The 286,057-nt window shown below is 40.3% G+C and overlaps 10 protein-coding genes and 1 non-coding gene across 14 annotated transcripts; 2 read left to right on the plus strand and 9 right to left on the minus strand.

Annotated features, from left to right (window-relative positions):
- Positions 1 to 13,675: 13,675 nt before the first annotated feature.
- LOC112574011 lies at positions 13,676 to 37,950 on the minus strand. 2 transcript variants are annotated; one of them, XM_025254791.1, is made up of 5 exons: positions 27,450 to 27,517; positions 15,432 to 15,560; positions 14,615 to 14,862; positions 14,192 to 14,334; positions 13,676 to 13,868 (listed from the first exon to the last, which is right to left on the minus strand). In XM_025254791.1, exons 1-5 carry the CDS (start codon positions 27,496 to 27,498, stop codon positions 13,691 to 13,693), a joined length of 747 nt encoding a protein of 248 aa, XP_025110576.1. In that variant the 5' UTR covers positions 27,499 to 27,517; the 3' UTR covers positions 13,676 to 13,690. The 2 variants fall into 2 exon arrangements, with proteins under 2 accessions (XP_025110576.1, XP_025110577.1); XM_025254792.1 differs by lacking the exons at positions 15,432 to 15,560; positions 27,450 to 27,517 and adding an exon at positions 37,788 to 37,950.
- LOC112574012 lies at positions 23,217 to 35,811 on the minus strand. Of its 2 annotated transcripts, none has more exons than XM_025254795.1 (4): positions 35,729 to 35,811; positions 24,372 to 24,532; positions 24,097 to 24,250; positions 23,217 to 23,840 (listed from the first exon to the last, which is right to left on the minus strand). In XM_025254795.1, exons 2-4 carry the CDS (start codon positions 24,483 to 24,485, stop codon positions 23,731 to 23,733), a joined length of 378 nt encoding a protein of 125 aa, XP_025110580.1. In that variant the 5' UTR covers positions 24,486 to 24,532; positions 35,729 to 35,811; the 3' UTR covers positions 23,217 to 23,730. The 2 variants fall into 2 exon arrangements, with proteins under 2 accessions (XP_025110580.1, XP_025110579.1); XM_025254794.1 differs by lacking the exon at positions 35,729 to 35,811 and adding an exon at positions 24,773 to 24,864.
- A 773-nt stretch (positions 37,951 to 38,723) lies between the features above and the next one.
- LOC112573765 lies at positions 38,724 to 47,581 on the minus strand. Its single transcript, XM_025254356.1, has 2 exons — positions 47,401 to 47,581; positions 38,724 to 38,941 (listed from the first exon to the last, which is right to left on the minus strand). Exons 1-2 carry the CDS (start codon positions 47,525 to 47,527, stop codon positions 38,724 to 38,726), a joined length of 345 nt encoding a protein of 114 aa, XP_025110141.1. The 5' UTR covers positions 47,528 to 47,581.
- A 4,261-nt stretch (positions 47,582 to 51,842) lies between these two features.
- On the minus strand, positions 51,843 to 63,580 carry LOC112574009. Its single transcript, XM_025254786.1, has 12 exons — positions 63,358 to 63,580; positions 58,133 to 58,342; positions 57,785 to 57,891; positions 57,426 to 57,564; positions 56,906 to 57,034; positions 55,292 to 55,539; positions 54,870 to 55,012; positions 54,464 to 54,627; positions 54,023 to 54,110; positions 52,927 to 53,089; positions 52,501 to 52,696; positions 51,843 to 52,054 (listed from the first exon to the last, which is right to left on the minus strand). The coding sequence occupies exons 1-12, from the start codon at positions 63,482 to 63,484 to the stop codon at positions 51,939 to 51,941; spliced, it is 1,830 nt and encodes a 609-aa protein (XP_025110571.1). The 5' UTR covers positions 63,485 to 63,580; the 3' UTR covers positions 51,843 to 51,938.
- Positions 63,581 to 66,363: 2,783 nt separating this feature from the next.
- Positions 66,364 to 75,160, minus strand: LOC112574242. Its single transcript, XM_025255166.1, has 12 exons — positions 74,806 to 75,160; positions 73,846 to 74,055; positions 72,611 to 72,714; positions 71,288 to 71,435; positions 70,133 to 70,261; positions 69,633 to 69,880; positions 69,139 to 69,281; positions 68,739 to 68,908; positions 68,439 to 68,526; positions 68,070 to 68,229; positions 67,545 to 67,695; positions 66,364 to 67,202 (listed from the first exon to the last, which is right to left on the minus strand). The coding sequence occupies exons 1-12, from the start codon at positions 74,918 to 74,920 to the stop codon at positions 66,973 to 66,975; spliced, it is 1,896 nt and encodes a 631-aa protein (XP_025110951.1). The 5' UTR covers positions 74,921 to 75,160; the 3' UTR covers positions 66,364 to 66,972.
- A 2,484-nt stretch (positions 75,161 to 77,644) lies between these two features.
- Positions 77,645 to 86,196, minus strand: LOC112574243. The gene is made up of 12 exons (XM_025255168.1): positions 85,895 to 86,196; positions 84,754 to 84,963; positions 84,165 to 84,268; positions 82,725 to 82,872; positions 81,596 to 81,724; positions 81,101 to 81,348; positions 80,611 to 80,753; positions 80,215 to 80,384; positions 79,916 to 80,003; positions 79,366 to 79,525; positions 78,832 to 78,982; positions 77,645 to 78,468 (listed from the first exon to the last, which is right to left on the minus strand). The coding sequence occupies exons 1-12, from the start codon at positions 85,989 to 85,991 to the stop codon at positions 78,248 to 78,250; spliced, it is 1,869 nt and encodes a 622-aa protein (XP_025110953.1). The 5' UTR covers positions 85,992 to 86,196; the 3' UTR covers positions 77,645 to 78,247.
- A 2,613-nt stretch (positions 86,197 to 88,809) lies between these two features.
- LOC112574449 lies at positions 88,810 to 92,384 on the minus strand. Of its 2 annotated transcripts, none has more exons than XM_025255531.1 (8): positions 92,210 to 92,384; positions 91,581 to 91,808; positions 91,039 to 91,180; positions 90,618 to 90,787; positions 90,307 to 90,391; positions 90,032 to 90,197; positions 89,449 to 89,655; positions 88,810 to 89,165 (listed from the first exon to the last, which is right to left on the minus strand). In XM_025255531.1, the coding sequence occupies exons 4-8, from the start codon at positions 90,640 to 90,642 to the stop codon at positions 89,118 to 89,120; spliced, it is 531 nt and encodes a 176-aa protein (XP_025111316.1). In that variant the 5' UTR covers positions 90,643 to 90,787; positions 91,039 to 91,180; positions 91,581 to 91,808; positions 92,210 to 92,384; the 3' UTR covers positions 88,810 to 89,117. The 2 variants fall into 2 exon arrangements, with proteins under 2 accessions (XP_025111316.1, XP_025111315.1); XM_025255530.1 differs by having other exon boundaries at positions 91,581 to 91,823.
- Positions 92,385 to 93,916: 1,532 nt separating this feature from the next.
- On the minus strand, positions 93,917 to 108,517 carry LOC112573909 (ATP-binding cassette sub-family D member 3-like). The gene is made up of 27 exons (XM_025254610.1): positions 108,372 to 108,517; positions 107,744 to 107,780; positions 107,492 to 107,538; positions 106,775 to 106,826; positions 106,349 to 106,437; positions 106,018 to 106,087; positions 105,684 to 105,710; positions 105,028 to 105,098; positions 104,608 to 104,731; positions 104,220 to 104,276; positions 103,816 to 103,868; positions 103,347 to 103,436; positions 103,095 to 103,164; positions 102,891 to 102,960; positions 102,603 to 102,700; positions 102,162 to 102,253; positions 101,759 to 101,853; positions 100,929 to 100,998; positions 100,457 to 100,520; positions 99,909 to 99,986; positions 99,440 to 99,505; positions 99,030 to 99,143; positions 98,491 to 98,541; positions 98,210 to 98,254; positions 97,782 to 97,886; positions 97,242 to 97,298; positions 93,917 to 96,463 (listed from the first exon to the last, which is right to left on the minus strand). The coding sequence occupies exons 1-27, from the start codon at positions 108,482 to 108,484 to the stop codon at positions 96,386 to 96,388; spliced, it is 1,983 nt and encodes a 660-aa protein (XP_025110395.1). The 5' UTR covers positions 108,485 to 108,517; the 3' UTR covers positions 93,917 to 96,385.
- Positions 108,518 to 108,743: 226 nt separating this feature from the next.
- Positions 108,744 to 115,789, plus strand: LOC112573766 (something about silencing protein 10-like). Its single transcript, XM_025254357.1, has 16 exons — positions 108,744 to 108,754; positions 109,130 to 109,214; positions 109,381 to 109,425; positions 109,692 to 109,742; positions 110,111 to 110,252; positions 111,183 to 111,280; positions 111,450 to 111,575; positions 111,768 to 111,852; positions 112,901 to 112,987; positions 113,202 to 113,257; positions 113,596 to 113,705; positions 113,975 to 114,071; positions 114,504 to 114,637; positions 114,936 to 115,026; positions 115,357 to 115,464; positions 115,682 to 115,789. Exons 1-16 carry the CDS (start codon positions 108,744 to 108,746, stop codon positions 115,766 to 115,768), a joined length of 1,413 nt encoding a protein of 470 aa, XP_025110142.1. The 3' UTR covers positions 115,769 to 115,789.
- A 6,626-nt stretch (positions 115,790 to 122,415) lies between these two features.
- Positions 122,416 to 218,607, minus strand: LOC112573859 (orexin receptor type 2-like). Its single transcript, XM_025254505.1, has 9 exons — positions 217,638 to 218,607; positions 184,882 to 184,998; positions 182,281 to 182,405; positions 134,928 to 135,965; positions 134,015 to 134,170; positions 133,563 to 133,785; positions 127,053 to 127,212; positions 126,580 to 126,686; positions 122,416 to 124,895 (listed from the first exon to the last, which is right to left on the minus strand). Exons 4-9 carry the CDS (start codon positions 135,351 to 135,353, stop codon positions 124,729 to 124,731), a joined length of 1,239 nt encoding a protein of 412 aa, XP_025110290.1. The 5' UTR covers positions 135,354 to 135,965; positions 182,281 to 182,405; positions 184,882 to 184,998; positions 217,638 to 218,607; the 3' UTR covers positions 122,416 to 124,728.
- Positions 218,608 to 280,795: 62,188 nt separating this feature from the next.
- Positions 280,796 to 280,868, plus strand: Trnar-ucg. Its single transcript has one exon. It is a non-coding gene; the product is annotated as a tRNA-Arg (tRNA).
- Positions 280,869 to 286,057: the final 5,189 nt, after the last annotated feature.

Genomic DNA, 286,057 nt, shown 5'->3' on the forward strand with positions numbered 1-286,057 from the left:
GATCCTTCTGATTTCTTTTATCCGACATCGCGTGCTTCATCACGTTTGATTCAGAGCTGTACAAAAGATTACGGTTACGATGTGTCTGGGAAGGAGTTCACATCAACTACTACACGGGAAGTAGGTCAGCTAAGCCCCGCCACGTGACTCTAACGACCTTTAAATCACGTGAGTCTCTTCCGGTTTTCCAGAACCAAGATTCGTGCAAAGGGCGTCAACGTGAAGCACAGCAAACATAACAAACATAAATACTGGGAGTATGAATATCCCTAACAGCTCAGGATGAAAGAAATGCAAGGGCAGTATGTTTTCAGTAAACGGGTAAATTATTGACGTCAGAGACATAATCTAAGTACTATGTATTAAAAATGGAGGAAATAGCTCTAGCATAGGTGATAATCTATTGTTTCATTTTTAACAAACTGTTTAGCAACGCATAGTTAGTTTGAGCACATTACAAAACAAAAAAAGTCCCAATGGCCTCATGCTTCAAAATACAAAACAGTGTCACACTAACATTATCCTACAAGCCAAACTAAAATCCAGTGTCATTCTAGTACTGGAGCGCTCCATTTCGACCATAAACTTATATATCTGATGGTCGCCGCATTTCAGGTCACGTGACCCAGCAAGACCCCCACCACCCCCGTTCCCCTTCCTTCACTAATCCTGTTATTCAGAATTTTACAATGCACATCCCCAAAACACCTGTGCTTGCCTTTTCGGATTTATAGGTTGTTCTTTTTCTCGATAAAAGACTTCGCTGGGACCCAACACGCAAGCTGTCGTGAAGAACGCTCAGCGGCGCCTCTTCCTTCTTCGGAAGCTAAGTCTTTCTTTGTCTCCCAGCAATTTCTTCAGCTTTTTTTTTTATAGATCAACAACAGAGAGCATGCTGTCCTCGTTCATCTGCTTTTACAACAGTTTACCGGTAAAGGACAAGTGCAGCTTGTATTGTTTCCACCTGATTCAAAGTCAATGTAACATGTAGAGCTGCTCTAATTGCTCTCTGGGATAAATGAAGTGTTATTTTAAGCAATCTTTACATGTACTTATGAGTGGGCGTGCAGCGTGAGTGTTCGTAAGTGTGTGTGTGTGTGTGTGTGTGCACATGTACATATAGCTAATATACTTCAACAACCACTATTTAGCTTCAAGCGGCGTTCGACTCTTCTTTAAACACCCAAGAGAATTTTCTCTAATAAATTTAAAGAACAAACTAAAGCAAGAAATGAGCAAAGTTTTAATACGATAATATAAAAAGTAAATTTCTGCTTACTTCGTTGTGTACCTTTCTGTAGATTAATTATTCTAAGCAGACAGAATCAGTCGACTCTTCAAAGATTAACTTCTATTGTATGACTAAGCTAGGAGCCATACGCGATTCGGCCAATCAGACTTTTTGCTAAAAATAAAATAATATAATAATAATTATTATGAACAATATCATCATTTTTTCCCTTTCGACCAAACTACATTGAACAGTCCATCGTCGACGGTACGGAAGTTCTTAAATAAAATATCTTTAATTTCACATGCATTGAAAAATATTGAAAATCATTTGTTTGCTAAATGGTAATCTGTTCACATTCTGCAGAGAAACACATCATGGACACGACGACGCGGTGGTAGGGGTAGATTAGACAGTGATAAATCTGTTTAAATAAATAAAAAAAAAAACTTTCACAGTAAGCAAACAAAATATTTAGACGCTGAAGCTACGAGAAAGAACAAGGATCAGAAGGGTTGCCCAGGCAACGGGATCAACAGCGTTAGTCGCCGCCATACTGGCAGTCTTCCCTGTGTCTGTGCTGCTAGATTCTGGTGACAGAAATTATATAAACAAGTAACTGAAGATTATAAATCTTAAGCATCAGACAAAAGACTAACATATCTTACATGGTTTAATATAGAAAAGATGGCTATCAAAGACTTTCCAGAATTCTAATTTTAATAGAAAGAGATTTCTACGTAAAAATTCGAAACATAATGATTAAATGAATTAGATTAAATGCAGGTTTATTGAGCTTCGTTATGAAAATTGTTTTATAAAGCTACGACATCTACGAGCGTCATTTATACAAAAAGAGTGTAAGGTTTCTCGGTTTTGTAAGAATGTTTTTAATACCAGTCAGAATGATGACTTCACCTTTTATGATCTCGACCACCGCGGTGGCGAACTCAGGTGAGTTGGCTTCTCTCTTCTTGCGGTTCCAGTACCAGGTGGAGGTCCAGTAGTCGTAAGTGCTGGTGGACACATAGCTAGAGGTGGTCAGACTAGTGGTGGTCAGATTCACCATTCTCCTTGTATTGCATCGCTATGGTGAGAGCGACAAAACCGTGATGAAAACTCTTCCATCTTAAGGAATTGCAGTCAGCAGCAAAGGCAATAAAAGCAATGTGATTTAGCGAAGTACAAGAAGGTTCTTTAGCCATGAATAAGATAACATTCACTCATTCATTTCATGCTATTCGCTGCTTGACTAGCTTACATCAGAGCAGAGTGTGTCCTCTGGTGTGAAGCAGAACTGGAAGGAGCAGGCGATCAGTAGACTGTTATGACCGGCAAAGGCGAACAACTGGAAGGGATCGGATTTGACCGTGCCATTATGTCCCCTGAGTTCAGACATAACAGTAGATCCACCTGCTGGACAGCTAGAAATGAAAAACTAAGACTTATCCGTATGTTTAGTTAAATTGTGCCTCTACCAACATGTTAATACAATTTCTGCATCTGATTTATTTTTGAGACCTCCAGAAAACGTTTACATTTGTACGTAAAGGGTACACAGAAATCGGTATCTAATATTACAGTGAAGTTATTTTCTCTTGGATCTGGATTTGTGTGAATAAATCCGGAGTAAAATGATGATAAAGATAAAGGATAAATTGAAAAAACTACGCGTTTCATTATGATGGAAGGAACACTTACAATCAGAGAGAGAGAGAGAGAGAATGACCGACAAAGATAAAATGGCTAGTATTGAACAGCTTAACCTTTCCACCACAGAATCGCAGGCAGAACTGAAAACTGGTTATTTTCTCTCACCCATCAGAGTCAGTCAGAACGAGCTGGTAGAGGCCATCTCCAGAACTTGCGATACAGTCATACGGAGACACTCCCTGGGCTCTGAGACCTGCAATACAGTTTTGATTGTCTCCCTTGTGAGATAATTCTTTTGACTAGGACTGGGTGGCGTGTTCTGGTCATCCCGGGACTGGCGGTCAACAAGAGTAGATACATTTATTGGCTTGCCACAGAAGCCTTTATTTAATTTAATATTAAAAGAAAGTCGCTCATGCTCAGGGGATCTCAAAATGACAATGAGAAGTGGTGATAATGATGACGACGATGATGATTATTAACATTGTTTGCATGATGAGGCTTCTTAGCCTCGGGGCTAGAGCACTGATCTGTGAAGAAGAAGCTCGTTAGTTCAACTCCTCCCCTTGTCAAGCAATTTTCTTACTCACATCCATATTGCTTTTTTCTGTTTAATTATATGGTTATATAGCGTGCAACTAATCAATTTCTTGCTCTTCAATATCTCGTCTAGTATCCTGCTTACCCGCGGTGGTAGTGAGTGTCATGCGCAGTTTCACATTGGCGCCAAGTCTCGCTCTTGTGAGAGTTTGTTCCGTGAAGGAGTCGGTCAGCGCCAGGTTCACGAACTCGCGAGAATTCAAGGGTTTTTCCACTGAAGGCAGGGCATTGTTTGGTTGATCACTTTCTCTGTTTTAAAAACAAAGTATACATAGCATGGAAGGTCATATAGGGCTTTATGCTATATAATGTTTTTTTTATGTTTTTAATGTGCACTTTTTAAGCACCATTCTTCATATACTTTTTTATTCTTTGTTCTTCAAAAGTATTGGGAAACGATTAAAGTTTTAAATAAATTTTTACAATAACAGAGGCAGGGAGAAAGAGAATAAAAGGTAAAATTTGACATAATGTGTATGATATGCGTACACGGCAACGTTCTGTGACTGTGTTTGAACCGTGCTGTCCGCTTTATCAAAGTCACATGATAGCTCCACTCGACGGTCAAGGGGAAGTAACACTCCTTTTTTCTCTTGTAGGGTCAACAGCCACTTGTAGGAGTTGTGTCCCGTCTACGCAGATCAAAAAGCTACATGTTACACCTGATCTCAAGAAATCATTCATTTGGGCAGTTGCCAGAAAGTAAGAGGAGAAGTTTTTTCGTTTATTCATTCATTTTATTCTACCTTTAATTTCTTTCTAAGCAGTTATTTTGCTTTTTTTTTAATGGAGAGATTGCTCACGCACCTCAATACCACCACAGGTCACGCCCACTTGCCACTCGTTACCCCGGGTGACGGGGATCTTGACGGAGTAGACGCCGGTGTCGTCGTACCACATCTCGGAGCCGCTGCACCAGGGCTGGGGGGTGCCGGCCTCGTCTGTCAGCTGCACCGTCTGGTACTGGCGTCCGAAAGGGTTAATCCTCACCAGCGCGTAGCGACCCTCCGCCGTGTTGTTGACGCAGTAGTAGATGACCTCTGCCCTTCTAGTGCCTGAAAGTTAGGAGGGGTAAATAAAAATAATCAAGTTTACGTTTGGGGAAAAGAATGTTATTTATCTTATTTCTATCATTTCTTATTCACTAATTATACTGCATATATTAGTATTAGCACCCGCACTGCTGCATTTATATTGTGTAGAGATGTGTTTATGTTAGCCAGGCTTTACTACTATCACTGTCTCCATTATTATCGTATATTATAGCATATTTCGTTACGATGATATGTAATGCTTTTATTAGAAATGCATTTTTTTGGACATGGGGATGTCAAGAGGAAAAGGGAATATTCAAAGTGACGTTTAACTGCTCTAAGAGAACTTACACCCACCACTGTACATATATTGAACTGTACATACAGTGCATTGTTTATTTTTATGTAAGGTTGGGAAAACTTGTGAATGAACGAAGAAAGAGAGGAGCAGTGACAGTAAGACTATCAGGTGGACAGATGAGCAGAATGCATGAAAATAAAAAATGGAAAGAGAAATATAAAAAAAAAAAAATTAGTAAGGAAATAGAACTTAGATAGATTGACAAACAAACAAAAAAACAAACAAAACAAAAAAACAAAATTTACGTCATCTGAATCCTCCCATATATGTTCTCTCCAATTTTCACGAATGTAATGTTCATCCACTTGGTTAAGTGCAAAAAGTTTACAAAAGTATAGACGCCGCTTTGATGTACTCACGTGTGTAGCAGTAGGGACCTGTCCACCCATCCTCGCAGCCATACTGGCACGGTTGTCCCCCTTTACACGTTTCTCTGTAGCAATGGCAGGCCTGGTCACAGTTGTCTCCCACAAAACCGTCAACACACCCTGTATGCAAAAGTTATCTCCTCGTAGTCCCCAGATTTCATGCATTTCTATCGTAACCTAAAAGCTCTTAAAAGCTAACCAGAATGAAAATTATTTTTAAACGCCTTTAATTCAAAAGAAGATACTTATTTCCAAAATATGAGCATCTTTCACTGGTTTATGTTTATTCATCTTTTCTTTTCCTAAATCGTCTTAAAATCTCTACCATTTTCTTTTTTTCTCTCAGGAACTAAAGGCTAGGTGCCCCTGCACTTACTTGCTCCGCGTTAAAATGTCTCAGGGGTCGTAATCACTATACACTTTATGTGTATTTCTATGATGTATAAAGCGTATGAAAAAAATTAAGCCAGTATGGAAAACATGATATAAATTCTACCTTAAGTCTTAGAAAGACTGAAATTGCATGGGCACCTTTTGTGCAAAATTGGGAGCTATCAAACAGAAGACATTTAGCCTTATATCAGAATAAAACAACGAGACAAAGATAAAGTTGCATGACATTAGATCCGAATACTTAAACCAATTTTATGAGTGACAACAAGACTAATTAATGTAAAATTAAGAAATTATTCAATTTAAAATCATAGGTGTCAAGTTCATTGCCGTGCCATGTAAAGGAAAAGCTATTTAATCTCTACCTTTGTCTCTCTCGCAGATGTAGGGTCTATAATCCCAACAATATCCTGATATCCACGTCCTGTACGGATAACTCATAAACGCACAGTGCCCACAGCAACTATGGACCAAGTCGCCGTAGTAATTCTCGTTGGTGTACTGTAAACAGTGCATCAATTATTATTAACGCTTTTCACTCACTCACTCACTCACTCACTCACTCACTCACTCCTCACTCACTCACTCACTCACTCACTCACTCACTCACTCACTCACTCACTCACTCACTCACTCACTCACTCACTCACTCACTCACTCACTCACTCACTCACTCACTCACTCACTCACTCACTCACTCACTCACTCACTCACTCACTCACTCACTCACTCACTCACTCACTCACTCACTCACTCACTCACTCACTCACTCACTCACTCACTCACTCACTCACTCACTCACTCACTCACTCACTCACTCACTCACTCACTCACTCACTCACTCACTCACTCACTCACTCACTCACTCACTCACTCACTCTGATTACTTACGTTGAGTATGAAAGGCTCCATCCCTTGCCAATAATAGTCGCCATAATCATAATATCTCTTGAGACCAAGCCATATCTCCCCGGCGTATCGAAATGGTACAAAAGCTACACACACATATACATAAATATTAAACATAACATGTTTTTACCCATTAAACTGTAACGATACCTTGTACACATTTATTAAAGTATTACACACAAATACACACACTTACAGACACACATATATATATACTCAGGCGGATACGTGTTTGCTTGTTTGGCACCGTAGGACACAGTGAGTGAATGAATGATCATGCGTAAAAGTATAACAAGGGAATAAAAGATAACTGTTAGTTAATCAACAGCCTTATGGTGTAATTATTACACAACGACTGAGGACTACTCACTCTCCACAGCTCTCTGACGTTTCTCTGATACGATAGTTAACAGTCGCCCGCCCATGTCCCCGCAAGACTGAGTCGCACTGTCAAAGTTCTCCAAAATGTCCACCAGCTGAAGACACATCGGCCCGTCAGAGTCGGAGACGAGGGTCCAGCTGGTGTTGGGACAGGCGTATCGGGGCGACACCACGTCATCGCACACGTAGATTCCACTGGCTGGTAGAGAAACAACTCAGTAGATGAATACATATACCTAGAATCGTAACAGTGTATAAAATTACTGCTTTTTTTAATACAGTTTTAATTACGTGAGTGGCGCGGTTTGTATCTTTTATTACAAATATCTATTTCATTACCAAATAGGGTTATACACATACACCACACATAGACACATAACAAATGTACAGACATACAACATTTCACGACCATCGGACCGTTATTTTCATCGGGAAGAGGCTCAGGTGCAATCCAATCTATAAGCTTGCAGCTGACAGATGTGAAAACAAGCACAGTGAGACTGCAAGCACCTAGAAAATAGATGGGTACAGACAAGAGCTAGATCATTCTGAACAACAACGGTATCAACAACGCACAGGTTAAAAAATATTATAAAACAGAGTACAACTCAAAGTAGTGAACTGCGTTAGGTGCATGGGAGCAACCCTTTCCAAAGTTGAAAGTTCCACGGCAGACATTCGCATAATGTTTTCCACCAAGTAAGTACGTGTGTGAGACGATTAGTTTATTGACATGGACAGAGTTAAGGCATTTGAGACCGAAGATCTGAGAAGGGTGGTCTGTATCTCCTAAACAGAATACAGAACCAATGACTTTGTACAGAGCATGGTCACCACCCTCTTGGGACACCATAAAGCCCCCTTCGCAAATAAGTCAATAGAAACGCCAAATTTTACTTGAAGATTAGAAAACTACTGAGGCTGCATAAAGCAAGAGTAATTTATAGCTTTGTTTATTCCTTGTTACTCCTCGAGGAGCGTAGGGTCTCAACAGAGTAATTTATATCCCCAGGGCAATCTCAAGAACTTCAGGATAAGCGTGCTCTTCTCGTAGTTACAGTTTGTTGCCTTGGCCACGGCGACAAGACCTTATGTTTCTTTACCATAGGGTATATTTGACACTGATTAAAACTACGGCCTTAGAAATAAAAAATCTTCAGGGTCTGAGCACGGCTTTAGAGTTAAGGAAAGAAGACAGCTGTCATTGTCGCCCCCAGCCATCGACTTACCATCTGTTCATAACTTTGGCCCCATAGTGCTATACATATCTGCTCTTAACATATCTGTGAACGGTACTGGAAAAGGTGGTACGGATGCAGTTCAAGTCGTTTTGAGGACAGTAAATAGCTCCAACTAATCACACGTATAATGTCTTATGTGTGTCCTAAACTAAGGCAAAGATAAGGTATTTATTTAACAAAACTTTTAGTCAATTAGAATAATACCGAATATTTATGAAACTGGGATATTTCAAAATTTTATTTAAAGAAACTAATTCTTTTTAAAGAAACGTAATACAAGCCTTAACTACATTCCTAACCGAACAATAGTTAGCCTTTTGCGTTTAATTTTATTTATAAAATATAGATTATAGACGTTCGATGGTTTTTTAGACTGTGACACAGTTTGAAGTTAGTTTCTCTCAGTAAATGAAAAATGTGTTGCAGAAGACAAAGATTTACGATTGTTTATAGGTTGACGTTAAGTTAAGCCCAGGATAATCTTTTTATGCGCAGATACTTTGTGAATAAATTACATTTTCTGAACTTTCTGAGTTTTGATGGTATCGTCCACTTCTTTTAATTATCTACACTGAACAGCAGAACTTACCCACAATACCTTCGGCGAAACTCATTGAAATCTGATGATTGGAGTTATTGCCGAATGTTTGTGCGTGGACCGTGTCCTGTGTCTTCAACATCACCAGAAGCAGGACCAGCCAGGTCCAGGAAGCCATCGTCATCTATTCACCTCTCCTCAGTCTGTTGTAGAGTACTTCGCACCTGTCACAACACCGCAAATATATCCAGAAAGGTCATGTGACCAAAGTGACAGCAACCAATGGACAACTTACATATTTGCTCCACATTTACTTCCTTGACTCTAATGTCAAAAATACTTAACTCAAGCTCTGTTCTTCTCAGATGGTTTTTTTTTTTTCTCTCTTAAGTGCTTTTGACCAAACAATCTGCGAAATTCAGTATACAATCATATTGAAAAAAACTGACATTGTATAATCTAAAATGTTACTGGCTCAAAGTTTAGAAGCTTTTTGCTCCATTTATGTCATTGTAAATTTATATGAATTGTATTGCCAAGTGTCCAGTACAATAAAACCCATCTATCATATTTTTGTTACTAAGGGTCACATTATATTGCCTCTAGATCACCATTCAACGGACGGTCTAGTCATTCTGATATTTCGCGATTAGTTATATGCTAGCCCAAGTCTGATATAAAAATAAGTAAATTTACTTTAAAATTAACAGAACATCATCTTGTTTGAACTACACAGCAAATATTTTAATTTTTGTGAAAACATATGAATTCTAACTTCTGATGCCAGTGAAACAGCAGCTGAGAACTTCAAGCACGTTACCACATGAAGTGTGAGAAGTGTTGCCCAATCAGTAAACCCATTTCTGTGACGTCACCGGAACTGACATTTTTTTCTAAACCCAGAATAAATCTGTAATGTTCAAAGGCTTGTACATTTTCACAGCTCTTATTCATAATATCATAGTTACTACAAATGAGCCGCTATCTGGTCTGGAGTTACCGAAGGCTCAGCACCCGGTAATAATCTTTTTATGATGTATACCAAATCACTGTTTCAGATATATCAGGTATATATATATTTGCATATATTTGTACATTCTACACACGCACACACACACACTGATATTGAGCTATTCAGAGCATGAAAATTACATTGTTAGACGGTGGATAACCAACAAGAAGGTAAGGTCAAAAGAATCTACAACAGAAGCCCTCGTCTTTTCCAAAAGCTGTACTAGAGTTTTCTCCTATTTCTGTTCGGGTTGGCGATATTGATAGTCCATTCGTAGCTTCATCAAGAAAAAGGTTCCACGCGTGTCTATTATGGAATAAAATAAACTGTTAGACCCAAACCTGACAATAGATTTAACACTGGAATGTTTGTGCTTTATTGACAATAGGGCCAGCAAATCAAAAACATATGTGAGTTGAACTGTCTACGAGAAAAGCAATAATAATGAAATTTGTAGCATTTTGCTGCTTGACAGTGAGATCAGCTCACTGGAACAGAAGAGTATCACGACAAACAAATGCAGTAGTACAATGACAAACTACAAAACCAAAAGGGGGGGGGGGGATGGCAAAGGGAATAGATGATAGGAAAAGGTGGAAACACCCAGAGGTTTACAAAAGAGGTCTGAAGACAAGACTCGAGAGCCTCAAGGGGACAGCGGAAAGCGTCCACGAGTGTAGAACGTAGGACTTGAAATCTTCACCAGAAAACTTATGATAACATTTGATTTATACAATACCGAATCTTTTGTCCGCTTTTAGCACTTGGCTCGCACAGGAGTACGTATGATTTGTGATATTTTCCAACAAAGTTTTTACATAATTTACAGTTGTAGCTACCAGGAAGAGGTCGTGGCTTTAGTGAAGAAATTTACAGTTGGGATGCATTGTCTCGCTTAGTAGTGCAGTGAAGTGCGTTGTCCTGCACATCATCTCTAGCAGCAACGACCTTTTTTAATAATGGGTTAGGGTTCCAACACTAGCACGCAAGCACTAAGGCCACATCACTACGACCTCCAACACACACACGCACACGAGCGTTCTCTCTCTCTCTCTTTTGGATGAAGAAACCAGCGAATAATGTTTATTTAATGATCCAAAAAGATTTGAAAAAGTCAAGAAAGGTACAAAACATCTAAAAAATGGAAGGCACAGACAAAATTATTAGGGAAGTGTTAAAAAACTATAATACAGCTGTTCTTGGTTTTCTGTCATTTTATTTCAGAAAGGCACTTTCCAGTGCGAATGGTCTAAATCTACAATAGTACCAATACATAAAAGAAAACATATTCAGAAAAATGTCAAGAAGTGGATCCAACTAGTGTTACATATTAGGCACATTTACAAAGCTATTTTTAAAGGAGATTGTCAAGATGGGCGCCAGCAGAAGAAAAGATTATAGAAGACGAGGAATGCTTTAAAAAAGGACATAGCACAATTAATCGTATCTTCTCTTTGTTTTCTTTACTGCAAAAAATATTATTGTAAAGTAAGAACGTGTATTTTGCTTTTGTGGATTTTAAGCAAGCCTTTGATTCTGTAAATAGAAACCTGCTCTAGAGTGTTTTGAGAAAGAATTGTGTGAATGGTAGAATGCATATAGCCTTGCGAAATAAATAGAAACGTTGTACATGTGTGAGAGATACATTTAAAATATTTAAAAATAATGTTATAATATGGACAAATGCTCTAAGAACTACGTCTAAAATCTACTGTCATCAATTTGATCCATCCTGATCAAGCTACATGGTACAGTTCATCATCTGCGGTATGGAAGCTCTTAAATAAAATTTGTTTAATTATACATACGATTGTTGGTGTCTCTTGCGTCTTTTCTTCTGTCGCTGTGGTGGATAGACTGGATCCTACAGTAACTTAGTGTAGTGACATTTGCCGGCTGTCTGAATATACTCTAGTCTCTGTCGCTGTCCTTTGTCATCACTCTCAGTTTTAAACTGTCTGCGATGTTGATATTAAAAATTGTGCGTTGACTGATGATAATCTATTAACATTTTACAGGCGAGAAACACATCATAGACATCATTACACGGTGGAAGGGAAATATTCGACAGTGGTAAACCATTTTAAAAAACCAATATAAAAATATAGTAAATAAAAACAAAGTTCAGTCATTGAAACCACGAAGAAGAAGAAGAAGTAGCATCAGCGTTGTCCAGGCAAAGGGTCCCACTGTGTTAGTAGCCGCCTGACTGGTTTTCTGATTTGTATTCGTGCTGGTATATTCTGGTGACACAAAAAGTATGTAGAAAGTGATCAAACTGGATTCTAAAACGTATTGTAAAATATTGATAAAACATTTGAAATTCGCTCTATTGAGGTGAACACAAAAAATTTAAGCAAAGTAAAGATGAAAGGGAATGAAAACAGGAGAAGGGAGACTGGATCTATAAGGAAATGGTCCGTTTGATGGTATTTACAGATTTATTTTTCTAAGACCAACGAATAATTTATTTTTCATTGATTAGCACATTAAAGATGACTATGATCACAGACACTTACGAACTCCAATATTAACGAAAAGAGGTATATATGTGCAAACATCATAACATCAAATGTAGATATCACCAGCTTTTAATGAATGGCGTGTGCACACAGAGAGGTTACCAACTGTCGGATTTGTTAAATTGTTTTAAATAATATTCAGATTCCTGACTCACCTTTTATGATCTCGATGAAAACGGTGGCGAACTCGGTTGAGTTAGTTTCTCGTTTCTTGCGGTTCCAGGACGAGGTGGAGGTCCAGTAGTTGTCGGTGCTGGTGTCCCCGTAGCTAATGGTGGTCAGCCGCGCCATTCTCCTCGTATTGCATCGCTGTGACGAAAACAAGGAAAGCCTCATGAAAAACGATTTTTCGGAATAGCACAATCATAAACCGAAGCTAAGTGATGTATTTACTACTTATAAACTATTTATGTTTGTACATTGCTTTGATTTTTTTTTCTGCTTGTTTGTTTGTTTTCTGCTTGACTAGCTTACATCAGTGCACAGCGCTTCATCCCGAGTGAAGCAGAACTGGAAGGAGCAGACGATCTGTAGAGTGTTCTGACCGGCAAAGGCGAACAACTGGAAGGGATCGGATTTGACAGTGCCATTATGTCCCCTTAGCTCAGACATGACAGAGGATCTGCCTGCTGGACAGCTACACATAAAAAATAAGATAACCAGCTTCATATTAAATTGAAAATTTTTTTACTGTATAAGAATTCGTCTGCGAATGCATAATAAGATTAATCTACTGACTTAAATATAATTACTCCATAAATATTTTTTTCACGTTTCCATTTTTTCCTAGTGTTGAAACAAATCTTGCTTACCTTGAGTAAGAAAAGACAGATACTAGTCACAAAACACTTCACTTTGCACCAACAAATCCCCCGCAAAAGAGAAAGAGAAAGATCTAAAAATATATTTTTAAAAAGTGGTTGTCGACTCTCACCCATCAGAGTCAGTCAGAACGAGCTGGTAGAGGCCATCTCCGGAACTGGCGACACAGTCGTACGGAGACACTCCCTGGGCCCTCAAACCTGCAAACACAATGGTCTGATCAAGAACTAGTATTACTGGACTGCTGGCAACGATTTTTCCAGTTAACTACTAAAACGATTTAGTCATATTCTTTGTTTAGACTCGCCGAGACTAACAGCGGAGAACATCGCAAGAGGCTAAGCGTTGGTCTTGGAAGACAGACAGCAATCCACCTCTACACGTCCGTGGTCTGATTGTCTCCCTTAGGATGAAGATTGTACATTATTTGGACCTGTACCTTTCAGCCAAACTGAAGACGCATTGACAGACAGCAGCTTACCAACGAGTCTCTCTACGGTGGCGAAAAGAAAATCTTTGATGGTCAGTCAGCCTCTTTACCCATTCACTAACCCATCGTTATTACTATATCACTTAATGTGGTCAAATGACGTGTAATTAATTAGCTCTCTCGCTTATCTACTAATCATTCCTCATTACCCAGGGTGGTGGTGAGTATCATGCGCAGTTGCACGTTGGCGCCGAGTTTCGCCCTCGTGAGAGTTTGACCCGTGAAGGAGTCGGTTATCGCCAGACTCACGAACTCGCGAGAATTCAGAGGTTTTTCCACTGACGGGAGGCCATTGTTTGGTTGATCACTTTCTCTGTCACAAAACAAAGAATATAAATAATATGAATGCTGCTGTTAACTAATAAATATTTCTCTCACAAAAGTTTATTTTCATAATTCGTATCTTAAACATTTGTTCCCGTTCATAGTGCGCATTAAAGTTATATTTAGATATATTCTGAAACGCATAAAAAATTTGATATTTTGAAAATTAAATTTTAAAATTTAAATAGTATTTAAGAATATTTGAAGAAGCTGCAAAATATAAAATATAACTAACGTGGTATTTGAATTCACAGTAGCAGACAGAAAGAAATAAAAGTAGAAAGTAGAAAGTAGAAAGTCTGGTTTTCTTACACGGCAACGTTCTGTGACTGTATCCGAACCATGTTGTCCGCCCTGTCAAAGTCACATGACAGCTCCACCCTGCGGTCAAGGAGAAGCAATACTCCTTTCTTCTCTTGTAGAGTCAACAGCCACTTGTAGGAGTTGTAACCCGTCTAGACGGACAAAAGTCTTACGTTCTACACACGTGTGAGAAAATACACTCACACTCTCTCTCTCTCTCTCCAGGGGACGTGCACAGCCAGGAAGTAAGTAGAAGCTTTAGTTCGCTCATTTATTTGATTTTTCACTGGATGGTTAGTTTGTTCTTTCCTTTCTTCTTTGGATCATTAGCTGGTTGATTTAGCAGTTGGGTTATTTTAGATGTCCTTTTCCATAAATGCTAACACATACAGATTTTAATATCTTGATTATGCGTAATACGTGTACACGTACCCGGTTGCCCCCGCAGACAAAGCCCACTTGCCACTCGCTACCCCGGGTGACGGGGATCTTGACGGAGTAGACGCCGGTGTCGTCGTACCACATCTCGGAGCCGCTGCACCAGGGCTGGGGGGTGCCGGCCTCGTCTGTCAGCTGCACCGTCTGGTACTGGCGTCCGAAAGGGTTAATCCTCACCAGCGCGTAGCGACCCTCCGCCGTGTTGTTGACGCAGTAGTAGATGACCTCTGCCCTCTTCACGCCTAAAAGTAAGTCAGAATATAATTTTTAAAAATCCAAAAGTATATTGAAAGTTACAGAGTAGATTTGTTGAATAAGGGGGATTACTGACACAACTTACAGGCAGGAAAAATAAATACATTTTGTCCTCATAGAGAATCATTCACTCATAGTTACCAACTAGCTCTGCATATTGAAGTACTTGTATTTCGTACAGATGTACTATAGTACAAATTATTTATAGTACAGTAGTAGTAAACTCATTTCCTAGTTAGTACTTTTATATAAAATAAGTGTCTGATGCCATAAAGTCGTTTTGCGGTTTTTCTTTTTTGCGCTCACACTTATACACAAACACATGATGCGGAAAGACTGATGAAACATAATAGTGAATAAAGAGACGAAAATTGTGACAGTCAAACGTACAGGTTGGAAAAGAAATAACGAAAGAAAGAAAAAAAAGAAGAAATAGCATGCAGCTAGATCAAAGATTTACGTGACCTTAATCCCAGCTTTATATGTCCTAGCTAATCTTCCGAAAATATTTGTCATTAAGTTTAGGAAAGAAGAGAAACCGTCTCAATTTACTCACGTGTGTAGCAGAAGGGACCTGTCCACCCTGCCTCACATCCATACTTGCAGGGTTGTCCCCCTTTACAAGGCTCTCCGTAGCAATGGCAGGCCTGGTCACAGTTGTCTCCCACAAAGCCATCCACGCACACTGCGGACAGGTAAAAATCAAAATAAGAGCAGTTGTCTCTACGTTGTCTTGTGAAATACACTGTGAAAATTATATTTAAACACGTAAAGTATTATGTAGTGGTATTCGTGGACAATAATGACGTCACGAGCTTTACCTATTTCCGGTGTCTGTAGACTATGCTTTTTTTTAAATCCTGCACTGGGTGCAATGTCGAGTAGAAGTCACACGAAGTTGATACTGTTTTCAGGGGTTGAAAAATTAAAGATCGAAGTTGTCACATAAAGACACAAAGTGTCACATAAAGTCTTGTATCGATGACACTGAAATATGATAATGATAAAAGGCCAGCAAAGTAGATGTCCAGAAATATGTCATCGCACATGCGGAAAAGCAAGTTGGTTTTTACCTTTGTCTCTCTCGCAAATATACGGTCTGGCGGTGCTGTAGCAATCCGAATATTCCCAAGTCCTGTATGGATACGTTAAATAGGTACAGTCCACTCCACAGCAATGGGTGGCGTAGTAGTAGTAATGATCGCCGTTTATGTACTGTGGACAGAACAATAAAAGTCTGTCAATACTCAAGTCACTGACTCAGTGACTAACTGAATACACTGAAGCTGTATACTTACTGTGGGGAAACTTGGCTCCGTCCCTAACCAGTAAAAATAACCGTCGCCATAATGTCTCGTGAAACCAATCCATAGCTCCCCGGCGTATCGAAATGGTATGAAACCTAAACAATCAAGCAAGTCAAATACCAGTTACAAATACCAGTTTCTTTCCAATTTGGTTAATAGCAAACCCAAAACCTTGCACATGTGTGTTTTACACACATACACAAGCACACAGACTGAAAGACACACAAACACTATGATCACCACCATCATACAACCGCTACACAAAGCTGATACGATAATGACAAATCACAGTTTGACTTTAGAAACACAATGATTGCTGCCTACATCCTGCGTGCTAGTGCGCTGCCCTTGTTTAATCGAATGGACATATAAGAAAAAAGAAACTAGTCTTTCTACATTACTACGACCTTTATTGCACAACAGCTGACCACTACTCACTCTCCACAGCTTTCTGTCGTGTTTCTGACATAATAGTCAGCAGTCGCCCGCCCATGTTTTCACAAGACTGCCTCGCACCCTCAACCGAGGTCAAAGTGTCCACCAGCTGAAGACACATCGGCCCGTCAGAGGCAGGGAGCAGGGTCCAGCTGCTGTTGGGACAAGCGTATCGGGACGACACCACATCATCGCATGCGTAGATTTCGCTGCCTAAGGAGATAGAACACGATATCTATACATATTCACAGAGAAGGGCAATATAATTATAGCTGAAAATAGTTTTAACATAGTTTTAACATCCGTGAGCGTGCCAGCACATATACAAGTACGCACCTACATTTCCCCCTATACACACACACACTCCCACGCATGTTCGCATAACATTTTCACTCTTAAATAAGGTAGAATTAACAGTTTTATCGAAACATGGGAGAAAAATCTCTAGCTTAGTTTTAAAAGGTGGTATATAAGGCTTGGTTTATTAAGGATTTGCGTTTAAAATTAAAACAACTCTTTTTTTGTAAAATATCAGCAATTTGCATTGAGAAAATATCTGCAACAACAAGAAATGTTTTGATGGACACAAAAATCGGAAACACAAAGAGGCATAACCCGCCATCGTCTCTAATGTATTCAAGAGACTGTTGCCTTCAGGACAGAACCAGTGTCCTTAGAGTCAATGAGAAGATCACCTGTCACTTGTATTAAAGAAAAAGAACAGCGACTTTAGGTTAGTTGGGTAATGGCGGTTAAACTGCAGTAGGCATTCTTCTCTTCCAAAGCCGTAGAAAGGGGAACTCTTGAGAAAACAGAGCTCTGATTTCCGGTGTTTTGTCCCCAGTTAGACGACGCAGAGATAAAGATGGTTGAGCACGTCGATGAGCTGAATTCCAGACACGTTAGAGTGGGGTAAGCTGGTGTCGGCACACATCAAAGAACGGGTTCATCTTCCTAATCCTGTATGGAATCACCTGATCAACGACACTAACAGCCGTTTGCAGCTTCTCTCTATAAAGTGTAAGTAGTTTTTTTTTTCTGCAGTGTACAATTCATATCTTGTCCTGTTTTCTGGACTTTGACGACGCTCGTGTTGGTCCCCTCGTCGTGGTATTACTACTTTGCTGGTCGCAGCAATCTCTTAAGTTTGGGTTGGAGGGGGACTGCTAATCAGCAGCCAACTACCATACCTTTCGCCTGTCTTAAATTCTTGATCATTCGCTCTACGTCAGCGTCGAAACGGTTGACCATCTCCACCTGCACTAAACTTTAATCCTCTAGTCTATTGGAGAATCTGTCCTAAATAATCCCGTTTACCCCCAGGTTGGGAATTGCATGAGCATTATTCCTATCACCTATCCATCGAAGTTATTCCAACCACTTATCAATTCACGTGCATCATATACCATGGATTTGTCTGCAAATGAGAATTCCTTGAGAAAAGAATATCAGGCCATTCACACTTCTCAACGGGAGAAGAACTCGTAGAACACTAAACGTTGTAAAAAAAACCTTTCGAGTGATAAACAATACATGCAGGACGATTAAAATATTTACTTCATGGAATAAATACGCTGCAAATGAATCGTTTTAACCTAAGATTAAGAACTGCTGTGTCTTTCTTAATCATGAAGTCTCCACATGCTTGTTCACCTGCACCAACTGTGTTCGACGAACTGTGAAATATTTGTTTCCAAAGACATAGGACTTACCCACAATACCAGCAGAGAAGTTCACTGCAGTCTGGTAAGTGGAGTTAGAGTCGAATGTTTGTGCGTGGACCGTGTCCTGTGCCGCCAGCACCAGAAGAAGTAGAGTAACCCATGCTCTGACAGCCATTGTCATCTCCACAACTCTTCGTTGCCTAACGTTGAGTGTTTTGTTCTTGACGAATCACCTCATTTATAAACGTAGGTCACGTGACAAAATTCGCCAATAGGAAACTTGTTTATGTTAATTTCTTATGACGCCAAACCACTTATGGCCTGCTTCTGATTTGTCTTTGTACAGCCAAGATGGTGTCCACTTTGCTTCTGCACAAAGCCAAGGAATGTAAAAGGTTGCGAGCTTAAAACTCAAAATAATTTTCCACCCTTTATAGCACCCGTGACAGGTAAGCTTTCAGGCGCAGGTAAAGGTAATAAAACCTGGTATCAAAGTTGCATGTGTAGTACTCAAAATCTGTGACGACTTAAATAAGTCACCATTAAAGGCTAAATCAAAACCATATCTGTGAATATAGCATGAGGAGACGATGACAATTCATTGGCCTTCTTTTCTCATGACTATTTTTTTTTAATAAAAACCCTGATGAGAATTACAATGATCAAATTTTGCATCTTGGGGGACAGAATTGTTCTCGGACTTCTCATATTTGATAACTCGTATATTAAACTAAGCATATTAGTTTGACTTAAAATAAAAGCATATCAGTTATACTTTACACCACATGATAAAGTGTAAACAAAAGAATACGCACACACACGCATATTAATTGTTTCATTATATATCAGTCCCTTCCGCTTCCATGATTTGAGCGTCACCAGTGACAGGAAGACTATGTCTTGAACTCGACACTGTTATTTGTTTAATTTATTCCTGCTTGTAAAAAGAGGAAATTGTTTCGCAACTACAAAGCCATCAGTACATCTCCACAGCCCTAAAAGTTATACACCCTGGTCTGTTCAAAAACTCTCGTCACACCCCATTTCTATGGACGAAGTGTGACTTTCATGGACTGAATGCCTGCTCTCATGCGTTAACAATGTTATTTAAAAAAAAAGCTTCTAGTCATCGGAACATTTCAGACCTTCTGTCTGTCTGTCTGATCGACCATTGTGAGTGAATATGTATGTGTGTGTGTGTGTGTGTGTGTGTGTGTGTGTGTGTGTGTGTGTTTGCGCGCTTGTGTTTATAAGTCTCAAATACCTGCACTCAGTCCAGTTTATGTGAGTTTGTGTGTGTGTGTAGTCTTTTTATCCGCATGCATGCGCTTGCTTGTGATGTTTCCCATGTCAGACAGTGCGTGCGCGCACGTGTCCTTGCGAACGCAGACATTTACTTATCAACACTGTACAGCAAACAACTAAGACACCTCGCCACCCAGCACTGGAGAACATCATGCGTGAAGCCTTTCTGTCATGGGGAGTGGGAAGCCACCCTGTGCTTTTCAAACGACATTGGTATGATGGCAATCCCCCGCAACCAGCTGGTCAACCTTTTTTCTTTGGAATGAGTATGAGTAGTAATTGCTTTTATCTTTTGCCATTCTTTGCTTTTATAGATTCTTTGACACAAATTAGCCAGTAAGGACCTTTGCTGTTTTGGCCTCATTCTTCTTGAACAGCTCAGCTTGGGCGTTGTCAGAACCAGAGGACGTCCCTCTTTACAAAATGTCTACCTCCCTTTGAATCTGAATTGCTGTTTGTGAGTGCGTGTGTGGCTTGGGTTTCCTTTTACCGGGATAAGGTAATTAACAGACCTTAAAAACTTATTATTTTGTTTGGGATTTGATTCTTCGTTGCATACTTCTCAGGTTTAACCCGCGAAACTATTGTAATGCCTCACTATGCTGAGTGATTGGCCAGACACGCACGCATGGAGAAAGAAAGACGTAGTGTGTGAAACCATCAGTCACCTGCAACTCAATCTGACATACCTTTCGCAAGACCAACTTCTCTCCTCCCTACGCTTTGTTTGTTTGTTTTTTTTGTTTTTTTTTTTTGCGTGTGTACAATAAGACTTCAATAAAGCAAGACAGCTACGCCATTGAAACGCCAGGCCCATCCATCACACCCTCCCCGGCCCCCAGTTCCCAGATCACGAAGGACGTGGGAACATGCCCCGACTGAACATTAGTTCTTTTCAATAAATATAATTTTTTGATTGTCTAAATATATTTGTGTATATGTCCTTATGTTCATATATCTGTGAATGGCTACGTCTGCACTGATGTCTGTGTGTATCGCCTGTATCTATAAATATATTATTTGGTTATATGCGTGTGTAAATACAACTGATTATTGCCCTCAAAGTTGGATTAATAACGATTAAGCTGAATAAACCAAGTGGAAATTGTGTACATGAAATAGAAAAGACTGTCCAGTAAAATGGAAAGCATGGTGATATGGAAAGTAAGTAACGTACAAGGCCAAGAGAATGACCATGGCGTCTGACAACAACTTTGCACGGTTCGTTGCATTCCTAGACCCAACCGATTCACTCAACGACGCGACTTTTCTCAGAAACGTCCCTGGATGGAAGACAGGACAAGGCCAAGGCTCTCGAGACACCTGGAAGGGAGACGACTCTCATGCCCCCCAACCATTTTTCATAAGAAGTAGGTCAGTTAATTTCCAGGTGAGCAGACAAAGTTTGAGCTTGTGTTTGTGGGTGTGTGTGCACTTGCGGCTTGCCAGTGTAGTACAGGGGTCAGGGCCACAGTATGAATAACGCGATATCAAGCAGCTGAACTGAAGAGTATTTTCATCAGCGGTTTGCGAGACCCCCGTGATGACATTTGATACTGTGTCACTGGCAGACACTTTTAAATATAATGTTGATGTACAAATGTAGGTAAAGCTTGCGGCTTCTTGCTGGTGACAATGACTTGTCTTGACTTCCACTACAGTACATTTTCGTGCTCGAACAAGTTTTTTGCAAATGACTTTATGCGGTTCCTTACAAATTGATAAACATGTTACAAACATACAGCTAAGATTGTTTAGCTTCGAACGATCACCAGACTGTAAACAAAGGCTTGCCAGGTGTTTCTTTGTTACCGTTTAGAGTAGCAGTATCCTATGGATATTATGCATACGTGTACTAAAACCCCATGCTAATACACACACGCATATGAATACACCCACACACAAATACTTACGTACACAAATGTGCAAATACACACACACACACACGTACAAGAAAAGGATGTTTATGTTGACAGACACAAGCATATATGCGCGTGGGTATATATATCTTAACGTGCGGTCCCAGCTCTCCCAGTGACTGAAGCCTCCGTCACGTAAACGTATCCACATGCAATCCTGAAGTCATTTGTGCAAGAACACAAACACAAACATGAACACGAACACAAACATATACACATTTTAATAGTTTCAACCCCTTTTTCCCAGTGATCAAAGCAGCAGTAATAGAAAGGACACGTCTGAAAAGCTACCTTGTCACTTTTTTTTATTATTCATTCCTGCTTGAATAACGTGGAAAACATTTCAAAGTCACGTCACACCCTCAATCACCTACTCACACGCTGCAGTCTCTTTTGAGACCAGACCCCAGAAACCTTGGTCTGCTTCAAACACACTGCCTGACCCCATGGTAATGCTCCAGGGGCTGAATACCTGCTCTCATGCGTTAAAAAAACTCTTTGAGATATATTTTTTAGTTACGGGAACATTAAAAACTTACTTCTATCTGTCTGACTGGACGTTTGCTTTGATATGGATAGCTGTTTACGAGAGTGGGTGTGTGTGTGCGAGCGCGTTCATAAGTTTATGTGTTTGCGATGCTTGCCTGTGAAGACATTCCAGAATGTGTGGAAGTGCATGTGTGTCGTGCAAGCATATTCTTATTTACAAAATGTCCAATGCAAATGCGCATATATGTATCTCCTTATCGCTTAGGTATTCACCTACAACTGGTAACTGCCACACCTTAGAAACCCAGTTATTTTGTTCAGGATCTGTGTAAGAGAACGAACGTACACTTACCTTGCATACGTATGACGTGTTACACACACACACACCGCTCGACGAGCCCCTGCAGATGACGATGACGATGAAGAGATTTGCAGGTGAATCGAGTGGAAGAGGCACAAGTTCAGAGAAATGTCACTGTGGGAGTTATAGAGAAGATGGCGGACAAGACCGTTGTTTTTCCCGCTGACTCGGCCATTTTGAGAGCAAGTGTTTTCGTCATGAATATGACGTCATTTTCTGCTTCAAGTGACGTGGAATAAATGACGCACACAAGACGTCAGACCCAAGTTCCCATTCATACGAGACCCACCACAACTCACTACAATCTGACAGCTTTACCAGCTTCTCTTATTTCAAACTGTACTGGCACGCAGGCGCTCGTGTTCGTCGTCGTCGTCGTCGTCGTCGTCGTCGTCATCATCATCAGCTCATCAGTCGTGCGACATGCCCTTGACATTCAGGGTCACAGAGCGTCGCAGTGTTGTAATCCACACTCCCAACGACTGACAACCAATTGTAATGAATAAATACTTGCGTCGATCTTAGTTCTACATCTCTGTTCGCCTTCATTTTTGTGTGTCGGTCGTTTGGTTCGTGTGGTTCGCTTGTCCGGCTGCTCATCTAAGTGTTTCAACACACGTGTGTAACCTATTCAGTTTGAGATTTTGTCACACAAGCATGCAAATCTTGTTCCATCTTTCTCTCAATCCTATCTCCCTCCTCTCTCTGTTTCTCCTTTCCACACTGAACCTACGCCACAACAGCGTGAAAACCCTTATTATATTCTGTAAATTAATGCTTCAGTAACCAAATTAAGATTTAAAATTTTACAGTTTTAAATATATTGTCTAAAAATGATTTAGAACAGGTAGTAAACAAAAATGAGTTGTCAATAGTTTTATTATTCATACCTTTTCTATCCACTCTCCTTAAAACATTCTTTGCTTGCCTTTTCTGATTTATAACTTATTTTTATTATCGAGTTATATTCAATATGTTAAATACATTAGTACAGATATTTTGTTAAAAGCGTTTGACTGTTTCTAAGAAAATGTCTGATACACGTAAACACAATATACAACAAGAATAAGAAATAAGCAACATTTTTCTATGCACTATACTTATAAAAAAGACAATTAATTCTCTGTCTGTAGGTCAATTATACAAAAGAGACATATGTAGTCAACTCTTCATATTCTTTATATATATTATTTATATTCGATATACACAGACGATATAAGTAGTCAGACTATATGCGCTAAAAATAAAACAATGTCATATTGTGGATAAACATTCCAAAATATTCCTATAGTCAGGCAGTGTCATGAACATCACCTACTGGCTGAATATACTCTAAAGAAGAAAGTTCACATCGCTGGAAATACTTTAAAGCTGTCTATTGATGATATTGCGTTGCCAGGATCAGAAGCATTGCCAAGGTAATGGGACCAACTGTGTTTGTAGCCGCCATGCTGGCAGTCTGCTTTGTGTCCGTGGTGGTATATTCTGGGGACATAGATATATTGAAAAAGTGACTGGTAATGAATCTTATTATGTCACCTCAGGAAATCATCTTGTTTTGTTGTTGAAAGAACGTGCAATTGTCGGGTGTGTGCTGGTTGAACCATTGATGCCGTTACATGCAAGTATTTTAAGTTTCTTATGAGAATTGTCTTCTGAAGCTGTGACACATTTACAAAGAGATGGTAAAATCTTTCGGTTTGTTGCAATGTTTTAAATAATGAACAGATTACAGACTCACCTGTTATGATCTGGACCTGTGCGGTGGCAAACTCAGTTGAGTTGGCTTCTCGCTTCTTGCGGTACAAGGGCGAGGTGGAGGTCCAGTAGTCGTAAGTGGTGGTGTCCCAGTAACTAGTGGTGGTCAGACGTGCCATTCTCCTGGTATTGCATCGCTGTCACGAGAACACGAAAAGCTTAATGAAAATACCTCCATTTTAAGTAGCACAACAGTCATAAACCAAAGCTAAGTAACTTGTTTTGTTATGTTGTTGTTTTTCTGCTTGAATAGCTTACATCAGTGCACAGCACGTCCTCCCGAGTGAAGCAGAACTGGAAGGAGCAGACGATCTGTAGAGTGTTCTGACCGGCAAAGCGAACAACTGGAAGGATCGGATTTGACCGTGCCATTATGTCCTCTTAGTTCAGAGATGACGGTGGACCCGCCTGCTGGACAGCTACCACATGAAAAACAAAGATCCCTATCTGTATGTTACTTTGAAAATGTTTACTGTATAAGCTTGCGTCTGGGAATCAAAGCTATTCCTGCTCCACAAAATTCACAACATCATTAGTTTTATACATTTTTCTTCATCTTTCCTTTTTATTTTTAGTGTTAGCTGAACAAATCATACTTTCTTTGAATAGAAAAAAGAGATTTACACAAAGCTCAAAAATTAAATAGTTATTTTCGTCACCCATCGGAGTCAGTCAGAACGATCTGGTAGAGACCATCGCCGGAACTGGGCGACACAGTCGTACGGAGACACACCCTGGGCCTGAGACCTGCAAACACAATGGTCTGATCATCTCTCTTAGATGATGAATGATGATGATGATGAATGATGATGATGATGATGATGATGAATCTGTCACCCACTCATTTAGGCCTATCGTTGTAACTACTACACTTTAAGTGGCCATTTGATGTGTAACTAATTTAACTCTCGCTTATCTGCTAATCATATCTAATTACCCGGGGAGTGGTGAGTGTCATGCGCAGTTGCACGTTGGCGCCGAGTTTGGCCCTTGTGAAGTTTGTCCGCGTGAAGGAGTCGGTCACCATCAGGTTCACGAACTCGCGAGAAAATTCAAAGGTTTTCCCACTGAAGCAGGCCGTTGTTTGGCTGATCACTTTCTCTGTTCACAAAACAAAAAACATAAAATAGTATGAACGTTTGCTTTCCAAGGTTCCAACTAGAAAGTACTTCTTTCTACAAAAGCTTCATGTGTGTATCTTAAAAACATCTTAATTTTTTTAGTTTATTGCATTGATTAGATTGTATATTAAGAGAATCTGAAAACGTCAAAAATAGTATATAATATAAGTATAAATAATATGAAATTTAAATTTGCATTAGCAGACAGCAAGAAATAAAAGGAGAGAGTAGAAACAGTAAGTCTGGTTTTTCATACACGGCAACGCTCTGTGACGTGTCCGAACCAATGTGACCGCTCTGTCAAGTTCACATGACAGCACCCCACCCTGCGGTCAAGGAGAAGCATACTCCTTCTCCTCTGTAGAGTCAACAGCCACTTGTAGGAGTTAACTGCTGTCGATGGACAAAGAAGCTCATGTAACACACACACTATTGTTTGTGACAATAGACAAGTCTACAAATCCATCCCATAAAAAATACTTTAGTATTAAAGTTGTAGAAGCGTTCGTTCGTTCCTTTATGCTTGACTCGTTTACTTTTTTTTTTTTGGTTCGTTGTTGGGTGTTGTTTTGCTTGTTTGATTCTTTGAAATCACATGCTACCTGTACAGACTGAAAATATGTTGCGAATCCGGTACACGTACCCGGTTTGCCCCGCAGAAAGCCCATTCTTGCCACTCGTTACCCGGCCACTGTACGGGGATCTTGACGGAGAGTAGACGCCGGTGCGTCGTACCAACATCTCGGACCGCGCACCAGGCTGGGGTGCCGCCTCGTCTGTCAGCTGCACTGTCTCGTACTGGCGTCCGAAGGGTTAATCCTCACCAGCGCGTAGCGACCCTTCCGCCGTGTTGTTGACGCAGTAGTAGATGACCTCTGCCCTCTTCACGCCTGAAAGTCAGATTGGACATTGAAAATAAAAACAATCCAATGGTGTCCTTATAGCAGCCAGGCTTTACCAGCCATGACCGCCCGTCGCTAACGACTTTGAGTGTCTGATGCTATAAGTAGTCTTTTTTTTTTGGACATTGTGTGATATAAGCAAAGCATTTTACGTGGTAGAACTATGCTAAATAATATATGACTACTCTATGGCTACACCCTTATACCTACGCAAGCACAAACACATTGAGGCATTGACGGAAAACCTGAGAATGAATGAAGAGAGGAGTGATAGTCATACTTACAAGGGGAAAGAAATCTTGCAGCTAGATGTACAGAAAAATCAAAGATTAACTCTCCCTGAATCAGCCCCTGTATGTCCTCGCTAACATTCTAAATCGGTTGCACTCATGAAGTTAAGTGCAAAGAAGTTCAGGAAAAGGAGACAGTCCACCTCTGTCTACTCACGTGTGTTAGCAGTAGGGACCTGTCCCAACCAGCCTCACCACCCATACTTGCATCGTGTCCCCCTCTTAAATCAAGTCTCTCCGTAGCAAGGCAGACCTGGTCACAGTTACTCCCACAAAAAGCCATCCACACACACTGCAGACAGGTAAAAATCGACGGTAAGAATGACAGTTGTCTCCCCGTGGTCCTGTAGTGAATCTTGTGCAAATTTTACTTTAAAGTCTACTACAGTTGAAAATATTTTCTAAAGACTTGGCAGAGATGAATACAAGATAGATTCGTTCACTTTTGTGAATGCTTTGGCCAATTTCTTGTATTATGTAATTGGATTCTTGGACAACCGTGACGTCAAAGCTTTGACCAATTTCCGTTGTTTGTTGTGTTATGCATGTGTTTTAGTCTCTCGCACTGGCCGTGATGTCGAGTAGTTTAGAACTTCAACTTCACATTTTTGTAATTATCTCCGTTTATGTCTAAAACCTCCGACATTTATTCCTGTTAATTCTTTCAATATATAGAAATTTTTGGAGGGCCTATAAGTTTCATACAGTTATGTGCATTAATGTATGCAGTACTATATGTAGGAAGTGAAGAGAATGAACGGTCATATATGCACATTTTTAGCAAAATAAAATAAACGTTGTATGAAGGCTCATAAAAGCGGTAATGGGCATGTTTCAATGGGTTGGAGAGGCGGTAGCTAGCACAGAAGCCATCGAATAAAACTATAGGACCTTAAGTCCCGCATTAAAAAAAATTAAACATGAGAACATTAAATAAACGCCAATATCTGTCCAGAAAGCTGCATTTTTAATAGAAGCGATTGTACATCATTGCCTTATGTACAGAACCAAGTTAATCTCTACCTTTGTTTCTCTCACAAATGTACGGTCTGCTCTCGTAGCAATTCGCCATAACCCACTTCCTGTATGGATACGTTAAGTAGGTACAGTCGAGCCAACAACAATGGTTGACGTAGGCGTTGTAGTCATCGCTGTTAATGTACTGTGGGCAGAACAACAACAGTCACTCGCTCGCTAACTCATTCACCCAGTCACTCAACCACCTACCCACTCACTCACTGTCAACATCTGTATTGACTATAAGTTTGAGTACGAGTAAGACAAAGAACAGTCGAGTGGCTGAGCTGGGCCTATGTTTCATTGTGCAGACCAGTCACTGTGCAGGTTACCATAGGAAAGCCAAACACTTACTGAAGGAATTTGCCCAGTCCCTAGCCAGTAAAATGAACCGTAGAAATTATTCTCTCTCCTAAGGCCAATCCACAGTTCCCCGACGTATCGAAATGGTATGAAACCTGAATAAACAAGCAAATCACATGTAAGATAAAAATATATGTGACCCTCCAAGACGAAATGAGTCTTAAGTCGCGCGGAACAGTTTTGTGCTAGAGACCCCGAAAGGTGATAGGGGTCAGTTTTGTGCAGTTTGACTTTTCTTCAAGAATGGATTCCTTGGTTATTAAACTATCAGAAAATACACTGCTATGTTAAAATAAAAGTTAGAAATTGACTTAAAATACATTTTAATCGAGGTATCCTACTGCGATCCGTACTGATTTCAGACGAAATTCAAACGATGTTCGATAATGTTTCCTGTCATAACCCATCGTGTTATACCTTGACAGAAAGCGCGGAGTATGTATGTTCAACTTCTTCAAAGAACGATTCAAATATTAACCGAACAAAAGATTTGTCTGCAAAAGTGTCGGAGTAAACAGACCCGTTCCGCCATCTTGACGCTAATCTTTGAAGCCGCTGTTCTCGAAATTGCCGCCATCGTACTTTCACACTTCGAACGTTTATAACTCACTCAATGTTGGGACTAGTAGAACAACTTTTGTATCAACAGAAAGCTCAGAACCCGTACTTTAAAAAATATGCAATTTGGCAAATCTGAAATTCACGACTTAAGACTCATTTCGTCGTGGAGGGTCACATGTGTTCTGCTCCAGCTCTGTTGTTACCAAGCCTAAACCTTGCACACGAATGTTTGAAAACACAAACACAGAGCGCTAGAACCATCACAATTAACATCATCAAGCCTAGTATGGTAGAGACACAGTAAGTGAGTCTGGCTCCGGAAGCACAATGTTTGCTGCCCTGCATGGTAGAATGCTGGCCGTATTTAATCGAGAGGACATATCAAATAGAACATTAGGACCTCAGACATTACTTCTACCTGAGGACTTGCTGAGGCTACTTCACCTCGACAGCTCTCTGGCGTGGTTCTGAACATGATAGTCAGAAGTTGACTCACCCATGTTTCCGCACGACTGATTAGCATTGTCATACATCTCCAAAATGTCCACCAGCTGAAGACAGATCGGCCCATCGGAAGCAAGGACGAGGGTCCAGTTGGTGTTGGGACAAGCGTATCGGGGTGACACCACATCATCGCACTCGTAGATTCCACTGGCTGAAAAAATCTCTCTATTCAGTGACACTATTAATGTACATTTAAATGAAGTACAAGTATATAAAAATCTAAAGGTATATCACAAGCTTATATTTGCTTCCTGACAACGAAGTTCATCTTTCTCATCCGCTTTGGAATTATCTGGTCATCAACAACGCCGAGCTCTTGCAGCTGTTCCCAAAATGAATGCGTCTGTTCTTTGCTTACAGTGGGCAATACAAACTTTGTTCTGATGTCTGGAATTTAAAAAGTGCTTTTCCGTGTCACCGTCCGCTGGTTGGCACTTATCTCGGTGGGGGAAGGGTGGACTGCTAATGCAACACACCAACAACCAAAGTCTTAATGATATTCTTCTTGCTCTTGCCAGCGAAAAAATAGGTTTGACCAGTACCGCAGCACTGTACCCCAATCATATAAACTATAAAAACAATATAAAATCATATAAATAAAATCATAAATAAAAATTGTGAATCAGTGAGAGAAATGAGCCCTTTTCTTTTCACCTAACCAGCAAACCAATTATCAAGCCACGCGCATTATTTTGCTAATTTATTGGTTTACAAAGTCACATTCTTTGAGTTCTTAAGTGGAGATAGTCTCGTGGCATACTACATTAGAATATTTACCTAATGTAAAAAAAACCACCATGCAACTAAATTGTTTTAACTAAATTTGTATCGCAGTCCGCTATGTCTCTCTTACATTTAAGTTAATGGAGTAATCTCCACCTACTTGTTTATATAAGATTTAATTTAACCGCGTAGTCTCCCCTGGCTTGCTCACCTGCACTATATGTCTACTATGAATAAACTATGGACTGTGAAATATGTATTTCAGACTTACCCACAATGCCTTGGGAGAAATTCACTGCAACCTGGTAGGTGGCGTTAATGTCGAATGTTTGTGCAGGACCGCGTCCTGTTCCCGCCAGCACCAGGAAAGAACCAGGTGGGAGCCAGACTTGGGGACAGTCATTGCATCCGCACACCTCTTGGCTGTCTAACGGGGTTGGCACTTGTTCAGTCACCTCCTTTATAGACCCAGATCACGTGACTACATTAGCCAGTAGGAAAGGTTTTCTCAATTAATTGTGCTGATGTAAAATCACGTGTGACCTGTTGAGGTTTTTTGTACAGCCACCTCAAACTTCACTTTTTTCCTTTTGTACGAAGAAGCCAATGAATTGAAAAGACTGTGAGTATGAAATTGAAAAGCCTTTTGCTCCCTTCATGTCATCATTTTCTGCGAGGTACGTCTTGACGCATAGGTGCGCAGGTCAAGAAAATAAAGACTGGTATCCTATATCAAGCTGTCACACAAGCCTGTTGGCTGTATACATAGAAAGCCTATTTAGTCATAAAGACACACTTTCAACCTCAATTAAAGACGAACCCGAGTCAAAACTAAAAGCTTGAGCTAAGTTGATTGAAACATATCACACAGCGGTCATTCGTTTGTTGTCACAGCCAAACATACAGATACTTTGTGTCTTTTAATACCAAAATTGCTTAGTGAAAATTCACTTTTTTAAAAAAAGATTTCATTTGTTAAAAAACTGTGAATTGACTCAAATTATATCAATACCAGAACTGTGAACATGTTGACCAATCAGTGGACTTGCAATGTTGTATGTTGAGGTATTGACTTTTTTGGTAAAAAATTCCAAATAGGGGACAGAAATTGCATTCGGGGCTGTATCTAAACCAAAACAGACATTCTTTTACAGTTTTAACAGGAAAAAAAAAAACAACCTCAATTGCCAAAATGAACATTCGCTTTGATTGAAGGAAACTCCCACCTATAAACAGATTTTAAAAATATTGTGGAAAAAAAAACTCCGGTTACTTGTCCTTTGCTTGCTTCAATGGCAAAATGCTAAAACGTTAATCTGCGAAATTCGTGCTGTATCTCAAGGTTTACTATACCTCCGAGGTCTGATGGAGAAGCACAATGAAATGTTAGCCAAGCCCCCACAAAACTCCTTACAGAAACAATGGTGATGTGGAAAGAACACACTACATCATGGGAACTCACTCCGTGATTGACTTCTCGAGCTGCCCGATAAAGCCAGTGGCAAGCGCTAACCTCTCGATCGGATTAATATATAAAAACGTTGCCAACATTAACCGATGGGCAATCAACTCATTGATATAAATATTTCAACTGATTTAACTGAAACATTCAAAACGTTATATGTCTGCGGCGTGACTTTAACTCTCCCAGTTAAACCGAATTTCAATGACAACCAACAACAAACCCTGTCCTCACCTAACAATTATCAAAACAACTTAACAGGCCATCTACACCCTAACAAAAGCCACATACTCACTTCTTAATTCGTTTCTTTTCATCCAGCCTTAACTCCATTGGATCCAAGTAAATACAACCAGCGACAAGAAGCGTATGTTCTAAAACTCTAACTCACATGTATTAACCCCTTTAAAAAGTGGAAATTCATTCCGGGGGCAGGCGCAAACGGGGGCTCTTTACCACGGACACCTTTCTTTGTCTCTTTTGAGAAGAAAACACTTCAACTTTAGTTTGCTCAGAAGCACCACACCCCATTCACTTTGTATCAACGACGTGTGAATGTTCCATGAACTCAATATCTACTCTCATGCTTTTAAAAAATGTTTAAAAATAGCTTCTAGCTATGGGAATATTTCAAACCTCTTCTACCTTTCTGCCTTTCTGCGTGTTTGTTTGTTTGTCCGTCTGTCTTTCTGTCTGTCTGTCTTCCCGACCGTTTGCTTGAATATGAGTGAGTGAGTGAGTTCTCGCATGTGTTTATAAATATTTAATACCTGTCTGTGAACATATTCCGGTGTATGAGAATGTGTGTGTTTTGCTTTCACGTGCATTCATGCGCTTGTTTATGATATTCCCCATGGTTGAGTACAGATGCGCATGTGCACGTGTTCTTTTGCGAGCATTTATTGAACTTCTATTGATCAGCTCTTGTTTATGTATTGACCAACACCGTGCAGTAAATACCCAAGACAGCCGGCCACCCATTGCTGAACAACGTGATGCGAGAAGCCAGTTCTAACCGACATGATGAGTGGGAGGCAGCTTTGCAGACGACATTGATATGATGGCGATTATCATGAACCAACTAGAGGTTGGAGAAATAACAGGCTACCCGACAGACTGACCGACACACAGACAGCAGGACTGTACTGACAAGAGAAATTTCAGGGTTAACACCAGTGGCAACAGCAACACAGAGATTTACATGAACAGAGTACAGCGCGAGGGCAGACCAGCCCCTCATTGTGTGTGTACAATAAGACTTCGTGGAATCTCAAGACGCCTGGAAGGGAGATCACTCTAACACCACCATCGCCTTTTCATAAAAAAAAGTAACTTATTTCAACATGTGCATGTATAGACATGCAGGTATCTTCCTGTGTGTGCGAGTTTGTGCACAGACGTGTATAGGTGGACTGCTGTCTGTCTGCCGAGACCAACGCTTAGCCTCTGTTAGTCTCGGCGAACCTAAATTATGAATGCCTCTAAACCTTCGAAACGCAAAGGTAGCCATGTACAGTGTACAACCTATGGCTGGTGTCCACTTTCTGTGCAAGGTGATGTTTGTAGGCGTGTATCTCAAGAAAAATGAGGTCTCTAACAGTTCTGTCCCTAATGACCTAAAAAAAAGAAAGGATGGGGGAGGTTTAGGGAACGACCTTTACTGTTATCTCGAGAACGGAATGTACAGTTTCATCCCGATTAAGGAACACAGATTATTGCATTGAACGTTGACCCTTCATTACCTCCAAATACTACTTTGATGCAAAGCCATGAATACAAAGACTTTCTTTCATTTTCATCAAATTAAATTCATAGATAAAATTGTCATCATTAGCAATTTTTGTGTGTCTTGATCTACAATAAAAGACTGAACGGAATTTTCCTTCATTTGTTTGTTGTTCACTTTGCATAGGTATATAACATCGATGATGTTGCCAATTGCTAATATTGAAATACATTGAACATGCTGCCAGCAGGGAAGCGCGCTGAAGAAAAGTGGATGTTGTTGTTGTTGTTGTTGTTGATCTCTGTAAAAATGCATCAGAAGCCGCAAATACAACACAAGCTTTGCGTGGTGTAGTTGCGGACCTATACTCCACTGGGGGTGATTGAAAACAATTAAAATAGAGGTAACTCCCTTCTAAGCGTATACATTGCATATTAAGATTTTATATAAATATAGTTATAAATGTTTCATTATGTATTTGTTCTGTCAGACCGGACTGTGGTTTATGTGTCCACCATTATAATTTGAAGACTTGACTTTGGATCCTTTTTGTCACTTTCATAATGTAAAGATACGGATGATGTAGGTGGACTTTTGTTTAAAAGTAGTTCAGTGGCATAGTATGTGGGAGTTTCCAGCTTCTTTCTACCCAACCACAGTCAACAGTTCACATCGTCCATCGACTCCAGACTGTGTTCGTGTCTAGAAAGGTTATTGAGATTTAGGTGACATCATCTGACAGTGATACGAATGGGGTGTTCAAAGAAAAGTTGGTGGTTACCAAGAGCTCAGTCAGTCAAGTTCTCAGGTCACAGCCACAGTTGTGCTGATGCAGGTGCTGCAGCTGCTGCTGTCAAGGCGTTGCACAGAACTATTCATTTGGCGTGAATCTGTGTCCTGAGGTTTCAAGTCCAAACACCAAATCATCGTATTTTACAACAGAACCTACCCACTACCTACATCGCAGTGACATGTCAGCAAGTTTTATTTCAGACTGTGCTGTCAGTGGCGTGTTTTCCATTTCCATCTGTTCCATAGCTTCTGCATATTGCACCCTCCCTTGCTGCAGGGACTGCTGCATCCTATCAGGCTGGATCACTAAAGTGTATAATCTTGTCCATCAGATATATGTCTGAAGCATTTGTTGCGAGACTGAATGTCTATGATCTTCTTGACACATTTTTGAGATAATACGGGCATGAAAAAAAAAAAAAAGAAGTAAGCATTATGCCTTCACCAGGCTGTTAATTTTGAGAGTGGATTCATTCATTATCTTAACTGTGCAGATGAGAGTTAGTAATAGGAAGTCGACAATCATGGCGAATTCTGTATGCATCCTGCGGGAAACACTTCTAGTTATTTAACACAAACTTAGAGGCTGATAGGGATTCGCTTAATACAACAACTAGTCCTACAAACAATTCCTAATGCTAGACAGGACAAAAGCGCTTCCAAAACAAGATTAGTTTCACCTGTCAAAAACGAACATATAATCAAAAAAAAAAAAAAAAAAGGGAAACAAGAGTCTAGACTCTGAAGCCACAAAGAAGAGGGAGGAACAGAAGCATTGCCCAGACAACCTGATGCACTGTGTTAGTAGCCGCCATGCTGGGTGTGGGCTTGGTGTCTGTGCTGCTGGGTTCTGGTGACAGAAAGAATATTGAATATTATTTTCTTTTAGAGGGAGAGAATTTACTTAAAATTTCATTCTTTTTAGATGAAAATTAAACAGTGTAGTTATGGAAACATGATAGATGACTGAAAACATAGAAATACCTAAAATTATTCAGTTAATCGACGACGTTCCTTTCGACATTCATTATAGATTTTCTGGGATTTTAAAAATATTTTATTAAAGATGAAGTTACGTTACAGGGATTAATATGTAAAAGTTTTCTGTCAAATAAAATTCTGATTAAAAATATTTCTAGGTAAACATGCAAAGCGAAGGTATTAAACAGCAGATTGATGAACTTGCTTATATAAAAAAACTATCTGTGACATCCACAAGTGACCTGTGTAGGCATAAACAGTTTTGTTAAAGTGTTTTCAAAACCAATCAGAATGCTTAGGTCACCTGTTATGACCGTGACCACCGCGGTGGCGAACTCTGTTGAGTTGGCTTCTCGCTTCTTGCGGTACCAGTACGTGGTGGAGGTCCAGTAGTTGTAAGTGGAGGTGTCCCCGTAATTAGTGGTGGTCAGAAGTGCCATTCTCCTGGCATTGCATCGCTGTGACGAGAACAGTAAAAACTTAATGAAAAAACGTCCATCTGGAATCCCACAGTCGAGAATAAACCAAGACAATTGTATTGAACATGTCATTCTTATGGCACCTGACTGTGAGAAACCAAGACAGAGTGACATTTGATGATTGGTTAGTAAAAGCTTATTCATTAACTTATTCACTTCAGCATGTTATTTTTTGGCTACTTCACTAGCTTACATCAGTGCAGAACACGTCCTCCCGACTGAAGCAGAACTGGAAGGAGCAGACGATCTGTAGAGTGTTCTGACCGGCAAAGGCGAACAACTGGAAGGGATCGGATTTGACCGTGCCATTATGTCCCCATAGTTCAGAGATGACGGTGGACCCGCCTGCTGGACAGCTACACATAAAAGCAGTTTTAATCAGCGTCTAAGTTTTGTATTTTTCTGCATTTTAGTTTATAAGATTATTAGATTAAGCCATGTGTTTATTGTATTTTAATGCAGTTCTTGTATATCAGTATACTGCCTTCAAATGTTTATATCTATGTAAATTTAATACTGCATTGTCATTGTTCGCTTGACTTCTGTGAGATGATGGCTTTTTAATAAGCAATCAGTCTCTCCCTGCTTAAGCTTTCCAACAACGGATCACCTCTTACGTCTTACTTTACAAAAAAAAAAACTTTGAATAAAAAATAAGTATGTAAAAAACGAAAAACTGGTTATCTTCTCTCACCCGTCAGAGTCAGTCAGAACGAGCTGGTAGAGGCCATCGCCGGAACTGGCGACACAGTTGTACGGAGACACACCCTGGGCCCTCAGACCTGAAAACAAAGTTTCTGATTGTCTTACTTGTGATCATTATTATTCATTCTTCTGACCGGAACTAGCTGACTTTTCTGGCCATAGTGGGACTAGGCTCAAGGGGACTGGATAGCCTCTTTTACTAACTCACTAGCATGTCTATAGCTATATTAAACTATGACGTAAACTAATCAAACTCTCTTGCTCTCAAGTATTTTCTCCTCTCACTGCTTACCCGGGAGGTGGAGAGTGTCATGCGCAGTTGCACGTTTGCGCCGAGTCTCGCCCTTGTGAGAGTTTGTCCCGTGAAGGAGTCGGTCACCACCAGACTCACGAACTCGCGAGAATTCAAAGGTTTTTCCACTGAAGGAAGGCCGTTGTTCGGCTGATCACTTTCTCTGTTTAATAACATAGTATATATAGCATGGAAAATGCTACCGGACATTATGCTATGTAATGCTATTTTTCATGAACTTTTTAACAGTACCTTTTTATATTTAAACTTTTTCTGCAAGGCATGAAAATATTAGTCTTGACCTCTTGAAATTTATATTAACAAAGGCTGGCAGGGAGGGAGAGAGGATGTGTGGGTGTGTGCGTTTGTGTGTGTGTGTGTGTGATTTTCGTACACGGCAACACTGTGTGACGGTGTCTGAACCAAGCTGTCCGCTGTATCAAAATCACACGACAGCTCCACTCGGCGATCAAGGGGAAGTAACACTCCGTTTTTCTCTTGCAGAGCCAACAACCACTTGTAGGAGTTGTCTCCCGTCTACACAGAGAACGAGCCTCACGTAAAACACAGATCACACACCACATACACACCACATACACACCACACACACGGAGTGAAAAAAGAGTGATGTGTACAGACCACGATTACACGACTTTCAACCCCAGACTATCAAAATACAAAAGTTCATTACAGAAATTATTTGTTTGCGCCATGTGTGGCTTTCTTTCGAGTAGTTGCATAGTAACATATACAGCCTTGTAGATTTTTTGAGAGATTGTAGCACCGTGTATATGTACCCGGTTGCCACCACAGGTCAAGCCCACTTGCCCCTCGTTGTCCCGGGTGACGGGGATCTTGACGGAGTAGACGCCGGTGTCGTCGTACACATCTCGGAGCGCTGCACAGGCTGGGGGGGGATGCGGCCTCGTCTGTCAGCTGCACCGTCTGGTACTGGCGTCCGAAAGGTTAATCCTCACCAGCGCGTAGCGACCCTCCGCCGTGTTGTTGACGCAGTAGTAGATGACCTCTGCCTTCCTCGTGCCTGAAGGTCAGAGGTTAAAAAAAAAAAATCAAAGCATATATTGACAGCCAAAAAAAAACCGGACCTGAGGACAGAATGGGATGAAAGCATTAATCTGAGAAAAGGCACTGTATATATTTTATTATTATTATTTATTATTATTGTTATTATTTATTATACTAGTATGTATAACCCATTGTACAGATACGCAGGGCAGGTAAAACTTGAATGAACGAAGGGAGGAGCAAACATTCAAGTGGACAGACACGCACGCAGACAGACAAAAACAAAATAAACACAATGCGAAAGAAGGATGAGTAAATAAGAGGCACAAACACTGGTCGGGCTGCCATACTATCTGGCATCCTCCTTAGGAGGTTCGCATGTGTGTGAGAAAAGTTGTATGTGTGCATGTGTGTTCAATGTCTTGCATGAGTATATCTGGCAATTGTGTTATACTCATATGTTTATTATGCTCATGTTATGTTTGTATTTGTGGTTGGGCTCGTAAGCAAAAGAAAAATTTCTGTCTTGACTTCCTCGGAATAAAGTTTGATTTCATTTGAAAGAAGAATCAGTCAGGAAATAACATGCAGACAGAGTGACAGAAAAAACAGAATTTATTATAGTGAATCAGCCTTCCCAGGTTCACAATAATCTTCTCAAAATGTAAGACATGAGTATTTTTTCCAGTGCAAAAATTCAGATATAAAGACAACCCCTCGCTCAACTCACGTGTGTAGCAGTAGGGACCTGTCCACCCTGCCTCACACCCATACTTGCACGGTTGTCCCCCTTTGCAAAGCTCTCCGTAGCAATGGCAGGCCTGGTCACAGTTGTCTCCCACAAAGCCATCCACGCAGACTATGCAAGCAAACAACATATGCGACAGTTTTCTCCCCTGCTGTTTATCTTTCGCAACTTTTACTTAGAGGTCCACTACGAGGCCTGGCAAAGCCTAGTCCAGGATACTATAGTACGATGGAGATGTCAAGACGTGGAAACAGAAATGGAATAAGCTCAGCTCCCAGCTGTAAGGGTAGGTTAGGTAGGTGCAATCGTATCCACAGCAATGATTGATCATGCTTGAGTAGTAGTCATTCACATACTGCAAACAATGCAAGAATTGTCTGTCGTTTCTTAAACTGGTTGCTACGGACTAATTGATGAACAGACTCGCTCACTGACTCATTCAGTGTCACTATTGTTTACAAGGTGCATGCACGTTCATGGGGAGGAGCTAATGTTAATGGGTCAACTAGACCTATATTTAATTGCACAGACTTATACTTGTATATGCTGCCAACACCACAGCCATCTACTTACACTCAGTGATTGACAGGGATCCATCCCTTGCCAGTAAAAGGGTCCATAGTTATAAAGTCTTGTGAGACCAATCCATAGCTCTCCGGCGTATCGAAATGGAATAAAATCTACATACACACATAAATTATATTTAAAAATACAGGTAAATGCTGTTCTTTATAAAATCTCTCTCTCTCTCTTTCTTTCACACACACACACACACGGTGTGGTTGTTACGAAGTCTGTGAACCAGTTTCGCTTACTAAAGCTTGCGTAGTAGTTTTACTTTAGCAGGAAGACAAATATGTAAGAGAAGGTAAAAGCATCAGACACTGCTGCTGACTTTTTTTTCACAACAACTGACCACTACTCACTCTCCACAGCTCTCTGGCGTGCTTCTGATGTAATAGTCAGCAGTCGCCCGCCCATGTTCCAGCAAGACTGCCTCGCACCGTAAGACGAGTCCAAAGTGTCCACCAGCTGAAGACACATCGGCCCGTCAGAGGCAGGGAGGAGGGTCCAGCTGGTGTTGGGACAAGCGTATCGTGGCGACACCACATCATCGCACTCGTAGATTCCGCTGGCTGGTAGAGAAAGAATTCAACTAATTTTTTATTTTTTTTATTTTTTAATTTTTTTTTCAATAATACAACATATATGACATTTATACATTGATTATTGCATTCATTCAGTATAGAAGGGGGAAAAGAATAGAAGGGGGGAAAAGAATAAAGAGGAAAGACTAGGAGAAGAGATGAAAAAGAGCATCCTAGCTTCCACTAACTGTGCTTATATTACTAATTTTTGATATGGTTTCCAAATAGCTTCAAATAGGTCCAATTTACTACTTAAAATACTATGGTATCTTTCTGTATTGTATCTGTATTTTACAATCAGTAAAAAGGCATGTATAGAGGGTATATTGTTTTTCCATTTGCATACATAAATGTAATATTTTGCTAACAAGATAATTAGGTCTAACACTTTGTCCGTACAAATGTTGTCCTGTACACCAAATAAAATAAGTTTTTCAGAAAAATTAAAATTTCTTAGTGTTGTACATTTCCCAATCATGACTAAATGTAAATCTCTCCAGAAAACACTAACATGTTGACATTTATAACAGATGACTTATTGTCTCTTCATCGTTAAGGCATATAGCACATTTGGGGGAATCAACAATCTTTCTTATAAAGAGAAACCTGTTAGTTGGCAGAATTCTATGGAGAATTCTTAACTGGAACCATTTTAGTTGGTTATCAGATGTTGTCTTATGGCATTTGTTAAATACAAGTATCCATGGTATCTTTTCAAAGGTAGAGTTCCATTTCACAATTCCACAAGGTAGGGAGTCAGAATTTCCAAGTATTAATTGTACCAATTTATTTCCTTTACAAATTATCTCCCATACCTTTTCTTTTCTTTCCTCAGTTCCTTTAATGTTTTTGATCTGTAATTTATTTTGAAACTGTTTAATTGCATTTAGAACTCCTGGGAACTGTAGAAAGTTAGTGGTCAAGTTGGGGAATTTTAGCTGAAACTCCTGGTATGTGAGATAGTCACCATTTTCTTTAAGTAAATGTCTAACTTTGTAGATATCTTCTCGTAGCCAATCACTAAAGTAAATTGTGTGGTTGCCTATAGTAATATTTATGTTGTAGAAGAGACATTCTGCATTAAATTCATCAATAGTTGCAGGTGTACATTTTGCATGCAATCTTTTAAAGTGTTTCAAGACATCATGCCAAAAAGGGTTGTGTATTCTATTAATTAATGCATTCACAAATTCACTACCTAGCGAATGTAGTTTATCAAGTTCAGGATACAAATATGATGTAGATTCCCTTAATACTGCCTTGTTGTAGAAAAGTCTCCTTAGCCAACTGATTTTCATTGCAGATAGGAAGTAATAAATATTAACCATTTCCAGACCCCCTTTTATGTAAGGTTGACATACTCCTTTCTTACTTATTTTAGCCTGCTTTCCAGTCCATAGAAAATTAAAAAATAACTGTTCAATTTCTTTCAAAAATATGCCCTCAGGGTCAGGTAGGTTATGGAATAGGTAAGTTAATTTTGACATGGCTAAGGTTTTTAAAACTGTTATTTTTCCAAATGGGGTAAGCTGACGTTTGTTCCATGAGCAAAGTAATTTTTTTTATTTCAATTAGTTTATCATCATAGTTTAAGCTTACAATACGGTCCACGTCCAAGCAGAAAGTGATACCTAAATATTTAAAAATTCCTGGATCCCAACAGAAATTCATATCACGTAGAAACCTTATACCGCAGTTTTTTTTACTGCCTATCCATATAGCTTGGGTTTTCTCATAATTCACTTTTAGACCTGACATCTTTGCAAAGACAGTGAGAATTTTAACACTTTCTGTAAATGATTTTTCACTTCCATCCAGACACAATGCAGTATCATCTGCAAATTGTGATAATAGAAATTCCTTATCTTGCACTTTTACACCTCTCACATTTTCATTTTCACGCAACATAGTAGATAATATCTCTGCACATAGTAAAAACAAATAAGGCGACAAGGGGTCCCCTTGTCTCACACCTCTATATATATGGAACCATGAAGAGTATACAGGTAGTCCTCGGGTTACGACGGTCTCGAGTTACGTCGTTTCGTGGTTACGACGCTCATTCCGACTTACGAGGTCAGTGCATCAAAGAAAAGGAAGGCCATCACCATGGAGGTGAAAGTGGATATCCTAAGGCAATCTGAGAAGGGGGAAACAGCAACAGAAATTGGCAGGTCACTAGGACTTAGTCGCTCGACTGTCGCTACGATTATCAAGGATAAAGATCCTTGAACACGTGACAGGATCTGCTCCTATGAAGGCGACAGTGATAACGATGCGTACTGTACTGCACAATATTTTACTGTACTGATGTTTATTGATAATTATGTAGGGTACTGTGTTAGGATAGGTGCTTGGATAGGCTAAGTGTTTGCAGTACTGTACTGTTATTATGGTACAATACTGTATGAACGTATGATCCGACTTACGTCGAAATTCGGTTTACGACGCCGCGTAAGAACGGATCAACGTCGTAAGTCGAGGACTACCTGTATACCATTTACCAAGACACATGAGGATATGTCAGAATAGAAAGTGTGTATCCATTTTCTCAAATCAGGTCCAAAATGTAAGAAGTTCAGTACTTTATCAATAAATGTCCAAGATATACTATCGAACGCTTTCTCTAAGTCCACCAACGGTAGTAAACCAGGTATTTTTTTACAGTTAGTGTACACCAGAAGGTCATATATCAGACGTATATTGTCCCCAATGTTTCTACCTTTTATGAAACCTTTTTGGTCCGTGTGAATTATTTTAGGCAATACCTTTTTTATTCTATTTGCGATACATGAGGATGCAATTTTATAAGTGACATTAAGTAAAGAGATTGGTCTCCAGTTTTTTATGTATTGTTTCGGTTTCCCTTCTTTTGGAATACAGGATATAATACCCTGTCTTTGAGTTATGGATAAGGAGCCTTTTAGATAGCCGTGGTTAATTGAACGTACCATGAAGATGCCAATATTTTTAAAGAAGAACTTGAAAAATTCACATGTAAATCCATCACTACCAGGGCTTTTATTATTCTTCATTAACCGTAGTGCTGTAAGTGCTTCCCCATAGGTGATAGGTCCTTCCAGTGAATTAGTTTCTCCTTTATTCAATTTTACTGCATTTTCAACCAGTGTATCTAAATCTACTTCTGTTATATTCTGCTGGCAGTATAACTAAGAAATCTGTTGATATTTGTTCTTTTAACTGTAATGGCCTTGGGAACCATAGGAAACGCAAAGATGTATTTGATTATTTAGGAAAACAGAAGTTTGATATATACCTTTTACAAGAGACACATTGGAAAACTGATTCTGAAAACTTTATAAGATCATGCTGGGGATATGACTGTTTTTTAGCAGGTGATAACACAAATAGTAAGGGTGTTGCCATTCTTTTAGCTAACTCATGTGAATACAAAATCCATAATATTATCAGAGATCTTGAGGGTAGCTACATACTATTGGATATGGAACTTTTAGGAAAACATATAACGCTGGCCAATATATATGGCCCCAGTGATACAGATAAGCCACTTTATTTCTCAAAAGTCTTCCAGCTTATTGAAAACATGGGAAATTTAGAAATCATTGTTGGGGGAGACTGGAATGTGATTTTAAACCCGAACCTAGATGCCAGAAACTACAAATGTTACGTTAATCGCCCACAAAGCCGTAATAAGATAAAAGAAACTATGATAAATTTAGCACTGATAGATATATGGCGTGAAATCTACCATGATAAAAAATGTTACACCTGGAGGAGATTTAATTCAACCCAGCAAAGTCGTCTAGATTATTTTTTAATTTCAGAATCACTGATGCCTGAAGTTAGGGATGTAAAAATTCTACCAGGCTATCAATCTGATCATTCCATAGTTAAACTAGGACTCAAGTCAAATATTCCAAAAAACAGACCTAAAAAATATTGGAAATTTAACAATTCCTTACTGAGGGATAATACTTACATTGATACCATCAGAAAGCTGATCACTGATATTAAGCAACAATATGCAGTGCCAGTATATAATATGAACAACATAAGTAATATTACTGATGAACACATTGAATTTGTAATAGATGACCAACTTTTTTTTGAAACACTGCTGATGGAAATTAGAGGAAAAACCATTGCGTACTCCTCCTTTAGGGCTAAAGAGGAAAGAAAGGAAGAAAATCAATTACTTACAGAAATTAAAGAATTAGAATTAAGCAGGAGTCTAAACCAAACTGCTGTGCAGATATTGGAAGAAAAAAAACTTAGATTAAAACAGATACGTGAAAAAAAGCTAAATGGCATGATGGTTCGCTCAAGAGCACAGTGGATATACTATGGAGAAAAACCAAGTAAATACTTCTGTAATTTAGAAAGTAGAAACTTCTTAGCAAAGAACATGTGTTCTTTGGAGAGAGAAAATGGAGATATCATCTATGAGGACATTGAAATGGTAAATGAGACAAAGGCTTTTTATAAATTCAACTAATTTATAACTTGTGTACCAGCCTTAGCGTAGAACTTAAAATCAGTTGAACTTTCTTCTCTTAGCCTCCTTCATGTGGAAATAAAATTCAATTAAACAGCTCAGTCTGTTACGATACATCCAAGAATATTGGGGAAACAAAAAATTACTTTGTCTAGCATGTTTACTCTAAGTAACAGGAGTCTTATATGAGGACTGGAAGAAAATCCACAGATTTGTTTTCAAAAAGTGGGCAAAATTCGACCTTGGTGTTGAACACGAATATCGCAGAAAGTAGTAGAAAGTGTTTTGAGAGAAGCAGTTATGCCTCATTTTGATGAGAATTAATTATTTACTAAACGAAGGCAGCATACGTACGTAGACTGCAATAAATATTTATTAAACAGTTGTGTTAACGGGTATGAGTGCGAAGGCTCATATATACAGGGATGGGCAAGCTACTTTTAATTTGTAGCCGGCTAGGCTACAGCTACTTTTTTTCAAAATGTAGCCAGCTACACTACAGCTACAATTTTCCAAAAAGTAGCCAGCTACTTTGGGCTACTTTTAAAATGTAGCCAGCTTCTTTTGGCTACTTTTAAAAGCGTGATGTTATAACAAATTAGCTGTAGCCAGCTGGCTGTAGCAACATACACAAACATCAAACATACACACAAAACACTATTACTTGCTTTACAAAGTTTTTATTATAATAATGAAACGGAGAACTGCGATATACCGACAATTTTATTTAGTGAATCCATAAATGCTTTCATTCATTCCTTGCCCCCTTCCTCCCCCGGCCTTTTTCACACAATAAGTACACGTATTTTACGATTATATTAAACATTTCTGGATCTTTTTCCTCATCCTGTTTTAGTGACAAAAGAAATTATATAAGTTTTCCGATAAACATTTGTTTCTATAACTATTTGTTCCCTATTACTTAGAAATGAAAACTAAACAGATGCTTAAGTATCAGGTACCTGGTGGAATTTTCAATAAGTTAGGTTATGTGGTGATGAAAAATGTCAACCTCTTATCAATACTGTGACAATGAACAACAGACCATTGAAATAAATGAGTTTGCATGGAATATAAGTAAACACTGCTTAATCTAATGTAGGCAAGCAGATCATAAGGCATTTTTTTCTAACACTGACACTGAAAACAAAGAAAAGAACACAAACTAATTGTTTCCAAAAGCTGATAGGGTGAAAAGTATAGTCCTGGCATACTAGAATAGACTTTAATTATATAGTAGGATGTCAAATGTAGCATATAAACACTGAAATATATTTTTCAAAAATGATCTGATACAAGATATATTTATTTTAAATCTTTAAGCTTGAATTTCTCTGCTTGTCGTTTTTGACATCCAGTCCTAAACTATAAAAACATATTTCTCAAGATTGGCTTGTGCTACAGCAGTAAAATTTTGCAATTTTGTTTAGAAATGCATAAGCTACAAAGTGATGCATTTGAGAAAATGATATAAACATTACTTTTGTTAAAATTAACATTTTTCTAAATATTTAATTGCCACATTCACACTGAGTCGGGGGGTACCATGTCTGATTTTTTATATCTCCTAGAAATCTTGAGATATCAAAACGGCTTATGCATCAGTTTTTTTATCAGTGCCTCTAAGTTACAAAAAATCCAAAACCTTTGGTATATGACTTATGGTATTGTGTAAATTTGTTTTTAAAATGCTTGTACGTTTTGAAACAAAATCGTTGATTAAAGTCACAATTTTCACTTTAGGTACTCAAAAACAGTTTTAAAGTGCTATATTTATGTTATTTTGTTACTCTATATTTAAAAACCCTTAAAGATATTTAAAATATGGATTTTAATTTTTGGAGTGTACCGGTAACCTTAAAACAAATCTACATTCTTTTAGTCCTTCATGGAATTGAATTTGACCAGAACTTTGGCCTCGAAGTTGCTGTCACGCTAGTGCGCAGCTTTGTCATGATAAGTCCTGCCAGACTGAACAATCTCTCAACCGCAGCACTGCTTGGCAAGACGGTGTTGGTGCGCAAATAAATTTGTTTGACCGTGGGATATTTGTCCAGTTCACTGACATTCTGTGACAATCCAGACATCAGGAAGGTAGTTGTCTCAGGGATGCCGGTAACGTCTTGTTCGTTGAGTACTTTTTCGTGCTGTCGCACCCATTCTTGCATTTGAAACTATAGCCACATTTTGTGGCTTCGCAAAATGTAAAAAATTTCAAATAAGGCTGGAAATTGATTGTTACGTCCATCTTCGTTTTTCAAATCGCTCCCGCCACATGGACGACCCGGTACTTCCGGTTACTGAGCGTGCGAGTCACGTGGTGTCTGGCTGTCAAGACACCGAGCAGTGAGAGCAGTGGCTGTCGTCGTCTTGCTGACACGCTGTCGACGAATGGTCGTGTAACCAACACGTCAAATGGCTACGTAGAGTGGCTGTCGTACCAGAAATAACACAGAGATTGAATTCCACACTGAAGTTTTCTTTAATTCAGTATCGTTTTCTCAGCAGCTGGCCTAACTTCTCTCTCTCTCCAATTCACAAAGAGGTCCACACCACTGTCAGCCTGCTATTTATTCTCCCTCCCTCGAACATTCTAGCACAGACATTCTATTTCGTCGCAATAAAGACATTTTTGAACATCGCTACATTGTTGAACATCATTTCCTCCCTCGCACAAGACATTTTACTGTGAACATTGATACATTGTTGAACATCATTTCCTCCCTCGCACAAAGACATTCTATCTTTTACATTGCTGCCGTGCTGAACATTCTGGAATATAGATGCAAATCTACAACCCAAAGACATTATACTTTGTACACTACTAGAGTGCTACAGTCGTGAAAGTAGCCAACATGTAGCCAAGCTACAGCTACTTTCTAAAATGTAGCTACGGCTACAAGCTACTTTTTTTTAATTTGTAGCCGGCTAAGCTACAAGCTACAAAATTTGTAGCCGGCTACAGTAGCTGTAGCTAGGCTACAGCTACTCCCCATCCCTGCATATATATATATAAACCCATTTAAACAACGTACCAGCCAGAGAAAAAACCTATAGTCTAATGAAGCATTGCATCGTTTATTAACTTTAGAATAGTTATTACTTATTACTTGTCGAGGACCATAGGGCCTCTACAATTTTAGCTTTACTCCCTTGGAAATAAAAACGAAATACAAGAAACTGACTTTCATCTCCTGTTAAGATACCTTTAAACATATTGAGGGAACATACCAAATGTTACTAATCCTAGTATGTTGACTCTTATATAATTCATTAGTAACTGGAAATTTTGCATAAGAACTGGAAAAAATACTTAGCTGTTAAAAGTTATAAATCTGTAACTTTAACGTGTATAATGTGTTGATACTGGAAAGTTCGACGAGGGATGCAGTTATGCAGTTAGAGGTCTCATTATTAGTACAGTAATTTATTTGCTTAATGCCAGAAAATATGCTTTACATTGAAAGTCATGGAGGATCCACCATTTGGAAGTTATATAGCAATAGGCTTTCTGGATCTTAAGAAAGCCTTCGACTGCGTGATGCATGTGCCTTTAAAGAAATAAACTTAAGTAACCCACATTTAGTCATAATTGTGTTTCATCCTCATCTGTACTAAAGCCATCTAAAAAATACAAATGAAGTTTTACCTCCACTAGAAGAGATAAAGGTGCGATTCGGGGACCGCGGCGATAAATGTCCTACTCGTACTATGATCGGTCCCCCTCATGTTGGACAAAATCGTACTTTATCTTGACTTTTAGTGAATACATAGTCACTCACTCTGGAGAGGTAGCATTTATTGTCGTGTTTACCCTTAATTGGTCTTTGTGTGACACCCAGCTCACGTCAGTGGCTCCTTGTAGTTGTTTGTATGCATTGTATTACGAGCTGCTATTTTACTCAATCTGCTTGTGCACCTGTTCTCTGATTTGAGCAATCGGCCGGTAAGTGTTAGTGTCAGGACTTACCCTCAATGCCGTCGGAGAAGCTGACCGCAGTCTGGTAAGTGGAAGGAGTGAAGGGCGTCTGGGCGTCAGCAGTGTCCTGTGCCGTCAGCACCAGCAGAAGTAGCGACAACCAAGCGGCGGGAGCCATCGTCGTCTTCACACCTGTCTGCTCCCCTTCGTAAAGTACATTCACCTGTTGAAACACCTGACCTATATGCTGGTCACGTGATCAAGCGAGCATCTCAACAACCAATGAGAAAGCCTTTCTATTACAGTCTTTATTTCTCTGACGTCAAACCCTCTGTTACAGTCTCGACTACTTGCAGAGGCTACATGAGCTACAAAAAAAAAACCGTGAACCTTTTGCGACCTTCTTAGTGACAAATAACATGCAAATGAGATTGATGAGATGCAATTTCTCAGGTAAGTGCGCAGTTCCATGTAAATAGAATAAAACCTGCTACCACAGATATTTTGTAACTGTTGCATGAATGTGGTATCAACAGTTGGTGGCATGAACCTTCTTTCATCACAATTACAGACTAGCCGGAGTCAAACACGGAGGTAAGCTCGAAGCTGTTGACATGAGATCGTACAACTGTCATGAATTTGGTTTGAGAGAAGAACATACAACTGTCATTAGCTTACTGTCACAGAACATCCAGCTGTCAGAACTTTGTATTCACAAGATCGTACAGCTGCCATGAGGTTATTGTCAGGATAGAACATATAGTCCATAAGTCTGTTATAAAAATTGAACAATTAAATATTAATTACATTTTCTTTTATGAAAGTTATAGCTCCTGGTGCCATTGAAGACCCAATCCAAGATGAGAGTAGAGGAGTCAAGCAGCCTACTTTTGTCGTAGGACATGAAATCTTAATTTCTTTCAAAAATTCCCAGTGAGAACTGCTATGTTCAAAGGGTTTTATGTTGTAAACTGACAGGAATTTTTAACATTTTTTTCTCATTTTTGTCATACGTATGTTATAATAAACTTGTGCTACAATGCTTTTCTGGTTTTTAAATTAGTTTCCCACCTAAAATGAAAATTGTCAATATCGTATGGAGCTTTGTGCAGGATGCTTCCTTAAAACTGTGATTCCTATCACGCTCGTCAGTCAAAACTGGATGTTTAAACATGAGCAGCAGTTGTTCTAGATACATGTGTGGTTTGTGGCAAAAAAAAAAAAAAAAAAAAAAAAAAAAAATGCAAGCAAAAGTATGTTACAGGTACTCACGTACGCGCGCGCGCACACACACACATACACATACATGCATATTTCGTGCTATTTCATAACCAAAGATTGTTTAGCAAAGGACGGACATTCGGATGACTATACTGTTATGTTTTAGAATATTTCTTTCTGTTTGAAGAAAACGGAAACCTTTTCGCAATGTAGAAGCAAGGGATAAATATCGTGATCCTTCTCCAGTCTCCAGTTCTCCCCAGCACCTAACCCCATCAGTCCATCAAGTCTTCCCTTTCGATAACAGGTCTATGTGTGTTGTAGTAACAACTGTGAATGTTCCAGGGACTAAAAAAATAGCTTCAAGTCAACGTAACATTTTAAACCGTCTGTCTGTCTGTCTGATCGGCCGTTCTCTTGAATGTAAATTGTTGTTTGTGAGTGCGTGTGTGTGTGTGTGTAAGGGGGTGACTGTGCGAGCACGTGCGCGTGAGTGTGCCCGTTCGTTCGTGTGTTTGTTAGAATATGCTACCCACCTGTACACACAGTCTAGAGTGCGTGAAGTGCATGTGCATTGTGATGTTAGCATACGAGCGTGTGCATCTCCTATAAATCGTACGCACATGTGTTCCTGTTACTTTCTCGTCGTTTTGTGCTCAACGACTACCTACACACATACACACCCCCTACATTGCAGTTTAAGGCAAGTCTCATGACCCCTCTCACTTAGTTCAGGGTTTAATTTTCTGTTGTTATCGTCTCCTGTTTCCACCTACACAGCCCTTGTACAGCCATACAACCCGCGATAAATGTCAGGGCAAGATGGTTCCTAGTCACCTAATCCCCAGACACTTCATCCCCGACACTTCATCCCCGACACTTCATCCCCTAGACTTTTAATCCCCAGACACTTAATCCCTAAACTAAATCCTTAACTATAAAAATTATGAAGTCAGCGAAAAATGTAACTGAAATTCAAATTCAAATCATGCTATTAACTTCAACGTCATTTGAACATCTACAACATTAGTTAAAGTTCATATAAGCTAGTAAATTTAATGTTCTTCAACAATATGATATGAAAATTGTTGTTGAGTGTCGGGGATGAAGTGTCGGGGATGAAGTGTCTGGGGATGAAGTGTCTGGGGATTAAAAGTCTAGGGGATGAAGTGTCGGGGATGAAGTGTCGGGGATGAAGTGTCGGGGATGAAGTGTCTGGGGATTAAGTGACTGGACACCGGGCAAGATGACACGTCGGCAAATCTTGTTTCTCCTCATAGCAGTCCATCAGTCGTGCAACTAATCCGACTGTGAACCAAGATAAGCTAAGCCAGTGTCATTCTCTGCCAAACCTACGGTGTTGCAACCCTCGAGGGTGTCGGTGTACAGAGAACGTGTTACAGAGGACGTGGGCACTTCTAAGGAATGAAAAGGGATTTTTGTAAATAAATTTTTTGACCGCATGTTTGAGTGTCTGTCTTACAGTATATGTTGTATGCCTGTCAGACTGCTCCTCTAAACGTTTGTGTGTGTGTGTGTGTGTGTGGGTGAGCAAATGCTTACATTCGTGTTTCAAATGTCTGTATGTACATTATAAGCCTGTACTCATATTTAAATGGCCAAGGCTTCATTGGCAAGTTCTACCTCTGTGTATAGTTATTTCTTGGAATACATCTGTTCGTGGATGCTCTCAAGGTGGACTAAATGCGACCATCGATGCTAAATAATAAAAAAACTTTTAAGCTAAAAAAGCTAAAAAAAAAAAAACCTAGCACGATGCTAAATAATAAAAAAAATTTTAAGCTAAAAAAAAATAAGTGGAAAATAGAAGTGAGTGATGTTCAGTCACACGGATGGCAAGTGGTTACTTGCAGAGTAACGAAGACGTGCACAAACGCTTCGATTCAATCGAAATATCATGGTTTCTAAAAACACACTTGGCAACACTCGTTCTAATCTCAGGCCGAGTGCATCAATTCATGGACAACACTCTGCTTTTCCACTGACAGAAAAAAAATTACTGCTTATACTCTCCGTGATGCAGGACACCAAAACAAAATAAGAAAAATCTAATGAGTCCCTGAAATTCTTATCAGAAAACTGGCTCAAGCAGGTATTAACATCACCCCATAGATGTCACGCATCACTGAGTCTTAACAATCACCGACATAACAACTAGAAGACGTCTGGGGAGGCGTTCACTGGGGCACACTCCCCCTACCCTCCATACAACTTTTTTCATAAAAATGTTGACCCCTAATTCCCCTCAGGAGAGTCAATAGGCGTGCATGTATACTGCGTTTCTTTGAAGTCTCATCAAACTTAAAGCAGAGAAATGTTTGTAATCGTTTAGAAAAATTATTCTGTTCCGCCTACCACACTTGTATACAAACACAAGCTTACAATCCCGTTCGCACACACACGCGCGCGCAAACTTATAAGCACAAGTAAAATGATATTAACCGTAACAAATACAGAGAAATGCTTTATTGTTATTATCATTATTATTTGGATATGTGTTTACATGTCTTACTATAAAGTGAAGAATGTATGTATTTAATAAACGTCTATGAAAACATGAAAACTCAGGGGAATCGGGAAAAACAATTCTCATTCCTTGCCAAACATAGAAAATTTTTAACTTTCTCAAAATAGAAAATCAGGTAATTTACTTATAATGACTTTTATAAAATGTCATTGCATACAAAAAATAGAGTTAAACGTTTCTGAGAGTAAGAAATGTATATTAATATGTTTACATAAAAAAGCTAAATATGTTTTGTTATATGTCTGCTGTCTATCAGACTGAACTATTGCTCATGTGTCCACCATTATAATTTGATGACTGTCATTGGATCTTCTTTTTCACCTTTAGAATGTAAAGATGGATTTTGCAAGTGGAGTTGTTTTGCACATGTCAAATAAGCACGAGAATCTCTCCATCATTAATTTCTCCTTCTGTCCCTCTGTTTCCTTTCAGCACACAACCCACACCCCACAATGTTAAAAATAACTTTTATTCATTAACGTAATGCGTTTATCAGAAAAAATATTTATAAAAATTTTTAGAATTGTAAAAAAAAAAAAAAAATTCAAAAATTTACACAAATGATTATGAAATGAAGAAATGAATCCAACAAAATGTACTGTCAACATTGTGATTGTACGGAATTTCATCGACAACCCTCTGCCTCCAATCCTCACCACCAAACAGTTTTCCGACAGCAATTTCTTTTCTCTCTATATATATATAGTTATAGTTATAGATATAGTTATAGATAAGGTTGAAAGGGCTTATAAAACAACATTAGAAGGTGTTTTAACTATCAAAAACGAACCTGAGAACGAATAAATCAACAAATAAAAGTTTAGACACTAAAGCCACAAAGAAGAGGCAGGAAGAGAAGCGTTGCCCAGACAACCTGATGCACTGTGTTAGTAGCCGCCATGCTGGCTGTGGGCTTGGTGTCCGTGCTGCTGGGTTCTGATGACAAAGAAGTTATTGTATTGAATATAAAATTTCTTTTAGGGGAGGAGAACTTGAAACTGCACTCTACTGAGATGAAAAGAAAACAGTTTAATGAAGGAAACATGACAGATTACTGAAAACATGGACATTTCTATTATAATTCATCTGTTAATCGCAAATTCGACGTTCCTAACAGATTTTTTTTTTAAATATTTGATTAAAGATGACGTTTTGTTACAGGGATTAATATAGTAAAAGATTTTATGGAAAATGTTTTGGCCAATTTTGATAGTAATTATGAGTTATAAGTAAACTTGCAAAGCGAAGGTATTAAACATAAGTTTGTTTACCTTACTGATGAGAAACTGTCTTGTAAACCTGTGACATCCTATAGTGACCTATGTATGCATAAACAGTTTTATTAATTTTTTTTTAAAATAATTGTCTGATTGCAGACTCACCTTTTATGATCGTGACCACCGCGGTAGCGAACTCTGGTGAGTTGGCTTCTCGCTTCTTGCGGAACCTGTACGAGGTGGTGGTCCAGTAATTGTAAGTGGAGGTGTCCCCGTAACTAGAGTTGCTGTCCCCGTAATTAGTGATGGTGTCCCTGTAACTAATGGTGGTCAGAGGTGCCATTCTCCTCGTATTACATCGCTGTGACGAGAACAAGAAAAGCATCATGAAAAAACTTCTAGAATCGCATAATCTAGAATAAACCAAGAAAATTTTAATTATCACTTATAAGTCTTCGGTATCATATGGAGGTGATAAACCCAGGCAGAGTGACTAAAGAAAGGTCCACACAGAATGGTTGTTATTTAAGCATATTTATTAACTAATTTATTGACTTTGTTAGGTTACATTTCTCTACTTGACTAGCTTACATCAGTGCACAGAGCGTCCTCCCGAGTGAAGCAGAACTGGAAGGAGCAGACGATCTGTAGAGTGTTCTGACCGGCAAAGGCGAACAACTGGAAGGGATCGGATTTAACCGTGCCGTTATGTCCCCTGAGTTCAGAGATGACAGTGGATCCACCTGCTGGACAGCTACACATGAAAAACAAACAAACAAAAAATTTAGCGTTAAGTTTAGTTACAATTATATTTACTACATAAGTCTGCGTCTGATAATAAACAAATGCTATGCATCATTAAAAATTTTAAAGTATTAATTGCACAAATTAATTTCTGTCAATATTTGGTATTTAATATTTGAATTAAGTTATTTTCACTTGAATTTGGAATAGTGTGCATAAATTAAAAGTGCAAAATATGTCTATTTATCGGTAAATTAGAGAATGACAAATTTTGTAAAGATGTCAGAAAGACAGAGGTCTTCTGTTTACTCCAAATATGGTATCTCAGTGTTTAAATATTTGTGAATGAATTTAGATTATTATTTGCTGACGGTTGGATTTAGAGTATATGTACCAATATTGCTGTTCATTATTATCAATGTAGAAGACATACTGCAAGTGATCTGCTCTGTCCATTGTATAAAAGAGCGAGAAAGATAAAGCTTTGGTTTTGTGCAAAACACTAAAGCAAGATTCATACAAATATTTTATATTAATCCAAACACTTTTAGAATGAATTTGTATTTGGCTTCAACCAATGAAACAATTTTAAAGATTTTGTATCTTTTTATCCCTCTTAATTTAGAAATTACACAGTGGAAGTAATCCACGTATTTATCTATCTGTATATGAAGTTGGTACTTGAATCTATACTTTTTATATCTATGTATATGTAGCATTTTAATATCATTGTTCTTCGCTCACTTTTGTGGGACAATAGCTTTTGAATATTTAACGGCAAAGCCATCTAATAAAACTCTCATAGCAATAAAACTCTGTTAAGACTCTGTTAAAACTCGAAAACACTCGTCGATCACTCGCAGAAGAGAATGACATTGATAGTTTCTTCAGACAGAGAAAAATAAGTACATAAAACTGGAAATGATCAGTTATCTTCTCTCACCCATCAGAGTCGGTCAGAGGAAGCTGGTAGAGACCATCTCCGGAACTGGCGACACAGTCGTACGGAGACACTCCCTGGGCCCTGAGACCTGTAAATACAGTAATGAGCGCCGCGCTTATGATGATGATTATTTGTTTTTTTTTTACCAGAACTGGCTGACCTGTTTGGTCATTTGGGCACTGATGATCAAGGACAATCGATAAGCTCATAGGCTTCCCACTAAAGCCTTTTTGAATGGCGTGAAGAGTTATTTCTGTTGCAGTTAGTCTAAAATTATTATCGTTACACTTTTCTCTGTAGGTGCCCATGATAAGCACCCATAAGCAGAACTCTTTGGTTGGATTTCTCGTCCTACAAATACTCTTTCACTCACTAGCTTATGATTATGATTATTATTATTATGCAATCAGCTCTCTAATATCTCTTCCTCACTCTGGTTACCTGGTGATGTGGTCAGTGTCATGCGCAGTTGCACGTTGGCGCCAATCTTTGCCCTTGTGAGAAGTTGTCCCGAGTAGGAGTCGGTCACAGCCAAGTTCACGAACTCGCGAGAGTTCAAGGGTTTTTCCACTGAGGGGAGGGCATTGTTTGGTTGATCACTTTCTCTGTGAAAGAAAAGCGAAGTACACACATACAGTAGTATGGAAACTGCTCTAGGGCCTTAGAATGTGTAACGATGCTCTTTCCTGTTTTATAATGAGTATGTTCTTTAACTGATATTTAAATGGGCTCTTAAAACTTCAAAAACATAAGGTTTGATATTTATTAATTTAAGCTTACAGAAACAGAGATAGGCAGAGAGAAAAAAAAGGAGAAGCTGGAGTAAATGTGGGTTCGATATGCATACACGGCAACGTTCTGTGACTGTGTCTGAACCGTGCTGTCCGCCTGATCGAAGTCACATGACAGCTCCACCCGCCGGTCAAGGGGAAGCAACACTCCTTTTTTCTCTTGTAGGTTCAACAGCCACTTGTAGGAGTTGTGTCCCGTCTACACAGAACAACTTTCACGTTATACACACGGATCTCTCTTAACCACAACAACCCCCACCCCCATCCCACACACACAGAGTAAGAAAGAGGGACATACGCAGGTCCCACCATTACACACACGACTTTCACTCCCAAACCATGGAGACACGAAATAACCACAAAAACAAAAAAAAAAAAAAAAAAAAAAAAATCATGCACTTGCACGTTGGTTCCCTTCTATACTAACTTATTCAGCCTTATAATTTGTACGAGATATTGTCGCACCGTGTACACGTACCCGATTGCCCCCGCAGACAAAGCCCACTTGCCACTCGTTACCCCGGGTGACGGGGATCTTGACGGAGTAGACGCCGGTGTCGTCGTACCACATCTCGGAGCCGCTGCACCAGAGCTGGGGGGTGCCGGCCTCGTCTGTCAGCTGCACCGTCTGGTACTGGCGTCCGAAAGGGTTAATCCTCACCAGCGCGTAGCGACCCTCCGCCGTGTTGTTGACGCAGTAGTAGATGACCTCTGCCCTCTTCACGCCTGAATGTCAGACGTAATAAAAATCAAAGCATATGTTGACAGCAACAGAATGGATCTGTGGACAGAAAGAGACCAAATCGTTGATAGGAAGGAGAAATAATTAAGATTTACATGCTAAACACCTTTTTTCATCATTACGGTGCTTGTTTTGCGTTCAGATGATATCTACTGATTTTATTAATATTGCACTATTTTATTTGGACATTGTCATGCAGTGTCACAAAGTAGAAATATTTGAAGTAACATTTCACTGCTTGAGTGGGGTAACCTTATACCATGCCGTGTACATAGCCTACAAACTTTCCACTTTACTTACTGGCGCTGGTCCTCAGTTCATCTCCGAACTCACTTCCATCTACACGCCCACACTTCCTCGCTTATCTTCTGACACCAAGCTTCTTCGAGTTCGACTGACTAAGACAATACGTATGGACAGATGTCTTTCTCCTTCCAAGCCCCATTAACTTGAAACGGATTTCCCGTCAGCTTTCATCAGTTTGATTCTCTTATCACCTTTGAGGTGCATCTTTTCAGAACGACGACTTCACTGTGAGCCTGTCATGACCATGAACGTACATAACGTGTGTCTGTAATTTACTTTGTATATGAGTGAGTGTATGTTGTAGAAGTGAACCTGTTTGTTATATGAGAATCTGGGTGCATGGTTGTTGATGATTAAGTCTATGTATGATTTGTGTAAAGAGCTATGAGCAAATTTGGGGAAAGGCACTATATACATTATTATTATTATGTTTATGTTTATGTATACCATTGAGTATTTATGTATACATATATGTTTATGTAATCCATTGTGCAGATACAAAGAGCAGGTAAAACTTAAATGAACGAAGAGAGGAGCATACATTCAAGTGGACAGACATACACGCAGACAGAGAAAAAATAGAAACAGTACGAAAGAAGGATGCGTAAATAAGAGGCACAAAGACTCGAAGGGCTGCCATACTATCTGGCATCCTCCTTAGGAGGTTCGCATGTATGTGAGAAAAGGTGTAGGTGTGCATGTGTGTTGAATATCTGTTATGAGTATATCTGGCAATTATGTTGTGTTATGCTCATGTGTTTATTATGCTCATGTTATGTTTGTATTTGTGGTTGGGCTCGTAAGCAAACGAAAAATTTCTGTCTTGGACTTCCTCGGAATAAAGTTTGATTTGATTTGAAAGAATTAGTTAAAAAAAGAATCAGTCAGGAAATAACATGCAGATAGAGTGATAGAAAAATCAGAATTTCCGCCACGTGGATTAGCCTCCCCAGGTTCACAACAATCTTAAAATGATAAAAAGATATGTGGACTTTTTCAAGTACACAAATTTCAGATATAAAGACAACCCCTCGCTCAACTCACGTGTGTAGCAGTAGGGACCTGTCCACCCTGCCTCACACCCATACTTGCACGGTTGTCCCTCTTTGCAAGGCTCTCCGTAGCAATGGCAGGCCTGGTCACAGTTGTCTCCCACAAAGCCATCCACGCAGACTATAGAAGCAAACAACATATGCGACAGTTTTCTCCCCTGCTGTTTATCTCTCAACTTTTACTTACAGGTCCACTACAAGGCCTGGCAAAGCACAGTCCAGGATGCCATAGGACGATGGAGACGTGAAGACGTGGAAACAGAAATCGAACTCATTTACAAGCACAGCTCCCAGCAACAGCAGTCTCCACATACAGTCTCACGAAGGTGGATAGTATAGGGTACTTTTTTGAAGGGGTGGTCAAGGTACGGAAAGGGGAGCAGTTGTTAAAATTTGATGACAAGTGTAAAACTTTAAAGTTAAATTTGAAATAATGCGCATTCAGTTCAACAATATGGGTGACATCACCTCACAGTACCTACACCTTACGTGGACAAGCATTTAAACACTACCTTTGTCTCTTTCGCAGATGTACGGTTTGTTGTAGTAGCAAGGTACTATATCCCACTTTCTGTAAGGGTAGGTTAAGTAGGTGCAATCGTATCCACAGCAATGATTGATCATGTTTGAGTAGTAGTAGTCATTCACATACTGCAAACAATGCAAGAATCGTCTGTCATTTCTTAACTGAGTAAACTGGTTGCTATGGACTAATTGATGAACAGACTCGCTCACTGACTCATTCAGTGTCACTATTGTTTACAAGGTGCATGCACGTTCATGGGGAGGAGCTAATGTTAATAAGTCAACTAGACCTATATTTAATTGCACAGACTTATACTTGCTGCCAACACCACAGCCATATACTTACACTGAGTGAGTAATATTGCCCCAGCCCTTGCCAGTAAAATGGTCCATAGTTATAATCTCTTTTGAGACCAATCCATAGCTCTCCGGCGTATCGAAATGGAATGAAACCTAAATACACACAAATTATATTTAAAAATACAGGTATATGCTGTTCTTTATAAAATCTCTCTCTCCCTCTCTCTCTCTCTCTCACACAAACACACAGCGCGGTCTGTGAACTAGTTTCGCTTACTAGAGCTTGCGTAGTAGTTTTACTTTAGCAGGAAGGCAAATATGTAAGAGAAGGTAAAAGCATCAGACACTGCTGCTGACTTTTTTTTTTTTGGCACAACAACTGACCACTACTCACTCTCCACAGCTCTCTGGCGTGTTTCTGATGTAATAGTTAACAGTCGCCCGCCCATGTTCCAGCAAGACTGAGTCGCACCGTAAAACGTCTCCAACATGTCCACCAGCTGAAGACACATCGGCCCGTCAGAGGCAGGGAGGAGGGTCCAGCTGGTGTTGGGACAAGCGTATCGGGGAGACACCACGTCATCGCACACGTAGATTCCACTGGCTGGTAGAGAAACAACTCACCATATCTATATATAAATATATACACTATATATATCTATAGGACCTGTGGTTACAAAACGTGAATTCAAATCTGATTATTCATTATCATTAATTAAATAAATAATTTAATATCATTATCTTATATTAGTGTCACTCTAGTAGCAATATTTGTTAAAGATCTTGATGTAAATATCTACAAGGTGTAGTGCAGGGGTCTCAAACTCAATTTACCCGGGGGCCACTGGAGGCAGAGTCTGGATGAGGCTGGGCCGCATCAGGTTTTCCACAAGAAAAGCTCTTACAAAAACATTCCAATGTCAAAAACAGGCCTGACGAGAGGGGGGGACAGGGGGGTCTGGTGTACCCGGGGCCTCGGCTGTCAAGGGGGCCCGGCCTTGGTCAGTGGATTTTTTGTTTCTTCTTCTCCTTTTCTTTTTCTTTTAAAGAAAGGTCTAAGGACAGAACACCCAAGCATTACACATGCAGAAGTTGAGTTTGAGCGTAGATATTGAGATTCAAATTGTAAACATACATCATATACTGGGAAAATAATTTACAATTACAAGTACAAGGGGCCCGGAGAGGTCTGTCCCGGGGCCCGAGCTGGCTCTCGGCGGCCCTGGTCAAAAATGTCTTATTTTTTCATCTTATTAAAATATAAAAATAAATTAACAAATTTATAAGAAAAAATAAATCAATCAGTAATAAATAAATAAATGAAAATGAAAATATAATAATAATACAGCAGATATAGAAGACTGAAGAAAATATAGTTGCTGACCAGAGAAATATAATTATTATTATTCAGATTCAATGTCTGTATTAGCATTTCTTTAAACATTTAACTTTCTGAACATAAATGGAACATTGAACATACACTGTTTTGAACATGGCTTCTTCTGCCTACTTCTTGCTGCTAGAGGTCTGCAGCGCTTACTCTCGCATAGCCGAGCCACATTTGGCTTAAGGGAGGAAGCAGTTGAGACCCTCAGTACGGCTTGAAGATGCTCATCAGTAAGTCTGGATCTTGTACTTGGACTTATTGAAGTTCAAGGTAGAGAAGAGCTTTTCGCACAAGTATGTGCTCCCAAAAGACACATGGTCCGCATTGAACATTCGGGAAAGCTCAGGGAAGCTAGGGGGCCATTCTCTCAAAAATTGCCCGAGCTTGTCTGCTTTTCCACTCACCTCCCTGAACTTGGCTTTGAGTTCAGAGTTGCACTGCAGGTCAATGAGCTCCATTTGAAGCACAGGAGGAGCATCTGCACATAAAAGGAGAAGGGGTCCGCAAAAATTTGAAATGAGGTTTCTGTGCGTCTTGAAGTCTGCAAATCTGTGATCGAATTCCTCCTGTAGCTTCAAATGACATCCACATTCTCTTCACCGCTGAACGGTGTGCCTGCATCCATGAGTGCCTTGCATGCTGGGAAATGGCAAAGGTTTGTCTGAGAAAGCTGGGCTTTCCATAACATAAGTTTTGTAGAGAATGCTCTCACGTTGTCATAGGCAACACTGACAAGTTGCCCCTGACCTTGTAGCTTCTTGTTCAGTACGTTAAGCTCATGTGTCATATCAACCAAAAAAGCTAAGTCCATGAGCCATTTTGGATCACTTAGCCCAGGAACAGCAACCCCATCTTCCTCCATGAAGGCTTTCACTTCGGCTCTCAACTCAAAAAAATCTCTTCATATGTTTCCCCTGCTGAGCCAACGTACCTCGGTGAAGTAGAGCACATCCCCATATTCTGACTCCATTTCCTCTAAAAAAGCACGAAACCTTCTGTGCTTTAAGCCCCTGATCTGATTTGGTTGATACATTTCACAACGATAGACATCACATTGTCAAACTTCAGGCATTTGCTGCAAAGGGCCTGCTGATGAATAATGCAGTGCAGAGCAATGGCCTCCTCCACACCTTCCTCTTCCAGTTTTTTTGGAACAAGTGCACCAGTCCATTTTTCCTCCCTGTCATTGATGGCGCTCCATCAGTTGTTATTCCAACAAACCTCCTCCAAGGCAAACCGGCATTCTCAATGGCATCACACAGCTGGTGAATATATCTCCTGAGCGGTGGTCTGGCCATGCATTGGAATCACTGTGAGCAACTCCTCTATGACTTCAAAAGTGTCATCAACACCGCGGACAAAGACTGCGAGTTGGGCAGTGTCGGTGATGTCTGTGTCTCATCAAGAGCGACTGAGTATACACTGAAACATTTTGCTTTCTCACACAGTTGATCATAAATGTCACTTGACAGGTCAGAAATGCGCTCTGCTACGGTGTTGGCAGAAAGGCTGATGTTGCTAAACTGACCTTTCTTTTCTGGACAGACAATACATGCAGCCTGTAATATGCACATTTTTAAAATTCACCTTCTTTGAATGGCTTTCCTGCTTTAGCAATCATCTCACTAACCACGTAGCTAGCTTCGACTGCTGCGTCATTCTCTTTGGTTGCTTTCTTAAAGAATTTTGTTGCCTCAGTAGATATGTTTTAAGATTAGCAACCGGTTGACTCTCTCATCTCCCTGGTATTTTGCATACTCCTCAGCATGTCTAGTTGTGTAATGACGTTTCAAATTGTATTCTTTGTGCACTGCAACTTTCTCTGTGCAATAAGACACGTTGGGCTGCCTCTGTGCTCAACAAAGAAATATTGCTCTTCCCACTTTTCCTGAAATTGTCTGTGCTCATCACCAACCTTTCTCTTAACTGCAGGCTTTGAAAAAAAAAAAACATGTTTGGAGCTGTGCGTAAAGTCTTTTGCGGGCTCACTGTTTGTGCAATGGCAAACTTAAACTGACTTTCGTTCCGCACACCTCATTGAACTACCAACACAAACGGCCTATCTTCACCACATACAACTTTACGTTTCCTCGAGACGGACCTCCTTTCGCCAGCGAGCAGTTTGAAAAGTGAGGATTTTTCTCACGCAGAAGCTAAGATGTTTCTCCCTCCGCGTGGCGTGTCTCCAGTCCTCCTTTGAAGTTGACCGATTCAGGGAAACTGGCAGACACCCAACTTTTCCCCGGCCGTCCGCTTGAAGTCGGCGGGCCACGTGTCACTGGTCAAGATTTATGGCCACCCGCCCGACATCCAGAGGACAGTTGACAGAAACTGGAAGTTGCAGACTAAGGAGCGAGAGAGGAGAAGATATACAGTCAAATCTCCCTACTATGCATCCCCTACTATGCCACTCTCGTATTATGCCACTTTGCTCGGTCCCGACTATAAATGTAAAAAAAATCTTACTATGCACCCCAGACTCTCGCTACTATGCCACTTTTGTGTGACTGTTAAAAGACACAAGTTGTGAAATTCCACGCAGTGCTAGATTATACTGTATGGTAGTGTAGGACATCGCAGTTAGGTGGATGGAACCTAGCACGCACACAGGGAGGATGGCGGCTGTCGCTGGCCGGGTGACAGCCACATGACAGGGAGAGCGGGATGGGGTCGACTAGCGACAGGATGCAGGTGCGCGGATGTGGTTGCCTGGTTGGGAGGGGTGGAGGATGAAGAGGTGAGGGGCCGAAGAATGAGAGGAGACAGCTAGCGCAGCCGACGATTCTTGAGAGCTTTGGACTGACGGGTAAACTTGAGCAAATAACCGTTTTTACGAACCCTCGCTACTATGCCACTCTCGCTACTATGCCACTTTTGCTCGGTCCCGTAGGTGGCATAGTAGCGAGATTTGACTGTAAACAGTATCAAACTCGGGCCGCACTAACATGAAACTTTGATATTGAGGTGGGGCCGCAAACTTTTTGTTTCGCGGGCCGCAGTTGGCCCGCGGGCCGCGAGTTTGAGACCCCTGGTGTAGTGAGTTGTTGTAGGTCTCGTATTATCTCGTGTATGAATGGTGTCTTGTGTCTGACGTCTTGTGTGCGTCACTTGTTCTACGTCACTTGAAGCAAAAAAAAAAAAAAACAACAACAAAAAGACGTCATATACAAGAGAAAATTAGCTGCTCTAAAAATAGCCGAGTGAGCGGGGAAAACATAACGGTCTTCTTCGCCATCTTTTTTATGAGTCTCTCAGTGACATTCCTCTGAACTTGTGCCTCTTTGATTCTATTCACCTACAAATCTCTTCATCGTCATCGTCATCTGCGGGGGCTCTTCGAGCGTTGCGTTGTGTGTGTACTACGTCGTGCGTAAGGTAAGGTAAGTGTACGTTCGTCATTGTTCTTGTTCTTGTATTTAAAAGGGAAAGTGCTTCCACCTTAAGGCGATTTCGCATTGTGGGGGAGGGGGCAAGGGAGGTTAGGAAAGGGGAAGAGTTGGGAAAGTGGGGGAACCAGTGGTAAAAGGGGAAGGGAAGGGAGAAGGGATGCCGGTCATGGTTGCGCGTGCTGTCTATTGGAGCCCTTTACCATTTTAGGTGCTGCGTTTTGGATGTCCTGGATGCCTGCCAAGTCCGCAGTGGTGGTGTGTTGTCCAGGTTACCAGATTTTTTTCGTTGCCATATTTCTATAACCTAAGCTTTTATTTAACTGAAGGTATTATGCTTATGCTGTTTCTTTTTTTAAAACTTACTCAGGGTTACCTATTACATATATAGAAGTCATATTACATATTACACGTCCTACTATATACCTCATGGAATATCGAGGAAACAACAAAGAATCATAAAATCCAGAATGTTTATTCTTATTTAAATCATTAAAAATATTAGGTTTTCCTAAGGATTGGAAAAAAATTAATATATGTACATCACATATGAATGCTTGATTCATGGGATGAACACTAAATAACGCAATGTTTCTAACTAAACTTGCTGTCCCCTGCTTACCATATATGTAGTCCCGTCATATCCAACCTACTGCCCACCTGCATCGCTTATCTGCGCGAACGACACGCCGTGTAAAATCTGTTTCACGGGATTTTTTCCACGATGAACTGTTGTCCTATCTTAGAATTATTTAATCCTGCCATCTTGTTTCTCGTTCGCCTCTTTCGATTTCCTACAACAAGCGATTGACCACAATATTTGTCTCCACAGACTGCAGGACTTACCCACAATGCCGTCGGAGAAATTGGCCGCAATCTGATAAGTGGCGTTGGTGTCGAACGTTTGAGCGTCAGCAGTGTCCTGTGCCGTCAGCACCAGCAGAAGCAGCGACAACCAGGCGGCGGGAGCCATCGTCGTCTGCACACCTCTCTGCTCCCCTTCGTTAAGTACCTTGCACCTGTCAAACACTTCGCCTACAGACTGGTCACGTGATCAAGTAAGCACCTCAACAACCAATAAGAAAGACTTTCTACTATAGACTTCACTCTGTTGATTCTGACGTCAAACCCTCGTTAACCCTGTTACTCGTTTTTCTTTGTACTGCAGCGGTATCGTTCTCAGAATTTGCACAAAGAGCCTACAGAGCTCAGAAGGCTACAGGCTCAAACCTCTCATGCTCTGTACAGGATGCTTCCTTGAAACTGATATTTGAATCAAACTCACCAGAGTCAAAACTGGATGTTTAAAGATTTAAGTTTTATGATGAACAGCAATTGTTTGAAATATATGTGTGTTTGGTGACCTTAAGTGGAGGCAAGTATATTATAAGGGACGCACACACATACACGCACGCACACGTCATCTCAACAACCTAAGAGCCTCTAGCAAAAGAAAGGAATGCTGGAAAGGCCGCAGTGTTATTTTTTAAAAAAAATTTCTGCTTGAAGAAATGTGAAAGAGCTTCGCAATGTAGGAGCAAGAGGTTTATTTCGTAACCTACTTTACATCTTAAGTTCTCCCCAACGTCTACCTACATGCCCCTAACCTTTCAAGAACAGATCATATCGCTTTATATTCGCATTTGAATGTCCCAGGGACTGAATTTGCTTTCATGCGTTAAAATAATATTTAAAAATAACTTCCAGTCATGGAAAAGTTTCTGGCGGACCTTTTGCTTGAATGTGAATTGCTGATTTTGAGTGTTTGTATGTGGGTGTCTGTGTGTACGCGTGCGTGCGTTCGTGTGTTTAGGAATATGCCATACCTGCCTGTGCACACAGTCTAGTGTGCATGAAAGTGCATTTGCATTGTATTTTTCACCTGCAAGCGCATGCGTGTCTGCAGTTTCCCAGAATTGTGCGCACATGTATTACTGTGTAATCATATACTGTATTAAGTTTCTCGTGGTGTCTGTACAACAACTGCGACTCCTATCCTCGCCCCCTACATTGTATGTGACTGCGGTTTAAAATAACAGGGGTCAGCCCCGTAATTCCTGTCACTTTGTTCAGGATTTGATTCTCCATAGCTAACGTCTCCTATTTCAACCTACACAGCTCTTGAACTGCCCTCCAAACTTGAAGATATGTCAATGAACGACGGCAAGTAGACAAAATGACTCGTTTCATAAGTCCGTCAATCTTGTGCAGCTCAGACTGTGAATGTACGTGATAAGCAAAGACCAATCCCTCCCCACCGCAAACACTCTTTGTGTGCTTCTTTACTCTGTATAATAACACTTCGTGGACTCAAAACAGACACACCCTCGTCACAGTTGGTGACAGTCTTGGTGTTGCAATTCCTATGTCACAGTGCAGACCAGAGTCACCAAGGACGTGGGAACTTCCAAGGACCACAAACTGATGTTTGTAAATTGAGTCAAGTGAACATGCAAATAATCTACGTCTGTCAGTGTTCAGTTCCACATTCCTTTTTGCCTGCATGTTTGAGTCTATGTTTTAGTCTATGTGGTGTTGCTGTCAGGCTGCTTGTCTGAGCTTGTGTATGTGTGTGATTGTGTTTGTGTTTGTGTTTGTGTCTGTGCATGCAAATGCTCATGTAGGTATATCAAATGTTTTTATGCTTGGCAGGCTAGCACATAGGCAGAAATCAGAGTCCATCAATCTTGTGCAACTTGGACTGTGAAGCAAAGATAAGCCAAGACCATTTTCTTCCCACCCCAGACACATTGTGTGTTGTGTAAACAGACTTCGAGGCCACGAACCAGACGTACCCTTGTCACGGTTGATGGCGGAGAGTCACGGTGTTACGATTCGCGGATAAAAGGTGTCGGTGTGAAGGTCAAAGTAACCAAGGACGTAAAACTGATTTTTGTAAAAACATTTTGAGAAGGGGACATGACCTTTAGTTCCACGTCCCTTTTTGCGGGCAAGTTTCAGTATCTTTCTTTTGGTCTTTGTGGTATGTGTGTGTGTGTGTGTTTTCATATATCTGTGTGTAAGTGCGTACATATGTGTGTCAAATGATTCTGTGTGTGTGTGCGCATGTGCTTGTACTCACATATCATAGCGTGTATAAACACACTTGGCAACGTACGTTCTAATCCCGGGACAAATGTATCAATTCATGGACAACACTCTACTTTTTCACAGACAGAAAAATTACTACTTAGACTGTCCGAGATAAAGGACACCGGAACAAAATAAGAAAAATATCTAATGACTCCCTACACTTTTTATCCTAGAAAACTACCCAGCTCAAAGAAGTTCCTATGAGTGTCACGCATCACCGAGTCTCAATCACTGACATAACAATGAGAAAACTTGAAGACGTGTGGCGAGGCACTCACTCGCAATACACTCCCCATACAACTCTTTTCATAAAAGTTGATGCCCTAATTCCTGTCAGGTGAGTCGATAGGCGTGCAGGTACGTACCTGTGGGTGCAGGCTGGTGTACACTCTCTGAATGCCATTGCCTCATTTCTACAGAAATGCAATTCACAAAACCTTGCTGGGAGCTTAGCAAGGATGGTCATCTCTAAACAATCAGCTAAAGTGAGCATTGTCACCAGCTGCAAACAATAACAACCATGATTACACTGCATCCTTATCACCGGCTCTTGTTTGTGGCCGGCCAGAACTGAACTTTCGTATATATATGATCTGTCATAACTGCAAACTGAAATGTTAGTGTTAGTATAGATATCTGTATATAAATCACTAAAGTAGGTAAAAGGTAGCATCAAACAGCACACATCTTTCACCAGATTTAGAGATGTCCACGCTCATAAAATCGTAGAAGGCAGCCAAACATGTTCACTTCACACAGTTCTATTTCATTGTAAGTTTATTTCTTTATAACCGTCATCAGAACTTCCATGGCCATAGACAAAACAGTATTTGTGCATTTGCAGCAGGATTAAAGTGTTTAATGATATCTTCCATATAGAATGTCTTAATTTGTAATATTTTTTAAAGTGTTTAGGTCTATCTTCTACAAGTATTTCTTAATTTGTGGAAAAATTTTCTCTTGCGATCCTTTTCGTTTTAGTTGCTCTAATATCATGAGCAGTAATGCACTGTTACTTCTGACAGTCTATATTTTCCTATCACATCGCATCTTTTGAAAACAGCGACTTTACTGCGACCCTGTCCTGACCATGAACATGTCTAATGTGTTTCTGTCTTTACTTCTTGTTTGAGCGGTTATTTCTGTATTATTATTTTTTCACAAATAATTGCAATTAAGAAAAAATTTAGTAGAAAGAAATCTCCGTTTATACAAACATGCAATTACATGCAGCAATTGATTCCATGTGTTAGTCCATGACTACTGTCTGCTGTTTGTAGCTATGGAGACAAACAGACCCAGTGTGAACAACCGCCATTTTTTCTGGAACACCTTATGTCGCAGTCCTGCAATCGGCGAGTCAAAGGGTCAAAGTGCAGATCCTTCCTCTGCTGACTCTGACCCTGTGGTGAGTAACGACGCTTGCTGACGTTGCTGCTCGATGACGTTGCGACGATGGCGACCATCAGCACGTTTCTTGGCGACAAGGACGTACACCAAGGCGGAGGACACAACGACAACTACGGCAAGCAGAGACCAGCCTGCAGGTCCCATAGTCAGGATCGTTCGAGCTTCTTGTTGTCCCGCAGCTTGTTCGTCTGCCAAAATATTTAATATAGTCACGATGATTGATAATTATTGATGATGATGAGGATTGATGATGATGAGGATGACGAAATATAGGTCAAGTGCGTGGATACAGCGACGAACTCAAATTTCTAACGGATTTCTGAGGTCAGGGGATGCAGCAAGTCCTAGAGTCGATACCCATGTTGTGGTTAATTCATAAGATTCTACCACCTACCGCTGAACACAGTGAACAAGCTTGTGTCGCCCTCCAAGAGTGCAGCAACCGCCGCGAACAACATTCAGTACTGCGACAGCCTCCAATATGTTACTGTATGAAAATACATATACAGTCTAAAGACACGTGATCCCACCTCTGATGACGTAGATGAATGTGCTGGCCTTTCGGGGTGGGATGACATCTCTCTTCCGGCGTTTAAATCCCTCGTCGTCGTAACCTTGACGCGACCAGTTGAAATGAGTTGAGAAGAATTTGTAAGTGGGTCTTGTTTTGGTCTTGCAGCGCTATGGGCGAGAGAAAACCAGAACCTCGCGAAATTTCTTCGTACGCCAAGCAATGAACGCATAAATGACTTGACACACGCAAGCATGCATGCAGCATAATGTCATGTATTCTGACAACTTTATAACACAACTTTATATAATAACAATAAAAAATGATCTTGCAGGAATCGTTCACTATGAACACATTTGATAAATGATGATTGAATAATAATAACGTGTATTAAGATCTTTCTATCTCTCCTCTGATACTCCCACCTTCCAAACACACACACACGAGCACACATACACACCGCACGGACTTTCACCCACTCACTAGCCTCACAAGAAATCATGCAGATGTTCTAACAAAAAGAAATTTTTAACTTGGACCTCACATCATCACACAAAGGGTCACCGGGAGTGAAGCAGAACTGGAAAGCACAGGTTATCACAATGTAGTCGTAGCCAGGAAAGGTAAATAACTGGAAGGGCTCCGACTTCACTGACTCCGTAGCATTCTGCCTCCTCAGGGGTGAGACGATAAAAGTTGAACACCTGGATATACAACACAGTTTTATTTATCTACTACACAAACAATATTTATTGATGTGTCTAAGCTTAATTTATCTAGTTTTTGTTTATGAAATTTTCCCTTATTTATTTGTCCTGTATTGCATGCTCCTCTTGTTTCATACAGAAGTCATGTTAACCTTATTTGTGAATATAATTATTTAGTCAGAAGTACTCAAGATGAAGGTGCTTACCCGCGATCATCCGTTAGCTGCTGTGTGTGCTCGCCGTCCCCGCTGCTTGCTTCACACCTGTACGGCGACACACCTTTGGCCGTCAGACCTGAAACCACAACGGCGATGACTGACAGGTTACCTGACATCCGTCAGAATGATTTACTCTCGCAGTCGTCGTCGACATCATCGTCGTCGTCGTAGTCGTTATCGATCAATAACTTGATCAGTTATTCAATCGATATTGTCTAATAAAGGAATGAATCGATGTCATGTGCCCTCCCATCCCTCCATTGTTCCTTTAAACACGGACAGCCCCACCTGCTGAGACGGACAGCGCCATCTGTAGTCGAACACCGGCGCCCAATTGAGCTTTTGACAGTGCCTCTCCTGAAAATGGGTCCGAAACTTCTAGAACGACGTCTTCCTGGGAGTCGGCCGGTTTCTCTAAATGTGGAGCTAAATGTTTCTTCTCTGTTTCGCTGCTTTCTCTGTTGATAAAAGAAGAAAAAAAAAATCAAAGAAAGAAACAAAAGGGGAAAGAAAAGTAAACTACATGGATCTGAAACTCCGAAACAGAAATCGTGACACTTCAAAAGCAAGAAATATAAACAGCAATAGCAAGTGATGTGGTCATTTGAGAATGGATTGCTCTCTTTATATTTTTATTTCTTATGAGATTGTTTTTGAGTGGCAGGGGTTCTTGTGCTTGTTTGTTTACCGGAAGATCCCTGGCCTTTGGGCTCTAGCCATGGATTCGGCCTTGTTGAAATCACACGACATGCGCACTCTGCGGTCAAGGGGAAGGAATACTCCTCTCTTTTCTTCAAGAGAAAGCAGCCACTCAAAAGAGTTGTTTCCAGTCTGAAACAGCACGGCTTCATATAAACACTTCATAAACCTTTATGACATAAGATCGAAGTGACAGACCTCATTGGCTTTCGACAGAAAATGTTGCTTTCAAGGCAGTTAGTAATAACTTAATAATTACATATGAATTACAACACTGTCTCCCTGTTCACTTTATGATAACGGATTTGTAACATTTGATTAGCATTGTAAATAAGAATATTTTATTGTTAGTAAACATTAATATTAAGTTTATTGTCATGTGTATGATTATTGCAATGTTCAATTGACGTTTAACCTATGACTAGTGCTGCTCAACATCCACCTGTGTACAGTTCATATCAAATATATGACAAACATTGATACCTTATTACCGGCGCAAGTTGATCCCATGATGTCTTCAATGCCATCAGAAAGAGAGATCTTAATGGAGTAGGTGCCATGTGTATCGTGGGGAAAAGTTGTACCGTTGCACCACGGAACTGCGTTCCCTGACTCGTCCAGCATCTGCACGTTGTCGTACGCCACACCGAAGGGGTTGATCCTGACCAGAAGGTAGCGACCGTCAGAGGCGCTGTTTGCACAGTAGTAGATGATGTCAGCTTTCCGCTTTCCTGCGCAAGACCAGCAATACACAATGACAGAAAAAGGAACAAACCAGAAATGCATAACAGCCAAGAAAAGCAAGATTGGATAGCACGGTAGTCGACAATTTTATGAAGTGGACAGCTCGTCTTGTCCAGATGTTCCTACCTCTTCTGACGTCCACACATCCTTGGTCTTCAGTCAGATTCAAGCCTTTCTTAGCGAAACAAACTATAAATTCATACAACTTTGGGTTCTCCTTTGCACGCTGTAATACTCACGTGTACAGCAGTAGGGCCCCATCCAGCCCTGCTCACAACCATACTTGCACGCTTGTCCCCCTTTGCACTCTTCCCCGTAGCAGTGACACACCTGGTCACAGTTGTCTCCAAACACACCTGCGTCGCACTCTGTAGACACAGACAGTTGAGGTATTTTCTTTGAGATCAAGGATGTCATCAAACACTAAGATACTCATATAGTCTGTATCATCAAAAGGTATCAGTGGTGTTCCCAATGTATTTTTCCTTGGTGAACGAAGAAAAATTTGCCTCGTCGCTTCAGTACGCAGCTTTTCTCTTTTCACATCAGTGGTTCAGTGATTAGCTTCACATCACGAACTTGTAGACATGTGATCACATGGTCATTACTGAACGTAAACTTTCACTGCCATAATATACGATTTATTGTCTATTCAGTAAGAGAAGAATATTTGAGAGAGCTAACACTCTTATAACAAGAAGCCTGTTGGTCGGTGCAATTCTATGAAGAATCATGAACAGAAACCTGATATTTAGCTGATTGTCTATTGTTGTCTTATGCCATATGTTAAATACGTGGTGGTTTTTTTTTCAAACTTAGAATTCCCTTTCCTAATGCCTGTGGGCAAAGAATAAGAGATTTCTTAGAATGAATTGTACAGATTCATTCCCTTTAAGAGTTATCTCCCATGCACTTTGTTTTCTCTCTTCAGTTCCTATTATGTTTTTCATATGCAGTTAATTTTGAAACTGTTTGCTTGCATTTACAACTCCAGAAAACTGTAGAAAGTTAGTAGTCAGGGTAAGAAATTTTAGGTGAAACTCCTCATATGCTCAGCAATCGCCATTACATTAAAGTTTCTAATTTGATAAATATCGTCACGCAGCCAATCACTAAAGTAAACATGATTCCGCATTATGATAATTATGTTGTAGAAGAGACATTTTGCATTGAATTCATCAATAATCTTTAGTGTGCATTTTACACATGATCGTTTAAAATAGTTCAAAGCACCATGCCAGAAAGGGTTCCCCCTACTCTACTCCTTCTAGAAGAAATAAAATGCAAAATATAAGGAAACGTATCAATACAAGACCTTTACAGTGTGTATTTACAAACGTATCTATTTATAATATATGAGGTCTGTTACAATTTAACTCATTGAATATACTCACCTTGTTCACCCTCGCAGATAAATTTTCTTTGATCTGAACATCTGCTGGTGTGCCACTTTTTGTTTTGACTTAACAAATATCCACACAATGATCCATAATAGTGGTAGTTGCTTGGGTTTCTAAACTGATAGTCGTCTGTGTGGAGGTACTGCTCCAACAAAAAACATAATGAATATTATAAGTGATGGACTTAGATATAGGAAAGGCTTAGAATTGCCTCCCGTTGATTACCAGACCACTCTCTTTTACAACACTAAAGAAAGTGATACAAGGGAAGTAATGTTGAGATAATGGACCTATCCAGAGCGTATGACACCCCGGATCTTCATCTAAGAATAGGTGAATCGGGGTCAAGTCCGGTGTCAGTCTCGGCTTTCCTTGGCTATTGCGACTAGACCACAAGTTCGTGACTAGACGGACTAGTGTTTGCCCATCTATTGGTTGTACGTATGTACCATCTGTTTGCAGACGTAAATGGATTCGAAAGAAAAAGGAAAGGTGCAAATTGTTACATTGTGTATGTCATACCAATAAAGCGAGAAATTGAGGTTTGGCATTCATACTGATTCCAAAAGGTCCATGGTGGAAAGCATGAATCGGTCTTCCCTGGATAGATCGCAGTCGATTTTTTTCGATTGACTCCTAGAGTGAGACTATTTACAGAACAACTTCTGGTTTTGCCATTTTTCCTCGAGGCTGGTGTGTGCAAAGCTTCCGGTGTAGTCACATTCATGGGTTAAGCTCGCCGAGACTAACAAGAGACTAAGCGTTGGTCTCGGCATACAGTCAGCCATCCACCTATACACATCCGTGGTGGAAAACCTTCTTTGGGAGAGTTTGTAAAGATTCGTGACGGCTACGATAGCACAAAGAGGTAACGACTGAGAGACACTTATCCAGCAAATGAAGGTCCGTGACTGCACTGATCTCAAACCTGGAGTAAATGTAACATACCCCACCTCTACAACAGCATCTTATTAAACAATGAAGATAATATATATACACACACATACACACCATTTTGGATTGGTTTATTTTGCATTTTCCTTTCTGATACATATGGTATTTATACTAGGTGTTTATCACCCCTATCATGCCGTGATCATTGTTTGCTCGCTATTACTTTCAGCTGTATGTGGCTGTCTGTCTGCCAAGACCAACGCTTAGCTTCCTGCGAAGTGATCCGCTGTTAGTCTCGGCGAGCCTAAACAAAGAATGTGAACACATCGGAAGCTTTGTAGTCTCATGCCTCGTTTTAGCAGTTAACTGGAAAAAAATCGTCTGCCAGCAGTCCAGTAATACAAGTTCGTGGTGCATACGTACGGTCAGTGGGATCAATTCATGTGTTCCCACCCAGTTAAAGCGGTTACTTGAATTCATTTTAAGACCAATCCATAAGGCGGAATCGGAGTTAGAACTCAGGAATTCTGCAAAATACAATGAAATAAATGTAATAATTAATCTCACTCAATCAGTCGATCGATCGATCAATCTCTTTACTGTTGTCTGATTAGTCAAGCTACACATTAACTGACACTTTAATTGCATTAATACACGATATCCAGTCCCATGGAAGCTATAACTTGTAGATATATATATAAATACAATCTGTCGCTGTTTGCATGCTCCTGTCGTGTTATTTTTATTTTCCTCGTGAAAAATTCCTGCCGTTAATTACGACTCGGGAAAGTAAAGATTCCAATAATATTCATTTTTTGTGAAACTTTTATGGAATAGAGGATTATTGAAAGTGGTTTTTTGTGCATGTCATTTTTATTAGTAATATACTCCTGGCATGGCGATCAGTGCATTTTGAGTTATCTTGACAAAGTATTCCAAACATGTTTATTCACGATACTTGCCTGCATGGCACTGACAACAAGAAACTTTTATTCAGCTTCGTGCATTCTAAGTCGGCTTCACTTCACCGACTCTGGAACTTCGCGTGCGCAAGTCTTTGTTTTACAACCGGAAATAAACAGAGATGAAAGGTCAGACGATACTACTCCTGGTCGAACTAAAAATAGCTTGAAATTAAGGATAATGGATAAGTGATACCACCAAAGTCACTTCAAGTGCTTCTGCGAGGAAAAGAGTGTTGAGGGAACCCATGAAAAAAAAAAAGCTGAAAGGCAAATGTTTTGTAAAGAAAATGAGTTATTTTTTATTTTGAGTAAATGAATGAATTGCATGTTTTTATGGCTTACAAAACCGACAAATTTTTACACCGATCGGAATACCAATGTTTGAAACACGCACATGACAAAATCAAGATCTGCAACAAACATTGGTGAGCGATAGATAAGTACACAAATTTAAAAACGATAATGGCACACAACGCATGCTGGGAGTTTTTTTTTAAAGAGAGAGAAGATTTCTGTTTTCAGAACATTCTATAAATATATATTTATATTTGGTGAATAATTTGTGTACATTACTCTAAATAAGGAATGAATCTATCCTCTGCTGGTGTAGTATTAATTAGGAAGAGAGTTTCGGCAAGTTTATGCTTCTAACAAAGCTGAGTATCAGTTTTACAGTTTACTGTCTTTACTTACTCTCGACAGCTTGTTGGCGTTTTGCAGAGCGAATGTGAAGCAGGTGGCCGCCCAGTTTGGAGCAGACGGCGTTGGCGTTGTCAAAGTTAACCTCTAGGTTCATCAGTTGCAAGCAGGGAGAACCATCGCTGTCGGCGATGAAAGTCCAGTCATCTGGACAGGATCCCCGCCGTGACACTGCCACGTCATCACACACGTGAGCCTCGTTCCCTGAACATCAGCATTTACATCAGTTCTCCTTTCTGACATAATGCAATCAAACATGCCATCACACGCACACATTGAATACAAAACTGATAACATGTCATGGTTAGGGTTAGCCACTGGATAGCACAGCACATTTAGAAAATACAACCCTATTCGCTAGAGAAAATATCAAAGAAAAAGCCTTTCCAACAAAGAATCAAAGATTGCGTGTACTTTACTTCGCTTATGCTTAAAGATTTCTCAACAATAATATTAGTATACAGAGAAGATTACAATCTCTCTCTTCAGAAACCTCAGGAGGACTGTCTAGGGTGTCATGATAGCGACATGGTAGAACTGAATACCCTTTTCCAAATCCTGTCTGATCCTCTGATTTTATATAGTATTTTATATAGTTGATTCATCTAATCTCATTGAAAATTGATGAGTAGAATTCGCTCATCACTCTGAGTAATGGCATCCGTCTACAAATATCAGTAAAGTGCCTGTAACGTTTCCGATGAATGATGAGATTTATTGCTTTTACCATTGCCTGTTATTCTATTATATTTTATTTTATTTTTGTATTATTCTGTCCTTGCGTATTTTAAATGTATAGAGTGTACTGAAATAAGCTTCATCTATCATAAGCTTCTGCAATGCATCTTCTTCTAAATCGCGTCTATTTGATTGCACTCTACACTTATTTTTGTCGAGGTATTCATCGTAAGTTTTACACAAATCCACATATTGGGATAGATATAGATAGATTACCTGGTATTGTGAAAGTTCTTGTCATGAGGTATGGCCTGGTAGGGTAGAATGCACCAGCAGCACAGTCTTTCACAATGACCGACGCAAAGAGGAAAATAAATTTCCTTAACGTCATTTTCCTTCCTGAGAAACGATCGTCTTTGAATCAAGTCCAAGCAGCATATGCCTCAACAGGATTGTTTGATGTTGAAAATTGAAGCTTGTTCAGCAGCTTGCTCGTACACTTGTAGCCTCGCTTTGGTGAAACACTCTGCTCACGAAAAGCAGCTACAAATGTTCTCAACTGAACTCTAACCTGATCAGATGTCACTCCCTCCCCTTGTCGAATGTCGGCGATTACTATGCAGTCTGGGGCTGTGACTTCCGTTGGGGGAGCGCGCTTGTCTTTGTGTAACCCCCTTCCTTCTCTTGACCCCCTAACCCTGACCCCCGGCCCTTGCCGTCACGCGTCCCCTGCTCGCTATGGGACGCCGAGAGGAATTTTCTTTCTATAGCTATACAAAGCCTTTTATACTCAAAGAATTCATTCTATTGCTATACAATTCATTCTATAAGTATATAATGCATTCTATATTTATAAGATTCAACTGTATAAGTATAGAATGCAATATATAGTTATACATTTAATTTATTAGATTGCATTCTAGCTAGAGAAAAAAAACTCTAAAATACAAAGTATTTCATTTATATTATGCTCAGAAGTTGCTATCTAATTCATTTTAAATATACAATTCCATTCTGTAGCTACAGAATGCATTCTAGCTACACATTTCAATTGTATACTTATAGACTGAAATGTATACGGAACAAGGCTGGCTCATTTGCATATGGGGCAAGGTCAAAGATCAAACAATCGGTGCCCTCGAGACTAGTCTTACACTCTTGTGTGTATTTACGGCCTAGATAGTTACGGAGAGTCAGTTGTTATAAAGTTGTGAACTTATTTTGATCCGAACAATCATGACATGCATTTAAAAGAATATCACCGTCATTAAACTAAACCGACAGAGAAACTTTTATAGATTACAAACACTTAATTCAATGGGCCCCGATCTTCTTTTTAGGACCGGATGACACCCTCCCTCCCGTTCACCTTTCTCCCCCCTTTTTTTCACCTTTCTGTTCCCACGTGCCCAGTCTCAGGCGCGTTTGTTTTTTTTTTGTTTTTTTTTTTGTTTTGCTGCTTCTGGACAGTCGTGCTCCAGCAACGGGCAGTAGGGGACGGTGTCAGACCCTGGAGACCTTTTTGTTGATCCACCGGTCGACTTGTCACGAGACGTTTGGAAGAGAGGGCGCTCCTTTTTTTTTTTCTTCAGGTGGAAGGGGGGGGAGTCCGCATTTATATAGTTTGTAGGGCCCTGATCTGCGAGCGTTTTCTGTTAGGGACTATTTGTGTTTTAAGATATTTTATTATTACTATTTTGTGTGTGCAGAAAATTTGTTGTTTTGCACCGTTCATTTTGTTTTTGTTGGTGTTGTGTGGTCTGCGATCAGCTGAGGTTCTACTGGAATGTCGTGCGGCGTGTCTGGCCGACAGAGTGGTTGTGTGTTTGTGCGGCTGTTTGAGCGGTTGCGGTTATGCGACACCCGTCATACGCTACCCTTGATAGGTGCAGACGACAGTAGTAGCAATAACAAGTGATCCGTGTGGAGGCGAACCCATTGTACTTTGTATGAAAGATTTCCACGGAACCGACACTTACCCGCACAGCAAACAATCACAAAAACCAGCAAACACTTGACACCGCAGCAAACATGAACGATGTGTATGGGAAAAATGAAGACTAGAGCAGTGTAAACTTTATCCTGAAACAACATTGAGTAAGTTGTCCGGTATCGGTATGCAGTGTATAGTATATAGTGAATATAGACACTAAATTGGATGAAGAACTCCCGCGCTGGGTAAACAGATGACAGCCGAGACATGGCGACATCTGTCTTGCGACTGTCAAATGGTCCTTGTAGCTAGCACCATGCTCTACAGTAAACAGTGATTCCTGGGATAATTTTGTATTCTTTAACTTTTTGTTGTATTCTCAGCGTTATTGTTTGTTTTGTGTGTGTGTGTATGGTGGGGAGGTGAGGGATGAATGGTTGCGTATGTGTCTATTGGGTTATTGATACAATTAAAATAAACTTAATTTGTAAAATTGATCGGTCGACTAATTGAGAAAGCCTCATTTACGACAGCCACGACTTCAACACCAGAGACTCAGACTAAACATAGAGAGACAAAGTTTCGCAATAAACCTGTGGTACCAGAACAGTTTATCGTGGTTCTCAGTGAAGAATTAGTCACATGACAGGAAATTTTCACGTGACCAGATTCTGTAATCGTTCAGAAATATTATCCTGAATAACACACCTGTATACCAACACACGCTTACAATCCCGTTCACACACACGCACACACAAGCGAATACTTATAAAGCACACGTAAAATGAAATTGGCCGTAACAATACAGAGGTACTTAGATATAAATTATAAAAACAGACAAGCGTGCAGAAGGTCTTGTTCCCATAACTTTTAACTCATACTTTAAATGTTTTCCATTCTCATAACTTTTTAACATGGAGAGTTTTCATTTTGGTCTGAACTTAATTTCTCAATCTCAAGCTGTTTTTTTTTTTAAATGCTTAAGTGTATATTCTATATATATATAGTGTTTCTTAACTTGTGACTGATAACAACCAAAAATATTAATGTCCTTTTGTGGAAAGCTGTCACTAAATTCGGCAAAAGGTAGCATCAAGCAGCACAGAGCTTGCACCGGACTTAGAGATGTTCATGCTCAAAATCCTAGATGATAGTCAAACATTCTTACTTCACACAGTGCTATCTCATTGCAAGTTTATTTCTTTATAACCATCATCAGAACTTCCATGGCCAGAGACAAAATAGTATTTGGGCATTAGCAGCAGGATTAAAGTGTTTAATGATATCTTCCATATAGAATGTCTTAATTTGTGATATTTTTTAATTGTTTAGGTCTATCTTCTGTAAATATTTCTTAATTTTTGGAAATGTTTTCTCTTGCGATCCTTTTCGTGTTTTGGTTGCTCTAATATCACTGCGCTGTTACTACTGACAGTCTATATTTTCCTATCACATCACATCTTTTGAAAACAGCGACTTTACTGTGATCTGTCCTGACCATAAGCATGTCTAATGTGTTTCTGTCTTTACTTCTTGTTTGAGCGGTTATTTCTGTATTATTATTTTTTCACAAATAATTGCAATTAAGAAAAAAATTAGTAAAAGGAAATCTCCGTTTATGCAAACATGAAATTACATGCAGCAGTTACTTCGATGTGTTAGTCCTTGACGACTGTCTGCTGTTTGTAGCTATGGAAACAAACAGACCCAGTGTGAACGACCGCCACTTTTTCTGGAACACCCTATGTCGCAGTCCTGCAATCCGCGAGTCAAAGGGTCAAAGGGTCACAGTGCAGACCCTTCCTCTGCTGACTCTGACCCTGTGGTGAGTAACGACGCTTGCTGACGTTGTTGCTCGCGACGATGGCGACCATCAGCACGTTTCTTGGCGACAAGGACGTACACCAAGGCGGAGGACACAACGACAACTACGGCAAGCAGAGACCAGCCCACAGGTCCCATGGTCAAGATCGTTCGAGCTTCTTGTTGTCCCGCAGCTTGTTCGTCTGCCAAAATATTTAATATAGTCACGATTATTGATAATTATTGATGATGATGACAAATGATTGATGATGATGATAAGGATGACGAAACATAAATCAAATGCGTGGATACAGCGACAAACTCAAATTTCTGAAGGATTTCTGAGGTCACGCGGTGCAACAAGTCGCAGAGTCGATACCCATGTTGTGGCTAATTCATAAGATTCTAGCACCTACCGCTGAACACAGTCAACAAGAAATTTTGTGTCGCCCTCAAAGAGGCCCCCGAGTGCAGCAACAGCCGCGAACAACATTCAGTACGGCGACAGCCTCCAATACTGTTACTGTATGAAAATACATATACAGTCTAAAGACACGTGATCCCACCTCTGATGACGTAGATGAATGTGCTGGCTGTTCGGGGTGGGATGACATCTCTCTTCCGGCGTTTAAATGCCTCGCCTTCGGAAACTTCATATGACCGGTCGTAACTAGTTGAGAAGTATTTGTAAGTGGGTTTTGTTTTGGTCTTGCAGCGCTATGGGCGAGAGAAAACCAGAACATTGTAAAGAAATTTCTTCGTACACCAAGCCACGAAGTGACACACGAACGCATAAATAACTTGACACTCGCAAGCATGCATGCAGCATAATGTCATGTATTCTGACAACTTTATAACACCACTTGATATAATAACAATAAAAATGATCTTGCAGTAATCGTTCACTATGAACACATTTGATAAATGATGATTGACTAATATTAACTTGTATTAAGATCTCTCTATCTCTCCTCTGATACTCCCACCTTCCAAACACACACACACGAGCACACATAAACACCGCACGGACTTTCACCCACTCCCTAGCCTCACTTGAAATCATGGAACAAAAAAAATAAAATTCTTAATTTGGACCTCACATCATCACACAAAGGGTCACCGGGAGTGAAGCAGAACTGGAAAGCACAGGTTATCACAATGTAGTCGTAGCCAGGAAAGGTAAATAACTGGAAAGGCTCCGACTTCACTGACTCCGTAGCATTCTGACTCCTCAGGGGCGAGACGATAAAAGTTGAACACCTGGATATACAACACAGTTTTATTTATCTAGTCAGGGCTTCTGCTTACGCAAAAAATTGCGTACAGTACGCATTAAAAGTTTGGAGGACCCCTTCAATTTTCGTCGATGGTGTCCCATTCAAAGTTGGGCAAAGAACAGGGACCCCTTAAAAATCTGAAGAAGGGGTCCCTGGGACCCCAAAGAATTTAGCCTTAGCAGAAGCCCTGTCTAGTACACAAACAGTATTTATTTATGTGTCTAAGCTTAATTTATCTAGTTTTTGTTTATGAAATTTTCCCTTATTTATTTGTCCTGTATTGCATGCTCCTCTTGGTTCATACAGAAGTCATGTTCACCTTATTTGTGAATATAATTATTTAGTCAGAAGTACTCAAGATCAAGGTGCTTACCCGCGATCATCCGTTAGCTGCTGTGTGTGCTCGCCGTCCCTGCTGCTTGCTTCACACCTGTACGGCGACACACCTTTGGCCGTCAGACCTGAAACGACAACGGCGATGACTGACAGGTTACCTAGCGTCCGTTAAAATCATTTACTCTCGTAGTCGTCGTCGACATCATCATCATCGTCGTAGTCGTTATCGATCAATAACTTGATCATTTATTCAATCGAAATTGTCTAATAACGAAATCAATCGATGTCATGTGCCCTCCCATCCCTCCATTGTTCCTTAAACACGGACAGCCCCACCTGCTGAGACGGACAGCGCCATCTGCAGTCGAACACCGGCGCCCAATTGAGCTTTTGACAGTGCTTCTCCTGAAAATGGGTCCGAAACTTCTAGAACGACGTCTTCCTGGGAGTCGGCCTGTTTCTCTACAAGTGGAATCAAATGTTTCTTCTCTGTTTCGCTGCTTTCTCTGTTTATAAAAGAAGAAAAATTCAAGGAAAGAAACAAAAAGGGAAAGAAAAGCAAAGTACGTGGATCTGAAACTACGAAACAGAAATCGTGAGTCTTCAAAAGCAAGAAATATAAACAGTAACAAAAAGTGATGTGGTCATTTGGGAATGGATTGCTATCTTTATATTTGTATTTCTGATGAGATTGTTTTTGAGTGGCAGGGGTTCCTGTGCTTGTTTGTTTACCGGAAGATCCCTGGCCTTTGGGCTCTAGTCATGGATTCGGCCTTGTTGAAATCACACGACATGCGCACTCTGCGGTCAAGGGGAAGGAATACTCCTCTCTTTTCTTCAAGAGAAAGCAGCCACTCAAAGGAATTGTTTCCAGTCTGAAACAGCATGGCTTCAGTTCACAGCATATAAACACTTCATAAACCTTTATAACATAAGATTGAAATCACAGACCACGTTGGCTTTCGACAGAAAATGTTGCTTTCAAGGCAGTTAGTAATAACTTTATCATTACATACGAATTACATTCACTCTATGATAATGGATTTGTAACATTTGATCAGCATTGTAAATACGAATATTTTATTGTTTGTAAACATTACTATTAAGTTTATTGTCATGTGTATGATTATTGCAATGTTCAATTGACGTTTAACCTATGACTAGTGCTGCTCAATATCCATCGGCATACTGTTCATATCAAATACATGACAAACATTGATACCTTATTACCGGCGCAGGTTGATCCCATGATGTCTTCAATGCCATCAGAAAGAGACATCTTAAGGGAGTAGGTGCCATCTGTATCGCGGGAAAAACTTGTACCGTTGCACCACGGAACTGCGTTCCCTGACTCGTCCAGCATCTGCACGTTGTCGTACGCCACACCGAAGGGGTTGATCCTGACCAGAATGTTGCGACCCTCAGAGGCGCTGTTTGCACAGTAGTAGATGATGTCAGCTTTCCGCTTTCCTGCGCAAGACCAGCAATACACAATGAAAGAAAAAGGAAAAAACCAGAAATGACAAACAGCCAAAAAAAGCAAGCTTGGATAGCACAATAGTCGTCGACAACTTTATGAAGTGGACAACTCGTCTTGTCCAGATGTTCCTACCACTTTTGACGTCCACACATCCTTGGTCTTCAGCCATAAATTCAATGTACATCTTTGGGTTCTACTTATTTTCCACTATGGGGGTTTGTACCCTGTAATACTCACGTGTACAGCAGTAGGGCCCCATCCAGCCCTGCTCACAACCATACTTGCACGCTTGTCCCCCTTTGCACTCTTCCCCGTAGCAGTGACACACCTGGTCACAGTTGTCTCCAAACACACCTGCTCCACACTCTGTAGACACAGACAGTTGAGGTATTTTCTTTAAGATCAAGGATGTCATCAAACACTAAGATACTCATATAGTCTGTGTCATCAAAAGGTAACAGTGGTGTTCCTAAGGTTTCTTCCTTAGTGAACGAAGAAAACTTTTGCCTCGTCTCTTCAGCACGCATCCTTTCCCTTTTGACATCAGTGGTTCAGTGATTAGTTTCAGTTCACGAACTTGTAGACATGTGATCACATGGTCATTACTGAACATAAACTTTCACTGCCATAATATACGATTTATTGTCTATTCAGTAAGAGAAGAATAATTGAGTGAGCTAACGCTCTTTCTTATAACAAGAAGTCTGTTTGTCCGTACAATTCTATGAAGAATCATTAACGGAAACCATTTTAGCTGATTGTTGTTGTCTTATGGCATATGTTAAATATGACTTTCCGTGGTGTGTTTTTTTCAAACCTAGAAGTCCCTTTCCTAATGACTGTGGGCAAAGAATAAGAGATTTCTTAGAATTAATTGTACAGATTCTTTGTTTTCTCTCTTTAGTTCCTATTATGTTTTTCATATGCAGCTAATTTTGAAACTGTTTGCTTGTATTTACAACTCCCGAAAACTGTATTAAGTTAGTGGTCAGGGTAAGAAATTTTAGGTGAAACTCATCATATGCTCATCAATCCCCATTACATTAAAGTTTTTAATTTGATAAATATCGTCACGCAGCCAATCACTAAAGTAAACATGATTCCGCATTATAATAGTTATGTTGTAGAAGAGACATTTTGCATTGAATTCATCAATAGTTTTGAGTGTGCATTTTACACATGATCGTTTAAAATGGTTCAAAGTCCCATGCCAGAAGGGGTTCCCCCACTCTACTCCTTCTAGAAGAAATAAAATGCAAAATATAAGGAGACGTATCAATACAAGACCTTTACCGTGTGTATTTGCAAATATATGTATGTACTATATAACATTTTTGTTACAATTTAACTCATTGAATATACTCACCTTTCTCACCCTCGCAGATAAATTTTCTGTGATCTGAACAGCTGCTGGTGTCCCACTTTTTGTTTTGACTTAACAAATATCCACACAATGATCCATAATAGTGGTAGTAGCTTGGGTTTCTAAACTGATAGTCGTCTGAGTGGAGGTACTGCTCCAACAAAAAACATAATGAATATTATAAGTGATGGACTTAGATAAGGAAAGGCTTAGAATTGCCTCCCGTGGATACCCAGACCACTCTCTTTTACAACACTAAAGCAAGTGAAACAAGGGAAGTAATGTTGAGATAATGGACCTATCCAGAGCGTATGACACCATGGATCTTAATCTATGAATAGGTGAATCGGGGTCAAGGCCACTGTCAGTCTCGGCTTTCCTTGGCTGTTGCGACTGGACCACAAGTTCGTGACTAGATAGACTAGTGTTTCCCGTCCGTTGGTTGGTAAGATCCAAGCACACGCACGCACCATCTGTTTGCAGACGTGAATGGATTCGAAAGAAAAAGGAAAGGTGCAAATTGTTAAATTGTTGGATGTCATACCAATAAAGCGAGAAGTTGAGGTTTGGCATTCATACTGATTCCAAAATGTCCATGGTTGAAAGCATGAATCGGTCTTCCCTGGATAGATCGCACTCGATTTTTTTCGATTGACTCCTAGAGCGAGACTATTTACAAGAACAACTTTTCTGGTTTTTGCCATTTTTCCTGGAGGCTGGTGTGTGCAAAGTTTCCGGTGTAGTCACATTCATGGGTTAAGCTCGCAGAGACTAACAAGAGACTAAGCCTTGGTCTCGGCATACAGTCAGCCATCCACCTATACACATCCGTGGTGGAAAACCTTCTTTGTGAGAGTTTGTGAAGATTCGTGATGGCTACGATACTACAAAGAGGTAACAAATGAGAGACACTTATCCAGCAAATGAAGGTCCGTGACTGCACTGATCTCAAACCTGGAGTAAATGTAACATACCCCACCTCTACAACAGCATCTTATTAAACAATGAAGATAATATATATATACACACATACACACCATTTTGGATTGGTTTATTTTGCATTTTCCTTTCTAATACATATTTAATGTATATGGCTCAGTTTAAACGTGCGATGGTGGTCGTGCCTTTACTCTGCATGTTGATCATTTAAAGGGTAGTTTTAGTAGTCTTGGGATGGTGAACCTTAGCAGAGATGATTTTATTGTATTTATGCTAGGTGTTTATCACCCCCTACCATGCCGTGATCATTTTTTCCTCACTTTTACTTTCAGCTGTATGTGTCTGTCTGCCAAGACCAACGCTTAGCTTCCTGCTAAGTGATCCGCTGTTAGTCTCGGCGAGCCTAAACAAAGAATGTGAATTCATCGGAAGCTTTGTCGTCTGTTCTTAACTGCAAAAAATCGTCTGCCAGTCCAGTAATACAAGTTCGTGGTGCATACGTACGGTCAGTGGGATCAATTCATTTGTTCCCACCCAGTTGAAGCCGGTACTTGAATTCATCCTAAGACCAATCCATAAGGCGGAAACGGAGTAAGAACTCAGGAATTCTGCAAAATACAATGAAATCAATGTAATAATTAATCTCACTCAATCAGTCGATCGATCGATCAATCTCTTTACTGTTGTCTTATTAGTCAAGCTACACATTAACTGACACTTTAATTGCATTAATACATGATATTCAGTCCCATGGAAGCTATAACTTGTAGATAAACATAAATACAATCTGTTGATGTTTGCATGCTCCTGTCGTGTTATTTAATTTTCCTCGTGAAAAATTCCTGCCATTAACTACGACTCGGGAAAGTGAAGATTTCAATAATATCTTTTTTTTAACTTTTATGGAATAGAGGATTATTGAAAATGTTTGGGTTTTTTGTGCATGTCATTTTTATTAGTGATTTACTAATGAAAAAAAATGAATAAATCTATCCTCTGCTGGTGTAGTATTAATTAGGAAGAGAGTTTCAGCAAGTTTATGCTTCTAACAAAACTGTCAGTTTACAGTTTACAGTCTACTGTCTTTACTTACTCTCGACAGCTTCTTGGCGTTTTGCAGAGCGAATGTGAAGCAGGTGGCCGCCCAGTTTGGAGCAGACGCCGTTGGCGTTATCAAAGTTAAGCTGTAATGTCATCAGTTGCAAGCAGGGAGAGCCATCGCTGTCTGCGATGAAAGTCCAGTCGTTTGGACAGGATCCCCGCCGTGACACTGCCACGTCATCACACACGTGAGCCTCGTTCCCTGAACATCAGCATTTACATCAGTTCTCTTTCCTGACATAATGCAATCAAACATGCCATCACACCACACATTGAATACAAAACTGATAACATGTCATGGTTAGGGCTAGCCACTGGATAGCACAGCACATTTAGAAAATACAACCCTATTCGCTAGCGAAAATATATAAGAAAAAGCCCTTCCAACAAAGAATCACAGATTGCATGCACCTTACTTCGCTTATGCTTAAAGATTTCTCAACAATGGTATTTCTATACAGAGAATATTACAATCTCTCTCTCCAGGCAACTCTGGAGGACAGTCTAGGGCAGGGGTGGGCAATTAATTTTCCCAAGGGGCCGCATGAGAAATTGGGATGGTTTTAGAGGGCTGGACTAATATAGTTAACTCAGTTTTACCCAATACTGTATATATATCGTATATGTACTGGCGGGCGGACCGGTCAGAGACAGGCGGCCCGCGGGCCGGCCTTTGCCCAGGTCTGGTCTAGGGTGTCATGATAGCGACATGGTAGAACTGAATAGCCTTTTCCAAATCCTGTCGAATCCTCTTATTTTATATAATATCTTTAGTTCATTCATCTGATCTCATTGAAAATTGATGAGTAGAATTCGCTCATCACTGTGAGTAATGGCATCCGTCTACAAATATCAGTAAAGTGCCTGTAACGTTTCCTGTAAATGATGAGATTTATTGCTTTTACCATTGTCTGTTATTATATTATAATATTGTATTTTATTGTTGTATTATTCTGTCCTTGCGTATTTTAAATATACAGAGTGTACTGAAATAAGCTTCAGCTATCATAAGCTTCTGCAATCCATCTTCTTCTGAATCGCGTCTATTTGATTTCACTCTACACTTATTTTTGTCGAGGTATTCATCGTAAGTTTTACACAAATGCACATATTGGAATAGATAGATAGATTACCTGGTATTGAGAAAATTCTTGTAGAGTAGAGTGCACCAGCAGCACAGTCTTTCACAATGACCAATGCAAAGAGGAAAATAAATTTCCTTAACGTCATTTTCCTTCCAGAGAAACGATCGTCTTTGAATCAAGTCCAAGCAGCATATGCTTCAACAGGATTTTATAGACTGCAGCTCGATGTTGGAAATTGAAGCTTGTAGCCTCGCTTTGGTGAATCACTCTGCTCACGATAAGCAGCTACTAATGTTGTCAATTGAACTCTAACCTCATCAGATGTCACTCCATCCCATTGTCGAATGTCGGCGATTACTATGCATTGTGGGGCTGTGACTTCCGTACCTGGCTGGCCTGTCGTTGGGTGAGTGCTCTTGTCTTTGTGTTACCCTTCCGTCTCTTGACCCCCTAACCCTGACCCCCGGCCCTTGCCTTCAGGCGTCCCCTGCTCGCTATATGGGACGCCGAGAGGAATTTTCTTTGTATAACTATACAAAGCCTTTTATACTCATAGAATTCATTATATAAGTATACAATGCATTCTCTATTTATAAGATTCAATTGTTTAAGTCTAGAATGCAATATATAGTTATACATTTAAATATTAGATTGCATTCTATAGCTAGAGAAAAAACTCTAAAAAAACAAAGTATTTCATTTATATTATGCTCAGAACTTTCTATTCCATTCTACAGTATGCATTGTACCGATACATTTCAATTGTATACTTATATTCTGAATTCGGTAATTACAGAGTTGAAATGTATCAGTGCCCTCGAGACATGGCCTTACACTCTTGTGTGAATTTACGGCCTAGATCAGTGGTTCGCAACCTGTGGGGCGCGCCCCCCTAGGGGGCGACGTGCTTACAAGGGGGGCGCGAAGGTGGTCATTTTTTTAAAAGTTTCTTATACCGGTATTAGTGAAATTAACTTACATTGCTGGCTAAGGGGGGCGCGCGGACGTACGTTTGTTCGTCAGGGGGGCGTCACAAGTAAAAGGTTGAGAACCGCTGGCCTAGATAGTTACGGAGAGTCAGTTCTGTTATAAAGGTGTGAATTTATTTTGATCCGAACAATCACATGCATTTAAAAGAATATCGCCTTCATGAAACTAAACAGACAGAGAAACTTTCATAAATTACAAACAGTTAATTCCAGGGGGCTCGATCTTCTTTTTGGGACCGGATGACATCCTCTCTCCCTTTCACCTTTCTCCCCACTTTTTTCACCTTTCTGCTCACACGAGCTCAGTCCCAGGCGAGTTTTTTTTTTTTTTTTTTTTGCTGCTTTTGGACAGTCGTGCTCCACCAACGGGCAGTGGGGGACGGTGTCAGACCCTGTCGCCCTTTTTGTTGATCCACCGGTCGACTTGTCACGAGCCGTTTGGAGGAGTCGAGGGCACTCTTTTTTTTTTCCAGGGAGGGGGGGGGGTCCACATTTATCTAGTTTGTAGGGCCCTGATATGCGAGCGGAAGTGAGCATGACAGCGAGCAAATGTTTTATGTTAGGACTATTTGTGTTTTCAGATATTTTATTAGTATTATTTTGTGTGTGCAGAAAATGTGTTGTTTTGCACCGTTCATTTTGTTTTTGTTGGTGTTGTGTGGTCTACGATCAGCTGTGGTTCTACTGGAACATCGTGCGGCGTGTCTGGCCGACAGAGTGGTTGTGCGTTGGTGCAGACGACAAAAGTAGTAATAACAACTGGTTCGTGTGGAGGCGAACCCACTGAGCTTTGTATGAAAGATTACCAAGGAACCGACAGTTCCCCGCACAGCAAACAATCACAAGTACCAGCAAACACTTGACACCACAGAAACCATGAACGATGTGTATGGGAAAAATGAAGACTAGAGCAGTGTCAACTTTATCCTTAAACACCATTTGGTAAGTTGTCCGGTATCGATGGTATGTAGTATGCAGTGTAATAGCATTTATAGTAAATATAGCCTCTAAACTGGATGATATGTACCACACACAGACACGTCTACATACAGATGACCAATGTTTGTTCAAGCAATTAATTTCAAGTTTCATGCCGCATGTAAAGAGCAAGTTGGTCATCTAGTATGTAGTGCATATACTTCAGTTTTGTATCTCTACATTTATCTTGGGCCTGGTCCAAATGTATGAAGATAAATAGTAGAAGTACCCGCATTGTTATCATGAGCCAATATACCACGTTATCAATAGTAGATGCCAACTGGTAAGTTTTTTAGGAAGTTAAAACAGCAAGAGACGCACAATAAAATAACAACCCAACTATGGAAAGGCGAAAGGACTATTTCTATCTTTTCATTTGTGGAAAACTTATTTTGAATGTATTAGTAGTAGTGGGAATTTATAAAGCGCAGTATCTCGGCCAACGGCTGACTCACTGGGCTGAAGGGGATCACAAACATACATACAATGAACTTTACCCAGTCAGAACATTTGCACCCCATTTGCAAGCCATTCTGGTACACATGAGCATGGTGTGAGATATTCCTGCGCATGGAGGAATACACAAATTGCACCCTACTAGGCCTTTAAACGTGTGACCTACTCGTTTTTTAATCTGCTACAATCCAGCGCTTTGAGACAGTCTGTCTTGCGACTGTCAAGTGCGCGTTATAAGACCCCATCATCATCATCATTTTTATTCTTAGATCGATATGTTGTTGTATTCTTTATTTACGTGTTGAGGGGAGGGATCGAGCAAGGGCTGCGGATGTCTGTTGGGGGTTATTGATACAAAATCAACTTTTCTTCACTTGTAAGTGTTTTTTGTGTGAGCCGATGACAAATGGAGTTTCTAGAATTGTACCTTGTACAGACAATCGTGATCGATTAATCGATCGACTGATTGATTTAGAAAGCGTCATTGACGACAGCCACGACTTTCAACACCAGAGACTCACACTAAACATAGAAAGAAACTTTTCGCAAATAAACCTGTTTTATTTTTTAATGTTCAAAAATACATGTCTACAGTGGTACCAGAACAAATATTGTGGTTCTCAGCGAAGAACTAGTCACATGACAGGAAATTTTCACGTGACCAGATTCCGGTCACATGACCAAAAACTTATCACGTGACCTCTGCGCCTCGATCTCCCGTTTCATGTCTTCGATCGAGCGGCGAAGGGAGCGGAGGAAGGCGACATAGAGGATGAGGAAGACGGTGAGAAGAATGAGGAACAAAGAGCAGGTGATGGGGTTCAGGTAGAGGAACGGATCCGGGTGGCTCATTGACTGGGACCGCTTGTCTTCGACATCGGACGCCACGTCTGCTCCTGCAACAAGAAGTGCGCAGTTCTCTCCCTCTTTGTAAATGACCCTTGACTCCAGAGCTACAAATACAAATCCTGGGTATGCCGTTACAGTCGTGTTAAATATACACATTTAGCAATTTAAACAAAGATTTTGTCGAAAACTTAAATCGACCGATAATTCCCTTCTTTGTTATCCTCTCTTTCTTTCACTCTTTATTTATTTCTTTGTCTCTGGGGAAATTGTGGTCCTTTCCGCCAAATGGTAAGAACACAAATGGACTGAACTGAAAATAGCATTTCTGACCTGTCTTTCTTGCTTTCTGGACATTGCTGACGCTAGGAAGAACCCGAATGGAAGTAGTGCGGATTTGTTTTTCGTTCTTCTGTTCTTGTTGATGATGATAGTTGTGGTGGTGATGATGGTGGTGGCGGTGCTGCTGTTGCTGCTTTTAGGTGATTCAGACTCTCTCCTGACACGACCCTTCAATCTGCGAATGGGATCCCCGCAGCGCTGGTGACGTAGAGCGAGACAGGTGTGAATGAACTTCTCACGACCAGTGCAGTGTAGGTAGTTACAAGCCAGTTAACGGTCCTGAGACCGTCTTTGTCGGTTTTGTATGTAATTTGTATGTAATTTTGTATGCAGTACGTACGGTTCGTCTTTAGCATGTGTTAGTAATAAACTTTCCTTTGTATGCAACTCAGAAACACCTCAGATAAGTTGTACGTATATGTTCAAACACTCTATAAACTAGACTCTTCTTGTTCTGTTTGCCCTTAGTGCCACCTACATCTTCTTTTCCTTTTTAAAGAGGGAGCATTTTCTAAAATCTTTATTAGCATTTGCATTAACTGTTAAATAGTAAAGGTTAGCATAAGATACTCACTCTAAGGCAGGGACTAGGGCCGTGGAGGGGACAGAGATAGAATTCACACGAGACTTGCAAGACGCTCGCTTTTAGGAAGGAAGGCAGATGAATGAGCGCAGAATACACCGCAAAGGAATTGTCCGCTGCGTTGAGTATTCTCATAGGAGACCATTCCACACCGCACCTGAAGCAGAGATAGCTTTAGAGGTTTCGTTGGACAGAAATGTCTGAAATCTTTGAAACACATGAAATAAAATGAAACTTAAAAATAAAATAAATAGTGTATGACTGACCCTTTGTCGTCGGTAAGCTGCTCACCATACTGACCGTCGATGGACGAAGCCACACAGTTGAAAGGAGACACAACTTCCATCAGATCTGAAAGGCATTCAGTTTCAGTATACAATTGTTAAGTTTGTATAAACTCCTGCCTTGATTTTGCATTTCTGTGTTCCCCTGCCAATTACCACTTGTTTGCATAGTTTCTTTCGTGGGAAAGAGATTTTACCTAGAAGGGATTTTGCCCTGGGAGGAAAAAAGAGGAGTGTGTGTAGGGGTAAGTGGGAGAAACAGAGTACCCGGAAAAACTACAGAAAATGCTGACCTTCTTCACCCACGATCAAACTCATGCGGAGGCGAACGTCGGAGGTGGGAGGGGCTTCAGTCAACACATCTCCAGAGACCGGATCGACGAACTCCAAGGCGATTATCTCTGGAGAGTCCACGAGAACTTCCTGGCCCCAATCGCCGGAGTCACTCACAGTCGTTAAGTCGCTAAAGAGTTAATATCACATATATTTTTCATGCACATGTGTACAAAAGCTCTAAGTAATTATAGAGTGTATAAAACTACTTACGATTGCGTTTGACAGATTGGCACTGTAAATTCAAAGACCCACAAACCGTTGGGGACGACTTAACCACCTGGGTCTTGTGCATCAACATCAATAACAATTATTAAATCATTTTTCCACTTAGCACCAAGATCACATCAGGACAACACCAACACACTTCTTTCTTTGTACCTCCCCTGGACATGTTGGTGTTTGTCCCGAGTTCCTCCTTGACGTCGAAGTCGCAGGTGAGGTGTATCACCTGTCCCGTCTGTTCAGAAACACCTGTTTTATCTTTCAGGAGAAGTATCCACGAGAAGCTTGATAAGCCAGTCTGTCCTCAGGTTATTTGTGAAGAAATTTTTAGAGATAGAAAATAAATTGTGAAGACCTCACTCAAATTGCTAAACACAGAGCATTATCAGACGGAAGTTTCTTATTGTTGAAACAAATAAAAATAATATTCACAGAAATTGTATTTTTAGTAGATGAATAAGCTAACATTTTCTAAACTTTGTCATGATGATGGTGAGGAGGAGGAGGACGAGGAGGTAAAGTAACAAATATTAACAAACAAAAATGATACCAATTCCATCAGATTCAAACCGACCTATTTTCTGGCAAATTTCTAAACAACCAATCACTCAGAAACGACGCTAACCCATCAAGCATACAAAAAAAGTAAAAGAAAGACTGTTGACAGATAAGAGATAACATGTTTTAGTCGGTATTACCTTGCGACCGCCACATGAGTCGCCGTCCAGGGTCTCTTCCCTCACGGGGATGGTGATACTGTTGATTCCTCGCGAGGACCGCTCTACCCTCCATTCTGGGCACAGGCCGAGGACGTTCCCCGCATCGTCGAGAGCTTTCCACGTCGTCATAGTGACGATCTTCGGGGTCGATTGTGATCAAAACATTGCGACCTTCACGTGCAGTGTCCACACAAGTGTATGTCACACCTGCGGGCCAGTGGTCTGCAATGACATCAGAACAAGTAAAGCGGCAAGTTTCTTTGTGATGGGTAGACTCATGAATAATCCAAATGGTGGAAACATGTTTCAAGGCAGGTGCAAGTAAACATCATGATGATGTGATGAAGAAAAAAAAAGAAGAAAATTTACTAATCTGTTAGAAGCATTTAAGCTCCCTACTAGATTTTCAGCAACAAGCTAACACCCAACTCAAGATCTCACTACCGTAAGCGGACACTGTGTTTAGTTGTTAGTTGTTGGTTTGTTTGGTTTTTTTTGGTTTTGTTTTGTTTGTTTGTGTGTTTGTTTTTTGCTGGGTGATGCTAACAAATCTGACTGCGAGGAACTGACGAGCTAAAACAAATAGTTCCCTCCGTACGTGTATTCACCTGAGTTTCCCACAGCAGCGCCCTCCGTCCTAGCGACGAGGATGAGACAGGTAAGAACACACACGCACACACAACAGGCCATTTTCGTCCTTTGTCTCCTGTCCTAGACCACTCCTCTGCCCAGGTCTGTCTTCATCACCATGGCGTGTATCAAATGACGACCGAGCTTGTGCCAGACACTTCTCCGGCTGCTTTTTCTAGTCCATCTGTGTCCGGTATCCAGTTTCGTCGACCCTGTCGGCGATTAGATAACCTCCACATGTACTTTGCCATTTCTTCACACTCTCGCCTTTCTATTGTGTTTCACAGAGAGACAGCCATTTCGTCTTCTTGACAAGTCTGGTCTTTAATCAGATGACAATGTAGCAAATCCTAGAATATCTGGAAAACTATGAAACTGTGACAATTAAGGTTAAATCGAATAAAAGAATAAACCCTGGGACTATTAGTGATCTGTTCACTAATATTATTTTCTTACTTTATAGTGGACTCAATGCGCTGTAACATCCAAGGCACCAACATCACATTTATCAATGCTGACCTCATATATTAATGTATCCATATCTTTTATGTATATTTGCTAATAAGACCCTTCACATCATTATAAGTGTTTGTGTTTAATCATGTCAATGTTATTATCTCTAGTTTGGATTCCCACACAGGTTTGGCAAAATAGTATCTTGCACTGAGTTTTAGACAAAATGAAAAGACGGATACGCGATGTGTATATTATCGTGCTTGTTACTGTAGGTCCTGCCACTTACAAGTATTCAAACTGTCATCAAAGGCTGGACACACAATCTCAACACACGATAAAAATCAAATAAAAATAATCTTTTGAAATATATGTTTATTCCACACATGCATTCAATCAGTAATCTCATGACTGCATTTCATTAACCAAACCACCGCTTCGTACAATTAATTACGGTGTGTTATTGTTTTTTCACTGTTTAAATTTGACCTGGCATAGTGCAAATTAGTCTGACATACTGTTAATGAAACTCACAAAACATTATTTCTACGTCTCCGATTCTGGATTAAAAATAATATTAAAATAACTGCATTTTTTCCAAACTATTTCTCACTAGCATAGTCCAGTCTATTTGCACACACACACACAAACATGTTCCTTTTTTTTCACCCTTGGAATGAATCATGACAGTCGGTTAACTGTTCGCCGACAGTTGTAGGCACGATGACGTGTCAGCAATTTAGGTCAAGGCCAAGGCGAGGGAGGCTGGAAGTAGAGAAGGGAGGAGGGGGTAGGTGGCTGAGCCTGATGGCCTTAGAGAAAGCTGACTGGGGAGAGGAGGCTGTAGACGACGGCAGCATTGCCTACATCAGTTTCTGACATTTTCATTCTGCATGGCCACTGGGACGATCTTGCATGTAGATTGAATCTTCATATGCTTCATGATGGTGCCTGTTTAATACACTTGTTTACACATCTCTAATTACACATAACCAGGCTGTATTTTTCCTCAAACATATACATACTTTATGTTTGTGAGCAGAGGATAAGATCAAAACCACAATGGTCTTAGCTTAAGGTCTAATCATCGTAAAGTTTGAAGATCTGCATCTTGTTGAAACAAAAATTCTATTTGGGTTATTTTCTAACAATGTTGTTACCATCACTCAGTAGAAAAAGAGCGAACATAATTCTGAGGGAATCTGCGATACCAGCTAAACATAAAGTATAGTGACAATGTAAGTGATAAATAATCACATATTTGTATTTCTTCAAAGTAAAATGACTTCTTTTCAAAACACACAAAATTAGCAATGACTTAGTTTGATAACATTGGGACATGAAATTTTATGCCACTAAAACCTTTGTAAGCAAAACTATAAAAAGTCTATAAAACCATCCCACAAACCCTTTTGTACATAGCTTCCATTCCCAGATATTCACATGCATGCTCTTGTGCTTATTCAAACAGGCATACATGCATGCATACAAATGTGTACACATACATACAGATTTGTAGCAAACAAGTCGAATTATGTAAAATATAAAGAGATCCGATTATTTAAACCATAAACAGATCAATCTGAATCAACAATAAATCATTAATTAATTTTTGATATAAAAAGTACATTTTGATTTGTACTTTTGTGGAAACTCACACTCTCAATAAGAACATTACTTAACATCTAAAAACAGAAGAAAGCAAACATTATGTGAACCATCAAAATACTACACACATCCTTGAAGTCACGTCACACATGAACCTAGCTGCTTTGCCTTTAACAAAGAAAAGCAACGAAACAATTTTTTAAGGACAAAGACACAAACACTTGTTCACAAATAGTCATAAGCTTACCGTAATAAAGTCTTTAATTACAATAATTATAAATTTTTTACAAAGTCTGAGCCACAGTTTTCCAAGTAAACTTTAAAACCCAAAATTTCCAGTTTCAAACATTCTCACTTCTCATCCACAAACACTTCTGCTGTTCGAAGTACTATGGCCTAGTTATGCCTGCTATAAGCTCAATTATTTATCCATTATGTTGTATCATGCCACAAAATACAATGTGTAAATGGTCTTTCTTATGTAAATATGTACAACTGTTGATTGAAGCACAGACATTTGCAAACGATTTAGAAAAGTTATCAACTTGATTGATGCTTAGAAATTATGTCAAATAGATAAAACAAGCTATGAGAAAGAAAAAGAATAGATAGGGTGGTTTACTTTCATTGCATGTCTTTCACACAAAGAGTGATAAAAAAATAAGCATGTGAGAGACTGTATGATATACAAAAGACAATGAAATATAAATAATAAAAACAATAACCCTTTGCATTAAAACTAGTGGTCACCAACCTTTACTACATAACACAATCCCCATGTTACACAGGACTGTTGAGTGATAGGTGGCATTCAAATCAACATAAAAAATTAGATGCTCTCCAGATGCACTGGCAAGAAAACATGATCTCGTGGAGAAAACTGCAGGCAGTGGTCTCAAAACAATCCATGCCCTTCCAACACCAGAAATAAGTAGAGCTCTATCACAACACAAGGTTCCTGCATGACATGCTTGTTTGCAGATAACACAGAATAGCGACCAGACCCAACACAAGACACTTTCCTTGGGATTCATAGCAGCAAATGTTGCAGACAGTAATATTACGTCAACAATAATAAAATGGAAAAGACAAAAACACGTCACAGCACTTCATTCCTGCTTTATCTTACTTTTTCCCCATGACAGAGAGTATAAACAACTACTTAGAAGATGACGCACATAATGTTGTTTGATATAAAAATAGGTTTATCAACTCCATGACACTTTTTCTTCTCTTTACAACACTTTTAGTCATGTAAACATGCATACAAACTGAATGTCCTTCTTTGTCTATTGTACACTTTATACTTCACACCTTTACAGCACAGACAGACAAGTGCAACTTAGTTTAACCATCACAAACATGTTATCTACGTGGATTTGTTCTCCTCCATGGCAACCTTGTATTGTTATAAACAGTGATGACATGCAACAAACTTACAATCACAGAAAATCTGTGAAAATCTTATTGCAGCGAAAAGCTTATCACAATATTGTCAAACTACCAATGATATATGAACGACAGGCACTGTTGTGTTGATTGCGCTTGCCTTTAACATTAGCAAACAAAGCAATATCATATACAAATAATCCAGAAAGACAACTGAATTCTATTAATATTTCACCAGTGAAACAAAAGAAAAGATCAGCTACAGACTAAGTGCTTCAGGAGCTGAAGTGGATACATAAATAAAATGTAACTCATTACAAATCAAAAATTATAGAAAAAGATGAGAATAAAATTGTTAAAATGACTACAGTAAAACCTTTCTAATAAGACTAGCTAAATTCCAACAAAATTGGGCCATAACCGAGAGGGGTCACAGTAGGGAGACAAACTAGCCTGCTTTCATTCTACAAACAACAACTCAACAAGTCCGAGAACAAACATAACTGAGGGGTCATAATCAGGCAAAATCTTAATAAAGAGGTTTTACTGTAACAAGAAATTATCTACTCAAAGCTGTAGTATTTTTCTTAAACTATTATAGGCTTGCTACTTCCCACCAGAAACAGTTGCTGAAAATGATGTCTCACATCATTTGATTCTACATGTCCTGACTTGAGATTTAGTGTACTAAGGAATGGTCCACATCATGATCCAAACTCTGATGTATCCGATGTGATTGGTTTAAACTCGTAGTTCCCTCTGCCATCCATTTTGAGATAGTACTAGAATGAAAGACAAATATGAAAAGCTGAGGATGACTAGAGAAGAAATACAAATGAAAAAAAAGGAAAGGCAGCAACAGAACCAAACACATACGCAAAGACATTCAACCATAGTCATTATTTTACAAGAATTATTTGTTAATTTGTAACTTATGGTTTTCTATATGATTAATACTAATAAAAGAGCGCTTTGGCCAAGTCCTTTATACCAGCTGCAATATTACTCTTGAACAAGACTAACAAATGAACCTGGTGTGTGTGTGCCTCTGATAATTATTGCTAAGGGAGGGGAATTAAGAGCGCAGTAACTGTATGGGTGTATGGAATGCCACTGCATGTTTTTTAGTTCATGGCTTAATTTGTTTAGCTCGTGAGCTCCCAACAAAGAAATTTTTTTATCTCTACCGAACAGAAATAGACAATAAAAATGTATTGTAAAATGTACATTTGAAAAACAATCTACTGCAGCATTGGGATTATGCTCTAAGCATCTCCTCATTAAAATATGAACGACATACATGTTAAAAGTGTCACGTCAGGTTAAAACATTTCAAAAAGAAAAAGAAGTACAGAGTATGGTAAAATCAGCTGCAAGAGAAGGAACTGAAGTTTTAAAATAAGGTCAGATGAAATAAGAAAAACTGGGAAAGAAATAATGGGACATATTTTATATCAAGACAGCAGTTATGCTCTTCTATCTCCATCTCGCATGAACATGTATTTGTGTGTGAACATGAACGTGCACTCTGTGTAAAAAGCAGTTCTATTTTATGCATACCTCGTGGTGTGTCCACAGAGACTTTCGATGAGACACAGTAAACAATGTGATTCCAACCTGCAAAGAATTATTGTAAGATTTTGCAACAGTTTCCACAGGTCACAACTTAACTTCTGCTGCCAGCAAGAAAAACATAGGTTTTCATTTTTGCCAGCCCTGCCCACCAATCCTCTTTAAGCACTGTCCAACACAACACACTTAATAAAAACGCCCTAAAGCATTGCCTTTTTTCAAATGAGAAATAAAATAATTTTATTATCATACCAAATTGTACAAGGATCAACAGGTATAAGATAACAATCAAATTTACTTGGATCTTATCAACAACTAGTTATTTATAGAGGAAAAAAAAATGACCACCTTTTGCAGACAACCCCTTTCTTCTAAACAATAAGTCAAGATAAAATGAAAACATGAAAATGTAGTCACACCACATTCAAAAATGAGAAAGGGGTAGAGAAGGAGAGTAGAGGGGTCATCCAATTGCATAAGTTTTGTGTTCAGATGTTCTGTGGTACAACAAAAGGATGGTCAACTCACTTCTCGGCTGTACTCGTACATGAAGCCCTCCACATCAACACTGACAGCACTGGTACATTCATCCAGGATGGCAAACTGTGGTCTGTGGTAGAAAAGCCGAGCCATCTGTAAAATAGAGAAAAAAAAATCACAGGTGTGAATTAATGTTCTGTCTAAAACTTATTCTCTTAATTGCTATGACCGTTGGGTACCTTTTTATAAAGATATAAAAGCACACATTCTGAAGAGAAATGTATACTTTTCAACCAGTAGGATTCTGAGATTATAAATCATTATACACACTTCATAATCTAAGCATAATATTGCAACTGCATGGGTGCAGACTATGAGTACTAACATTTGTCCCTGCAGGTGTAAACCTGCTTTTACCCTCCATCTACTCTCTTTCACTTTTATCCACATGATTTTATAAAAAATTGTATACATACTGCAATTCTTTGCTTTTCTCCCCCACTGAGCACGTCCATCCAGTCCTATGCAAAGATGTAGAAAATGTTTTTTTCTTTTTACACATTCATAAAAAATATTCACAAATCTAATCTTTAAATAACAAAGCTTTAATTACCTACAAGAATTAATTCTGTAAGCATCTTTTATTGTATCATAGTCACAGTCAAAACTTACTTCTTTACACACGCATGCACAAACACCTAAACATTCTCATTCTTTCAAAACTACAAAACCAAACCAAAAAGGAAGTGTAACATGCCTGCACTGATTCCCAACCACCCTCTCTCTGCAAGATATACTCCAGCTGTACCTGTGGAAAACAAAATGAGGAAGACAAAATAAAAACTGCTTTAATCTTCATTGTATTTGCACATGTACAAACAGATTATAACATGAGAAGATAAATGGTGCCAAGAAAGGTGTTACACTTTATAATCGTTGAGCACATAGACTGGCTTATAACACAATGAGCAACAAAATGTTTTTGGCCTAAAGGCCTTTCTGATTTAACCGGGCGAATCTGGATAAACATTTAACTTAATTCGGAAATGTTTTTACATGATGATTATACAAAAACCTTGCCAAACTTAGTCAAACATTCAGTTAAGGGTCTTAGATGATATTCTGCTGTAGCTGAAGTCTTTACAATAAAAAATGTCAGACTGAAATTCAAACCACCTATTTAAAAATTAACCTCATAACATTGCCTGTAAAACTATTTTAATTTTTACAGAATAAATGTTGATGAAGATCAAAAGGGGTTTGGAAAGAGGAGATTGTAAGCTTTAAGATAATTACCTTATTTAAAATTTCTGCAAGAGCTTCATCTTTTACACCTCGCTGGATTTGTTCCTCGTGCGAGTCAGGGTAAATGACTTGATCCCTCAGAGTTCCTACAGTCATGTAAGGCCTCTGTATGACCAAAAAAAAAATTTTAAAAACCCCACTCTGCAGGTTCAAACCACAGACTGTGCTACAGCAACTGAATGTCATTAAATTAAATCTGTAATGCAGATGCAGCATCTTAAATATAGTATAAAGAATCTCATTCTCATACATACTCATGCAGGTTTGTGAAAGCATTCACATGCCAGTCTAAATATTACTCTGCTGTAAAACAGGCATGTTTCTTTATGTCCAATAAATAATTCATACAAAGAAATGCAGAATGCATCTAAAATTAGATAACATCAAAAAGAAAGAAATACCTGTGGGATGTAGAACAGCTTTCCTTTCTCTGGTTTTGTAAGAGTTCCACCAAACAGGGGCCACAACTAAGGTTAAAAAAAAAAAAAGGGTCACAGCTTTCTTTCTTTGATTTAACTTTTTAAAAACTTTGTTTACAAAGTAATTAACAGCAGCTTAAAATCACAGTTTCACTAACCATAGAAAATCAATTCAAATAGAAACTGCCCTCTTGGATCCCTATAGCAAAACAATATCATTTAAAACCAGGCAACATAACAATAAAAATGACATGAATAATAGAAATAGAAAGAAAAAAAAGAAAATCAGAGCAATCTAGCATCAACATCTTAATAAATGAATATTCTACAAAAGTTTGACAACCTCTGACTTCATACATCTTGATGTAACACAGAAAAATTATCCTAGCATCCCCCAGGAGGCTACGTCTTCTCCTAAGCCAATAGATGTAGTAACAAGCTGAGATCTTACCTCCCCTAGGATCCTGAAAAGGGAGCTCTTGCCACAACCATTGGGACCACACACAAGAACATTCATTCCCGCCTTCACCTGTGCACAAATGCACACACTTTCAAATACTGTTTGATTAATATGTGCAATGTAATGCCTGTTGTAAACCATAATTTTTAATTTTTAAAAATCTGCAATATTCTCTTTACAATAAGAATCAGCAAATGCTGACGTACATGAATCAAAGTTGTTAATTTACTAAATACTACAATTTATGCCTATGCTCAATCATGTTGTGTCATCCATGCACTACAAACTCTTAAAGAGAATCCAGTTGTACTGCAAACTGATGTCACATGTTGAGAGCACACAATGGCTTCTCTGCTTTATACTTTAAGTAACAGTCACTTTCTAATTAGTTCACTTTAGTTCACTAGTTCTTCAAATCCACAATTAAGATGTCCCAATTTCCATGACACCACCTCATTCTGGTTTTTAAAATAGTTTTCACTGCTATCAAAAGCACGTGTATGAGTGTGTGTATGTGCTCTGTACATACAGCCCAGTACCTCAAATGACAGTTCCTGAATGAGAACATCCCCATTAGGTGTTACTAGAGGAACTCTGTCAAACCTGATTGAGACAAAAATGGAAGGCTATTAAAAGTAATATCGATAAGTTTTTCAACCCAAAGTTTTAGACAAGTTCTTCAGACATATAGTGTAATCGTTCGTTTACATGGGACATTTTTTATTTTGTTTGAGAAGGAAGAAATCTTTCCTTTATTGTCTGAATAATAAGCAGCAGCCCACTTACCAATGAGTAAGTGCTTATAGCTTAAGGTAGGATTAAAAATGATTTCAGCTATGCACAATTTTCCTGACATGCATGATAGTATTAAAGATGCCATCAGCTACTTGACATTCACGAGCATTGTAAAGACGTTAATTCTCACACTACTTATTTTACTGTACAGCAGCCATTTTTTGTTTAGTTGAAGAGTTTTTGAATTGCTATAAGTGTACTGATGGAAGTACTCACCTGATAATATGATCTTTCACAATGATTTTCCCATTGCCTGGCTTCAACTGAACACTGCTTTTTTCCCCACCTGCAAGAACAATAAGAATAGAAAACACTAACATCAGCCATATTCTTTTTACAAGGCATGGGGCAAGCAGCCTTGAAGAGGTTAGAGGTTACCAAATCAAGGGCAGCAAGGGGGAGAGAATTATTGCTTTACATCAAACCAACAAGCCATGTAAACAGGTGTCATGTGCCTGACACTACCTATGACAATATCTGAACTCAGAACACCAAACCCTCACTGTATTAGTGATTTGTTTTCAACCTTTACCCCATCTGACTACCCAAATGACAGCAACAGATCTGAATTGATTAGTATAGCCCTTCCTGACAACTCAGTTAATTACTTGTTTATCATTGGCCCTTTAGAAATTATTTGCAAATAGACACTAATATGTGTGGCCTCGCAGCTGTATATCCTCTAGCACACAGGTAGATACACATATCCACACCACTACAAAAACCAGCATATAATTTCTCAAAACATGAACAAGTTGAGAGTAGAGTTGGTAGAACAAATTAGGGGTCATATTATTTCAAAGAGGCTTGAAATCTTGTTTTAATACTACAGTAGGAAGCCTCTTTCAATATGACAGTAGCAGTATTACTAACTCTAGCAGACCAGCTACTGTATTAAGACAGAAAAACCAAAACAATCTTGTTAATGTCCTATTGTAACTAGGTTGGAAAGTCTAATTGTAACAGGCTCATCACTACCCAAATAAAACTAGCTCTTTACTGTCTTTTATGTAACATGCTTGTTGCTGTTTTGTGATCACTTATACCTTTCTGAACATTAGCAGTCACCATTGTCCTTTCATATAGTCCACTATTCATGTCATCCAGCACCTTAATCAGTTCTGTCACTCGTGCTGTGAATCTGTAAAATAAAAACTAAAGTGCAAGATCTCAGACCATAACAGAAGAAGAAATTATTTGCCAAGTGACATTCCACTAGCAATTTGACTTCATGATGGCTGCCACTTATTCGACAAATAATAATAGTAATTTTAATTATAAAAATACAGTTATTAAAAATAAGAGTACAAATACAGAAATTATTAAATAATTTGGAATTTGATTTTTCACTCTGTAAAAAAAAGCTGCTATTTAAAAGGCCAGATGGCAGACACCTTCTGTCTTAATACTTTGCAATACAGCTGCCAGTGTCTAGCAAGCTGAACTTACCCAGCCAGTCTGGTCATTTCCCGACCTGCTAGCACAATCCTGCCAATGGCCTCAGCCATTTTAACCAACATGCGACCACTCTTGTAATAGTCCTGAAATTTAAAAAAAAAAAAAACAACAGATTTTTAACAAAATGTTAGTTCTGCAAAACATCCTTTTCTTCATTGTTTCCTCTTGCTCCTTTAGTCTAGAATCTTTATAATCGTCAACAGTGCCATATGGTCATCCCTTTTCATTAATATCTGTTTTACACCTTCTTGTTTTTTGAGTAGTTTTTGCAAGTCTCACTAAAAGTTTTTTAAAAAACTTACCAACCTATCCTTTAAGGATTCAGAAATTTCTCTTGTGGTTTTTATGACTCACTGAAATAAGAGTTCTGGTGTTACAAATCATTTAAGTCTCCTTACCCATTCAAAAAATAAGGAGAAAAGTTCTTTGTACCTCTAACAGCTCACTATGTGTTGATGTCTTATGGCGTGGATGTGCTAGGTTCAGGAATGGACGGCTGACCACAAGGTATCCCACAACGGTAGCAATGTCTGACACCGAAAAATAAAGACTTCCTTAATAACAGACCACTAGGATACTTTTGCATAGCTGATATTATACCAGTCAAAATACAAAATCATTTAATATTTTCAATATTTAGGCCTCTGGAATATCAAAATCTCTGGTAATACAACATATTTGCTCAAATTCTAAAATATCGACAAGCAAGCATGATCTTACATTTTGCAATGATGTTATCTAAAAACCCCATCTGCATCCGGAAGAAGATAAATGTCCTCAGATGATTTACCTGAAACAGTAAAACAAGGGTATGGTAACAGACAGCTGCAATGATTCAAATAACTGCAGTCTATAACAAGAATATATAAAGTCAAATAAAAATTATTAAAATGCAAATTTTTAAGTTGAATGCAAGCAAATTACCAGTTTATTGAATGTAGCAATGATCGTGCGCTGTTCTCGTTTCTGTCCTTGGTAAAAGGCAATCTCTTCACTGAAAAAAAACAAAAAAAAAAACAATCCATATTAGCTGTGAGGACATATTAAAAATTTTTGTGTGTTCTTCATTTACTTTGAGGCAAAAAAAGAATGACAACATCTCAATTTCAAGCTTGATTGGTTTGTGTTTGTTTTTTTGAAAAAAAACAAGTCACCCATAATGAGTGCATTGCTTACCAGTTTGTGATGAGACGGGAGTTGACATAGCGATATTCACCCTCCAGTTTCTGCTCTGTGACTGTCATTCGACCAATCGGTCTACGCAATCTATACATCATGACATTAAAACACTTGTGAAAAAATTCAGACCTACCTTACAAACAATTTCGATACAAAATCTCTTGCAAGACTTATTAAATGCAACTATGCCTGACCTTTGCAAAATAAAATAATCCTTCTTACATTTAAGGATATTCTCCAGCGATATCTAGCTTTTATTACAACTCTCATATGCAAAAGATGTCAATTTGGCATATCGTCACATATCTAATTTACTGGAAGAAAGATACAAATTAAAAAATTTTTATCTAATGAACTTTTCCTACAAGGAATTTCTTAAACTAAACTATATACTTTTATGTACAATTGTTAATGTAAGTACCATCTAAGTTATTAGTCACAATAGGACAATGTGTGCATTACAAACCTGGTGAGTACTGCTCCAGAAAAAGCCAGGTATAGCAGCATGTATGCTGGGCCCTATAAATGCACATACACAAGCATGCGCGCACACACACACACACAATGTCTTTCATTTATTAAAATTGCTAGTGATTTATAAAGAACTTAAGGTCATGTAATTACATCTCTAAAAATGTTAAATAGGCAAACTTTATACAAATTTGTAACTCACAAATGTGTATATATTTTGTATAAAAAAAAAATCATCTCTCTCCCAGATTCTTGTTTCATTCACTCTAAAACAACATCAATTTGCTTATTCCATGAATGATAATAATGATGCTGCTGCTTTTTTTAATGGCAAAAGATGACAGTAAGGCTGATGAGATGCTGGTGATGTTATAGTTTGTAATTATGATGAAACCTTACCTGGGCACCAATGGCCCCTGTGAGTTTTACAGTATACAGGAAAACGTCCAAAATTGGCTGGAAAACAAATCAAATAACAAATCTAATAAAAGCTGTCTTGTTAATAATGTTGAATACTGGTCTTACTCTCTGCTAGGAAATTTATTGGGTTGGTGTGTAGTCTACTTACATATCTTTCTTTGAAACAGTCTCAGAGAAAACAACACATACACAAATATCTATGAACACACACAAATACACATACACACACATTCACACACATGCACCATTAAAATGCATCATGAGAAGAAACAAAAAGAAGAGAAGGAGAGAAAAAGCAATACAAGGATTCCAAGATGCAGGACAAAATAGTGAGAGAGCCAATCAGAAATGTCGGAGCAGACATCACCTTGCTGAGATTAGAATACAGCTCTGCTACGGAGTCACAGAACCTTTCCACATCTTGGGTCAAAAGCTGGTCTGCATTTGCAATGCGATTGTCAAGGTTACTCATCTTGTAGAAAGTGAAACCTCTGCAAAAGAAACCAAAATATGTTAAAAATAATTTATTAATACAAAGAACTTGTCAAATGTTTATTCCAACTTTACTGACAGTTTGTGACCTTTGCTTTAAAGAAATTAGCTCCAGTTAATGAAGCTCAACACTGATGAAGTTTTAAACTTAATTCAATCATTTTATTGCTTTCAAAAAGAAAAAAAATCAGCAATACTATACAAAACAACCATACAAAAATGACATGGGCAATCTATAGTATACCAGATACTCTAAGATATCCCATGCCAATGAGCTTCACTTGACCCCACTGACCTCAAGTATTTGCTGTACAAGTGCTGTGAAAGGCGAGTCCTGAATCTTAGTTTTAGCTCACTCAGGCCATACTGCAAGTTGACAAGCATAAACCACATTTATAGATCATTTAACAACAGTTTTAAAAAAAAAAATCACAGTTGGTCTCTTGATTAGATATAAAATCCACAACAAGCAACAAGGAGGATCTGCTGCCTCAACAACAAGGTGATCTGCTGCATCGTATTGATAAGACCAGAAGGAAGCATAAAAAATGCAGTCTTTTCTGTGTTTATGAACTGGAGGTATATCATCACCTCCGAAGTTGTTTAACATCTGATACATTGCTTCTGGAACTATGAGGTCTGGACTGCACAAAAAGAACCTTTACTGACCAATGAGATACATACACCTCTAATTCATGACTACAAAATCTGTTCCATACACAGAGTTCAAGAATTTAAGTAAATATCCTGGTTATCAAACATCATTTCAATTTTGGGACAGAAAGTCCAATAAAAACCTAGTTGAATAATTAAGATGGCATTTTTAAAGGAAAAGGGAGTAGGAATGAAAGATAAAATTAAAAATATTTCTGAGTAACTTGTTCTTTTACTATGTCAGTATCATCTGGTCAAAGAGTAACTTTATTACCATTAAAGATCAATGCATTTTACCTTGAGCATGTTGTTCACCACAGAGATCTGAAATCCCCCAATAAATGATTTATTAAATAAACATGACCTTTTACAGATAACTTATGCTCACAAAAACTGCAAAAGCAACAAGGCATGAATTACAGTTAGTGCCAGTGGTTAACACTATCTAAAGTCAACATTGAGAAAACTCTACTTTTTTATTATTCTCATTATCATTAAACATTATGAAGGAACAATGCTGGTGTCTGTTAAACTTGACAAGCCCTAACAATAACTCTGGTCAAACATCTTTGAAATGCAAGCTTACAAAAAGCAGTTCTGAGCAGGGGGGTTGGGAGGGAAATCAACTCACAGCTGGCATGGCATAAATGAACTTAAACAGGTGGGTCTTGAAAAGAGCAACATCTCGACCAATGATAGCACTGAAAAAAATTAAACATTTTTTTTTTCAAACTCCTTTACAGGAATTTTTTTTAAATTAGACCATCAGGTAACTAAATTTAGAAAAATCCCACCAATAATGTATAATTTAACATATTGCAATACATATACACAGATATGGAAATGATCTACTAAGATTTGCTTCTCATGATGACCAAAGTTCTGCAACCTTATTATTTCAATAGTAGATTAAAACATATGTGAGCATTAACTTCTATTTGGTGTTATTTGTATAAGCATACCTTTCAATGGCTGTTCCATTCTGGATCATCCAAACATCAGCATATGTCCGTGCAATCAGAGACATGGCCACCAAAGCCAAATACCATGTCTGGTTTACAAGACAAATAAAAATCTCAACACGTAAAAGCCCCATCCTATTTAATTTCTAAGAAGTGAGGAGGAGTAAAAGTTGAACGAAATCAAAACTTTAGAAAAATCACCTAGCCCAGCTGTATAAATACAAAGATTTCCATGCATATGTGCATTATAGACACATATTTGAGATTACTGGCAAGTGACAGAAAACAACAGCACAACTGTCCATGGAAACTAGCTTAAATCTAGATCTATATATATGATCATCAACGCATAATTTTAAACTACACATTAAGCCCTCTTTCTCTCTCTACATATATAAAAACTTTAACAGGGGCCTCAATAGTTACCTCCATTGTAAACCATCCAGGAACTAAGATTTTAAGAATGGCCTTCAACCTCCTAAAAGCAAAAAGAAGAAAAAAAATACCATAGAAAAATGTACAGAATAACATGTGTTACTCTAAAACTAATGGTATAAAGCAAAATAAAAAAGTGGCTGACAAAATTGATGCAACTCTTTCTGAGCAAGTATTAGAGATGAAAACAACAAGCTAAAATTAAGACCATATGTTCTGCTAATGACAACAATAAGAGTTAGATTTTTAATATATCAATAAGGACACTACATAAATTGTAAGTCAAAATATTGATCATACACAGATAAGGTTCATGACAAAGAAAATGAACATTCTGCTGAGGTATTATTACAGCTGACTTTGACCTACAAACAGATGACCTGAGAGGCCCTGCTTATGATCTTGTTGTCAAGTTCCAACTTACATTTCTCAGGTGTATTAATGGAAAATGTGGAATCAGCGGAACTCTGAAGACTAATTAACACTTGAAAATAATCTAGCAATAGTTTTCACCTGCTTCTGACCAGCAGATTTACTTGAAAATGAAAAAAACCAAACCATGAAAGCATGATTTTACAAATTGGAAGTGTGCACCTAATACCTGTAAGCTTGACACCTTATAAATGCTACTTATTATTATTATTATTGTTTCTTCAAAAAGTAAACTTCTTCTTAGTTCATTACTATTTCCAAGTTTATTGTTCTCACCTGATAAAAAGGGCATCAACAGCAGCCTTTTCCTTTCTGGAGTCATGCTAAAATGAAAAAAAAAAAAAGCTTATGTTTACATTAAATAAGCCTTTTAATTTCCTAACAACCACCATTATATCATATTTGGACAAACTCAGTCTCAAGCTTTGCGAATCAAGAAATAAATAGGAAGTGTATTATAAAACAATGTTTACACCATTTTCATAACTACTGTTAATAAGTTTTCTTTTTGAAATTTGTTCACCATACCTGTGCAATAACAACTTTGATCTCTTCCTCAGTTTTCCTGAGAAAAAAAAAGAAACAGCTAGTCACACTATCATGCTGCTTATGGGTAAATCTTTTACGGCATGGAAAAGTAAAAAGAAAAAAAAAAAGAAGTAAATATGGTTGATAACTGTTATTAGAAAAGCAAAGAGAGAAACTGTCAGATAAGTTCCTAAATTTAGAAAATATATATATTTAATTAAGGTGATGATGCTAATGACCGTGGGGGCTAATTATTAATGGTGGCGGGGAAATAGCCACATAGTCTGCTTATTGTGAAGAACAGTGATTAAATGGAAACTATTGAACACTTTAATACTACCCAACCAACCCTATCCCGATGTACTAAAATATACGTTTACTAAGCAATTTTGTCGTTTTTATGCACACAAAATGAAAGCATCACAAATAAATAAATGATAAGAAAACATGTAAGAAATATATTATATATTTTTCGATATTCTCACAGATTTAGCACCGGAAGATAAGCATAACGAATGGTGGTCAATGTCCAACTTCGGTTCCAATAAGTAGATCACACAAGCGTTTTCATCTTCTCAAAAAAGTTAAATATATGGAAAACGTGCGAAAAAAAAAATCAGGAATTTACCCCTTTTTTTGTTGTGCAGTTCGGGAGATGTGTCGATATGCCAGATAAATCCCAAGCCCCACAGCGGTAACTAAAGCTGAATTTCTCGACGTGAGTTTACTCTGAGCCGCCATCTTGTTTTTGTACCTATGACGCTAGAAACAAACCAAGTCAACAAAAAATATAATATAGCATGTGCAGCTTAGGTAATTTAAGAAAAATCTATTAGTATATTTGTTGTGTGTCAGTATTATACCATTCTTGATACAAAACATGAAGACATTTTTTTTCTTGTCTCAAGGGCCATAACTCTTTAGCCTTCCCCCGCGTGGATGTAGAGGTTGTTGACTGTAGCTGCTTGGTAGTTCATGTTTGAGATTTAATTAAAGGAAAATGAAAAAAGGGTAAGACTTGTGTATGTATGCTCACTTGTAAGTAAATGTTGATATGCTAACACTGGCAGATTAATGATTAAATAATATTCAAAACGTTAATTTCCCACGTTTCTTGGAATAACTAAAACGGCATGATATTTGTGTATGGGGTATACAACTGTTTATTCACAATCAATCGATTTTTTTACTCATTGTGCCACTTGGCTTTGGGAAATTTATTTTCAGTCTTTTGACAGTAACATTTACATTAATGTGTATATGGGATGGTTATGGTTTAGACGTAAAAACCTGTTGATAAGATTGTATCTTGTTACGAAATTACTTCGAAACTGAGATTTGTGGACTCGAAGTGAAATATGCAGCAATAATTCTAACGTTTTCTAGAGGGAAGAAAAAGTCGCGTGCTGAGGAGGATGAATCGGACCAATATGATGATGATATTGATGCCTTCCATAAACAGAAAGAAAAGGTACTATCTATACTGAGAATATATGAATATGTGAGCGATTTATCATGTTTGTGTATTATGTAGTATATCCCTAATAATATGAAGATGTGCATAGATGATTTGGTTTCAAATAATAGGCACATAAATATTACCATGCATATGTTAATATCATATTTGTATGCTTCAGGTACGAATGGCAGTGCTTGATCTTAGTGAAAGGCCCATTTTCTGTGTAAATTCATGCTAGCAGTTAAATATTTCTGTGTTTTGTACATGTCCATTGAAAACTTTAAAATTTTGAAAGTTATGTCCACAGTTAAAATCCAGATTCTGCTAAAGATTCCATCAATATCTGCAGAATAAAATTCCTGCAAAAAGTCAAAGCATTTGTAAAATGAAATTATTATAAATAGTATTTTGTATAAATTATGATCTACTAATATTCCTTGTTATTGATGTGACTGCTTTATTCAATATGTCATTTTTTAATTGATACAGATTCTGCTTGCTGATAAAAGTGGTTTTGATAGAGATTCATCAGAGGAGGAGGTAAGAACAACAGTACAAAATTGGATTTAATGCTTTGAAAATTTCTTAGTTTTTAAATGGGGACTGGTCATTTCACCCCACAACAAAAGTCAGTGCATTCCACTTAGGTCCATTTCATACCAGAACCGAAAAGTTCTAGGTGAGACAAATTGACTTTTGCTGTGGGACAAAATAGTAGGGACCAAATGGTCTTTGGGCAAAATGACCTATGACCTTTTAAATAGACTGCAATACAGTAAAACCTATAATGCCTGTGATTGTGTTTGTTTGTTATATACACTTTTGCTTCATAGACCAGGTGGATTAATTGAAAGGATTGCTTTTGTTTCTTGTTTTATAATTAGAAATGCTTTGATATTTTTCCCCAGGAAGTGCTGAATGTAGCCGAAGATTCTGACAGCGATGATGAAGACATTGCAGCATACAAACAGCAACTGCGACAGATCAACCGTAACAAGTTTAAGAAAAAGTTAGACAGTGATCTGGAAGAGGAAGCTGAAGAATACGATGGTAAATTTAAGTATTTCTTAAAATTGATCAATAGCAGTATTTCCTTTTGTCTTCATTGTTGTTACTGTATTGTTTAAGTCTGTTTGTATGGTAGTGGCATCATTCTTCCTGAATAGAAACAACTAAACCAAGACCTTAAATGCTTAAGGATCTAGAGGGGCAAAATGCGTCATGTGAGAAATGTACATAAATATTCCTGTACAGTATTCAGGGCTTCTGCTAAGGCTAAATTCTTTGGGGTTCCAGGGACCCCTTCTTTCAGATTTTAAGACCCAAATTTGAAGGGACTTGACGAAACTTGAAGGGGTCCTCCGAACTTTTAATGCGTACTGTACGCAATTTTTTGCGTAAGCAGAAGCCCTGAGTATTGTCATGGGCACAGCCAGTTATACTAATTTAGTGATGGTATTGCCACAGTTTGACTATTTCTGTGTTAAGTATCTATGCAACAAAATGTTATTCACTTAGATTTTAAGTAATAGGATCTTTCAAAAAGCTCAGACTTGTGATTTGCTTTCATGCAGATATGTTCAAAGTCTGGGGACATAATTCATATAGAAAAATATTCCATTAATAAGCATATGTCTTTCCTTAAGCACCTATGTAACTTTGGTTCTTCTGATCATGTATATGGCTGCTATGCATTTTTTTTTTTTTTTTTTTTGGGCAAAAAGAGGAATGTATGCTATATTATAATTAAATTACTAGAAATCTGCAAAAGTTTGACATCCAAGATCAGTTTTTTTATATTTTGTATGCTTTTTTTGTGTGATCATAGCATCAAATTAGTTACTATCATTCAGTTGCAAATGAAAGGACATCCGATATAATACTGGTGTGGTTTCATTTGTGACTGTTATTTGTTAATTTGTAAACAACAATGGATTTGTTAATTGCTTTTTTATTACTACTTTACTCTTCGTTTTACAGACTTACCAGACGCAAAAGCATGGGGTGCAAAACGTTCATGGTTTCAAGGTGGTGATGTGCGGGACAACAGAATTGGTATGCAAATGTATAACTGTCTTGTGAGAAGCTGGACTAATTTATTAATTTAAATATTATTAAAATTTGTTATAAGTACGGAATCAAGGCAGTTTTAAAAGCATTAAAAATAAACTGTGGTTTGGAAAGCTTTTAAATAACTTACAAAAGCATGTATTAGTATTGTGGATTTTGCACTTGCAATGTACACAGAACTCTCTGGCTCTGAAGATGAGGAGGGCGTGGCAGCACTTGGAAGAAAAAGAATCACTGGCTATTCAGCAACGATTAGCAGCTCAGCTTGACGAAGATGATTTTGGCATTGCACAGCTGGTTCAGGTATTGTCTCAAGTATCTGTCATCAAATGTTTCAAGATATGAAGCTTGTCCTGGATTTATCTCTGGGTGGGGGTTGAGACACATATGTAAACCATTCTTAGGACTACCCAATAGCTTGAACACAGGAGAAAGTTATGTGTGGCGGATAACAGCAAAAGGCATTTATCTGTATTAATATCCTTTTGTGGAAAGCTGTTGCTAGCATCAGACAGCACACAGCTTACACCAGATTCCCATACTCTATTTAGAGATCTCCTTGTTCATAAAATCCTAGATGGTATCCAAACATTTTCACTTCACACTGCTATTTTATTACAAGTTTATTTCTTCAATAACCATCATCAGAACTTCTATGGCCATAGTCATGATAGTATTTGGGCATTCTCATCAGGATTAACTCACTAGAGTCATGCCCCTTCAGTGCCAGCCATATTTTAGACACAAATTTTTGTTATTTTCACAAAATTGTAAACAAATAACCAAGTAAGGTACAGCTATGGGTTTTTTTCTAGATAGATATATATTAATCAAATTCATTTTTTTACCTGAATTCACTTCAGGCTTGTTTTTTTGTTATAGTTAAGATATACAGGAAGGTGTGTAATACAGAAAAGTTCTTTTGGAGTTGGCTATCACACCAATTTGGGTCCTATCACCACAAATCCTATTTTTATATATTATTACAGTACAGTCACTTGAAGATGCTGCACAGCCTAGTCCAGTGTGCAGATCCAAGGCTAGGCTACTTTCCTGTGGAACTTTACTCCCACCCTCTTTTTTCTGAACAGCTATCATAGTTTGCGGAGTTTTTTTAATTATTATTAAAGATTATTTGAAATTTTTTTCATGATACATATATGTATAACATATTCAGTCACACATAGAAATATTTCAAGATTCAAGCCACCTACATATCTTGTTGAAAACCTAGTTAAAATGTCCTATGTCAGAAATACACCTGGAAAGATCCATGAAGAATCTAAGCACACAGATTAGTGTTGTATATGTTCTAACATGATGAGTGCAAAAGCGCTGAGAAGCGGCAAAGTGCCTGATCTCTGACGCCATTTTTGAAAGGTAGTGACTAGGTCTAGAAAATTCTGCCAACGAAGGTAGTTGCATATAACTGATGCCGTATGTTCTATCGGCAGCTACCTCCCTTAGTTTATGTTTTAGAAATAGGTAAAAAAATAAATTGTTTTCAGACAGTTTGGCATAATCATAATCAGTTTTGATATGCCTACAACAGCATGTTTTTGAATTATTGTACTAAAGAAGAAATGGCATGTTCTGTTTGTGCTCATAGTATTTGTTTTGGCTTGCAGTCAGGAAAAGAGCAATCAGAAGAAGTGAAAGATGTTACAAAAGTCAAGGTGGATTTTTCAAAGATGTCCAGAAAGGAGGAATTGGAGGTATACACAGTGTCAATCTCATCATTAAATTCTACATAATTGTTTAAATCATGATTGTCTGCATCTGTTTGCCTTTGTATTTATATAGAGCATGAGATTGTCTTGGGTTGTCTTAAATCTTTAGTTGACCCTCAAAAAAGAAAACTTAAATACATATAGAAAAATAAGTAAGTGCACTTTTTAAAACACTTTTGACTTTTTGTGGACTTTTCAGCTTCTGAAAAAGACATCCCAGAATTCTTTCCACTGGTCAAGGATTTCAGAGAAAAGGTCAGATTAAAAAAATTATTGAAATTTTTTTTTGATGCACAAAGCTTTGCTTTCTAAGCTGATTTTAATAAAACTGAACTGAATTGCTTGAAATTATTACCTTAAAATACTTTTAGCCGAATCAAATTTCCAGGCGTGTGTTAAGACATAATCAGTTTTCAGCTCAAAAATGTTGTGAACAGCAAAACATGCTCAGTACTTGAACATATAGGGGAGTTAAAGATTTCTTTGTAAATAATTTTTTTTTCTTTTTGATTGATCCTATATTTCTGTATAGATTTTATTATTTGAAAACTTGTTTGATTTGTTGTCACTAATATATGTGTGCACAAAAATAGATGCTTGAACTGAAAGAAAAAGTCTTGCCGTTGATGGAGCTAGTGAAATCTGGCAAGATTGTGGACAACGAAGCAGATTATGTTCGTTCCAAGTTCCACATCCTGATGGGGTGAGACATCCTTCGATTGTTGTTAAAATGCTTTGCACAAGTTAATTATTTTTACGATTTATACATGATTGCTGTGATGTTGGTAGTCCAGTAAGATTTGATGTTGTTGTCAAGTGCAAACAACCAACCAGTGAGAGGCTTTTTAAATTTGTGTGTGTTTAGGTTTTTAAGATCGAAATTTTTTTGAGGTAGCAATTTTTTGTCACACAGAACCAATCCTTTTAAGCTTCAGAAAAGGACTACATTTTTATTATGCACTTTGCTGGCAGGTATCTCACAAATGGTTGCTTCTATATGTATCTTATGGCCAAGCGCACACCTGTTCATGATCATCCTGTGATGAAAAGACTGGCTCAGTTCAGACAGGTAAGCATTATTCCTGCATTAGTCTTGTTAGAAGTATGCTTAGACCTACACAGATTAATCATTATAAATTTTTAGCTCATAACTATACATCCAGATTTGTGTGCATACCATTTCTTTGGCTTGTATTAAAATCTGGGCCATGAGATGGTTAGGCAACATTTCATTAGCATATGCCCAAAGCCTATGACTTTCATGTACATCAGGAGTTAGATTTTAGGTCAATTTTAGAGTTTTGCTGAAGCATTTTAAGAAGAATCAAGTGCAGATACCTGTTTTCTTAGCAACTTGGAGATAAATTTCATGGTTGCTGGCATTTAAGTGGTCACTGTATATGATTGTCCAAGTCTGCGAATTTGATGGTGCCAGTCATGGGTCTAAACCTTTCATAAGAACTATTGTGGCTTTACAATTGACGCTGCTTTTTCTATCTAGCTTGCTAAGATGATGGAGCCATTGGACGACCAAGTAGCAGGTGATATAGAAAAGCTGCTTGAGAAGTTGAAGCAGGGTGAAGATGTTGACTTGTCAGTGCGTCCTCAAAAGAAGCGTAAAATTGTTTCTATAAGGTAGGAGGGCACTAAAATTATAATAAAAATAATGACAATGAAGATGAAGCACACTTTAGAGTTCCTTCAACAGGAGATAGATACTTGGGACATTAAGCATGTTTTTATTAGCAGTATCTTGAGCCTGTTCTTATATATCTTTGTGGTTTGTGGTTTTTTTTTTAGGAAGACCAAACTGAAATTATAAAATGCACATGACAAATTCATTCATCAGGCTTTACTGTTATTGGTAAAGTTTTGTTTTCCTCTCTTTTGGTATGAAATAGAAAGCTTATACGCGTGCTGTTTGTTCTTGTAGCAATGAGAGCCCTGTGCCAGCCATGGAAGATAATGAAGAGGACATTGAAATGGAAGATCAAGAAGATGGAAAGAGAGGAATCACTTACCAGGTGCGTCATTTGAAAATCTTAATTGTATTGCACATTAGGTATTTTGACACAATAAGATTTTCTTTCATTCCCAGACTTCATTGTTAATCTAGTCTTTTTTGTTCTGTTTTTGTTTTTATTAGGAAGGTTAGTTTGGTTAGTTGTGAACTAACTACTATGTTCATGCTTATTGAAGATATGAAGGGTTAGGGTTAGGGGTTCAAGGATGAATTCTGTCTCATTTTTTACCAAAATTTAGGATTTCAGTTATTCTTTTCAGATGCATTTAGAGTTAATGCATTTAACACAAGTGTGTTTAGAATCTTCACTGGTTTTTCTTTTTGATCACAGATTGAGAAGAACAAGGGTATTACAACATATAAGAAGAAGGAACTTCGTAATCCTCGTGTTAAACACAGAATGAAGTATAGAAAGGCAAATATTCGTCACAAGGTTCAGGTATGTAACTACTACTAAAAAGAGATTGTAATGTATTATGGAATTGAGGTAATTAACAGTGTCAGTTTAATTACTAATATATAATACTAATATACTGTGCTGTCTACATGAAAATATGAAAATTTTAACTGAAGCTTGAGATATAATTCAACCATCCTTGCAAATGTTCGTTTGCTGTGCATGTTTCTTCATTTAACAATTTTTGTTTCTAATTCAGGTGCAGAAAATTAGGCCAAAGGGTTACTACGATGGAGAGCATGCTGGCATACGTGCGGGTATTATCCGCAGCAGAAAGATGAAATAAAATTGCTATTGCCTAATGTGACTGAGCGTGTCATTAGAAAAGTTCACAAGTGTAGTATGTGTGTTGTGTCCAAAGCTTTAAGCTTAGGTTCTTTTTTCTGTGTATATACACATATTTCATTTCTCAATAATAAAATGAAAATAACCCTTTCAAATAGATATTTAAGCAATGAGCATACAAAAGGAAAATAAACCATCAAAGGAGATAGTGTTATTTTCTAAAGTTCAAGAAGTCTAGGACAGTTAATGATTACACAGCACAACCACCAAGCGTCAATAAGATGAATAGGACATTTGGTCGTTAACTTTAGAAGCATATGTTTAGATTCCACCCTGAATAAAACACTGCCTGGCACCTTTTCAAAGTTTTAGAAACAACAAAATAACATCGCAACGCATATGAGAAAAAAGAACGTATGAACTGTACCCATCAGCTGTTTACTTCCCATAATCATCAGCTTTTTCTTTAACCCTGTGACAGAAGAAACGTCTTTATTCTTCTCACGATCATCAACTTTTTCTATACTCTGTCTTTGACGTCCTTTGTATTGTTTGTCATCGGGTAAGCATAGCTTGTTATTATCAGCTTTTGATGCGAATATACCATCATGGCGTTACGACTGGGTTAACGGTTAGCATCAAACTGTTGAGGCATCCGTACAGACGAACGCTCCGGGTTGACCAGGGAACGCCGCGTGTGACCGCGTAAAAGATAAAAATTTATTTGCCTCTTGGGATTGCACGAGGTACATTGATTAATTAACGACAGCCACTATTTTTAGATAATCACCAATCACACATGCAGTTTCCATTAAAACTTAAACAGTCTCGTGCTGTCAATAACAACAAAACACGGACATGTATAGGTGGACTGCTGTCTGTCTGCCAAGACCAAGACTTAGCCTCTTGCGAAGTGATCCGCTGTTAGTCTCGGCGAGCCTAAACAAAAGAATGGAATAAACTGGAAGATTTGTCGTCTAATGCCTCGTTTTAGCAGTTAAATGGAAAAAAATCGTCTGTCAGCAGTCCAGGGATATTTGTGAACAAAAGCTGAGAACGCAACGGCTGTTTTCCGTTGGGATTCTGTGAATGCCATATAGAGGTGTGGGGAACATCCGGCCCTTAAAATGATTTGATCAGGCAACATAAATTTTGAGGGACAAGCAAGGAACGTCCATTACGGAACAGACAGGACCCCTACGAGTACATGACGGGGCAGACGCTGTGCTTCTCGTCGGGGGCAGCTATATGGACGATTTGGGAGAATTATGCATAATGTGACCTTTAACCCCCAAGCCGATGGTAGATCACATCCGGTTTGATGTCGGCTGTTGATAAGAGTAAGTTCTTCGACCACATCAGCTCTCACAATAAAAATCATGATCGTCGACATTTGCTGTGAACCTCAGTGGATTTCCGAAGGAGGAGAAAGCTTTGGTTGGTAAAATTTTGCTTGGTTTTATTAGTTTATTTGTGCATAGCCATATGCGTGTGTGTAGATGCCATGAACTCCTTCATCACGAGGAGGTACATGTGTGTACTAAATAGTCATGATTATTATGATTAATGTACTTTACACTGCACAACCACAAACAGAAAATTGTGCTTCAGGATAAAAGGTTTTGTTACTGTATGCTCTCCCTATTGGAACTTTCTAATAATAAACATATTTTACAGACTCAAACAGCTGTTTCACTATTCTTTTCATATGAGCAGCTTATTCTTCGCGCATCTAATTATGAAAAAAAAAAAAACCCACTTTTATTTAAAATGCACTAAAAAGGGTTAAATAACCTTTTCCTAAGGATCAGGATTTTCTATAATACATAGAACTTTCATATTTTAAGTTATATGTATTTAAAAAAATCCTGAGACCTAAGAAGTTATTTAGTGCAGAAAAGAGTATTTTTAAAAAATATTTTTTACTTATTTTTTAAAATTTTAGGTTTTTTGTTTTTTTAATATCACGGAGCTCTTTCAATCGCAAACGCTTCTCGGCTTCAGTCTCCAAAGATAATGTCTCCTGATGCTTTTGCGTCTTCCTTTCTGGGCGTCTTTTCCTTGGCGCTTGAGGTTTCATCCTTCTGTGTTATCACTCTGAAGGAAATGATTTGACATTGCATTTTAGTGAATCAGAGGGTCGAGTATCCTCACAACGTGACGGTTGTTAACCGAGCATCCGCCTGTCTGTCTGTCTGACTGACAGCCTTAGTATACACCCCGTCACATTCTTGTCACCAGTATGAACATCACACGAAAAGCACAAAAACACTGAGACCATCAGCACAATGCTTTCGCATCCCTGTATTTTTAAACTGACCAGTACTTGGACATTGTGACTCTCTCGGGAATTTAACAGCAAACATACAAACGGTCATGCATGCCTCTAAATGGTTGTCTTTTACCCTATATATATATTTTTTTAATCATCCAGAGAAAGGAACTATTCCATGTTTGAATTTTGTTATACTTGATGAATTTATTCCCTTTCTATAACTAGGGAAGATAGCCTTTAGAGTAGCAGTTACCTGTCTCCCCTAATGTGGCCAATAAATTCTTAAACAAAATTCGAGTTAAAAAAATTATTGTACTGCTCGTTGACTGCTGTTGGAAAGTACTGTTGCTGCAGTTATGTGTGCACAACAACCTGCAGCGCGTTCTCCATTCCAGTCAATTTATCTTATATCGCTTCAAGATGGTCGTCACTGCTTTCCAAAACAAGTATTTATGCAGTCTTCTGGAACAGTACACAAACATCTGTGTCTCCACACTTCATTAAACACAGTCTCCCTCAGCTGTGACGTCACACAACGGAAACGGAAGCCCTTCTTCACGTCTGATTAATGATGGAAAGAAAGACTAGTGTAACAGCATCGACTTGGAGACGAAAAGCTGGAAGAGGGCAGCTGAAGTTCATCGTCTGTGATATCACGTGACGTCTAGGAAAGATGGCTCCTGCTGTCCTCCCCTTGTTGAAGTCCGTTTCTAGTCCAGCTAAGTCGAAAACGCTTCTTCGTCGTTTCATCCGTTATTGTCATCGATCAGTTAACCTGAAGGTTTCGTAGAAGGGAGCTTTCATTTTTTTCATTCTTTCAACACAAGTTTTGAGTTGTGTGGCTTTGCTGTCGTTGTTCAGGTAAAAGAGTGAGTCGTCTGGTTGTGTTGTCTTTGACTAGATGATGCATGGACTATTTCTTACCGGTGAAGATGGAATCTGCGTTCATTCATTCTTTCTCTTACTCGTGTACTCTCTTACTTCCCTTTTCTATTGCTATGATGTTTGTACATTAATATATGTGCATGCTCATAAGCTCTTGGAAGGTATACGATGAGCTCGGAACACACTGCAGGCTTTGGAAGGCCGGTCACGCCTGTGACCGCAGTCAGCCGTGACGTTAACACAACAGGTGGGAATTTTAACTAGCAAGTCTGGCACCTCATCCATCTTGCCAACTGTCTGTCAAGCAGGAAAGATTAGGTGACGAAACTAAAAGCAGACATATATTTCACTGCTAAAACCCACTTCTACCCCATCTCCCCAATTCCCTAGCCACAATATTCGTAAAATGTCCCCTCCCCCAGCTCTCACTCCCTCTTTCCTCGCTCTTTCTCTCGAGGAAAGCAGAAGAGGGGGAGGCTTAAAACTTCATCACCAACATCTGTGTCAGGGTGGCACGTAGCAGGTTCACAAACCCCCACCTCTTTATAATTCTTCGGTTCGCCAGTAACAGTAAAGGAATGTAGTTCTCTCTGGGGAAAATGTTCTTTTTTTTCGGGTTGTTGCTCCAGGTCTTTGGAGTACACCATGAATGGACTTTCCTGTTGATCGAATCGCAAGTCAATGGTTCATAAGTTGAGGTTTTTGACCTCGGCGTCGCGTCGTAATTTGTCCAGGGGAGTTCATCGCTGGTTCGAATCAGGGGCAGACCACTGGCGACATACCAGTAATGGCGGAGATGCTCCTGGCAGTGAAGCCAATATGGCCGAGCTGGTAATAACGTGAGGCTCAAGACGTCGAGCCGGCTTTTGAATAGAAATTTCGAACCGTCAGGATCTCAGGATGGAGGTTTACAGCTGAATCCACACATTTTTGTGTGTGTGTGTGTGTGATACCATGCACAATAAATTACGTGCATCTGAGTGTGTGTGTGTGTGTGAGGTTGTGGAAGTGTGTGTGTGGTGAATGGGACAATTCTATATTTTCTCTCTCTCTCTATCGCTCCCTACAGTATTGCACATGTTTATGAAGATTTGTCTTCCGAGTGGGCGAAGACCATCAGTTATTGATTCACATCTCCGCTGGAGAATGATTTTTTTCTATTATCTGAGATTGGTTTAAAATACCCATTCCACACACACACTTACCATTGGGAGGAGGAAGGCACAATCCAATACTTCTTGCAAACGATTTTTTTTTCATTTTTTAGATGACTGTCCATATTTATGTTATTTAACAAGGAGAGATTAAAGTTCGTGAGTTATGAAAATTATAAAAAAAATACCTTCAACATTTCCACTTCGCTGGCTTGGGAAAAAAAAACCATACTGGCGGTTATTTCTCAATACTTTATTTGAAGGCAGGAGACGTTTTATTATGAACTGGAACAACAGCGTGGTATAAGGTAAGCACTCTGAACATATTTATGAAAAGAGAGAATTGGTAAAGCGTAGAAAACCAGACATTTTAGACAGTTTTAGCATACTTTATGTTTCCAGTAAATATTTTCTTCATTTTTGCAGTCACTGATCTCAGAAAGCAAAATTTTCTCCTAACCTTGAAGCAACATTCTTCATTGTAGAGTAGAGTTCAGCAGAACCATTACAAGAGGAACAATATATTTCACAGAAAAAGTTTTGTTAAACGGTTGAAGAATTTACACCATCGAACAAAAAAAAAAAAAATCAGTAACCTTTTTGTTTGGGTATCTAAAGAGCCGCCCCATTTTCAAAAACTGTTTTCCAGAGGCTGAGTTCATTTTTTAACAGTAATTAATTCCCAGAAGCTAAAGCAGGAGTCCACTGCTTTTTATGAAAAATTAGATTGACACATTGCATAAAAAGAGTCAAACTCCCTGACTTCTAATTGGCAAATTGAAAGGCTTACGTTGTCAACATTACTTTCGCTAAAATAGCTCGAAGAAAACGATAATAGGGCTTGCCCTGTCAGTCTGACATCAATGATTTTATCTCTTTCCTTGCACAAGCGAGAACGTCGATTCTTCAAGATTTTGAGGAGAAAAAAAGTTTTTAAAAACAAAACTAAATGATCTGATGGCGGGAGAGGAGATAACCCTTCCTGCCTGGTCTTTAACGTCCTCAAGATGTTATTTAACTGCTGCAGGAGACTTGATGTGAAGATGGCTCACAAATAGAGAACTAGATTTTGAAAATATTTATCGATTCAAAGGGAAAAAAAAGCAGAGATTTCTTAAGTGGGTGACTGACAGAAGAGAGATGACGAGGTCATCGAAAGAGGAAAAGCTTGGTTAATTGTTGACGATACACCTACAGCGTTTTATTTATCACAATACGCAACGAAGCGGAGCGGAGGGTCAACCAAGCGTGAGAATATTTATTGCACATGATGCTTTATGCAGACTGCAACAGTCAAGTTAGCGAACGCCTAGTGATGTGTAAATAAACACACACACTACTGAGTGATAAAACAGATGTCTCTTTTTTTTTCTGATTATCAGGAGGTAAACTAGAACAGCCTGTTGTGTACTCGACATCCTTCATTTTGTAGTATTTTTTCTTTTCTAGTTCGGCATGAGTGAAAGTGCAAAGGGTTGGGTGGGAGAAATAGCATCTGTTCTTTCGTCTTCGACGATTGATGATAACTAACAACTCAAATCAACAACGAGGACACCATTGCTGTAGAGATGTCAATGTTGATTGATGATTGTTCTTTAAAGCACGAATTTTTTTTTCAGGGGATGGAGATAATGGCTAAACAGGGCAGCCAGCGAAGGTGAGGATTAGTAATGACCAGAGTCTGAAAGTACTGTTGGCTTACTTTACTTACTTTACTTCTTTTGAAATCCTTTCAAGCAGTCTGCATCCAAAGCTTTGGGTCATGAGCAAGGGGGATGCTTCTAGACTATCTGCCGATCTTCTAGGTCCTTCCAATGACAGGTCCCCTCACCGCTTCCAGTCCATAACTAACAGTGGGGTAGTCTTACCCCATCTTCATGACTTTAACACTGTAAGTTAGCAAGGTGGTCGTAACCTTATGTCTACTTCATTTCTACAGCCCTAAAGTTAACATCAACATGGTGTGGACAGAAGACCACAACCCAATGTAATATGAACAATTCAAGAAACTTTTAAAGCAGTTGCAATGACTAGTCCAAATGACTCGTGTACCACATTAACAAAAACAAAATAAGAAAATCCCAACAAATACTACGATATCAAGCTGGTAAAGTTATGCACACATAACACAGTCTAGTAAAATAATCTATACCTGTACACATATTAGTTAACTGTACATTAAAATACTGTAATAACTAACAACAACGCAGTAACAGTGAGAACAACAAATTGTTGACACATCAAAGAGACTCCGCATTCGATACCCGTCAGGGAAAGACAAACAGAAAAACTTCACATGCAATGTGTTTAGGTATTATCCATGATTACTGAAGGGTTTAAAATACTAGATTTGTGTTTATGGTGAGTACAGAAGGGTGTGTGTGGACAGTTGGTGAGAGGAGCTATACACAGCACATGTACACTTGTACACTTGTACACTTTAGCCCCTAGACAGGGGCCACTGTATTGCACAAGGACAGGTCGAGAAGCAGGCTAGAAAATAGACCTTGTGTTCTGTACAAATCATGAGTGAGCTGTTTGTCTTTGACTAGCTTCTCCGGCATCAACAGGAATACTATGGCGATGGTGAGTCGACATGAATAATGCATGCCGAATGTGTCAAATAAGCTGTACAAACATTATTGATATTTACATCAGGTCGAACATTCTAGCCGCTGGGCCTCTCAGACAAAGCAAAAATCATCTGTAAACCTTGATAGCAGAGGTGTCAAGCAGAGACACAGAGGTAAAGAGAACAAAAGAGAATGAGAGGGATGATGATGATGATGATTGATGATGATGATGATGATTGCAAAGGAGGAAAACCCAAACTGAAACATTGATTGAAAGTAGGAGATAGACATTACAAACAAAAACGTTTAGCTGATAAATACCGTTATTTCCGAGATAAAACAAATCCAGTTAATCACCATCGATCCTCACATGCTACACCCACTCACGCAGCCTCCCCCGGCCTTCCCACCGCTGAGTTACAGCGAGAACAGCGTAAACAACATAAACAAGTCTTCACACAGACAATGTAAACAAACACGGTTTGTTACTATACATGTAGCTGGATGTTAGCGGGCTGATGGGAAGAGTCGCGAGCCACGTGCGCGTGCGCACTGCCGCCTGGCTCTACGTCACTTCCTAAGATCCAGCAAGGGTCACCATGGCGATCCCTGCTGGAAGTCTTTGAAAGTCCTGAGTTCTGCGCACAATATAGACTATTCAGACATGCTCCACCTCATTGAACAGACAAGGAGAAAGGTTTTTCTTCCATGTCACCTTCCTTAAAGGTATACAACAAAATGTCTGCACTAGCTTTTTTTTTTCACAATATCAACTGACGACATCCTTTGTGCGTTACCATTGTACCAGCAAGTGAAAACGGTTTTTATTTTAAGAGAAAAGTATTTTTGAATAGTCACTCGTATAATTCGGTCAAAAGACAAAAAAAGTTCCATCTGATGAATCTCGAATTAAACGCACTGATGTCAACATTTCCTACACGAGCTCCAGAAGAGTAGATGGCGCTGGCTTCATGCTCGAATCTTTCCATATCCGTGATGTCCTAACCTCCCAGCTTCCGTGGGAGAGCATCTCACATCCCATTCATAATCTTTTCACTCCGCGTCCATTCGATGTTGTAAACATGTTGGGCAGCCTGCATGAGGTCGTGTCACCAAGTGTCACTCTTGACACATCCATGCAGCTTTGCTCAGATGCTGTAGTTTTGTCTTAAATGAGGTAACAAAGAAGGTCAGAGGTCATCAATTGTTGTTTTTTCCTCTTTTGCTTTGGGTTATTTTTTGAGGGGAAGAGATAAGGGCTAATGAAGTCTGGGATTGTGAAGCAGTCACACATTTCTTACCTTCGTACGATACTGTCACTGCGCCAATGTTCGGATTGCTGCAACTAGTCTCCTTTCTTTTGTTCTGCGTTCACAGAAATTAAAAAATGGAGAACAGGAGCCAAGAATGCCTCCGGAAAGGAAAATTGAACCCAAGCAGGAATTTCGGCATCCAGCTGCCTGTATCTTCTTTGAATATTTCTCCTGACAAGACACTATTGCACTTTCACAGCAAAATCCGGGCATGCTCAAGTTTCTTCTCAATCCATCTTTGATTGGGTCGTTGTGTCGCCAGCAAACGGTTAGGTCACAAATTATGGACGCTGTTAGCAATATGAACTCTGTCGGATTACACTGGTATGTTTGTTTTACAGTACTGTGTTTTTTCTTTTGTAATAATTATTTAATTGTTTACTGGGAATCTCCAAGGGTAGTAAGTACCCAGTGTGTTTCGTGTCAAGTTTCTAAAACATTCAAACTTGATTCAAATCATTGTTCTGCGCCTGCAACAGTTTAAAGTCGCTATTAACATCGTAATATGTCTCCTGGTATTCGTCCTGAACGGAATGAACTCACGAGGTTAGGTCACAGAACTTCAAGGGCTTCTTCATTGGCTTCGTTCATGACATTATGAACTGTGACCTCCACTTCCACCATTCTAATCAGCTCTTCGTTTTCCGCCTCTCCCTCTGTTTTCTCTCTCTCCTTTTTCTCCTGCTTCGCCATGTGGTCCTCGTCCTTCCCGAGAAGCCGTTCATCCATCTCGGGAGATCTCGGACGTTGCAGACGAGAGCTCAGTCTTTGAGGCTTGTCAGGGTGACTTCTTCTGTGTGGCAGTTGCTGTAGTTGCTGTGGGAGAAGGTCATGGTGAAGGTGTGGTCGCGCCTGCGAAAAGGGCGCTTCCGGAACCCGTAATAAAAACAACAGAAGCAGGCTACCTTGAACTCCTTCCGGAACTTGGCTGTTACAGAGAAGAAAGTTTAAAATGAGAGTTTAAAATGATGTGCGAGAAGACAGCAAATAAACTTTTGTTTGGTTTAATGTGCTAATTTAAAACAACATACGAAATGAAAAAAAGAGACAAAAAATAAAACTGCACCAAAGGTAACTCTATCACCAATAGTCTGTGACACATAATGTATTTCAGGTGAAAAATTGTTCATTGCCATTCCTGCTGGAATAGACGATGATGATTCCAGGTCATTATTGTATTTCCTGTGATAACAGTAAGGACGGACACTGGATCAAAATCTAATTAATTATATAATAAACTTCAGTAATGAAATTTGTTTTTATATCTGTTCAGTTCCGCAGGCTAGGTAAAAATCGTTAACTTCCTTGTAGTACCACGTGTTGAAGAATTCCGATTTTTTTAAATTAATAAACCTCTTGTTTGTTGATTCGTTTATCCGTTTATTTTTAATCGTACCATCATTTTTCTTTCCTTCTTTCTGTCTGTCTGTCCTTCTTTCTTTAATATTCCTGCCCTTTCCTTCCTTAAATGGTTTTAACTGTCATGACGTCACTTCCGTCTACACTTCTACTCTCTATATTGACCCTCACCCCCGTATTCACTTTCAGAAACAAAGAAAACACGAGCACTGGAACCTCGGGTATTTCAATATTTGCTTATCCGATATTTTGTTTTTTCATTTTACCCCGAGAAATCTTTTCTTTACCGATTTGTTCCGACATTTCAAACTAAATAATCGCGATCAGGAGAGACTAATCCCGGGGTGGAAATCGATATATGACGGGTTCGTCCCGTGCTCCAAGAGTTTGCTCGATAACACCCGGTGTCCGAAAAATGTCAGCGGGATTTCATCGTCGGCAGAGGCCAGTGGCGTTCCAGTTTAATTGGTTCTTAGAGGACTGTGGATCGTTTTCAAGGCCTGTACTGTAAAAACTCTCGACAACGTCTCGAGGCACGACGAGAAAACGTTTGGCAGCTGTGCACACGGCACTGTTCCCAAGCTTTTTGCACACGGCGCTCACCAGAAGAATATCAGACGAGATGGTGAGGAAGACCACTGGAAGACAAGGACAGAAGAAGAAGTGACGAGTGGGTCGGTGGTTGGATGGGGAGGGAGTTTAGAAAAGGGAGAAAATAGTTGTACGCGTGGGAGTATTTGTCTCCCTTATCGGGGGAGTAATCTGTCAGCCGTGATTTAATATTACAGACATCTGCTTGGTATTATTATGTGTTCATCACATAGAACAGCAATTAAGAGTTGTGAGAGTGTGTGGGGTTAAGGAAGGAGTGGTCACTTCTTGTCTACCTACCACCATTACTTAGTAAATCTTAGAAAATCATTTACACCAGTCTGATGTCAGGCTCAAGCTTAGACTCCGCAGCTTATCATCTGTCGTGAGCTTGACTAGCACCAAAAAAGGTTTTAAACTTGCAAGGATCATAAACTAAAAAGAATGCCTCAACAGCGAATGACTTTTAAAAAAAGACAGGAGGAAGAAAGGAAGGATGAATGAAGGGGACAGAGAACAAAAGAAAGAAATAAAGGAGGAAATAAGCCTTCAAGAACGAGGGGGAGCAGGTATCTGTTTGTTTTAGACATGTGAAACACAATTGGTTTGAGGAATGGAATTTAGATGTTGTTTCATAAGTGAGAAAGTGTGAGGGATGTTACCGCTCATGAAGTTGTAGATGACTGGGTTGAGGGCGCTGTTGAAGTAGGGCAGCCAGTGCGAGATCAGCGGTTGGACCGCACTTTCAGTTTTCAGCAGCTGGAAGTACCTGAGAGCACACACAGCAAACATTTCTTAGAGTGGTGTGACACCCAAGCAAAAGTTGTGGGACGTATAGCATACATACATACAGCATACAGACTGTATCAACAACCATACAAACAAAACGCTTATAGCAGACAACCATGTGCGCAAAATGGTCCACAATGCCATCAGCATCAAACTACACCGTCTTCATTGTCTTTTCCTAGTCAATTTTATTGTTAATACGGCATTTTAATCATCATCGTCATCGTCGTCATCGTCGGAGGCGTCGTTGTCGTCATCAGGGTCTTAGGCGTATCGTCTTAATCAGCAGTATCTTTATGTTCCTCGTCGTCATTGTCAATGTTGCTGCTCACACCAGCCAGGTTACCTTAGAACATTCATAAGGTGAACCGGTAGATAACAGATGCCGAAGACGATAACAATGGCGATGAGCATTTTGGCAGCTTTCCGCCTGGAGGCGAGCTGGTCCTCAGGAAGTTTGCTGCGTTTGCCGTCAAGCATCGGGCGTTTCCCGCCGGCCATGACAGCTGAGGAAAGAGAAACAAAGTTCCAGCACTATATGCTTAGAAACATTCAACAATATCTTCTTGAACTTGGCTTTGACGACCATTTCTGTGGTCTGAGGTTGTCCTGCAAGCAATTTGAGACGAGCCTTGTACTCAGTGATGCGTGAAGAATAATTCACCTGTGTGACTGACTCTTTGTAGATAACCTATGTCCGGTTCAATGATGGATTCAGTAGATTCATTGTTGTTTACGTGGAAGGTTCTGTGAGAAATTCGACAGGATAATGTCTTCTATACGATCTTATTTAGAAGTTATATGCTTCAACTTTAACACCGGAAGTAAACACTTGTTTCAGGACTTTTGCATAATAAATGACTAAATTTACATGTGAAATAGGGCCTCATCGAAATTGGATATCAAATACTTTCTTTTGGGGAAATTCTTTGGGTGGAATTAATGTCTTGTTAAACGCATGTATCCAGGTCGGGGCATTACTTGGAAAAACAAGTTTGGGATGTTTTGTTGACTACACGAGAACCAACAGACTGTAGACGAATCTTACAGACGCCGTAAAATAAAATGAACAGAGACAAAAACATCGATACAAGAACAAAAAACAAGAAGAATAACTCGAGAAGAGAAAAAAACTGGAGCAGGGGCAAGCATAGGACACGAGGAATGGAGGATTGTAAGAGAAATTATCATGAAAACAAGGGCGTAAATCTGTCGATGGCTTCTCGCGGGCTGTCTTCTCGCCATGACCTCTTGTTTTATCTCGTCACAAAGCTCTCCGACTCGCACACTAAACTTTGTCTTGTCCATCACACCACCCTGAGTTATTTTCGCACATCACCTACAACTCCTTGGCTCCAAGCCTTTGTCAATCCTCTGCCCATCCTTCAAATCAAACATCTCTTTCTATCTATGACTTTTGAGGATGAAGTGTCATGACCGGCTGTCAAAGACTGTGATGACAATAAGAAACTTTGTTGACTGTTTCTCAGCTCCACACTAAGCTTCTGTTCAACTGTATTCTTAAATTTCTCTTGCAGTCCAGAGGGTGCCAGGATATTAAGGAAGTTAGCTTTGTAAACATTAGCCTGTCAGTGTTCTGGACTGATGAAGCTAATTGATTACTTCAGAGATTAGGACAAACATTTTCCGAGAGAAGGGGGAGGGGAAAGGGATGTTGAGGCCAAAGGCTCTTCGCTTGTTTATAAACTGAACGAATAAACACTTAATCCGAGCCCTCACCAGGAAATCATTTATTTTCTTTGCTTTTACTCCAAAGTGGACCACAGCAAGCTACTTGGGGACGAGAAGAGGTGGTAGAACAGCTGTACGAGGAATGACATCTTAATCGCGTAACCTCCCCTTGGCCACCATCTTTACGCAAGGCACCAGTAATTCCTGTTAGTCTTAAAGCAATTAAAATAGAGGCATGCACAGGTTCACAAACTGTACAAATACTGTTTCATACACTTTGTTCATTTGTCTGTTTATTTTATGCTCGGCTGAGCAGCGAATACTAGCGATGACACGATATAAAAATGCATTAACATCTTCTGTCCACCGAAAGGGTACCCAGGCTTTCCCCCAAACCTTGCCTTTTACGAAAAGAAAAAAAAGCGAAAATACAGCGGCTACTGAGACATCAGCCAGTCATCATCAGCTCCCAGCCTCGCAATTTTCCGCTAGCTAAGTCGTGGACTGGGTCTGGCGTCACTTCCTGTCTGGGGGCCGCTGGCGGCGCCTTAAACAACAACCGCCTCCAGTGGACGAATCGACTGAAAGAATCAAGATACAAATTTCCCAGATGGCGCTCGGCACAGCAGCGTAAAGCACTGAAACACAGACAAAGCCATTTACAAACCACCATCGCCGTTGATCGTGTCTTCCAGTTATTTTTCCACGGATGGGCTTCCGACAGGATCAGGCGGGAGATGGAAAAAAGAGGGCGGAGAGAGGCAGTCAGCAGTGACGAGGCCTCTTATCGTAATTTCTTTTCCGGTCTGATTTGATTTCCCGCCTCCAAATCGAACCTATCTCTGGTATGCGGTATTCGGTCAAAGAGCTAGTCTTTTCAGGTTAAGGTTTCAGTCTGCATTTTTGTGGACATCCGTCACCACACCGATTCAATTTTTGGAAGATTGGTAGATGTTTTCTGAAGGTTTGCTGCAATTCTGTTCTTAGTACACAAAGTATTCCATGTTAAACCTCTTGTAACATGGTCTGACATAAACAATCCCAGTTATATTGCTGTGATGAGAGATAATCGAGTGAAAAAAATGTTGTAGTGAAAGTTTCCGCAAGGATGATAGTGCGAGTTAGTCGATATTAGACATATCTACACTAACGCACCACCAAACACTTATTCTCTCCTGTTTCTCACTCACTTTCTGTCTATCTATCTCTCACATACACCGCAGCGGCCAGTCCGATTCCTTGTACTTGCGAGTGTAAGAGGAGGTTCATTCCTCTCCTGTCTGAACAGGAAATTAACACATCTTCCGCTGATCAGATCGATGTTATGTCCACTCAGCTGCAGTGGGTGATGTCTACAAATCAATTTTATGTGATGTTGTGTAATGGATTGAATTGTCATTGAACTTAATTCCGTGCCCATCACAATAAACAGAAACATTGTCTGTCTGTCTGCCTGCCTGTCTGTCTGTCTGTCACAGAGAGAGAGAGAAGGCGCGTGGACGTGTGAACGAAAAAAAATGATGTAAGACAGGAGGAAGATGTAAGACAGGAGTAAATAAAAGAGAAATATAGAAGGAAGAAGACCAACAAAAATGTCATAAAATAACAAAACAACCATGATTAATCTTTGGCTAAAGGCTTCAGGACAGCTGGACAACTGTCCGGCCAAGGCCACACGTGAAACTCGTTCTTCAAGAGAAAAATTATCTTCCTTCACGGCCTCCACACACCGCCTCCCATCATGGCTAAGGCTTCATAGCCTCTCACAAGTGTCTGTCTGCAAAAAAATATGATCCCAGTTGCTGCATTGAGCATTGAACCTTCAACTTGCAGCTGTGAGAAGCCAGACACAAGAACTCCACTTCCGTTCATTGAAGCAAACTCTTCTCAACACCGCCCTGTGTTGATCCCATTCAGGCTGCTCATTAATTATTCTTTTTTTCCCCTCTCGCATCATTTCTTTTCTTGATTTGTTGTTTTGTTATTTTGCTTCCATTTTCATCGGTAGACAAAGAGCAGCTGCTTTGCTTTGTCAAAACAATTTTTATTGTGCTGCTAAAATAAACAGATTGAAGATATTAGAGGAAAATCTCTTAAAGGGTTATTTTAACTCATTTCTTGGCTAATACTTGACATAAAAGTTTAAAATCTGGGGTAAAAAATATACCGCGTAGAATACAAGAAATGCACTCCACCAGCTGCCTGAATAAACATTTAAAAAAATTATTTGTGATTTTGTAAAGAAATTGGAAGCTAAAATTATACCCAAACCAACTTCAAAAATATCATCTTTGGGTTAATGCAAAAATCTTTGTAAATTCAGTTTAATGGTGTAAACTTGTGTTATATGGACAAAAGTTTGATATTTTCTGCAGGCTTCGGCTGTCTTTGTTTTGACGTCTTTATGAAGAGTGAAAATAATGCTAAGAACAGGAAATGCAATATTAGATACAAATAAAGTTTGAAAATTAAAAAAGCAATATTAGATAACGAGTTTACATCAATCTTTCTTGAGGAAAATGGACAAAAATATTTTTTAATATATTTTTAATAATTATTACATCAGCTTCTTCCATCTCAACTTCGGACATGACGATAATACTAAAAGTACATTCCTTGAAACTGACAGGAAGATGCACAGACAGATAGAGAGGGAAAAGAAAAACAAACATGGGCAGCAGACGGGCAAACGATGAACTGGACCAAGGTCCGTCCAGACAGAGAGGGGGTGAAGGAAGGAGGGCAAGGTGAAGAGACAAAGAGAGTCGCAAAAACCAACTGATAGATATCGAGACAGTAAAGAGCTAACGGTCGGTAAGCACGTCAGAAGTCAATCCCATTCAATTCCCAGAAGATTTCCTGATGGAAAAACGCCTGGCTGCGAAAAACCACCTGTGACGACGCCAGTCGCGGCGGGGCGCGAGCGACACTCACGTGGGGCGGGGGCAAACGAACGCTTGGCACGCGACACAAAACGTCTGGGGCTGTATGCACAACACGTTTCTAAATTAAAACAGTTTTATGACTTAGATTGTCTTAGTTAAGACAGTGTTGTGAACTCAGCCACAAACCCACCTGTTTTAGATTTTCACGTCCCTAACTCGAACATAAATCCAGTTTTATGAGCATATTTATGTGCAGGAGATACGTAGGAGCTACTCGTGCATCCTGGCCCCATGATGACCAGCTTACCCTGTAAGGACAGAACCGATTACTGACCAGACTCAGGGTGAGGCTTGCGGCGATGTAATCTGTCAAAGCGAACTAGAGAAAGGGCTCGCTGGCCGTAACAGAGTCTCAGAAAGGAATGGGGGAAGGGAAGAAAGTTCTAGAATATCACGAGGAGAAGGGGAGAAGAAAGAACGCGACGCTGAAGAGAGAACGTCTTGTCGCATGAGTGGCGCAGCTTTACGATAATTACAAGTAACAGGAGAAGGGGAGAGAATTCTCATTACAAACCATTATGAATCTGTTCGTTTATCTGTCTTTCTGTCCTTTTGTCTGTCTTTCTGTCAGTACTGCACTTGAAAAAAAAATGAGGAATGCGACATCCGGACTACCCTCTTGTACAACTCTTGGTTACATAGTTAAGCTTTAAATAAAGATTTAAAACAATTCATAAGTATTAGGATTTTCATCGCTCTAGTTCGCATTTCAAACGAACTTTTGGCAGCGTGGTATTGGTCAAGAAAAACAAAAGGAAGTTTTTTTAAGCAGAACCTGATGATCAAAGAATGTTGTTTTTCCAAAAGAAAGTTTACATGCCTGTGATATCTATCACGCTTGTCAAAAGCGGTTCATGAAATCTGGGCTTGAAAATTGTCAAATTGCTAAATGTTCGTTCTTTCATTGCAGGGAGAAGCGATTATCGGCAAAAGAGTAGTTTCCTAAGTATGATGAGGAAATGAGGGATGCTTTGCAAAACATTATTATTCTGAATGAAAAAAACCTCCGTTAGCATAAAAGCACTTTCATTAGTTTAAAAGCATAAGAGATAATTTTTCCTTTTACTGTTCGTTTTTTTTTTTTTTTTTTTTTTTTTTTTTTTGTTATTGAGTAATGACGCTCTAGATCCGTCAGAAATGTTATTGTTTTTTCAAATGATGTATTGAACTGGAAAAAATTGCGCCAGTTGAACACATCAAGTGTTTTATTCTATAGTGTGAATTTTTATCCAGAAATGTCACAAACTACCAACAAAGCGAGTTCTCATCCGGTAAAACTGTTTTAGTGCTTTCGCCATCAGAGGTCTGACGAAGCATTGTGTCGTTTTTAATATTGCACCCCTGAGAGACTGACTGGCATCACGGGACCTAGGGAGTTTTTTTAGAAGCAATCTTCTTTAGGGACGGTTCCTCTCCGCTTTTTAAAGGTGTTTGAGAAAGTCAGTGTACAGTGTACATAGTACAGTGCTGTACAAGCTACTGTCAGTCTCAGAAAAATAAACCTGACAGCAGTTCTCTGTACACACTGCCTCTCTCCCATCTACCCCATCAGCTGCGAGACTCGAACCCCGGCAGTCTGGCATAACGGAATAAGAAAATTTTTCATCACAGATCATGAAGAAGTGGGGGTGAATAGAAGTGGATATTGTTGATACCGACAAACATATCACAGAGTTACACATCAGATGCTATATCTACGCCCTTTGGGGACAATAGAAATCGCTCGAGGTAAATGTGATGCTAATTTAGGGGTAGGGACCCTGGAAGTCTCATTTTGTCATATAAATCAAAATTTGTTTCAATGCATTCAGGGTCAATGCGCCCTCCTGCAATTATTATTTCCCATGATTGTTTAATCATTATTTTATTCACTTTACTGTAAATGCTCATTCTTGTATATTCATCAACCCAGATTTATTTAAAACTTTGTTTCGTTGCACGAAAAGAAAAGAAAGATCGTTGCTCTTAATTTGTTGGTATGCAGGCAGCAAACAATTAAAAAATCTGAATAAGAAATCTCGTTCAGAAACCTTAAAATAAAATCAGGAGATGAAAGACAGTAGTACAGAAATTATTGAAATGGAAACAAGATATTTTGTAAGTGTTCCGATGGGTAGCGTTAAATCAACTTAACAAGACTTCTCTAGCTTAATGGTTTGATGAAAAAAAACTTCACATTGGCAAGAATTTCCTAACTGGTTGAAGGGAAAAACACTCACACTGGCAAGAGTTTCCAGGTATTGCAACTTTCCAGAGAACGAATGCGATGTGAGCGTAGGTGAGTGACATGAGCACAATGGGAGCGATGTACATGGCAACGGCCAGGAACACCTGGTAGATGCTCTGCTTCCAGGCATCCCACACCGGCTTGCAACCCGTCAGCACAATCGATTCGAAGGTCCCTGGGAATTTGTACCGCTCTGCATCTGCCACAATCAACTCCTGTGGAGAAATAAGTAAAAGAGGATGAACTACCACAAGAGGGCGCAAGCAAATAAAGAGAAATACAAAAGAATTAAAAAAGAAAAAAGGAAACTCTCATCTTTGACTCCACACATAAAAAAGAAAGAAAGAATACAATAACACGAAGACTATAGAAAGAAAGACAAGAATGGTGAGAAAATATTGTAATCTCAACAGGTTGTGGAGGTGGAATTGCAAGAAGACTGACTGGCAGCGCCACGAGCATTGCGGTGATCCAGATGATGATGATGATGTTGCGTGCGCGGCTCAGCGTGGATTTGAACCTCAAGGGATAGCAGATGGCGTACCACCGCTCCACCGCGATGGCGCTGAGGGTGAGCACTGACACGGACACGGAGGCGTTCTGAAAACGGCCAGAAAACAGAGCGTGAGGAAGCTGATGTTGTTGCCATGCCGATGACAGCCTGGAGGCTGGGAGCTAAGAGGAAGGCAGGTGATTTGACAATCTGTAATGACTGAGATTGTTTGAGCTGCATGCTTCCGGTCACGTGGCTAATTTAGTTTCCTTTTGTCAAAAGTTGATGTTAAAAGGTAGGTCGTGTTAAATGCAATGATACAAACTTTAAGAAAACACAGGTATCTACACAGGTGAACAACCACAAGCATAAATTAAATCAAGCGTGTATACAATTCCTAGAGAAAACTAATATTTGAAGCAGGCTGGAGGATAAAAGTCCCAAAGTAAACAATAAGAAAACTCTATCTGTAATTTTAAAAGTTCAGCTACGTAAATAGTAGATGCTTCATGGATCTCAAGATTATTTATTGTAATATTTGTGACCGTCAGCTTACTTTGGGACAAAGAACAGGTAAATCACTGTCATCGGCCTTTAATAGTTGTCACAGCAACAGCCATCCCGTCTCTTTCTCTCTCTCACTCACACACACAAGCAGGTTAAGTCTCAAATTACGAGGATTTTTTAACAAAACAAGAACTAATGTTACTTGAACTGTGTGCTATCTACACTGTCCCAGTTCATGTGTTCTGTAATGTCCAAGTCACGTGTGTCATCCCACTGTCCCAGTCCCTTGTATTTGTCTAGTGTCCCAGTCTACTACATCAGTTCGTCTACCGTATCTTCTGATAGTCTCCAAGTCACCTGAAGAAAAAGCAGAGCTTTACACATGACAGCGCCCATGAACCAGGTGTTGGACACGTCCTGCACCAGCGTGGGCGGCAGGCACAGGAGGATGACCATGAAGTCGCCAACGGCGAGGTTGACGATGAAGACGTTGGTGACGGTGCGCATGTTGTGGTTGCGCCACACGGCGAAGCACACCAGCGAGTTGCCAACGAGGCCGACGATGAAGGTGATGGTGTAGAGGACAATGAAGAACCACTCGTAATCCTCAGGGTAGATGTGCTCCCAGACAGCATTCTCGTACTCATCGACGCTGTAGCAATACTCATTCCAGCACTCGGTGCTGTTGCTGGTGACGTTGTCCACGTCGGATTGTGTTGTTGTTGTTGTTGTTGACATGTTGGTGAGTGCAAGTTCAACATCCATGGGGAGAGTGGCAGCCATGGTGGGGTTTGTTTGGAGCTGGGACAGAGGACGACGGAGGTTGTGTTGGTCCTGCTGGACTCAGAAAAAATGAAGACGCCCCCTAGCTTTATGTCTTCTTTGTTCTTCTCTGGCGGTTCGTGAAGTTCGGTACACTTTTAAAACAGGCTTTTAGTGGAACCGTTACAAATATCTAAAAGCCATTGTCAGTGATCTTTACAAAATGTTAAAGAGACAAGCTCAAGACAAATCTTCTGCCACAGAAACAATGTCTATTTTAAATTTTCTCACTTTTATAAATGACTTTTTATACCTTTATGAAGACACAACCGAGAGTCCGAGCACATATACGGCGATTTCATTTCCAAATAAATCAGTTCTCACATCTACACATTTATAGATGAAGTTCTCTGGTACGAAGGTGGTTATACTGAGATACCTAGCAAGTTGGTTCAAAGCTTTGTAGATGTTCTGCAGATGGTGGGCAGGACTAGCTGACCCTGTCAGCACAGGTTCATCCCTAAAACCCTCAGTACACTAGTGAGCCACTGTTCTTGTTGGTGTGGAGCAGTTGCCTTTACTGAAGAACTTGTTTGTTGCTTACACCAAGGTGCCGTTAACGTCCACGTCTCTCTGAAAAGGAGGAAACATGAATTAAATGGCGCCGTTTCTGTCAGAAAGCCAGTAACGAAGTTAAAAGATCTGAAGATGGAAATGATTGGTTTGGTGTCGGGCCAGGCAAAATGCAGTTTAATGTTGTTCCGTATGCTGCATCAGAACAAACTGGCTAAGTGCCCTTAATGCCTTCCATTCTCTCCTTGCGTGCGAGCCATCAAGGTTTTGGAAGCTACATAATGAGTCCTAGAATATTCTTCACATATAATCAAATAATTACATGACTACCTTTTAAGTATGTTCATCCAACCTGTCCTTATTTTAGTCATGTTTTATGTGATTACAATAGTCTAATACTTTGGCGGCCTGGTGGCGTATGGAGAAAGCTCGTGTCACCAGTTTTAAAGGGAATCGTGTGTCCTGCGTTCAAATCTCATGTAGGGCACACTCTTGTTTTTATGCATGTGACATGTATACACAAGCGGCTGCTTGGCTGGACCACTTGGCTGGAGATCAGTCTCTGCTTGTGTGACTACTGAATGTGCAAGTGCTTGCCCTTACATCTTTTTCTCTTTACTGAATGTCTTTTGAGAGACAATTGTTGTTTAGTCCTTGTTACTCCCCGAGGAGAATATGGCCGCTGTGAGAGACAATTACTGATTTGGATTTTTATTTTGCTTTGCATTGTTTGTTTGGTGAGTGTGCCGGCTTTTAGCACAGAAACATTATTGTTGGTGCACACGAGGTCTGTGGCTTCCAACTAAACTTAATGTTGGGCACGAAGTGCGGAGTTGGATGTGAGTGAGCAATGAATGACAGGGTGAGCCTTTGAGTGAGTGAGCAGAGAAACAAGCCAGGTGTTAGAGGGAAAACCGATCTTTTTTCAACTCAAAATTTTGATCAGACACGATTCTCAACATCAGTATGTATCATTGAAGTCCAACACATTGTAACATGCTTTTATCTTGAAGTGACATATGTGTCCATCAAATATATCTCTCAAATAATCCCAACAGTGAGAGCAGCTGCTTCGTATCGAATGTAAAGCTCCTTCAATGATATCCTATTTCTATAAGTACTAACAGGATAATTAACGGAGAAAGTTTAGTTTCAAGGGATTTAATGTGATTTAATGTGATTACACCATATATAGTATGTTATATAAAGTCGTTGATTACACTGCAGCACATGGCGCAATACTTTAATATATATGTACGTATACTTTTATATATTTTCCCAGTGATATTATTTTGTATTTTAATGATCTATTGTTTTACGAATGTGTTTATAATGTACAGACGTATATATATTTTTTTACACGAACACCATCTCGAATGTAATGCTTTAGATGTGTAATAATCTCTTACGTTTATTTCATTGTTGTATTATTTTCTGTTGATTATAGTAATTTGAATTATAATATTATTTTATTAGATTATATATATTAACTTGCTGCATATATATCTCAGGGGAAGGAGACAAGGTGCTTTTTACCGATCAGACAGGATCATCAAGGATAACTCTTGCCAACGGGCACACAAAAACTTTCTCTCTCCTCACCTGGTGTAGATTATGCGGCTACAGAACCCACGTGATTAATGTTAACGGAACTATATGTAAGTACATGTTCACAATGTTGCTCAGTTGCATGCAAAGGCCAACACCTTAATTTTTGTAAACTCTTTTCCCGCAAATAAGTTGCTTTGTTTTATGGAGGTTTCTAAGTTTGACGGTTAGTGCGCGGTTGGAGTAGAAACTTCTAGATGAGTAGCTTCGCTTGGTCAGTGCCACTCCAATGGTTCATTGAAATATGCAGGGAGATGTCGCCTGGACACGTGACCAGTAGAGTTTACTGCCCTTAAAACCATCAGCCCAGAGAGTCTTCACATTGACCTTCCGATCTTCATCTTGACCTTTCTTTGGAAAGTAGGGCGTGACACAGTTCTCAGAAGCGGCTGACAAGATGGCGACCTGTTCCTGGCGCCTTTCACCAACGGTAACTGCGTTTTAAACATGTCTCACTTGGCGGACTGTAATTGGCAGAAGGAAGAGGTAGAGCCGCTTCCTTGTGAACACACGTGACACGAAACAGAAAGCCACGTGAAACTCTCTTACGAGCCGAGGGCTGCTCGAGCAAAGTGTGATAATTCAATCAACTTTAACGGGGTACTTTGCGTTATCTACCCTGACGAAGCATGACGAAGTACGAAGGAGGTTGCAAGAGGATATTAGTGAAAGGAAGGGGTGGGTCGGCGGGTGGTGGGAACGGAGAAGAAGACGGAAGGGACAACAGCAATGACGTCATTACGTGTCTTGGCAACGGCCGTGTGTTTCTTTTGTGAAAACCGTTGAGGTATATCAAGACTACAGCAATTCCTCAATACATCACACTCGTTAGACCTTTAAATTAAGTATCCCATTAGCCTTTTAAATATCATCAATGGCTTTCCCCTTTCATGACCATGAGCTGATTGTGCAAAATGATCGCATAAAGATAAGGAGTGCGAAGCGAGATTTTCTTTGCTTTTTGTTATGACGAGAAAAGTAATGCTGGCAAGGGAGTTTCCATTACCCATTCAAAGTTGAAACACTCCGGCTTTTTTCAAACTGACCAATCAAAAAGGACAACGTGCTCTGTACAAACATCATTTCCGGTCGAAAGCGACAACAGCGGTGCGCGCTCACATACCGGTAACTTAGTTAACCCTCTACACTCGCTCCGGACACACCTTTCACGTCCATCGTACTGCCGCACAACGTGGCAGCTACGTTCTTCCTGTTAGTTGCCAGCGCGCATTAACGTCTGAGCTAATTTAAGTCTCCGCACGTTCTCCTTGTGTGCGCCGTTTTCAGAAGAAAAAAAAACCCTCGCGAGAATCCCAAGAGGGTTAGGCTTTTTGGCTTCCCAGCAGCCACTGAGCAGGTGAAATCAACTTTCCAGCCCCCTTACACCGTCTATCAGTTTATTTTGCCCAGTTAGAGAGGGTCCCTCGCTTTCATTCAGGCCTCAAGGCTGCCTTTACGGGCCTTATTGACTCGGAGAGCGGACAGCTGGGCGGAAGGCTTGGACGCCTAAATAGCGGCGGTAAAAAGTCTTTTGGCCGCAGGCGCTGAGGGCTAATGTTCTCAGACAGCTCTCTGGACAAAGTCGACATGACGCGAGAAGAACCAATATTCAATTAGGCGCCCGAGAGGAGTGACACGTGGCCAAGGCAATTTTATTTCTCCTAGATGCTCACCCACCCCCGCACCTTAACAATCAAACTCTACCCTCTTCCATTCTACCCTTCCTTGTATTGCAGCCCACCACACTACCGTGACTCGCCTCCTCCTCCTCCAACCCTCCCAACCACGTGGTTAGTACAATGAGGGGAGTATCCGTCAAAGTCAAAGAATACTTCTTCACGATCTTCTCTTACTCTTTAAATTCGAATGCAATAACGTCTGTCCCATACTCAACACCTGTGTCAAATAATTTAACTCTGTGTCAGCATTAGTTATCTGTCTCTCCCTCAAATGCAGGTCTTCATTGCCAGTTGGCAGAGTGTAGGAAGCAAATATGTTCAAGTATGTAAGTCTGTGTGTGCCTGACAATTGCAACTTGTATAGTTTATGGTCTGCTCTAATATTTTTCTCAGAATAAAAACTCGTCCAGAAAAAAAATTCTTCTTCAAAAACCAATCTGAGTTGTGAAAACAAATATTTGAAATTGTGAATTAAGTCGTTGATGGTGCTTTTATATCAGGGGCGAGATTCGTTCGGGAGGCTGCGCAGCGCCACCTGTGAGCTGAGGGAACATTACTTTTTTTTTAGATGCTCTAGAGACCAATCAGAACACAAAGAAACAAGAGAGGAAGAAACTTAACTTGCGCTGAAAGCATTTTTTTAAAAAAAAACAACTCAGAAAACTGGGGATCAAAGAACATATACATTCAGCTTATGAACAAGTTTCTAGTCGTTCTCATCTTGTTATCTGCTTAAGTTTTGCTTTGCATGCGTGTAGACGTGTGCATATATATATACACACGAGAGAGAAAGATACAGGCAGATTGTGAGTGGTTGGATGTGAGAAATAAATTTCCCGAGAAATTACACGCACACACACAGACACGAAGCAGACACTAAGAGTGCCAGACAAATGGATGTACACCCTGGTGGGCGAAAGCTAATGCATCAGTTCTTTGATTTCCGTGAAATTTCGGAAACCAACCTGATAGCAGGAGAGATAGCATGACGAAAACTAATACCTTCGGGAAGGGGAGAAAATTGTTGTCGCTGGAAACTTGAAATGTATGCGCCATGGAGATGCGAGGTAGGTAAGTACGGACGGACGAGGCTGAAAGCTTTGATAATTTGAAGTACATTTTCGTGACCAACAACTTCACGAAGTGTGCATATCTGGAAATAACATTGATCAAAATGTAAGGTTTATTTCACTGCTGCCACGATACACTTACAAAATAGAAGAAAAGCGCGGGTTTATCAAGTTTAAATGTCGAAACTGGAAGGTGTTGGCTTCCGAAGGAAGTGGTCGCAGCCATCGTCAGGTGTACACCCAGAACAGCAGGGGATCCACATCCTGTCTCTACTCAGCCTCACAACATCATCATTGTCCAAGTAAAATGCAATAAAGGCAGTACTGAAAAAAAAGACAACTTTGCTGCACTCGGTGACTAGTCCCCAAGGTAGGTTCAGATTCTCACAAGCAATGGACAGGATTGGCAGGTTGGCGAAACCAAAGGAGCTATAAATTCTAGAGTTTGCGCAGAACCATAACCTTAACTTTGCCAATATCCTATGATCCTAACAGAAATTGAGGAGGGCAACTGGACACTCGCCAGATACCGTCCATACCAGGTCGACCTCATGCTGCTCTAGAGTCTAGACCAGAGATTATTGCAACAGTGAGCTCCCCTGATTTGGTCATGTGACCTGGAATGACACTTTGTCGAAGACCATTCATCAATGTACCTTGGATGGTGGTCGAAGCCGTGGCTTACAAATGTGAAGGATTGGACTGGTCGTCCTGTGCAGGACCTGCTCACTATTGCCCAATACACAAGTCAAGGTAAAAGTGACTGACAGTGAGATAAAAATCACAGTAAAATGAAACATGGTAAGTTACAAGTAATTTTGGGGAGGTAATGTTTGAAAATGATGAAGGTCTCATATTTGGGATTCAAATTATTTATTTAAAATTTTATAGCAGTTTTTAGTTGTTTTTCCATCCTTTAATTTTAATGATGTAATTTGTTTTTATGTTGTTTTGGGGTTTCCCAGTCAGTGCTCAAATAAATTTCCTTAGCTCTTGGGACCAATAAGAAGTGAAGTATAAGTGGCTCATCATTCCTAGGATCACGGCATTCAAGAGCGGAACCCTCCCTCTCTTCAGCCCACCCTGATAAGCCGGGGTTAGTCCTACGTGCAGGCAGGAGATTTTTACGAACTAGCAACCTTTAATTCGATGTGGACAGGTACACTTAACCATAAGGCTTACCTTTCCCCCTCCGCAATTGATAAGGGGAATCTAGTGTTTCACATCTTTGTGAGGATACGGGTATTGACGGGAGTTGCAGGTAGTGTGGGGTGGCGAAGTCTAAGTCAACGTCCAGAAACAAATTCTAATCATCAGACGCGAGAAAATAGGAGATAACACGCTTAGTATTTTCATGGTTGCTGAGGCAGGGGGAGGGAGGACAGAGGTTGTGTGTGTGTGTTGAGGTGGGGGACGGGTATTCTCTCTGTTTACATGAAGTCAGTTTGAATGGTTGGCTGCCAGCGACGTCTGTATTTAACTCCACGCCTTGGGTTGGCTCGGTGTTTACCTTCCTGCAGGCCGCCGCCAGGAGAGTGGATCTGTTGTCTGTAGGGGCACTCCAGTTTATGGCACATTACCAGGCTGAACGCCCCTGCCAGATGGCTGAAACTATTGTTCAGACGGGCCAGAAACGGGTAGATCTCTTAGCTCTATATTCTACCCTCCCTACAGGACAGTTGCAGCACCTTGTTATTCTTTTGCAACGGACCGTGACTTCAATCATTTATGTTCCTTTCCTGTAAAAGTCTCGGCTCAGTTCGTTCTTATTTCACGAAGGAGAACAGATGTTTCCTTAACTATGCAAAGAAAGAAAAATCTTGAAAAATAATAAAAGTGGTTGCCTGTAAGCAAAAAATATTCATTTTAGTGCTTGCATGATTTCTTCTGATGCATAACCATACAAAATTATTGTCTTTCCGGAGATGTCACATGAATACAGAACCTGCTCTGTCAATAAAAAAATAACAAAGCAAGATAATCTTCATCATGGGGTGGCTATAAAGCTATCTCCACTCTCCTATTTACATTAAAAGAGTGATGTCCGTTTATTGGTTCGATCCATTCATCTCAACTTTCCCCACGCGCACCCCCGACTTCCTGTTGCCCATTTCCTGCCTCCGTGTGATGAGTGATGCTAGTCATTCTGTTCAGATGTGCCAGGACAACACAGCCACGTGTACAAGTGAGCGAGCTAGCGAGAGGAACTGGCTGTGAACAAATTTGAGGTGGAAATCCAGCAAACACAAGTTGGGTCCTCGACTGCAGTCGGTGAGTTAGGGTCATCAGCCTCCCCTTCGTGACCGGGAATTCAATTCGGCACGCCCTGCTCTCATCCTCGCGCTCTGGAAACTATTATGGTTGACGCTGATGAAGATGTTAGGCATCGGTCGAGGTTGTTGCTGTTCAGAAAGATGTGACGACGTGAAAAGAGAGGAAGACAAAGGAGGGGATGAGAAGTCTTCCAGGTGAAGCTCTCGTGCATGGAGTAAGCGGATGAAGGACATGCTTTCGGAAAACTTGCGGAAGATGATGGATGCTAAGTGGTCACAAGAAAGTACGCCAGGTTTTTCTGCAACTTTTTCGTCCTCTAACCCCTCCTCATCTTCAAAAAGAAACCTTCAAGTGGTTGTACGTTTCATCCACTTTATTTACACGTTCAAGGCGCACATCCCAACCACTCATCCACTGTACACGCACCACTTGCAGCCCTCCCGTCCTCATCAAGATTCTAGCTGTCACTGTCCCTTCACTCTTTGTGTCTCTTCCTGTCTCTTCCTGTCTTGCCCTGTCGCTGTCTCTCATCTCTCTTGTCTGACTGTCCTCTTCTTCGCACGCGCCGCACGTTCCTGCTTACGTCACCGAGTCCGACATGTTTCTTCCATCGCCCTCGCTCTTTCGAGAATTTCATCAAAAGCTAGAGTCTTCATTCCGCAAATGCCTCAGAGAATTGTAAACGATGTTTCATCTACTGCTTTATTGTAAGGTGTGGAGAGGTTTCACTGACAGTATTCTCCATCATCATCGTCGTCGTCGTCGTCTTATTCCTCCTTGATCGTTTTCTTTTCTCCTTCTTTTAAAAAGTAGATTGTAGGTTCTTCCATCTCTCTTGCCTTGTATTGTGTTCCAGCCCTTACTTCACATGGAAAATACGTTTTGTAAATAATAATAATTTATTATTTCACTGTTGTTATTATTGGCTGCAACCAATGAGATAAAAATGTGAGGAATTGTGTGACTGACGGTTAGGAAGATTTTTGTGGACAAAAACAATGGTAGCCTTGATGTCTCACGGGTATGTAACACATTTGGCTATTTTCCATTGTCAGAACTTGTCGCAGCGAAGCCACGTGACAGAACAACAAGGACATTATTACTTTCTGTCCTCAGTCCACGTCTTGTCTGACGGGAGCCAGACTATTTCTAATCAGAATTTCTAATGCCGGGGTGGTAGACTTTTAGGACAAACGACTCACAGGTAATACAGACTTGTTTATATCAGCTTGTCTGAATAAATGACAGGGCCTGACATGGAGCTTACTTTATGGGAGGATTATACTGCAGATCATGTTAATGGCATTGTGGCTGTCAGTACTGCCACTGAGGCGTGCCAAGTAATTAAAACAGAACATGGAAAACAATGGGAAAAACAAAGAAAGAAAAGACAGGCAGACGAAGAAAAATGAATTAAACCGGTAAACAGACAAATAAGGGGAAGTAAAGAAAGAATTGAAAAAAAAATGTTTGTGAGAAATAACAAATATTGCCAGGCTCATGTTCATGTTTACTTGAAGGCTGGTTACGCATTCAAGTTCTTGGACAACAAGACCTGGCAAGGCGTCAACAACAAGAGGATGTTTTTTGCTCCTCTGTGTAGCTCACAAATATACTGAATTTCGCCAGACGTGAGTACTGGTGTACCTGAGTATTTGAAGTTAAAGTATTTGAGGTTTTGCAGTCACAGACTTGGGAAAGAATCAGATGTTATCGCCATAGGAAAACCTGGCGTCTGCTACTAAGATATAAATAGATTCTGGGAAAAGAAGACAGTCAGTCAGCAAAGAAGTAACCAACGAGAAAGACACACAGACACATAGTCATGAACACAGACTGATACACAGACATATAGACACAGGGACATAAACACATCGATAGACAGACACATAGGCATGCAAAGAAACACAGACATATAGACAGACAATAGACTGCACATGGACGTTAAAGCACATAGACACACAGACACGTAGACATATAGACACACAGACACATAAAAGCATGGATACATTAATACTAAGATGGTTAGGCATGTAGACTGGCACGTAGACAAGTAGATACACTGCAGAAAACGAGAAAGACTGACTAGATTTTTAATTAAAATTAAAGTGAGGCGCCCTTCCTCAAACAACGAAGAAAACAATACAAATTAGATTAGCTGCGGAGTAGTAGCAAACACTGTTGATGAAGTGAGTAGCTTCATCATGCAAACAATAAACCATGTTGTTGTTGTTCCCGTGCTTCAACAGCTCTCGTGCACAGAGTTGTTACTCAACACACCTGAGAGGTAGTAACGGCACAACACATGCAGGCAGGGTCACCCCCACCTGAAGGGTCAAAGGTCGGCACCAGTGTGGAACTGATCCAGGTATGCCACTGACACCACGGATTGTTGGGGTGGGGGGATAATGATGATGCAGTCTTACTGCGGACCCTAAAGGTTTCAGCAGCAGCCAGCGAGGTAACCGCCAGCAAATTACCCGTAGAAAATTTTAACCAAACAACACAAGCTTTATCACAGATATACAAACGCAGGCACACATACACGTACGTGCACACGTACACACACCCACACATGTGTACGAATGTGGCTGTAAGAGAGCAGACAGTGTGTTTGTGTTTGTGTTGTGTATCTCCAACAATCTCACACACAACCATTTTACATTTGTCTCTGTATAATTTTCAGATTCGCGGCTGACCCGTCGACAAGAACGAAACAAAAGAATCCGTTTTGCGCCATCAATTTTTGTTTCTGTCAATACTACTCGCAATAATCGGGACCCTTGTGTATTCAACACAGACACACACAAAACTCTATCTGTCATTCTTTGTCGGCTTTTGCCTTCCAGTCCTCGTTCTCTCGCCTTCTCTCTCCTATAAAGCTGGTTACAAAAGTGTGAAGAGTTCATACAGTCTGATTGTCTACATCCAGCAAGACCACAAACTACATCAGTGTGTGTGTGTGTTCTCACAGTATTATGCTAGCGCCACCTAGACTTTGCATACAGAAGATGTCAAGGGTGATATTGGTGACTATTTAGTCTTGTAAGTGTTTGGTCTGATGAAATAATGAGAGACAGTCGGTCTGCTGTGTGCAAACTGCAGGAAAGGAAAACCACGCAGAAAGAAGAACGAAGAGCAGACTAAAAGAGAGAGAGAGAGAGAAAAAAAAAAGAGTTGAATTTTGACAAATCTACCCTAGTAGTGCCAGACAATCACAACTTACTGTTGCTTCAATTCTTTTATCTCGGTGATGGAGTTTGTGAAACAAGAGGCGCCAGCAGGGATTTTCGCCACAGGCGTAATAAGACAGGAAATACATTTGGAAGCACGAAAAATGTCGGAAGATCAGCAAATAGCGACATAAATATGAAAATCCGTTTGTATTACAGCAAAGATTTGACAGCACAGTTATACAACTTGGGGGGCAAGACAATAACAGATAATAGTAATAACAACAACAATAAAACAACAGATTTACACTCCCTCATACTGTCACAACTTTGCGGTTTCTCCGGTAACATCGAGGGCTTCTCATGGCTCCAAGGTGAAAGGGCAACAAGATTCTTATCTGGTGTTCTTCTTACACAACTTGTTTAAAGAAATACTAATTAGCTCATTGCGACTCAGTTGTAATCACAATCCTGTCAACACACAGCAACAATCCTGTAAGTGCCAAACAGCAACAATCCTGTCAACACACAGCAACAATCCTGTAAGTGCCAAACAGCAATCCTGTAAGTGTGGAACAATAAACCTCTTTCCAGTTTTACCTGCTGTACGAATGTTTGAAGCGCGTTGTAAATAAATTTGTTACTGAGCTGTAATTTGAATTAACTGGTTACAATTATTTTATTTTGTGTGAAAAATCGAAGTGCGCATGCTCAGCACATTTAATTTCGTGAACTACAGCCAATTCGCACGCAAATAACAGCAATTAGTTTATCTCAGGTTGAGCACCCAATGAAACTGATAACGAAGCCATTGACGATAATGTTTTCTGAAGTCTTCCCTCCTTCTGTTCCCACGAAAGAAAAATGTGCGAGGAAAGACAATCATGGCTGGACAAGGTAGGACACAATGCCGACCAAACGGATACGAGCCAGACAGGCGGAGTGCTGGTAACCATGGCAAATGGAACTGGAACTGATGAGGAGGCCACCGATATGATGGCATCATCAACATGTGGAGACCGGCCAGGGTGTGACATGGACCACCCATTTGCCTCCATTAGGTTACACAAGCTGCAGGCTATGGCAATGCACTTTCAGATAGGAACCTACCACGGTCTTCCATTCTCTAGAAATATCTATTCTATTATCGTCTTGGTTTTGCTTTCATCGTTTATCTTTTTGCTGCATTACTGATTGCCTTCAGGATGCTTCACAGGAGATGCATCTTATGGAGAGAGCATTTTTATAAATGGTGGTAAGCAGTGCACTGAAGTAATTTTAAATTATTGAGCTTGTCTGATTCTTGCTATATAATACCACTTTATGAGTTTGTTAATGAGTTTGTTTGTGTTTGCTCTACAATACCACTACAGGACCATGACCTACATAATCTTTTCAAAAGGTCTTTTGGTGTAAACTCTTTACTTGCAGATTTTTGAAATCATGGATAAATCCAGGTACCATACTTCACAGCCTCTCAAGATATTTTTATTTCATCACAAATCTTTTCCAATAATATTTGGACAATATATTTAAATAAGAAAACTCTCGCTTCCAAAATATTATTAGCAGATTTCTTACCTTGTTTTAAGTGGTAAAAGCTCTCAAAAAATTACTATTACAGTTTGTATATGTGTGCAGGTGTGTATGTAAACACCTATGAAATGAAAAAGTGAAAGAAAACCTTATCCTGTCCGTAAACCAGACTAAATGGAGATATACACCTTCTTTTCTTTAAATACATATTAAACAAACTAACTGATGTGATTTAATGAAAATGAGAGAGACAGAATTAGATGTTAACGCATTGGCAGGTATGAATCACTGATCAGTGATACTCGAGTAGATACGTGTGTGTTTGTGTGCGCGCGAATGTATAGACAGATATGTGTTTGAAGTCAAAATATTAAATACAATTTAGATTAAATATTCCTAGGATATTGGACAAAGTGAAGATCTGAAATATGTTTTACGAAATGAATAAAGTATCTTGTATTTGCCAACTGGGAGAAGTCAGGGGGTCACGGTACGCCACCCGGGTATCGAACCGAACCGGGAACCGCGCCTTCAGGGTTGGACGCAGTCGCTCTACCTGTTAGGCGCTTACTTCTCCCTCCTCTATCCCTGAATATGAAGACAGAACTCTTGAAAACATAGTCTCTATGGTCATTTATTGTCACATTTATCTCCTTTCGTTATTATGCTTGAAAATGTACATTCCTTGACTCTTTATCCGTGTACATTCTCTGTACACATAGTTAAACAAAGGTCTGCATTTACTGTTCTTTCTGCCTCAAACAAAATGAAAAAAAAAATCATATGTGCACACGTGATTGAGGACTAGAGAGAGACAGACAGACAGAAAGAGACAGGGAGAGACAGAGAGAGAATATCGGGAACAATGCATGCTAAAAATTATGGCCGACGGCGTTTTAAGATTTCGGGAAAGAAAATAAAAGATACACAAAAAGATACACCTGAAGCTGCTTTTATGAAGTGACGGAGAAAGTGAGCAGACAGAAGCCGGATACACGTGAACTTCAATGTAAAGGAGAGCAGCGGTACTCGAGTGACGTGCTAAGTGTGTAGGTAGCCATGGTAACCGACGTTGTGTCGGACAATCGTTATTTCTATATTCGATACTTCAGAACTCAAAAGATTGTATTGTGAAAGGAAGATACGAACCTTGCGCCTCGAAACACACGTGAAAAGTTGGCTTGGAGACGGAGAGGCATCAGTAAGATCCAACGGGAAATTTTAGTGAAACACGATTTGATGCACGGGTGGCGATGGCGCACAACTTCCACCTGGCTTCTAACGCTGACTTGAAGACTGTCATTACACCTAACAGCGAGGCAGACAGGTGTGAGGGAGGACTTCGCGAGGCAGCACTCAGACGGGGACTGAGGTGAGCCGGCAGGTAGACTCACTGTCAAGGCGTGGGACGGAGAGCTGGGTAGACAATCAGCGAGGGAGAGGGGAGGGCTGAGGGTGAAGTAGACTTGCTAATTTAACGATATCAGTGGCGATGCCAGCCTCGTTCAGCCCCCAGACTCCCCCTCCTCATCCAAGTTGTCTCCTCCACTCCCTCCCCGCCCCCGCCCGGTCATCATCTTCATACGCAAGCGACTGTGCTTGCGCGTGGGGGCGCGTGCGCGCGCAGATGCCAGTGGGCGTTGTTCGAATGTATTGATAGGAGTGAAAACTTTGTTTTGTTTGATAAAGTGCAAGGATTTTCGACATACACCTCCCGCCCTTTTCTCGAGGTCCACGCCTACAAACATGACCATGCAATGGAAGAAGTCACAATCATGACGTCATGCTTGTCCAGAGATTCGCCTAATTAACATATGGTCCCAGCTCTCCCCTGGTAATAACAACATAAACATATCCATGTACAATCCCGACTTCTGTGGTGTTGACATTGACCTGGGTTCTTAAATAAAAAATAAAAAACAGAAAGCTGATATCGCATGTTAAGTATACGAAGCATGCACACAGACTAGTTCGATTCCCGTTCTGCGCCGCGTGCTTCCACAACTGAGCCAACTGCACGAAGAGTAACTCACTCCTGAGTAAGTAGGGAAAGTAAGCCAAGGAGGGAGAGGAGATGGGGACCACCTTGACGACAAGCCAGTAGTAGGAGAAGTCTGTGTGTATTCACAGTCTCAGCAAATCCAAACTATTTGTCCAATCCTCAACAAATTTTGTAGAACTGCTTCTTCTTTTGTCTACTTGAAACTCCTAGACTATGTTTCGTTCGTGCATTTTGCGCCTGGGCATCTGTACTTCGCCGTTTATTTTACCCGTGTAAGATGTTTACTCTCTGCCCCCGTCCACTGCGGATTTTTTTCCTTAAGTGATGAAGGAATCAACTTCGGGCAATATTCGTCTCATTTCCGCTTGTATCTTCGATGGCTAATGTTGCTCTCAAATCTCATCGTGGATTTTTTTAATAAATATATTTTTTAATAAAAATGCTAGTGGACTGGATTGTCGGTGTCTGCTGTTCACTTTGCTGTTCACTTAGCTGATATGGGGTGTAGTGTAGTTTATGCCTTTTATCTCCATGATTAGTAAATAGCTAAACTTTCTACACATAAAATGAATAAAGAAGTCAAAATGGTATCTCCTTGCTGCGAATTTCTCTCTCTATCTCCTCGTCCCTCGTGAAAACAAGTTAGTGCAGACAGTCAGCCGGCCATGAAGCTGTCACGTCACTCACGAGACACTTACTCGCACGTCACGCCCATCAAAAGCAGGTTTAGTGCGCAGCCGCGTCACACTGCCTGTAAATTAATGCGCATTTCCTTCTCACGAAGGTGGCGACACCTGTATTTTCCACGTCCAATTCCGTTATTCTTCCTCTTCGTAAAGGCTTAGTAAGGCGTGAGTTTTTTTTAATGACACATACACGCTTTTATAAAATACCGTTTCCTGAACTAGGACTAGATTACTCTTTATTCTCGAGATACATTTCTACAAACATCAACACGGGCAGAAATAAATAAACAACACGTGCGTCAGGGTTTGTACATGGATGCCTTTACTTTGTGCCCACGAGCTATGAGATGACTTGGACTAACGACAGTTCACGAAGTTTGAACCTTAATAATATTCGAGGTTTTCATATATGGACGATCATCAAATGACCATCTGACCCATGCTCATTGTCAGGTGTCATCTTGTTTCTAAACTTTAATGTTAAAGATACAGAGGAAGATATCTATGCAGTTCAGAATAATTATTCCACGGAATAGACAGGTTGGAATATCACAGCGGAAATCAAGTGCTGGGAGGTGCAGATCTTATCTTTTATATTCTTGAAAGCGGAAGTGCATAAGCTTTTGGAAGCCCCCAGAAGGGACAATAACCAATCATTCATTCCCTTGACTGTTACGAGCCGATGTATGATGACATGCAGTTCGTTGGGGAGACTGGAGGACGCAGTGGACGACAAGGACCTATGGATTATTTTTTATCTGTATCAGCAAGCAGACCCCACGTCTGTAGTCAGGCGGCGAGTAGAAACATGACGTTCTGTCTCTGAAGCCCAGGGGACCGGTCGTCCAAACAACAACGAGTGACGAACCGCACCCGAGCACCCGGTAATTCAATGATGTCTGCCTGCACTTCAATCGTCTGCGCCAGGATTCTCCTGCCCTTTCCCTCCCTCACCCCAGGGGAGAGCAAACACAGCACAGGGAAAGACAATACGACGGTTTGGTCGTGGACCCCGGAGGGAAGCAAAGTCTCATAACGAGCGGCGATGTCTGGGGAGTAAGTGCAAGCGCAGAGGTTGAGGTACAAGCGTGACGTCAAAGGTTTCCACGTGGTGGCGCGCGGGACAGTGCGGCTGACGTAGGCACATTCTTGGAAAGCCAGTAGAAGTGACAGGCGAAGAACCATCCATGGAAAAGACGGGAAAGGTCTGAGCTGGAGGACAGACAGCGTGTGACTGATGATGGTGATGGGGAGGGAGAGCTGGAGGAAGGGGAGGACAGTATTGAGGATGAGATCGGACAGCTGCATCTTGTTTCGATTTGCTTCACCTCAAGCAGTCGATGCACATCGGAGTCAGATTATCTGATGATGAGGACTAGAACGCCTTGACGACAACGATGAAGATTAAAAGAACGATTAGAAATATAAAGAAAGAATAAAAGGATGGAAAAAAGAATATTGGATGAATGAAATGATTTATAATATCATGAACTACAAAAAAGAAAGATATAAACAAGGAATAAATACAAGTACCCAAGCACTCACACACAAAAGTAAGAAAAGAAATTTTTTAAAAAATGAGAGAAAGAGGAAACAAATTAATAAAAATAAAAAGAACAAAAGAATGTAAAAACGATACAACAAACAAAAATGAACAAAAGAATAAATAAATGAAAAGTAAAAAGAAAAACACTAAAGAAGGAACGCACGCACACACGAAGAAAAGAATAAAAAAAGAAAGAATAAAAAACGGAAAATGAATAAACGAACAAAAGAAAAAGGACTCCACATGCAAGGTGAGTGATGCGCCTGTAGACTGGTTGGTTGAAACCAGTGGAAGCCAACTTTTTCAAGTGTGCACTTTTTTCTGCATGTTATCATCGCTTTCCTTGCCACAAACATCACTCGCAATGAGTGGCAAGGCTTTCTTGGCGATAGACAGATAAGTAAGGGGAGACCTCCAGCCTCTCGGTGTACACCAGTAGACAATAAGCTAGAGAATGCCGTAGGTGAACAGGAGGAAAAGAAGAAGGTCTGAAGTGTGAGGGTGAGATAAGAAGAGTAATTGAGTAGCTGCACGGCGCAGTGATTTGCTCTTGTCATCTCGGGAAGAAGCGAGGAGAAAAAAAACAGTTGCAAGACGTATTTCATGTTCCTTTTGTTGCGAAAGTCGTTATTTTTTCTGCTTGTATTTTCAGTTCGCTGGCTGCAGACAGGGAAGGCAGCTACATCCGACTGTGACCTTTCCTGTTTTCTTTATTCTTCCCATGCAACAAAAGTCGCGCGATCACACATACACACACACTAACATATTCATTCAGAATAACACACACTAACATAGAAACACTCGCTCTCAAGAACGCTTACTCACTCACAAAGACACAGACTCTCTCCCGAAAACACACACACACACAGAACATTCGTCTTCTCTCGAGGTGAAGGTATTACATCAGTAATAGCGTCAGTGACGACGGATACGATGATCTACAAGAGACAAGAAGCATGCCAACGGACTCGCCCATGGTACTATAATGACGTCACACAGTCGTGTGGCTGTAAGAACGTGCAATCCGAGCGCATACCCCACCTCCACACACACACACCCGCTACCACACTTCCTCTAAATTTCATTTATCTTTTTTTTTAATTTCCGTATAGATGACAGTTTATGAGTTGGAGACTTCCCAAACGGTTTCTCTTTTTCTGTACATTGTTCCAGATGACGTCACACCTTGCCTCTACAGATGTAAACAAGTGGTTTAAATAAACCAGCGAGATGGAGCTAGGCAGATACATTAAGTCAGTGTAGTTGCCAATCCTGAGAAAAAGAAAAGAAAAAAGAAGACCCAGCAGGTTGGGAACGATCACCAGTCTGCACCCAGTCGCATCACTACAGGAGCTAAATATTTAGAAGCCACGCTCTAATTAACCCTTGAAAAGCGTTAATAATTAACAGCTAGCTTCTAAACACCTTCAAAACTTGACATAAGAGTCTGTAATATGCTTGTCTGGGGAGAGGGCTGCAAGAGTCAGGTGATTTAATTTGCCGAAACGCCGTAGGATGTGGTTAATTTTCCCCAATTTGTAATTTCCTTTGTTGTCAGCTTCAGAGGATGTTCATAACTTCAAAAAAAAAAATTACAGGAAAAATGTATGAACAAATACAGTCAATGAACAACGTATTTAACCAAACTTTGCTTGGACACTGCCTCCAAGAAGAAGAGGAAGAATTCATGTCCAAGTGACATTGCACGACAAACATGATGTGCGCCACCTACTCGACAAATCACACACACACACATGTAACTTCCACCACGGACTGAATACTACTTACACCTCAGCTTTCCTCGCCCCCCACGAAGTGCTGTGATATCGTGCAAATCGACCTGTCACGTGATGCGCCGTTAAACCTCCTTCATCTTTGTCACGTGCATCTTTTTTCACGGACTCGTCTAACAGCTGCGAGGCTCCATCGTGGCGGTGCGACTCATGTTAGTGCTTGATGTTACTTGTCTACAATCTATACGATGGTCCAGACAAGCTCCTATCTTCTATTCTCACATTCCAATCGCTGTGTCATCCAAATTGCTTGCCTGCCAATTCACTGAATTGTGACGTGACGCCACTTCCTGTCACGCGCTAAAGTATGGCCGCCATATATCTACGTCCGCGTTAGTTGATACTTTTCATACAATGCACAGAATTATTAACTACTTTTTTTTCAAAGCACACGTACCTGTGATTTTCACACACACACACACACCTTGCCTAAAATTATAGCCACAACAAAATAACTTTTGTGAATATTTCGGAAGTTGAAGTTTCCAGTCTTTTTATAGCTTCTCTACTCAAACTTCTCCTCTTTGTTTGTGTGATTACTTTGTTGTCAAGGTTGTAGTGGTTTTCTTTAACATCATCTGCTGGTCAACGTCTGCTTCCATTTTTGATAATCTATCTAAAACAGACAGGATGGAACGAAGGAAAGAAAATGTCTTGAAAAGCTCAGACAATGAGTGCGCCGGTCTCCGCACTCATAGCAACCTCGACACCCGAGAACTTCAAAAACTCTTCACAAGAGAAATTCTACAAGAGAGCGAGCAGCTGCGCAGACACAAATCTACCTGTGGGAAAGGTAGAAAGCACATCAATGTCTGGCACACGTGTACTACCATCAACCTTGCTGTTCTATGTGTTGTACAGATGTCGGAATGCTTCAGAAAATATGTTGCCTTTTACCTGAGTTACCTTTTCTTGCTTGCCAGTTACCCCTTTGGCCTTTTTGTTTGCCTTCTCTCTTTCTTTTATCTCTTTTCCTTATTTTTTTCTCTTTTTTATTCGTTTGTTCGATCATTCCTTCTTTCATTCCCTTACCTTTAGAAGTAATTAAACTTGAGCACGCCGCTCTGTGAGCTAATGAAAGTTTTTGTTGAGAGGATAACACATGTCGCTTAGCAAGTCTGCCAGAAGCAAATGGAGACAGAAAAACAACTTTTTTGGAGATCTTTCAAATCCAAAAAAGCAGGATGAGTTGTAGAAAGTGTGGTCTTCAAAAATTTCAATGAAACTCGCCTTAAAATGGTTCTGGAAAGTGGCTTTGAGTTTGATATGGCAGATGGACATTAGGGAGCCTTGCTGAAACCACTGCAGAACTGGATTTTGCGGTGTAACACGGAACTTGTGTTTAAAAAAAATTTATAACAAAAAAGAACAGACGATAACGATAGTGAGATGGAGAGAGAGACAGACGGACACACACACACATGCGCGGATTTATACAAAACAGAAAGAGAGAATTCTTTCAACTGGCCAATAAATGTGAACAGACATTTCACTTTCCCGAATCAAGAGACTGGGGTGTAGAGAAAGTGGACAAAAACAGATTACGAGGGGACAAGTTGCAGGAAAGGAGTACCGCCAATGTTTGAGACATTGCTCCCTCAGGGTGAGAACCCTGTCAAGTGTCCAGGCTAAGTGAATTTTCCACAAAAGTGTAGGGCGGCTGGAGGCGTGTTGAGATTCTGTAGCTTCTTGCAACAAACTCCGACAACCGGAAGACCTCCATACCCGACTTTTCCCAGACTCGTCCACTGAGGTGTTCGTGTGATTGCGGGGTGTGAATGACATGAGGTGTCTCGTAGACAGGTAATTGTGTCTGTAAACAGAAGGGAAGTGACGTTTGGTATGACGGAAGTGACATTTGATATGACGTCACAGATCTTACATTCGATTGTCGAACCACAGATGCCAACACTACAATCGTTTATGTGGATGTTAATTCCTAAGGCCAGCTTCCCACGGTGTGAGTTGATTGAAAAATGAAATTAGTTACAACTTAGTCTTATGACTTATGATGAAGATACTGTCCAGTTCAAACAAATAAAATAAAATTAGGAAAATAAAATTTATGTTCCAGACAAACTGCGTCTTAGTCACCAGCTTTATTTGGTTATTGAAAATGTCCACTGTGTGAGGTAGCCTTTAGACTCAATGGTATGACGGTTGATATTTCACATTCAGATTTTATCAGGAGGCAAGAGAAAAATAAAGTAAATGTCAAGTTCTATTCTCGAGAGAAGCCGAACTCGCTAACTAGAAAATTGTGAATGATGGATGCAAAACAAAGGCAAAAACAGAAGATAACGAAAATCTTTTTAAGGCAAATCTTATGCATGACAACATACCTAGCGGCTGTAACAGAACATACACTACTCACCAGCAGAATAGACTGAACAGACGGCTAGACTTCCACCTTGACACACATAGCCACTCACATCTGATCTCGGTACCACGTAAGGTCTATGAAAGTAGTCTTAAATGATCGGTCTCAAGTGCAAGTTGGCTTTGTTAAGTTTGGTCTGAGGGTCGACTTGATAACAGTGACTCTCAAGACTCACTTTCAAAACCTTCATACAAACCAGCCAACCGCAAGTTTTGTGCTGGAAGGGTGACATTTTGGCGAGCTATTAACTCGGTTTATAAAAGATTTTGAAGGAACATCAGCCATCACGAAACTTGCCAATCTGTATTACCCAGACGATCGACTTCGGGAACTGTAATGAGAGATGCTTTCCCAGGCTTATCTTCCAGACCATCGATCACGGGTTCAAACTGGTCTGATTGGCACTTTCTGTTTCGATCTTTCTCTCGAAACAAAGAAGCACTGTCTGTATCTCGCAAGTCATTAATCGGTAAAAAGTGTCACTTCAGGAATTCCGTATACTATGATTGGGAATTCGGTAAAGAATGAGAGAAATAGCAAAAGCCTCATAGTGAACAACGAATTACTCTTAAAGTACTTTGATGTGGATAGAAGGGGAACTACCTAAGATTTTACATCAAAACTCTAATGAATCCCAAAGTTTGTATTCAGGAGTGAAGCTCAACTTAAAACTGTACATGCAACCCGGCCCATGATCTCTGTCCGACTGACAGCTTAACACTTAACTTAACTCTATGCAACCAGCTGAAGAAAGAAAGAAAGAAAGAAACAAACAAACAAAGAAACAAACAAACAAACAAAGAAACAAAAGAAAGAAACAAAGAAACAAAAGAAAGAAACAAACAAAAAAAAAAAAAAAAAAAAGGAAGGAAACAAAGAAAGAAAGAAACGAAAAGCAAAGAAAAAAGAATTGGAGGAGTTTGTTGCGAAAATGCATTTGTGTAGTCTAGTCTTGACGACCACGACAAGTTTTACAATCAGCTTCCGATCTTATTTCATGTTTAGACAATAGCTTGGCTAAGTGTCTCTCAGAGTTAAGCGTAAATATTGAATGTTGAATGAGTAAACGAAAGAATGGCAACAGCACCAATAACACAAACAATGTAAAGAATATTTTTGTGAGCCCAGGGACAACTGTAACACTTACTTGTTCTGGGATCTCAGACCTCACAATCGCCACAATCAGCGGTGGAGAAAGTCTCTCTGTTGTGTCAGCCTGTAACAAGAGGAGGCAAGGACTCGTATTTTGCCACATAATGAGTTCGTTGACATTTATTAAAACCGTCTGGAAAAGTAATCAATAATAGACATACACTTCGGTCCTGATTACTGGCCGACAATAACCTGACCCTGCCTATTACTTCATACGCTAGACATGAACTAAATGTTTCACCAGTCTCCCTCCATCTCTCGGGCTTTTTTTTTTTTTTTCTCGGTTTAATGGTTGGACAAGGGGGATACTTGTAACATGAAGAGAGTATATCTCAAAAAGCCTGCAGACTTTATACTCGCATGAACGATTTAGAAACGGTTAGACAGATAGAGGTTTTGTAATGTTGTTAAGTAACTACTGAAGTGCATTTTTTTCCTAGTGGGTGAATCTCAGTGCAAAATACTATTTCCCCAAATTTTGATTTTGACTTCCATGAGTAAAGTACACAGGTTTCGAGACTTTTCTACCAACTGCTACTTAAAAATTATCACCTGCACATACCAAACCCAGGAACAGTGCTGTTGCAATTACTGATATTTTGGACACAAAATTGTTGGGAGACAATTAAAAGTGAAATAGTATTTGTATAGATAACACATCTGCTGATAGATGGATGTGAACTTTCCTTCACCTTCATTTTTTTTTTTCAAATACTGTTGTTGATTTATTTGACATATGGCTTTGTCTGCATTAAGATTGGTGCATCCTGCAGCGACCTCTAACAAAAACAAAATTAATTTTGTGTCTGCATCACTTTTTAGGCACATTTCCTCTCGTCTTTTACATAAATTTCTCTCTGTGTCACATTTTTTCTATTTGTCCTTTCTGTTTTATTTTTCCTTCTGTCAGTGTGTGTGTGTTTGCTTGCATTCCTTTTTTGCGAGTGTTCAAAATATTCTTATCTCTTTATCTATGATAAGATTTATAGAACTCGTATAACAGGTTGATTTGAATGCATGAAAAAAAAAACCTCAACAGTTGTTCCGTTTAAGCCTCCGCAGGAAACTGTGTGAGACACTCAACTGACGGCTGAGACTTCTACCAAAGGCATTGATGTGCCGATGTGTCTTTCTTCATCGTCTTTTCTTCTCACATTCAAGGCTTGGACTTCTCTCGAGACGCTAGTGGCGTCTTGAATAAGACTAAAGAGATGCTCTTAATGGGAAATAACCCCGAGAGGTGAATGACCTCCCTTGAGCCACCTCTCCTTTTGGTGCGGGAATCACAACTGCATGCGATGGCTACAAATTAGTTGTCCTCACCACCACCATCACCACAAGCCCCACCCCACCTTCACCCCACCTTTTTGTTCTCAGCTTCGTGACGGGAACCAGAAGCAAAGCCAAACCCTAGAGAAAACGAATATTAAATAAATAATAATAATTAATAAAAATGCTAAATTTGTAAAGCGCATACTCACATCCTTAAGGAGCATGCTCTTAGCCTTAAAAACAAGAACGAAGCACGGACAGCTTCCTTAGGATGAACAAAGGACTCTGCAAGTGTTGTGGCTTCAAGCGTCCTTCAGCTCCGCGAAGTGCCGAGCACCTTCTTCCCTCCCTCCTGTACCTCTCCCTCCCCTCTTAGTCTAGTGCAAAGAAAGAATCGCAAATAAGTCCGCCATCTTTCTGTAATCTCTGTAACACATACACAAGAGGAAAAGCAGTAAAAAAAAAAAAAAAATTGTTGTCGAAACCTTGTGTGCGTTGTGTTTCCCTCTCGTAAAGTATTAACGCGGCCGCCATGTTCAATGTAGCAAAGACAAAAACAAGCTGATTACGTTTTGTTTATTTATGTACGCATATCTTGTGGAGCTAACAACAATCTTCTGTAGTGTGCAGCTGCTAAGCGGTGTCAGAGTTGCAAAGGAACTCTAAAGTTTGATATTTTATTTATTTTTCTTTTGCTTCTTTGATTTTTTCTTAAAGTCTGCTGATTTCTTTTCTTTTTGTCTGCTCAAGAACGACAACTGAGTCCCCCACGCACCAGTCAAACGAACTACGAAACAGAAAAATCAAAGTCACACCTTTAGAAGATTTTTCTACATAAGGATCAACAACTGTTCCAAAAAAAAGCTACACGAGTTTCTAATCGTTTTATCCTGTCTGTCCACGAAGACACGAAGCATTCCAGCGTCAGGTTGTCGCCCCTGTCAGCCCTTGTCTGGTCAGCAGCCAATAGTGTGTCCGTGGGCGAGTTAACTACTGGCAGCTCGACCGTCGTGGGCGAGACTATTGGAGATTGTGCGGGACAGTTCTGGAGGACCAGTCGGAGTGTAGTTCAGATTTCAAAATATTTCTGTGGTCCGACAACTTTTTTTAATCACTTCGAGGGACGCATGACATTGAGAGTGAAGTGCTCAGACCAGAAAACATATCATTGTTCTCCTTGTTTAGAAAACCAATACAGCATCGAGGCACGTGTTACATAAAAAGACTTCTGGCGGGAATGAAAAATGTCAACAGGCACCTCCAGAAGAAGAAAGAAGTAAATGGAGTAAAAAAAAAAACGAAAGAAATAAAGGGTTGAGAACAGCAATTCCAAGCTAAAAAGTGCTGCCATCATTATCAAGAATATACAAGCTGCTTTTCTTACAGCTCGAGCGAGCTTTGCGGAGTGTGGTTTATTGAGATGAACGTTTCTTGTACGACGACGTTAACGTGCAAGATGCCCCGACCAACCGACCACGTATACAGTCTTTAACCTACTCCCCCGGGTCCTCATGTCGAAGTGACTCCTGCCTGCACACCCTGTCTACCCGAGATCTGGATACTGGCAAGTATGCTTCGTCATTCTGAAGTGGTTACCTTGGCAAAAGGTTTTGTTTAACGGGAATGTGACATTTTTATAACGTGCAGCGAGCCGTTTGGCTCCAAACTTGTATTTTCTAATCCACCTCAGGTCAGTTAATTCCTGTCTTCTGCTTTCACGTGATTCCGAGCTTTCAAGTGAGGTTTGCAGGAGGCGTCATCACTGCTGAACCTTAAACAACCCCAGGTTTAATTAAACATCAAAAGTTTAATATCTTCAAAAGCTAGAGAACACTCGTCTTCACTACCAGATCACGATAACTGAATATCATCCGATGAACCCAATGTATTGGTCCACCTTCTGGCCATCGTGTGTTTACCGAGACACAGCGGGGACACCACCGGTAGTGACGTCACACGGGAGCGAGATTTTGCAGGACTTACATATATGTACAAATCGCCAACTTTGAAATTAGATATAAAAATAATAAGCCGTTGTGTTTCAGGCGCTGAAATTATCTAGAATAATTACATTATCACTACTAAAATCTGACCAATCGGGTGGACTGGTCCTCCATTGAGTTTTCCTAGTCCACTGAAACTCGTGCGAACCGGATGTCAGGGTGCATGTGACTATTGCGACATCATCCTTACACGCCAACAATCGTTTTCCGCATTTTTTTCACACTTTTTCCCACACTCTTCCTTTTTCTTTCTTCTCTTCAAGAGAAGAGTGCTAGCAACAGCTGAACATAGATACACTTAAGCTGTTTGGACAGCTGCCAGATTCCAGGGATTTTTTTTCAATACGTATCGACTGTGGATGGCCCTTGTACGGAACCATCTTGAGGCCGACAGCCATTTCAAAATCGCTGCGTAGTGTCTGTAAGACTGGCACCAACACGTGGTGGAAATACGATGTAAATACTTCGAAAGCGTCTTCGATCTTCGATTTGCCGAGTGGAGACAAGTAATAGCTTTCTCGGCTGAACTTTTGTCATTCTTTTCTTATCTTTTTTTCTTTATTTGTTTGTTTATTTTTTTTCCATAGCAGCCATACTAGCTGTTACTTATTGAACTGTTTTGACACTTGTAAAAATGCAAATTATGTAATAATATTTTTCCCATTTCGAGTCTAAAGAGATCGAACCGAACAAGCACAATGTACTTGCACGAGCGAGCACACACACACACCTGCATACACGTGTGAACGAGCGTTCAGGTCCGTTGCCACACTCACCGCCGTTCACCTCCCTCCACACGCGTCGCTCAGGTTCCTCGCGCTGTCCTCCCCGAGGTTGGCGGCAATGAAAGCGTGGCGCGCGGCACCTAATTGCAGACATCTCACCTTACTGCCCCCGCTGCCATCCCCACGGAAACGCCAGAAGATGGCGCCGCTACGCCGCTGCGGATCAATTGTCCTGAAACAAAAGAAGGACCCGGACGTTGGGAAATCAATTTGCCTCCCACCACGCATGCGCACAGATCTGCTGACCAATGAAAGGACGTGTATGGGCGCTATCCCTTCTTCACACCTGAAGCGATGCTAACTCTCAGGTACGCCATCCCTCATCCCCTCCACTTCTCTCTCTCACGCGCACGCGCACACACATTCTTTCTTCCGGTTCGATCAAAGCGGTGATGCAGATAGATGAAGGCCGGGAACACGAAACCTGGCCAGAAACACCCTGCAAGATAAACACCCCGTAGGTGACATTTCAGTGATTCATTTAAGATGATAAAGGCGAGTTGAAGGGTCTCCGGACCTAGCAGCCAATCGTTGGTATACTGTATGTAAATATTAAACGATAAAGGTCAGAGTGTCTAGGTCATGGAATGCAGAAGGAAGATACCTAATCCTCTAACCTAAGCCACAGTTCTTTCCGTAAAAATCGGCTACTCATCTGCTGGGTGGGCAAAAGAAGCGATGGAACATTGAAGACACATCCCTAGGCGAGTTTCGAATCCCAAGCTTCTCGCTCTGCAGTCGAAAGCAATGGCCAGCTGGTTCAAGTTGCTGCGTGTAACGTTCTTCAACCATGTCGGCTCTTACAAAAATAATAATAATAATAAATGATCGTTGACATCGTTGTATACCTCAGTGTACAGTTCAAGCCATTGGAAAAAAAGCTTCCCCACCCCTGCTCTAGAATATTCCTGTGAAATATTTCATTCTCGTTATATCTTTTCAACCGTGGATTCATGACTTAATAAAGAGAAGTGCCAGGTAAAATAAAACAAAAAATATCGGTTACTCAGATTCTGTATTGATACCTGTGTCACCGCAATTACTGTGATTTGTTCGTTATTCGTGGCACCATGGGACATTAGGGTCTGAGAATCGGTGAGATCTCGGAATGAGGAATTGAGTACCTTTCATCTGCGTGTAGTTTACTTCCACAGCGTGCAGGCACGTACAGAACAACACACACACAATTTTCTCTCTTATGTACACGCATGCACGCACACACACACACGCACTGTTTGCCGAAGTAATAACTGATAAAAAGCAGGCCGTTGGTCCCGACATTAACGATGCAATGGCGTCGTTTTTACGATGCTATGAAAATAGTTATGAGATGAGGATGCGTTCAGCTGAGTTTTCGCCGACTAATGTTGCAATACCTTTCATTCGGGTTTAATTACTGCACACGCAGGTTGCAGAACAGTTTGAACGACTTGCCGTGCAAACCGACACACCGACGCATTTACAACGGGGGACTAGTTTAAAGGCTTACTAGAGTCAGACTATAACAACTTCCTGGGAATAGTGAAGATAGCATCTCCTCAATCAATCCTCCGAATCTTGAGCTGTAAACATCACCAGGCAGAAATAAAACACTGACCAGGAAAGTACCGGGACTTACTGTCGTTGTCAAGGCAACAGCCAATGACAAAGATGCAATTGATAGATTGTTTACCGTGTCCGTGAATATGCATTGTGTCAAAGGTTAACCCCTTTTTGGGTAAGTTTGTGAGAACGGAAAACTCTCAAATTATTTAAATTTGTTTGTAAATTACTGTGCCAAGCGCAACCAGTCAGTTAAAAAGGAATCGTACGCCTATAGTAGACCTGTAACAAATGGAGAATAGAAAAAAATTGAGCCGTTCGCTTTTTTTTTAACTCGCCAAGCGACCGACTGAACAAGAGACCGATCGACTGTCAAGTTTGTCTGGTGTCTGCTGAGAGAGAGAAAGAGAGAGAACGAGAAAGAGAGAGGGAGAGATGGGGTTGGAGGGAGGTGGATGGGTCTAGGCGCTTGACAGATGGAGATTATGACGGATGCAAATGCTGCGGTAGTAGAATTTTCCAGAGACATTTTTATCCCAATGAGGTCTGTACCCGATGGGTGATGTTAAACATGTGGACGGCTATTATCGGGGTAACACTGGACCATTCTTCCCCAGCTTTCGAGCGCAACAAAACACCCGATGAAATAAAATCTGCATCAATCGTTAGTGTCTATCCCCGGGCTAGATTAACAACCAAAAGCATTTTCACTGTCCGTTATAAGAGTTTGCTCTGGCTTTTGTTTTGTCTCCGGTGGGACGAGAAATATTCAGTCAACGCTCCTCTCGAGAATCTTCTTAATAATGTGTTCTTTCAGTGTCTATTGGGTAGGCAAATAGTGGGGCCATCAAGGGCAGATAAAATTATTCTTTTAAATAAAGGACTGTTGTAACAAGACTGCAGAAAGTTGTCCATTGTGTTTTGACAACAGGACATCTACGGGAATGATGCATAAAACCTTTGTGCTCGTCAAACGACTGGCCAACTAACCAACCAACAGACAGACTGACTGACTGACTCTATCTTTCTCTTGACCTTTCTTCCTCTTTGTGCTCACATGGTACGAAATTAGAGATAGTATTGTCCCTAGTTACAGTTTATCTATCTACACTCTTTGCACTGCACATTCCCAACCCTTTAAAGGGGTGACGAAACATTTACAAAATACAACATCCTTTATAATTAAACACATGCTACCTTGGAATGCAATCCAGTTTCTGGAGAAGGTTCATAAACAATTCATCAAAGCCGAGTCGCAGAGTTCATCAGACACTTGTTTACTTTTTCATCACATGAAGAGCATTAACCAATTAAAAACAGAAAGAAATGTGTTTGCGTGCAGTTTGAAGTCGTATTGACTGTTCCAGTTTTTTCTGGTCCAACCTGGGAATCTGTCTCAGTTAATGAAGCTTGCAGGTCTCATCATCGACCTACCTACATCTGAATGTATCTGATAGGTTTGTCATTGTGCTGGACAAATGAAATATACCATGAACTGCATCACATCAAAATGATCTCAACGTAGATAACGAAACATCGGAGACTTCTGGTTCTTCTCAGAGACGGAGTCTGAAACTCTTGTTTCCCTCGACTTGCTTTGTACTACGAATGTCCTCGAAGGTCGCCATAAAGACCCTGAGTAGTCGGCGGTCTCTTCATGTTCCGTTCATTGTCTTTAATCTTCCGCTCTCTTCGTTCTTTTGTATTCTTCTTTTCCCCTGTTTGAATATTTCAATACCTCTTAGAGAGTCACAGATTAATAAAGAATCTTGAATCTCTCCCTTTTATTTTTGTATTTGTCAAACTAGGATATTTTATATTTCTCGTTGGCATCTCTCATTCAAGTGGATCAAGCTTACTGCCAAGCTGGTAAAATGTCGTAGAGAAAAATTTATTTATTTGTCTTTTATGGTACTCTGCAAACGTTTGCTTACTAATGACTAATATTGTGGTCTATTATTGTTTTTATTTGCTTTTGCCTGTGTAACCTACCTTTACACCTGACAAGCTACCTTTCTCAATCTTCTAACCAATTACAAAGTTTCAATATGAAGTTAATAACATAAAACACAAAACACGAGACGAGATCAAGCCTCGTGAGAAGCAGACACAGCATAAAGGTCACGACCCCCAGGAGAAAGGGAATTGAGAGAAGCAGACCGCCCGAGGCTCATCGATGCCAAAAGTTCGATTTAACGGAGGCTTGGCCCCGACATTATACAAACTAAACACTGGCCTGAAGTTTGGCGCCTTGAGTAGCATGTCCGTGTGTAAGAAAATATAGATGTTAGATTGCTGTTTTAGTTCTGCATTTCTTTGTAAAACACACTTAGTACAATCTGCTTGCCTGAGCTCATGGGGGTTTAAATCCAAATCCTCACAAAAAGCAAACAAAAACAAAATAAAACAAAATTAATCAGACGCACTGTATGCAGACTGAAGATGGAAGCTTTTTCGTGTCTTGGTACTTGTAAGGAATCTCCTTTGGATCTTCTTCTAAAGGAAATCTTGAATCACGCACGCAAGTCCACACACACACAATAGATACATTTTACTTATGTACAGGAAGTGTCAATGTGTTTGGGGGGTGAGTGTATATGTAAGTGGTTTCTTTATGAGTCTGAACTACTGAGTAGAGAAACAACGATTCGTCACTTTACTTTGGTCAGTCTTCGGGAATCGTGTTTCTGCTTTAGTCCTGGCAATCTTATTTTAATTAACTTTATAATCTTCGGAATATCTGTACACCTGTAATTAATTTTTTCCTCATATTTCTTCGCCGTGTGACTGCTGATCACAATGGCGTTTCTCATAACAATGATTACATTAACCAGTCAAAGCTTCAAAGCTTTAATCAAGTCCTTCTTCATTAACGAGAAGCTACTCCAAAAAAGGGACGAGATCCGAGTGGAAAAAAATGTTGAACAAAAATAGGTGCCGGATATTTGATGGACACGAGAAAACTCCATGGCCCCGATTCCACGCACGTATCGAACACCTTAAGCGCAGTGGTTTGTGGAGGACCCTGGCCGCGGTCCAGGTAAACGAAGAAGATGTATGCCTGTTCAGTGCACTTTCTATTGCCATCTACTACATTTGCCAAGCCTCCCAGCTCGGACCCTCCTCCATGATTCAGGTATCGCCTGGAGGCCCAGAGGCTTGGCAGCCAAACTGCCCTTAATTGTCGACAAGGCTGCACAAACGACATTGGCGCGAGTCGTCTCGGGGGACATGGTGTTCTTTGGGTGCTGGACACTGTGGAGGAGGGCAGTGGTGGTGGTTAGTCTCGTCCAGCCAGCTCATCCCACTCTCGACTATTCCGTCTCCATCAGGCGCGATTCACTGTGGACATTTGCATAATTATTTGCGATCTCCCTGTACAAGAGGCAGCTGGATGGGGAGGACCTGCCGGGGGACCAAAGAGTAGACAAACCACGAAAAGTGGTGTGAAAATGACGAGGTTATGCCCCGTTATTGGCGTGAGGAGAGTTTACCCTCTGCGAGTAGTCACTCGGGACAACAATAGCATCTTCATTTGAGTTTTTCGTACCATCGTTTCGAGAAGTTGGCGAGAAAACATCTTCTGTAACACTTCTCGTGTTTATTTATTTGTTTTGCTTCGTTATAAATTGCCTGTCAGCCTGATTGTCTGCCTGCGCCCACGTCTTGCTGTCTGGCTGTCTGTCTAAATGGTTGCCAGCATGTCTAGAGCACAAACACGGTCGCTGGATGCTAAGAAAATTACAGTTAATCTAAACTGCTATTTTTTAAAAAGAATTTTAGATGACTTGATGGTTAGCATGTAGCTACAGTGTTTGTACACCCGGCCTGTATGTCAGTCTGTCTTCGCTCACATGCTTATTTGATGGACAATGTCTTCTATTTCTTTTTACCTCCCTTACAAACATCTACCTTTTGAAAGCTCTACTTCAGTAAATAAACACAACAACAAAAATTGGAAAACGTATAGGAATCACAGTGACTCACCGACTTACTCAAAGACCCACTAACCTTTCTTTCTCACTTTCTTTCTTTCATCTATTTTTTATCTTTTAAACCTTTTATTCTTTCTTCCATTCTATTCTCTATTCCGTTTTTTTTTTTTTCTATTTGTTTTACTTTGTTCGTTTATTTATTGTATTAATTCATTCCTTCTATTATTTCTTTCTTTATTCCTTTTATTCATTTTCCCATCATTCTATTATTTCTTTTTTTCCTTCTTTTTCATGCGTTCAATGAATTCTTTCCTTCTTTCCCTTTGTTCTTTCTATTCCTTAGTTCCTTTTTCCATCATTTTATTCTTCCCTTTTACTATCAATCTTTTTTTCTTCTTTTCTTTCTGCAGCAATGTATTCCCCCGTTAGCGTGTCTACGTGAGTAAGCATTACTTGTAAGTGCTGCTCACTGCTTGGAGGTCAGCGGTTCGACGCCAGGCCTGCGTGAGTCTGCTTTGTGACTGTTTGAACGCCTGATGTTTAATTACAAGTTGCCAACCCAAATCTTTGCCAGCGAGAGGCAGTCGTCACGTGTACCTTGCCTGGGTGGCGATTTACTCTGCACCGGTAAACACGGATTTTTTTCCTTCTTTGTCTTCTTCCGCTGCTAAAGGCCGTTTCACACAGCGCGACGGAATCAAACGAAAGTAGTGCAGCTGGGAAATCCTCCAGCATCAAAAGTCTTCGTACAACTTCAGTTGATATCTTTGCTTCATGTTACACAAAATATCACGCACATAAATAATGAAGTCTGAACTGCATGAACTCTTAATAACAAGTAATAAAGTTTTTGTATTCCTCCACACATTTAAAACCGTTATCTCTCACACCTGTACCTTCTGTTTTTATTCATTTTTTGCGTCTGTTTTCTTCTCTTTTAATTGGATGCGAGACTATTATTAATCTGTGTACATTTTCCAGACGAAAACATGCAGAACGTGGGTCGCCACTGCAATAATGAAATCCGTACATCCCCGCTTTCCGGCAGTTGAGTGCCGCACCTTGCCGAAGGTTCTGGAACTGTTGCTTTAATTACGAACCAACGGCGTCTGCTCTTGCCAAGGAGCACACAAGGCGGTGTGCACACAAGCGTGTTTGGAAAAAAACAGTCAAGTCTCGGCTTTTTGCATCTTCCAGACGAGTGAAGTTTACTCCGGCCGTTGTCTGCGGTCTATTTACCTTGGCCACGTAGACGTCTGACGTCAGGGTTAACGGTGCCGTGGGCGAGCTGACTGAAGGTCACGTGATATAAGCTGTGGGTGTGCGTGTGTTGATAATAGCACTGGCACAACTCAGGGTTGAAATCCTTTTAGAGTTTTATCTATTATTCTAGAAAGAAATTAATTTTTTGTATTTCTCTGTTGTCTTTTTGTCATCCGACATTTTCTATTCAATGACGTATTACTGGACTGCTGGCAGACGATTTTTTTTCCAGTTAACTACTAAAACGAGGCAGGAGTGTACAAAGCTTCCGGTTTAGTCACATTCTTTGCTACGGCTTGCCGAGACTAACAAGAGGCCAATTGCTGGTCTCGGCAGATAGACAGCAGTCCACCTATACATTTCCGTTATTCAACGATCATCTCGGCAAAGTAGAAGAAGCAATAATGATCTACTTGGACTCAGATCGAGACTACGGCTTGGCTACGTGGGGAGTAAGTGCAGCTCAACAAAATGGTTTTGTCCACAGTTGTCGGCCCCCGACACGTGAGCTGCATTGGAGGATCACAGTCGTACAAAATGTCACTTACATAAGTAAATGTATCTGTCTTTTTATTTTTTTATTTGATTACGACTTCCTCACACACCCTTAACTGTTCCTTAGGTATACCCAACTATTACTTAGCTAACCCTAGCTGTACTTTAGCTAACCCTAGCCTTCCGTTGTGTTTTTATCTCTCCTCTTTTCTTCGCCTCTTTCCCGGTATTGTTCTCTTGTGTTGAGTTTTTTTCCCAACAAAACAAGACTCGTACATACAAGTGATACTTGTTTTCTCTGGTGTTTACTTCATGTCTGTGACGTACACGTTCCTTGGATGCAGTCCCACCATCAACCTCTCCTGGCTGCTGCTGGCAAGAGCCTCTGGGCATAAAGTGCGCTGACCAACTGACAGATGACTACAAAAGCGCTATACTGAATCATGTTCATGTTCCAGCAAGAACTGGCTTGCGGCAGCGGAGCGGCACGCGGCAGCGGCAGCGGAAAGCACGAACAAGCATCGTACCAACCAGAGTCTTGTAGTCCCAAGAAAAATCAGTTATGTCTTGGAGAGATAATTTTGGCTCTGAGGCAAAGACGATGCAAACACCTTAATATAGATTCTTTCAGACCTGGGACTTCTCTGATCTGGGTAGTTAACAGGGTACACTAGGTACATGTGACCCTACACTGTTTCGTGTTGCTAACTTTAACTGCAAGCCATGAAGAAGGGAACGGCCCACACAAAAGTATAGTTCCCAGGAAATACGAGATACAGACCGCATCAACTCCTCTTCCCTCGAGCAAAGCCACCGAGTATCTCCCGGGCAAAGAATTCATTATCCAGTCTGGACACCGAAGTGTTTGGGAGTCTTGAAAGACTCCTGCCCAAACTTTACCTGTCTTAACGGGTCTAGGTTTACATTCCAGCCAGGTAAATGGTCTTCCCTTCTCACATTTTATCCTGCAGGCTTCTGTCTTGCACCTAAGGAGCTGACTAATGAAGAAGTCTGTGTGCATCCCTATTCTCTGACTGTGTAGAGCTTTACAAGTGGGAGGTGGGGAGAGCCTCAAACAATTTAAGTCGGTAGGCGGTGCCTAGGTAACGGAAAAAAGCTGTTGATTGTGGAAGCACATTAGAGGGGAAGCTTATTATTGTTAAAGTCCACCTGGGGGAGAGGAGTGAGTGGGAGAAGGAATGGCAAGCGAGCAGAGGCCGTGGAATGTAGTCTCACAAGTGAGTACAAACAAACACAACATACACATACAAACATTAACCGGTGAGCAATACAAGAACATGTCGGAACACAGAATAGGAGTGGAGGGTAGAAGGGCAACAAGTTGGAGGAGTTATAGAATGTGTTTATGAAGGAAAGTGTTTGAAGTCATGTACCGGAAAGACAGAAAGGCAAGGACATTCCATATGCTGGGGCTGGAGAAGGAGAAACAACCTGCTCAGCTGACAATCAAGAGGCTGTGTCATGTTTTTATTTATATCAGAGTAACAGACTCTTAAAATCGTTTAATAATGTATTATTATTGTCAAAACAACTCCACCTGGGGACGTAATCATGAAACAGAGGTAGGTTATCTCTGGGCTAGCTATGGAAGTCCAGGGTTTTGTAGATGGAAACAAACACATAGCTAGAATGGAAATGTAATGTCACTGAATTTCCACAGGTTTTGGAAAAGGAAAAAGAAAAATGAATCCCTCTAGAGAACAGAGACAGCCAGACAGTAACTGAACCAGAATAGTTTTCCTCTCTTTGCCCCAATAATCGTATTAAGCCATTATATCAAAATTAAAACCGAAGATTCTGATAAGCTCGAGTTACTTTCCAGCCAACCATGTGTAACAACTTACTAGTGACCTCCCTTTCACAGTGACCTCCCCTCAATGGGGAAAGGCTCATGTTTTCAATGCGATTAGAAATGGCATTGAACTCTCTGGGGAACAAACTTGAAAGCTCGATGAAATGAAGTGGAATCGACCTCCTGGGAGACCTTTGGCACCGGAGTACAGAGCATGTTGTCGGGCCACGGAAGATGTTGGAAAGGTGATCTGTGTTTGGAGTGAAACGGGGACGCCGTTGATGAAGGCTGACCATCATGCAGAGCAGAAAGGGCAGACAACCTGACGGAGACTCTTTCTCCAAGAGTTATCTGTCTGCAAGGTTGCTTGTCCGTCTGCTTATCTCCATGAGTGTATAAACTGTGTCAAATGAAGGCGTGAATATACTACATATACGGAGAATAACAGACTGGCTGTCATGGAAACAAAATATTATTTTAAGAAATTAATGAAAAGTACGCTTAGATTGAAGTTCAAACCCAAGGAGTCGAGTGCAAGAGCCGCTGGTAAGACAGGAGCAGCGCATGGCATCATGATGCCCCTTCTGGCTGCAGGACGGTGCCAGCTTCTCACAAAACCTTTGCTACTCGCTCGACATGCTTCTTTCGACACTCTCGAACACTGTATACGGTATTTGCTAGGTTTATTTACTTATTTAGCTATCCTATTTTTTCTCTTAGAAGAATAGCAAATTGGAGTGGGAGATGGGGATCGGAATGGGGAGTTGGGTGGGGTGCAGGTAAGGGGTTAGAAGGATGGAACTGTAGGGTTTCGCCGGAAGGTATCATTGAATGTGCCAAAAACCGTAGGAGAACCTTTTCCACCTGGAGATTACCCAACTGTTGAAACGAGACCCTATCCTCTCCTTGTTCCTCCCCCGAGAGCACAGCTGAGAGGAGGCGAGGTTGTTGTTACTGGTGTAAAACGCTGGAGTCTGGGGCAACGTCTGGCTAGTGTTGAGTTTTGACAGGTAGTCATAACCGCAATCGGTTTTTGTCGAAAGAGAGCGTTGTTCAGCCAGCATTAACAGCAGGCACTACCTCTGGCACGCGCACACGCATGTGAACACACATACACACACGCTTACCTCTCACACGCACACATATACACGCGCGCGCGTGCACAGACCAGCAGACACGTGAGTATACGTTCCACCGCCTCTCTGCTAATTTGACTTTGATAGAGGAACCTGCAGCCTGCCTCCTGATGGCTGAAGTTCGCACCCGCCACTTCAAAGCACTCACACGGCATCCTCACATCACTCGTGCTACTGCACGTGCTACAGCGAAGTAAAAACTCGTGTATGACAAAGTGCTCGCTGATCTGTTTGACAAGTTTGTCACCAGCACTAATTCCTCTCGTGTCTGATCTTTGACCGTAGATAAAGTCCGTTTTCCTCTTTTTTTTTTTTTTCTTTTTTTATTCTATCTACTTTACTGTAGGTAGCTTCTATCTATCGTAATATATCTAGCTTTTCTTTTATTCAAACTGTCATCGTAGATTAATGTTATTTTTCTCACAGTAAGAGACAAAATGTAATTTCTATTATCTTTGTGTCTTTTTTTTTTCCTTCTCACTGTTTTGTACTTAATGCCAACATCTAGCCCTTGGCTGTTGGATGAAAGTTAACCTGCAGATAGTTTAACAACCAGTTGGACAAAACGTTGGGTGAAGGAGGCGTTCAGTCTTCCCTTTTAATAAAAGTGAAATAAAACTGGTGAGATTTCATGTGATGATATCAGCTTGCATCTCCAGCGTAGACAAAAGCGGCACAATTCTGATGAGTATATATATATATAAAATAGAGAAAAAAATGACAAGCAGGCACCTGCACGCACACGATATAAAAAAGAATGAGCATGTTTTATATTTTCACTTTTCCACTTTTGCACTAAAGCGTTCACAGCCAAACACGCAGAGAGAGATAAAGAAAGAAAACAATGAACATGCACACATGAAAATCATTTGATATCAGAAAAAAACCGAAATATAGGCCTAGTGAATGTCAGAAGGTGGACAAAGGGAGACAATACAATATACATCATCACGCACACATATATATATATTTTTTTCCCCAGTACGGTCTTTTTACGTGAGTGACAAAGACGTAATGTGACAGTCACATTTACAAAGAGTCAATCAGCAAACCTTCGTGACCAACTCGTCCCGCACACTTAGAATTCCCCTTCATACCCTGCACCCAGTCCCTCCATTAACCAGCTGTCGTAATGTTCGTGAGCAGTGAGCAATCGTCAGCTTCTGAACCGATGGTCGCCAAGTAGCCCCCTGTGGATGCCCGCCCAGAATCCCTCCCTCGCCTCCCGTTTGCCGAACGTGGTGGAGCCTGGCACGAGCGGCATGCGACTTCTTGCCCTGGTCACTTCTTGCTGTCCTGCATTCTGGTCAGCCTCGTGATCGAGTAAATGTTTAATTTCCTAAACAAATTTCCCATCTCCATTTCTACAGACCCTCTTCGATCGCGCAACCCTGCGCCGCTTTCTTCTCTCCAGGCGTCTGGAACTTTGAGAGGGATTCTTCTTTTGAACTGAACTCTTCTGCCTGACCTATAACCTTCCGGTAAGAATGTAACCCACGTGACATTACAATACTGAAAGACACGTGTCAGTGCTGATAAAGAGCTTGGCTACGTTTAAAGGAACCTTAAGCATGTCCCAAAAAATGCCCTTGCTACCTGATTAATCATGATTTTCACAAAAATTATCTGTATATTATTATCAATCTCGGTTTAGTCTTTGTTGTGTTCCCGTTTAATTTCTTCACTTTTTTCATGTCTAAGTGTTTGTTACATTAAATTATCAGAGTATCAAAAGATAAATTTTATTTTTTTCTCCCCTTTGAGGCTTTTAATACTAACAATAATAGTATGCAAATGAAATAATAGCATAAAAAGCATAATAGCTTTCCGAATAACTTTTATTTGTGGCAGATGAAAAAAAATATATAATTGTCTATTATGCACGCTTCATCAATTGATTTTTTTGTACGAGTTGGCTCTCATAATTGCATTTTGGGTCAACATTTGTCTCCGGAAACTGGAATCCCCATTGCTTCATCCTTCGGCCCGCGAGGCTAGCATCTGCGCTTTAACCTTTGACCTTTGACCTGAAAACTTTTGGCCTTCCACTTACTGCTGCTGGTTTATCTTTCTTCTTTTGTCTCAGAGTGGAATAATTCTTCTTTGCAGGCACTCTTGGAGAATGTCATCTAACCTTGACCTTGCAGCTGGCGATGGGGTTGCAATCCGAGAGAGGCTCCAGAGGATAGCAGCTCTTCTCGAGAAGAGAACGTCCAGCAAGCCGAAGCGTTAATAACCGGTGTTCTCCATGCACTCCCAGAGTCATCTGAAGAGGCCAGGGACAATGGCTGACTGCCAGAAAACAGACTTCTCACGTGAAACTCTAGCCTACGGTCTGCGCATGCGTGCTACAAGCAGGAAGCTAAGGCTTGGGTCCCGTTCCACTGCAGCTGTCGTGCTCTTTGTCGGAAGCTGACTCTGGATGCGTGAAACAAAACGTGATTTTAAGAGATGTTTGGTTTTCTTGCCATATAATCCTGTCCTTTAGCGGGGGCAAAGATCCATAATGTAAATGACACGATATTTTTTTTTTTTTTCCCCAGCTCAAGATGCGTTGTTCCTTGTTATCCCTAATGTCATTTTTCTCTTCATCCTTTTATTTATTCTTTAGGTTGATTTCAAATGAAAACCCCTGCAGCCATTGATTTTGTTTACTTTTCTAAGTGACAACAGAGTTTTAGAACTCTGATCTGATAAAACATGAGATCAACAAGAACTTGAAACCAGTCATTGTGTTGTGAATGTTATAATTTTTATTTATGTGGTTCTGCAATCAGTCTTTGTAAACAGGGTAGGGGAGGGTGCTAAGACAATAAATTGATATTGACCGTGGATGGATGAAGCTACACTGATGTTAGTGGCTTGAACAACTTTTTAGGTACATTTAAAACAATTTTCAAACTTCCAAATATTTTTGTCATTTTTGGCTGCAGAATTTGAGTTATGTAATACTGTGAGCTCAAGCTGAGGCTGCGTATAGTTTTATTTTCTTGTGCACCTCCTCGACATGTTACTGGAGATAATAAATGATGGAAAAATCAGAGCAAGTAAAGATCTTCCCCTCCTTCTCTTTTTCTCCTCTTCCTCTTCTTCAACTTCCTCCTCTCCTCCTCCTCCTCCTCCAAGTTTTCAAGAGAAAGCCATTTTTGTTTTTCCCCTCTTCCTTTCTAAGCCTTGTCACAACTTGTGGCAGACGGAAGATGGAAATAGTAAATACCGTTTCATGCATCTTTTGGCCACATCCACCTTTCTTTGTCTGTAACACTCATCTGCACAATTATCGACTGTCTTTCTAAAAGAGGGTGCCATCATCTGTGCATCAGCTTTAGACTGGTGCTGCTGGTATTTACTGGTAGAATTTTCTTCAATAAAATATTTTATTATATTGATTCTCTTGAACTCTCTGAACAAGATGAAAGTTATTCTAAGAACCGAAATAACCCTTTGAAGAAAACACTGAGTGTTGTTTGGATTCAGTCTATAATTATATCGATAATAAATCCATCATAAAATTGTATTGTTAAATGACCGCACTAGGATCTAAGGATAAGAAACACCCACATCAATAGAGTGCATTAAAATAGAAAATATCAGAATCTTCTAACATTTTAGTATAGATTTTCGTTAATTAAGTACTAGGATTGCTAAACTCGAGTTGTTCAAATACAGAGTGACCACTAGTTCAAGTATTATTCTCAGCATCTACACACACCCAGACGGGTTCAAGTTTGTTTTGCTTTTTCCATGGTTCACCCGCCTCCCACGGAGGAATGTCCAAACAGACAGAAAAATCGTCTGCTCTTTGCTCAGAAACAAATTAAAGACGGGTTGTCTGTACATTGAAGAACGCAGACATAGAAACAGCAAACACCTTCCCAAGATGCTTCGAGTGGTCGGCTTCAGAAGCAAGAAACAAAGATGTACTTTCAGGCCACTTAGAAATAATCGGAGGAAACAGGCAACAGTCCAGAACTGAATTCACAAATTATGGAACCGCAGAGAGCAAATCAGTGTCACATTCAGGAAAAGAAAGTTAGAGTAGAGAGCCTGGCCATGATTAGAACGACTTGATCAATGTCATCTGCTACACTTCCCGAGGTGCACTTCCTCTGAGAGAAAGGAGACAAATTTACAAAACCAGATTTCAGAAGGTCGATACGGGATGAAGATGGAAGTAATCAAGTGTATGTAGGCAGGCACACCCACACATACACTTACTTTCTTTGAATAATAGAGCCGGCTACCTACTAATGTCGTCCCAGAGCTGAGGAAGGAAAGAAAATTAGCAAGAGCACTTATTAAAATTTATTTGCGAAATTTCAGCTCTGTACTTTCTCTCTTTGATAGTTTGACTAGTGGGCCTATTGTTAGGAGCTATTGCTCAAGACGAAGTGCAGATGCTTTAATGTATGTTGTGAGGAGACTTCACACAGAGTGAGCTGTGTGTAGTAAATGAGACACCCTCACCTGTGTAACCGGTTAATATCGGGTGAGATAGGCTGCAGCCATTAGCTGCTTTTGATGTTGGCGTTGATGGAAGAAACCCAGACACTTGTCCTAACGACCGCCCAGGCACAGAAGAATATAAAGATATATTAAGAGATATATGAGAGAAATATTAACAAAAGTTCGATGTGAGGTCAACGGTTTCGCTACATGTCAGGCTTACATCTGAACATTTTACACCTGATTACTTCAGTCTGACAATAACGTCACATGACAACGGCAATCACCAACAGAGGGCGCCAGAGACGACAGAAGACTAAGAACTTTTTCAATTGCGTTAATGAACAGGTTGACAGGTAGCTTATACACTCAAGATCTTTTCGCCATTTTTTGTTTTTCCAGCCCGTCACTTTTTAAGACTTTTGAAGAAAAAAAAACCCTTGACTTGGATTTTAGAAAAATTAAATTGCAGGAGGGCTTGCCGATCAGGTAACACACGTAATGCCAGTAAATTCTCTAATAAATGGCAGTCAGTTGGTTTAAGGTTCGAATAGCAGACCGTTGTTCTAAACACCACACTGTTCCCCTAAAGCCAGCCAATTACTTTCTCCATTAGAGAGATTCGAGCTGTCAAACATCGATTTTCTCACCTGTGCACAGGTAGTTAAAAGCTTTGACGTCACTGGAATGCATGAGTGGTTTGAGCTCACTCTGTACTCTCGTGTTCCAATGTTTCTCTCCCCTTAACATTGAAGTATGTTTATTTTTTAACCAGTAAATAATTTTTTGTACGACATGATATGAAAAACATTTTGGTCTTTGTTCGGCATATGAAGTTTTGAAAAGATCTTTAGAAAACGCATGACTAAATATCAAAAACGGAAAACCGAGTGGATTTAATTAATTAGAAGATTCTAACTCCCAATGAACCAAAGTATCTGTTCAGTTTAAAAGCTTTTGAATATCATAGTTTTCACCTGGGTTTTGGAAACATATTAAAAAGTATTTTCGCCGAAGTCACAAGTATCAGGTTGTAGGACATGCCTCTTTAAGCATATACTGAGGTTTTCATAGTCTGAGATAAAATTTAGATAACTCGGCTTTTGTACAACAAAATGTATTACATTCTTGTAATTGCCTGAATTGCCTTCTTATCCTATCATAATAAACTAATAGAATCATTATGATCTGTTAACTTGCTAACAATTTTGAACTAATTTCTTGTTTGACTTAAGTTTGTCTTTAAGTCTCAAACGAGACTGTTCACTACACAAAAAAAGAAACTTACGCTTACTCTTCCAGAAAAAAAAAGTCCTGCGTTTGAACATGTGCACATGGAGGCTGGCCTGTAAGTGTGATAAACATGTGTTTTTCCTCCGCCTTAACGAAGGGTTTCGGGTGCCGCTAATGGGGCTGACGAAGGCCCCGGATGTCGACAGACCCACATGGAGCCTGCCTGGGGACTGAGTGCACCTCAGCCTTCCCGTGAGCATGAGACACTCAGGATAGCAAGAATGCTGTAAATGTTGAAGTTATCGTAAGCCTCGGAGTCGCAAAGATTGCGGGAATACAAACATTCTGCACAGCTGCCGGCAAACGGACTTTTTTACATTTTCAAGAATGCTTTCAAGTTGGGACGACTGGGATCTGCTCTGTGTAAGATACTGTTGTGGAAAATCGGAAGATAAGTCCCGCTCTGTTCTCAAAACACATGCCGAGAAGATCACCAGGCATACGCGAAGAGTTCGTCACGTGACGTGTCTCCGTGGGAACATTTGTTTAGTTTAGGTACAGCGGGTGGAAGAGGAAGTTCATTAGGGGAATGCACTCTGATACACCTTCAGATGCACCCGGAGCTGCTTCCACTATTAAGCTAGCTTGAGGACGCAAGTGCTGACAGGATGAAGGAGTTGAGAAATATTTCTGAATGTATTTATGGGAAAAGAGTGTTGAACTCCTTCATAAATATTATTCCATATTGTAGCTAACTTTGCATTGTTAGTCAAACTTCTGTTCTAGTTTGTATAGCTGGTGAAGAAGAAAGTTTCTTAAAGTTGAAACAAAAATAATTTTAAAAAGTATCTAATTTCATCAATGCTTCAGGCGGGAATGGATAGGCTGGAAACTTGAGCATACATGCATCTGCATTAAATCTGAAAAAAATAAAAAAAATAAGGGAGCTACATTTTAAACCTTAATGTGATGACCTGAGCAAAAAACTGTTATTGTTGAAAGTATTATCAATGGTTTGTTTAGAAAGTGGAGTGCGGGTGGCGGGGGGTGCTTCATGCATCTTTCACTAGGGGGTATAAAAATAGCCCAGCACCGGGATGGGCAACGTATCTCAGTGACGTACACTCACTAGTTACGTACAGTAGAAAACAAATGTCTGGAAGCAGCAAACAATAGATAAAAAAACAGATTTATTTTACAGACCAGGTCGATCCACAAACGTCACCAACAGGTCCGTTACACACACACATCCACAAGTTTCGTTTACCTTCTGTGTCATTTTAAAAGAATTATTTCGACTGAATACATTCAAACGATTTCCCCGAATTTTTAGAATTTTTGTCTAAGTAGCACGTGGCTACTTTTAAAACGTTTATTGCCCAATGTTACAAATCTCGGAGAAGTATTTACACAGAGTGAAATCTCTTTAAAGAAAGTTTTTTTGGTGAAATGAAAATGTCACTTTTTCTAATGGCTATAGCTCCACTTTTAACACATCGTTTTCTCTCCCTCACCTCCCACCTTTCAAGCCTCAAGTGTTTTTTTTCATTTCTTCTTCTCCTCTCTGTTTTCCTCATTTCCTTGTCTGTTTTGAGCACCAGCACACCTGCTTCCCGTTAAACTTAATGTCGTCACTGCAACTCTTCCAACTCGTTCACCTGTCGCGACCAAATAACCAGCAGACGCAGAAGTCGTGTGCAGTGAGTCAGTGCATTCCGTTGGAGCCGGTCACGTGTGCACCAACGCTCGCCGCTGACGTCATTAGGGGATTCGCGCGCATTTCAGACTTACAGCGCCGTTACAATCTACCTGTATACGTCCCTCATTGCAATTATCTTTGCTTTGTGTTGGTCTGCTCAAGTTTTAAAAGCTTTGTCGTAAAAGATGTGGCTGAGTGCATTTTATTTTCTGATGACCGGGTGCAAGCTTCGGTGCAAGAAACTGAAGTGGGTTCAACATCACTCGCGGATCATCCTCAGCCAGGTTGAGACGGTGAGGATTAAAAAGATTAAGATGCGGCTTTACAAGGTCGGTGTGAAACACTAATTAAAGTCCTTAGGTCATTAATGTGCACAGTTATACACAACAGTTTTTGTACAAGGGTGATGATGATGAGGATGAGGATGATGGATGATGATGATGATGATGATGATATATTCCATGTCGCTTTGGCCACTTCCTCAGCAAAGGATAAGAACTACATCTGTGTTTGTTTTACGAGAAGATTCCATAAGAACTGATAAAATATGCACAGATTTATTTTATATCACTTTCATATTTCGCAATCTGTTTTTTTTTGCCTAGTTCATATCCGTTTCTCTTCAGGGCATTACCGGAGAATTGCTTAATGAAAGTAAGATAAAAACGAGAGTATTCCATAACAAAAGAAGAAAATTCTTCATAAAAGGGAAAATAGCATTAGGAGAATGGGAAAATTATATTCTGTGTGGAATCAGACAACCTTTGCATCTCTTTTATTTGATGTTTCAACTTCGCTAATAAGCGTGGTTGCGCATTTGTGACTTAACAAGATGCATTTTATTTGCCTGGGTTTGTATAGATAATCAGAAAGCATTTGTTCATATGCCCTCGAGAATCTACTCTTAGTGATAGCAAATATTAAGTTGAAAACCTTTTATTATTACTTATATGATCTTTTAGCACTACAAAAATCAAAATAATTTTTTGCTAAACTACGCCCAAAAATCAAAATAATAAATCAGACAAAGAATTTGACATTCTGCCATATTTGGTGGAAAGTGAAACCCTTGACAACATGGATGTCAAGCGGCTGACCAAAAGAAAAATGTCCTCTTAGCACCTCCCCACGATCCCCACCCGCTCATCCCTCCTTCGTCACTTCATGCAGAGCCATCGACAGGCGCTTAGTCTTCATGGAGTGGAAACCAGTTGCCGCCCAAGAAATTCAGACACGATTGAAAGAAGAGGACATCGCTCTCTCTGCCCGATGGTAATTCACCGAGGGAATGGGTAAATATTCATCCTGGGGCTCGTCATTGAATGTGACAAGCGTACGCCACAGATGAAGAGGGGGTCATGTTATGTGGGTGCAATGGCGCCGCAGTGCATCATGGGTCCATGACAGCTCACCTCTTTCTCCTTGACTGCCGCGCCAAAGAGATCCTCGATTTCTGTTGTTGCTGGAGTGGCCACTTGCTCAAAGACTGCAGAAAAGTCTTTTTGCTCTGCCGTCTTAAAAGGGCGAAGTATTCAACCCCATGTTTGAAAGCTGGAATCGATTTAGAAAATACGGGAATACATGGTTGGTAAATTGAACTCATATTCGACAAATGGACTGACACTTTTCCAATAAAGACTCAATAATTCCCGGAGACACAATTGTTCTAAAACATTGTTGTTACATATAACATCTTCAACAGCTGTCTGAGAAGAAACTGTTTGTCCTACATTTCAACAAAACCAGAACTTTTTTATATATTTAACCAGTCCACTCTGAGAAATGTGTCCATTTGATCTTCGTGTGATAATCTTTGCAAGTCTTGATGATCATGTTATTACCAAAGCCTGTAAATTTAAGCTTTAATACGTTTGCACTTCATTTATCCTCTATGTCATTACTTCGCAATGTTTTTCACCTCTGACCTCTTCACTCAAGATTTCAGCATCACGGCCCGGCACCTCGCCAGGATAAAAATCTGACCACGGGGTAACCTCCACCAGAGAGTCTGGCAGCACGTGAGGCCACACGCGCACAATTCGTTTACACCACAACCGGTCAGATGAGATGCCGAACAGATTTATGGCAAGTCCGGGTGAGATACTTCAAAGCAGCGAAGCACAACTTGTTTTAATGTTACATAGATGCTACGCCGTCTCTGATGAGACACATAAAAGATAAGATGATAAGACGAGAGACAAGATGCAATTAGGTCGTCATTCTTCTGGTCTGATACTGTAAAAGCATTCTATTCCTTGTCTCCGATTGGTACAGGAGATGACGAGAGAGGGGAAGTAGGAGGGGGTTAAAGATCAAAGGACGAGAAAGCCGAATATTGGAGCCGGCTCCTCTTACTTGTTTTTTTAAACACAATCTATCAGCTCAGCTCTGATTTCTCACTGAGTTCAAGTAATACCCTTGTTATTGGCATGTCGGGATAGCAAGTGCTGTCGATAAGAGGTAAGTGAAACTGGAAAGTAGGGGGAAGAGCTTTAGAAAAATACCTCCGCACCGAGTTTGTATATGCTTTCACTCCCAGCATCACCAGCGATGCACCGCGTTATGTATCGGTAGTTTCCGATAACAATTAAAGTTGGCAAATCGTCTGATATGCTTCCAATATATATATACCGTTAGTCTGAAAAAAATGTTACATCCAGTAGTCTAAAGGCGACCGGAAGCAAGTACAAGGTAACCGACTTCGAAAGGACACACCGCGTCCTGTGGTTGTCGAATCAAGATGGCGATTCGATTACATCGGAAGGCTGTGAGTGCTGAAAGTTTTCGATGAAAAATAAACACACCATGCTTTCCCTTCTCGATGTTATTTTAAAGGGTTGGGAAGAGTTTTCAGCTGTCGGTAGCCACAACTGATCAAACACGACGGGTGGATGGAGGAGCAGGTAGATGGATGTCGAATATGGATTGTAGGTGTGCTGCTGAGAGTGCGGGTATGTTGCTGAGAGATTGACGGTATGTTGCTGAGAGATTAGTTTCACGGAGTTTCCTCGAGGCCTTAATGATAAATAAAGAACCACGGCACACATTTGAAAGACGACTGACTTGATTAGTTGATTGATTAACTGAATGAGTTAATAGTGAGATTAGTTAAGTAGTTATTTAATTAAATTTATGTCACCAAATGAGATGAGGAACTGTTTTGAACGCCCATCCACGCAACTTATATACTCATATGTCTGCTCCGTGCTCAAATGCTCACTCTGTTTAACTTTTCTGTAATTAAATCTCTTTGGTATTCTCTCTTCTCTCTTTCCTCTTTAGCCTCTGACATATCGAGACGATCGAACAATATTAGCCAGAGAGTTGGAAATAACAACTAAAAAAAAATTAGGCGCTTTTAAGCAAAAGGAGAAGATGATGACTTAAGTTGCATTGAGTTTTTTTTTTTTTTTATTTTTTTGACTTTACAGGATTATGTTTATCAAGCAAAGTGCTGTAAACAGCAACGGGTAGCTGTTCCACCAGTTGATAGTTCGGCGGATGCTGACAGATTTGGGTAGCGCCTGTGAGCTGTAGCATGTGGGGCTTGCACTTACCCAACCTGACTTCCGGACATCCTCCCATCTGCTTCATTTCTTTTTTATTCTGTCTGTCTGTCCTTTTACTTTTCCTCTCTCATACACTGATACAAATGTCTACCACTTTACCTTTCGCATAAACTATGATTTAAGAATCAACTTTCCATTCTGTGGATTGCATTCCCTACTTCTTTGTAGGTTCCCCACCACACACGCGCGCACTCACTTGCACACACTCCTCCTTAACTCTTCTAGACCATCTGATCCTCTGATTTCATTTTTTTTCTTGCTCTTTTATTTCGCTTATTTACTTACCTCCCCTTCTACGTTACAGGATGCTGTTGTAATTATGTTTTGACTGACTTTCCAACCGCCAGCTGTTCATACTCCCCTTGCTTGCCACTCTCCGGTTGACGGCTGCACCACAGTAACCCCACCACCTAAGCAAACAGGTTGTAAAGGAAAATACATTTTTAAAAATATAATCTCTCCCAAAGAACTCCCATCGTCTCGGCTACTCTATACCCCAAAAATCGTAAAAAAAAAAACCTAAAAAAAATGAAATGACATGTAAGAAAAGAGGCTGTTTTCAGAATTTAAAATGTGAACAAGTTTCAAGCGCGCATGTCTAGGCTCAGATGATTCTGCCAGTCACGACTGCTGCGTCCTCAGCCTTCACCTTGCCACCAAAATGGAAAGCATTAGCTGGTACTTTGGGTGTGAGTGGTTTCCAACTGGAGGCTGACAATCGCCACGTAGAAAACTATTAGTAGACAGGAAAAGATTTCAATGACTTTAGTGACTTCTTTTGCATTCTCTTCTATTTTCAGCAACACGAAGTCTGCACTCAAACACGTCTCGTAAAAGTCCGCCATGTTTTCAATTTTATGTAAGCTTTTTTAAAGAACATTTAAATTAATGCAAAAGTTTTGCTATCTTAAATAGTTTCCTGTGTTCTGATGCTTTCTTAGACGTTGGCGTTTCTTTTTGAACAATTTTTGGCCTCATAATGGTGGTAGCTCAGTGACGTCACTCTTACGTCATCTGACCTGGGAAGCGGTTAATTTCTTCCCTGAAGTTCTACTCTCACGATCGGTTGCGACCTTTTCCCAGCAGGAGTCCAAAAAAGGTTCGTCACATAAAAATGAGAAATCTATGAACATCCACTTTTCTTATTTTATTTCTTGAATTTAGCACCATCTTGACCTCTGCGTCAGGGGCAACGCTCCAGAATACTCCAGAGTAGGCGTTAACTCACACGACACGGCAAACACTCGACGAGAACAAAGGGGTTGTGGAAAAAATAAATCATGTGTTTAACTTTTATCTGGACATGGAGAAAAATGACAAAAGTCAGATGGAAGCGTTACCCAGTAACAAATTCTGACTTCAATCAAAAGAGAAACTCTCTGAAGCATTAGTGTGCTCTCCCTTTCATGTAACAAACTGCTGTAGGTAAGCAAACGACTTCACCAATCATTGCATTGACACACTACGAGAATATCAAAAGAAGTTTTTATATCAAATATGTTCTCAAGATCAAAAAAAAAAACATTTGACCGGTATTCAGTTTTGCTCTGACATGACTTTATTGCCAAGAAATATTTCATGCCTTCTGATTGGTTCATTAGTATTTTCTATTTTGCTACATCTCAGAGCTATTGTGAGTCTCGGGAATATCAGATGTCAGGTAGGTGAGACTGGATGATCACCATTTCAAGAATTAGAGGCTATAATGAAAAATACTAGCTCAGAAGAAGCATTCTTGCAAGAGTAAAAAAAAAAACCCGAACCTAGAAATAATAACAAATAAGGATCAGTCATTTTGTGCGCGCTTTGTCGAGGATCGTACAGGTCAACAATATTATTTACAAATTGGGTTAAACTATTCCAGATGTAAAAATAAAGCTAATCAGTATAGTAAAAAGTGCGCATACAAGCTATGATCGTTAACCGAGCCTGTGAAAAATGCTTTTTCTCCCTTCTGCCCCTTTAATGCTTGCGAATGGTGGGTAGCACGATTCCAGGCCCACGGGTTCAAGGAGCTCGAGTCTTGCTTTGAACCGATCCCTAGTTGTAATGTTACAAACGTGACCTGGTGACCCCACCGTCACCTGCAAATCTTTTCGTCGTAAACTATCAGTTCATTTTGAAGTTTTTTGAATTTAAATACGATTTTAAAATGTGAACCTTTAAGCTTGTTGATGCCGTTACAGCACATTCATCGATTTCAGGGTACAAGGTGTTCACCTCAGATCGTAGTGTAAATGAAGTCATGACAAAAGAATCAGAAAACAGATTTAAAGGACTAGTTCTAAAAATACTATGAACAATGAAGATAAGAAAACTTATTTGCAGTCCATCATTTATCTTCTTTAGCTATATATACATATATCTCGACATCTACACAAAGTATTTGATGTCAATGCACACAAAAAACTACAAAAGGATATTTATTGAAATAAATTTTCTTCTTATATCCACGCAAAAAATCTGCAGACTAGAAAAATCCAAATATGTCTCATCCATCCATCTTGCGAGGACAATTCAGAACTCAGGCAAGAAATTATCGTCTGATCTTAATGTCGTGGCAGAGAACGCTGACGATGCCAGCAATGTGTGTGGTTACAGGTGCAACTGTTACGACCGTTATTTTCACATTTGAAGCGACAGGTAGTTTGAGTGTCAGGACGAACTGAAGCATTCTTGGAGTGCGATGGTGCCAAAGGTACAAACAAAAACTATATCTTCATTTTCTCGGTTTTTTAATTCTTTTCATTTATTTCTTTAACTTTCGGTAACAGTAACTTTCAAACTTTTACAACATTACCGTGTAGTCATGGAAACTGCTGACGAAGGACATATCTGGGTTGTTGTTTTGTACAAATCTGTAAAAGCAAAGCGATTACTACTCACTGCTTGCTGTCCAAAAGCGCTGTCCGTCAGGTCTTTTCTTTTCCTGTCTTCTCTCGTATGACGGGTTGGTGGAAGGGAGAGGGATAGGAAGACGGTGGGAGGTACAAGGGTGCGAACCTGAAACAGACAGAAGAAGGTGTACACACACAGACACCGCTATGGGCATGCGCAAACAACAAACAGAGGTAGGCAGAGAGAGAATTTCTGCTGTTGTCTGCCGAATGTTTGGAGCTGATAGTATTTCTGATGACGTCAGAGCGCGTGCGATGATCTTGTAATCTTTGTGTTTTGTGTGTGAAGGTGCGTGCACGCTCTGGCACGTTAGTGTGTGTGTGTGTGTGTGTGTGTTTTGCGTGTTGTCTATGTTAGAAGGTGTCTCTGGATAAGCGTGTATGCGACTTTTTTCCCCGTTTGTTTGTCTGTCTTCTCTCTCTCTCTCTCTTTTATATTTATCTTCTTTACACAATTATGCACGCATGCGCTTACGTGAATTCATTTCTTCTCTTGACATGTTTTAAGTAGATTTTTTGTAATTTTGTTCACTTTTAGAGTTGAGATGTTGCATATTCTGGTAACTGTAGCATAAAATAAGATTTCATCATAATCGTATTTGCTTTTATCTTTACCTCCATCATCATCGTGACGCCAGAGCGTACTTTTAATGCTCTTTCGTTTTCTCTCTCTCTATTGGTTTTATGTGTGTGGGAGAATAGGTCGGCCAATGAGTGTATGTGTTTGTACGTGCGTGCACAAGAAGTTGCCAGTCTGAGCAAAGAAAAGAAAAACAACACAAAATAGCGAATGTAAGGATGAGTGCAGTCGTCGCATCAAGTTACCGTGAAAATGCGAGTAAATGCTTTATTTAGCACCACAGCTACCTTCCGAAAGTCCCTCCTAATCCCAAGCTGGGGTTAAAGCTCTACGGTGTGCACGATACTCTTTCTCTAGGTTGGTGCCTCCATTTCGTTCACGACATACACACCTTCAAACATCCCATACACAGAAAGAACCTAGCAACGCTGACGTCATGATTGTACATGGATACGCTTACGTTATGAAAGCCACAATCACCAGAAGAAATAAGATCCTACATTAATATATGTATCTATACACAAGCCTGACGTCACGAGGTTCACGTCAACAATATGTTTCCCCAAATTCTCTTATCTGTTCCTCAAAGAAAAATAAGGCTAGCACTTATTTACCTTCTGTCGGTCAGACAAGAAATATTGTGTTTCACTTCCTTTAGCCTGTAGACAACAATTACATTCTTTGTGAACATTAGACATCCATGTTTTTTGGTTTTTTTTTTTTGTTTTTTGTTTTGTTTTTTTTTTTATCAATACCTTGCCTCAAAACAAACCCTCCAAAATGTCTGGCAAAGTAATATTGCTAAAGTTCTCAACAAACTTGTCTCGGCAAAGGAATGTTTAGCGTGCCACTCCAGCTCTCAAATAGAACAAGTTTTGTAGATTTTTGGGGGAGGGTTTGAGAGGATAAACTTCGCAAAACAAACAGTTCACGGAGTTAAATGGATAAAGTCATTATGAAAAATTCCTAAACAGAGAAATAAGACATTTTTGCTTCAAAGCCTGAAAGAAAACATCCATCGAAATACAAACAGACCTCTGAACTCTTCTAAGATGATATAAAATTATGAAGTGCAGCTATTAATACATTTTTGCATCTCCCGAACTAAAATTGCTTGCTCCTTAAAGTGAACGCAGTTTGGTTTCTGCTTTGAGAAAGTGTTGAACGACATCTTTGGGCTCTAACCACAATTTTCTGCAGAATAATTTTTGACTGAAATGGAGGCTATAACATCATCTATAACATGATGCAATGTAATCGGTTTGTTGTAATCTATCTTTCCAGGCTTTTATCTCCAAATCCATTAATTATGTCTTTTTCTGAAATGCACATGGAAGTGTTATATCACTACGGCGACTTAATAACATTCATTTTAAACGCCTTTGAATTAAGTTGTTTTTGTTTGTTTGTTTGTTTGTTTGTTTGTTTGTTTGTTTGTTTGTTTGTTTGTTTGTTTGTTTGCTTGTTTGTTTGCAACAATGACAGTATGAAGCCACTTTTTATAGCTATTAAAGAACAGAGTAAAGTTTCTAACCCTTAGCAAGCATCTTAGCGTTTCCACGGATTCATACCAGCCGAGAGACAGACAAACTCCAATAGTTTATAGTAAGAGGGAGACTGATAATAATTAAGTTCAATGCCAGTAAGGTACGTGTGTCGTAGCATACATTGCAGTGATGCCCCTTTAAAATACACCAGCCGTGCTCGTCACCAAAGGGAGAGAAGTCCAAATCACCAAAACGCATCTTGATTGTACATCACTGACCGGTGCCTTCACTCCATCCTCCCCCCTCTCACCTCCCACCCCAGTTGCTAATCGGATGAGTGGGCGCCCGCTTGCGGTTCGCTCACACTCTGTCTTCCCAGCATGCCCCTGCTTGCTGCTCGTCTGCCCGCTGATGGATGAGGTTGCAGCAGCAAGGTACACTTCTCCCGACGTGCACCGCGGCGAAGCATGGCTGGTGGGGAGGATAACAATTTGGGAGGGAGGAGTGGTGCCGTGAGGGATGCTTCGCCGGAGTGACCAGCATTCACGATGCTGCAAGTCCCATCGCTCGCCGCACGTTAGCCCTGATTAATGGCAGCTATATCAATCTTATCCCCTCGTCTTCAACTGGCCTCTTCATCCACTTCCCTTTTCCTCTCTTATTCCTCCTCTCTCCTGATTTTTTTCCCTGGATCCCCTTCCTTCTCGTTTTTATTTTCAATTTTCGTTCCTCCTTTTCTTAAAATTATTCTCTTTATATGATTTAAATGTCACTCTCCTTAGATATTTTGACTTCCATTTTCATATCAACTCCGATCTTTTCAGATGCTGCCGCTTACGTCATGAATCATTGCCTTCAATCCATTGTTTCCATACCTTTCGTCTTCATATTGTCTCATGCCGTTGCTGTCTTTAGATCATTGAGTTTTCTCATTCTCTTTCATTTAAATAACATCTTTTTTTCTTGAAAGAAAAACGTTGGGCTTTCAATTATTTATGCTGACATCCTAAGTCGTCTCGGCGCAGATTGCAGGTTGCAGACAATGGCTTCTAAAACACAGGTCTGGAGCCTGCCACTGACACTGTGGACCTTGGGATCGTGCCATACAATTTTAAACTTGAGTACAGCGAGGAAGAGCCGAGAGAAGTGGAGACTGAGTGGAGTGACAGAAAGTCCATCTTTGTCCAATGGCGCTGCACAAGTTGCACATCCAGGTTACTTGTTTCCCTCCAAACAAGAGGACTAGAGATGGCGGCCTCCGAGAATCGGGGTGCAGCTATTTTACACGCGATTATAAATTAATATCATTGTCAGTGTATGATTTTTTAATGTTTTTTCTGTTTCTAATATAAAAGTGTTACATCATTTTGTTTAAGATATTATCTTTCGATTCTATGTTTCTCTGTGCCTTTGGCGCAGTCTATAGTTCTTTGCGTCTTATTTTTCTTACCTTAAGTTCATCACAGGCCTGGTGTTTTTCTTTACATTTTATTCGAACACATCGGGTTTTTTTTAAGTTGTTTAAGTTTTCAAGAAAAAAGCGATTTGTGTCGCACATCAGGAAACACTGTTGTTTTGTACAACACCAGTTAGTTCTGAAACGCGCCCTGTTGCAATTTTTCCACAATATTTTCACGAGGCATCCACTTCCATCATCCTCAGCGACAGCAGCTACTGTTACTACCTCAAGAAATACGATTTACGAAGTGAACACATTTGTTTCCATAAGGTCTGTCCTCTGTCTTCTTTCAAACTAAAACAAGGAGAGACCGCAGCTTGGACAGCTAGATAAGGACTTGCAGCTGTACAGCTTCAACACAGCTAGAGGAACGTAGCGGGAAGGTAGACGAGTAATAGTACGCCCTGCAATAAACCCCGCCAAAAAAAGGGAGGTAACTATTGACACTTCCTGCTGAAGAAAAGGCAATCCCAGGGGATCCTGTGAATGTGTATCTAATCCTCCACACTTAATGGCGGCCTGGGGCACAGAAGCGTAAAAACCTGGCGCAATCTAGGCACCAAGACCAAAGCAGTTTGACCTCCCGTGGTAGATGGACATCTCAGCAGGCATCCAGTTAGGAAAAAAAAGCAATTAAAACAGACGCTAGGCAGCAGGGGAGAAAACCAGTGTCACGAATATTTGCTCAGTCTGCGTTTATTCTGGCGGCGGTAAGGACAGAAAATACGAGCTCCTTTTTCATTCTTAGAATCTTGCTTTAAAAAAAATCCTTACTTTGCTAAACTGAAGTTAGTTTGACAGGCATAACCAGGGATTGACCACAACTCATAAATCCCGATCTGGTAAACTTTCTTTTGTCATCGCCAGTTTCATCTATCACAACTCTTATCTAGAAGCACTGTACTTTAAATGTCAGGAAGATTTTCAGCCAAATTCTGGATACAATAAACTGATTAATAAAGTAAATAAATCATGAATCATATGTTGGCCTAATGTTAAGGTCTTAAACTGTTTGAGACAAAGTCGAACTCTCTTGAGATCAGAAGCGATTGGATACAAAACAACAAGGTGGTGGAGTCGAGTGCTGGTGAAATTGGTTGACGAAGCACGTTCGGGACAAGAATATCGACAGGACGGAGCGAAATATTAGTTTAACAGTCGCAGGGTGGCCTCCCCCTCGACAGTACGGCACTCGTGAGTGAGTGCTCAACAAGCTGTTTTGCGGACTAAGCCATCAAGAAAGGTTGATTGTCATTGATTTTGTCTCTCTTTTTCGTGTCTGCTAGTGTTTATCAACGGAGGTTTATGTCGTCTTGGCTCGACCTTTCACCTTCGCTTGGGAGTTTCCGAATCCTAGCACCCACCCACGCGTTATCTGTTTTATTTTTTGTCACTCTGTTCTCTCTCTCTCTCACTCACACACCATAAACCTTCCCCATATTTGCTGCTACAAATCTCACTTTTATAAGAAAACTTCAATATTGCTTTTACTGAAGTCAACATTTAGGCTGATGCCTGTAGTGAGATTTACGATTTCTGACATCACCAAAAAATTTTCACAGAGAAATAATAATAGCACCAACAACAACAACAGAGAAATAAAGATAGTGATGAATTACACACACGTTGATGCATCTTTTAAACTTTTAATAAAGCGGAAGCAGAAAAAACTGTTTTGAAGTTAGTTTCTAGAGTTCGACAAGCGGACAAGAAAGCGAATAGAGAACAGATTCCTTTTTTCAAACATTTTCTTTTCCTCCCTCGTGTCAGTTCGTATTTCTACCTCTAGGGTTACCCATCCCTTATTTCTACTTCTAAGATTACACCCTCCTTATCTCTACCCCTAAGGATACCCTTCTGGGGATCTCTGTCCACTGGAATGGATGGTAATACTGGGTGCTTAAGCATGGATTTCTGATGACTGCTTGTTAGTGATTAGACAATGGGGTGAGGAAAGAGAAAGATAAGAACTCAAGAAGAAAGTACAACACAAGAACAAAAATAGAGCAAGAAGTCCCAAAACAAAAGTTAAAAAAACAACAGAACTGAGAACAAGAAAAGCAAACACCAAAAGGAAGAGCAAAAAAAAAACAAAAAAACAAAAAAAACAGAAAACCAACAAAAAAATTTTTTAAGCACAAACAAAAAATAAGTAAAATCAATAACACAAACATCAAGAACAACAAAAGCACAAACACAAGCGACAAAAAGCAAGAGCATGAACATAAAAAGACAACAAGGACAAGTAAAGCAAGAACAGCGAGAACGTTATTGACGACAGATAAGAAGAGGAAACTCGAGAGATGATCAAGATGACGAAAAAGAACTGCTACAAGATTTCTGTGACTGGTTTCTGCAGCCACCTCGCGCGAACAATAGCAACAACAGAAGCAGGGGCAGGCAAGCGGGCAAATTTCCGCTTGTGATGACTGATCGTTCCTATGTCCTCCCTTTGTCCTCTCATCGTCAAGTAAGGCGTCGTCGTCATCTGCGCAGCACTCAAGAGGAACAGGAAGTAGACGGTCCTGTGGATCGGCGGCCGCCATGACATTGTTTCCCAGTTTTTTTGTCGTCAAACGTATCTGTAGGTGACCTAGTGTCTTTGTTATTTTGACTTTGACATTTATGTCTCCTTGGAATTTTTCAAGTCTCCAATAGAACCGAGATGAGTAGTTCTCGCACCTATTTCCCCACTTGAAGACTTCGGCCTAAAGGTCTCCCCGACTTCTGTCTTTGTAGTTGTTCTCATGATTTCATCACTTGTAGGTTTCATAATGGATACTTAAAAAAACTCAGAAATTTCCTTATTTACAGCTTACATTGTCTAAACCATCAAAAACATGTATTAACATGGTTTTATAACACTTTTACTTTTGAAACCTTAACAAATAGTGACATTTCACGTACGTTCAGTTTCAACTTTTCAGATTCATCGGGTATATTCCCTAACTTATTTACATAATTGTAAATGTGAGAGAGACAAAATTCATTCTGATGTCAAGACCAGAAGCTCGTGGGATTTTTTGGGACCAGCTATTCAGTGTTCCACCCACACCATCTCAAGTCTTTGTTTTATTTTTTCCACGTCTTTGCACGACCTCCATCCCATTTCCAGGCAACTGATTAACCCTCCCTCAACCTCTCCTTCTATCTTCCAAAATTATTTTCGCATTTTTTGTGTGGAAATATAGCGCCGAGTGTCTGTGATGAGGAAATGCGCGATGAGCCTCGGCAGTGAAACAACAGCAAATCACTGGCGGAACTCTCGCGTCTGTAGAGGACAACATGGAGCCACCTCGTCTGCCATCGATCACAGCGGACCACAGCATCAAGAGAAGAAGGTATTGCCATGTTCATGGCACGTATCAGCCCCTCCCTGCTGTCGTAATCACTACCTCCTCCCATCAGGCAATCACCACAAATTGTCCATTTGGTTTTTTTTTTTAAACTTAGCATTAAAACTGTTGTGTAACACATGTTCTCTCCTGTCTCTCAACAAATCTGCACCACCAGCAATAATTTCATTTTTCCTTTTCTTAATTCCCTGGAGCTGACAGTTTTGTTCATCATCAACATTGATCGAATCACATAAAAATGTAACTAAAGACTCTTCAAATAGCTGGGTGGGTTTGATTGTCTCCGACTTTTTAGATCATTATGCTGTAAAAGCTTGCAAAATACATATGACAAATTGATATCTCAGGTCTGGCAAAACACACAGGCTAGAAACAGATTGCTCTTCGTTTTTCAATAATTGTCTTCGTCCTCCATTGCCTTTCTCGTCTGTTCTTTCTCTTGTAACAAACTACTGCAACAAGGAATGCAAAGTTTCAATCAATTAATCAATGTTGTTCTCCTTGTGTTGGTTTTATTGTGTGAAAGATAAACTTTGGTTTCCCACACTTAGCATTCTTGTCAAGGGACATAATCACGCCTCTGTGGAGAAAAATTACTTCATGAATCCGATGCCAAGCTGATAAAACATATTTTCAGGAGACTGGTGACACACATTTGCTCAAGACTGATGTGCAGAAGTGAAGAAAATGTAGCCGAGAGACCTAATGAGGCACAGAGGAAAGAGAAATCAAACGAGACGGAAAGAAATACAGATGACAGTCATCTGGGAACTGTATGTCTGTGTGATGGATTGACAGGCAAGGACGAGAAGACGAAAAGAAAAGGTTTACGATTCAGGCGTCAAGGTTTGGTTGGTTGGCTGGTTGGTTGTTTGTTTGTTTGTTTGTTTGTTTGTTTGTTTGTTTGTTTGTTTGTTTGTCTGTCTGTCTGTTTGCTCGTTGGTTTTTTTTTTTTTTTTTTTTTTTTTTTTTTTTTTTTTTTTTGTTGTTTTGGTTTGTTTTTGTGTTTTTTTGTTTGGTAATATTCTCGCTGAGAAACTCATGCAAAACGATTAGCCGACTTTTACAACTTTCCTAACTGAAAACAGATTGTCGAATACACCTGTAAGTATGTGTTATTTTGTTTAAGTGCTGACATCGTCACACACCATCTTGAGATGAAAACATCAAATATGCCTGAATTAAATTTATTGATGCCCATTCTTTAATTCATAACATCACTCAACTGTCTACAGTTGTTACAAATGAAGGCCGGGAGCAGAGGATGAGAATAGAGGAAGGTCACATTTCGCGCACTCGATTCCTCTCCTTGAAGACAAGCCAGTCCTTCTATGATTGTGTGTAATCATCAGTGTATGATTTGTGGAAGATCAAGAGCTGCATAAGAAAGCCAACAACTGCATCAAAGCATACAGTATGTCACTGCCTTCCTCATTATGTCTCAACCTGTGGACAGAACACATCCTTCTGCAGACTTTCATGTGTTAATAGTAAATCATCTCACACCACAGAGGAGACACTAGCTCATGAGGCATAGGAGAAGAAATAGCAGATAAACAAGGCTTCTTCATCCACATGCTGTGTGTCTGGAGTGTCTTCTCTAACCTTTCGTAAATCAAAGAATGGTCTTTGTGATATGTGATATCTGTTCATTGGACTCAACAAGATTTCTCCCTAAGGCTATAGAAAATTTTCATGAAAGTGGTTAAGAAGCTACTGTTTTGTATAAAGACTGAGTTCATTCGATAAAGATTTAAATAAAGATTCTTTCACTATGCAGTTTCTCTCAATTACTTGTTTTTCTGGTAACGTTTGTTTGTTTGTTTGTTTGTTTGTTTGTTTGTTTGTTTGTTTGTTTGTTTGTTTGTTTGTTTGTTTGTTTGTTTGTTGTTTCTTAGGGAGGTGTTGCCAATTCGATTAAGAGGACATAAACAAACTTATGTGTTTTACTAGGTTATACATGCAGTGAGCAGACATTTTCTGGTATATCAGTATAGATACATTCTTTTTACTGAAACCAAATACCTTTCATAACATAAATTGAGAAATTTTTTCTGATATTGTGACAACTATTTTATAAATATTCCTTTTTTATGATGAATACCATTGTGTATCAGGGCTATGATGTATTTGTTTTAAGACTGAATTCTTGATTTTGCTACTCATGGCTCCTTCTGACTTTTATTCTATCAAGTCGGACAAACCATGCTGTTTATTTAGCATAAATATAAGTTGCATTGGTAATGTATCTTTTTCCCTAGCCACTCCGTTCTTTTTGAATATTATATCGATGTGATTACTTCTGGCAGTTAAAGATGGGTGGGAAAACAGAATAAATACCTTGACTTCTGAGAGGAAAAGGGGGTAATTGATAAAAAAAGAAGACCATCGAAGCTTGCGAAACTAGATTCGTCTATGATGTAGACGGTCTTTGCTGTCAGGTTTGATCAAAACTCTATCTGCGCGAGAGTTCGCCGAGTACGAGCGAGAGTTGATAAGCCGATGACCCGCAAAGTCCTCGCCACTGATTGGTCACTCATCATGACGTAAGATGTTTGTGTGGGAGGCGGTTCACATCTGAGGAAGATTTCCCCCAAACTGATAAATGAGAAAAGCATCGTGAACAAAAATTGCGATGTCTGTTTAAAAGGGAAGAGCGAATTCAATTTGTGAGAATGTCAGGGAATAGAGACTGTAGCAAGTAAGACTAGCGATTGTAAGATGTAAGAAGGCAAATTAATAACAAACATAGTATGCAGTAATGGAAGACATAGAGCATTATAACGGCGAATGTAGACAGCAACTATGCAGTGTAACAATGAAAAGTAGTAAAATTTGAATATTCAGAAACGAATAATGATGATTCTGTAAGAATAGTATTAAAAGACTTGTAAGAATGATTTCAACAATAACGAATTTAGTATATGAGATTGTCGAATATGGTTTTAAAAAAGTTAATACCTAAGAAAAGTAGTATATCTAAAATATAAATATATTGTTTTGCAAATTTAAAAAAAAGCCATTCAGTCAGCCACTGAAGGAAATAAAACCCCGCATCAATACGGACGAAACAATTACGGTTACAGAGCTTCTCACGCCTGTAGGTAAAACACGACAAATGCCTTCAGAAGTACACTGACAGGCCAGGTGGGGGAGTCAGCTACTTTTGTCTGTATTCAGGACAAATAAGCAGACAGGCCTTTTTGTGGTGGAAATGTTGGAACTGTTCGTGTCAGACAAACACCAAATTTTTCTTAACTTGACGAAATATGCCTGAGGTCAGATAAACACAGATCTTCCTAGAACATTATTTGTATATAAAAGTAGAGTAACCAGAGGGTGTATACTAGACTAAGATGCACGCGAGAGACAAAGAGGAACATCTGAAAATTGCAGTTATGTTAAACAAGAGAGAAATGCATCGTTAGTGTGTCTTTAAGATGGCACTGACACGAACCAGATACACATCCTTATTGTTTGTTCCATGAATCATCTTTGCATCATTTATGTTCATTGTTTGTTACTTGTCTGCAGCGTTGTTTCTTCTTCCGTCCTTCTTGTTCTGTCCATGTCTCCTACTTGTTTAAAGCACTGAGAGCTGAGGACATGCTCCTTCGTGAGCGTAATTATGTGCTGTATAATTATTATTATTATTATTATTATTATTATTATTATTATTATTAGTAGTAGTAGTAGTAGTAGTAGTAGTAAGTTTATTTGTGTTTAGTGTGTTTGAGAGAGAGAAAGGCGTTTGTGTTTACGCGCGTGCATGCATGTTTGTTTGCGCACATGTCAGAATACAACTTCTAAACGAAGCCGACAATCCGGTGCCTTTAATAGCCTGTGACAAATGACCAGACCTTCAGCAGTAGTCTCAAAGTTCAAAGTTATTTATCAACGTCAGGCACTCTCAACACACACCCTCCCTGCTCCCCCCATCGCAGTTGGGACAAGACTCGCAGAGCCGCCGTCGTTAACATGGCGGTGCGCTGGTGGACCTGGAAGAGATGGGGGAAGAAGAGAAAGAGAGAGAGAGAGGAGCAATGGAGGAAGTGTCATTTGTCTGCAACTATTCCTGGCGGCTAATGCCAGCATTCATCTCGCAGGCTCAGGGATCGCCAAATGCCAGAACCCTCGACGTGGACGTCCACCAAACATCTTCTGGCCCAAATCATTAGCATGCTCTTACGCAAACGTTGGCAAAGCAAACCGAGGCTGTGGGACCCGCGAGTGAAAGTTGGTATTGACACAGAGTGATGGGAACTTCCGTTAGCATTCCTGGGAGCATCTTCAAGTCCGTTAAGATACGGGAGTGGTTGTGTGATGTGTCACCTTTGTTTAGACTCAACGTCTAGTTTCATTCCACGTGTTCTGAAGTTAACAGTCTTCGCACAGTTTCAGTGTTTGTGTTTGTCCGGATGATATCTTTACTCTTAGATATTCTCACATTCCTCTGTTTTCAAAATTCGATGTAATGACTTTATTATTAATATGATGACAGTCGTGTTGATGTATGTTCACGGAGAGGCTGCAACAAAGTCTTTCATTTATTTATTTCGATATTTAGTCTTCTCTGGTTTAATATGTCTCGTTCCCCGATGTTTCTCTTATTTTCTCTCTCTCTCTCTCACACACACTCACACAACCTAATGTATCCGGGTACAATGTCCTCCATGTTTTCGCCCACCGTTTATTATTATATTAATTCTATCAGCGGTCGTATAACATAGCGTATTGTGCATAGTGTAGTGTGTGTGAGAGAAAGAGAGCACGAGGTCAGTGCGTGTGTGGCACCACATGCAGACTCTGAGCTTGTCAGCAGAAATATTTTAATGTCGCTTCCAGAAACCCACTTGCCAACCCTGCTCCCTAAAGATCTTTGGCCTCTGTGCTAAAAACCTCAATTGCAACCAGACCCAGAACATTAACTTTTGGTCCCTGTTCTCAGAATTTCCTTTCCATCATTATTTTAAAATTTTATTTCAGTTTTTTTTTTCTCATCAGTTAGACATGAATCACACACTCGTTGATGTAGTTTTTTTTATAATTTTAATGCAGCGGAAACAGAAAAAGTTGAGGTTTGAAGTTAGTTTCTAGAATTCGACAAGCTAACGAGAAAGCGGATAGAGAACAGACAAACGTGATTCCTTGTTATAAGCATCTTTTTCTCCCTCGTGTCATTTCGTATTCCTGCTGTCTAAAACACCATTTTTATCTCTTTTTCCTTTATTCTCTTCTCCTATTTACTCAAAACATTGTATTTTTCTTTCTTGATTATTATAAACTTTGTGCTTTGTTAATAATTTTCTTTTTCTAAAACTTTATACATTTTTCGTGTATTTCCTGGTCATCATACATTTGTGTTCACTACAGCATATTTCCTGAAATACTTTTATATAAATATATAAATGACTCACGTGTGCTTAAAAGCAGACCACAAAATTCTCCAAAAAACTCAAACATCCCCCAAAGAACAGATGAACAGCACAGACGTGAAGATTGCGTATGGATACATGTTCAGGTGATGAACGGTTCAGCCAAAAGGAGAACTGGCACTATATATTAATTAGACGTATGTGTACAACCGTGACGTCACGAGTTTGGCCTCTATTTGTGTAAGATAATGTTTGTACACCTGTATCCCGAAAACATTAAAGGTTATTGACCATTGGGCAGATAATACACTGTACTGAGCACTTGTACATTTAAGCATCACGAGCCCATTGCATAGCATCTGGTCTTCCACGAGGACGCCTTCGTTGGAGACACGAGCAAGAAATTCCGGGAAGCAATAAGATAAAATTTCTGACCGGAATAGCCGATAGCCACAGACAAAGTGGCCCCCGCCGCAAATTGAACTCTCCAACGTCCTCCGGGGTTTCCCAAGAGGTGTTTGGAGGAGGGGAAGGGAGGACGATGCGAGTCAGCTGCAAGGGCAAGACAACTCAGGTAGTTCCTCCAATAAGACTGAGAGTCTTCGGTAGTGACACCTGATACGTACAACGGTAGACAGAAGGTCGAGTTCTTTGAACGAACATTGCGGTTGAGAGTAATAGACTGGGAATGATTTAGGCTTTGATTTGAGCTTCGTTTTTTCCCTGGCGAGCGGAAGACAATTAGTTCGTTGCAAGCCATTCTGTTTGTCTGTCTGTGTGGCTGGCTGGCTGGGTGGCTGGCTGGCTAGTGTCTGTTACCGTTTAATTGGGCATCCAATATGTAACGGTTCTGTGCAAACATCGTGCTTCTTTCTCGTGTGAAAATTTGCGAAAGATGTTCACTTATTTGACAATTTATCCTGTTTTAAAATGACCTTTTGTCTGATGGATTGCGACTCACATTTCAGGGTAGTGTAAAATACATAGAATGTTCGCACAAAAGGTAAGCAGAATCACCGATCTTTTTATGGTGATAACCACAATGGCATGACTTAATATTACTTTTTTTAAGAAATAGACGAACAGGCAAGCAGAGAAGTTGCAACAAAAAGAAAGAAAAGAAAAAAAAAATACTCGGAAGCCTAAAAAATGGCTGGTTACCTCTGCTTCATTGCCTCCATCCATCTTCCAGTTTGTCAGGCCTGACGTCTCACTCAAAAACTAACAAGAAACCATTGGTTGGAAAGATCAAAGAACCTCTCTGGCGGCAGGAAATGACAAGCAGCTAGCTACAGCAAGACCGGTCCATGGTAGGAGACCAGCGTGATGCTAGAACCTTGCTAGGCAAAGCCAAAGCACGTTGCACGCTCAGTGATGAAAACTGAGGATCTGTATTACTTCCTGTCACAATTTGGGGCTGCTGATGAGTCGAGTACCGATCAAATGAGTCGAGTACCGATCGCCACACCGAGATGAGACATTACATGAAGCTTCTTCGAATGGCCACAGACTCTGAGTCACGATTGCTGGCTGCAACCTCCTGGATGTAGATGTTGAAGCAATGAGCGCTGTAAGCAGGAATGAAAAAATTGCTATCAGACGCTATCAGTCATCGTCTAAAAATAATTTATATTTTGACATTCTTAGACCTTGAACACAACCTGTTTTGATTTTCTTGCCCTTTAATATTGAGACCACGATCCGTCAGTTTCCCTGATAAAGCTTCTGGTTTTGCACACGTCACTTTTGTAAACGTGATCTCATGAAGATGCTGCCTTACGGGAAAAGCTTCTGTCGAAGGTGAGCCAGAGGCTTAATAATTGGAGGAAGCACGAAGAGGAGACAAGAAACAGATAGAAGAATTACACAGGTTCTCTCATGATGACATAACACCGGAGAAAAGCATGAGTTGTTCAGAATATTAACATCAGGAAATGAAATGGGAGTGTTTGGAGTAAAACAAAATCGCTGTTATACGCTAGTCAGCAAGAAAGGTCAAGAACCCATGGTACAACATCCGGAAATGAAACTAGCGCCACAGGTAGAGAAACAACAGCGTGTTTGAGAACAAAATCTAAACTTACGATATCCGGTTTTCAAAATTATTTGTGGCAAGAGCTTCAACGTTTAAACATTGCGCCTCTGGACTGCCAGGATGTGTCTGGCAATCGGTAATTTCTGAATTTTGTTTCATACGAGTGATGGTCCTTGTCCCGCCCTTGACTTCCGCTGGGCAAAAGTTTCGTTTGTCGATGCTTTCTTGTGCTATTGCCAAGTCCCCATCCCTTACTTTCGCATCAGGAAGGGCAGTGAAGGAAGCAAGCAAGAGGAAGGAAAACTAAGTGTGCATAAGTATGAAGATATCAAATTCCGTGAGTCCCCGTCATGGGCACGAATAGCACCAAGTGTCAGAAATAAGCAGTGTCATCTACTTCCGGTCTCTTCTCAGCAGGAAAACATCGGCTGAGTTGTCCCTCTTGGCAAAGTGCTATCCAGCTAGTGAACAGATCTTGGCAAGGCATTTGACGAAAGCTAAAAACTGTCGAAGCAGAAACGCCAATCTCCGCCACACGTGTGGGGAAAGTGGGGAAAGTGGGGTCCTGCTTGATATTCGCTCCATCAACCCCCACCTTTCAAATCGCAGGAAAAAAACCTTCCACGCAGTCTGGACAGGCCGATGGAATCAATTTACTAAAGAACCTGGAACCTTTTATCCCTTCTAGGAAAGTACGAAGAAAGACTTAAACCACGTGGTGTAGCAAGAATTAATTAATTGATGGCATTGGGTCGACGGCTGGGAGTCAACGATAACCTTTTTACCCCTTTTAATACGAAGCAGAATGAATTTTTAAAACCAGCTTCTATTTATAAGCAAACTGCATTTCCTTGTTTTGCTTTTAGTTTTGTTTTGGTTTTGGGTTTTTGTTTGTTTGTTTTAGCAAGGACTTTTTCAAGATGAAAATACTGTTTTCAAAATGTGAATACTGTTCCCAAGAAGCAGGATGCAAAAGGCAGTATCTCTCATTGATGGTATCAGAGGCAGCAATCCCACGTTTGCCTTGTCCATGGGACAGTGTCACAGACGACTGGCCACTGACTGCTGTTTGTCTTGTTCCTGAGAAAGAGTGTCAAAGAACACGGACAGCCGACTGTTGTTTGTCTCCTTCGGAGGACAGAGTGTCACACAAGACTGGCGTGAGACTCAGATATTCGATTTAAGCTTTCAAGAAGATTGCCCGCTGTCTCACTCTGGAAGAAGCTCGGGAGCATCAGGGCGACAAGGATATGACAGAAGTGCATGCCGAGGATGATGGGATACCAAGGAGGATGAGACATCGTCCGTAAGGACTGGCGGAGGAATCTTGGCAAAGCACAGCAAGCTTCATGGGCTGCGGGAAGAATCTTATTTCACGGTCCTGGCGGAGACGAGGGACAATACCTGGTAGAAATTCTTAGCACGGATAGATCGAACGAAGCGAAATAAGTAGAGGCACCTGCCAGATTGTGGAAGATGAAATTAGCTACCTTATCAGGAACCTTGCACACGGCTGATACAATTTGGCTGGATTGCTGTACCAGACACTCGTCATTATGAGATAACTAGACTGTACAAATTTTGTAGAGGGCTGTACATATATCTGTATGAATATCTGGGAACATAAGCGGAAACAACAAAGAAGCAATGATATAATAGAATTCATTGAAATCTCTGTCTCTTATTACCAAAATGAACCAAAAAAGGACATACCTTACAGTATCCTGTAAGACTAACTTGTTCTTTACATTGTCCTTTTCTTTAAGAGTCAGTAGAGAAGAGGCTGAATGAAAAAGTATGTTGGTCACATAATCTATTTTGCCTGTAAGTATAATTCGTAGATGATTGATTCTCGTTTCTACTGCCAGCTGGAGGAAAAGAAGAAAAAAGCCATGGTGCATGATGGGATAAATGGTCCAGAGACTGAACCGTAAAATCTAACTGATGGAAGCTCACAAAAGTTTTGATTGCTTTGAACAACAAAAAGTGAAAAATCGTGCCAAATACTTTTTTATTTTTTATTATTTATGTAATTTACTTTTTTTCTCTTTCTATGCATTTTTCCAATTTTTTTTCTTTCTTTCCTGGCTTTGTTCCTGGCTATTTTTTCTGTCTTTAAATCGTTGATGAAATATAAGGATCGAGTCCGTGTAACTCCCATTAGTTTTACCTTTTCTGGAAGCTCGGAGGACAGAAGAAAATATTTGTGCACGAGGCGTCAAACAAGATAGAACACAAGCATGCAGCATCTTGCTCAATTTTCAGCGAACAATAGTTTAAAGCAAGGATGCCTAGACACCCATCTACAAACCGAGCCGGCAAGACTAAACAGTAAGTGAAGACCCCACAGACTGCAGACGATTCCCGAGAACACCATTTGTAGAGGCAACCGTTTGGCCACGGCGGGTGTGATTGTTATTATTAATAATGCTTGTTCCTCCCGCTGAGCGAGGCAGAGCCAACAGTCGTTAACACACTCAGAGTTTACTGGCTGGGGGATGCTGGATGGTCTGTTTGTTAAGATAAGAGGGAAGGAAAATGAGAGCTGTCGTCGTTTCCAGATGGAGGGTGATGTGAAGATACGCAGGTGGGGAGGCGAGCATGGAAACACGCAGGTATACATGTGCACACACACACACAGGTATTAAAACATACCCACAGACTTTAGACCTTAGTCCTCGACACACATAAGTTTTTTATCTCATGGTGAAAGTTTGTCTACTCATCTATTTTCTACACTCAGTCACACACTCACAAACACTCGTATACGCGCACAAAAACGTTCAAACACATGCACACACGACAAACAGACACTAACAACACCACCACTACTACCACCGCCACCCCACCCACACATATACGCACACACAAACATTCAAACACACGCACATACGATGAACAGACACCAACACCACCACTACTATCACTTCACCCCACCCGTGATACCTATATACGCACACACAAACGCACAAACTCATGCAAATAAACATCTGGGATATCGTGACTAGGATTGGTGTGACTGCGTTTACACGGGCGATGTAGTTTCATCCACAACTCACAAACATGTTGCCATACATCTGGAACAGAACTGTCTTATTCACCAGAAGCTGGTGGGGCAGAATAATCTGAGATCCCCGGGCAAAACCTTGGGAACGCTTTATGCGTCCACACAAACCTGCTCTGAAGGAAGAAAACTACAACGTCTGAGACGTTTTATGGCCTCGTCGTGTAACCCTTGACCTATCTGAAAACCTCGCGTTCACACACACACACGCACGCACGCTCACACACACAGACGAGCAGGCGATGAACACCACTCACTCGGAAAGCTCGCCCCATGGAGCGTGGCTAGAAGCCAGTCAGCGAGGCAAGTAGCCGGGTTTGGCCAACGGACCGTGTCGTAATCCGTCATTGTGGGGTAGGGGGCGGGAGGTAGGTGGGAGATAAAATGTTGCTGAGCTGGATTGTGAAGAACGTGACTCCCTGGTGCAAATAGCAAAGGGTTTTACAAGATGGAGAAATATTGTCATCGTTATCATCATCATCAAGTCACCACTATCGACACCACTCCTTTCATCGTCTTCGCCTCTTTATTTTCATTTTCATCGCCAAAGTCCGGCCATCCTTAAGTTGATGAAAGCAGGTCATGTTATTTGAATTATTTTCACATTTCCTCTTGTAATTATGCCCAGATGTCTTCAAGTCGCAAAAAGTACTAAAGGATAAAAAAAATACACTTTTTCGTGGAATGAAAAATAAATTCCCTTAACATAATAACTAGAATACTGGCAAAATCTTGTGGCTATCATTTTTGAGAGGGTTGTCCAAACATGCACTGAATCTTCATGACACCTTTATGCTTCTCACAGAGTTTTTCTGCTTGTCTGACTGTTTAGATGGGTGTTTTAAGAAGAAGTATAACAAAAAAATATATGTACACACACACCAACGAATGTGTATATATGTGCATGAATATTTTCACTGCCTGTCCTTGTACGTGAGCACGTCATATGCAATAAAAAAAAACTTTCACTTGGCGATCACGTGACATTAATAGCACCAAACATCGTCCCTTGCATCACTGCCCCCCGATCGCCCATTGCCCAACAGCGTTGCAGAAAAGATAAACATATTCTTAGCTTTTCTGTTTTTGTTCGTTTGTGAATCTGTCATCTCCAGGAATATTACAGTCCAACTCCTTCTTTAAGAAAGGCTCGTAACCGTTTCTGCGTCCAAAAACTTAAAAATCTCGTAAACAAATATAGTTTTCAGATTAGGGAACACATCATGTCTTCTGTTTGAGACTTTCTGTACAAAACACGCTTTTGCTAAACTGATGATGTAAAAATTGACTCCTGAATGTGAAAATCATTATCTGGGCATATGGTCGCCATGTCAAAGCCATCCAAAACTTTATTTTTTTTGTTGAATCTGCGCATGCGTGCAGTTTCCACGGGAATCAAGTTTTGCAAAGTTTGCGGACAGCATTACAGTTATTGTCAGCCTTCAATGTCTGCGTTAAATTCTCAGATTTCTTTTACAAATTTGTGTCTCGTTCTAAAAGCAAATAAATCCCAACTGCCATATTACACGCTTTCTCGACACAAACAGAAAAAGAGAGAGAGGGAAAAAAGAAACAAGCTTAAAACTACATCTTCAGGCTTGGATGCAGTTTTCGTTCTTGTGAGTAGAATCTCTCTTTCTCACAGGCATATTATTGATATAGACAAACAAATATATGATTCTCTTTGCATGCTCATTATGGTTTTCTGGCTTGCACAGACTTGTGATGGATGGGTTTTTTTTTTAGAAAAAAAATGGGACGGCACTGTGAACAGGAATGTAATCAGCAGATACAGTATACTCACTGGTGTGCACACGCACACATGTCCTCTCTCACTCACACACACACTCACACACTCACACACACTCACCTACACACAGGCACGCACGCACGCACGCACGCACGCACGCACGCGCCTGTTGAATGTAATTTGCACGCCAGGAGCACGACGAATGCCTGTCGCGACTCCGTCACTCTCAATATCATCGCAGAAACTCACCGAACCCCAGCGCGCTCTCTGGGGACTGCGCGACGTCAGCATCAAAATATCCCCCACGACACGCACCTCCGAATCCAACAGAAAGAAAACAACAAAAAAGCAAAAACAAAACAGAAAAAAGGCAAACCAATCAAAAGATTACTTTCTGAACCCGTTCATCAACTTTCACGCACTTGGACTGCCTGCCAAAAATAAAAAAAAAAAAAAACAAAAACTGTTTGGCTTCTTCGACCTAGTGTAAACGCAAATTGCGCGGATAAAATTTAATTAGGCCAATTACGGGTGTCGTCCTGCTTAATTACTCTTCGTTCTGTGATTACCTTCGGTGATGTTTCTAATTGCATCTTTTAAAGAGTGGAGACTGGTGTTACTGGACTTTGTGTTTCACTGAGGATTTTTTTTTCATTTGAATACTTTCATTATTGCTGTTCTGTTTGGTTTTACATGTTTTTAGTGTTTGTTGCAATGTAAAAGCTTACTTGTTGACGTGAAGAGAGGTAACCTGGCGATGTGTCTTAGTTACGGGACGTTATGCTAGACTTTGTTATTAGTGTGTGTGTGTGTGTGTTGTGTGAGATTTAGTAGAATTTTGCCGTTAATATTTTCCCTGATCGAACTTTTTCAAGTAGCACTATTCTCGATTAAAAGTTTTGGGTTTTTTTTTTTTTTTTTTTTGTTTTTTGTTTTTTGTTGTTTGTTTGTTTTGTGTTTGTTTTTTGCACCTCAAGCTTTTAGAATGAGTGTGATGTTGTATCCTAAACATATTTTCCGCCACATGGAAATCCCATGTCAGAACTCTGGGCCCAGTAAATGCATGACATACTTTTCCGTTGGATAACTGATTACATCCGGGGTAATCTGCAGATAGACTCTGATATGCTCGAAAAGAGAAAAGAATGTAAAGCTGCTAGGCCAAGAACTTTGTCATTTGCTAATTAAAGTTTTATATCTGAAAACAGAAGTACTCTGCAGCTCTTGAGATACTTTCAGAAAAAAAATTGTGAGGTATGTAATGTCCCGGTGTAAACTTTGGGGTAGGGATTAGTCAGCAGAAATCTCTAGCAAGCCCAGCCCTCGCCTAAACTTAAGAAATAAATCATTCCATGTTTGTCGGTCACAAGGTGAGGTGGCTGGGAAGTAATGTTATCACCCGAGTCTCAAGAAACCCTCTATTCGCCTCAAATGCTGCGCGCCATCTTTCAGAGGGCGACGATAGCAGCGCCATCTTTCAAGGGGCGATAACTTTGCTTGCTTTCAGCGTGTGATTAGAGTCTACTTAAAGAGGCTAAAGGACTCGCTAAAGATGTCAATATGCGAGCGTTTGGCTCTGCCACTTGAAGCTTTGGTCTGGTTTATGGGCAGACATCAAACCCTCCCCCATCTCGACCCAAGCCCTCCCCCCCATCTCGACCCAAGCATCCCCTCTCCTCTCTCTCCTCCTCCAAGGGGTGATAAGCAGCTCGTGGGATTACAAACTATGCATCGCAATGCTATCTGCGGGTAGAGACACGTGACATTCACACTCCGCCGCAGTGTGCTGGCAGTCAGGTTGACCTGGTATGCGCGGTATGACCTGTCGCCCGAATTCACGTGTGATGTCATCGGTTTCAACTCGTTAACTGGCAAAGAGGATGGGGAGACTACAGCTGGAAGGTGGAGGAGGGATCAGAAGGCCTTGACTGTTCTTGTAATAAAGCTACTTGTGTGGGAATGTGCTGCAGGCGAGATGAAAGATTGCTTATGTGATAAATGGATGTGGAAGGTTTGCTTTTTTTTAATTTTATGTTTATGTCTTGCTTCTGGCCTTCTACATTATTTATTTGTATTTCTATGTTGGACGCCATAATACACTTTCTTGATGGCCGTGTACTCTTGCTTTTATCTTTATTGTTCCTTTCTTTTCTTCATATCGTCCCCCTCATGAACCTTACTTTTATGCCACATGTGTTTCTTTTTGTCGAATCCCAGTCCGTAGAAGATAACAAATTGTAATCAACAGCGACAACATTTTATTTATCTATGCACTATATATATATTTATGCGCGTTTGTGTTCTTGAGTGTTTCTGTAAAAAATTTACAATATTCTTCATTGAAGAAACTAAAATGTACACAGACTGATAGACGCTACTAGAAAGGAAACAGATGCCTTTTTTGTTTGCTTATTTTGCTCCGGAGCATCTTTATTTCATTTAAATATTTTTATTCTTAGCTCCGGCCAGAGCAGATTTGTCAAAGATTTTCATGTCACTGACATAAAAAAATGGAAATGCTACCATCATATTTTCTACATTTTTAGTAATCGTCTTCGTATCAAAAACGAGCAATTTCCTGAAAATTATTTTCGTGAATTTGTTGTGGGTGAACAGTCAACGTGAATTTGTTGACAATCCAGTTTGGTCTTGTGCATGTTCAGTCAAGCAATAAAGGTCATTGAACTCACAAACAGTTCGTGCTATTGCGACATATCCGTGTGACAAGGCAGAAATAAACAGTAAAAAACCATGCAAAGCACGTGCAAGCCCTGTCCATTGTCATCACAATGTAGTAATTGTAGAGCCCTGGGAATGTTTATTGCCGGTTTCTATGAGCCTTTTTATCAGGCCTCAGAGACTTTCGACCAAGGGAATGTCCTTGCATAGATGTAGGAGGGTGTAGGTGTTCGAGAAATTGGCCGCCGATCGGGAGTTGCTCCCCCTGTCATTCAAACTAGGAGACCGCTACAATGCAACGGGAAGTGTTGCAGACCGAAGACAACTCGAACGCCCACAGTCAGCTACTGGACAGCAGGACAGATTCATTGTTTTGTCAGCTTTGCCAACACACTCAGGGGATAGCTGCAAGATGCCTTCATTCTGACAGTGACCAGATGATTCTGAACTGGCTCAGGGAGAGCAATCTTTGGTCAAGGCGACCTTCTGCCCTCCCTGTCCTGACACCTGCACACCGCGTTGCTGTTCCTGCATGGGCACGACACCATGTGACATGGACAAGGTAACAGTGGGCAGCAGTCCTCTTCACAGTGTTTACCACGATTCCACTGTGTTGGAGTGGGATTGCTGTTGTGGTGGATCCATCATAATGTGGGCCAACATCTCTACCTGACATGTATGGCATACAGCCTCCAGTGCGTCCAGCATTGCAGGTTATTATACCAGACACCGTTCTTCAGGAGACAATGACAGACCAAACAGGGCCATGGCCACCAAGGACTTCCTGAAGAAGCAGCCAGCTCAACCGCATGGACTGGCCGTCTGTTCTCCAGATCTCAATACCATCTGTGGGATGTCCTGGAACAGCTACTTAGAGCCGTTGACCTCAATGAACTGTACCATTTTCTTCATCTTGAGTGGCAGGCAATTCCTCAGACTATGAGAACATTGGTTTAGTCCATGAGACAACGGTGTCTTGACTGCATTCAGGCCAATGGTGGACACACACGATATTGGCTTTCTCAATCCCAGCTTGTCCCGTAATTAAATGAGCTTGACTCCCATGACAGCAGGGTAATATCAACCCGAGCAACGCCGGGTACTTCTACAAGTTATTTCATATGTCCAACTTAAAATTTGAACTGTTAGCGAGAAATATGTTCAGTCTGATACACGTTTTCTGTGCCTTGTTACTGCGTCTCTATATTCTGTAAGTCGTAATAATAAAAATAATGAGGATTTATAAAGCGCCTTTCCAACGATTTGCTCATAGCGCTTTACATAAATCATACATAGACTAAATCATTCCACCCAACAGCAAGGTTAGTGTTTTGTGGTTCAAATCTTGTGTGGTAGCCTCAAGCACTGTGTCTGGCTTCTGTCACAGCTGCACTATTTTTCCCCGAGGAAGTGTAAAAGCAGCAAATGTCAATTAACAGTTTATGCCGGTTACCATCACAAACCAAGTTAATTATCCTCGTCATAAACTGTGCAGCAGATTGATCTGTTCAGACATTATTGTTTTTGTTCACAAAAATATGATACCCAGGCTTTCGTGAAACAATTTGATTGTGTGTAGTGCATCAGCAATGGTTCTGTTGTGCATTCATGCAAACATAAAATACAATTTTCTACCAGAGTAGGTTGTTAGGCCAGTCTACTTGATGTAGCTAGACTTTTACTTAGATATCAAACATTGACTCTGCATTAGCATGGTGAATAATTTATTTATGATTAAATTATGAAAGAACTCAACTCACAAGGCGTATTGATAAACAACTTTCATGCAGTATCTTTACGCTTTATGTTATTTTTTATCGTGGAAGTTGAAGGCTGACATTTGAAAAATGTAGGTGTGTAATAGTACGTGGTGTGTGTGTGTGTGTGTTTCTTTTTTATTTATTATTTTTTTATCCAAATACTTTTTATCAATCCTGTTCTCGAAAGTATGCTTCAAAAAGTTTGCAGCTCTGAAACTAAGACTTTATGAGACTTTCTTGAGAGAAAGCTGTCGAATGTTGAACTAATGTATTAGACAGACTTTTGTTTTTACTTTGAAAGTTTGTTACCAATGTTTAACACACAAACTGTCAAATACTTGCACTTTGCACTGAACGTGACCAGACTGCGTATAATGTATTGTGAACTTTCCTCTGGGTGGTTTAAGGAGGACAATGGGAGGATAAAATGTAAACTGGTGAACAAAGAGCCTTTTCATAAAAACTAAGGCTCGTGGTGCGAAATAAAATATTAAAAATAATGAGGTTTTTGAGCACTGGGAACTTTGTTTGAGAGAGTGGCAGTGCCTTTGGTGACATATTTTAGTCTGTCATTTATTACGGGGTAGAAAGTTCTTTGCCTCGGAACATCTTGACTTAAAAAGACAAGCCATAGTTGAAACTAATAGACCTAAAAAACGCCTTGACCTGTTTTATGAAAATTTCAAACTTTAGAAAATATGTCTCTATAAATGCAAAAATATTTTTTTCCAGTGGCAGTGGTTCAGAGATTGCTCGGGGAATTAAGATGAGTGTGTTAAAAGGCAGGGTTAGGACTCGAGCAACATGAGTGTGATCAGCAGTAAGTGATCATTCAATAAGTGTAGGCAGTAAGAACAGATGTCGACAGAGGTATAGAGGAAAACTCCACAACATGACGACTAAGATGCAAAATGCAACCAAAAAAGAGGACAGGAATTGAACACGACTCTACCTGCAGGCCTGTGATGATGGTTGGCTTTGTGATTTGTGATTCACAAATCAAAGAGATTTGTGAATAATTTAGTATTTTATTGTATTTACTTTGCGCCAGCAACGACTTGCGCAGCTATGAACAACCTGCCAGAGGACCTGGATTTGGCATAACTGGTTCAAAACTGAGTCAAAAGACCGGAAGTTACGTGCTTGATCTTTCATTCCACTTTGTCTTGCACATACCACAGACACTGCTGTCATCTGTCAAACTTAGAAACCGTTCCCTGACAGACTCCCGATGCTTGACGAAGCTCAAGAGATGATTTTTGGGGAGGATGACAGAACGGGATGTTGCACTTCTCTCACCTTTAAACGTGTATTGAAACTTTGCTACACTCCACATCTTTACAGCGATCAGGCAGACACTAGGAAGAGAGGGTAAGAAAAATATCAGTTTTAGTCAGGTGATTTCTACTTAGCTGTTAACTTTTTCAGAAAAAAAACTGGTTAAATAGAGGAAAAGTGGATGTTATTGTTTTGTCGGGAACTCGTCTTTATTTGTCAAACTTGAAAGGAGGGAGGTCACGTGGAGCGCGCGCATATTTTGGCATTTCCGACAAAATTGGTTTTTCTTGATGTTAACATCAGTGAGACCATCTGAACGCCCATGTTATGTAATCTCATAAAAATCATCCCAAACTTTGGGAATGTGTGTTTGTTTTTAATGCTACGATCGTTTTACAAGGAAGCAAACAAGACGCCTGTGTCTTCAGAAACCATTTTTGGTCGTGGAATAGGCTGTGAATCCGAGACAACAATTGCTGGGTGCTGTTGTGTGATAATGACTGGCAAGAGAAAAGCTACCCCAGCTTGTGGGCAACCACGACTTTGCTGGTGACGTGGGGCACACCCTACGTGGAAATGAATATCTTTTATGTCGCATTTCAATATTTTCTCTGGCTTTGATCTCAAGAAATCTTCATATTAAAACCCATCATCGAAACTGAAAAGATGACACTTGCCTTTATTAAAAATAGACAAGATTATTTCTGTTCAGCAGCAAACATTTTAAACATCTAAAACGTGTCCGCTTTCATCTCACGTCAGCTACAAATGGCTTTGCTCAGATGAAAATAAAATGTGACAAACACGAGTTTACTTCTGAGACCTGAATCTTAAGTCACGTGTAGTTTGGTTTAGCCGACTTGCTAGCCATTAACCATCCAGCTACTGGCGACTCCAGCCAGCTTCATCTTTGCAATCCAGGAGCTGTCCAACCAGTATGACAATCTCGTTTGTCCAGACACCCGTGAACGCCGAGAGCCAAAGGTCAAGAGAGAGGAAGTGTGCAGAGACAGGACCCTAGTGACGTTTGCGTGTCACGTGGTATGGCTTTTTTCTGACATGTCTCCCATCCCACGTGCATGTTGCACCTTGTGTGCGGTCAACACGACTGATGGCGAGCTCAGTGCAATGCTGCAGATCAGACATCAGAAACCGAACCTCAGATGTCTGACATGCAGAAATTTGAACAAATGTCTTAAAGTCTTTCCTCCTTTTTTAATTTTTATTCCTTCATTTCTTCCTCTTTGATTTTTTCAATTATCTTCGTATTATTCTTTCTTGCTTTTTTCTTCTCCTTAGACACAGGCATGCACAAGGTCAATGGAGACCCACTTCAGCCAAAGTGCGCTGGTATATACTCGCATTTTTCCTTTACAGCATCAAACCGGAAAGAAAGCAGCTTTGCAGAAGCTTTCAGAGGACGAAGGTTTTCCCAATAGCCTCGCTTCTCTGGAAATCTTTGGAAAAACGGGACATCCCTGTGGGGGCTCCAGCGGCAACAATAATATCAGTAAATGAAGCAAGATGAATGAGTCTCCCTTATGTCTGGACACCACCGCCACAGAAACTACATGCCTGGCTTCTGTCCTTCACCATGCTCAATAATCGGACGACTGCAGGCGAGCGCGCGCACGAACGGACATACACAAGCGGAACAACTCACGCAAACACACAAACGTGCTCTCAAATACACAAGTATGCTCTCTCATATACATGGGCTAGTACACGCACGCCAACACACAAACGCATTCATGCTTTGTACTTTTTTCTACCACATTATCTTCCCTCGCTCGTGGGAGTCTCTATTATCTCCCTTCATTCGTGGTACTCTATTATCCTTTATGGCGCTCTATATTATTTTTTCATTATCCTTTCTCTCTTTGCGAGAGAGCATCCACAGTGTGATTAAGAAACAAATGTCTCAGAACAAATTATATTTCATATTTCTAATGCTTTTGTATAATGGTTTCTATGGCTACTTCAGCAACATTCAGGAAGTGACGTCAAGCTTTTATTCTGACTTTCTTTTTCTCTGCTTCACTTTTACTTTGTTTGTGAGCATGTTTATTTTATTCAGAAAAGTCTTTGCAATTTTAAATATCATCATCATCATCTTCGTCATCATCATCAACTAGCAGCCGCAGCAAAAATTGTTGTCTCCTTCCCTCCCAGGCCGCTAACTGAGTCATGCACGAAAGTTTCACAGTGTGTGTGATTGCGTGCGTGTGTGTGTGTGTTGCGACTGATGCGTACATAACAAGGGAAGCAGCCCTCACAACCGCCAGCCTTGCTGTCAGACATCAAACAATCATTATCAACCGGTTTAATAAGTTACCCGCCATGAGGCATCAATTTACTTCCACCTGGACTGCACGAAGGACCACATACCGTTGTTGCTGGGTGGCCGTTGTCGAACAATGAGTTTGTTTCCTTCTCTGTCTCTGTCTCTGTCTCTCTAAGCAGCACTAGAGCGTGCGACGGGTAATCAGTATGGGAGGATCAATGACAAGTGTGTTTACAACACCGCTCGCTGTTTATGTTGACTAACATGGCGGGTGGCTAGTCACTTCACACGAGTGTCCTGTAGACGATTAGCAGTGTTTGTAGCTACGGGTACATTGTACTGCATACCCTGACTAGATGTGTTAATAGGGTGTGCCACAAGGGAACAATTTCGCCGATATCTGTCGATGAAACTCTTAATATATGTTGAGAAAATTACCACAAAGAGAAGCAAAACAAAATATGTATAAACACCCCAAGATTTTACAAGTGTGTTATTGTAATATCATGAGCTATCCTTCATCTATGATGGGTAGAGGTTTAAACTTCAAAATAGCTTTGAGTTCGATTATTTTGAATCTTCTCAACACCTTCTCTTCATGACAAGGTAATAAGACTAAATAAAAACACAACTGACAGCTGAAGAGTCCGTATATCAACAAAACATCGTTAAACGATATTACAATTTTTTTCTTTTTTATTTAACTGACAAGATTCAAATTTTTGAAAGCTTTGTGTATTTAACATGAATACTGCACGATTTATCTCAACTGAATACTTCGAAATTCTTGGAAAAGACCTCGAACTTGAAAACCATGCACAAATTTAAATCATCGACTACAAGAAGCCCTACAAGGCCTACATCATCTGTAAAAGACTTGATATTTGAAAAATATTTCAAGAAAGGCAATTGATCCAAAACGCAGAGTAAGTATTAGTTTAACAGTCTTTATAATAAAAATGTTCTCATGAAATATTATTTCCACCAGACAACTAGTTCCCGTGCAGCCTATACTACAAAGTCCAACAGCAAACAAGCCAAGTCTGTCGGAATGTCAACCACATTCTCCGACAAAGCTCCTTGGTCTTGACATGTTGCAGCCCGGGGCCCCGCACCGAAGGCATGGGACTAATTAACCATTTGCCTGCTCTCTTCAAGCGTGTAGTAAACTAGTCTGGAACACTAGCAAACCCGCAGACAAGCTTTCATTGCTAAGAACCTCCAACGGTTTTTTTTTAAGACGAAGCCAAACAGCCAATCGCTTTCTGTAGTGGAGATGAAGGATGTTATTTTGAGGAGTAACGGTGGGCAAGAAAACAAAGTTTACGAACATCGGTTAAAGACAGTCGGCTGGTTAAGGTCAGATAAATGCAAGGTCGAGTACACAATGTCAAATAAACATTGTCTCATGCTTGCAAATATTATTCAGAAACATTCAGACACGCTCTTAAGTTTACAAATAATATTTAAACAGTAAATAACGTTTTAAAATATCAGTTACGAAATTAACTCAGAAATGCTGATGTAATTTAACGAACAATGAAAAGTGTCAACGAAATATACTATATTCTTTGAATATAAAAGAAGACAGATCCTACTGAGGCTATCAAGAAAAGATTTTAAAATATGGTTTGGTCAGATGTAGTCAGATTTTGTTATGAGTTCTTCGGACCTGTCTAACATTTCAGTAGATCACAAGACGAGGGCGTTCAGTCGTACATACAACACATATCATGTACGGTATTTATAGCAAAAGATCAAGTTAACAAACAGACATCAAACGCATGAGACAAAAGTTTGAATGACCTGATTCCAGAACTCAAAAATGTTCAGCTGTTTATCAGTTTCGGGGGGAGTGACAACGCTACAAGGACTCTCCCCTGACCGGACAAATCCCTTTATGATGGATTTTACTTATTTATTTGTTTCCTGTATATATATATATTTTTGCTTTTTTGCTTATCGTCATCCTTATCATCCTCGTCGACATTATCGTTACTATCATCTTCTTCATCATCATCGCAGTCATCACTGTAATCGTGGGTAGAGGCACCCAACTCTCTGACCCGCTAGCCGAGCTGTGGCTGAGTCCTGCTAACCCATTAGGTAGTCAGTCCATTCCGTTCTTTCTTTTCTCCAAGCCCGGATCAAAGGCGCTGCGTACCTGTGGCCAGGTACCAGGTGTTCGCAAGCTTCCTGAGTGTCTTGCAAGAGCGCGGTAACCAGACACCGACAAATGCCAGACCGCGTTCTGTCTACGAGAAACATCCTCCAGCCTACTTCCTCCGGGCGAAAAAATGTCCTGAATTTGGAGCGAAAACAAGAGTGAGTTTTTCTATGACGTGCCATTGATGCTGCTATCTCGATCTTGTCTACGAGAAGAAAGAATAACCGTAACAATAATTCTGGAAGCCAGGAAACTTATTATATATAGCGCGAACAATTAGCTATTTCGAAATTTCGTATTAAATAAGTTTCTTTTTTTCTCTTTCGTTCATTTTCTTCTCTTTCCGGGGATTCTTTTTTCTTATTTACATTATCGTTGATGATAGCTCTAAGCAGAAACTTAATGAGTAAAAGCAATCAGCTATCTTCAAAAATTCCTTTAGATACTCCTGAACATATGAATATTTTTAGTTTATAACCGGTGCATCTCATCTATACTGTATGTATGATTGATATACATACAATATGAATGGGCATGTACATAACACCGATTGATAATCAACCCTGTTCAGCGTCTGAATGACCAGTAATTTTTGCGGAGACCACATCATCCACACTATCCACCGTGAGTAGCTCTCCGAACCCGCAGCTTCTTCGTGCATGACCTTCCTCCTGTGCCAAATATCTCCTTCCCAGCAAAATGCCACGCTACCGTATCTTCGCCATCTTGGTGAACCGAAAACAGGCTGAGACTGAGACCCAAGGCAAAGAATAGTTTTGTTAACTCCGTTGTACTACGGTGCAGTTGATTTTGGCTTTCCACAATGTCCCTCGCCTCACTCTCCAACAGCAAAGACTGATCTTAAAATACTGGATGGACCAGGTGCGCGAACTGTCATAGAACATGCTGGAACTGCCACGCAGCCATCTTACCACTCAAAGTTATATAAACCATGAACAAGGTGATACTTCTCTCCTAGCTTTTAAATCAAAACAGGTGGGAAAAATCAAGCAATTCAGGAAGTCAAAAGGGCTTCATGAAAAATACGAACATACGATAGCATTGCATCCGTAGTAGAGAATCTGTATTCAAGTTCCAATATGGCGGTTAGTAAGCTTCAAGAAGACCCAGTACATTTGTTTTAGATATTCGGCCACATTTGCCAGTTTATGAGCCATGGTTTCGATGGGTTTCCAGTCGGAACCACATTGTGTCAGGATCCATTGCGAACCACTTACGCCCTCTGTTCACCCTTTGACGATCCTCCATCTGAGAAGAATCCGAGTACCCGGCGCACACTCGCAATTGCTTGTCACGAACAGAAAGATGATTTCTTGCCTGGCACAGGGCTATCTCTTCGGGAAGGCTGGATGAGGGGTGAAGTAGAAGTATGCGGTTTGCTGTGGTATTTTTATGTCAACGAATTCTTTGGGGTTGTTTTTTTTTTAAAGAAGAACACGAGTTGAGAGAAGAAACAAACAAGTAAAGAGCTGATAAAATTAATTGCTGTTTACGGGAATTTACCAACACATATGTCATTGTTAATTGTTAATTGTTAATTGTCATATCTAGTTATAAATAAGGAATTAGATACAGATCAGACTGGAAGTAATGGTTACATCTAAAAGTTTGCTACAAGATGGAGACTGTCTATCCGCATGTTTGTCTGTATGCTCATCTATTCATTCATTGATTCATCCACCAATTTACCACATTGACCTCTTCTTTTTTTCCGACGTGCATGTTTCCAAGTCCTAACCCAACCCCGTCCTTGTTATTATCTGCCCATCCTCTAGAAATGGATTCACAATTAAATGGTTCGCTTAATTATTGAATGCTGCTCTGCACGCTGCTTATCCCAGATTGATCCTCACGACGGCTAATTTGCCTGGACTGATATTTTCGGACAGAGATATTTTAAATACCTCGTTATGCTATTGAACGGACCTATACATGGATTTCAAGGAGTAATAACTCCACTGTTACATCACTCCCCGTTCACCATCGAACAAGTGCACGATTGTCTCGGCATTAAAACAATTTTCCACATCGTCTTTGGAATTATTGCTATCCGTTCATTATTATTTTTGATCGACTATTTCCTTTTAATGTTTCCGTATGAAAAACAGACAACATAACGGATCAAAACTGGAAACCATAAGTGAAATTAACTTATTAACGATATTATCATCAAGTGGGACACTATTGCCATTTAAAATGTAGCTATTAAGAAACAGGCGTTCACTTGTGTTTAAATATGCACATCATCTTTCATATGTACATGTATGTATCGCAGATAAACAAAAATAATGTTCGCGAATGTATCTCCCATAGAGATAATTAAATGGCAGGTGGATTTCGAATTTTCCTAGGAGGTGAGCGAAATGATGATGAAAGGACCTCCCTTCCTAAAGTCCTTTTATAAAACATTTTATTTACGCCAGCTGTTTTCCCTCTTCACCCTTTTTATTTGTTTTACAATTTTTTTTATTTCTTGGATTTTTGTCTTTCAATACTTTCCTTACAAATACTTTGCAACAGAAAACAATGAGTTAAACGACGGTTGGCATGTGTACTCGGGGAATCTGACGATGACGTCAGTCCAGATGATGTCACAATCTGGCTATCCAATCGTTTCGCTCTGTGTGAAAGTGATTACATCCTGTTTACATGATCATCTGCCAAAATCTGCCAACAAACCTGGGACATTTTAACATGTTCTGTGTCAACAGGACGCAATGAAGGAAGAGGATCACGGCAAAAAACCTACAAAGAGAAAGTTCCAGAAAGAGCTAATTATAGCCACTGGTTTTATTGTTGTGTATTAACTCTTCCAACCTAAGCCTTTTGGATACTGATTTCTTATCGAAAGCAGCTGTCTTCATTTGGTCGATGGAATTAATGAGAGGAGTAGCATTAAGTAAATGGAAAATGACATGACGTACTAGAGAACATAACACTGCTAACATGAACAACATGACAAACACAAGTGCAGAACTAACAAACATTATGGGGTAGACCGCAAAGTGAGATCCGATAATGAAAAAAGCTGTGTTTGTATTACAAAGTGTCGATAAGGGCATTATACACATTTCGGTTTGAATACTCCGATGAAAGTTGTGTCCGTTGAGAACGTAAAAATAATGTCACTACAGTAATAGCACTTTTATTACAAAATTGCGAGAGCAGAAACTGTCGAGAGCTGTCCCGCCGACTCCATTGCACTTAAGAGTGTGTTAATGATTGATGAGTTTCCTTTGAGGTCGGTTGTTTGAACAAACTAACATTATGTCTGCCGACAGCTGGTTAAAGAAATCTTTTTCGACGTGCAACGGAACGGCCATTTCTTTAACAGATGTTCGGCTCATAATCGGTCCCTGCACTGCAAATATGTTGACACTCATAAACACAGATTGACAAACGCATTGTGACAAGTTGTGAGAAAAGTTTTAAAGAAACTATTTTACTTACCACAACTTCGAGAAAAGAACGCAGACAGAATTAAGGCTCTCTTCTTGGAGTCGATTTAAGTAGTAAGGAGTCCTTTGTCTTACAAGATGTCTCACTCGGATGCAAGCTAGACTCCCCAAAGAAAACAGCCTGAGAGGAATTTTATTTCATCATCTTTCATTGTTTTTCGTTTGCTTTCTCTGCGCACAACATAGTTTGTCAGAACAAATGTTACATCAGAGCCCTTTTGGGAAAAGAAAAATATATCCTCTTGACAATTGTTTTTCTGTTTCGACTTTCCTTCCTGCGATGTTTGCCGTCAGGTCAAGTTGGGGCGACAAACTAGTTTGTCAAACTTCATCCTGAAGTTAGTTGTAATCACAGTCCATTAGCCCTGCACGCAAAAAGACAGTCCTTGTCTGCGTGGGGCGTCCAAAATAAAGCCACAGTAGATAGGAAGTGGAGATGCTTGTACTATAACCACCCTTCCCTACTATGTAAGTTAACAGGAGTAAGTGCTTGTTGCCATGCGATGGGAGGCAGAACCGCTGGATGAGGAGGAGACAGTGTCCGCGCGCCAGAGAACACTGCGGGTAAATGGCGCACTACAGTCGTAGGACGAGGGTCGGTAAAAGGCCAGATACTCTCACTGCGTGGTCTGGTGGTGGTTGCTGCTGCTGCTGTTGAAAAGCCTGCGAGCTGCACGTGCATAGCGCATCGCCAAGCCTCCCCGTCCTACCATCCTCCCCACAAATTGCATGGACGAACCCTCACGTGCCTGCTCCTCATACATGCTGACACCGCGCGCTGCGCCATTCCTCGTGGAGGGCTCCTCACCTGTCTATTGTTTCTCTGTATGGTATTACAAACATCACGTGACCGCTGTCATACCTGTGGTTGGGCAGGTGCGTGGGTGTTCCAGGACGTTGCGCCTAACTTATTCTTTTGCGATGGCGAAATGAACGTCCACCTTGCCATTGTCCCGCCACATTCCGCTTTAGCAAAACATTGAGGTATTATTGGTTTATATTTCCTCAATGTTCAGGATTTTTTTAAAATAAATTTGTTTGTCTATCAGGCTTTCGTTTATAATTCAAAGCGACTTGAATGAACCTTTTGTTTAGGTTTTTTTTTTTTTTTTTTGGAGGGAAGATAAGGCCAAGCTTTGTGCCACTTTTAATGTGAAACGACTGCAGAACAGTGATGGTGTTTGCCTTTGAAGTTCCTTCTTTTCACAACAGTAGATGTCAGTTGTGATTATTTGTTGACCAGCTTCATAAGGATACTCAGTGATATTAGGTTCTTTTTGTGTAGTATTCATTACAATACTGATATTTTAATCAATGTTGAAGTAGACAATAAAATATTTTATTGGTCTTATTTGTTTCCCACAAAAAATATCATGGATAATTAATAACCCAAGTCAATAATAACATTAAACTCAACTTTGCTGACACGCTTACAGAGAATAAAACGGTCGATAGCTTGGGTCAAAATTGTATAAAAATTTTATTTTCACGTCTGTTAGAAAAACACTTATGTCTTGAACTAAATTCTAACTACTGTCGTCATTTAGGGTCTTTGAGAGCCCCAAACTTTCAAACATATCTTAAACTGCGTCCTTTATTCAATTATATACCCCATGTTTGAAGTCGCATAAAATTAGTTCAACGATGTTCAAAGCCTTGTACCAGCGATGGGAGCGGAGTTCTACAGCTCTGATTTAAAGAAACGTTTTTTAATGTAATGAATTTAAACCAGACTTTTTAAAATAAGTTTTCATTCATGAGTAAGCCTCTAATATCAGCTTTTTAATGGCTGATCATTCAGTACCGTTTCACAAGTCGGTCACCGACGAGCATTTTGTTTTATGCGAAATCAGTCTAGAAGATTTCTTGTATGCAAACACATCAAACGTCCACGATAAAAAATTTGCCGATATATTTTCTGGAATCACAAACTTACATGTCAAATGGACATCCGACTCAGATCACGTGATACAGACAGGCTAGCGGTGGCGCCAGAACCCATCAAAGTCTATCTTCGACTGCGCATGCGCCACAAATCAACCGAGAAAAAGTCGGTCGAACCTCCTTCTCATTCTCTAGTCCCCACGTTTAGAGTTCTCTTTCCTTTTTCTCTTCCATCTGTGACCATTCAAACCTTCAAGTCCGGCCACAAAATTTGCCTATCAACAAAAAAAAAAATTCTTTTATCTAGGGATACTCTTCCGTTGACTGCTTACTTCCCTGCTGTGGCTTGCAGGTTGTTTTTAAAAGTTTATGTGTTTCGTTTCCTGCTAAGCTGTCAGTTTGTTTGTAGTCCTGCCAACACAAGGCATTGAGCTCGTCACAACATGGAGAATAATAAATATTTTTGTGATACTTGTTGTTATCGTCATTTGCGCAACGTTTGTTGAAATGTAGCTTTAAGTACAGTTTCTTTCAACTCTCTATTCTCTAAACCTTTTCAAAACAAAATGTTTTTAACAGATAAAGTTAGATAAATATTATGCATATCACGCATGCTACACACACACACATACGCACGTGCATACACACACGCACACACACGTACTTTAAGAGAGAGAGAAGAGACGGGTGTCCATCTAAGAAAATCAGTGACTTGAACAAGAAACAGACGCAGGTTGCTGTCAGCCAATCGCCGTGCAGGACGGGACTTTGAAGTTGGAAATGACGTCAGAGACCTGCGTCACTGGAGAGGAAGAAGCTCGTTAGTGACCTCTAGGAGAAAAAAAATGTCTGTGAACTAAATCTTGTCTTCGAGCCAAACGAAAAAGTCAGGTGAGTTAAATTATTTGCAGGCGTGCTGGTCGGGATCGATGTCACAGGAATGCACGATGTTCACTCTCGCGGAAAACGTCGGATCTCCATGGATCCCTGATCTCCATAGATACTTAGCAACACTAAATTATACTACTTACCTCTGTCCGGTTTCTTTGATTATTTGTTTCTTTGTTTCTTTGAATTCTTTATTTCTTTGTTTTCTTGGCTTGGATGTTTCCCTTTTGTGTTTTCCACGCTTCTTCTTTCTTCATGTTGAGGTCGTGGAACGACTATAGTACAGTCGACCTTCTGTACTACATAACGGTTCTCAGATAATGTTTTAATGCTCCATCTTCCAGAATTGTCTACTAGCGTGTTTTATGGGTGGATAATGCACCTGGGCTTCCTGTTACTTGAAACCAAAAGCACAATTTTCTAAAAACTGAACTGACATATTGTGTACCACACAAACACAGCATGAGAGAAATGTGAGAATGTCATGCCACACTTACATCATCAATATTTGATTTTTTGCTTTTATGATATACTCCTGAATGTACTATTCTGGATCATAAATCCCGTCCACCTGTTCTCCCCTTTTCTCTATCTTTCGCTTCCTCATTCGCTTATCTTTCTCATTCTTTCTCTTGTACTTGTTCTTTTTCTTATACTTTAGCTTTTCTTTGAGTTTTCATCCTAATATAGCTATCGCTTTTTACGGTCCGCCACCCACTGTTTCGACTGCTCCTCTTTATTTCAACCATCCGTATCAGTCTTTCAAGAGGTTCCTATTTCATCCTTTCTTTTTCTGTCTTTACTTCATTAATTTCTCCTTATTCTCTATAGGCGTCTCTTCTTTTATCTTCGTCTCTTTCTCTTCGTGTTCGACATTGCTCTCTCTCTCTCTGAAAACTTTTCTTGATTAAAAAAAGATCCTTAAACATCTGCTCCACGTCCAACGTGAAGAATGCCTGTCATCATTTCCATGTCGAAACGAGTAAAATACGAAGGGACGTAGCAGCCCATCAGCTCGATGAAACTATCAAAACTGTCTGACATCAACAAGGCAAACCCAAACATCAACAGTAATCAGTGAGTTCCAAAAGACAGCAGCATGGACCAAAGGAGGATCGACTTCACAAAAAAAGCGCGCGATCCATAAAAAATCTTAATCGAACCAAAAGGTTTCATTCAGACGCTTAAGCTGATAAATGTATCGACTGGCCACACGTGTCCACACGGGCCGGTGGACCAGACGACACCACACACCCCTCGAGGGTTCTCCCGGCTGGAACCGCCGAGAACAAAAACAGAACCGACTGAGTTCGAAAACTATTCCACTTCAAAGCTTTATAGCAGAGTGGCAGAGACCAGCTCCAAAGCAACATGGCTCATCAAACAGACAGGCCTGCGAGCCTGTGGAAAGCTGGGAGGGACAGGAGGAAATCGAGCGTGCCGGAAGGGTTGTCGTTCTTGAGACAGGCGTGCAGTGCAGAGTTGTCGTCCCCGAGAGGTGCGTGGGCTGCCTTGCGAAAAGCAAAGCGTTGTAGTGTCCATGTCACAGACAATAATTGCCACAGACCACAGCAATATAATTAAATTGAATAAACAACATCCTCATTCAGAGTTGCACAACACGTATACAATAATTCAACAAGAGCTAGGGATGAAAAAGTTTCCTGTGTCATGATACAGGAAAAATAATTTATTATTTATTTAATTGTGATAAATTTATTTTAACACTAACTACAATACTGACAGAACATAGCGGTCATAAGTATGCACAAAAGTGTGCCTCTTTTACATATTAAAAAAAAAAAAGAAAGAAAACGGCCGAATATTAACAGAAACTTTGGAGTTCGAATATCAATGAAGACCACAGCCGATGCTAGAGCTGTGTCCAGAAAATTCACTCAGCTTTGGAATCTACCATCTTTAAATTCCCTCCTACCAAACAAGTTTTAACTATCTCAGTCCCATCTGACATTTCTGAGCTTAATTAACGATGTAAAACAAAAAGTGGCTCTGCTGCCTCCCAGCAACCCAATGACCTGATTCTAAGACATGGCGTCGACTTTCAGTCACGTGACTAAAAGCTGTCGAACGGTAAGGCGAGGAACATTAGTAATCCAAAAAAGAAAAAAAAAACCCGTTTGCTCGTAAATAGCGTTCCACATATCGCGAGAGGCTGTACCGCGAGGCTTTCTCTTTCTCCTCTTTCATCCACTTTTTCTTCATCATTTTCTGCATTTTTTTTTTCCTTCTTTTGTTCTTTCTTCCTTCGGTCATGTATTTTTTTGTCTCTCGCTTATTTCTGTCGAGGACAATCTTGTTTAAATGTAAAGTTATTTTATATTTAGTCGTAATAGCTAGATACTGTGGGCTCTTGCTCTGGTTCGAAATAACAAGTATAGCTGGTTCATCTTAACACACTCAGCAAGAAAGACGAACAAATGACAGTTCTGGTCACGCAAATGGGATTGTGGTACTGCACTTTGACCCGTCAACTTCTGGCTAAGAAGTCGAGCAGACCAAGTTTACAGACCTTCACTGGTATCAAGTCTTTTATAAAGCTTCTTCCTGAAGCAGTTGTTAATGATCTCTCGAGTCTGTTGGGATTTGTAAAAATAAATATATGCCACTCCACATGGTAGATATGAGATAATACTCTGATCACTTTTTTCAGTTCCTGAGACTTCCCCTCATTTATTTAATTGGAATGAACAACAACAACAACAACAACAACAATTATTATTATTATAAAAAATAATAATTAGAATGTTTGTTTCACTTTGTGAAAGAATATTTAAAACAACACCTTGTTTAGTAGATTTACTTTTTATAACTCAAGATCAGCATATAAAAAAGTAATTATCACAGTTTTTCAAAGAAATGTTTACTTTTGCAAACTCTATTTTGGCAAATCTCAGATTTGTGATAGTGAATATTTTAGACTGATGGCGGAAAGAGAATGACCTTTGCTGACATCATCACTTGGGACTCCATGGTCCAAACCATATTTTTTTGTTCATGTTTCAGACCGGGTACCACCCAAATTTTGACCACATTTCTTATTAAGTTCTTCCGTATCTTGGTGCAGGCAGCAAACTGGGCTTTGGGAATGTAATATGATAGGAACACCAGACACGATGACAGGAAATTAATAACTTGGTGTTGGTAGGTGTGGCCCTTACCACAACAAGATGAAATCGATTGTAGACAACACAGTTGGGTGAGGAGTTACTCCAGTATAAACCCCTCTTGACCCAAACACCTCCATCAGCAACATCCTCCCATAAACATTACCTGCTTCTCTTCTGGAAAAGTCCCTCAAACTCTCTTCTATTCCTCATGGTAAAATATCTTTGTTCGTTATTGTTATCTTTCCTTTTTTTTTACGACACAAGGTTGGAGAAAAACATCAGTTTGGACATTTTGCCCGTAAGTCTGTCATGGCTGAATGCACAAGTAACCAACTTTGTTATTCAACTGCTCCCTTTGGAATAAAGTCTCCAACTTTCGATTTACATTCCCTGTGAAAATCTCTTGCATCAGGATGTAGTGTGACGGGGAGGTAAGCTTGTCTGGTGTGCAACCAGCTCAGAAGTAGACACAAGTGAAGAGCATTATTCCTTCCCTAACTCCGCAGGGGCTGAAAGCTTTTGGGAGGTATGACTCGACCATCAAACAAAACTAAAATAAGGCAAGTAAACTTTTTTCTGGCTGGCTGTTTCAATTCAAAGATTTCAAGCATCGTGAGCCAATATTCCAGACAATGCACAGTTATACCATGTTTTATACTGAGAATAACACGACGACCACCTAGTGAAGAATAGAAATAAGATAATGCTGATGACAAATAAATTTGTTATGAAAATTGAAGGTACGACAGGTGGACCCGATATATTTAATATCCTGAGATTTTTTTTTAAACATATTTTTATTATTATACAACATTTTATACTCTGTAATCTGTAATTAACTCTAGTATCACGATTAAAATCGGAACAATTTGTAAATATTTATAAGTTCTCTCTCTCTCTCTCTCATACACACACACACAGACAGACACGTGCGAACTCACTTTCATACACATACGCGTACAAACACATATACACTCATTTAGGAACTCTATCCAACAAACACATCAGATGACTTTCACCTTATTTTTACATTTTTCACCTGCACCAGACACTTGGATACCAGTCATGCCACTGGCAGTTCTGTTTGGCGCGGGTAATTTAAAAATCTAATCTAAATTACCCTGCAAAGCCTCAAGAAGTCAAAGCTGAGTTCCCCTTGTCATAAACTTGCCAGAAGCTGAAGCCATCAGACAGACATTTGGCCTGATGGCAAGATGTACAATGCCCCGAGCCCGGATTGCCTGCTTCTTCGCCTCAGATGTATTGCCCCTCCCGCTGTATTTTTCCGGTCTGCTTCCGTCCGTCCCTCACAAAAACCTTTCATCAGACACTTCTACAGCTCGCCACCACCCCCAAGCCACCTTCCCACCATTTTCTTGCTTGGCGACCTTCAGTTCCGGGCCAGAAGCTAGCAGTTACGATAGCGATGATTTATTGAGGAATTTTGTGCCACGGCCGCCGGCGATCGAGTGACCTTTCTGCTGTCTCTGCGTCGGAGTGTTGTCGTTTTCATCGGAATATTTGAATAAAGGCATACTTTCTCTCCCTTACTCACACACACACATTTGTATACACGAGGGGGAGCAAGTACCTGAGTTGGGCTTGTCAAGCTGTTTTTACTGAGCTGCTCAGAAGACTTTACTGGCTTCCCGTTAGGTTACACAAAGAATACAAATTGGCCTCGTTTTGAGTTCAGTGCCTGAGCACCAGCCTCTTTCCTGATTGCCCCTCCACTGTTGTACCCGGGAGTTGCGATCTCACGACACTTTTCTGCTCGAAAGTCTTAACCCTTTCTACCTGTGACAAGTGATATTGTCCAGTTTTGAATTGACTACCTGTACACTTTAGAATTGCTCAGACTATAGAAACTTTTTTAAATTAAAAGCACATGCTTCTCATATAAGTGAGTGCATGTGTCTGTGCGTGTGCGTGTGTGCGTGATGGGTAGTCATTTCTGAAGGGCAGGGAATCATTCTTGCTGGAATTTGTGAGCAGACCTTTACAGATATTCTTTTTCCAAAGCTGCTCGAAAACGCCAATAATGTTTTGACAAACTTAATAAAAATTGTACTTAAATTTCCGAGATTATTATAAGAACGGAATGAATTCATTAGAACATCAAGTGAAGTGTATCGTCAAGCTTTAAATGACCCCAGGCTCCAGCCCTGAGTGTTTCCGTGTACCTGCCGAGTTTGCTCGACCATTTTACACATCCCGTCCAAATATGTACTGTGTTTGCTTTGTAAGGAGAAGAGAAAAAAGCTTTGCAATATTTGACGAGCACTCTAAAACAGAACTGCTTGGGTTTAAAGAAGGACACTTTAGCAGGCTCCCAGTGCTATTCAAGGCAAGAGATAGCCTTGTAAACATTGACAAAGCCTGTCTGGTACTTCAAGAACACACACACATGCACATGCATACACACACGTGCGCTCTCGAAATCCGTTCTTTAATAGTATGTCCCCTATCTTCTAACCACACCGAGGTCATGAACTATGAACATTCAGTGTCGACAAGACCGAGTTGCCAACTTTGTCGAGCAAGTGCCTCGATAGGTGGCGCGGTGTTCTTTACCAGTGAAGTCATGCGAACGAACTCCAGAACCTATACATCTACTAGGGCGGTCGCCATGCCGGCGGATAGCTATTTGTCTACGAGATTACCCCCTGCTTACCACTGTACATTTGTTCGACTGCAGGATGGGCCTTTCTACCGTCCATCGAGATAAGGCAGGAGAAAATGCTGATAACGTAGACTAACGAAGTGAAATCACGACACCTAAGGTAAAATGGAGTGAAATTTATTTATTTATATTTTATGTAAAAAGGTGTTTTAGCGTTCATCGATAGCGCAAACAGAAGTCGAATAGCGAAGATTGGTGTCATGCTCGCTGATTTTGTACCACGGACATGTATAGGTGGATTGCTGTCTGTCTGCCAAGACCAACGCTTAGCCTCTTGCTAGTCTAAACAAAGAATGTGACTAAACCGGAAGCTTTGTACACAACTGACTCGTTATAGGAAAACTCGTCTGCCATCAATCCAGTAATACAAGTGTGTGCTTAAACTGTCGCAAAGTCGGCTAAATATTTTCACATTCTCTAAAGTTTTTTCTTCTTTTTTTTTTTCCCCTTCTGATTGGGTTTGCTTGCTAGCTAAAATCTGCGTTCCAATCTTCACTGTTGTATTTGTTGGTCGCGTGCTTTGGAGAGGCTCTTCAAAGGTGTGTAACCATCTGCGCTTGCGTTTTATTTCTCTCTCAGCATAGTTTTAATTAAAATTAATCTTCTCTCTCAATTTCAAAGCAGCTGCGAGGGGAAAAGGTCTAATCCAACTCCAAACAGCGCAAGCGTTAAAATTAGACCACGTGGGGCGCCCCGAACGTTGGGGTGAGCTGTAAATCACCGGCAGCTGACACTCGCAGGTCTGTCCAGCTGTGCGCAGGTGATATGCCTACTGCATAGCCACGACATCTGGCGGCGATGATGTCGAGAGGCGTAAAATTAGTGGGGAGGCTGGTAGTAGTGGTGGTGGTGGTTGTTGCGAGTGTGGTGCTGATTCAATCTGTCGTTGCTCTTTAGCCTCGCAAGAGATGCGCAACAGTGCTCCGCGAATGAAACGAGAAGATAGCGCACGGACTATGGTTCTAGAGGAGAAAATCTCAGTTGCTTGCGGTCCCTCGAGTCTTGTTTGTTTGCCTGCGATAAAAGTAATCAAAGTTATTTATGGGCCTCGTCTGTCGCGAAGATTGGCTACGATCACACAGCTTGATAGGAGACCAGTCAGCCATGAATTGCGCCGCCTCAGCACACAGTCCTTCCCGGGCCTGTTGCGCAAACAAAACCTGGATTTGTTAGCGACCTGCCTCATGCAAATGACAATCTTTCTGGTTCTGGCATAAAGCAGTTACAGAACTGTCTTTACATTCGCCAACCAGCTGCAACCTACTTTGTTATCGGCGAAAACCTCGCTCCGCAACTGACACAGAAGGCGAAGAAGGTATCTCAAGTTTGTTGTTTCCTTTCTTCTGAAGATTAGCCACCCATGTCTGGAGCTTTTTCTTCTTCTTCTTCCCAGTGAACAATAGAATGTTTAAAGAGAGTAACAATGAGTATACACTTCTCGGTCCTCAACAGTTTGTAACGACAGGACAAAGCAAAGCCACAGGTCGGACCTGACGGCGATGTTGTTGCTGTTGAAGATTTATTACATCTCCACACTGATGATGTTTTCAGAGGTTCAGGCTCTCACTTCACAGACATCATTCTAAGTTAAATATCTTGGTATGGAGAGACAAACATGCTGTAATTATAAATGAAAACTGCAATAGTTGTAATGGCCTAACGGCGTTTATGAGTTCTGTAAAGTTTCTTAACAACGACGAAGTTTTGAGCAAGTTTGGTAAAGTTATTATATAAAGTAATATCAAAACTAGGGCAAATTTTTGTCCATGCTTTTTTGGTTATAAATGGCTTTCAGAAAAAAACTTATTGCATTGTATTTTTCTGTGTTAACAGGCCATAATCTATGTTCTACTTTTGCAGGGTCAAATGTTGACATAGAAACTGTATTTCATCTCTGGAAGCTAGTTTATATGTTTGATATATTTTTATGTTTATGTTTAGAATGGTTGCTGAGTTTTGTTGGTTTTTGTTTTTTTTTTTTCTCAAATAAACATGCTCTTTCAGCTGCGCGTGAAATATTCGCGTTCAAATTAGTGTTTGTGTGACCATTCTATACTCTATATCTATATTTCTCTTCAAACCCACATGCGTGCGCACGCAGGAACAAGCACAAATGCTGCTACATTATTCTTAGCTATAAGCTAAATGGTTTTTTAAAATTATTATTAAGAAGAATAAAAAAAATTAACTTTTAATTGTTTAATAATTATAATATTTTTTCACACAATCCTTTTCCGATGAATCCAAAAATCACAGTCTCTGCCTGTAAGACAAACCAGTTTCTTTCTTCCAGGTTCTTCAAGTTTTCATGGGAATTTCTCTTTCTTAAATCTCCATTCTCCTGACACTGCGAATGACTTTATTGCTGATGTCGGGATTAAACCTGTCCTCGACCTTAAACCCTCTAGAAAACATTCTGTTGCTGTCACCGCAGGAAATCATTCCTTGCAACTTTAGTGGATTTAAAAAAGAAAAAAAAAATTGTTTTGAACTCTAGACGCTTCTTCTTTAAGGGCAAGGTTGTCTCCCTTTCGTGTGCGATCCCATAATGCCCAGCCTAGCACGTGACGTCAAAGACGCTTCGCGGAGTTTCATCAGTGTCCCATAAAATAAAAGTGACTTGTGAACGATTTGTTTCGGGTTGCAGGCCGGGGCTTTGGGAGTTGGGAGTCTTGAAAAAGCGGAAAAGACACACAGGCCTATGAGGCCTGACAGCGAGGCTGCACCCGCAGATATTCGATTTGCCGCTCGCATGAACAGCTCTTCGCGATTTGGAAGTCAGGCCTCGGAGGACTGTGGCAAATATTGTCTCAGCTCTCAAAATACAATAACGAAAAGGAAGTCCAGTCAGCAGGGAGACAGGACACCACGAGGCCGGCGAAAAATCGTCAGAATTTTAAAGGGATATTTAAAGCGAGGGATATTTAAAATTTGAAACTTAACGGCTGCACCTTTCCATCATCAAAACCAGCCAACATTCACTAAACTAACCTGAAAAATCTTATTCAAAGGAAACAGCTTCTATATATCTTCTTTCAATAATTGTCTACTGAGGACGCTCTGGCAAAGCATAAAATAAATAAATAAAATAACATTTTGTAATTTCCAACCTAAATTAATGAAACTTGCGGATACACCTGCACGAGAATCTCAGTGTAATGGAACAGGTAACAGAGTTACCAACAAACTGATCAGACCGTTAATGTTTGCTCTTTCGAGAGTAACTCAGGTGGAATGGTGCATGAAAGAGGAACGCATAACACAGGTAATGGAAAAAAATTGAGGCTGGAGGGTGGTAGAGGTTCACCTCGCTCTACACCTTCAGCGGTAATTTGCGAATCTAACGGCTCGTTTAATATCACACTTATAGCATATAATCAAACTTCAAAGACACCGCCTTTTCCGAAAAGGTATTCAAAGTAAGTTAGAGGCAGGCTGCTATTTAGAATACCTTGAAAATTCTCTTCTCGCCATGAACGAGAAAAACGAAACAAAGCACCTAAGAAAATTCCTCAGAATTTGAAGAACTTTGGGTTTGTTTGGTTTTTTGGTTTTTTCTCTTCTTTTTTTTTTTTTTTTTTTTTTTTGTTTTGTTTTTGTTTTTTGTTTGGTTTTTTGTTTGTTTGTTTTTTTTTCTTTTTTTTTTTTTTTTTTTTTTTTATTTTTGCCACAAACTGCCCCCAAATGTAAAGTAGACAGGTTCCGACAATGAACAGGACATCAGTCGCTGTCAGTAGTTCACAGCAATATTTCTTCATAAGCGGTAGTGGAGAATGTTGGAGCAGGTCTGTACATTCCTATACATACCAGCATCCCTATTATTAGCCGCACAACTGTCTCACCTCCAGAGTCTTGCTACAGGTGAGCGAACCCAGTGCAAGCCGGTGCAGGTCTAAACGTCGTGTGAATGTTTTCTATGCATACTTTCGCTCCTCTTACCAAACGGATAGTTTTATCGAAGATAATGAGACAACAACTCTCGGGATAAAAGTTTCGTGATCTTACGGTCGTTAGGGAGGGATATGTAAAGGATCCTTTTTCTCTCGCGGCCAATATTTTGTCAGGAACTCACACCAACGTCTTCACCACACAGACAAACACTGAATCACTGACTCGTGCTCTTTTCCTCAACAAACAATTCAACATCTGCACGTGGACTTCCCATCTATACTCCCCCCCCACCCAAAAAAAAAAATTTCTGGCTTGGTAAATTTGGTGATTTTCTTTTCTCTCTCTCGTGTTATTTTGTTTTATTTTTTCTAATCCATGTAGTGTATGTGTGTGCATGAGTTCATTCTAGCAATGAAATACTTCACTATATTACTTTCTACTTTCTTGTTTTTTTTCTGCACAACGCAATGAGAGTGGGCAACGAATGTAAAGCCGCAGAAGGGACAAGAAAGTACAAAGCCATTATCGGAAGAAAGCAAGAAACCTATACCGACAAAGAAAAAAGTAATTAGATGAGCAGCGGGAGGAAAAACAACCTAACGGACCTGTCTGATGGCGAGGGGACGAAAACCCCCTTGGGTCTGCCAAAGCCCTCCAGATTTCCTCCCGACATCCCTGCACACTGCGGTCTTGACGATCAGTCAATTTAGCAGGCTGGTCCTCCCAGTATGAAACTATAACAGATAATGGCTCTAGGGCTTCTGGGCTGCTCTTTGTCATCGAAAACGAAAGACCATGTCAGCTACTGTGTAAGGCAGAGTCCAGAGCCTCTACCACGAAAGTCTTTATAATATATATATATGCGGAAATATTCACGCGTGGATAAACATCCAGCCAGCCATCCAGACAACCATTCGTCATGTCTGCAGCCACAGATGCTCTTCGTTTCAAGAAGTTTTTGAATTCCTTATGTTTGCTTCTTCAACTGAAATTGTTGTTTAATAAGTCTACATCGTCAACTATCTCACCGATGGCAAAAAGAAATGGCGGACAATCGTTCACACTGTGAAGTATACACCGGAAATGCCTCTCATCGACTGTGGCTCCCCCATCCTCGTCCCATCACTGCTGCAAGCAATCACGATCAAAGCTCGGTGGTTGCTAATGAGCGGGAAGAAGTGCATCGATAACCGCATCCACAGAATTAATGTTCCGTACACGTGATCAACAGGAAGACATTTTTCGCTCGAAGTATAATCATGAAAGATAAGAAAGAATGAGCGATGGGACACGTCTTCACCACCAACAACTTGCTTTCAGAGAATGTGTGAGTTTTTGCGATTGTCAAGTAGTTGCCAGCTTTTCTTGTTCTTCCTTTCAAGCATCGCCTGGCACAGTGGGCTACTCAGACTATCAAATGTAACTTCCAGTTGTTGTTGTTTTTTTTTTTTTTTTGTAAGCACGTCTCTTTTATGGTGGTCCGTTGAAAGAAAATCATTGTAAAAATTCGTTGTATTGCTGTAATAATGACACTTTATCATTGGTTTATGTGTAAAACAGGCGTATATAGTAGTTTACCAAATGAGTCATGTAAGAAGAATTGCGTTAGACTATTCCAAAGAATTTGGGAAGTTGGAACAATTGACTGCACTTGATAAATGTTTACCAAATATTTCTCATTAATTGAGAGGACAGGGTTAGGCACACACACAGTCATTTTTAACGCTAGCTGCGTTCACTCTTACTTCCTAAGATACACAATAAAATATTTTACATCAATCTGCCACACAAAGTTTTAAATCACTACCATTCACACAGGTGTTGCAGTCTGTTACAGATATCCAAGAAAATAATCCATGCACCTCACTCCTAGCGACACTCAACAACAGTCGACATACCAACCCACTCACCTTAAACTCTCTCGGCAACAATAGACATGCCACTTATCAGACACTAATACAAAGAGTAGACACTCTTATCTAGAACTAGACAGTCGGTAACATAACTTACAGAGCTGCTCCCTCCCTCTCTCTTGTCAAACAGTTATAATCGTGATGTGTTTTGGTTAAGCTCATCTTACTCTGTGAACATCTGACTGCTGAAATCCCAAAACTCGACACAAGACTTGCTGTTATAAAACAAAAAGAAATAAGTCTTTTCTGTTGATATGTAGACGTCGAGCTTCAAATAAATTTTGTTATTACTTTCCAATTTTGATTATTCATAAAATCTTCCAAATATTTTTACAATCTATTGTGCACCATGTGCCACACCAACCTTGTTCACCTAAAAGAAAGAAAGAATCAAACAAAGAAAAGAAACAATCAAAGAAATAAAGAAAGAAAACAAAGAAAGAAGATTGGGGCAACTCGTCTTCACTTTCGCGCTGGATTGTCTTCTCTTGTTCTGATACCAAAAAAAAAGTTAACGTACATACCTCTGAGAAAACCTGCAATTAGATAAGTCCCTTGATGAATTCCACGAAGTACAGTCGGAGGCGCAATTCACAGGAGAAAAACAAAAGACTTCTGATCGCTAAACTGGAAATGATCATGTGGTCATTGGTAGTCCTCGGGTCGTAGCTGTGGGTTGACAAACTCTTCTTTGTTCCTCGGGAACGATAGAAGGCTAGGACTTCAGTCAGGTCGCAGCTAGGGCCAACCGTCGGAGTTTGGAGAGTGGTTCTTAGACTTAGACTTCTGCTTTGCATGTAAACTTCAGTGCAGAAAGTTTACACAGCTTTGGTATCCTTAAAATGTCAGTGTCCTGAAATATTTGCATCGTTAAAAAAAATTCATAGCCTTAAACAGCCTGTATCGGAAAGATGAAAAAAAAATGGATGAATGAATAAGTTGGTTGCTTGGTAAGCCAACAGACAGATGGATAGACAGATCTTTTACTCGTGCTTCATATCAACATCACCCTGTCATTTATTCTCCCTTGAGTCCCGCCCATCACGGACGAGGTGCAGGGAGTTAACTCTTTCCTAGCAAGCCGTAAGAGGGACGCAACCAAGGTCTTCAGCCATGATTTATTTCGATGACCGAAGTATGCTAACCCTGCAAGATTAATAGGCTCGCCCAGATTGCGAACCTTTCCCGTCGTTCGTCAATGAAGCTATGCAAGCTCGATGATGTTACACGTGACAGTTCTCAGAGGTCGCGACTTGCATGCTGCAGGTCAGTGGTGTGAGAACACGTGACACCCATCAATGTGCACACGACACCGCAGCGCCAGGTTATAATGCGAAGCTAAGTCGTTGCCCAGGGGGCAACATGGGTGTCCAGGAGTGCGGATATTGCTTTACCTCACTTTACCCCCAGGGCGTCTGTCTCGCTGATTTATGACTGCGAAGACAAGCCGCTTGCCCCTGGTTTCCCCCAGGTTGTCTCGAGGCAACGACTTCTTCCTGCTTCATAACTACGCACATTGGATATCACTGTCCTTCCTTCATCCGGGACTCTGTGTAGTTGCTAAGACATCATGCGGTGTTCGTTTCCTCACTGTTGAAAGGAAGGTATTGACAAATACTTAACTATCATTAAGGGACTGAGGGGCATACATGCGATCAGGATATTCAGTTTCAATTAAGCAGCATCTCATTTAATATCAAAATTATTATCGGCGGTCTAATTTTAAGTTGTTTTTGTGTATCAGCTTATCTTTCGAAAGAAATGGCCGTTGTCAATGCCAGCTAACTTCTCTAAACTATCCAGCAGATACGCTTGATGGAAGGAAAAATTTCATGTTTCACAGTTATTATTTTTGTCTAATCGTTGCTTTAAATCGGTTAATTCATTCTGATGCTATGAACTACAGATTTTCGCAAAGGTTCACGTCCTAGCCGAGGGAAATGTCATTAATACTTGGTTCATTCACACGTGAGTGCTCCTCTCCCCCTCAATACTTCATCAATAAACTCCTCCTCCCCTCAATACCTCATCAATAAACTCCCCCTCCCCGATATGAGATCTGTTGCCCTGAAGTACATTTTTCAGAGCATTGATTTAGCATTTGTTTTCATTTTCTGTTTCTCATTTCATGTGTGAGTGTTGAAAGTGAGCGATAGGGAATTCAAGCTCATGGGTCCTTTTATTTGTTTATTCAGTCTCTTTCTCTGTGTGAATATGTTTTTGTTTTTGTTTTTTGGTTTGTTTTGTTTTGTTTTTTTTTTTGTGAATGTATCTACGTGTCTCTGTGCTGTTCACTGCTAAAGCAGCCACAAGTCACACCTGAGTAGTCAGGACATGAACAACCTGTCAGTCGGGATCGCCCCCGACACGATTACGTCCCTTTTGCACGCGTCATTCAGAAAATGTCTCAATAATTCTCGCGAGACTCCGCGTGGTTTTACATGTTCTCCATATTTCGGCCATCATCAAACGATTACACTGGTGTCAGTGGCAGTTCTCTGGGAGAACATCACTCGTGTAAAATCCTATTTATTCTGCATTTCTTCTGCAGATGTGACAAGTATCTCCACTTTCCCTCCTTCCTCTCTCTCTCTCTCTCTTTTTTCTCTCTTTCTTTCCATCACTCTCCTGCCTTTTTTAAAGTCTTTTTTTTTCTCTGTACCTGTCACATCTGTTTCCAGCATAATCGTCTGGGCTCTTCTCTTCGGTCGCTGTCTTATTTTCCGCATCGTTGGTTTGTAACCCACTTGCTCTCAGATCTGTGTCATTATATTTACTTTTTAACTTTGACGGGTGGGAAACGATATTAATCTAAGATTATAATTTGGTCTCCCCTTCCACCTCCGAGGAGCCTAGGAACTAGACAGGACTTGCACGTTAAACTGTCGCTCGAATATCATTCAAAATAGAAATCTTTCATATTTCTTGAAAAAGGTATGAATCTTGTGACATTTGTAGGTCTCAGTCTGGGTATATTTCGACAGCTGGGTGTAGATCAGCTGTCATACTTTCATTCCTTCTTATTGATTTTTATTCTGGCGGGGAAAGAGGATGCAGTGGAACTGTCCTCAATCAATGATCAAGTCCAAAATGTTTTTGATACTTGTTCAGTACCGGGAGTAAGACTGTTGCTGTGTCAGTGGAGGTCGGATTTTATCCTTTCATATTGATGTAAATAAAGAGGAGACCATTTGGCATCATTCTTACTCTTGTACCAGGTAGGCTCTGCCTTATTTAAACTGCTTGATGCAATAACTCCCTTGGAAGCTTTCGATCTTGTTATTGAACATCGCCAGTAGTTGATGGTCTCCCTTTTCCATATTTCTCTCCCTTCCCCGCCCTTCTGTTCGTGTAGCTAAACTTTCCTCTAAGCAAGGAAACGAGCTATTTAAGTTCTATTTTTTATTATTGTTGTTGTTGTTGTTGTTGTTGTTGTTGTTGTTGTTGTTGTTGTTGTTGTTCTTCTTCTTCTTCTTCTTCTTCTTCTTCTTCTTCTTCTTCTTCTTCTTCTTCTTCTTCACTGAATCCTTTTGTTTGTTTCACGGCGCAATGTTTATGCACAACTTTCAGAGCATTCACAAAATAATCGAAATCTTGTTTTTCTCGTGATACCAGCGTGAAAACATCAGTAAGAATAAAAAAATGAAGTGAGGCAGGTTCTCTCCTCTAGAAAGTACGACAGAGGAAGCAGACTGAAGTGCTGTGTGGGCGTAGAGCCTCTCAGTGTTTGTGAGTTCTTTATCTACTTCTTCCTCCCTACATTTCGATGACAGCCTCACGAGTTTTATTACCCTTTTCTTTTTTCACAAACCAGTCACATCTAAACAGTGTTGTCTCTTCTTCTTTCATAAAAGCATTCATCAAGCGCGTGCCAGATGCATCGCAAAACAAACACAAAATTCAGAAGTCTTAAGTAAATTTAAGCAGGGAAAGAAATGCATTGGTTCCTAGGATGCACGTGTGTTTTTAAGTGAGCTCGAAAGAAAATAATTTGATCACGATCGCAGGTGTCGGATTCAAGGGTTTCATGAAAATGCTCGGGCTGCATCCATTAGTTTTAGTTGTTCTTCAATCCCCTATCGGGAACACTCGGAGTATTTTAAGAAAATCGAAGCAATCCTCTGGCCGTTTAATGTTTAAATGCAGTTGTTATTCCTTTCTTTTACAGATTCTCGCAATGTTTATAGAGGGAAAGGAAGGCGCGTGGTCAAAACACAGAATGTCTTCTTTGCTATCAAAGAGGAAAAATAATTTGAAACAGCAATAAAAAAATCATTTTGCGGCAAAGCTGTCACTATAAGGAAAAAAAGGAAAACACAAATGATACAGAATAATATGAAATAAAAATAGTAAGTAATAAATCTGGAACAGAAAATAACAGGTGAAAATGTTTGGAATGTGTTGAAATCTCGAGAGAAAAAAAACTGTTGTTAAGTCACCTGCATTGCCTCGTGAATGATGGAAAGTTTAGTGATGAGATGTGACTGCAAGTGTTGCTGAGGCTGGGCAGGTGCTTAAGAGGAAGAAAGTAAGGAATGATAAACGAAGATTTCAAAATCAGTTGAGCTGACCATCTCTCGTATTGCCCTTTAGAGAAGACTTCAGGTAGCCACGTTCCTCATGCATTCTAAGTCGGTAGTTTGCATGAACGCCACATCGATCGTACTGCGCATGCGCACTTTTTTGGTGTCACATCCGGAAACAAAAAATGAACCAGTCAAAACGGGTTGAACAATTCTGTGCTGATGCTTATTAAACTTTTTTAAAACCGGATATTACGTAGTGCTAATAAAAAGAGGAGCCAATCAGAACTCTCTACAAGTTTCTTAACAAAAATTCGTAACAACGAAACTGGATAAAAGTTGACTGAGAGTTTAGTTGTTATTTTCGCCAGCATTTTGCAAATTTCGTCCCTGTCTCTACTTTTGGATTGTCGGAAAATAGTTCCTATTAAGACCAGTGGTTGGGCGCCCCTGTTACTGTTAACAAAGATATTACATGTTGGCTAAATTTTTTCCGTCTTTGGAGTTAGAGAAAAGGTGAAAATAAAAAAATTTGGAGAAAACATAAATAGAATCTGAGCGTTGTGCCTAATGGGTTGACAACAGAGTTGAGCCCCTAGATTAAAGATAAGGGTATTGTCAGGTACCACTCCTACACATGCCAGTGTATTCACAGTACCAGAAAGAGTCCTTCAACATCTTCTTCCAACAAATCACTTACTCGGCCAAGACATTGTAACCTCGGGATCCACGTTGCAAGATCCGGCCATTTGCTCCACTGATACTTCTGACATGTCGCCCTCACCCTGTGCTCTCTATGCCCCTAACATCACAGGAAGCTGAAGATGTGTTGTTCCCAATCAAATGGCCTAAAATTTCACTACGATTTAATTGTCTTCTTGAAATTCGTAGCCTTTTGCACTGGGCATGACACTTGTTAAGCTAACGAGCAAAAGAAGGTGACACTTCATTTCCGCCGCTCGCGTGTACCTTCTTCATGCATTCTTTCATCCTTTCATTCTACCCACCCCCACAACAGAGAGAGAGAAAATGCCTCGTGTCTGTCACTGTCTAAAGTGTCATCAGAAAACCATGTAATTATTCATTGTAATGACCAAACCGGTAAATGTAGGATTGTGACCTGTAAAATTTTTCACTGGTGTGTTTTTTAACTGATTAGGTCTGCTGTTCTAATGACTAAAAAAATGTGTAACACATCCTTCATTAAGCAACGCAACATTTTATAGCAGGACGCAAAACATAAATTCTTTGAAAGCTTTTTTTAAATAACTGTCATTCTATTAACCTTCTTACTGTAGAGTCGCTTCCTTTTATGCTGACAACAAGCTGTTTAATGACAATAACATTGTTATTCACCGATTATAGAGGAGTGTTCACAATAACAACAACAGTGAGTGCAGATAATAATAATTAGATTAACTATAACATTCGGTTCACTTGACTCGGCACAATCAGTCTGACCAAATTTTTGGTTTAATGAATGGCACTGTGGATGATTGCCTTGTAGTAGCCAGTGGACTTGTGATAAGACTGTCAACGATTGAAGAAAGACGAGTTGAAGTTGAGAATGAAGCTGTACTTAAACATCGTATCGAGGGCCAATGCCCAAGACAGGTCAACACAAGGCAGTCATCAAAGACAACAATGTTCGTCCTTACACAAAGCACTACTATACTTAACGGATTGACTAATTATTGGAAAGACTTGTAAAAGTTCCAACTGAAAACACATCCAAAACCAGACTAGAACCAGCGAACCAGCAGACCTACCAGTCCTACAGGAAGGGGTCAAAAGAGCGAAACAACATCCCAGTTGCGCTGCTCAAGCAAACTGGACATGAAATAACAAAGGTTCTCATTGTTCTATGCCAAAGGTCTGGGAATGTAAACAATGACCCAAAGAATGGGCGCAGTCATTAATCATAACCCTTTAAAACAAAAACAACAAACAGCGCACTCCCAGAAGGGACGAATTACAGACAATAAGCCTAATCAGCCTCCAGAGTCATAATGACGGTAATACAGAACTGCATCAGCGCCACCTCTGAGGAACTGCTCGCAGGATAATAGGATAGCTTCAGAACAGAACAGAACACAGTTCAACAGATCTCGATCCTGATACAGAAGCAACTTTAACATCGGCGGACCCTCAACAAAATTCGTAGACTTTGAAAGGCTTTTGACAGGCTGGTGCGAGGGTTTAGAATGGGATGAGAATGATGGTGACCTGCTCATTATCGTCCATGACAGTCGTGAGGCGGGTCCCCCGTATGACCTGACCCCTGACCCCTCTTCCATCGACGACCGGCACCAGTCAAAGACTAATGACTGAGTAAAGTTCACAGTCAGGTGCAACACCTTGATCATGTTCATCACCAAACAAGAGTGACAGCAAGGCCGTGTCCTCAGAAAAAATTGCTTAACTAGGAATCATATATTGCTTCGACAACTGTTTATATATAGTAACAGCAATGACAAAATTCTTCTAACCACGGCGTCCAAGAAATGACTATAATTAACTCTGCTGTCTGCATGCCAGGGAATCTGGGATTTATGGGATCAGCTGTGTATTAGGGCTAGCTGTTATCCACAGGGTCATCTCAAATGAGATTCTCTGCTAACAAGCGAGGTTGCTACTGTTAAAGGCAAAATAAAAAATCCGCAAAGACTGTCGTGAACCCTGGGCTTTCACAGATTTGTGGACTGAGAATGGTAGCTTCTTCCAACCCTTTTCAGTTCTGAAGTCAAACTGCATGGACTCAGCATTTTCAAATTCACTTTCACACTTTTCGTATCTTCATGACGAAAGGGGGAGAATAAGGAGAGGAGATGAAATCATCTTTGGAAGATCGTGAACATGGAAAGCAACGTCCTCTACTTTTTGCTAAACAGTTCCGGTCATTGCTGGTCAGTCCTGATCAGGTGATTGAATGAGTGGCAAGTATGCTACAGAAAAGTATCCAGCATCTTGAGTACCCAACATTAAGCAAACACTGAGTAGACTCAGACTTACTGTGTTTGTAAAGAAAGAAAAGACAGAAGGAAACACGATGCGCGCAAACTGCAAATTGACAAAAACTATTCCACCCAGAAGAAGAGAACATCTAGAGTATCCCTAACACACCGTCAGATTGTTTTTCTGTCTGTGCATAATTGTCTGCCTCTCTGGGTAGCCTTCAAGACTCCTTCTTCTTCTTCTCTTTCTCCAGCAAGTGTCTTCTGTAGCTGGCTACCAGTCAATGTCCATTAGTCGCACTGTCTAGTCTTGCCGTCGGGTGAGTCCTGTACCCACAGTTAAACTGCTTCCAGTATATTCGCTTCGAAAGACTTACTGTCCCAGCTGGCTTGATGAAGTCTACACACATCTTCCTCTTATTTGTCATCCTACTCGTGCATCGTTCTCATCGTTCTGTAACGGTAGAGTATCAATTGTAGATTATTTCGTTTGTTATCATATATTTGATCAACTCCGCTTGTCGTTTGTATTGACATTTATGTTGTGGTTTACTTCACATGTCGGAAAGTGAACTCACTGTTCTTGCTCTTGTCTCTCTATGTTGTGTGTAATCGGACTGTACATTTGTTACAGAGGGAGCCTCTTTTATTACCTCGGGGGATCAGTAAATTCGCCGTTATTGTCTGTCAAGACAGGGACGTTTAACGGTCGTTTGTTGAGGTCTCAACTCCTGCACGTGGATCCTGTTTAAATGCCTGAATATACCCTAGTTGCTGACTCGGTGTAAATCTCAACAGGCAGGTAAAAGACTTTAAAGTGGCTCACCGTAACTAGTAAACTAGATGTGACTGACACAACCATTATAATACTAAATTTCGGTTACTTTTTTCCCAAAATTCCCACAGGAAATGTCCATCATTTTTTTTTAAATCAGTTTTTTCCAAGGGATGTGGGCAGGAACAAGGGGGTGGAAGTTTACAACCAACCCCTCGAATTTCATGTCACGAACCAAACGGCTAAACCACATAACTACACAATGCTTCATCGTGATTCTCAACAATTCTGACAATGTTTGCATATTTTTCCATTTATCTTAATTTCTAAAATTCTTTTTCCAGAGATAACAGAAAAATAGCCCAAGATTTAGAGGAAGGTTATTTTCTTGTGCGCAGCCGAGTTTGTAGTTTGATTTGTGTGAAGAGGACAATGTGTAACAGGTCTGTCCTGCGCACCAAGAAAACAGATGTTTATGAGGCCAGCAGGTGGTCCCTGCTTCTCCTCATGTCGCGTGTTTCTAGCCTTTTACTCTGCTCCCCGTAAATCTGACCCGCCAATTTCGCCCAGTGATTGCAGCCATCCCTCCCCCAGCCTCCCTGCTTCATCCTGGCGACGAGCGCAAAAATAACATTCATAAAGGTTAGACGAGGACAATGCACAGATGTCAAATCAGGAACAATTGTGGAGGGTGAGGAGGAGGAGGTGGTTCGAAGCTTTGTCTCGTATACCAGGTTAGGTCATCGGGTATGAAAAAGTCCGCACGCGCCTGTAAGTCTGCGATGGGCTTTTGGAGGGATTCCTCGCACGACAGTGTGGAAGCTGTGATGGTTGTGTCCATGTTTAAAAAGTAGTCATTATTTTCTCTGTGCTTCGGTAAATCCTCTTTAATGGTTCCTGAATGAGATGCAATAAATGTATAAAAAAAAAAAATAAATTATGAGTTGATATTTTATGCTAAAGCAAATTTTATTTGTCACAGTAAAATTATTTTGTATGACAATTAAAATATCAAAAAATGAATTTTTCATTTAAATTTTGTTTTGCTTTAATTTTTCTTCCTTTAGCTTTATAATTTCATAATTTTCTCGTTCAGGAATGTCACGCTTCCTTATCTTACATGACCCTAGCCACGAGCAACTGACCCCACTGCTTTGTGGGTAATCTTACATCAATCTTGGTAAAGATAAAGGTTAAGAGAATAAACTCCCGCAGTAAATAGAGATGCTAATACGGGATCACTGGGCGAGGGATGCTGCGATGATAGCACCAGGCAGAACCGAGGGCCGACGTAATACGACCAACCCGACCCATCGATTGTGGTCTCGCTCGGAGAAGAGATGGCGCCACCAAGTGTATAAGCTCGGAGAAAGGAGTATGAATAATTGACACAGGGGCAACATTATGCCGGATCGGTGGAAGAGTGGATCAAAGCACTGCTGTACTAAACCCTCAGATTGAATATTGGAATGGTCTGTAAAACTTGCAGTTGAGGAATGGCGCCGATGTTCTTCAGACAACCAGACTAGAACCAAGTCTACAAACATACCAACGGGAGGAGGTCGTGAGAGTGGGATGCAGGATGAAGGGAGGAAAGTCACCTGGCATTACCGATGTCCAAACTGAACTGTTTAACCACCGTGGGAAAAAACAACAAAGATTTTATGTGCCAGGGAATCTGGGAGTACAAAGAATAACAATGGACGCCATCACTAGCATACCCCTTCCAACGAAGGAAACAGAAAATTGTACAAAAAAATTGAAGAACAGCCCAGCAAAGTGACACTGAATGTAATCCAGATTCGCTTTAAATTCTGAAGAACTAAAGAAAAACACAAGAAAAAGATGGCTTCAAACTATGAAGGCAAACGGTTGAACAGCTTCAACTGTCACATCCTAATAGAACAAAAACTTACCTACAACACCTGCGAAATTTCTTCCACAGCTTCATTGACTTTTAAACGGCATTTTACAAAAGTTTGGCACGAAGGACCGTGGCATGTGATGCGAAAAGTGAACATGTGAAGGGTCTGTACATTTCTCTCGTAGTTCCCATCATGCTCTACGGATGCGATATGGAAAGAAAAATACGAGCAAATTAATGAACACGTGGAGGAAGTTGCTCTGATCTCGTACAGGGAGACTAAGGTCAAAGACTTGCACAGAGCACAATGTCACAGTCGTTGGACAACACAAACCTCTTCTTTTGTTCAGAGGCTGTTGTGAACCGACTTATATCATCATCCTACCTTGAAGAAGTAGAACCCGAGGTGTACAGAAGAGGAACTGGTTGAAGAGTTCTAAAGACTGGTTGTCCTGTGCCAGACCTGCTCACCATCACTGAGGATCAACCTGTGGCAAGTCTTATCAGTCTTCACATCTGACTACTCGTAATTGGGAAGGGTTCGATTCCAGCCAAAGTTTTACTGTATTACAAAAACAGTGGTTCGCCATATAAAAAACATCACGCAGACTCTTTCACTCTGAAAACAGTCTACATACACTCTTCAGAAGCAAGTTCCCCCTGAAACCACAGGATTGTAAATAATATTTTTCCCCTCAGTAGTTATGTTTTGCTGCATGGACTTCAGTTGCTGCGAACTGCAGCTTTTTCAATCTTTCTTGTCTTGGCCAGGTGTAGGTATTGTGCTTCTTCTCACCCAGTCGTTGTGCCAGCAGACAGTCTGCGAAATTCGTCATGTCAGTGAGTGGTAACCGAGCGCGAGGCCTTCAAACCATCCGTGAAGAAGGAAGGGAGGATGAGGAAGTGGGGGTATCCTCCCGTGACGGCTTCAGAGAATTTTTAGAAGATTGTTTTCTAGAGTTACCTGCACTCACGTGTCTTGCGAACGATGCCGACTGAGAAATGAGCCCAATGGTGAAGGAAACAAAGTGTTGATGACACAGACGTATCTGTATCTTTCTCTCCTTCCATCCTCATTCTGTTGGAATGGGATAGCTGACTCCATAGAGGGTTGGTGAAGGTAAGGTATTGAGGGAGAGGAGATGGGCAGCGCCCTCACATGTAGCTGGCCCCGAGAAAAGTGAGATTTCTAACATCTTACTTCTCAACGACCGGAAAAGGTTAGAGGATGACCTTTCACCTTTATTGCTTTCTCCATCTATCTATGCGTTATATCAGTCGGTTACTGATACAGTCTGTTTTCCATGTTGTGTATCACACAGACAAACGCGTGTGATTGCATACATCCTGAACCTTTGAGGATTTTTGCGTTTGTGTCTTTATTAAAGTGCACGTGATCATGTGTAGGGGGAAGATCCCCCACCGGATGAAAGATACTGAAAAACAAAGCCGACCCAAACTGATAAATGCCTCAGGACCTCGAAGCAAGACTTGGGCAAATTAATCACCATCTAAATCCAATTGCAATTACCGCTTGTGTACTTGATGAGGACTTGATCATAATTGCTAGTAATTATTGTCTGAGTCCGGTTGTCAGCCACGTTTGTACCGCCATCAAAACATGTTTCTAACGGTCGGCATAAACATTGACTGTTATTGTATTGGGTGCGTCCCCATCGCCCACAATGTCCTCTTCATTAGCGCTACCAAAACAGTCGTTCAACGGACAATTAATTTAGCGGAAAGCACTTTCCCGTCATGTCGAAAAATTGTCCTCCGGCGAATGATTTCATGTTTAACGAGTGTTCACAACAGTAGAAAGCTCGTCAAGCCGATGCGCTCCATTAGAGTTACAATCCCTGTCACATCATCAACAACAACAACACTCTCATCATCATCATCATTATTCACAGCTAATCTCTTTAAGTTACCCAAAAAATAGAATGACACAGCAGATAAGATGTCGCCATGACTAAGTACGAACATGAACCTACGTGGTCCTCGATGAACATCTTGCCTCATCACGTGGTTTGAGCCCCGGAGTACGTCACATACACTGAAGTCGGCGCGTGGCATGAAGACCATTCATCACGACACTCCTCGGCAGTTGCAAGGACTCTTAAGGCCCTCCCAAGAAAAGACTATTTAACCGGGTGCGAGGCCTCCATCCGTTATCTACGCCATTGTTTACGTTTGACGAGGTTTGCAGCAGCACTCGTCTGTCGTTCTTGTTTAATCGTAAAAGTCCTCCTCGGCATCGCAGCCAAGATGTCGGGAACAGTTCTTCGTTTAATGTCGAGTTTTGTTTGTGCTGGCTGCTGGTGGGGTGTTCCATCAACGTCGCAGCCACATCACGAGACCAGGACAAGACAAGATGGAGCACAGCAGGACAAGGCGACCCAGTCCTGGAACAATCTTTGCCAAAGACTCCTCGCCATGAGATTCCTCTCTGTGCATGGTGTCTCGGCACCTGGAGCAATCCCATGAGGAATGCTCAAGGCTGAATATCTCTTATCAGGGAAAAGTGTGTCAACGATGACTTCAGAAGCAGCCAGTAGCATTGATGCCTGCTGATAGATGAGATGTACTTGACGCCGCTGCTGAAGAGAAACATGGGATGTTAAATAATGATGATGATGAATATGGTCTGTCAGAGGTCGATGATGGCATTTTGGCAATGTTGAACTGCGGGATTGCTAATTAATGCAGAACAAAAGAAATCTCCACATACTTGTTTCACGCGGGACAGACGTGGACTAAAGACGAACTTTGAGAAAAGTTGGTGCGAGGCGGGTGCGTGTCACAACCTGCCGTGTTGCAGTTGTATCCCCACCCGTATCTTCAAAACATTGAATTCCTTACTCAAAATTCTTGGATCATTTTTTAAAAAAGTTGTATCAAGCAACTCCATCTACGTCACCCTCACTTAGTAAACATCTGCCAGTTAATCTGTAGAATCTTCTGCTAACTCTTTCTTCGTTAATCTGATTTATTTTTCTTTTATCTCCAACCTCTATCACTTTCAAAAGCACGATTTTCACATTTCCAGTGAAGCTTAACACACAAAATCACATACTTTCGTAGCAGGCTAGTAAAATATTTGGAAGAGGTTGCGGTAAAGCTTGATGCAAACTGGTTTTCTACACGAAAGACCTCCAGGATAAAATCAACGATACCCTTTGCAGGTATACAGTAAATTCTCGGCGCCATTCTCATTCCGTTTCTCAACTTACAGTGCAAAAGGCGTTTATCTTCATCGATATGTAATCCTCACCTGCGGTAAATGTCATTAAATCGACTATATGGACAGGTAATGCCACCATATTTAAAAAAAAACAATGACCAAATTATAAGTAATCTATTTACTGATGTTAAGAACTGTCCGTGTCCGATCTTTTGTATCCAGCCCCTGAAAACAAACAGAGAGTGCCCCTGGACGAGATCTGAACCTTATCTCTCTCATGTCGGGAGAAGACATGATCCAAAGAGAATTTTCGACAGAAGACAATAAACAGGTCAAGATATTTCTTGAACCCGGGGTTTCGTAGGTTCATCTGCTCTGTCTATTGAATGTATGACACACAAAGGTGTAGCAGAGTCGATGCAAGAAACATTTATTTCTCACAGTTGTGTTATTCCAGTGTTTTACGGTGTGAGATTATAAGAACTTGTACTGTGACAATTTTTTCGAGTTTATTTCTACACAGTTTGTTGAAGATTTTTATCTTCGCTGTCCCCGGGTTCAGAAGAGATCACCACAGTTCATACAAGATTTATTTGTTCAGCTCACCGACAAGAGCAGCAATGTTTTGATGGATGCTTTTGCCATCTTAATAATGTTTACCTAATGTCCCCTTGTTTTCCCACGCTTGTCAGTTTCTATAGTTTCAGCATTTTTCTAGTTTCTTCCTGTCGGTCTTCTGGTGCTTTATTTTCGTTATTGATTTCTACTTGTAAAAACATTTGTAATCAGTTTCTGTTCACAGAGTAGGTCCACGTTCTCTCTCTCTCTCTTTCTTTTCTCTCTCTCGCCCACCCACACACTTTCTCTCATTACAAGAACACGACACTTTCAAAAGCAGAATTCTAGTTCATTCACCATCTTGAAAATTATCGTCCCCTTCCCACACAAAAAATAACGCTCATTAAGATGGCGACTCTTGGGGTGGTATATGTAACCTATTTTTGGATTGACCAATCGGGATGCGTCATAGCCTGCAGCTTTGTGAATATACTCAAACCACGGAGATGTACAGGTGGACTGCTGTCTGTCTGCCGAGACCAACGCTTATCCTCTTGCGAAGTTCTTCACTGTAGTCTCGGCGAGCCTAAACAAAGAATGTGACTAAACCGGAAGCTTTGTACAAACCTGCCTCGTTTTAGTAGTTAATCTGAAATGTGACCAAACCGGAAGCTTTGTACACAACTGCCTCGTTTCAGTAGTTAACTGGGAAAAAAATCGTCTGCCAGCAGTCCAGTAATACACGTTCGTGCTCAAACACTAAAGCACCAAAAATCTATAAGCGGAAGTTTCGGGATTGCCTCCCTTGCTCTTCTCCTGCCTGTAATTTGACTGTCGTCCTAAGCTCGGTTAATCCCCTTCGCGCTTCTTGCGTCATTAGCACGTCTCCAGAATCCATTCGTTTGCTTAAAATAAAAAAGAATGGTTGAAGCGGTGGTCATAACTGCCCCCTACATCCTGTCTTATGCTCGATCTACATATCTGCCTGGTTCTCTGATGGAGTTAATTACTCTCTGACCTTTTTCAGCATCTTCGTGATTTTTTTCTATGTTTGGTTTTTAACTACCTTCCTGGAGCTGACGCGTTTTCGTGTGGGCGTGTGTGCAGAGTTATTATTATTATTACGAAATGGCCTCCAAGCAGCAAGTCTTCAAGTCATCGTGACAAAGCAGCGATAGTGTGTGTAAATTTTGTGTCTGTTCTTGGTCAAACGTTTTCACTCCGTCTTTCCATAATCTCATTTCATCTCTTGTGCCCCTTAGTCTAGTGTTGTCTGAGACTCACAACTTTGTGGTATGTCTTCGTTTTGCACAAGAGTTCTATCCCAGCATGCAATAAAATCTCTTCTCTCAGTCCTTGTCCCCTTTACTGCATATCAAAATTTTCCGCAAGATGGCGAAAATCAGAGACAAAAAAAGACAAAACCCTGCTCTTGTGAACTCTCATCGGCCTGCTGCTCATTGAATTTGATAAATAAATGTTGTCACCTTTCTGCCAGATAACCTATCAGCCTGGATGCCGGAGAAAAAAAAACGGGTTAGTATATAATGTGCTTGCGTGCATGTACGGACGTGTACGTCCCTGACTCTTACAGTCGCAGACGAAGACAAAAGAGACAGACTTGACCAAACTCATTTCTTCCTGTACACCACCAAGACTTCCACCCTACCCTCTCTCTCTCCAGCACGCTGGTTCACTCCCTGGTTGGCCTCTGCGCTATCCGAGGCTAATGCCTGGCAAATGGTCCATTTCCATCCTCTGATTTGTTTTCCTAGGGGACATCCCGGCCCTGGCACGAGGAGTCCTTCGTGTTTGCATTTTTGCTCAATACTTTCTCCCTGGAGGCCATGGCTAGTCCTCGTCGTTTACACCCACTTTGCCGGGGCAGGGGGCATTTCTTTAGAAACAAAGACAGAAACTTCATTAATCTGCTTGTCAGTCATTACCTACTCTTTCCGCCGATTTCTTTTCTACTGAAACCGAGAAATACACGAGTAGTTCTCAACATTTACAGCAAGAGTTATTACTAAACAAGAAAAAAGTTATTCCAGATGTAAAGTTAATTTAATTAGCACATTCAAAGATGAACTTGATTAATGGAAATTTGTGTTTGTTTGATATTACTGTTTGTGTATTTGATTAGGGTGAATTTTGGCTTTGGCTGGGACAACGCGGTATATATGATCACTGATGAGGATGACGACGATGATGATCATGATGATGAAAATTATTATTATTATTAACTTCCAAAAAACAAAACTTTTTCAATTTCGGAATATCCAAATCGATGAAAATTCAATTTTAACTCCCATCTGTCACTCGTAGTCCATACCTGGTGGGAGGCTCAAACAAGATGAACAAAATGGAATTACCTACTCGGGGCAGCAGGAGGACCCATCATCAACACCAGAAATGACTGAGGACGGCTGGATGAGGAGCGGAGGAGACAGGAGGAGTAGTGACATCAGAGAAAGCTAGTTACAGACCGAATCTCGTGCCAAGGTTTGCTTACATCAACAGTCGTGATTATACATTAGTCGGCGATACGGAGAGAAAATTGTCACGCGCAAACATCACGTGTCAAGTCACGAGGCAGAAGATCTCCTTTATTGATACTCACCTTCCGGCAATACATTAACCCTCCGCTTTTGGTTAAATTGAAATTTCCTTTTCGTACAATCAGCCCAAAAAGACATTACACTTGCGAGGTTTGCTAAGCCAGCGTGTGTTTATCTGTTTGTAAAGGCGGAGGGATGAGATGCCTGCACGAGAGAGATGGAAAGAAAAGAGGAAATCGTTTACTCAGATGTGGGAGGCTGTGTGTGTGTGTTTCGTGGGGATGTGCGATTGAAGAGCTGCGGGGACTACAAACTATAATATTATATCTTACGGTACGAATAGTTTATTTGGTGAGGCCTGTGGACCCATTCAAAAGATTAGTCCGCAACAAATTACATGTAAAATATATAATACACAATAATAAAATATCTTTTACAGCGGAGTTGTATTTTTGTTGCTAGATATAAAAATTTCCAAAATATTATCTCATTTTTGTTGACATAGCATCAGTAGTTTATAGTTGTTAGGTCTTATTTAATACACTTTGAGGATGACACTTTTTTCTTAACTCTATCAGATTTGTGAATATGAGGGAGAATACGTGAGAGATTGTGTAGGTATCTGTGTGTTTGTGAGTGTGACAGAGAAAGAGAGAGAGTATGTATTTGCGTGTGATGGTGTGTTTTTGTGTGAGATTGTCTGTATTTATGTGTGTAGATAATATGTATTTGTGGAAGGGAGTGTATGTGCATCATTCAGTGCATGTATGTGTGTGGAAAGAGACGAAAGATGTAAACACACTCTCACACACTGTCACACACACAGGAGAATCAATCATTATCCAGTCTGTTTCTACCGCCCGCTAGGGAGCAGTTCTAAACAACAATCCCTGCTAATGATGGCAGTTTTCATGATGTCAAACAGGAGAGGAACAGCTCTCATCTTCAAAGGCGCGGAAAACAGACGAGAGGACTATCGTACCCCTGCCGGCACCTTTGAAGTCGGATGTAAAAACTACAGCACAATGAAATAATTACACAAACTGGAAATGGTATTTTCTAGAAAACACCTGTCAAAACAATCGTCAGAATGTAATCTCGGAAAGTGAATGTGTCTGTGATGTACAATAGTCTTGGAACTCATCCCACTGACCTGCAGGTCACGAATGGCGCCGTCTACCTGGAAGTTTTGTTATTACATGCTTCTGACTTCTGGAATTCTGCAGGGTCCGATAATGACAGATGAAAAGTTTGTGTAGACTTAACATTAAAGAAATCTTTCTTGGAACACTGTGACAGACGGGATCCAGGTAGCCTCGGGAACACGTAGAGTAAAAATCCAGGTGCGTTTCAAATTCCTGGTTTTTATTTTTTAAAAGTTTGTTGGGTGAGTAAAATTCACCTCATGTATTTTACTCCAAGCTTTATAAGAATCAAAACAAACTTTTAATAAAAATAGTGTATGACTTTTCTTTTGGAATTAAAGGTGGTCACAAATGTTAACACAAGAAGTAACACGAAAGATACACTACTGTGTTTGATACAAGGAATTTCCAGTACTAGATGATGCCATAAAAAGTGTAAAACTTTTTCCCATATGATTCAGTAGTTATTGAAAGTTTTAAGGCACATCTTTTTTAACAGATTTTAACACTATTTTCATATTCAGCAACAGCATCATCAAGTCTACAGGAACAGGCTAACCATGCATCTCAATTCAAATGGATGAGAAAGGACAAACAAACAGAATTTCAGGTATATATCAAATATATCTCAGTTTAAATTCCTTAAACACTTTGTTGCATTACATAAAAACACATCAGAAGATAAATCCATCATGTAGAAGGTTCAAAGCCGAAACAGCTCTTTACTTCACAAACAGAAAATTCCTGTTCTATTTGCAACGTGTTTTATTTATTGCAATTCTTATTCCAGTCGCAATTCTCGTGCCTGCCCATGTTCACACTTTTGTTTTATTTTGTTTTGCTTGTTTGCTTGCTTACTCCTCAACACCATTATCCGCAATAAACATGCCAGTATGTCTGTTTTTTGTGCAGGTGATAGAAAACCCTCGCTTAGTTTTTGTTCACCCCACCCATGGCAGCGGCCATTTTATTTTTGTTGCTGAAGTCGAGTGTGGGCGCATTCCGATGCGAATGGGCATCACAAACCAGATGTTGTTGATTTACCGTCTTCAGGCTCTTAAGTTGTGACATGAGGGATGACACAAATGCCTGCCACGTGACCTATGACTCCCCAGACCACACAGCGCCGCGTGCGGGGCACAGGGGGAGATAACGACTTTGTCGACGTTAATCAAGAAACACTTGAGTCCTCGCGCAGACAATGCATCTCCAGCAATGTTCCATTCATCGTTGCCGTGGTGGTTGTCGCTTCCCCTCTCCCCATTCCTCTCCTGAAAGCTCCTGACGACCCTGAGTGAATGTTTTTATCTTCTCTATCGGCTTGTGCTTGTTTACATCCGGGGCGTTGGGAAGTCTCCCGGCTTTCATCAGCTTGTCTGTTTGGCAACAACCTTCCTTCGTCCTCTCTCATCGATTCCGAACCATCTAACACGCCGTCTGCGAAATCTTAAACACAGGAAAGACAAAAGCTGAAGAGAGGAGGAAACCACAGCCAGACAGCCAGCCCCCCAGACCCAGGTTTCCGTTGTTGTTTAACCAATGGCGGTGCTTGTGCAGCTGTCAGACTTCAAGCTCTGGAGAGAGAACTGAGCAACGATAACTTCTTGAAGTCTGAAAGAAAGAACACCACCTGACCTTCGTTTTTTTTTAGGGAGAAGCCTACTAACCTCCTAGGAGGAGGAAAGAGCGCTGAAACTCTCAAGGCTAAAGCCAATGGAAGGGCTGCGACCATTTGTAGATGAGGACCAAATGCAGATTAGAAGTATATGTTGATTAGGTTTATCGGTGGACACCAGTGATATCACGGAATATTTCTGTTCATGGAGAAGATTATATATCAACAACGTAGTGAATTCTTTTCATTCAGATTTTTGAAAATAGATTACTGTGTTCATCACAGTGATTTAAATAAAAAAATAAGCTTTGAACTCTTGTAGACCCTTAAGACACAGTCCAATCAAGAGCTATCTCCACGACCAGTTTCAGACCATCGTCATTGGTTCTCGCTCCTCCCATCTTTCCCCAGTCATCTGTGGTGTTCCCTAGGGTCCTGTTCTGAGGCGTGTCCTCTACACTCTTTACACAACCCCTGATTGGTTATCGAGTGTTTCACTTTCTCCCCTTCTCTGACGACACCGATAGAAAATGGCGGCCTTCTTTCCTCCCCTATTCTGACATCCAGAATTTTTATTTGTATTGTTCACTGGAACTAGATAGAGCCTTTCATCAATCGCTTCTTCTAGTATCCGATTGTCTGACACCACGATTCCCTTATCATCCAGCGTTGAGAGTCTTGGTGTCGTTCTGTACTCCATCCTCTCAATGCAGCCCCACATCTCCCTTTTGACAAAAACTTGTCTTTTCATCTCCGATGCTTCTCCTCTATCCGTCGCTATCTGAGCACCAATGTCAGCGTCAAGCGAGTCGTCTCCTTTTTTCTGGCCTCTCTGTTGCCATACTTCACATCCTTCAATACCTTGAGATCCCCGTTGCCCGTCTGGTGCTCCTGGCGCATACGACTGATCACATCACATCCCCCACTTCGCTTACTTCCTATTGTCAACCTTTTCACTGACAAACTGGACTGTCTATTGTTTTATATATAAACTATGCTCCTGGCTACCTTTTTACTGTCTAACCCTCCAGGCTCCATCTCTTCCCTTCCCCCTTCAGTTCATTTAGCGGCTTTCCCCATTCTTTGCTTCGCTGGCCATCCAGCCTTTGTCTTCCCTGGTCCCTCTGCTTGCAACACTCTCTCTTCTTGCCTCTTATCTATTTTGTCTCTAAGAAGTTTCAAGCCTCTTCTTTAAACTCCCTTGGAATTACATTCAAACTTTCCCCCAGAGCCTTGAACAGTTTCCACAGAATCACTCGCCTCACAACTCTTCCTAAATAAACGTTCGTCCCAAGACCAGAATGGTTTCTTCTGCGATATACTCCTGCTGCTTGTTCTTCTCCAAGCATTCAGCCTAGGATTGTAAGAGCTTCCTTATTTATTGCAAGACTGGCCCTTTATTAGCTTCTTTGTAACGCATTTAAGGGGTTAACAAAATTCGTCGAGAGACTATTTCTCTAGCACACGTTTGCAGGATTTCTTGACTTTCTGTCCTTGGGTGTCTGTTGCAGGAGACATGCCAGGGCTGCACCAAGAGGATTTTTATTCTACGTTCAGCTCTCAAACTAAGTCTGTGCACTAAGCCCTGTAAAGAAGTGAATCATGCAGAAAGCTTACACGTGCGAAACGCGAGATGCGAACCCACGACATCAGGGGCTCGCTGTCGATAACCGTGTGGCCACTCTGGTTACCAATACCAATTCTAGTGAACTTACTTCTAGAATACTTTAATATCTACAGGAAACTGTTAAAGAAAAGATGGACCAAGAAAGGAGACAAGTGCAGAAAGGAAGAATAATTATAAGGAAACTGAAATCTACAAATCTACAAAAAAAATTCCTCATAGGCCTTCCGGTGCAAAACACAGGAGTCAGCCGAGGGGCTTAGGCCAAGCATGGAGATCGGAGTGTGACTTCCATTGTTACGGACGGAAAAGGCACTTGGGTCTACATTATTAGGCAATTACTCCCCATTACTCAGACGAGTACCGGCGAGGTCCGCGAAGTGACAGTCACAGCTCCGATCAACAAAGCCCAGAGCTTAGCCACATCCCTGATGGATGTTTTCTTAGCTTCTCTATCGACATCGCCTGCCCGTCCTTGATTTTTAAAAAAGAAGCAGAAAAAATAGGATGGCCTTTATCCTATAGGTCACTGGGGAATGGTGTGTTAGGGCCGTTTTTATCTAAGGGTTGACTTTCTTTGCTGTGCCCATCTTATCTCCTTCTAAAATTCGTATATCCTCTCTACAGCTAGTAGAGGAAGGTGTTGAAGAACTACCATGCCCTCCTCACACACCTTGCCCCACACAAGGACCCAGTATTAGGGTTTTGTAAATGCTTGGGCTACACTCAGCATCGGATTCCCTTATTTTCAGCTGTTATCAGTTCTGGATGTATATTGTAGAAATCCAGTTTTCTACATAAAAAAGCTGAAATGCTTGATCACTCACCGTTGAAATGGCCAGCCGAAACTCAACACCGCCGCCATCAGTTTGTGGTCTGGACAACGCGGCTCTGATTTATAGTTTTGTCCCCAAGATAAAAAGACCAGCTGTTATGCCAATGGAAATGTTAGCAATAAGTCTATCAGGTTAAGGTATAGTTAAAAGGACAACATCAGACATGAAAGGACGGGCAGAAAGGAACAATTTGAGCTTAGAACCTTCAGACTGATCCAGAAACATCCGTAAAGGGACATAAAGTTTGGTTTCTGTCTGAATGGTACTTGTGCTTGGCATTGTCGCCATTAGGCTTCTGACATTAGTTACTGGACAATCGTGGACTGACTGGACTTCACCAGGATATGTGTAATTGTCCAAGCTGGACTTGTGTGAAGACTCCACGGACTTCTGTAAAACTGTGGATTTGATTATGGTCATGTTACTGGGCTTGTATCTACAGAAACGGAAAGACGGGAGGGGAAACCATTCATTAAGATGTTGAGAAACAGTATCTGGAAGAAACGTGCTGTCATAAACTTTAAACTGCCAGCAATCTGTATACTCCACCGTTTAATCATTTCATTGTGGTTCAAAGAAAGAACTCGTAGTGGTGGCATCAGTGCTCTAGTCCAGTAATGCGGCAATGATGACGCACTGCACTCAGAAATGATCGAACAAAATAAATCTTAAATGACTCTTTCTTACCGACCTAAGAGGTGACTTTGGTCTGCGATAAATCTCCTAATTAGCTGTTAAAGGTGCCGACATCAAAGATAGCAAAATAAACTGAAGGGAAACAACCCTAGGATCAACTAGGTATCTACCTGCGATCCCAGAAGCTACCGCGCCTCGTTTTGAAACCCATGTTTATCCGAAGTCTCATTAACTGCGTACATCTACTGACATGCGCATTCTGTTGACATTCCCCCTCCCTCAATCACACACCCACACCCTAACCCGAGCAACAAACGACGTCTACCACAACCTCACCTGCAGCCACACTCCCTCGTTTTGTTTTGTTTTTTTTTTCATGGGAAGCTATAACCAAGATGATGGATGCGATGTTGTTGTGTATTGTTTACACGCACACCACTGGAGTATGGAAAGGTAGAGCCTCGTCAAGCACGTGCTCCTCTTCGCTCAGTTGCACGATGCGCCACGATGTACACTGGAGGTAATTCCTTTGAGTTAAAGATTTACTAGTGCGACATTTTTTTCCCATACCTGAGTAGAGCTCAGTGTAAGATACTATTTCCCAGAAACAAAGTTCTCGAAATACACAAACATTACCATGGTCAGAAAGATGTCAGCGTTGGGCTTGTATTTGTGTTTTGCTCTCAACCTTAAATAAAAACAATTTTACACCCTACGAGGTCTTTAACCTTTATTAGCAACATGTAATGCATGTGGCTCCAGCTGGCTTGCCCCAAAATAAGGGGCAGCTTTACACCGAGAAAACGCTGCATTTCTCAGGCCCAGAAGGTAAATTTTCCTAACTGCAGGGTCTGGACCCTGTATTGGACAACTCCTCTCCACCCAAAGCTACGCCGCATTAATCCAACTGATACCGTACTGAAGACGACACAAGCATGAAAGGAAAATTAAGTAGTTAATATTATTTTTTGCTGAAGTCAATCCTATTTATGTGCGTGTTGAATATGGAGCTGGGGTCATAGGGTTGGAGAAGAGGATCGGACCCAGTCTCTAATTGGGAGGAAGTCACGCCCTGTTCACTTCAAAGGGTATTCTCTCCCTCAACCTTCCACATCACGTGCAAGAAGGAAGAGCAGACTGCGCGAGGGCAGAGCTGAAAACACGTATACTGCGCCAGTGAGTGGCTCATCGGACGAAGGACTCCATTGTCAAGGCAACAGATCGAAATCCTTGAAATTTCTTACTGATGAATAAAAAGTATTGCTTTAAAAATGTTAAGTCTAGCTGGGTCAGAGTTAGGAGTAGAGAGAGTGAAGGTTTCTTGATGATAGAAAATGTCAAAATTAATTGTCAAAAACTATGAACAAAGCTGTGCGTTGTATGTTTATTTTCATTTACATAAGCGACAGTATCAGATAGCAGCTCGGCTGGACTAAATCAGCAATAAAGATATGTGTGGGATGTAAACTCCTTTCTTACCTCCCCATTTTCTTCATTTGACTCTCCACCCACCCAGTCAAGACTATATGTGCGCACACCGACAGGTGTGGCCATCTGCACCGAGATTACACAAAGCGGACGTGACGTCAGCAAGATGGTCTTCTCATGAACCTACGAGGGTGGCCAAGGGATTTCCTGATGCCTGTCTGTCTTTGTCTAAACAAAGTTGCATCACGTATCCATTGCGATGGAGCCAAAGTTTACGCAGGCAGCAAGAGAAACCCTGAAGATAAATTTGTTACCAGACTTTTTTTTTTAGGGTGATTGCAACCTTTAAGAACAGGGCTTGAGTCTCATGCATCGAGAGAACGAGATCTTGTCAGGGTGGGTGGGGCTAGGAGTTAGTGAATTACGCGGGGACTAACAAGGAACGTGGAAAGCTTCTCAGTTTCTGTCAAGAAGAAGAGCTTCTGTCTCTCTCTCACTCACTCCAGAGGAACTGGTTCAGTGGGATAGTGGATGTTTAACATTCTGCGTGAAAATGTGAGCAAACAAGATTTTAACCACAAAAAACTGGTCACACGGCCTGGTCGTGACTCGCTGGCCGCAAAAGAAATTAGCGCTCGTTTTCACGAGGCCAACAGGGAGCAAAAACGAAAAAAACTCAGTTGCTCGATGCGCCGCACGTGCAGGAGCCTGAGACCAGGACATCGCGGCCCTTGCAGCGACTTCCAACGACGCCCCCAAGCTATGTCAAAGTTAAAACACCTTAGAAATTAGCCTCTCGTCAGTCTCACATTCTGTGGAAAACACGACTCCCCCCCTATCTCCCCATGCTTTGGGGGGAGGGACAGGAGACTGGGAGGGAGAGAGAGGAGGAGGAGGCGCTGTGTTTGTTCCTTGCGGGAAGAGCGCAGTTCACGGCGGGTAAAAAGCTGAGTGTAGTTTATTTTCCCCGGAGCACACTGCACTTAACAGGTTCCCTTTTTAGCCTTCGTACAGATTATTTTGTTTTTAATGAGCCAGCTCTAGGTGCGAAGCTGCTAGACGGTTTCAGCTGGATTCAGGAACATATGCAGGACAAGCATCCGTGGTCTGTCTCTATTTTCTTTGCAACCCAGTAATCAAAGATTGTTTTAGTTGTTGCCAAAAAAAAAATCATCATTCACAGATTTGACAGTCGGTCCTATCATACACCATGAGCAATCACTAGAGAAAAAAAAAAATTCTAGTCAAGTCACAAGAAAAAAAAAGATGGCGCCCACGAGCTACCAATCCTCGAAGAATAAATTTTGATTGTTTTAGTATTGTTGTCATTATTACCTTTAAACAGAAGCAACAAGTGAAAAACAATAATGAAGAAGTCAAAGCTAAAAATAAAAGATAAATTAATGAGTTAGCTAGTAAACCGAGTAGACAATTAAATGGTGTTAGGAAAAAGATACATAAAAGGATTGATGAGTTTGATAAATGGATAATAGAAATGTGATTTTAAACCTCACTGGAATCTTCCTGGCGGTGATACAGGAGCGAGCAGGTAGGAGAAACTTCAAATACTAAATGTGAGCGAGGACAGCCAAAACTTTTCAGATGGGACTCAGAGAGAATCATCGTCATGCAGGGCTACTACATAGCAACAGAGGGAAATGACCATAAACGGTTATTACATACACACATAGGTATATACATGCACACATTGCTTTCCACATTCATTTGTAACATTTATTATACATTGACTATATACTTGCATACATATATACATCAATACACTACATACATTGCAAATGATGTCAAATGAGTGAGTATATATATTATGAAAGACATACAGAGCACACTTCATTAAATTCACACAATACATACATGGCATTTAATCCACTCATGAATGACAAAATATTTCGTCTAAACATATATTTCACACATAAATTGTGTATATTTATTACAAACCTACATTACAGACACTCCAGCATGTCCAGTGTTGACAAGAGCTCACCTCGAGACACACCATCATCTTACATCCATTCTGCCGACCTCACTCTTTCATCTTCCCTCTAACAAAATGCCAACCGCTCCAAGTCCTCAAGATAGCATTAGTATGCTGTTTGTATTCCCTTTGATTGTAACTTCGAGATTTGTCGAGAATTTTTTCAAGAGACTGTTCACAACCGCCACATTCACTTTCTCTCGTTTGGAGAGTTTCCACACCGCAGGTTCTTCCTGGATAGACAGTTCCAGAAAAGACCAATTCCATCTCGACACGAAGAAGGCATATTAAACGCTCCACTAAATAAAACAAATTGACTAGAAAAAAATATGAAAGGAGTGAGCTCTCTTTTTTATTTGCGTGTTTGCTGAGGGTTTGTTTCTTTTTTTTTTTTTTTTCCCCCGTCGTTTCTTGATCTGCTTGCTAATTATAAAAGTAGGGACTACAAGTAAGAGGGGAAACGCTGAAATGCAGTGAGCCCTAAACTTGGCGGCCTTTCATCTTCAGACTCGTGTGGCAGCAATGTTGTGGCTGTGGAAATTGGCTAGTCGTATTCCAGAATTTTCCAACACCAGGCACTAGTGCCTAGTGAGATGTAGCCCTCCCTTTGAGTTCACGCCTCTCCAGCTTTTTTTCCAAAAGATTACCTCCAGGCAGGAACGGACACATCCAAGATTCAAGATTCAAGATTCCTTCACTGTCTGAGGGGTATTGAGATATTCAGAATATATATATATTCAAATCTTCTTTACATACAATATTTCACTCACACACACACACACATTCACATTCACTGGTCGGTTAGTAACAGGAGATATTTTTTTTAATTTATTTGCTATATCACTCACTTGTTCTTTCCTTTCTTCAACCCATTTAAAAATCATTTAAATCATATCTTTATAGGTTATCAAGTACAACAAAGTAGATAAACACATGTAAACAAGGTTTTCCAGGGGAATCTAGCACAGCCCTTAGCGGTTTAAAACCCCGGCGCAGAAAGTATGATTTTTGCTGTTATGTATGTAGAAACACTCGTCTTTCAGATGCACTTTACGATGGCTGGTGATGTGAGAGAAACCACAAACAGCGTCTGGTGCACTGGAGTAGCCCGGTATTAACACACTTCTACATTACAAACTAGCTTGTGTGCAAAAATAATAGTTTTTAAACGCTCAATGCGAGATATTTTCCCCAAATCAGATGAATACCCTTCTTCCGTTCTCGAGGTACATGTCAACAAACATCATCCTGCAGAGGATGGTCAAGAAGAGAGAGACACAGGCTTGAACATGACTTAGTCAAGAAGACCTAAGCTAGTTGTAGACCATCTGTTAATTAGACGTGTCACGTGACTTATGTCACTGTAACACTATTTCCTACACTAACCAGTCCCCTACATCACTCTTCTACACTAACACAATCCTCTACACTAAAACGCTCTCCTGTATATGTATTTCACCCCATCACCATCGTCGTTCTCGTCCCAAACTCACAAAGAAGAAAGGTTTAAATTCTTACAAAAATATGAAAGAATTAGAACTCTCTTCTTTTATCTGCAAAGTGTCCTACGTCTCGGGTGAGTCGAGAATATTAGCGGGTGGGCCGGACTGGCCAGCAAGGGGCCTGGCAATGTGGTCTTTAACAAGAGGAACATTCAGAGTGCATCGTCTAATCTCTCATCCAAAATAACTTTCAAGCCATGCGACTTAGTTCCACATTGAGCAATTTCAAGCTCCAGATTCAATCCAGCGTGCCAGTAATCTCCCTTGATTAGCATGATGGCAACGTAAAAGCGCAGATAACTCACCGCTGAATACGCTTTACGACGAGCGATGTAAGCGGCATTTTTTCTCCAACATGACCAATATGTCTTTAAAGTAGCGGGACATTGGACAAGCACTCAGCTAAGAAACATTTGTGCGACAAGAGATGAGTTCAAAACTTGTTCTTGGGTTGGCTGAGCAGAATTTTTACTTTGACCAACCCAATGATCACTGTCTAGATATTCAGCTACCTGGTCTCTGATTAAGTTGATTAAATCATAAATTGGTCACAGTCCATTGTTCCTGTAATTATGGTCCACTAACTTTTTGTCTTCTATTTTTCTTATCTCTAACTCTCTACTTTAATGCACGTACACGCACACACATACACAAACACATACACAGTAAGGTAAACTTAACTATTAAAATATGAACAATAAACATTTTACATTATGGCCTTATAAAAACTTGGTCTTAACACATACATATGCATACACATGCACATAAAATACATACATAGAAAGCAAAACTGTTTGGTTTGAACTGAATTTATGTTATTTTTCTGAGCAAATTTGATTTTTTTTTCAGGTGTTGAGAATAATAAGCAAATTTCTTAGGTATAGTCGAAAAATTAATATTTTATTAAATTGAATTGTAATTTTCTTTCTTTGGACTGAACAGATTTTGGTCCTTCAGTTAATAAAACTGGCCTGAGCACTCACCTCAATTTTAAGGCTCGCTGATCTGTCAAATAAGGATATCTCTCTTCTCTTCTTTTTCTCCTCCCTCTGTCCTAAACTTCAAACTCCCTTTCTCACTCACTCACTAACTCCTTCTTTCACTTTTCCTCTTCCTTTCGTTCTCAACCAGCAAGAAAACAACTTTTTCAAGATTTCGTGGTTTTTCTTGCCTCGTCTCTGTCCATTGCTCGATAGTTTTAAAGTTGGTATCATTTCATGCCGACACTTCACGGGGTCCAGGAGAGTTGTTTTAGTGACTGTCATCTTCATGTCATCCTCTAGACAGATCATCAATACGGTATTGACTGCCTGCAAGCGAGTTCTAGCCCTCCTATAAAACTCGGCAATAAAGAATTTACTTTTTCGGCCCTTACTCCGGAAGGATCGAACCATTTTTGCACTTGTAATCACCTGAAAAGCAAGCTGTTCCTCTTTTTTTTCTTTTGCGGCTTTCACTACCAACTGCTGCATTCCGGGAAAAAGCTATTTTGCTTAAATATCTGTTATGACATTGACAGGAGAAAGGCTTAAGACTTAAGGTCCTTAATGATGTCCTCCTGTTGGAGAGCGAGGAGTGAGTGTAACCACGTGACAGGGCGTAAATTGGAATAACCACGAAATCGATGGCAGGGTTGTCGGGAAAAAGGTTGTTTGTGGGAAGGTCTCAGTCTAGTGAATGAAACAGGGTCCACTTCATTAATGGCGCTAGAGCCGACAGCTTTCAACGCGTTTCATATTCTTCGTGCTCAAGATGACACACACACAACAAAAAATCCTGTTTAGCTTTGTGTTCTTATGTTCGGAAGGCTGAAGGCAAGACCTGACACTGGAAAGGAATGTTTATGGCTGTAAGAGGTCTGGTCGGATATACTTTAGTACGTCTTCAGCTGGAATGAATCAAAGATTTTGCAGCTTCAGTCACTTAAATAACATATACGAAGTTTACATGAGGTGGAGAAGTGATGTTTTGCCAAGTCAGCAATGGTTTGTGTTCTGTAACACTGAAACTTTAAAGCAAGTGGTGTTTCGCTGTTGATGGCACTGAAACTTCACAGTAGATTGTTTTCTCACCTGGAGTTCATCAACAGTCCATGCAAATGACGTTTTTACTAAGGGTTTACCTTTTCCTAATTGCACATTTTTTTATCAGTATTTTCTTTTACTAGCTGGAGAATGAACTAGTGAACCACATTTCTCTTTTAAATATCATTTAGTGTTCTTAGTTTTTGCGACTAGGGAATTCAGTTCTGCCGTAAACTGTCTGGAATAGCCTTATATGTGACAGGTGGTCGCCTGGCTGCCTGATTGTCTGTCAGCTGTTCGGTGCCCAGGGTCACAGACTGATTTGTGTCTTGCCCTATCAACGACTCTGTGCCCATGGATGCTTCAAGCCTGACTGGAGCCCGGGACTTGTCCTGCCACGTGTCAGCCGACCACGTCCGACCGAACAGCCCTTTACTTTTTTGCCCAAGCCTGCCCTGACCAACGCTTCAATAACACGGTTAGGCGCTAACTCAACCCCTCTTCCCCATCCTCCTCCTTCGCTTTCAATTTCTTCCTCGGTGTCACTAAGTCTCTGCTAATAAAATGGCGTCAGACCCGCTGGTCCAAAGGTCGGTCGACTTGACAGGACGGTTCCCTGGGGCTCTCCTACTGCGTCCTTTATTTTTTAAAGTATTCTTAAAACTTTCTTGTTCTTGTCGTGTTTTTCGTTCTCAACATCACCTTTCTACATCATCTGTTTCTCTGTTCATCTGGATTGTTCTTCCTTTGCCTACATCAGACAGTTTTCATCTACACGCCACCATCGACTGCTTGCCTCCCTTATCTTGCCATGAAGTTGGCCGTGATGTCATATAGTCGATGCCGTGTGTTTGATCCTCTCTGCTTGTAGGTGACCATGCTGGTCTACCTTATTTATGATGATTTGAACTATTTCCAGCTGTATATGGGTCTTCTTTAGTCACAGATTACCACTGACTTTGTAGTTCTGAACTACGAGCTATGGATCACTAACTCTTTCACATCTTCATCCCTGAAAAGATACAACACCACAGTTTGACATTTTTTACTATTATTCATTTCGTTTGGTGCTCTTGTATACATGTTATAGACATCTATCCTCCATTATATCATTTTCCTCTGAAAATAATCGCAGTGTTTCCACTGTTTTCTTATTTACTAAAACTAAACCGTTTAGTTTTGCGACTGATGAAGTTGAATTCTTAAAGCTACTTTCTCGCTGGATTTGCACTGCTTCTCTTCCGGTGGCTTGTGAACTAATTTTGGTTTTCCGAATAGGTATTCTGCTAGCAACCCGATCTACAGCCAAGTTCTGCTCTCCATCCATTCTGTTTCCTGATGATAGTCTTGTTTCACCAACTCCTTTTCCTGTCTTTGTGTGTCTTATATTTGTGAGGAGTTGGAACTTTTTTAAAAATATGGTTTTATTTCCTCGGATTTTCTTTCTTTCTTTGTTTCCTTTTTTGCTTTTTTCCATTGTTTTTGTTTGGTCTTTCATTCTGTTGTCTTTTAGTTTGTCTATCAGCTTTTTCTTTCGTTTATTTTGTCTTTTTTTTGTTTGTTTGTTCTTTTATTCTTTCTTTTGATTGTGCCTTTTTTCTTTTGTGATTTTCGCTGCCTTGTTCTTTTGTTTTTTCTTTTTTTGATTGTTCTTTTAACTTATTTATTTGGTTGCTTGTTCCGTCATTTTTTTTCTTTTGTTAGTTCGTGTTTTCTTTAATTTTTTGTGTGTGTCTTTCTTTTTGCTTGTTTTTTGTCTTTTTTTTCGTTTCATGCAGCGTAATGTAAAATAAACAATACTTAATTCATTGCTCGCTAATATCCTCGCTGATATCAATCTAAAGCACAGGTAGTTATCTTCAAATATTTATTGCACGCCGACTTTCATTCTACGATTCATACACACATGTTGTCGCAATGATGGCGGACATCGCTGCATTTCAAACCTCCATCTTTCATGTCAATCCACTTAGCCACAATCCACCATCCATCTGCGACGATAAATCTTCCACTCCCTACTCACCATCCCTGCACGCCCACACCGACAAGAACATCTCTCTTTCCGTCAGGGGCCAAAAGTTGCCTTCTGGTTTCCTCCCCTTGCACGCGCCATTTTAAGTGACCTCTCACCCTCTTCCTCACGCAATATATCAGCAAACTAAGACAGTTTATCTCTTTAACCTATAAATATTACTGAAACCAAACTGTTTACGAAAACAATCTATTTCAGTTTTTCCTGGGAAAGGTAAACAAAAGAGAGAAAACGTTTGGGTGATTCTGAGTAAAATTTTTCAAAAAAAAGTCTCTAGGACACAATATGCTATTATCTTCCTTCTCTGCTCGGTGATAATAGAGAACATTCGAGAAAAGTTATTATTGCATGCACGTCTTCGATCATGTACTTAATTATTCAGTGAAGAAAGTGAGGGAACTTTAACACCTAAAGGTATTAATAAGAACCGACTGAGAATATGTGAAACTGCACTGTGCTACTATATCCAGCAAAGACCCTTTGACCTTTGCTTTCTGCAAATTCAACATTTTATTTCTGAGTGGAATGAAGACAGAATGGAAAGAATTTTCTCACCGTGACAGGGAACTTAATCAGAATGTGGGGATTTTATTTCAGGGAAATGGAAGAAAGTCGGAACGCGAGAGACAGATGTCAAAAAAGATTTTAACAGGAGTGGCCCAAACCCAAAGACTCGGCTAACAGCCGTATCGGTGACCTCCCTTTGAGTGCTTTAAGTGGGATGCCATCTTGTCACACTTCTTATACTTTAGAGCGCTAACCCTTATTATTTTCATTCCCTAGAGGGCGCTAACAGTCTGCGGTGAATGCCAGAAAGGTCGATGGCGGCGTTCTGAAGTCTTCGTGCTTCTGACTGCTGCCTCTAGCTGGCTGTGTGAGATGATGTCAAACACTTGTCTCCTGCTGCTGTGTCAGTCATCTTCATCAACAAGGCATCTTAATGCAGACGACAAAAATGGTATTATTCTCATAGAAAGAAAACTATGAGAAAATAGTATAGTATTACGGAAACAGGTGAACAGGACGGAAAAAGAGAAACTGAAGATAGAAACGAAGATCCATCCTTACCTGAAACCTTTCCCCCTAACTGCTTAATTATGTCAAAGAGTTTCAGAAATGGAAATCGAACCCCACCCCATATTCTAGAATGTCCCTGACGCTTCATATCACTGCTTGTTCCGAAGTTTTATTCTTCATTCTGAAAGAAAAAAGAAAATAAAAATTCCGCGAAGTATTCTTCTGACCTACTTTGCGAAGGTAACGACTATTTTACCGAAGCATTGCCCGGTCATCCACCCTGGAAGGATGGTAAATTAGTTTTGTAGGAGAAGTAAATCATCAGCCTATTGTTCAGATAGCAAAAAAAAAATCAACCAAATAAAAACAAAAAGCAAAGGCAACTCAAAAGTAAAATACTGGAAATCAAGAGTTTGCCGATGGGCTGAGAAAATAACAGAATATTTTTAAAAAGAATACTTTCAAAAATAGATATGTGTAATCGAATTAGTTTTTATTATTTCAAAATGTCTGCTTGAGTGGGTTTTTTTACGGGTCCTATAAAAAAAAATAATGCGACAGATTCTAATTTAAGATAGCTTAGAAGGATCTGCGAAAATGTGAAATATTGATGCAGGATGACCTACATGATTAATATTCTAGAAAATTCTTATAACTGTAGCATGTTTCGTCAATTGGCCTTGGAAAAGTTTTACAAGTTGCGACATTTTGGTTGAAGAAAGAACTTCATTCTTACTGAGCTCAATATTCCTCTCTCTGCCTCTCTCTCACTCTCTGTCTCATACAACACACAAGCGCGCGCGAGCGAAAATTACAAGCAGCTCACTGCACAACGGTTTAAAATACAAAAATGTTGATCTTATGAATGAATGCTCCACTGAAAATAATTTCATTTGACATGTGGCGAGATTTAAAATTCTGATTTAAGAAAGTTGGATGGGTCTCCCTCTAGGGGCATTTAAAGTCATAGCTTCTGCATGCAAATATATTGGAGGTCTGTGCTATTCAAAATGCTCGTGCAAACAAGCTTATCAGGCCTCCTAAGTCCACACCTTCTAAAAAAAAACAGATGAAGGATAAAATTTTGCGCGTGTACTTTGTGTGTGTGTGTGCGTGCGTGCGTGAGTGCTTGTGTGTGTGTGTGTGAATCACACAAGGCACATGTAATTATTTGTATCTCAGATGTCTTAAAATCCACGAAGATCTACAATTATTTTCTTTAAAAATAATACAAGCAATTTTTTTGGAGTTTGATGATCTTTTGTCCTGTAAAGGATTTCTATTTTTCAAATTTTCTTTCACGGAAATAACCGTCTGATGTTCTAAAATATTTCAAAAGCATTGTGCTGTCTGTTATTAGCCCCTCTATCATCTAGCAAATCAGACAAGAGTTTCCAGTTCCTAAGCACAGACCACCACCGCACTGGACTGATTATTTAGCAGAAATCAAATACCATCCATGTTCAGATGTTACTTGTAACTTTTTTAATTTATTTTTGTTCTTAGCCACCAGACACCATCCATGGTCTTTCGGCAGCAGCCAAACACTGGCCACCATCCCACTGAACATAGAGTGGATCAGAGCAGACAGAAGCGGGGCGTGGACCTGTGTGCCATTATTGAATCTGTTAATACGGATATGTTTATTGTTTGCATCAGTTTTGTCTTGTTGAGTCACGTGACTAAGTTTCAAGCTCCGCCCAGTTTTGATGCGGCAGTGGAGTGGAGTGACTGGAGTGTCAACTGCTGCTTTCTCCCTCCTCATTATCTAAATTGTACCTGAAATTCGTAATTTGGGAGTTTGTCTATTCGAGGTTACGGAGATGTAAGCGACTTTATCATGGTTAGCGTGTCGATCTCTCCAGGAATCGCTCAGCAGGTCCACAGCCCTGACGACACAGTCACACCTGCATTGGACCTCCATTAGTGTCACGTGACAGAACCGCCATCTAGGTGCTAAACGGCTAGCGAATAGCTGCTGTCACTTTGAAAGAAAACAATGCTAACACAAAACATAGAAAGAGAATAGATAACAAAATTCTTAATTCATTAGGATTTTGGCCTTTTTAAAATGTGTGAACAATTCTGCACTTTAATAACACAGTTTTATTGAAGTGTGGAAGTGCAATTTGGTTTCAAACTAAAAAAAAATTTTCTCTTCTCTGGTTTGAAAATTTCCTATCAAGATAAATACAAAGATTCTCTCAACTTAACTACATGTTTATGATACCACTGTCAGACAAAAATATAACTCAGGTTTCAATAACATTTTTAGAACTATGTTATTTTCAAGCCTTGTGGAATAAACAACATAGAAACTATGTCAATAAAGAGATAAAAAAACAGAATGAAAAAGCGAAAAACAAGAAAGGAAGTATATGGGAAAGAAGGCTGCTAATGTCTTCTAGAAATAGGCTTCTTCTCAAGTTTCGTGGAGTTCAATCGGTAATATTCTTGCAACTTTGATGAACTTTGGTTCACACTCAAGTTAACCCTCAAGAACTCGTGATGGAGATTATTTTTATAACATCTGTTTATTAATACTTGGCCTTCGTTTTTGTATAAAAGATCGAACACAAAAATGTAGGACGATGACAAGAGAAGACTGAAAAGAACAAGGAAGAGGGAGATGATTGATGAGATGAGAAGACTGACACGAAATCACACACACACACATACACACACACATACACACATATTACAGGAATGAATGTTAACCTTCAATGGTGGGGAGGATAGGCGCTATACACAGATACAAAGATATAAGTACGAAAGTAATTAATCTCTTTATTCTTTCATCTTGAGTCGAGCTGTGTGCTTATCAACTTGCTTCGCGGAGGACATTTCCCTTCTCCATTGTTTTAAAGGATTCTAGCATCTGTTTGTACATAAAGGATAATTATTACATGAATGACAATGAGAGGAAACAAAAGAGAAACTAGTGGGCGCGTGCGTAACGTTCGTGCGTGTGTGTGTGTGTTTGTAATCTGCATATTTACACGTGCACGAATATATGCGTGCTTTCATGTGTACGTGTTTCGAAAAAGTGATTTGGTATTCAATCTGTTAGGGTTCGGTTCACCCGCAGTGAAAGTCTTTCTTACCTCCCCTTGTCCTTGTCTTTCTTCTGAACGCTGCTCGCAACCCTTCGTTTGGCTTCTGTCTTCAGACAACTTGATCGTGTGAGTCAGCTTGTATGGCTGCCATGATAGCATCAATCTAAGACTGCGATACTGATGTTGTTGTCCGTACTGATGTAGTGGTAGTTGCTGCGTCGTTGCCTTTGCCTAAAACTGTGACTTGTTATCTCCCTGCCATGTAATACAGTCAAAACAGTAAAAGTTGCATGACATACAAACACGCATCTATATATATAAATAAAATAAACTCTACTTATTGCTGCTCTATGCGCTTGTGTATCCATTCACGCATGCAAGCTGTAAATCTTTCAAACATTAAAGACAACTGCATTGGCAATAAGCATCGAGGACAAATAACATTGCAGGTGGAGTCAAAAGTACGACATGGGACGAAGGTCAGACTGCATAAAAGCTTGAAAACAAAACCAGTATGAAAACAGAAGATGAAGATGAAAGGCCAGTTACAAGCAAAGTATGGCCTATCACTTATGATATATCTGAGCGATAGACTAATATATATATATTTTACACAAATAGCATAGACATGAAACGTGTGGAAACTACTCAATAATTATTCTGGCATCTCCAAGCGCAGTTATCTCAATCAGACTACAAAGGAACCGACATCAACGGAAAGTTTATAAATTTCCCATCATACCCCTCTACGTGTGGAAACGGAGATAGCCTGCGCTTCTCACTTCAAAGACAAAGCGCCCAACTGCAGAGGCTGGTCTCGATGAAAATCCATATTATAACCACGAGTAATGATCATTGATTTCTACTTGATGTCACAATTGAAGGATGTCTGTAGGAATAGATGATTAGAGGACAACAAAGTCAGCTTGTGTAAAGTAGTTTTCAAACTTTCCTCGCACATAAGGCCTTCATTTATGATTTACAAATATGAAGATTTTTTTAACATATTTATAGGTTTATTTTAACTCTAATGGTTGCTTTTAAATTTTCTTTTTGAAAAATGTAAATTCTACCAGCTGCGTATCGTTGTTTTGTCTCTCGTAAGCACTCCTTAATGTAGAGAATTTATGTGAAGTAGTGAATGTTTGCCGTCATCAAACGCTCGACTAAATTTTAAGTCAGTTGATGAGACAAGTGGAACTAAAGAAAATTTGTAGCAAACTTAAACTTTAGTGAAAGGAGGATGTCAGGGGGTAGAAGCAGGCGTACAAAAGCTAGACCAAGATTGAATGAAAGGAAAAGCAGTTTTGGGGGAAACGTAGAAGTTGAATGACTGTTTAGGTGAACCCTGAAAGTGAACTGCAGTCTGCAGTGAAATGTGTGCACTTAGCCAGACGTGCACTGCAGACCTGAGCGAGTGAAGAGTGAAGGAAGTTTGTGAGTGGAAAAGTAAGAGAGACAGGCGGCCGGCCATCTAAGCAAAGCCGTAACCATCAACAGATACATAAACGTCCGTGAGATTTATTCTCCGGTGACTGGCCTTCACATCCGGGGAGAGGAAGCTGGAGGGAGAGGCATCGTAAAGACAAGCACACACACATACACACGTACACACACTCGCACACACACACATACACACACGCACACACATACATACAGACACACACACACACACACACAGAACAAGGGTAGAGCGATGTCTTCTACGATGCATGATCGATGAAACTGTTCACAGTGTTCACAGGGTCTGACTGGCAGTCTGCGCATGCGTGTTACACATTAGACCACAGACAGGCAAGCAATGCAGAGAGACAGAGGTGTAGAGAAATAATAAGACAGCCAGACAGAAAGACAGACAGACGAACAAAGAACTGTTTAGCTTAATGTGACACGCGGCTAAATATAGAACATCAACAACAGAAGCCAGACCGAAGGAGATCAACAAGAAAACCCTGTCGTACACAAAAAAAATGAAGACTTTGTTTTTGGAATTGATGTTGGCAATTTTTCCCCTTAAACATCGGCGATAAAAAGAAAGCTGTGACCGTGGACTGATTCTGTCTGCCGATCCTACCAAGACCTGTGTGCTGTAGAAAGACAGTGAAGAACTCATATGCTAGAGGTCTAGGGAGGTGAGGGGAATGTTTTACCCCGAGTCAGCAATTCACTTGGCATCAGGGCCAAGCAACAGGTCCTGGAAACTGAAACACATAGAGAAAGAACAGTTAGTCCAAAAGGAGATGGGCAGCCAGTACACTGTCATCTACTACAGGCCGTTGCTCCAGTGAACCACTCTTCAGACAAAAGGAAAATCACGGAATGTAAAAATTTACCGAGAGTACAATGCGCAAAATAATAAGAACGATCAAAAATACTACAGAAGTTATAATTAATTTCATAGTAATAACATACACTTTTAGTAATATTCTAAAAATAAAGTCATAATTAAAATTAAGGTTATACGTCAGATCAAAGAAATAATAATGAAACATAAAAAATTATAAGCAAAGTTGTAGCAAAATTACCTTTTTTTAAATACGATGATGAAAACCAATTGTGGTTGTATTAACTACAGCTAAGGTTAAAGTAAACAGAAACATGGCAACAATAAATAATATTAAAATAACAAATATTACAAGTTATGGAATAACAAATAGGATTAATGTAATATAATTAATATTACAGCAATAATAACGATTCTTATATTATTCTAATTTATATGTTATATTATTTTATATATTGTTATTATTCTATTTATATTGCTCTAATTCTGGCAAGAAAGTAAGTACAACAATTAAATTAATAATTAAGATCAAAGAAGTGATGATACATTACAGTTAATAATAAAGAAAATAACATTACCGTAGTAATAAATAAGATAAATGAAGTAAGTAATACAAATTAAAAGAAGCAATCAATAACATTAATTTATGTAATTAATATTAAAATAGTAATTAGTAATTTCATATTAACAATAATTAATATGTAATTATAGTAATAATTCTTAAAAGAAAGTAATGACGGGAGTAGAACTCCAACAAAAAAATAAAAAACTTGCAACTTGCGAAAATTGTGTTGCGCCGAACCAGCAACTACGACAATATCACGGACAAATAGATGTCACGTGCATAGAAAGAACAGCGAGCCCGAGACGAGATCTGAACCCAGGACAGACACTGAAAAGATGGCAATGATTTTATTTTTACTGACCATGTATTCATTCTTTGGTTCCATCGTCCGTATGGACTCTTAACATCTCCACCTTTTGTTTTAGGTCACTGACCTGGAAACCTGAAGCCTTGAACGATCCCAGCAGGCCAGACATAGGACTCAGTAGACACATTTGTCTCTTTCTTCTGTGTCCCACATTTCTACCGCATTTCTAGTTTATGCTACAAGATCGCAATTTTTGCCTAGACTACACCACATCAGTCAGGTCTATACCCGCCTTCTCCATCTCTATTTTCTACTCCCCTGCCCTGCCGAGTTTACCTTTATACACTGATCTCTCTCATCCACCCACACCTAGCACCATCCACATCTCCAAAAAGTAACATTATTTACTTGAAGCCTGACCTGCGACAGTAGATGTACGCATGCGTAAAGGTGAAGGATCAGTTCTGACCAATCATGACAGGCGAGACAAGTTGATTCTATAATTCAGTCTGCGGCAGAGATCCGGGACTTCTACAGGGAGACCACTCTCCCAGATTGAACACTAGCTGCCTTCTGACGGTTGCCTGTTAGTTCTGGTCCTTGCTGGCCATCACCAACAGCTCCGGTGTAGAGATTGGAGCGACTCGTTTGAAACTTCTTGAAGTGGGAATAAAGACTTTTCACATCACCTTGTGAATGGACTGTCCTATCACTGCCTTACGGTTGCTTCGTAATAGACAGTGTTATTAGTAAGAACTGAGGGTATTCCGCGCATGCGCAGTACACTTTTGTAGGTAGTTTTAGCGGAAGCCGACAAATTTTTTTCAAATGTTCTCAAAGGTGAAAGAGCCAGACACACACAGACCATGCAGGGCTCTTTCAAGGATTAACTCAGCTTCAGTTTCATCGTTTTGCTTTGTTTTTGTTGCCCTCTGTCTAAATGTGTTACCTTGACAACAACAGACAGCTATGAAGCGGCTTTATCAGACACAACGTCTCTTTGATTGAAATCCCTCTTGATCCATGTCAATAAAACTCGAATGAATGTAGTTCGTAGGACAGGCTCACTGTCAAAGAAAGTTACAATCTAAGACCCGCACATCAGCTCGATCCCCTTTTCCGGTCTGCGCATGGCACGAAGAGAACTTCCGACTGTGACGTCATCATGGGGGTTGTTTTTTTCCCCCCCTACAGCAACCTTGCCGTGTGTTATCTTGTTTCCGTTGTTGTTTTTTTTCTTCAAAAACTTCTCTGAGACATGCATCATACACTGCAGGAGCTTCATCTGTATAGATTATCCATTACACTGGACAACCAGCACGGACAGAACGATAAAAAATAAGGTACATTACTCTCAAGAACCACATCATAGAGTTAATGATGTTTGTGTCCCTCCCAAAGTATGCTCAAGGCTCCTTAGAAAAACAAGATGCAATAAAAACTGCTAGGAAACAAACTCGTCAATGGTGGAACCCATGAAGAATGAGTCATCATGAAGTGAAAACGACTTACACCAATCGTTACATATAACCAGCGGCTTTTGGTATTGGGGGGCGGGCACTTCATGCTGACAGTTAACGACGTTGACATTCTTGCCTCCTCGGTATTTCTCTCTTTTTTTTTTAATTTGAGCGAGCGATTGTCCCCCTTGTCTCCTTGCTTCCTACTCCACTGAAAAACCTTCATATAACAATCGAAAACAAAGGTACATGACACAACAAAATACACAAGGCAACAATAGATGCCACAAGTTGACGTAGATACAGGGATCAGACTAAAGAAAGGAAGAAAGAAGTCCCCTCAAGGCAGTTATGCAAAGGGACATCACTCTCAAGAGACTATGTAAAAAGTTTCCATCAATGATATATAGGATAGCAAGGTTACTACACATGCCGGAAGCCGAGGGTGTCTGTCTATGACTTTTCACTGGTAAAAGAGTCCATGAGTGTGACTGCTTAGAAATGGTTGAGAGATGAGAGGCTGTGTGAATGGAACAAATCATCGTCGTTCTCTCAGATTAACTAGTGCTGATAGATGTGCAAGACTTTTGTCATTCTTCCTTCTCGTCTACATCTCTACATACCGATAAACATACATGTAAACAGTGAGTCCTGTAAGAGTTTGCCTTAAATTTTTCTTTTCAACGGTCTGAAAAAGTAGAAATGGTACTTTAAATTGTTAACACTTTTCCCTTTAACTTTGCGGTGGTCTCTTCTTGCTGGAGGTTTGTGTCCGTTTCCTAGCCAGTCAATAATTTGCATATTCATGATGACACTGGCGAATCTTTGGAGTGTCGTCAAAATAAAAGTGGAAACTCCTTTACCGGGTGTCATCCAAAAGCTTCCTTCCAAACTTCAAATATTGAAGACACGCTTTGGTCTTTGTAATGATCCTTCACCAAGCATCGGCCTGCTTGAGCAAGGGGCAACAAATATTTTGAAAAGAAGTGTTCAGATATGGCCTTGTGAAGATGGGGCAAGCATCACTTTCTCGGCTGTGATGAAAGGAAAACGAAACATTTCATATCTGAGGACGTGGGTTTTTTCGGGACATTTTGTAATTAAGGCGAATATTATCGAGCACGTGCCTGCTCTGTGCAAGATCGCTTTGCTCCGTAAAAACATCCATTCATTATTTAATTTAGTCCAAGAAAGCCTGCCATACGATATGCGGATCGTCAGACTCAGAAACATTGGCCATCTCTGCGAGGGTCCTGTCAAGAAGTGTTTTTCTCTCCCTTTCTCCAGGCGCCGACGTTATGCCTTTGCGCCATCTGGTGAGTGGGGTTCACAAAAACAGGGGAGACAAACGGACCTGTTGATGAAGCCGTGCTGTGCTTTTCTACACGGTCATTATGGGAGCCTCCAATTCCGTTGCCAATAGTTTCCAATATGGACAAAGTGCGGCAAAAGAGAAAGACCTTTGGCAAAAGAGGACACAAAGCTGTTACTGGAGTGACGGAGAGAAAAAAAGGAGAGACATAGATATAGACATATTTTTTATTGTGCACATTGGCTACAGCAAGGTTATAATATATTATGCCCTAATATATATGTATAATTTTTACATGTGCCCAACACTGCTGTTCCTGCATGTAATTATTCAGCAAGACATATTAGAAAAGATGTTAAGTTTGCACACCTATGCACCCCTATAATACCCCTATAATATCCCTATAATACATTTCACCTCCTCCCCACCACCACAACCCTATTTGATTCCTCCTAGAACCTGGCAATCTATCGCTTCCTCTGTGAGGCGGGATGTGAGGAAATGGAGCTGAAGAGAACAAACACGACCTCCTCGCCCAGCCACTGACTAGAACGATCGCTTCCGCCATGAAATCACATGACGTACTGACCGCTCCCAGGCGGCTTTGCGAAGGTACCATTAGTGCTTTTCTCGGCTCGGAGATCAGTAGAAAGGGATGTTGATGATAAGGAGAGCAGGAAGCGAGGTAGAATGTGGGAAGAAAGAAGTGAGAACATTGAAGAAAAAAACTCATTTATTTGAGACCAAATATTTTTCTTAAAGAGCCAACCCGAGTCCAAAATGAACTTAAACAGGTTCTAACAAAGCCTTGTCCAATCAACGGACCATCTTTTGTGACTTCAAGGGAAGGGAAGTATTATCGTCTTTCCTGCATCTTACGAAGCATCAAAACTTTACAGATTCAAATTTCTTGATCGTCCACATAGTAATTGGTGTTTTCCAACGGTCTTTGATTGACATAACTGTATCTTTGTTTGTGTCTTCGTTTTCGTTGCATTTTATCATGATTTACTATTTGTTGTTTTCTTCCTTTTTTATGAAAAACATGTAACTTACTTTCCTCTGTTCAAATTACTTCTGCCCAGTATCGACCTAGAGGTTTCAGTATTCCCCATGACCGGTCTCTACTGTACCTGGAACCTTTCAGTTTACTAATGGTTCTGCCATTTCTGCGATAATTAGGAAATAGGAAGGAAATGAACGATCCCTTGTTATGTCAATTACGGGGTTATTCATTGGCGTCCTGCTGTTTATTTGCAAACGCACCAGCATTCCAGATCCCTCTCTTTCACAGCCACCTGAATGTCATCAGTAGAGCATAATTGCACAATGATGTTCTTATCTTATCTCGTCTCCCAGGCATGACACGTCACGCAAGCCTCCATATTGCTGATGTGGACTGATGGGGGAACCTCTTTGGTTACGATCCTCTGGGTGTAGGGAGAAAACGGAAGTCAGGGTACCTCGGACGTAGTTATTGATCGGAGGCAGATTGTACACCGGGGAAGACCTCAGAGGTCCACTTTTCGTTTCAGGTCCCTAGCTTTGGTAGTCGAAGATAGTAAATACTATAAGATGGGGTCATACGAGCCCCACCTACCGGACTCCATGATGGCGGCTCAAGTGAAGTTTCGAGCTGGTGGAGACGCATGTAGTGCCATTAATTGCACTAATTCCCGCTACAAATGTCCTCCTGGAAAATCGTTTTTCAGATTTCCGCCGGATGAAGCAAGGTAAGCACATGATTATTATTTTCACAATAGTTTCTTTATAGACATAAATATTGTTTGCTGAAAATTATCGATGCTGAACAATGTCGTCTGCTTGCTTAATTTTCACAATTGTACCCGATTGTATATATAGCATGCTTGTCAAAAGATATCGCAGATTTGATAATGAATTCATTCTTTCGTTTGTAATGAAGTTAATAATCTTTTGAATACATTTGTTTCGGATAATTAAACGAACGAACGAAGAGATCGAGTGCACATGGAGCCTGCATTATTGATGGCAGTGGGTGCAAAGGACCAGGCAAGAAGACTTACTGAGGAAAAATTTTAGAAACTTCTGTTTAAGTCTGGCTACTGCCTGTGCTGTGATCATTTTGAGGACTCACAGTTCATGAATGTGGCTACAAAGAATACACTGAGTTGGTGTGCTGTGCCATTAATTTTCAATGTGCCAAACCCACCACCACCTGTCACATGACAACCCCTCGAGAAAGATCTCTGATAATAGGGCAGAATTCATCAACCAACAAAAAGAGAAGGATACCATGTGTGTATTATATGTGTATATATATATATATGACAGTAAATGTATGTTCATTATAGATGTATTATAAATATGTAAATAAAAACAAAGCTAAAGAACTGGTTTCCATATCTGTTCTAGTGTGCGCATGCCTATACATAGTGTATTTATTTTTATTTTTCAGAGAAACCTAACCAATCAGAAGTGCCAGAAAGCACACCTGCACAAAACATCCCTGCCAGCCCAATTGATGTTTCATTTATTCTCCAGCTGTCACCTAGGAAACAAAAGTTGCAACATGAGAAAAAGCTTTATCAGAACAGATTCTACCACAAAAAAAAAACTTAGAGGCAGTCCTTACGTGTCAGCAAGAAGAAACTGCCAAAATGCTAAAAACCTTCAATTAATTAAAAAAACTGATAGTACACACCGAAAAAAATATTATCATGATGGTATCACATTACTGGACTGCAAAAATACTACAAAAGATAAATAAAATTTCTTCATCGCATGTATGTGATTATCTCCCCTGAATCTATGCTTCATGGAGACCGCTAGGGTCGCTGCGCGCAACGCCATCATCGGTGTTTACATACGGGATTTCGCGGTATGACCCATCTTATAGCATTTAGTGTCTTTGGGTAGGCTACCCAGGGTACTTAACTACTTCTAGTTTATAACCTCTGAGGATTGTTGTCCTGTAAGTGCTGTCTGTGTATTAACAAGAGTTACTACTGTCGCGAGAACAAAGTTCGTTCAGTGTGAGAAATACCGGATTTTCTTCTCCTCGAAGACCTTTGAACCTTATCAATGGCTCCCAAGTCGTGACACTGCGTCGACCTCACAGGCGCTTGGTTACCCAGACAACTGTCTGGGTGCTTTACCCTGATGTAGCCTTAGTTGGCTCGGGGTAAGACACTAATACCTCCCCACTCCCCAGACGACTGGACTCATTAGTTAAGCCTGCCACTACTTTGTACAGCTGATAAAGGTTAAAGGTCAAAAGCTGTAGAGAAATGCTGTACTGGTCAATGAATGGATGATTGATATATTTGGTAGGAAAGCGTTTCCATCTATTTAACTCTGTGTAGGAATGAGTGATGATGAAGAAGAAAAATGGAAATTTCCGGGGGAAAACTCGACTGTCAGCCCTGTCACATCCTGAGAGAAGAACGTATTTCGAGATATGATCCGAAGCCAAAGGAGTGGTGTTAGTGGGCGTTTGACTATCGTGCGACTGCATCTTTGTTTGCAGTGTCCAATGCCAGAAGTGTGCGAGAAATACTGACAATCCAAGTGTAAGATTATGTTACAAGTGAAGCCTAAATAACAAAATTCTTTTGCACCAATTCTTTAAAAAAAGTAGAATTGCAAGGATACCCTAATGTGTAGCGTCTCCTCTCGATTGGGAAAACGTAGGGCAGCTGGTGCATGACAGGAGAAAGGAGGAATGAACCAATCAGACTGACTTCAACAAAAGCAGGTACAGAAAAAAAATCTTGCGCCCGTAGTCATGAAGCGGAGGTATGTTGTTGTTCAGGGTAAATCAAGGGCAAGTGTCTGGTCCCAGTAGTTATAAAGCTGCGTTTAGACTCTATGGATGTTGCTTTGCCCTGGAATTATAGGTAGAAATCAGAGGCAAATATTCCCTATGGTAAATTAATATAGAGCAGTGTCTGTGGGGTCTGGACAGTGCCTCGTAACAATGGAAACAACACGTTTTGCTTTGACTTCCCAATTTATCCCACAATTAACGACTTACCCTACCTACATGAATACAGTCCTAGAATTCGTTTCTTCTGTTGGCTACACCAGTAACGGACAATTTTGTCTGTGGTCATCATGTTACGTCTCCCGTAGCGCTGTAGGGACCGACAAAAGCAGCCAGAAGATGATGATGTGTAACTGCCGAGAGGGGCTCACGGGAAGATGCCCAGGTACGGCATCAGTGTTGCACCACATGACTGCCAGCCAGGAGAGCAAGCACCTTCTGTTAAAGGGCACGTTCCTATTTCGATCCGGCGTTACACCATCACCATCACCGCCTCCCTCACCCCAGACCACCGCCCAATCCCCATCACTTCATTCACTCGCGGCCTCTGATGCCAAGGCGCCTGCGTGGAGGAAGCAGAGGAAGCGAGGACAGTCGCCACAAACAGGGATGTGGAGGGGAGATCACTCTCGCCGCCCACACACTTCCGCTGCGTGCTGGCTGCTCATCTGTTCGACCCACCCATCCTCCCTCCTTGGCCATTCACGGATCGACTCCCACGCCGGCGGGACTTTGATCTGTAGACTCTAACCGATCCCGGATTAATTAAGTAGTCCGAGAGAAGATTAACCTCCGCGCTGAACTGTGCCACGGGGCAGCTCTTGACCTGCACTTGAGATAGTCTTCTTGTGCAAGGCACGTTTCTAACCATTTACCTCCTTCTTTACCTCTTTACTCATCTTTCCTCTCTCATTCCCTGCCCTTATTCTTAGGGATTTTTTAATATTCCTCTTTCAATTTCTTCTTCGTTTGTTTCTTCTTCTGGTGTAAACATCAATATTTCAAGGTTTGTGTTCCATGCCTCTTTCTGGTCACGTGACTATTAGATATGCATTGCTGAGCTTTTAGATTGACATCCCTAGACACCATTCCTACACCTTTATTCATCATCTGGATTTTTTTTTTTTTTTTTTTTTGGCTTGTTTGTTTCATTATTTGTTTCTTTGTTTGTTAAAGATTGAGGGCGAGAAAGATTTAGGCGATCTGTTGTGTGCTACAGATGGATGTTTTTATTGTAGGTTAATAGGTACAAATATTTAAACACTGCTGGTCAAGGTGTCAGTCGCATGGATGCGATGTGACCTGAGTGCGTTAAAGACTTCGAGCGTTGACACAGCACGCAGAGAAAGGGGAGGAGAACTGGGGCTTGAAAAGAATTGTCTGCCGAAGTTCTCTCCTCTGATGCGTGGCACAGCGAGGAAGTCAGCACATACCTCAGAGTAATTTCCACACATATATATATATACAGAAAAGTTAGAGACGGAAAATGGCGGATTTTTCAAACGGCCTTATCCTGTGTTCTTATCTCATTGACACAGGAGCAGTGGCTACATTCATTTCCTTGAGGTGGGGTGCAAGAGCCTCTTGGCTGTCTGCGCATGGAACCTTGGTCTTGTAATCACATTGCGCATTATTCGCAATACTGCGTTTTCTAAAGACACTATGCTCCCTTTGTGCGAAACCTTGAGGGTGAGAGGAGAGCTGTACCACCTCGTGTCTCAAGAACTACCTCTCAGCACTCTCTCAACCCTCACTGGCATTCTAATTTACTTTCATTAAGTAGAGAGCTGTTCAAGGGAGAGAAAAGGGAAATTACTGTTTGCTTCCGTCCGCGAACTGTCGGACAGAGCGTGGTTGATGTGGTCAGTGGTGGATGCGATTCTGCAGACTTTTTTCAGCAGGAAACATAAGGTGCGAATTTGTTAGCCGGTGGCTGGCTTTTAGAAGCAGTCGTAAAAGGTTGGGCACTACTTTTGTTGTACGAGCAGCTTTGTGGCCAGAAGGGGAGCTCACTCTCCTGTATGATTAAAGGGGGACGATTCTAGATATCGCTTTTCTCCACGGAGATATTCCTAGGGGCAGTGAAATGACTTGGTGATTGTACTCAGCGCATTTCTGTCATCTCTCTCTCTCGTAACTTTCTGTATGTGAGGTGGGTAGGTGGGTATATGTGTACGTGCATGCGTGTTTGTGTCCTACTGTCACAGTTGTCATAGTTCACAAACCCTCTTCTGCCTGTTTGACTATCCTGTCAGTCTGTCTGTGAATGCCCTATTGCGACAAACGTATCAGAAAAGATTGGTAAACAGATTCTTTGCATTGCACTGTATCATTGTACACAATTAACGACAAAGATTTATTGGTAAGTAGATACTTCGCTGGCTGGTTAAGCTGATTGGTTGGTTGTGTTATTTGGCTTTAAAAAACTTGTCTTGCCTAAGCTACAACATATACAGCTATTTATATCATGTGTATTAGATATATTTTGTGTTTAGTATAATTATTCTTTCTCTAACATAATGAGATATAGATTGGTGAGTAATAAATAAAATTTATTTCTCCTTTCCATTGTTCTGTTACATCTGACCTAACGGGAAACATCCCGATTTAAGAAAACTATTACACTCTTACCTGTTTACCCGTGTTGTGTACGTTACCTCGCTCAGTCTGTCACGTGGATCCAAATCCCTGCCAATCGTTCGTTTGATTTTTTTTTTTAAGAGTGTCATCAATATTTATATCGGCCGAGAGGAAGAATTCTTCCGCAGATCGTCTAGCTTCTGAACATATAACATCTATCATTTTCTATCCTCGCTGACTGGCAGTCTCTGATTGTATAGAATAAACTTTCTACTTGACTTATTCCGCTCTTTCTGTTTCTGTCCTTGATACCTATCTGAACTAACTCCCATCTCCTGCCTCACGACTAATACGTTCATCTTCTCACATCAGGATCCTTCGAGTCCACTAACTACTACTTAAGACCCATATGCCAGTGGTCTTTTTCTGTCAAGCTCCAGCAACTTGCAACAACTACCTATCAACCTTCATCTGATCGTCCCTTGGGTCCTTAAGTATTTTTTTCAAAATTAATGATCTACATCTTTTTGTCTTGGCCTTGTGCACTGGCTGTTGTTGAGTACATGTGTAAAGTGTGTGTGGGTGTCTGTTGTATTAGTATGTCTACTGTATTTACTCTGTGGATGTGTCTGTTGTATTATTAGTACTGTATAAAGTGTCTCTGTATTTACTGCGTTTGTTGATCTGCGTACGCTTTTGTATTACTCCGTTGTATAAGGGCCTAAGGGAGAACACTCTTCTACAGTTACTCGAGGCAGGTTCACCTCCCTTGGTAACTACCTCTGTCTGACCCATGCATTCTTAAATTCAATTTGTGTAATTTCCAAAGTATTACAATTACTAATTTTATTTAAATTATTATCATCATTATTATTACTATTTAAAGAAAAAGATAGATATTTCACTATAATCTTATGCTGGTTTTTACTTTTTGGAGCTCCTTTAAAGAAATGTTTACCAACTTTATGAATGTCTTTTCTTGTGCCAGTTCTTAACTTTTTTACTATTCATGATTGGTTTTGTATCAATAAAAAGGACTTTTGCGAAGTTAAAACTACAAAAGCTCATCCGAGGTATAACGAAGGAACGTAAGGATATATAATACAATTTGCCCCGAGAGTGTATCGGCCCCGTGGCCTAATGGATAAGGCGTCTGACTTCGGATCAGAAGATTGCGAGTTCGAGTCTCGTCGGGGTCGAAAGTGCGTGCACATTTTTGTTTGATCAAAACTTTTTCGTATGAAGTTATGTGTCCTTTTGGTGCGTCATGTTTTCTAACTTGTCGAATTCATATAAAATTATCTATCGATCATTTGTCGGTTTGCCTGATAAAGTCACTGATCAGTTTAAACAATCTAGTAGTTTATGTGATTACAAATTTTACGAACAATATTTTAATTATGAATTGCTGACATAAAACGCATAATAAAAGAATTGCCTATTTGTGAAAGATGTTTTGGGATGGATAGAACAGCACATGTGTTGTATAGCACAGGTGTATCGTGGTGAATTGCATAGTTGCTATCAAAGGTGCAGCAATCTACTGAAATAAATCCTCTGCAATCTCTACCCTCTTGATTTCTCCTTCCCTAGGATGCCTCACCCACTCCACGATACCCGCTTCCCCCCCTGTGTCGTTGGTCATGCCTTGTCCAGTTGTTGCCAGACTCGAGTACAAGGAAGATTTTTGGTTTAACAAGGGAGACAGCTCGTGTCATTTGAAAGAAAACACTTTAGGTAGATTGCTCCCCTTGAATCGTGTTTCTCATATTACTGTGCTGGGACAGTGACATTTTTTGTGAGGAATTTTTGTCAGTCCTAGCACACCAGTAAGAAAGGGTCATTGCCTTTGCTTCATTCAGAATTTTTCTTCTATAATACGTGAAACAGCCGTTTTGTATTTGATTTTATTCTTCGTTTAGTGCGGTTGTTTATTTTTTATAGTTCATATGTTATTTGTTTGTTTGTTTTCCTGTCCCGCGAATTCTGTCCATGTTTCGTTCTTCTTGTTAAGCACTAAGAGCATACTCCTTAGGAGTGTGAGTATTTTATGATTACATTATTATTACAAATTTTACATTTATTATTAATATCATAATATAATGTTCCAAACAGCTGCGCCTCCGGTCGTTTACCTGTGCCAGAAAGTGCGAGATCTACCGTAAAGGGATTTTTTTATCGGCGATACTTTCGTTACACCTTTATGCTCACTATATCTATGATTCTTTGCAAGATTCTAGCCAGCGTTTGAGTCACAACAATATCAAAAAATATTTATCTCGAAATGTGTCAGATTCTGTCGAGGGAATGGTGGACAGAAAAATAATTCCGCCTTCTCAAAGGGAAACAACCCGGAGTGACCAAACTTTAGTCTCCCTTCGCAAACTCTCCACCAAAATTAATCAAATTATACAGCGACGCTTTTGCGCTGAGAATTACACAGTTCGCACACCTGCAGTCTATCCGCCTTATCAATCATCAGCAATTAATTATTGCAGTTATATTGCTGCCCATCGTCAGCAAGCCGTCGTGTAACTAAGTCCATGCATCACTGGCCAGGATCGAGCGGTGACCAAGTGGTATAAACAGCAATAACGAGGCTACCCCTGTCAATCACCTGCTGTTCGCCTCACGCTGCCGGGGGCGGTTCGTGCGGTGTTAGAGGAAAAAGCAAATTTCCGCTTCGAAGTTTCACCAACTAAAAAACCCGCAAAGTGCGTCTGAACTTAGCGCAATACTAGCAGGAATTTTTTTACAAATTTCAGCTTTATTTTGTCGACTTAATTCAACGGTGTGAAAAAACTGGCAAAATACATATATGAGTACATCAGTCCATTAGTTACTGTAAGCTTCAAGAATTATTGAAGACAAAATTGTAGATAAGAAGGAGATCATCGATTATGTCAATGGTTACAAATGCAGTATCAAACGACATACAAAAGTGATCTAACCCGCCAATATATATATATAAAACATCATATACACCCAAATCAGGTTAGCTGGAAAACTTTTTTGACACCCTACGGCTCGGAATAAAAAAATAATATGAGATAGCCATACTTTATGTTTTTATATTGAGTAATAGATGAAACCTTTAAGAGATTTCTGTAAGAATGTTTATACATTTATTGTATATTTATTATGTTTAAACTTATTTCGAATATCATCAAACTTGCCACAGCTACATAAATGGTGATTCAACCCTTTTATCACATTAAAAGTTGGGTAGCATCAACCTAGAATATACCGCTGGCTACCTGTCTACATACCTTATGACTCATTTTTTTATGTCTCCATCTCTCTGTAATCTTCAGGCTTTTCACTTTTTATAAAATGTCGTAGTATGTGTAAATATTTTCCACAAATTCGTTAGTATTACTTTTGTATACTCTTCACAAGTTGTTTAGTTATACTTTTGTATACTTTAGCGAATTGTTTTGTAGTAAGGAGCCTTTGTACTCTATACGCCTGCACGCGTGCACACACATATTTGTATATATAAAGATGATCAGTCACACAGAGACAAAGCAGAGCGATTTTTTCATTCCCTCCTTCCACAGAACGATGCTTGTTTAATCTTTCAAATCACATTGTTCTCTAGCCTCGCATTACCCAGTATCAAAATGACGACAAAAGAAACAACTCTGATTCAATAAGGCTGCGAACAAGGCAGACATCGAACATCAAAGGAACCAGCTTGCCGACTATGATCCCCTTAATTTCGCTCCAAAAGAGCAATTGCTGCCGATTAATGACAACAGAAAGCATTTTCCTAGAAGATCCACAGCATCAAAGAATATGTTTTCTGCCTCGCATTCACGACTTCGAAACATTGCTCTTCTCTGTAACCTTTCTTGAAACTTTAGGTGCGGCTTCCACCAGAACTGTTTATTGTACTGGACATTGATCAGATCCTCGCTAACCTTGTCGAAGGATATCCCAGATAATGTCACGTGGCCTGCAAGTTTGTAACCGCGAGATGGGAGAAAGTCCGGTCTGAATGGTTCTTGGGCTCAGACTGTTTCTTTCAATTCTCTGCCATTTGTCGGTCCTACGAGGTCTTCTTTGTGCTAGGTGTTAGCTAGATAGCTCCGAACTGTAGAATGGATTGCTGCTTAAGGACTTGTTAATTGCCCCTGCATTTTTAATCGATGTTTTTTCCACATTTCAGGTAGAAAATATTGCCGTGAAATTACAAAAATAGAGCTGCTTGATAAGAGAAGGGATTTCGGAATTAAGAAAATGTTGGAAATGTTAGAATATAGTATGCATGAGCACAATCACTTTGATGCGCAGTTACAAGTGCACCTGCAGGGTTCAGTGCAGAAAAATAAGCAAGCGCGTGCACACACACACACACACATAACAACTCTGCAGTGAAGATCTAGTTCAGAGTTCGAATTCCTATGTCGCTAGTACTTCAAAGACCTTTTTTAGTGGATAAATACCGTAAAAAATTTTGTCAAAGATCACAGGAAACCTAAGGGATAAACTTCGGAACCTTGGAGCTTTAACTAACATGCTAAACAATTTAATAAATAATGTATACCTGACTTTTTTTTTTTAACACATTGCCGATCCAATAGGACATTTCGGGTAATTTGGAGGTTCGGTCGCTTCTGTACTTCCCCAGGTTAACGGCTCAGCAGGAGGTAAATCTTCCTTAAACCAGTCTTAAGTCTCAATCTCAATCTGGTTTTAACATTTGCGAGCTGATTCTCAAGAACGTCACAGTGTCTGGTGTTTGTGATGTGACGTCACCCTAACGATTTTCGTGACGTCGATGTGCAGCAAGCATGACAATGTCGACCTCATGTTCTGGTCACAGCAGTGTACCCAAGGCACCCGTCAGGGAAAAAGCATTTTTGCGATCAAACGAGCTCTTTGCGCACGGAAATACCCGGATTTGATGGAGAAGAAGCGTGGAGGGCAATAGGTTCGATTTTATTGATCCGACTAAATAGATCCTCGTGATGTCATTAAAACAGCCGAAACATTGTGTGGGAAGGGAAGGAGGTGGAAGTTTGTCATGTGGCTTCAATGGTGGCTGCACTTTCTAGCTGTGCCAGTAACTATAAAGATTGCTTTTATGTACCGTGGAAATTGTTGGGTGGGGGAGCGCTCGGGAGGAACAAGGTGACCTGGGAAGGAAAGGGGATCCGGGAATCCACAGCTATCCGCCGTCACGAGCTAACACGTCACGGATCCCCGAGTGATCGTAAAGGAGAGAAGGAGGATCAAATCACAGACGGAGCTAATGGTGACGTCACATCTCAAGACCAATACCTAATACTGGATTCTAAAAGGACGAGAGGATTTTTGTGACATTCATTTGTCTCCCTTAACGAGAAAGTTTGTTAGTAAAGGAAAAAAATTCCCGAGAATACTCAAAACTGAAATCGCACTTTTTTTTCCTTTTTTTTTCTTTTGTTGTTGTTGTTGTTGTTGTTGTTGTTGTTGTTGTTGTTGTTGTTGTTGTTGTTGTTGTTGTTGTTGTTGTTTTTGTTTTTGTGGGGTTTTTTTTTTGTTCTTTGTTTTGTTTTTTATTTTTATTTTTTTTGTGGGGTAAGAAAGTGCAATGTCCCCTTTTCAGTGTGACCTCAGTCTTTAAATTCCAGACGGTATATCTTCTCTTTATTCTTGATAGCATATCTCAAATTCTATTTCATATGCTTATTTTTTCCCTTAGGAGAAAGTAGATAGCATAGCTCATGGTAGATGCAACTGGTAAAAGGTCACCGTAGACACGGGAGAGTGTAAGAATTCATAGACGCAAGCGAAACGCATGCAAACAAGCTTTCCTTCAGGAAGAGGAAGAGAAGAAAGTAAGATGACGGACGGATGAAGATAAAAGAGGTTTCACACACACACGCAAACGCACACTGCGTGCGAACAGTTGACTTATACCCGAGAAGGACAAAAATGAAATAAAAGGGAAAGGATGCGAAAGATGAAAAGAAAGAGTCAAACTGGAGAAGCAAGCTGAGATAGATGGCCTCAGAGAAAGGCACAAACAGACACGGATAGACAGAGAAAGGAATGGAGGAACAGGCTAATGCGGACACCGACATCAACAAAGATCCTTGTCCATTTTCAAAGCTTGAACTCCTTGTGTTTCTCGCGATGTCCCGACAACCAAATCGATTCCACAAACATAAGACCCTATTATTACTGAGACACCAGAGAGGCCTTTCTCATCCCACCACGCGCTGAAGCTATGCAAACTCCAACATATATTTATCATCATTTTGTCTTCATTTAAAATCCTCAGCATCGAGGGAGGAAACGGAGAAGGTTGGGGGATGGGTGGAGAGAGATGTTTGGGGGATGGGGAATAAAGGGAATTAAAAATGCACAAGTTGTGTGAAATGGCCGACACATTATTGAC

Source organism: Pomacea canaliculata, linkage group LG10, assembly GCF_003073045.1.
Source record: "Pomacea canaliculata isolate SZHN2017 linkage group LG10, ASM307304v1, whole genome shotgun sequence".
Classification (NCBI taxonomy): domain Eukaryota; kingdom Metazoa; phylum Mollusca; class Gastropoda; order Architaenioglossa; family Ampullariidae; genus Pomacea; species Pomacea canaliculata.

What these genes read in the sequence shown, in the direction of transcription:
- LOC112574009 (XM_025254786.1), bottom strand. Translation starts at nt 63,484, where the DNA reads ATGGCTCCCGCCGCCTGGTTGTCGCTGCTTCTGCTGGTGCTGACGGCA. An exon ending in TTTCTCCGACGGCATTGTGG is followed by an intron (nt 58,343 to 63,357) that starts GTAAGTCCTGCA and finishes TTTCTCTACCAG; the next exon opens with CCAGTGGAATCTACGTGTGC. An exon ending in CCTCTGACCGACTCTGATGG is followed by an intron (nt 53,090 to 54,022) that starts GTGAGAGAAGAT and finishes TTTCATGTGTAG; the next exon opens with CTGTCCAGCAGGTGGATCCA.
- LOC112574011 (XM_025254791.1), bottom strand. Translation starts at nt 27,498, where the DNA reads ATGGCGAATTGCTACGAGAGCAGACCGTACATTTGTGAGAGAAACAAA. An exon ending in CATTTGTGAGAGAAACAAAG is followed by an intron (nt 15,561 to 27,449) that starts GTAGAGATTAAC and finishes ACCTGTCCGCAG; the next exon opens with TGTGCGTGGATGGCTTTGTG. An exon ending in TTGTCTGCGGGGGCAACCGG is followed by an intron (nt 14,335 to 14,614) that starts GTACGTGTACAC and finishes TTGTCCGTCTAG; the next exon opens with ACGGGTTACAACTCCTACAA.
- LOC112574243 (XM_025255168.1), bottom strand. Translation starts at nt 85,991, where the DNA reads ATGACGTTAAGGAAATTTATTTTCCTCTTTGCATTGGTCATTGTGAAA. An exon ending in ACGCCAAGAAGCTGTCGAGA is followed by an intron (nt 84,269 to 84,753) that starts GTAAGTAAAGAC and finishes TGTATTTTGCAG; the next exon opens with AATTCCTGAGTTCTTACTCC. An exon ending in ATGAATTGATCCCACTGACC is followed by an intron (nt 82,873 to 84,164) that starts GTACGTATGCAC and finishes TTGTTGGAGCAG; the next exon opens with TACCTCCACTCAGACGACTA.
- LOC112573766 (XM_025254357.1), top strand. An exon ending in TCAAGGATTTCAGAGAAAAG is followed by an intron (nt 113,258 to 113,595) that starts GTCAGATTAAAA and finishes GCACAAAAATAG; the next exon opens with ATGCTTGAACTGAAAGAAAA. An exon ending in GACTGGCTCAGTTCAGACAG is followed by an intron (nt 114,072 to 114,503) that starts GTAAGCATTATT and finishes TTTTCTATCTAG; the next exon opens with CTTGCTAAGATGATGGAGCC.
- LOC112573765 (XM_025254356.1), bottom strand. Translation starts at nt 47,527, where the DNA reads ATGGCTCCCGCCGCTTGGTTGTCGCTACTTCTGCTGGTGCTGACGGCA. An exon ending in CTTCTCCGACGGCATTGAGG is followed by an intron (nt 38,942 to 47,400) that starts GTAAGTCCTGAC and finishes TTTCTCTACCAG; the next exon opens with CCAGCGGAATCTACGAGTGC.
- LOC112574449 (XM_025255531.1), bottom strand. Translation starts at nt 90,642, where the DNA reads ATGAGTTTGATCGTGGGTGAAGAAG. An exon ending in TTTGATCGTGGGTGAAGAAG is followed by an intron (nt 90,392 to 90,617) that starts GTCAGCATTTTC and finishes AATGCCTTTCAG; the next exon opens with ATCTGATGGAAGTTGTGTCT. An exon ending in CCAGAAAGCAAGAAAGACAG is followed by an intron (nt 89,166 to 89,448) that starts GTCAGAAATGCT and finishes TTCTTGTTGCAG; the next exon opens with GAGCAGACGTGGCGTCCGAT.
- LOC112574242 (XM_025255166.1), bottom strand. Translation starts at nt 74,920, where the DNA reads ATGACGTTAAGGAAATTTATTTTCCTCTTTGCGTCGGTCATTGTGAAA. An exon ending in AAGAACTTTCACAATACCAG is followed by an intron (nt 74,056 to 74,805) that starts GTAATCTATCTA and finishes GCTGATGTTCAG; the next exon opens with GGAACGAGGCTCACGTGTGT. An exon ending in CAAAGGCCAGGGATCTTCCG is followed by an intron (nt 68,909 to 69,138) that starts GTAAACAAACAA and finishes TTTTATCAACAG; the next exon opens with AGAAAGCAGCGAAACAGAGA.
- LOC112573909 (XM_025254610.1), bottom strand. Translation starts at nt 108,484, where the DNA reads ATGGCGGCTCAGAGTAAACTCACGTCGAGAAATTCAGCTTTAGTTACC. An exon ending in GTTGATGCCCTTTTTATCAG is followed by an intron (nt 106,827 to 107,491) that starts GTGAGAACAATA and finishes TTTTGCTTTTAG; the next exon opens with GAGGTTGAAGGCCATTCTTA. An exon ending in TGTATTCTAATCTCAGCAAG is followed by an intron (nt 104,277 to 104,607) that starts GTGATGTCTGCT and finishes TTTGTTTTCCAG; the next exon opens with CCAATTTTGGACGTTTTCCT.
- LOC112574012 (XM_025254795.1), bottom strand. Translation starts at nt 24,485, where the DNA reads ATGGCACGGTCAAATCCGATCCTTCCAGTTGTTCGCTTTGCCGGTCAG. An exon ending in AGGACGTGCTGTGCACTGAT is followed by an intron (nt 24,251 to 24,371) that starts GTAAGCTATTCA and finishes TTCTCGTGACAG; the next exon opens with CGATGCAATACCAGGAGAAT. An exon ending in ACAGGTCCAGATCATAACAG is followed by an intron (nt 23,841 to 24,096) that starts GTGAGTCTGTAA and finishes CTATGTCCCCAG; the next exon opens with AATATACCACCACGGACACA.
- LOC112573859 (XM_025254505.1), bottom strand. Translation starts at nt 135,353, where the DNA reads ATGGCTGCCACTCTCCCCATGGATGTTGAACTTGCACTCACCAACATG. An exon ending in CAATGCTCGTGGCGCTGCCA is followed by an intron (nt 133,786 to 134,014) that starts GTCAGTCTTCTT and finishes ATTTCTCCACAG; the next exon opens with GAGTTGATTGTGGCAGATGC. An exon ending in CATCTACAACTTCATGAGCG is followed by an intron (nt 124,896 to 126,579) that starts GTAACATCCCTC and finishes TCTCTGTAACAG; the next exon opens with CCAAGTTCCGGAAGGAGTTC.